At 39.2% G+C, this 288,358-nt stretch overlaps 3 protein-coding genes and 1 pseudogene across 16 annotated transcripts; 1 reads left to right on the forward strand and 3 right to left on the reverse strand.

Annotated features, from left to right (window-relative positions):
• Positions 1 to 5,996: 5,996 nt before the first annotated feature.
• Positions 5,997 to 19,093, forward strand: Nqo1 (NAD(P)H quinone dehydrogenase 1). Of its 2 annotated transcripts, XM_004842935.4 has the most exons (6): positions 5,997 to 6,174; positions 12,132 to 12,299; positions 12,388 to 12,518; positions 16,617 to 16,730; positions 17,127 to 17,228; positions 18,113 to 19,093. In XM_004842935.4, the coding sequence occupies exons 1-6, from the start codon at positions 6,168 to 6,170 to the stop codon at positions 18,416 to 18,418; spliced, it is 828 nt and encodes a 275-aa protein (XP_004842992.1). In that variant the 5' UTR covers positions 5,997 to 6,167; the 3' UTR covers positions 18,419 to 19,093. The 2 variants fall into 2 exon arrangements, with proteins under 2 accessions (XP_004842992.1, XP_004842993.1); XM_004842936.4 differs by lacking the exon at positions 17,127 to 17,228.
• Nfat5 (nuclear factor of activated T cells 5) lies at positions 6,100 to 138,985 on the reverse strand. Of its 12 annotated transcripts, XM_087204958.1 has the most exons (16): positions 138,568 to 138,976; positions 136,817 to 136,870; positions 88,232 to 88,357; positions 73,177 to 73,238; positions 72,169 to 72,727; positions 66,224 to 66,416; positions 59,576 to 59,766; positions 56,645 to 56,817; positions 52,550 to 52,684; positions 52,370 to 52,422; positions 48,338 to 48,470; positions 45,832 to 45,915; positions 34,552 to 34,700; positions 31,324 to 33,811; positions 30,381 to 30,624; positions 21,653 to 29,926 (listed from the first exon to the last, which is right to left on the reverse strand). In XM_087204958.1, exons 5-15 carry the CDS (start codon positions 72,696 to 72,698, stop codon positions 30,389 to 30,391), a joined length of 4,365 nt encoding a protein of 1,454 aa, XP_087061084.1. In that variant the 5' UTR covers positions 72,699 to 72,727; positions 73,177 to 73,238; positions 88,232 to 88,357; positions 136,817 to 136,870; positions 138,568 to 138,976; the 3' UTR covers positions 21,653 to 29,926; positions 30,381 to 30,388. The 12 variants fall into 12 exon arrangements, with proteins under 12 accessions (XP_021112435.1, XP_087061084.1, XP_004842994.1 ...); XM_021256776.2 differs by lacking the exons at positions 21,653 to 29,926; positions 73,177 to 73,238 and adding an exon at positions 6,100 to 6,277 and having other exon boundaries at positions 138,568 to 138,978; XM_004842937.4 differs by lacking the exon at positions 73,177 to 73,238 and having other exon boundaries at positions 138,568 to 138,979.
• Positions 138,986 to 224,908: 85,923 nt separating this feature from the next.
• Cyb5b (cytochrome b5 type B) lies at positions 224,909 to 260,884 on the reverse strand. Of its 2 annotated transcripts, NM_001310228.1 has the most exon segments (5): positions 224,909 to 226,265; positions 229,974 to 230,002; positions 238,560 to 238,589; positions 239,099 to 239,227; positions 260,620 to 260,827. In NM_001310228.1, coding segments are annotated over 5 exon segments (441 nt in total). In that variant the 5' UTR covers positions 260,782 to 260,827; the 3' UTR covers positions 224,909 to 226,174.
• Positions 260,885 to 274,655: 13,771 nt separating this feature from the next.
• Positions 274,656 to 276,500, reverse strand: LOC106009265 (translation machinery-associated protein 16 pseudogene; annotated as a pseudogene).
• Positions 276,501 to 288,358: the final 11,858 nt, after the last annotated feature.

Below are 288,358 nucleotides of genomic sequence, written 5' to 3' on the forward strand. Positions count from 1 at the left end.
AGGACCAAGCATGAACAACAGGGTCCCTTCTATGCCTTGCCTTCTATGACCTGGCAACACGGTTAGGTTTGGTACCTGGGATGAAATCCCTTCACTGCAAATGAATCCACTGCAAAAGAGATTTCAGTTGAAGCACAGCATTCTAAACCCAGTAAGAGCCATGTGGAACATGACAGCATTCCAGCAGGACACACCCTGACACAGGAAGTCCTGCACACTGAGGCACGTCCTGTGTGACAGTGATGGAGGTGGGAAACGGGAGGGCAGGGAAGGACAGGCTGTATAGAAACTCTTCTCCCCACCACCCAGGACCCATTTCCTCCAGGGATTCTTGGCTGGTATCCACAGAAACCACTGAGGGCAACAGGTCCCCAGGTCCCCAGACAGGCCCAAGAATGGCTCCAAGCTAATGTACAAAGCCCATCATTTGCAGCTCAGAGAAAAGCAAGGGGACTTTGGGGACCTTCTTGTGCAAAGCAGCAGCCACACACACACACACACACACACACACACACACACACGGACACCATGTATCCACAGGCGTCTGATGAGGCTGTTTGTATTCTTTCATCAGGAAGAGGACAGGGAACTCCTGAGGATTCTCCTGGTCCTGCTTTTTATACTGGATAATGAAGACAACAAAACTTCACAGTTCAACGGTCCTGACTTGCTCCCTTGTGGGCATGGAGGCCTCTAGGACACTGTTTTCGGTCTGCAGGCAATGCCTAGTGCACACTGCTCCCAGAATGGAGACCTATGACAGGTCCCCCAAGTCAGACCCCCACCCAAGCAGACCCGGTACCCACATCCACAGGAGCACAGAGGTAACAAGAAGCCAGCAGCCGCCCTGCTGCTCTCACCAAGCCCTGTTTATCAGCCAGCCCCAGGCCCATCACCCATGGGACTCTAAAATCTTTCACCCTCTCGACCAGTGCCCCCTCCCCTCCCTAAAATGTCCCATATAACCACAAGCACCCTACTCTCAGTGCCAACGGCCTTCTCGCCCTTGGCCCATCTGCACCCAGATGGCAATAAACTCATTGCATGTTGCTTAGACTTTGCCTGCCTCAGTGGTCTCAATTGTGCCTGGTCTGACCTCATAGCCTGCTTCAGAAAAGAGCACTGGAATTGTGCAGGCTTGTGCTGCTGGGAAAGTAAAGTAGGAAGGAACCTTGAAAACATGCAGAACCAACCCACATTTTTATAGGTGAGGCAACCAGAGCTCAAACAAAAAAGCATTAGCAGCTGACTAGAGGTAGAGTCAAGAATTCTGACTCTATCCAGATGCAGTGGTGCACTCCTATAATCGCAGTACTTGAGAGGTTGAGTCAAGAAGATTGCCACAAGTTGAAGGCCAGCCTGGGGTACATAGTGAGTTCAAGGCCAGCACAAACTACATAGGAAACCCTGTCTTGAAAAAAGAAAAAAATAATTGGGAGGCTGTGGTAGGAGGATTGCAAGTTCAAGCCCAGCCTGGACAATTTATAGATATAAGCCAGGTGTAGTGATGCATTTCTGGTGTAGGGGCATCTGAGACAGGAGGATCACTGTGAGTTCCAGTACCTAGTGAGTTCAAGGCCAGTCTGAGCTACATAGAAAACCTATCTAAATGAATGAATGAATGAATGCTGGATGTGTAGCTCAGTGGTAGAGTGCACTGGGTTCAATTCTCCTGTACTACTGTTGTAGATAGGTAAGTTAATTAGATATCTTGTAGGCAGTTAGACAGGGCCAGCCTAAAAGGAGCCAACATGGAGGACAGTGAAGACACCTTCATTGAAGGCCAGGATTGTAACACGAGAAACTACCATACTCTCATGGTTCCCCTAAGGATGAATACCGGTGATTGACATTCTAAATAGGTATCAATCACCAGGAAAGATCCCAGACTGAAAATCCTTGTACACTTGCTGCGTGACTTGCTTCCCCATTGGATCCTCATTTAATCAATATTACCTGGGTGACTGTACTTGTCCTAATCTTTCCACCCTTTAACTTTGAGTCTATGAGTTTCCTTTTTAATTAAGCATGTTTCTTGTATGCACCATATTGTTGGATTTTGCTTCTTGACCCATTCTGCCAGTCTATTTCTTTTGATTGGTGAACTGAGACCATTAACGTTGATGGTTATAACTGAAACGTATTGACTTGTCATTGCCATGACTTTTTCTTTTTGTTGGGTTCTCCCCCTTTACATTTAATTTCTTGTCATGCCAGGCTGGGTTCATTCTGCTTTGCTTCCTGGGGTTGTGATCCTCAGTGTCTGTTCCTAGGCTATTGTGTAAAATTCTTTGGAGCGCTGGTTTGGTATACACGAAGTTCCTAAGGTGCTCTTTGTCATGAAAGTATCTTATTTCTCCATCCATTTTGAAAGGTAGTTTTGCAGGGTACATCAATCTGGGTTGGAGGCTGTTTTCTTTTAGGGCTTGGAATACGTCACTCCAAGCTCTTCTTGCCTTGAGGGTTTGTGTTGAGAAGTCTGCTGTGATTCTGATGGGCTTTCCTTTGTATGTGATTTGTTTCTTTTCTCTGACTACTTGGAGAACTTTGTTCTTCTGTTGAGTTTCTGGAATCTTAACAATTACATGCCTATGTGTAGATTTTTTTTTATCAAGGCTATTTGGAGTCCTATATGCCTCACTTATCTGTATGTCAAGCTCTTTTCCCATGCTTGGGAAGTTTTCTGCCATTATTTCTGTGAAGAGATTTTTTATGTCATCTGCACTCTCTCCTGTTTCTTCAGTGAGCCCAATCAGTCTTATGTTATTCTTTTTTGCATCATCTAGCAGCTGCTGGATTGATTTCTCATGTTCCCTTATAATTTTGAAGCAATTTTTCTTTTCCTGGTCACTAATTGCAATCTTATCTTCTATATCTGAAATTCTGTCCTCACATTGGCTCATTCTGCTGTGTAGACTTTCAATGGAGTTTTTCATGTCCTGGAAATCCATTTGCATCTGTTTTATGGATTCCATTTGTTTCTTATGTTGGGATTCCATCATGTTCCTCAGCTCCTCTCTAGATTTATTAATCACGTCTTGCACTAAGGGCACAATTTCTCCTGTTATCTGAGAAATTCTTTCTGATTTCATTTTTTCCAGATCCCCTTTTGTTGCCAGTTCAGTGGGTCCAGGTGGTTGAGTATCAGAGGGTTCCATCTCAGTTCCCTTTGGGGTTGCTGTAGGCGATCTGGAAGTCTGGTTTTGAGACTTATTTATGTGTTTTCTCATTTCGACTGGGGCGGGGGGCTGTTAGCGCCTGCACGGATTACCTCCTCTGAGCTGGGAGAGGTGGGACAGGGGCTGGGAGCAGCGGTAGGGATGGTGACCCAAACGCCCTTTCCTGTGGGCTGGGAGCAGCCAGAGGGATGGTGGCCGGGAAACCCCTTCCTCTGGACCAGGAGCAGTGGGATGGTGGCTCAGAAGCCCCTCCCTCTGGGCCGGGAGCGGTGGGAGGGATGGTGGCCCGGAAGCCCCTTCCTCTGGGCCAGGAGCAGCGGGACAGAAGGTGGCCCAAAAGCCCTTTCCTCTGGGCTGGGAGCAGCGGGAGGGATGGTGACCGGGAAGCCCCTTCCTCTGGACAAGGAGCAGTGGGACGACGGCTCAGAAGCCCCTACCTCTGGGCCAGGAACAGTGGGACTCAGTACCTTGTTCTGGTGGTCTGGTGTCCTCTGCGCCTTGGTAATGTGGAATCAGGTGGCTGCCTGTCTGCAGTGGGGTGATTCGGTGTCTTCCGCGTGACTCAGGACCTCGGTAGGGCGTGCACAGACCTGCCTGTCTGCAGCGGGCTGATTCGGCGTCTTCCGCGTGACTCAGGACCTCGGTAGGGCGTGCACAGACCTGCCTGTCTGCAGCGGGCTGATTCGGCGTCTTCCGTGTGACCACTTGTCCTAATCTTACTGATCATAGTTTTGTCCACCTTATGATTTCCCATTGGATCAATATTATCTAAGCAACTGTACTTGTAATCTTACTGGTTGACTCTAGTTTTGTCCCACATCGAAACTGCCTCATCTCGTGGCTTTGTTCCATAAAACACCTTGGAGATGCAGAGTGAGCAGGCAACCCATTTTCTGGTCTCCCTACTGTCGCTCTTATACAGAAACTATCTTTCTCTCAAATTTTCCTACTCTCTTTTTTTTTTTTTTGGTACTGGGTAATGAACTCAGAACCTTGCACTTTTGAGGCAGGCAGCGGCACCACTGAACTAAATCCCAGCCCCAAATTTTTCTACTTTTAACCTCTGTTGTTCCTAGAATTCATTCTTCGATTTTAGAGAACACGAACTCCCATGTTAGATATCTAGCAGGTTTAGGAATTGCATCTATTCCCCCTATATTACTACCACACACAACAAAATATTTTGATGACTGAGTTTTCCTAGATCTCCTTAAATATTGCACCAGAGGTAAAATGTAAGAGCCCTGTGTATTCCCCACCCCTTTTCCTCCTTTGTAATCCTTTTGGTTATTTATCACTTAAAAAGTTCTTAGCCTTTTGACAATATCTCTTCTCTGTTTCATCAGATATATATGTATGTACCGGGGATCGAACTCAGGACCTTCCACTTTTGAGGCAGGCGGTGGCACCACTGAGCTAAATCTCCAGCCCTCACTTACAGAAATTTGAACTTTCTGCTGTTCTGTTTCATACCTTTAACGTTTTTGTTTTTATGGTACTGGGGATCGAACTTGGGACCTTGTGCTTGCAAGGCAGGCGGTGGCACCACTGAGCTAAATCCCCAGCCCCCATACCTATAAAGTTTAAAGGTAAAACCGTTAAGCTTTCCTGTCTTGACCATTTCATAATTCCACGAATGCTATCTCCTTATCAGCCTTACCCTACCTAGCTCCTGCCAAAGCTCTAGCTCCGAGGAAGCAAACTGATTACTTCCCCACTACCTGTCCCTGAGGAGCAGGCGTGACTCAGGGCATTAACATAGGCAAGTGCCTTCTATGCCCCCCCCCCCCCCCCCCGCCAAGTGCTGACTCTGAACCTCGAAAAAGGAGAAAGGGCCAGGGGTTTAACTAAGTGGCGATGTGCCTGTCTCGAAAGCATAAGGTGCCGAGTTCGATCCCTGGTGAAAGAGAGAGCGCGGGAGGGAGAGGAGAGAGAGAGGGAGGGAGGGAGGGGAGGGGAGAGAGGGAGAAGGAGGGGGGGAGAGAGGGGGGAGGGAGGGAAGAGGAGGGGGGAGAGGGAGGGGGAGGGGGGAGGGAGGGGGGAGGGAGAGAGAGAGACAGACAGACACAGGAGAAAGTAGTTAATTTCCAAGGAGCAAATCTCCCTGCTGGAGTCACAGTGACTCAGCAGAATCTGACCCTAACTCAGCTCCACCCTGTTCTTTGCCCTATTCCGTGCCAAGGCGCTTTGCCAGGGCTGGGAGAGGCCAGGTGGGCATAGTTAACAGAGACGGGCCTCCAGTTGAAACTTGTCCTTTGTGACCCCAGTGATAAGGTAACCCGAGGCACGAGACCACCAGAGCAGGCAAAAATGAAGCAACAAGCGAGGTTTTATTTTCAGCCTGGGTGCCGGAGGGTCAAAGGCGACAGGACTTGACGGGGAGGGAGTGCATGGGTGAGGTGAAACTTTGTAGGGGAGTTTGGGGAGGGGATGGGTACTCCACGGAGGAGTGGGAAATTTTTGTCTTGGGGCAGAGGAGGTCTTGTGGTTTGGTAGGGGACGCGGATGCCGTTTATCTTGAGCCCTTGTCTTGGCTGTTATCTTTCGCACCTTGCAGGGAGTTTTTCTTTTCTTTTTCCTGGGCAGGTCTGACACCCAGGGGTCCCAGGACAGAGAGCAGATGGGCTTGCCTCCCACCCCCATTCAGGTCTTTGAGGCTGCACTCACTCTTAAGCCCCCAAAGGACCCTTCTGGACTTCCACGTCCAAGGGTGTCTACTCCGTGCCCCGCGTCCGCGTCCCTTTCGGGTTGCTCAGTTTTGCAGTCCTCTGCTCAGTGCCCAGGGGGCGCACGCCTCGCTCCACCCACTTTCGTTGGCTTTCCGGGTCCTGGGGGCTGGGCCAGGCGGGGTATAAAGGGGTGGCGGAGCTCTGCACCCAGCATTTGGGACACCTTTGAATTGCAGCCTAGGCCAGGTCGCCCCGGCAACCAGCGGTCCAGCCAATCAACATTCGGGAGGCCGCACTTCTGTGGCACTCGGTGGAAGCCATGGCGGGTGAGTGCTACGTGCGGTGAGACTCCCGTCTCCTGAGCTTCAGCTTCGTTGGTGTGGAAGAGAATTCCAGGGCGAAGGCTTTGTTTTGTTTCTTGGCCCAAAACTGAAAAGGAAAAGTTCGGGTCAGGGGATGATCCTTGACCAGTTTCTCGGAGAAGGGGAGCTCCCGTTACTACCCAGAGCGGCAGATCCCCCCTTAATCCGCCCTTACAAACTGGCGGACGTTTAGGGCAATCATTACTTTCCCAGGAAAACAAAAAGTCCTTCCAAGCCAGGTTGGAAACTAACCTTCAAAGGCCAAATGTGACCCACTGTTCCTAGCTCCTTTGGCCTTGTCGTATTTAAAACATTTTAGAGTAAGCTGCTAATATGTAAATTACAAATAGATGGTTTCACTAAACAAGTATGCATTTCCAGCTTCTGGAGAAAATGCGAGTATCTGACCACAGCAGGGGCTGGAGCTGGGGAACCGGCTGTCTTTGGTTTGAGAGAGAGGAGGCCCAACTCCAAGCAGCCTGGCCCGGGAGACATTGTGACCCTTAGGTTTGGTATTGGTCCATTTCAGTGGCATCAACCGGGGACCCTTAGAATTCCCCGCTGTTCTGCTGCCTGCCCACCCCTAAGGTATCCTTGGGAATTCCGGGTGTTCCAGGCTTTTGCCTCCCTCCCTTCCTCTCCTTTTCGCCTTGGGCCTGCGCCAAGCCCACCCCACTCACCGATGGGCCCACCGCGGATGGGCCGCCCACCCAGACTCTGCACCCGCAGCCCTGGCCTCTCCACCTCCTGGCCCCTTGGGTGCCTCATGCCCACCCAGACCCACCCGGGCGCCCACAACCGCCCGCCGCCACTCTCCATGCCCGTGAGGTATTTCAGCAACACAGCGACGCTCCCTCCAAACCAACGGGAACGCCCCGACCTAAGAGCCCATCGTCCTACCACTGACCAGAAACAACGGCCCACCCACAGTGGGCACCCCTGCTCGCACTGGGGGAGCAGCGTCCGTCCCCACCCCACCTGGTTGCTGTCCCAGAGCAGCACGGCCCCAGGACGCCGAGCCGGAGAGAAGGGCCCCGCGTCCCGCTGGTGCCTCTCCGTACCTGTCCTCCTTCCCAGGCCCGGCTGCACCCTGCCCTGCACCTTGGAGCCCGCCTGGCTACACGGTGTGGTCTCCTCTCCTCTGTCTTCTCTTTACTCCTGTGTCCCATTATATTGTCTTTTATTGTGTCATTTTATTGTCTTTTATCTCGATTGAAACAAAAAGTCCGCATATTCTTTGAGGGTCAGTGGGCATATTCTTCCCTCACATTCATGCTGCCCCTCGAGTTCTAATAAAGCTTCCTCCAGTAACAGGAAAAAAAAAAAGGTGTGGAAACTAGTAACACAGCATTATTAACTTTTGGTAATAAATCTCCTGATTTACTTTTTTTTTTTTGGTACTGGAGATCTAATTTAGGACCTTGCACTTGCAAGGCAGGCAGCGGCACCACTGAGCTAAATCCCCGGGCCTACTGATTTACTCTTAAGTGTCTGTTCATTAAAAATGCATGTTTAAAAAAGAAATGATGCTAGGGATCAAACCCAGAGACACTACCACTTGCCTACATCCCCAGCCCTTTTTTATTTTTTTGAAACCTGAGCTCTAGGTGGCCAGGCTGTTCACAAACTCTCAATCCTACCTCAGCCTCCCAGATAGTTGGGATTATAGGTGTGTGCCAGCTAGCTCTCTTTTTTAAATTTCTGAAAGGAGAGCTCTTAGAGCAGGAGGTGGATATCCTGACTTGATTATTTTCTGCGAAGTTCCTTCATTGTTTCATCACTCAGGAAATGCTTAATATCCATAGTCAGCAGAATAAAAATGGGCAAAGCAGTGTTTAGTAAGCGTTGATAATGTAAAGGTAAATCACAAAGAAAATGTGTATCAGAGCTAAAAGGGTCATATTTTTCCCAGTAGTGTTAAATCCATGAATTGAAAAGGGGGTGAGTGCCAGGGATTTAGCTCAGTGGTTTCGCCGCCTGCCTTGCAAGTTAAGTGCAAGGTCCCGAGTTCGATCCCAGGTACCAAAAAAAAAAACCCAGAAAAAGTAGGAAAAATTTATTTAAAAAAAGGGGGTGAAAATTTGCTAATTACTTCCCCCTTTCCAGGGACGCTCAAAGCAGATAAATCACTTCCATAACATTCAAATCTCCATCAAACTAATATTCCACTGAGGTCTAGTTTAAAGAGTCCAAGGTTCAACTTGGACAGCCGCATGTTTGGGGGAATGGGCACAGAAGTTTGCACTGTGCTTGACCCTGCCAGGTGTGGTTCATACAGCAGAAAGAGGACTGACGGCTTAAACGTGCCTTTCTGTTGGAGTTACTCAAAATGGAAAACCGAAGGAGCCTTATTTTATCTCCCACCTCTACCCCTGGTCACCAGGACTGGGTCCCCAGGACATGAAGTCACTGCACAGAACACCAGGAGCAGTTGTCGTAGTAAACATCCCTGCCTCCCCTGCATACTAGTAGCTGTGTTTTCCTCCATCTGTATATTTTTAAGTTTTTCCAACTTTACCACTTCGTACGTAAACTTGGGTCCCTCCTTAGTTTTTCTGGGCCTTGTTTTCTCACCCATAGCATGGCGTTCTAATTGGATCTACCCCAGAGGGTCCTATCTTGGTCCGTTTGCTGCTGCTGTAACAATACCTGTGAGCAGCCAAGTTATAAAGAACAGACTTTGTTTTCCCTCATAGTTCTGGAGGCTGGAAGTCCCAGCTCCAGCGTCTTCAGGTTCTATGGTCTGGTGAGAGCCGCATCCTCCAAGGGGAGCAGCAACGCTGTGTCCCCGCATAGTGGCAGGCGGCAGGCATCCTTTATAAAGACCTCAGTCCCATTCATGGGCAAGGAGCCCTCGTGGCCCAGTTGTCTCCTATAGGAGCCACCGCTTCTACTGTAATATTGGAGACATGTGACACTTGGTGTCATTCTTACCTGGGTGGGCTGTTGTGACAACTGAAAAAGAAACCAGGCCCTTACAGCAGTACCTAGCACCACATAACCGCACCCATTAAATGCTATTGCAAAAGTGAAGCTTGTTTAACAAGTTCACTACTATAGAAGAGGAAGTCCAAGAAAAAGTCAGTCTTTCTCCCTGCCTCTACCTCTTTGCCATCTCTTGTTTACAAAAATTAATAGTTAGGGCTGGGGATTTAGCTCAGTGGTTCCTCCACCTGCGTTGCAAGCCCAAGGACCCAAGTTCAATCCCTGGTACCAAAAAATAAATAAATAAAAATAAAAAATAAAGTTAAAAAAGATGTACTAGTTTGTGATCATTCCTTATCTTTTCCCTCTCACACCAATATACTTAAAATCTACATATATGTAGTTTTCCTTCTCTCAGATACAAAATAGATTCACATTCACTTGCTTTTTTATCAGTTAACAATATAGCATGGATATCTTTTTGAGCTTCTTACCCTTTTTCTTTTTCTTTTTTCCCAACGTTGGTGATCAAACCCAAGGCTTCAGCCATGCTAGGCAAGCGCCCGGCCTGGGAGCTACAACTCCAGTCCCTCTGAGTTTTTTGTTAATAACCAAGTATCCTGTAGCAAACCAGGTGGTGTGTGGCTGTATTTCTAGCTCTTGGGAGGCCGAGGCTGAAGGATAGTGGCCAGCCTGGACTACAAAAGCAAAACCTTGTCTCAAAAAAACAAACACCCCCACTCCAATCCTGTAGTATGGATAGAGCCAGTTTATTCAGATATTCCTCATTAGTAGGCAACCAGGTTGTATCTAATTTTTGCAATGAAAAGAATGGTGCAGGGCCGGGGATTTAGCTCAGTGGTTCCGGTGCCTGCCTCACAAGCACAAGGTCCCAAGTTTGATCCCCGGGTGCCAAAAAATAAATAAATAAATAAATATGATTTTCAGCTCAGTGTGGTGGTGCAGACCCATAATCCCAGCACTCTGGGAGGCTGAGGCTACACAGTAAGTTCAAGGCCCACTGGGACTGCACAGTATGACCCTGTCTCAAACGAAAAAAAAAAAAGGATATTAATCCACCTGGAAATTTGTGGGGAAATTAAAAGCATAAGCTTTTTACAGGTCCCAGGGTGCTGGGGATGTAGTTCAGTGACAAGCACTGGCCTAGCCTGCTCAAGGGGCTGGGTCCAATCCAAACACAAGGACTAAGTAGATTTTTGCCAAGTGAAAATCCCAGATCAAGAAACACAATGTTGCTAGCACCACAAAAGTTATTTTTGTGTCCTTCTAGTCACTTCCCAAGGGCCAGACTAACCACTATAACTGACTTTTAACACCTATATTAGTTTTCTAAGGGGATCATTTTATCTTCATAGAGGTGGCTATTTAATATGCCAACATCATTTATTCAATCATTTATTAAATGCCTCTTTTAATTCATTAATACTTTTTTTCTTCCTTCCCATGCTGGGAATCAAATCCCAGGGCTTCCAACCTGCAAAGCACATGCCCTGCCACCGAGCTCCACCCCAGCCCCACTTGCTGGCACTTTTACTTCTGGCTGTAGGGGGTGGTGCTGTGACTTACATGTCCTCACTGAATCTCATGTTGAAATTGGATTCCCTTTGTGAGGTATGGAAAGGCTGGGACCAAGCAGGGAATGGTAGTGCATGCCTATAATCCTAGCTATCTGGGAGGCTGAGGCAGGAGGATTGAAAATTCAAGCCCAGGCTGAGCAGCTTGACAATTTAGCAAGACCCTGCCTCAAAATTTAAGAAAGGCAGGCATGGTGGCACACACCTATAATCTCAGCACTTGGTAGGCTGAGGCAGGTGGATCCCCACAAGTTAGAGGTCAGTCTGGGCTACATATTGAGTTCAATGCCAGTCTGAATGACATGCAAGATCCTGTCTCAAAAACACAACAAAATTTTTTATTTTATTAAGTTTATTTATTGGTACATTTTAGGTATACAATATAGTTACATTCATCATTGGGATCTTGCACCTTTACATGATGTGTCTTGGTTCTTATTTTTTCCCCATTCCCCGGCCTTCCCTTCACCCCTCTACCCTTCCCTTTCTACAAATAATTTGTTTCCACGTTTTTCCTTTTCTCGTATTTTTTCTTTTCCCCATCCCTTCCATTTCCCCTATTCCTTTAAAACAACATCATTTTTTAAATGGGGGTGGTGGGGGTGAAACTGGGGATATAGCTCAGTGTGAAGGCCCTGAGTTCAATCCCAGTACTGCACAAAGGGATAGAGGTAGGAGGGGATCTACAAGAAGTTTGTTCAGGCTGGGGATTTAGCTCAGTGGCGCTGCACCTTCCTTGCAGGCGCAAGGTCCTGAGTTCAATTCCCTGTACCTCCCCACCCCCCAAAAAGTACTTGGTTGAGTCCTGAAACCTCTGTGCTCATGAATGAATGAAGCCATTCATGGATTAGTGGAGTGATGTCCTAGGTTATTGTAGAGTGAGTCTATCATGAAAGCCAGTTCAAGTCTGTCTTGTACTTGTCCTTCTTGCCATGGGTTCCCCTGCACTACTTTAGGACTCTGCAGAGAATTCCCACCAACAGGAAGTCCTTCACCAGATGCAGCCTCTTGGCCTTCCATCCTCTAGGACTGTGAGCTAAATAAGTCTTTCTTGGTTATAAATTTCCCAATCTGTGGTACTCAGTGGTAGCAGCAGCAAATGGACAAATGGATTTTGCAATAACCCAGTGTCTGATAGTCACCTCTTCCTTCATGGCCCCCAGTTGGTACAGGTGGAGCATCCCTAAGCAGAAAGTCCAAAACAGCCAGGCATGGTGGCACACACCAAAATCCTGGCATTTAGAAGGCAGAGGCAGGAGGATTGCTGCAAGTTCAAGGTCAGCCTGAACTATAAAGTGAGATTCTGAAAAACTGAAATCTGAAATACATCTAAAGGTTCCGTAGGGTAAGGGATACTCAGCCTGTGCTGGGTCTCCTCCATATGCCTCGTGTATGTCTAAGTCACCAGGAAAGCACTGATCATCTTGGCTCACTCAGAGAGGACATCCTTCAACTGTGCCATGAAGGAGGCTGCCGTAGAGGTGCTGAAGAGGAAAGGATGGGAAGTGGCTGAGTCTGACCTCTATGCCATGAACTTCAATCCCATCATTTCCAGAAAGGACATCACAGGTAGGACCCCCCTTGCGCTTTGTGGAACCACCTGCCTGTGGGATAAGCCTGGGTCTCTGGCCTCAGACTCTCCTGTTCCTCTTGGCAGGTACACTGAAGGACCCTGAGAACTTTCAGTATCCAGCCGAGACTGCTCTAGCTTATAAAGAAAGCCGCCTGAGCCCGGATATTGTGGCTGAGCAAAAGAAGGTGGAAGCTGCAGACCTTGTGATATTTCAGGTATGGCAGGGACAACATCATAAGAGGTGTCTAGGACACCTGACTTCTTAACTAGTCACCTAATTACCTGTGGAATCTTGGAATAGTCACCACTTTGCTGCATTCCCTGTAAACACGGGTGACAGCTTCAAAGGTGCAGGATTAGCCAGGCATGGAGGCACACACCTGTAATCCCAGCCCTTGTGAGTTCGAGGCCAGCTGGAATTATATGGTGAGACCCCGTCTAAAAAAACCCCCAAAGGTATAGCCTTGTACAGATTCACAGCTTTTGTCAATCTAGCTGATTATGCCCCCTCTCTGAGTGTCCCAGTTTGTGGAGTGATATGTGAGACAATGACCTCTCTGTTGGCACAAAGCTGGGGAGCTGGCCCTGCAAAGTGTGTTCAAGCAATGCCCTATGGCCTTCTCCCCAAAGCTATCTCACCATTTAGTGTGAGTATTGGGGCTGTGTGTGCATCTTGACAGTTTTCTTCTCTGTAAACGCCAGGCTGTTCCCAATCTCTTTGCTGCTACCAATTCCCACCAGGCTTTCTTTTTTCCTCCAGGTACTGGGGATTGAACCCAGGGCATGCTAGGCATGTGAGGCATTTGCTCTACCAGTGAGCTACATCCCCAGCCCCATACTGATGTTGAACATGGAGTATATATGGCTCTGGACACTTCCCAAGGAAGGTGGTAAAAGCTGTAGTTTTTGCAACTATGCAGTCAGCTGCAAAGCACCCAGTCCTTAAAAGTTCTTTCTCAGACCCTCAGGCTTGTGACTATGAATCAATGCTACATGACATTAGCCAGTGACCCACAGATGTCTTCTGTTTGTTTGTTTTTGCAGTGCTAGAGATTGAACTAAGGGCCTCACACATGTTAGGGAAGTGTTCTACCACTGAGCTGCACAGAATGTCTCCTTGGTCGGGGATTTAGCTCAGTGGTTCTGGCGCCTGACTTGCAAAGTCCAGAGTTCAATCTCCGGTACCAAAAAAAAAAAAAAAAAAAAGAACAGAATGTCTCCTTGATCTACACTGAGGCCAGCTGTGGTGGCACACACCTATACTCAGGAGGCCAAGGCAGGAGGATTGCCACAAGTTCGAGGCCAGCCTGGAGGGTTTTTTTTTAAATTTTTTTTTTGGTACCCGGGATCGAACTCGGGTCCTTGTGCTTGCACAGCAGGCGGTGAAACCACTGAGCTAAATCCCCGGCCCCACATACTGAGTTTAAGACCAGCTTAAAATACATAGCAAGAACCTGCTTCAAAAAAATAAAAACAATCAAACCAAAAAGCCAGTAATCAATTTGATCTGTGTCAGTGGTAGTGAACCTATGGCACGCATGCCGCTGTGGGCTGTTGTGTATCATTGAAAGCTCTAAAAGGTTCGTCATCACTGATTTATGTTGATCCACATTTGTTTGTTTTTTGAGATGGGATCTCACTATATAGTTCACACTGGCATGAGCTCACTATGTAGCCCAGGCTGGCCTTGAACTCACAGTGATCCTCATCCTCTCAAGTGCTGGGGTTACAGGTGTGGACCATCATGTCCAGTTTGTCCAGTTTTGTTTTTAACTGCATCTTATTGTACAGCCAAGGCACCAGCAGGAGTAGCTTTCAGTTCTCATCTCAAAATCACTGTATCTTAGAATTGGAAAGGATCTTGGTGGCCTTTAGATTTAGCTTCTATCTGGTGCATAAGTTTTCTTCACTGTCAGTATAACTGTGCAGGTTGTATGCTGCCAAACAGCACATCCAAGGACAATGTAAACACTGCAGATGCATGTGTTTATTATAACAGTTTTCTGACAAATCACAGAGAAGGCCTTATTCTAGCAAAATCAATGTGCTATGGCAGTCTTTCAACATGTAAAGAAAGTGTCCTGAGAAAGGAGTGTGTCAGTTCATACCAAGGAACTGTCAGGGCTGGGTTCCTGCTCATTGTTCTCACTTCTCCAAGAGCAACTTGAGAGACAGCAAACTTTTTGTGGCGCTAACATGTGCTCTACCACTGAGCTACAGCCCTAGCACCAGTAAACTTTTAATACCTCCAAGCCAACCAGTTCTGTTTTCAGCTCTGATTGCAGAACATTCACAGGGGACCAAATCTCCTTGCCTAAACAAACCCAGTCACTGATGCTAACAGCTGCAGATCTGGCCCCTTGGCCTTGGAGAGCCAGAGATAAGAGATGTGAGAAGCTACTTGAGACCACCCAAGCACATCTTTTCACAGATGAGGCAAATGAAACAGAACCTATGTGGCTTGTGTAGCAAAGGTCACGTGTCACATAAGTGGCAGATTCAGTGCACAACTACAAACCTTGCTGTCAATCCTGTGTGTTTTGTTACACAATGAGCCTTATAGCCCCTTTTCTGTAAATCAACAACCCTTTAAATATTTTTTGTTTTTTTTTTAAATTTGAGACAGGGTCTTGCTATGTAGTTCAGGTTGGCCTTGAATTGTGTAGCCCAGGGTCACCTTGAACTCATGGCAATCCTCCTGCCTCAGCCTCCAGAGTGCTGGGATTACAGGCGTGTGCCACCACACCTGGCTTAACTCTTTAAATATGGGAGAAGGCTATTTATTACAATTAGCTTTCTACAAATCCCACCTCCCGCTTTTTAGTACTGTGTATTGAACCTAGCTAAGGAATTCAGAGCTATATCCCCAGCCATTTTTTTTCATTTTGAGACAGGGTCTTGGTAAATTGCACAGGCTAGCCTCAAACCTGCAATTCTCCTGCCTCAGCCTCACTAGTAGCTGGGATTGTACGCATGAGTCATTACACCCAGCTAAGATTTTGTCATGAGAATTCCCTGATAAACCACAGTCACACACACATGTGCGCATGTGCATGCGTGCACACATACAGTTTTGAGTACTTCTGTTTATTCTAAATGACAGGGTTTTACATCCATGCACACAGGGGACAGTCACATATTTGGTACTATAGGTATTACCTTAAGCTCTTCGAAAAATATTTAGGAATCACACACTGAAGACAACTTATCTGCAATCTTTACTATTTAGACTTTCCTGCCAAGTGTAATTTCAGAGAAATCTTATTTCATGTGGCTTTTAGACCCAGACAATATTTGTATTTTTAGGCAGAGACTGGAGTGCCAAGTTGGCTGGACAAGGAAAATAATTTTTTCTCTTTTTTTGTTATTCTGTGAGTTGGATGGTGCCATATGTTTCTTTTTTTTTAGTGATATTGGGGATTGAACCAGGGCCTTCAAATTAAGCTAGAAGCCTAGCCTTTCTTTTTATATTTTGAGACAAGGTCTTGGTAAGTGCCCCAGAATGGGCTCAGCATGGTGCACATGCCTGGGCATAACTGTAATCAGGAGGCTGAGACAAAGAGTACTGCCACAAGTTCAAGGCCCCCTGGGCTACATATAGAGTTCCAGGCCAGACTGAACTACATAGCAAGACCCTATCTAAAAAAAAAAACCAAAAAAACCCCAAACAGTTCCCCAGACTGGGTTTAACACATCCCACCAGCTCGACCACTGGTGGTACATGTATGACTGTCCCCTTGGGTGGCTTGTACCACTGATGGGACTGTTCCATGCTGCCCGATGGAACAGTCATGCATGTATGACCTGTGGTTCAAGTCACCTGGCAGCAAGACATATGAATCACAGCCACATCATGAATGTGTTACCTCAGCCTCCCAGTGCTGAGATACAGGTATGTGCTACCATGCCCGGCTTATTTTTTATTCATTTTTTGTTTTTTGAGGCAGGATCTTGCTATGTTGCCCAGGCTAGTCTCCAACTCTTGGGGTTGAGCCATCCTCCCACCTCAGCCTCCTGAGTAATTGGGACTACAGGTATGTAGTGTCAAACACAGCTTTTTTATTGATGCTGGGATCCAACTTATGCAGGGGCCTCGTGTAGGCTAAGCAAGTTTCCTACCATGGAGCTATATCCTCAGTCCTTCACTTTTCTTAAACATGCTAACTCCTCCCGAGGGAATGATAAAAGGCCTGCCTGGGTTCCTTCAGTGGTGACATCATGGGCATCGCTAAGCAGCCTAAGCCACCTGCTGTGCATGGGGGGAAGAGGGGCGATGTCCTCGATCTGAGTCTTGGATGTCTTCTGTCCCACAGTTCCCACTGCAGTGGTTTGGAGTCCCTGCCATTCTGAAAGGCTGGTTCGATCGAGTGCTCATAGGAGGGTTTGCCTACACATATGGTGCCATGTATGACAAGGGGCCTTTCCAGGTAGGTGACTGGTTCTGAGTTTCCTAACAGCTGGATCCTGGGTAGATTCTGTCTGGAGGCAGAGTTTTGAATACAACTAGACACTACTGCATGCCTAGCCTGTGGAGAGACAGGGAAAAACAAGTAACTCCACAGGGGCAGCCAGCAGCCATCACTGATTCTGGTGACAGCTTTGACCTGTTGGCCATACACAGCCATGCAGGGCCCTGGGCCTGCCCTTGGTTTGCTGTCTGTGGACTTCTAGGCTGTATCTTCTGCAGAGTCATGCTCTCTGTGGCTCAGAGGAGACAAAGCATGAGATAACGTAAACAGCAAATAAATGGACTTGTATGTCCCTTTCCCTGGGGCTGGTTCATTAGAGTGATGGGGTGATGAAGCTTGTTTTTTATTTCCCAGAATAAAAAGGCTGTTCTTTCCATCACCACTGGTGGCAGTGGCTCCATGTACTCTCTCCAGGGTGTCCATGGGGACATGAACGTTATTCTCTGGCCAATTCAGGTACCTCATTCTCAATGAACCTTCAGGGGAATTCATTAATTGAGCTTTCCATGCGTCCCCAAACCTCCAGACAGTAGCTGATAACTACTCAGATGTGAAGATTAGAGTAATAATAGGGCCCTGGTTCCCTCCAGATGACTCAGACCTCCCTCTAATCTTCCTGGCCTTCTCCAGTAGTCTGGTACAGCCTCACAGACCATGTAAGCCTTACGCAATTAAAGAAATGATGATTCCAGCCCATTTCAGAGATAAGACTAAAGTCTGAGAGGGCCTTTTGGAGTTGCTGGACTCTCAAGCTAATCTTTTAAGGAAGAGGGTTGGAGAGAAGAATGAGTAAAGTGGCCACCTGAAGAATCTTTGAAGACTCAACTCCTTAGGTGGAGAAGCAGAGAAATGCACATCTACATGGCTTGGCAAGAGTCAGCTGCCGAGAAGCTTAAATTCTCCCTAATGTAATAGAACTTTTGGCAGAAGAGCCAAGTTGGCACACTTTCAAGGTGTTATTAATTTAAAGAAGAGTACTGTTGAATAGGCTAAAATAGGTAACAGCTAGTGAGTGAGGCTGGGAAGGTGAGAGAATACGACTGTGAACGGATTCTCCTGTGTGCACATGGTCAGACGTCGTCATCTCCTAACCAAGGGCTAGTGCATTTGGTCTCTGGTTCTGTGCAGATGACTCACATTTCTCTCCAGTCTTCCTGGGCTTCTCCAGTTTTCTGCCATGCCCTGACACTAAGAGCCCTAGACAATTTAAGAAATGATTTAGTGTAGCCAGGTCCCTTAGCGGAGGCTCACTGGGAAGCCCTGACCAACTTCTGGTGTTTGTTTATATAGTACAAATTGCACAGGGTTGTGATTTACCTCTGTGGCTTGTATCTCCCCAGAGTGGCACTCTGCATTTTTGTGGCTTCCAAGTCTTAGAACCTCAGCTGACATACAGCATTGGGCACACTCCACTGGATGTCCGAACTCAAGTCCTAGAAGGATGGAAGAAACGCCTGGAGAATATATGGGATGAAGCACCACTATATTTTCCTCCAAGCAGCCTCTTTGACCTAAATTTTCAGGCAGGATTCTTACTGAAAAAGGAGGTACAAGATGAGCAGAAAAACAAGAAATTTGGCCTTTCTGTGGGCCATCATTTGGGCAAGCCCATTCCAACTGACAACCAGATCAAAGCCAGAAAATAAGATGGACTTGATTTCTAACATGTAGTCAAATCTAGGTATTTTTTCAGCTTCATTTTCTTTAAAGTTTTTTTTCTTTTTATCTTTTTTCCCCTCACAAGATATGAATATAAGAAGGAACAGACTGCATTTATATATTTTTAGAAAGTTTTACTACTGAATGCAACTTATTTTTACTATTGACGTCTTGGCATATAACCAAAATCTGGATGCCAGAGGCCAACTGAGATGTAAAGCAGGCAGAGGTTTCCAGAAAGATGCTATAAAATATTTTTTAAAGTCATCTACACAATTTAATTTGTTTTAGGCTAGCTTTGGCTAGACAGTATGGAACATTCCAATCATTTTTTTTTTTTATACCGGGGATTGAACTCGGGACCTTGTGCTTGTAGGCAGGTGGCAGAAGCACTGAGCTAAATGCCTGGCCCCCAATCATCTATTTTAATTACCTCTGTATGGTTTATGGCAGAAACGAATTGCTTAGAAAAAGAAGTGACTAACTCTCTGCTTAAGGGAATTCACTTGTTAAAATCCACCAGTCGTTTATGATAGGTACTGGTTTCAATTACTAGAAGTGACTAGAATGCTTGACATGAATATTACTCTTCAACTTGTTGTTTATATACAATACACACATATGCCTTGAAATGAATAGCTAATAAAAGTCATTTTACCTCACTCTTCTAATGTTTTCAAGAAAATAAACCAACATCCACAATCCTCTTTAACTACACTGAATTCAAGAAGGAAACTGTAATTTTTTTTTTTGGTACCAGGGATCAAACTCGGGTCCTTGTGCTTGCGAGGCAGGCGGCGGAACCACTGAGCTAGATCCCTGGCCTGAAAACCTTATTTCTGATCAACATAAGCCGCTGAAATTCTTTTCTTTTAATTTTTTTTAAATTTTATTTTATTTTATTTTTTGGTACCGGGGATCGAACTTGGGACCTTGCGCTTGCGAGGCAGGCACCGAAACCACTGAGCTAAATCCCCAGCCCTCTTTTTATTTTTTTTGTACAGGGGACTGAACTTGGGACCATGCGCTTGCCAAGGCAGGTGACAGAATCAATGAGCTAAACCCCCAGCCCTGAAAAGTTATTTTCTGTATCTTTGGTAAACTGACAACTTTCCAGTGATCACCTCCATCCCCACCCTAGTACTAGGGATTGCCAGGGCCTTTGCACTAAGCTACATCCCCACCCCTTACGTTTTTTTTTTTTTGAGACAGGGTCTCACTATGTAGGCTGGTCCTGATGTATGTAGCATAGGCGAGCCTCAAACTTGGCAGTGATCCTCCTGCTTCAGCCTCCCAAGTATTGGGATTACAGGAATATGCCACCATGCCTGGCTTTTACTTTTTTAATTTTTTGCTACCAGGGATCAAACTTGGGACCTTGTGCTTGTGAGGCTGGGGGAACCACTGAGCTAAATCCCTGGCCCTCCTTTTTTAATTTTTGAGATAGGGCCTTTCTAAGTTGTCCAAGCTGGGCTCAAACTTGGGATCCTCCTGCCTCAGCCTTTCACAGTGCTGGGACTAAAGATGTGCATTATTTTAATGTGATGTGCATTCTTGGCTAAATGATTTTGTTTTGGGTACCAGGAATTAAACTCAGGACCTTGTGCTTGCGAGGCAGGAGGCAGCACCACTGAGCTCAATCCCCGGCCCAAAGTGATATGTTTTGATCCCATAATTTTTGAGATAAAGTTGTAGGTCTAGAGTTTTATTAATTTTGGTAAACAATTTAGGCACAGTATTATTTTGGTGCTGGGATTGAGCCTAGGGCCTCCACATCCTGGGCAAGTGCTCTACTAGTAAGCTACAGGACTACCCCCAATTTTGGCATAATACTTGAATTTCCCATTTAAATTCTTGAAATGTATGCCTTCCCACTGTGGGTACAATTGAAGTAGACTATGATGAAACATTGCCCTCTTGTGGTGCACTGGAAGAAAATAAACGATGCAAAGCCAGGTAGGTGGCTTAAAAATTGCAGTCTCTTTCTTATCTGCCAAAGAAAGGATGGCACTGGGTGGGGTAGGAGGATCCTGTTCATGGGATGCTGTCTAGCACTGGATGTTTTCCCTCAACATCCACAATAGCAGACAGCTGGGTGTTTCTGTCAAAAGTATTTTCTGCTGCCTTCATCTTCACTTGTGTAAATTTCTGAAAATTCCAAATTAAATTCATTTTCACCAACAGACCCATATTCATTGGTACTAGTGAAGCTAGTGATAGAGACATCTGGGACATTCTAGTGGAGATGGGATCAGAGGAAATCAGTAAAACATGGCCTGAACCCTTTCTTAGGTATAGTTTCACTAGCCTAGCTTTCCATTGAATGGTCATGGAACAAACCATTCAAACCCTCTGAATGGGTGCAAAGGCATTAAAAAGAGCTACGAAAAAAAGTGTAGGGAGAACAAAACAAAATAACACATAATGCTGTGAACATGTGGCTTGGGCAGTATTTATTCAGCAGTATCCAAGTCAACGAGCTGGGTGCTCTTCTGGGCAACAGGGACACTGCAGTGAACCAAGGGTTTGTGCTCATGGAGCTGCATTCTTGTGAAGAAATATATTTTTAGGTTTTTTGAGGAGGGTTCTTGCTCTAATTCAGGCTGGCCTTGAACTTGCAGCAACCCTCCTGGCCTTAGCCTCTCAAGTGATGGGATTACAGGCATGCACTGTCATGCTTGGCCTTGTGAAGAAATTTAAATGATCAAATGGGTTCCAATGGCAGTACTGGGAGTTTTTTTTATAAGAGCAATCAAGAGAGACCACTCCCATAAGGCCATTATTAAGCATGGACCTCTTAGAGTGAGCCTGTCAGTGAGACACTCGCTATCTGAAGGAGCAGCATTGCAGGCAGGAGCACCTCAGTGTGTTTGTACTACTTTATTAACACAAAACACTCAAACTAAATAGAACAATAATGATTCAGTCTAAGTTTTATTCTGCATGGCATAATGTATCATACATCACTGTATTCCTAGAAGAATGGCAAGGACAAAGTAACTACTTTTGGGCCAGGGATTTAGCTCTGGTGCCGCTGCGTGCCTTGCAAAAGCAAGGTCCCGAGGTTCAATCCCCCATACCAAAAAAAAAAAGATTTCTGCATTTCATCTTTCCTAATGATATAATTTCAACTGCATACTCGTGTTGCTCAAAACAGACCAATGTGTATTGCACACCCATGCATGAGTGCAAAGTTTGAAGAAAAACAACTTACTGCAAAATGAAAACTTTCAATGTTTTATTTTTGACTGCAGCTGTTTACAGAAATATAGTTGCGAGTATACAAATGTTCCAATAGAAGCAAAATATCTTTTTAATATTTAACAAGTTATCACAGATAGCTAAAAACATAGATGCAAATGAAATTCCCCCAGAGAACAAACTCAAAATATCTGGTGTCAGTGCTCTGAAATCCCTACTATGAAAGCCATATACACAAAAATGTAACCTTTATATCACTGCAGGACAATAGAAGAAGGCAGTTCAGTGGTTGATCAGTGTGCTCAAGCAAATAAAATTAAAAATTAAAATGGCAGAAAGATAGCTAAACCACTTGAGAACAGATTCATGAACTATTCATAATATACTTAAAGATTAAGTAAAAGACATGAATGAAACTGAGTAAAAAGTTGTCAAAAAAGTAGCAACCACTTGGAGCTTATCATTGGAAGTAAGGGAAGAAGGTGAGTAGGTACATTCATTAGAGCAAAAGAAATGAGCAAGTTTTTATCATTGGAAGAAAGGGAAGAAGGTGAGTAGGTACATTCATTAGAGCAAAAGAAATGAGCAAGTTTTTTGGAATCAGCCTGTTAATAGTTAGGTCATGATCACTTCAATGGAGGACAGTTATTATTGTTTTTTATTTGTTTTGAGATAGGGTCTCTCTATGTAGTTTAGGCTGGCCCTGAACTCACTATGTAGCCCAGGCTGGGCTTAAACTTGTAGTGATCCTCCTGCCTCAGCCTCCCAGTGCTGGGATTACAGGCATGGGCCACTACACTTGGCAAGGACAGTTCTTATTGGACACAGAAGTCTGATCCCAATCCCTTTCTCACACATCTGAGATCTTTTATGTGTATGTTTGTGTGTATGCTGTCCTGAGGTGCACTAGCTAAAATAATAATAAGCAAGCAGTCTCTACAAACCAGGCAGATGATTTCTAAGGGTGAGGGGAAAGAATGAAGGAGAGTAAGCAAGTAGGGGTAACAGGGTTAAACATAAAAATTTTAAAGGTTATTACAAATTGGGGTTGAGAAGAATCAGGGTAAAATTCTTTGGGTAGAGGAATATACAGTATTATGTAATAAAGTAGGGAAAAGGGAATAAGAAAGGAGGAATGTAACTAGAGCATCTCCCAATAGTTTGCCTATGAATTCACTAGCACCAAAGCTTGTAGAATAAGCCACTTAAACTTCCACTGCCAGTAATAAGGAAGGATAGCAGTGGTGATTTTTAGAAAATGATTATGAACTTACTTTTAATCTGAAAAGTGAATTTTTTCTTTCATGAGCTAATTAATTGGTGATTTGTAAACAGTGGAAGATTAGAATACTTATGGAAGTACTGAACTAGACAAGGAAATTAAAATGAATAAATCTATTTATCTTGTGGCTAGTTTACATTTACCATGATGCTAACAACTGAAAAGGGAAAAATGCCCAAATTATATAATGCATTATCTTGTTTAATATTTATTTTAGTAAACAACTCTTATCTGAAACATAAACTCCAAGGATACCTGTATCTCTACTGCAACATTCTTGTATGACATAAGCTATATTTAAAGAAGTTTTATCTATTAAAAGAAGAAATTATATAAGGTGCTGGGTTAGACCCACCAGCCATCTTATTTACTATTTCAGATACAAATATAATTATAAGGAATGATAATTTTGTTCTGAGAGTTGATCTAGCCACAATAAAATTGTGGTCTGCTAGTAAAATAAGAGGCAATGAAAAGAAAGCTTGTATTACACTGCCTACAATGTACCCATATTATAGATAAACAGGAGAAGTTAGCACCCATTAATTATCTGAGCTACTTAAATGTGGTAACAAAAGAAATACTGAACATTGCACCTATATATTTAAATTAGTCATTTAATGTAAACTTTTAGTAAGTGGTAGGAAAGTGCCAAACCAAGTTAACTGAATTATCAATAACCAGATTAACTGTATACATAAAATATATGTGTTTCTCAGGCAGTACTGAGAATAAATTATCATTGCCAATAAATGATTATAGATAACCCACTAAGCTGAATTTACATAAAGGACAATGTATAATCTTATCTCCATGAGTAGGAAAAGAAACTTTCTCGCTCTCACTAGATATATTTTATACCAATGATTCTAAACTTTAGTGTGCATCAGAACAACCTGGAGGGCTTGTTAAAACAATCTGCTCAGCTCCATTTCAGTCTGTCTAGGATAACGTCCAAGAACGCGCATTTCTAACTAGTTTCCAGTTGACACCGATGCTAGCTGGGGGCTGAGGATCATACTTTTAGAACCATTGGTTTACATGTAGAAAAGTTCATACTATAATGTTCTTATATATATGACACAAAATATACAGGAAAGTGGTTGGGTTTTAATTAATTCTCAAACATATAGATTAGTAACATTTTAATGTTTCTAAAATGATTTGTTAAAGTGCAATAATTTCTCTTTTATAGCCCACTACATTTTTAAGTCCCACTATAAAGTTATTTCAGAGAATATACACATTAACACTTACACCAAGTCAGATATTCAAATTAAAAAAGGACACAGTAAATAGTTAAGATGCATTCATTAGGAAAGAATCATTACTATATAGTATTTTTGGCTACTTTGGAATGATTAAAGTGCATAATGTCAACAGGTTATTAAGAATATTGCATAAAGGTTTATAGACTTCAGTGCCACTAACAGTCACAAAAATCTCTCCATGTGGAAGGGAGCTCTATCACAAAGGTACTACAGTCCTAACCTGCTGTTGATGGCCCTTTCTACAAGCACCATCCCTGTGGTGAGGGGCTGAAAGAAAAACAAAATTAACAAACCCAGAAAGACTCTCAATCCAACTATATCTGGTAAAAAGAAATTATTTTCTTAGGCCTGAAAAGACTCAGCTCTAACTTTTTCCATATTCCCTTTGACACATTTTCTTAGGCAAATTACTGAAACTCAGATGGGCAAGAAGTGCACTATAACGAACTGCTTTGCCATAGAAAAACTGACATCATCATGCCTTGCCTAACCTATGTTTTAGTGATTTATTTGCATCTATCTAAGATCATAAAAAAATGTTTTACAGTTCCTTCCTGCAATTTATACCCACCCATTTGTTTAGATGTCATCTCACACACATAGTAAAAAAATTTCACTAGTATTAAGGTAAAACCTATTGTTAGTTGAAATGAAGACAAATTTATATTAGCCTAACCAGTAATCTTTTACTTAAGGACAAATTCTAGCAATGCATCTCTCCTGCTATTCTTAAGTCAAAGGAACTTATGAAGTAAAAGTTGGGACTTAATGAAAAACCAGTTCTTTACATGTTTTTGGCAACAGTGAAAAATGAAATAAGAAAGGGGCACTATCATGGTAAAAAGGCACTTTTCCATAAACATTTAATCTAAATATAAAACATTAATGCTAAAAAATAAAAAAAGAATTTTATTAATAAATGAGACTTAAAATAATATGAAAATAAAGAGCTTTAAAAAGTAATTAGAGCACTGGGATATTCAAATGATAATGCAGATTATTCTGATATTTACTACATTAAGAACAATATCTCTACAATTTAGCTCTAGTGACACAAATAGGCAGAAGGGAAAACCTCTTTTATAATATATGTTAGGAGATTCTACTAATCCACTTACTAGGGTATATACTGAGTTTCTTTTTTCTTTTGGTAATGCTGGGGATGGGACCCAGGGTCTGGCACATGCTAGGCAGGTGCTCTACCACTGAGCTATACACTGTCCTGAGTTATTCCTCTAATCTATCTGCTGGATTACAGTCTCTCTCTTGTTAAATCCTTCCTAATAGCCAAAGGCATGCAGTTATAAAATGGTGTCTTGGTTAGGGATGAAACCTATGGTCAAGATGCAGAGTTAAAGCTAATAGGTCCCATATAATTTCTAATTAGTTTAAATAATCAGTTAAGAAATAGATACTAGACCAGAAAATTTCACCAGGAAGATGAAAAATTCTCAGATTACTCCTAATGAATATTTATAACTCTGCTAAATTTAATTAGTAAATCATTTTATTTCTGGTCTTTGTTGATGTATCTAAGATTTCACTTTTCTGAAGCAAGCATTTAAGATGGCTTAAAAGGTCAAAAGGAATGAATTATCTTAGTTCTGAAGGGACACAGATGCATCACCTTCCTCTGACACTTTTTCATGGGTAGATTAGCCAAGGTTTTCATGGGCAAGAAATACACTATATTGAAATTTCAAGCACATTATATTAAAAAAAAAAAAGCAAATTAGGATGGAAGGAAAATGAGAGGAAAGAAAAGAAGGAGGAGAAGGAATAAGAACAGGGAGGAAGGGAGAGAAGAAGGGAGGGAGGAGAGAGGGAGGAAGGATGGAAGAAAGGAAGAAAGGAAGGCAAGAAGGCAAGAAGGCAGGCAGCCAGGCAGGCCAGCCGGCCCCTTACAAAAACTGCTTCTATAATGAACAAAGCCCTTTGAAACCTGTTCTAGGGAGACTGGGTAAAACAGATTTTCATTGGCTAAATAACAACATGATATTCTAAATCATAAGTAACCTGATACTCTTATCATATTAATATGATAAAACTGAGAAGCAAAATATGATTTCTAACTATCTTCTACTGGTGTAGATATATAATGGAATGATAAGAAGGAGTAACTCACATGGAAAGACAGAGAAAGACAATGAGATAAGCTCCAAGCATTTGTGTGAGTTGCTGAAAGCAAGAATAAATGAATGTAACAGCATAAAAAAATGTGGTTCACAGTTTATTTTGGTCTTTCTGCCATAAATTAATAAAGTGTTGTTTCCAAGGCCTTTGCTGGCTCACTGAGTTTTCTGCAGTTTCCAGCTGCAACGTGTAAACGTAATTAGGAAACTGCATTATTAGAATAAGTATCAACCACTGAGCTAACTCTTCAATTAAAAGACAAATACTCTTTGTGACCAAATTATATATTGAATGTTGAATTTAACATTGACCTTTAGGGGTAAGGAACATTTAATAATGTAAAAAAACAAAAAACTATCATTATTGACTAAGAATATGGTAGCATATCACAGCCCTTGTATAAATAACCACAAAATTTATGACAATAAAAATTGGATTTTATGCCTCCATCCAATCAAACCACTACGGTTCAGGTGTATCTTCTGTTCTAAACCTAGGTATTATAAAACAGAAAATTGGTCCCAGTGACTTGGCATTGCCAATCAGTACTTTGTAAGGATAAACCTCTTGCTAAACCACAGAACAGAAGCACCACACAAGCCAGTCTTCTTGTCACCATTCATGGTGCAGTATTAACACACATTCTAATTGGAACTTGAACAAATAGACTTCTTGAGTATCCTACACATTCTCAGAAGAAAATTCAGAAATAAATGTAGTTTTTTTGGGTTTTTTTGTTTTTGTTTTTGGTACCAGGGATCGGACTTGGGACCTTGCAGGCGGCAGAACCACTGAGCTAAATCCCTGGCCCTATTTTTTTTTTTTTTAATACCTGCTGGGTTTGATTTCTCTGACATTATAGGGAGCCCTCTAGGGTTTAGAGTTTTACATTTTAAAACCGAAGCACTGGATTGTGTGGCTGATTCTTCTCAAAACCTGAACTATATTGGGTAATTTTTCCTGACTGGGGACAGGGAAGGAGATATATTGAGAAAAATACTTTTTGTTCAGAGAATTTATAAAGTAGCTCTGGATATTACAAGATGGGAAAAATGTTATTAAAATTACAAACATGGGGATTTTTAGTGTTTTTATAAATAAAAGGCATAGAATACAGAAAGCCAATTAACAATAACAATAATAAAATATTAAATACGTAGTGAGCAAAGACTGAATGGCTCATTCTTGTGAAACACCACTTGACACAACTGTCTCAATAGGTTTCCTTACTCATTAACTTTTTGCTGAGTGAAAGATCCAGCAAACACACAGGAAGCTGCCTTTAGCCCACTAATAACATCAAGGAACTGCCTGATGGAATGGCTACAGATGAACACGTCATTTGTTTCAAAAGGTACTTAAATACTCAGTAAAGACATAACAAACCCCCCCTCACTGTTATCAGACGCCACGTTGTGGTAGAACATCAGACAAACTCACAAATTTACCACAAAAATGTGTGGCAAAAAAAGAATAGTTTATATATATGTATATATATAAATTTCTATATTTATGCCAATGTACTCACTCAGTACAAATAGCAAAATAGTATACCATTTCCTAAATACAAAATATAGCTTTCCAAAAAAATGAAACACACATTAGATATAAACCATCCAAAACTTGAACGATTGAAACTGTATTCAAAATTAAATGACCTAGAGTAGGTCTCTTTCTGAAAAGTTCCCTTCATATCGGCAAGAAGCCTGTACTACTGAAAACGTAATTCAATGCCTCTCAGAGAGAGAGAGAGAGAGACAGAGAGAGAGAGAAAGAAAGAAGGAAGGAAAGAAGGAAAGAAAGAGAGAGAGAAAGAAAAGAAAAAGAAAGAAAGAAAGAAAGTGGGGAATGGGAGGAAGTATATAGGAGAATAAAGAGAAAAACAGAAGAATAGCACATTCAAAGAACAAAGGAAGACATCACAGAAAGGATAAAATCTAGCTATATAAACAAAACCAACACCACAATTCCACACAGTTCAACTAAATGTATAGGATAGGAAGAGGGAAAAAAAAAAAAATCAAACAGAAAAGTAGCTTCCAACAACAATTAACAGGCTATTTTTTGTACATTTAAAAAACAAATGGACAAGGATACCAAAATTTTTATCAGTACATAGAACCCACACACACGTTGGCCTTATACTGCATTGACAGCTTTCCACATGCCCAAAGGAAAATTAGACATAAGCACATATCTTGACACAGGTGGTAGTTAGAAGCAGGCATCCCATGGGTGGCAAGAACACCCAAAACTGTATAACTAACGCTACATCTGCAAGTTCTGGAGTGTTATTTTGCTCTTTATAGATGTAACACAAGTTAGTACACTTAATTTTAAGCCAATGATATGACCCTGTAAAGCCTAAGGCTTGGGGGAGCCATTAGGTAAGCGACCTCTTCAACTTTAAAGCACTGAGGTGACAAGTGAATTACATTCACTGCAGCTCAGGGAGAAGTAATGTTTCAACAAGTTTTAGTTTGCCTTTGTTTTTCAAATGAAAATGTATACTGTTTTTTATTAGAGGAAAAAATTTAAAGACTTCAGAACAGCACCGTTCATGGGGGCAGGGTGTGTGGGGAAATAGATGCATTGTTCTTTCAGGAATCAGCTCCCAATAATTCCAAAAGAGTACTCCTTGCCCTGTGCTGCAGAGTCGCTAGGTCACCTGGGGTCAAAGTGGCCTTTCCATTTAAGTTGCTACAGGGTCACAGTAGTATATTAATAGTTGTCTAAATTGAAGTGAAAAGGAAGTGGAAAATAAGAGATGCATATAAAAGGGAATTCCAGCCTGTGACTGGATTAAGAAGAAAACAGACTAATTACTGTCAGTTAAACTGTAGGAGGATATCAGAACATAATTTACCATGTATTACCTCCTTCATTTTTCATAGAGCAAAATAACAATTTTTCTATGCAGTTATGGCTAAACCTCTTAGTAGAAATACAGAGAACTAACTCTCTGAAAAATAAAATCAATAGCATTCCAGCTGTCCCCAGTTTTGTAAAGTGTGTCATCTGCTTTTGTGTTTAATCCAGAGTCCTCTAATTTGTGTAGAGTTCTTAATACAGCTTACTTGTCAGAACGTTACCCCTTCAATTTTTCCATAAAAACTGAAAGATTCCTTCACTTTGGCCAACCGCTGTACTTTTCATATTAAAAAAAAAAAATCAGCCTTAGTTATTAATGAACTTTACCTCTTCATAAACCTTTGTGTGACTAAAATGTGAGAGAAAATAATGATCAAAAGTAAACATGACAAATATTATTTTCTAATAGCAGTAACTGAGCTGTCCAACTTTGAATTTAAACTGCACTTTTAAAGAAATTGTGCGTAGGAAAATGGCAACAATTAATTCTGTCAGTTAGAAATTCAAACAGATTCTCAGTCATCACTGTTATTAGGAATATAAAATATGAAGATGTTAACATTGGTGGCTAATTACTGCAACAGGCAGCAAAGATGTGCTCTTTTGCAGTAAGAATAAAATCTATCCATGTACTCAGTTTTTTATTTTTATTTTTTTAGTAATATAGTTCAGTAAGCTTCACAGAACCACAAGATCTCAGGACATCCTGGAATCACGATTTTTCCCCCAAGGAAATTCTGAGAGAAGAAAAAGAAAGAAAGAAAAGAAAAATTTAATATAACTCACTAGAAAGGGAAAGAACTTATAAATTGTGTCTCCCTGAAAGATCCCAAAATATATTACAGGACTGTAAGTAGAGTTTTATCATATTTATTCTTCCACATACTTTTCTCACTAAATATCTCTTAAAGAAAAGAGAACTGGGGCATGATCATATCCAACATATAGTATGAGAGAAACAATTTGCATTCATCAGATTTCTTATTCCTAGGCAAAGAAAGCTTAGAACCAGAAGGAATGCCCAATATTAACAATATGACCATACACCATCATTCAGAGTAATTTACCATCTTGTGAGAAATCAGTGTTTTAATAGATTATAGTCTAACCAGTGCTTTAACTTAACCAAAATCTGTAAAAAGAAAAAATATACTGATCCTTTTCCATAAGAAGCGAAAATGTAATACTTACATATCCAGTTAAAAGGAGCCAGTCAAGCTGTTCCCTTGGTTTTGCAAAGAAACGAGCAAATCAATCTTTTCGATGTTCTGGTTGGTGTTTATAGAGGATGCCAGTGGAGAATTCTCTGGCATTTGCTGAGACAGAAGTGTTGTCACAGGTGACTGCCCCTCGTTTTGTGGTTGGCCTGGCTGACTTATGGCCATCAACTGCTCTGGCAATGTACCTGGTCCAGAGGTTAAAAGCTGACTACAGTCTGCAGAGACATTGAAAACAGAAGCTACATGATTAGTTATGATTCATAAGAAAATTAGTTGCCAGGGGAAATTTGTCACTGTATTTATCCAGTATATTATTAAAAGTGAGGCACCTGACAGTCTGAGAAGAAGGTTTTCACCGAATGATACTGGAATTCATCTTAGGTTTCTTCTAAATAGTATAAAAATACAACTTTTCTTAGATATCACCTTAACTCCTATGTAATTCTTCCTTGATAAATGAACATTAAAGACAGGTGCCTACCTCCTTGCAAACTACTTACTTTAATTGGCTGAGATATTATCTGTCATTCTACTTCATTTTCCTTTCAGGTTTATAGCTAAAAATGTCAAACAAATACCTTTTTTTTTTTTGGTATCAGGCACTGAACTCAGGACCTTGTGCTTGCGAGGTAGGTGCCGGAACCACTGAGCTAAATCCCCGGCCCCAAACACACACATTTTTATACATTACCACATTTGATCCTCTCCTTGCCCTTGTCAAGTATATAATATTATTGTTATTTTACAGTGTGGAAATTTAGGCTTATAACGGTCAACTAAATTGTCTAATATCTCATAGGTTTTAATTGGTATAATTACAACTAAGATCTATGCTCTTAAAACTACTGTATTTTGCTTCTGAAATAATAATGTAATCATTTCAATTGAGTAATGAGAAATTAAGAGTTTCTTACTATTCTGAATGCCAAATAAGAACATTCCTGAAGTCGGCTGAGATGAGCCAGGAGAATTCTGTAGTTGGTTCATTGTTCCTCCTGCAGTGTTGTGAAATAAAGTAGACTGTGGTTGAGGTGAAGATGTGGCTCCTTGGATTCCAGGCAAGTTGTTCTGAGAGGAATAAAGAGGAGACTGTTGCATGTCTTGTTGGGTTATACTGGTCTGCAAGGCAGACATGGATGCTGGAGAGAGGAAGAGTGTAACTTGCTGCTCTTGAGAACTGGGTGACCCTTGTACCAACTGAATCTGAGGAGAGCTATGGAACAAGGAGGTCTGTGAAGACTCAGATGGAGTAGGACCAGGGTTCTGAAGTGAGGAAACTGTGGGCTGATTCTGAAATTGCATGGGCTGCTGCTCTTGATTCATTGAGGCCATATTATTTTGTTGGTGAAAAATCGACTGGTTCTGTTGCTCCTGACTAGCCATTGGATTTTGATTTGGGCTAAATATCATGTTTGGTGGTGGTTGCTTTTGAGATGCCATTGTAGCCATGGTATTCTGATTACTGAATAAAATGCTCTGTTGCTGTTGTTGCTGTTGCTGTTGTTGCTGTTGCTGCTGCTGTTGCTCCTGAGACGGAGAATTACTCTGCATGGCCACTATTGAGTGCTGTGCCTGGAACATTGCTCCTTGTTGGTTCTGAGGCATTGGATTAGGTGGAAGGGAGCCCAGTGAGACCTGAGGCTGAAATAAACCTTGTTGGGAAGGTTGAGCCTGTTCTTGGGAAAGCATAGGGTTCTGGATATGTGATATTGGAGACTGCTGTTGGAAAGCAGCTTGCTGTTCAGTGTTTGATGTTGACTGAAGTGAAGAAATTGAGTTCTGTGCAAAAAATGAAATCTGTTCTTCTTGGGCTACTGTGTTAGTTTGAAGATTATTCATAGGACTTTGGGAAAGAAATATGTTGGGTGACTGCTGGTCTTGTGGAACTGAAGAGCCCTGCAACACAGCAATGGTACTCTGAGAGTGAAACATTGGAGGTTGCATTTGTTCAGAGGATGGTGTAGAAGTCTGACTGTGGACAATAGGATTTGGACTATGAAAAATAGAACCTTGAGTTTCCTGGGTAAGGTTCTGAGGATCAGCAATAGGATTCTGAGGATGAAAAAGCTGAGCCTGTGAGTGAGAAGACTGTGGCAAAAAATTCCCAGACTGAAGTGACATCATCTCATTCCCTTGCTGGAATAAACCATTACCTTGTTGCTGGGTACCACTATTCTGAACACTCATCATACTTTTTGTAGATGAAAAAAGGTTAACTTGAGGCTGATTGTCCCCACTATGTTGCATTTGGACCATCGTCTGAAAGACACTGTTCTGAATCTGTTTTGCTTGTGCTCCAGTTTCTTCTCCATCTCCTGAGCTTGGTGTCTGAAACATGGTAGTCCCAGGGGTTGCAACTTGCTGTGTGGTGGTTGTAGAAGTTTCATTTCCAGAAACTGCAGGAGAAGAAAACAATTCACACTGCATTTGTATGTCCTCGTTGGCAGACAGTGCACTCATCATGTGAGAAGGCTGCTGGTAAACTGGTGACTGTTGAAGGTTTCCATTTGCTGAAGGAGTTGAAGGGAATAACTCTGACTGAATTTGGGCAGCTGCCTGGCAAATACTCTGTTGCATTTCCATCACCATTGCAGCTGATGGTTCCATCACTTGCTGTTGTTGCTGTTGCGGCTGCTGATTAGACAATGTGCCTTCAGTCTGTGGACAAACACTTTCAGCTCTTCCAGGTATTAAATTATCTTGCCTGGTGTGGACAGCTGGCTCTGTTGAGGAAAACATTCCAGGGCTTACACTATTTTGAATTTGACTGACTTGTTGAAAAATGTCTGCACTGAGCTGTTCTTGAACATTCTCATTGCCATCTGGAGCAGAAAATAAAACTGAAGATAGCTGTTGTTGTGCCTCTAAAACTTGCTGGACCAAATCAACACTTCCACTGTTGCTACTAGTAGCACTGCCTGTAAAACTTCCTGCCTGCAACTGCTGAATAGTATTTTGTAGCTGACTCACACTACTTGGTGAGGGAAAAATATTTGATGAAATCTGGTGCTGTAAAGTCTGTGCTTGTTCTTGTAATGGTGACTGCTGCTGTTGTTGTGAGGCCTCAGTTAGTTGTGACAAGTTAACCACTGTACCATCTGACTGTAATACTTCTCTAGACTGAGTTTCTCTTGCCTGAAACTGTGTAGCCTGCTGGAGTAGTGCCTCACTGCCAGGTAGCTGACTAGAGGCAGAAACTGCTGGAAAGGTCCCAGGCTGTGAGATGTCCTGTGTTTGGATGGTAGTCAGCGTTTCTGTGTTATATGCCTTGGACTGAAGCTGCTGCTGCTTTTCATTTTCCGAAGGTAAGTGGGAAGATGATGGTGATGAGAAGGACCCATTTCCTGGTATGTTAGAGATATTTTCTAAAGCTTGTTGAGTTGATCCAACTGTCTTTGTAGTCTAAAAAACAAAAACCCCCAAATAATATATATATATATGTAAACATTAAATAAGTACACATGATACTTTAAAAAGTATTACTGTTCTAAAAATATACGTAGGACCAATTTTCCACTCAAATAATAAAACAGGTGCAAGACAATGACAATCCATGATAACATAATGTCTGATTTTAAAGTATTATAGGCCAAGAGTCAAACAAGAAAATAGGTTAATAATCAACTACTGATATGCCTTGGCAAGTTAAAGGTAATAAGGGAACATTAATTCTATGCTTTGTGATCAGCAGACCTCAAAATACTTCCCATTTTGTGGATCATCAGTAACATTACAATGGAGAAAAGTGAAAAAGGGAGCAGGAATTAAGGGAACAGACTGGGAAGAAATGGAATAAAAATCTTTTAATTCTGAAAATGCTAATAGACTTTCGGGGTGGGGTGGGGGTGGTTACTGGGTTTTGCTATGTAGTCCAGGCCAGCCTTGAATTCACAATCCTCCCACCTCAGCCTCCATAGTGCTGGGATTACAGGTATGTGCCACCAAGCCCAACTAAAAATTATTTATTAATATTCCTCAAACCACAGATATAAATTATGCTTGTCAAAATGTATAAAACATTCACTCTGAAAAGCAAAATTCATTAAGAATTTAAAACAAAAACAGTGAGAAAAACAGTAAAGTAAATATAGCAATTTTTATATGTGAGGTTAAAATTTGGGGCACTAGTCAATATAACTCACCTTAAAAATAGGGGAAGATCTTTTTTCTGCTGTTACTTCCATTGGAGTAACATCTTCACTCTTAATCATACTGCTTGATATGAGTGGAGTGATCAGGGCACTAGGAAGAATATTTACCTTATCTAAGTTACATCCAGTAGTTTTGATTGCTGTATAGACACACAGACAAAAAGAAAGAAAAGTTTACAATCACAAAAATGATCAACAAATTCTATAATTTAAATGTCTGTGTTTGATGCTCTAACAGAAGCATGATGCAAAACTGGTGGATCAAGATGTACCCTCCCTGTTTTGAAGGACTCTTGGTTTGGCCCCCAGAATGAAGTTTAAACACATACACAGAGTGCCGGGGATGAATCCAGGGCTTCATGCATGGTAGGCAAATATTCTACCAGTTAACCCCCCAGCCCTGCCAGCAGCTTAAGTAGTTCAACTATATCAAGCTATATCTCTTAAGGTCCTCCCAAGTGCTTTGAATTATACTACTCAACATGACCAGGTTATAATCTACAGGCTGGAAATCTCCAGGACATTAAACTGCTCCATTACAACTGTTAGTCTCCTCTTAGCATACGGCTGGCTGGCAATTCTCACAACTTTTTTGTTGAGGCAGGGTCTTGCTGCAGTCCAGGGTAGCCTTGAACTGTCAGCAATCCTCCTGCCTCAGCCTCCCAAGTGCTGGGAATTACAGGCATGCACCACCATGCCTGGGGCTCAACTTTTAAAGGGCAATGAGATTGTCAGAATATTTCTCAACAAAAATTCAAGAAATACCAAAGTAATTCATAAAGTATTCTTTTCTAAATTAATGTTTTAGGAAACTTGAATTTTTCAAGTTGAGGCTATCTTGGGGTACACAGAGCATTCAAGGCCAGCCTGGACTACATAGTAATACCCTGTTTCAAAAAAAACAAAAAAAAGGCAGCGTAGAAATTTTTGAAAGACTATTAATATTACCTTAATCTTGTAATGTTCAACCACTGTTATTCCTTTGGAATTCTATTAGATGTGAACTCAGTGAAGGCAGAGATTTTGTTGTAATTTCCAGCTGCATAGTAGGTAATCAACAATACTTGTTGAATGAAGAAAAAATGAACTAATTTTAACTTTATCACAGTCAAAATTTGTTCTGGATTGTTTGGTTAGTCCTATAGTGCAGTGTTACATATATATATATATATATATATATTTTGTTTGTTTGTTTGTTTGTTTTGTTTTGGTCTTTTGAAACAAGGTCTCAATGTGTAGCCCAGGTTTGCCTCAAACTCGTGGCAATTAATAGTATTTGTGGTCTAAAGTTTCCTTCAGCATCTTTGGTTTTGTTTTATTCTTTTGAGACAGGGTCGTACTATGTAGTCCTGGCTGTCCACTCTCAGTTCTCCTGCCTCTCCTTACTCCCCAGGCTGGGATTATAGGCATGTACCACCATGCTAGTCAATTTTTTCAGTACTTAAATACAAGTTTATATTACAGTTCAATTAAACTACACATACATATCCACTAATAACTGCATCCCCATATAGTTACTGTATAACAGTTCTATACATAGATTTCTCATATGTTTTAGATATGCTTATTATCCAACCCCCCCCCCTTCTGGAGGGTGAGAATAGGCAAAGTACATTAAGAAAGTCTTTTACTCATCCTAAACTGACCAAAAACAAATATGTCTATGGTGTAAATAAGAAAAGGTAAGTAAAAAGTTCAATATCAAAAATCTCTACAAAAGTTAATACAGAAAGATCCAGTATGTATATCATTACCCAGTCTCCCTCCATGATACTATCTTATACAGTACAATTAACCTCAACAAGGATATTGACATTTATATAGTTCACTGATCTTATTCAAATTTCTTATTTTACTAATAGTCATGTATATGTGGGTCTATTTAGTTCCACGCACTTTATCATGTATAGACTGATGTATCACGACCAAATAGAGAAGTGTTCCATCACAAGCATCCTATGTGGGGCCCGGGATTTATCTCAATGGTTCCGCCATCTGCCCCGCAAGCACAAGGACCCAAGTTCGATCCCCGGTACCAAAAACAAAAAACAAAACAAAACAAGTACCCTATGTGTTGGTTGTCCTTTTATAACCTTACCCACTTAACTTCTACCACCCCCTGCCTACATCCTATGTGGCAAAAACAATCTGTTCTATATTTCCATAATTCTCTCATTTCAAGAATGTTATATAAATGGAATCACACTGAATACACAGAGTGTAACTTTTTTTTTCCAGTTCTAGGGATTGAGCCTAGGGCCTTGCGCATGTTAAGCAAGGGCTCTACCACTAATTTCACTCATAGCCATTTTAAAAATTTCATTTTGCAACAGGGTCTTGCTAAGTTGCCTAGATTGGCCTCAAGCTTTCGATCCTCCTGTCTTGGCCTCTGGGACAGCTAGGATTGCAGGCAGACTCCATCTCACCTGGAAAAATATAATCTTTTGACCTTGGCTTTTTTTACTCAGCATAATTTTCTGGAGTACATTCAATTTATTGCACATATCAATAGCTCATTCCTTTTCACTTCTGAGTAGCATTTCAGGGTACGAATATGGCAATTTGTTTAATCATTTATCCAACGAAGGATAACTGGGTCGTTTACAGTTTTTGGCTATATAACTAAGGCTGTTATGATTATTTAAGTACAAATTTTCTGTGTAAATCTAATTTTCCATTTATCTGAGACAAATGACAAAGAATACAATTGCTGGGTCATATGATGACTATGCATTTTGTTTAAAAATATACTACCAAACTCTTTCAGAGTGGCTGTACCATTTATACTGCCATTAGCAATGTGTGAAGGTGGGTCTTGCCTTGTTCTCAATCTTAAAGGAAAAGCATTCAGTTTTTCACCAGCAAGTACAATGTTAGCTAAAGGTTTTTGTAGATGTTCTTTATCAATTGGAGGTATTTTCTCTCCATTCCTAATTTTCTTTTTCTAAATCATAAATAGTATCAGATTCAAATGGTTTTCATATGTCAAGTAATGTAATTTTTCCTCTACAGCAGATTATACTGAGCGTTCTCTTTCAGTACTGGGGATTGAACTCAGGGCCTTTGCACTGAGATACATCCTTAGCTCTTTTTTTTTTCCCACTGGTACTGGGGATCAAACTCAGGACTTTGAGCCTGACAGATAGGCGTGGTGCCACTGAGCTACATTTATGGCACATCCTTAGCTCTTTAAAAATTTTTATTTTGAGACATGGTTTTGCTAAGTCACCAAGTTGCCCAGTTGGGGCTCAAACTTGTGATCCTTCTGCCTCAGCCTCAGCAAGCTGAGATTACAGGCAGGAGCTACCATGCCTGGCCTACACTGATTGCTTTTCTAAACTGAACCAATCTTGCATACCTAGAATAAAACCCACTCGATCAGGTGTATTATTCTTTTTGTACATTGCTGGATTTGATTTGCTAATATTTTGGTGTGAAACTTTTGTGTCCCTAAGAAGACCTAACTTGTAGTTTTCTTTCTTTTTAATATCTTTTCTCTGTTATTTGTTTTGTTTTGCTTTGTTTTGGGATGTGTCATTATGTTGCCTAGGCTGGCCCCAAACTCCTGGGCTGTAGGGATCTAAGAATACAGGTATATATCTTCATGCCCTGCTTCTCATAAACTTTGAGATGCTGTATTTTCATTTTTGTTCAGTTCAATCTATTTATAATCTCACTTTGAAATGTTCTCTTTGACCCATGGATTGCTCAGATATATGCCAATTAATTTGTATTTGAAGATTTTCCTACTGTCTTTTGGTTATCGATTTTTTACTTGATTCCACTAAACTGGAGAATATATATAGTATAAATTTTTATTCCTTATTTTATTTTTTGGTACCAGGGATCGAACTTGGGTCCTTGTGCTTGCAAGGCAGGTGCCGGAACCACTGAGCTAAATCCCCAGCCCCTTGTCTATTTTTAATAAGGCATAACTGTCAAATTGACAATCACACATATGTAATGGATGTAGCTTTGTTTCTGTTTTTCAGAGCTAGATATTGAACCTACCTCAGCAAGTGCTATCAATGCACTACATCCAAAATTTAAAAAAAATTTTAGTGTATAACCTAAAATCAAAATGGATCAAAAATCTAAATATTAAAAATGGAAACTCTGCTGGGAATTTAGCTCAGTGGTTCTGGTGCCTGCCTCGCAAGCACAAGGTCCCGAGTTTGATCCCCGGTACCAAAAAAAAAAAAAATGGAAACACTAAATCTGCTGGAAGGGAAAATAGGTAGAATGTTTGAGGACATAGGAGTAGGCAAAGACCTCATGAACAAAACCCAGACCACATGGGAAATACTATAAAGAATCAACAACTGGGACCTCATCTTATTAAAAAGCTTTTGCATGGGCCAGGGATTTAGCTCAGTGGGACTGCAACTGCCTGGCAAGTGCAAGGTCATGAGTTCAATTCCCAGTACCAAAAAAAAACAAAACAAAAAAAGCTTTTACATAGCAAGAGAAATCACCAACAGAGTGAAGACAACCCACAGCATGGGAAAATTTTTTTACCAGTTATTCAGATAAAGGACTATTATCTAGAATATATTAAGAACTCAAAAAAATCAGACCTCCAATTTTAAAGACCCAATGCAAAAATGGGCATCTGAAATGAATAGACACTTCTCAGACGAAGAATTAGAAATAGCAAATAAATACATGAGAAAATATTCAACATTATTGATCATTTAAGAGATGCAAATTAAAACAACACTGAGATTCCACCTCACTCCATAAAGAACGGCTGCTATCCAGAAAGCAACCAATAACAAATGCTGGCGGGACTGCGGGGAAAAACGGAACCCTTCTCCACTGCTGGGAGTGTAAACTGGTGCAACCACTGTGGAAATCAGTGTGGAGATTTCTCAAAAAACTAAAACCAGAGGTCCCATTTGACCCAGCTATTTTTTTGAACCGGGGATTGAACTCAGGACCTTGCACTTGCAAGGCAGGCAGCAGCACCACTGAGCTAAATCCCCGGCCCTGACCCAGCTATTCTTCTTCTTGGTATCTTCCCGAAAAAATTAAAAGCATCATACCACAGCAATATATGCAAACCAATGTTTATAGTGGCACAATTTGTAATAGCTAAATCTTGGGAACAGCCCAAATGCCCATCAATTGACAAGTGGATAAATGAGATCTTTTTTTTTAATGCAATGGAGTACTACTCTGCTATAAAGAAGGATGAGCTTCAGACATTTATAGCTAAATGGATGGATCTGGAGACCATACTGTAAGTGAAATAAATCAGACACACATGTTTAAATACCGTGTTGTTTCTCTGGTGTGAGAAACCAAAAGTGGAAATAAGAACTAAAACCTGTGATACATATTGGGAAATGGTAAATGGGAACAAAATGTTCAAATGGGAAGGGGAACAAGGGAGGAGGGAGGGAGAAGGAAGGGACAAGAAAATAAGTGAAAATAGAAGGAAAAAATGGAAACAAAGCTTTTGTACATAGGGAGGGAAGGGGTATAAGGGAGGGAATAGGATAAAATTTATTTAAAAAATTTTAGTGTATTTCTCAGTTTTATAATTTCCATTTGGTTCATTTTATAACTCCTCACATTGCCGGATTTTTAAATTTTTCATTTATTTCAAGCAAATTCAAGCATAATTACTTATTAATGTAATTATGGCTTCTTTAAAATTTTTGTCAGGTAGTTCCAACATCTGACTTATCTTAGTGTTCCTATCAGTTAAATGCCTTTTCTCATTCAGGATGTTCTCTGACTCTTTGTAAAACAGTAATATTTTTATTGTTCCCTGACCACTTTGGATTTTTCCCATTACTGGGGTTTGAATGCAAGGCCTTCACACTAACTACATCTCCAGCCCTTTTTTATGTTTTTATTTTGAGACAGGGTCTCGTTAAGTTGCCAAGGCTAGGCCTAAACTTGCCTCAGCCTCCCAGAACATTTTTGGATATTATGTTAGGAGATTTTTGATTCTATTTAAGCTTATTTTAGCAGTTACAGTTTAACCTGTGTAAGGTTCTGGTCTCCTTATGTGTATTATAGTTTCCCATGACAAGTTAAGTGTTCTGGACCTTATTCTATTTTGTTTTGGCTCTTCTTGAACTCCAGCTGGGTTCCTACTTGCTTGCTGGTACTACCCAGGAATGGAAGGTACTTCCCTGGGCTACCTAGTGTCATTGGTTGGATGCTGGACTTAAAGCACAGAAAGTATTTCTCCTGGTATGTTTTTTGATGTCCTAGGGCCAATGGGCTTTCTACTTCATCACGGCTGGTGCCTTCAGGGGCGGACAAGCACCAAGCATTTGCTTTGTGTCACTGGGTGAGGGGTTGGGAGACCCCAAGCCTGGTTCGCTTTCTGCCTCTGGAATGCTCTCGGTGATTGGGTGGAGGGTTGGGAAATACTGGCCTATATCTTTGGTCTTGAATGGAGGGCTAGAATTGCTGAGCCTAGGTCTTTGTTTACTATTTGAGTTAAGAATAAGGAAGGGCCAGGGATTTAGCTCAGTGGTTTCGCCGCCTGCTGCTCAAGTGCAAGGACCTGAGTTCGATCCCCAGTACCAAAAAAAAAAAGGAAATACTGGGCTTATTGTGGTAAAATTACAGTGATAAGATCTACAAGCTGTTGCCTAGTAAGGGATGCACCAGGGACTTGGTTCTGCTGTTGCTATTTCTACAGAAATATTTACAAATGCCGCTGGCCTAACTATGGTCTGGTATATGCTGACCCTCCTGAGTTGTACCTCTGCTATGGCAGGTGTGTGGCATAGAATGGGCCATCCTTTCTAGATTGCACTGTTGCAGGCCGGGTAGGGTTAGACTGCCTTCTAAACTCTACCAGTGGGGTAGTTGCTGCCACTATATGCGAGTCATCCACTAAGTCTCTTCAAGTCTTTCTCTTTCTCAGTCCTTTGGGCAAAGAAAGCAGTTTTCTTTTTTTTTTTGGTATTGGGGATTGAACACAGGACCTTGCACTTGCCAGGCAGGTGGTGCACCACTGAGCTAAACCTCAGCCCAGTTTTCTTGTCTATTTATTGATTTATCTTATGCCTGTGCCTGTTGGCAGTTCTGCGTTACAAATCTCTCTACCACCTAATGCAGAATAAATTGAGGATAAAAAAGAAAACCTAGTAAACTCACTGTCGTATTGTTCTTCAATTCCAAGGTCTCTAGCCAATCCACTTTCTATCCATATTTCAAAGTACTTTTATGTACTGAATTATTTCCAGAGTATTTGGTAGCATTTGGTGGGGAAGAGGAAGGAAAAAAATGAGCCTAAAACTATTTGTCCCAGAACCCACAAGTACACTTAAATGGGCCTTTAAACAACATTAAATAGACTGAGAGATGTTACTATTATCTTTCCTTTTTACATGTTCTTTTTTTCATTATGCAGCCCAGGCTGGCCTTGAGCCCTCTGTGATCCTCCTGCCTCAACTGAGTGCTAGGATTACAGGTGTGCATCACCATGCCCTGCTTACATTTTTCAGTATGTATTTATTGAGGCCTACACTGTTCTAGATTCTGAGTAGCTGAAGAGCTAATGCTGGATAAAATTTCTACTAACTGGAAATTATATTCCGGTAAGGGAAGAAAAAAACACAAGCAAGTAAAGTCTATATAATACTTATGGGAAATTTTTCAGCCAATTCAGAAAATTCAGAGGGCAAATACGAAAGACATAATCAATTCAATATTTATTTGAAGTTGTGGAGAATATTGGTACTGATAGTTTATGCCCAATAATAATGCTAGAAACTGAGAACAAAAACTTTTACTGAATGAAGCACTTTTAGATCAAATGTAAATGATTAAAATATGCATTAAGATTTATAAGACAGGAAATAAGAGACTGAAAGGGATATAAACATTTGTGGGAGATCTAAGTTGTAAAAGCTCTGCCATTTATTACTTGTATTACCTTCAGCAAATCACTTAACCCTTCTAGACAGTGGTTTATTCAACTATAAAATGAGATTAAACTAGATTATCTCTATGTTTCCATCAAACTCTTTTTTTTTTGGGGTACTGGGGACCAAACTCAGGACCTTGTGCTTGCGAGGTGGGAGGTGGGTGACCCTAAACTCCTAAATCTTGCCATTCAATTAGCTACAACCAGTTAAAGTACATGTTCTCAGGTGTTTTTCACACAAATCCAATTAACTATTCCATCCAAAGCTGAAACTGAAAGAATGAACATCGATTATTTTATCCCTAGGTCCTAACATGCATCTGAATCTTTGAGCAATCTATCTGTTTATACTCAAATTTATGTGAACCTATACAGATATAGCAAACTTTCTAGAAATATCCTTAAGACATTAAAAAAAATTTTGTTTCTTTTTGAGACAAGGTCTCGCTACATAGCTCAAGCTGGCCTTGAATTTGTAGCGATCCTCTTCCCTCAGCCTCCTCTGTGCTGGGATTATAGGCATGGGCTATTATTCCCAGCTTCCTAAGAAACTTTTTTTTTTCTAGCTAATATATCTACAGCTTTATTTATTGGAAGCCCTATTTGCGTATGCAAATCTCTTATTTTTTAAAATTAATTTTATTGGTACATTTTAGGTATACAATATAATGACATTCATCATTGGAAATTTGCACCTTTACATAATCTCTCTTGGTTCTTATTTTTCCCCCTTCCCCTGCCCTCCCTTCAATCCCTCCATCATCCCTCCCTATTTACAAAGACTTTGTTTCCTTTTTTTCATTTTCTCATATTAATTCCATTCCCTTCTTTCCTTTCCCCTACCCCTCCCACTTCCCCCTTCCCCTTTGTCCCTTTTTTTCCTATTTCACATTATCTATTATACCTTTTAGTCCTTATTTACACTTTCAGTTTCTCACACTAGAGAAACTCTTTGGTATTTACACATGTGTGCCCTATTTATTTCATTTAAGAGTATCGCCTCAATGTGCATCCATTTAGCCGTAAATCTAATTTCTCATTTTTTATGGCTGAGTACTACTCCATTTTAAAACCACATTTTCTTTATCCAAGAAACTTTTAACAATAGATCACTGTACGTTTTATCTTATTTGACATGATATATACACGCAGTTGGATAAAGCTTGCTTTAGAGTGAAAGCATTCAAAATCTAGCCATCCTCTGGGTATCAAGTTCTAAATATTACTGTAATTGATAGTTATAAGGATCCTTAAAGGATTATTGCCATAACAAATTTAAAATTCACTTATGCTGTTTAGTCTTTATCACTAAATTATCACTAATTAAAATTCCATATAGCACACTGATATAGCACCAAAGCTCCGATTTCAAAGAATAATAAAAATAAGCAATGTGTCAAGGACAATATCTGCTTCTGAAAGCTATTATTTTTTAAATTTAGTCAGAAATCTATTGATATCATCATTATCATTACTGTTGAGGTTTCTTTTAAAACAAGGTCTTACTATGTAGTTCAGGCTGACCTTGAACTCACTAAGTTGCCCAGGCTAGAATCAAATTTGTGATCCTCCTGCTGCAACCTACTAAATAGATGAAATTATAAATGTGTACCATTACCCAGCTAAATCTTTAATTTCTTAGTTGTTTTTTTTTGGTACTGGGGATCGAACTCTGGTCCTTGCACTTGCGGGACAGGTGGTGGAACCACTGAGCTAAATCCCCGGCCCTCTAACTTCTTAGTTCTGAATGAACCCTTCTGAGAAGCCTGCTGGTCAGGCTGCTCTTGAATTTGTGATTCTTCCTGTCTTAGCCTCCAAAGTACTTGCTATTACAGGCATGTACCATTAAGCCTAGATCATAATCTTCTGTAAGAAATTTCATATTGGGGGCTAAGGATACAACTCATTGGTTGAGCACTTGCCTAACATATACAGTCCTGGGTACAATTCGCAGTGCCAGAAGAAAATAAAAACAAAAACAAAAACAAAAACCCTGGACTAGGCTACATCCTATCCATGAGATTTTTGGAGAAAAAAACAGATACCTAAAATTTGGCAAGAAGAGATACAAACATGTCTTTCTTTTTTTCCTTTTAATATTTTAATGTAATTTTATTGGTACATATTAAGTATATAAAATACTGGGATCCAATATGGCATTTTCATACATGCATATAATATTTTGATATTTGCCCTCCTTGACCTTAATAGATAATTATGGTATTAGTTGTTTAACAACATGGTTTGAATGCTTTTTTCTTAGATGTATTTACACAATGATGCTCAATAATAATATTTTTTAAAATTCCAGCGAAGTGACCTTGGCAAATTATTTACCTTTCCTAAGGTTTGGATTCCTCTTCTATGAAATCACAATGAGGTCCCAACCTCAGAGTTTGCTACACTGAACATACGTGAACAATGAATTTTACTACTGATGATAAAAGAATTCACTGTCCTTTATAAAACATTAATAAGCATGTGATTCCCCTTAAAAGTACTTCAAATATTTAAAATTTGATTTAATTCATGTGAATTAAATTTATATTCATAGTCAAGGTCAGAAAAATATAAGCAAAAGCCAAAATTGCACAAAAATGCCATGATACAACCTGCACCTTCATATATAAAGGCACAAAAGTATCATCACTGTATACCACAGCTGAATTACAAATCTGCTAAGGAATGAATCTGTCCTACCTCATTATAACATTCTGAAGACAGAGATTATGTTCACTATTTCTTGATACTGGGTGGAGTAAATAAAGGTCTCAGAAGGAAGAATGATAATTAAAGAACCTAAAGCGACTTTTCCAAATGACTGTAGTTTATATTTTGGTCTCTTCAGTCTCAATGACAAGCATTAACCTTACTAAAAGCAAGAAGCAGGCTGGGGATTTAGCTCAGTGGTTCCAATGCCTGCCTCGCAAGCACAAGGTCCCAAGTTCAATACCCAGTACCAAAAAAACAAAACACTAAAAGTAAGAAGCTTTATAGCTTCTATTTTACATTTTTGTACCTTACATACATTATTTTCAAGAGTTTTGATATTGGAGAATTAAAAATTCCTCTATTCTACTATATTTTTTTAAAAAACTGTTTATAATGCTTAATGAAGAAAAATATCAAGCTGAACAAGTCTCTACATTCAACAAAGCTAAACAAATACTTATTTTACAATATGAAAGATGCCCTGCTAAGTGTTACAAATACCTAAGTGAAAACAGAATTTAAAGTTTGCTAAAAGAAAACAGTACTGCTCAATTACAACTGTTTTGGAGACAGAGTCTTGCTATGTAGTTCAGGCTGGCCTTGAACTCGCTATGTAGCCCAGACTGGCCCTAATTAATTTTTGAGAAGAATCAATCTGGTACCTTTCATGGCTTCTTCAAAAGAGCAAGGTCTTGCTGGGCTAGACATTTCCTTCTTCACAGTTACATTCAAAGTACCAGCTGCTGCTGTTAAGAAAAAGTTAATGTACTGTATTTAAATTTATCCACTTTAACAAATTGTATTATCTTAAAATCCTTTAATTGGACTATTTCCTCACAGAGCATCATTAACTTGTTTGTCAAAAACTCTTAGGTTGATGGGCTGGGGATTTAGCTCAGTAGTTCCACTGCCTGCCTTGCAAGCCAAGGTCCTGAGTTCGATCTCCGGTTCCAAAAAAAAAAACCCCAAAACAAAAACTCTAGGTTGAGATAATTTGATAATTTGGGGGGAAGGTTTGTTTTTTGAGACAGTTTGGGCTGCCCTTGAACTCAGGGTCATCCTCCTGCCTCAGCCTCCTGAGTGCTGAGATTATAGGTGTTGCCACCATGCTGAGGGAGTTGAATTTTTGTAACAAGTAGTCTATCCTCTAAAATTTCACTATTTTCCAGTGAGTGGGACATATAAAGACTTAAAACAAAATCAAAACAGCAATTTTAAAGAATATTTCCTTAATACTATACTTGTTGCTAATCTCAGATGAGAAGACTGATATTAGAATATCAAACATGTAAAATGTACATCAGAACACCAGCAAGAAAAAATTAATCATTTACTGATCTATATATATAATTTAGTAAACATACTGATTCAAAAGCCTTAGCTGAATGTTTAAGCTAAATTGAAGTCCTGAAATTCTTTTTTTTTTGGTACTGGGGATCAAACTCGGGACCTTGCCCTTGTGAGGCAGGCACTAGAACCACTGAGCTAAATTCCCAGCTGAAATTCTTATAATTAATAAAAACAACAATGATGAAATTTCAGCATTTTCAGGAGAGCAAAAACTTCAAGACCAGCTTTCTTCTATTCCCACACAGGTGATGTAGAAGCTAATCAGAACAGATTTGGGGGGGGATTTTTGAGGCCTTCTAAGGGAAAAAAAGAAAAACACCAAATATTTCGGTCTTTGACTATAAAACAATCTTCTCCTGTTTTCACTGAAACCAGAATATTATTTCTTCTTTTGTTCTCTCTCTCATTTTTTTTTTTTTTGTACCAGGGATTGAACTCAGGTCCTTGCGCTTGCGCAGCCGGCGGCGAAACCATTGAGCTAAAAATCCCCGGCCCACTCTCTCATATTTTGGCTGAGACAAGGTTTAGCAATGTACAGAAGTTCAGTCCAGCCTTGAACTCACTATGTAGCCCAGACTGGCCTTGAACTCATGGTGGTCCTCTTGCGTCTGCCTCCCAAGTGCTGGGATTACAGCTATGCACCACCATGCCCAGATCCTGAAACCAGAATATTATTCCTAAACTTTGCCTTTATGTTCCAAAATTTTTTTTATTTGTGATCTTCTATTCTGAGATAAATAAATATCAAGAGGAACTTCATTAGTGTTATATACTGTCATACCTTTGTAGCAAACTAGTGGAAAATAAGTAATACTGAAAACTTCAGAAATGATTAAAAAGAAAATGGAATTGAAAAAAGTGACTACCAAGACTAGTCCACCCCTGCCCCCAAAGATGTGATCTTGCTATGTTGCCCATACTGGCCTCAAACTCCTGGGTTTAAGCAATTCTACTTTAGCCTCCTAAGTAGCTGGAACTACAGGCAAGAACTATGCCTGGCTTTGTTCCTCTCACTTTTTGATCCCAATGTTTTCTTTCCTTGCCATTTTTCTTTACCTTCTATCTCACTAGATCCTGAACTATTTGAGAATAACACATAAGTAAACTCTAGATATGGAAAAACTGCTAATTCTGAAGTATCCTTGAGACTAGAATGAACTAAACCAATAGTAACTATGGCAGAAACCAAGCTTAGGCCAATGGAACGTGCAGTTTCCATTCCCAAAATGTTCTCCCTACATTCTGCCAGAAGTCTTTTTTCTTCTTCACACAACTAAATGAATGCAGGCAAACAAATGATAAGACATTTTTAAGTTAGTTTTCATTACTTATTACCCCAAGCTTATCCTTCCCATCTGTCAAAATCCACCCTAGATGGCTGCCAACGTAGCTCAGTGGTAGAGCACATGCTTAGCATACATGAAGTCCTGGGTTCAAACTCCAGCCACTCCCCCTCAAAGCACCCTATTACCAGCCTAACTAAACTAATTGCAATTTCCTAAAGCTACTTTCATCTTTCTGCACATAAGAGGTATTCAATAAATGGCAGTTCTTACTAAGGAACAACCTTTAAGATAGCATCAGAGAGTCTAATCGCAGGAAGATTTCTGGCTTTTCCTATTAAAGTATAAGGTAGAAATGATTTCACAACATAAGAGTAAAAGCAATATTTGGTCTTGTTAAATAATGCCCTTTCCAAAATAAGTTCATATTAACTCACATTATTGAATAACCTTTTCTTTTTGATTGGCTGATCTTTAGCTTTCCAAAGAACCAGAAATTATTCATTTCAGTTCACAATGTCTTGTTTTAACATACCTGGGTCTGGAGTGTAAGTGAATGGCTGAACATCATGGGATCTTCCAGCATTGGTCACTACGTATATTCCCACAGATACAGGCAAAGTTATATGCTGGTCATGATATGGAGGAACCTTGACAATAAGATGGTTCTAATTGAAACAAAAGTGTAAGAATCAGAAAAGAGGCAATATTCAAATTAACAACAATTAGGTGTATTTCCTATTAGTTATAAAGTTTAAAAGTTTGATTAATGTATTTCAACACTCAGGTTCACCTCAATCTTACAATTTCTCCTAAGGTAAAATTCAACTGTTCCATAATGGCTTATAAGGTCCCTGCCCTGTCATCTTCATCACATTTCCACTTTCCCCCAGTTTACCATGCTCTAGACACCATGACCTTCTCAGTCCATTCTTTTAACATATTATAGCCAGTTTTATCTTATCACCAAATGTGATATTCTTCTGTGACCTCCTCAAACAGCAGGTTTCTTACCCATTTTCAGAACTTCTCTTAGAGAAGCCTTCCTTGACCAACTTGTTTAAAGTAGTCCTCCCACCCAACCTGGTCACATAATTTTATTTCCATAACATAACTTACTACCACTTGAAATTACGCAGCAGGCACAAGAACCACTGAGCTAAATCCCCTGCCCCCTTCCACTTGAAATTACCGATTGTTTACTTGTTTTTTTGTCCCTCTTCAGTCACAAGAATTGAAGTTCCATGAGGATCCAGGCTTTTTGTTCTGCACTCTATTTACTCTGTTCAGAATAGTACTATACACAAAAGCACTCAACTGTATTTGTTGAAGAGTAAATTATGAGGAAAAAATATATGCCCACCATTATGGCTTGGATCTAGATGTCCCCTTAAAGCCTCCGGTGGTCATAGGTGGGGAATTTCAAAGGTGGCTGGCTTAGGGTGTGTGAATGTGGATTAAGGATGTGGATAATGGAACCCCCACCCTGGGTATGGGGTGGCACCAATCAAGAGGCTTGTAGCCTAGATAGAATATAAGGGGATAGAAAGAAGGCAGGCCTGCTGCTGCTTTTCTGACGGCCCCTGCCTGCCCTGTCATGAACTGTTTCTCCTCTGCTATGCCTCTCTGCCACACCACTCTGTCTTGGAGCCAGTCAACTGCAGACTGAAACCTTTACAAACTGTGAGCCAAAATAAACCTTTCTTCTTTTAACTTCGGGTGTTAGATATTTTGTCCCAGCAAACAAGGAAGTAACCAAGCCACCCACTAAGCATAAAGCCAGGTGGCATATATTCTTCAAGATGAGACGTGCTTTGGGCCGGGGATTTAGCTCAGTGGTTTCGCTGCCTGCTGTGCAAGCACAAGGACCTGAGTTCAATCCCCGGTACCCAAAAAAAAACAACCCAAAAACAAGATGAGATGTGCTTCAAAATACAGTTTACTACTTTTCTAACCACTTTCTCATTAAAAGTCGAATAGCGTTCAGTGTATCAAACTCCAATAAATCAAAGATCTTTTTAGTTAGAATAGAGGCAGATGTATCCTTAGAAAAGAGTAGAGTTCATAAATACTTCATCAGCACTTACATCTTCTTTGGTGCTAACGTGAACCACATATTAACTGTTTTTTCTTCCTTATAATAGAAAGGAACATCAAGAGGTAGTGATTACCTATTTTACCAATTACGTTTCATTCAGGAGCCCAAAGCAGGCAGCTTACAGTGAGGTGAGTATGAGAACATTTATTTTAGACTATAGTTGATTGACTCAGTTAAGTAAAACATAGGATAAATAAGGTCAATGCCAAGGTTTCAATTTCTGAGCACTTAAATGTTTTGGTTTTCTGAGCCAGGGTCCACAATGTAGACTAGCAAACTCAATGATTCTCCTGCCTCAGCTTCCCAATTGCTGGGATTGCAAGGATGCACTCCACCATGCCTGGCTAAAAATTTGTTTTTGAGCCATTTTAAAACACTCTCTGAAATTGCTCCAAATTTATGGCAGTAACAGAATATTCCTCCTAACTTAGCTATCTTAAAAACAAACAAACAACCCCCCAAAAATCCCACATACTTTTAAATAAGGTGGAAGAACATGTAGTATAAATGTATACGGCTCCAGTTATTGGGGGGTAGAATTTGAAGCACACATATGGTCATCAAAAACACACCTGAATGATATGAACTGCTTAGAAACAGGGCTTTTGTCATCACTTCTCAGCCTTTTGGCTAAGATGGGAGTGTAGAAACAGGGCTTTTGTATATTGTCCACCCTCATTTTTACTCTATTGTTTAACACAACTACTATATCACAGAAACAATCTTCCTAGAGTTAAGAAGATGGCTGGATGCGTGGCTTGTAAAATAGTCTTTACTTTTGAGTTATCTGACAAACTCTACAACTGAAATTATTCTTTTTTTTTTGGTACAGGGGATCGAACTTGGGTCCTTGCGCTTGTGCAGCAGGCAGAGAAACCACTGAGCTAAATCCTCAGCCCTGAAATTATTCTGCTGAATAAAAAAACCTTGTCTCTTGATAACTAGTAATATGATTAGTGTTTTAAAATTATATACATATTTTATCAAAATACATCTTTAGTTGCTTCAGAGTATATTTAAGCAAACCTCACTTGAAATCTTTTAAAAAATCTTTGTTGTTGTTTTTTGAGACAGAGTCTTGGTATGTAGATCAGGCTGGCCTCCTTCACCAACTTGCAGTGATCATCCTGCCTCAGTCTCTCAAGTACTGGGACTACAGGTGTGTGTCACCAAGCCCAGCTAAAAACCTTTTTTTTTCCCATTAAGTTTATCGGTACATTTTAGGTATAAAATAGTTACATTCACCGTTGGGATCTTGTACCTTTACGTGAGTATCTTGGTTCTTATTTTTTCCCCATCCTCCCTTCACCCCCTCCACCCCTCCTTATTTACAGAGACTTTGTTTCCATTTTTTTTTCTTGTATTTTTTCTTTTCCCTTCTTTCCTTTCCCCTACCCTTCCCACTTCCCCTACTCCTTTAGACCTTTTCTTCCTATTTCACATTATCAATTATACCATTTGAACCTTATTTACATTCTCAGTTTCTCACACTAGAGAAACTGTTTGGTATTTACACGTGTGTCCTATTTATTTCACTTAAGAGTATGACTTCAACGTGCATCCATTTAGCTATAAATGTCTCTAGTTTCTCATTCTTTATGGCTGAGCAGTACTCCATTTTATAGAAAAACCACATCTTTATCCAGTTTCCAGCTGATGGACATTTGGGCTGTTTCCAAGTTTTAGCTATTACAAACTGTGCCACTATAAACATGGGTGTGTATATGTCGCTGTGGTATGATTCTTTTAATTCTTTGGGAAAGATACCCAGCAGAGGGATAGCAGGGTCAAGGGACCTCTAATCCTAGTTTTTTGAGGTATCTCCATGTAGAGGAGAGGAGAGGGGAGGGGAGGGGAGGGGAGGGGAGGGGGCAAGCCAGGGATTTAGCTCACTGGTTCCACCTCCTGCTTTGAAAGCTCAAGGTCCTGAGTTTGATCCCCAGTACCAAAAAAAAAAAAAAGACAGAAAGAGACGGAAAGAAAAAAAAGAGAAAGAGACAAAGAGAGAGAAAGAGGGAGGGAGGAAGGGAGGCAGGAAGGAAGGGAGGAAACAGAAAGTCAAAGTGTTTTATTTATTAGAAATAATAACTTTTGGGCTGGGGATTTAGCTCACTGGTTCTGGTGCCTGCCTCGCAAGCGCAAGGTCCCGAGTTTGATCCCTGGTACCAAAAAAAAAAAAAGAAATAATAACTTTTGCTACTGCTTTTAACTTTTTTTTTTTTGTTACCGGGGATCAAACTCAGGTCCTTGTGCTTGCAAGGCAGGCAACAGAATACTGCTTTTAACTTTTGAAAACAGAACTGGGTATACCTCTCATTAGAGGAATTCACTTTCAGTTAAAAAAACTCAAAGAAAGTCTGATTCACATCAATCCATAATAACATTCAATCTACTTATTAAAAAAAATTTCAGAACAAAACCAAATTACTCAGAGTAGAGAACCAAATTATAAAAAGGGTTAAATTCTACCTGATGAAATAATTCCATGTCAATTTCAGCTTCTGATTTCCAAGAGTTTTCATCTGATTGAAATAAAAATAGAGAATCACTAAATTTTTTGCACTACTATTTTACTCTATAGGTATGACTGTATGTTTATGACAAAGTAAAAAATAAAACAATTTTTGTATCACTAAGATGCCTACTTACCAGAAACGTTTTCTTGGAAAATAACTTTAGTTCCTTTAAGAAAGTTCTTGCCAATTAAAAACACTTCTTCCTCTCCTTTCACTGAACAGCTATGCAAGCTTTTCTTTAAGATCTCTGGCACTCCGGCTGGCTGAGCTGTGGGTATACACAAGCATTGCATAAAAAGAACCAACACTTATTTCTTACCTAAGATCAACTTGCATTTACATATACAGGTCTATGAGTTGTCCTGTTGACCCTGAATTTAAATTATTCAGCAGCTTAATTTTTCCCTTAACAGAGGGCAAAGAAAATAATTACAAAAGTCCATTTTAATTCCTAGTAAGTTTTGGTTAAGACTTTACAGGCACGGATAAATGCCATCTTTGTTCTTAGATAAATGATAAAAGTTTGAGAAAACGAACTTTGTCATGTTCTCTCTTAGTAATTTTTTTTTTTAAGTTTTAGTGATGGCTAGGATCAAATATTATTATTATAAATATATTCTAAGCAAGTGCTCTGCTACTGAATTATATCTCCAGCCCTCATCTTAGTATTTTTTAAAATTTAAATTTTTAAAAAGAGACTTGTCCCAAAGTCCTAACCCTTAAAACATCAGCTATGCTACATTACAAGGTCTCTGAGGAAATGAGTGGTATGTGAATGGTACTGAGGATATCTTTAAGGATCTAGACACAGGATCCAGAGATCTCATAGCAAAAGGACCCCTAAAAATCAAATAAAATCCCCTTTAGAACAATTTGGTCCAGCAGGTAGTTTCTCTGAACTAAGAAACAGTGATGTTAAAACATAAAATGCAGGGCCGGGGATTTAGCTCAGTGGATTTGCTGCCTGCTGCACAAGCGCAAGGACCAGAGTTCGATCCCCGGTACAAAAAAAACCCAAAGCCCAAAAACCAAAAAAACGTAAAATGCACTTTTTTTCAATTTTAAGGATTAGCCACTACTAAACTAAAATTAAGAAAGACAAGTACCAAGGAACAATATAACAGGAAACTGTAATTAGCCTATTGATTGCCAGGATTTCCTTAATAAAATTTAACAGGAATTGCTTAGGAAAACAGGTTCCAAAGTCAAGTAGATCTGGGAAATACTGGGTTAAAAAAGCTAAACAAAAATATTTCTCCAAACATTTCATACTCTAAATATCTAAGAGGTGAGTACAATATACACTTTTCTGAAAACATTTGACTCTAGATACATTCTTCCTTACCAGTAACCTTTACATAAATATTAGTTTCCAAAAGACCACTCTCTGGGATTCTAATGTATGATGATGTATTTTAAGCACTCAAAGAGACTTTTTCCTTTAAGGTTAATACATTCTGTTGGCTTGAACCACTGGTGTTACAAACAGATCTAATCACTTTTTAAAAAAAGTTTTTTGAGACAGGGCCTTGCTGTATAGTCTAGGCTGGTCTTGAATTCACTATGTAGCCCAAGCTGGCCTTTAACTCATGGCGATCCTCTTTGCCTCAGCCTCCTGACTGCTTGAGTTACAGGTGAGCCACCATGCCCAGCTCTAATAACTTCTATTGGTCTTTTTACTAATAAAACTAATAAAAAGCCACCCAACGGAATTCTCATGTATGTATAAAGAGTGGGTCAAACCACATAATGAGTATGTGGATAATGCAGTGAAACATACGAATTACAGTCCCATCATGAACATGTAAGTACTCTGTCACAGGTTATACTACTTGTTGTTGCTGTTTTGGTACCAGGGATTTAACTCGGGACCTTGTGCTTGCAAGGCAGGCATGGTGCCACTGAGCTAAATCCCAGGCCCACTACTTGTTTTTTTTTTTTTTCACTACTTGTTTTAACAAACCCATACAATATGTGTTACAAAGGTAAACAGATATTATCTAACTCATCAATGCATAAATTACTGAGGCTTTTCAGTAAATTCTGAAAAAATCTTTACTTATATATTGAATAATGAATTTTATCTTTTTTTTTTTTTTTTGGGTACTGGGGATGGAACTCGGGTCCTTGTGCTTGTGCGGCAGGCGGCAGAACCACTGAGCTAAATCCCCAGCCTGTAACCATACTTTAAATCACCCAGAAGCTATGGCTAGGACAAAGTGAATTGTTCAAACTTGGTTTCAATGCTGCAGTTTAAGTGACTGTGGTGGCAGTACAGCATAGTGGCTAAAAGCAGAGGTTTTGTTTAAATCCTGACCTTGCTATTCATCCTTTATGTGGTTTTGATCTCTCTCTCAGTTTCATCATCTTTAGAATGGAATCCACATATAGTGATGGTGAGACTTATATGACATAACGTTTATGTAGAGTACTTAATGAAATGTCACGGACATAGCTAGAGTTCAAACATGATAGCTATTATTATTAGCCTTATGTACCTTTCACTGGATATTGCTGCTTCCTATGGTTACCATAGCTATCACAGAAACAGCTTTTCAGAAAGACATACTCATTGATAATGTGAACACGTATTATCATTAGTGCTGGGAATTAACTATGATAATTAAAGATAAAAATTTTTAGGAGGTCATTTTTTTATTTCTTTTATATTTTCTATCATCTTTACCTAGGTATACTCATACTTTGTCAACAACTTAACAAAATGAGAAAGGAAGAAATGAATGAACGAACTAATAATGCAATAAGCAAACCAAACTGGCAACTATTTCCCAGTCCCTACTAAAGCATTATCATCTGAACCATCAAACACCACCTGGCTCTGCTCTTCAAAGAGCAGCTATGATCATGCTCAAATTGTTAAGATTATGCTTCACTAAAATTCCAACTCCAACCTAATAATATTTAATTAAGGCCATGTCATGAAATTATATCAAGTTCAGAAATTTAACACTTCAACTAGAAAAGCTTTACAATTCCATAAACCATATATAGATTATTTATTCTGTTCCTCAGTGAACATGATAGAATGGCCATAGAATCCACAAACTCTGAAAACAGCCTATTTATAAGGAAATATTACCAAGAAAGCACAACAAAGAAATGCGAGTAAAAACAAAATTTACAAAGTAATGAAAAATAGAGAAATTCAACTGAACTCCCTCCCCTGAGATCAAAAAGATATTTCTAGTACCTTCTTCTTAAAATTTGGGTGTTTGTAAGCTGAAGTATAATAATTTCCAATATGAATTAAAAGAATGAAAATATGGCTTACAAAGAATACATAACAAAACTAAGGAACAATTAAATAACAAAGGATCTGTAACTATCCAAGTAGTAGCATAGCCATAAGACCCATAGCAACTCAATAGAAAACTCAACTGGAATAATTTTTTTTTGTTCTTTTGAAATAAAATATAAATTATAAAAAAGCAATGCCAAATAAAATAATCCATAATGAAAATTTTCTTAAATGATATAAAAGGAAAATTTCCCCATTTATTACTTGTAACTCATTAGAGAGAAACTACAATTATGAGACACATGTAACAACATAATTATATTTAAATATACATATACCCACATGTTATCTTCTTTCTATGAAAAGGTGCGTGACAAAAAAATTTATTTCCCACTTTCAACACTAAACTATAACACTGTAATTTGTAATTCCAAACTTCTGACATGCTATTATTTACGAAGTTCTGCTTACTTCACTTTTACATTCTAACACAAAACACAGGATCAAAGCAATTTACCACAGTGAAGGTTCTTGGAAAATGCTTTAGCTTGGCAAGTTACTTTGGGGAACCTATTCAAATTACTTTTAAAATCAGTATATGATGATAATAGGAAACTACAAAACACTACACACATTTTGAATTTTATTTCAATTACTTACCTTTAGTTTAACTCAGAAAACATGACTACACTTTTTTTTAATCTAAGAGACAGGATCTTGCTGTTTTGCCAAAGCTAGCTGTAAATCCTGGGCTCAAGTGATCCCCTTGCCTCACTCAGCCTTCCACTTTGCTGGGACCATAGTATATGCCATTGTGTCCAGCTCCTGACTACAGCTTTTAGAATATTTAAAATTCTGCATAATCTAAGCTTGAATGAATAAAAAAATCTAAAAGTAAGACATGTCTGAAAGATTAATAGACAGTAAATAGTCTCCATATTCTTAGTATCTACATATTTTCTCACTTACTACACAAAATTGGAGAGGAGGGTGTTTGCAATGTCAAAGTAGAGCCATCTTTCCTTGTGATGTTAACTCGAAAAACCAATCTTGCTCGAGTGCTTTTCTTCTTGGAACCAGCAATTCCTATTCTGGCTTCAACATCAGCATTCCTCAATTTTAATATCCCTACACAGTCCACCCTAACACAGAAAAAAGTATAATAATTAACATCTTGTTATATAAATATTACAACATTCTTAATCAAATAAGGTTTTCTTCTAAAAATGTACTTATCCATTAATTCTTTGAATGTATAATATAGTTCTAAAGTTCCAAACTGAAAAGTACAGAAGGGTAAATTCTAAACATTAGGAGTTCCTAATCTTGTCAACCTCTTGTTTATATAAACAGGGAGGGCCAGGATTTAGCTCAGTGGTTTCACTGCCTGCTGCACAAGCACAAGGACCCAAGTTCGATTCCCAGTACCAAAACAAAACAAAACAAAACAGGGAAAATAGTAAGGAAATAAAATCACTATGTTAAAATCTGAACAGAAATGGGCCAGTGATTTAGCTCAGTGGTTCTGCCACCTGCTGCGCAGGCACAAGGACCTCAGTTCGATCCCCAGTACAAAAAAAAAAAAATCTGAACAGAAGTAATGGCATATAAAAGACTCTTTTTAGATATAGTCTTAGTTGCTTAGTCTCTCTCCACCCCCCACCATCCCTCAGGAATATATACAGCCATCAAAAAATATGTTATAACATTTAATGATACGGCAAAATGCTCATATGTTAAGTGAAAAAAAGGTTACAAAAAATGAACACACTATTATCTCAATTTTGTCCAAAAATGAAAGGAAAATATTGGAAAGGTAAATATTAAAGTAATATTTATTTCAGGGAAGTGAAGTTTTGAAGGATTTTTTTTTCCAAGGGTATGTTTTAACTTTATTACTCTGCTTCCAACTTTCTTAAACTTTTATATATATATATATATATATATTTTTTTTTTTTTTTTGAGGTACTGAGGATTAACTTCTAGGCCTCTCATATGGTAAACACATAATAAAAATGAGGTGTAAGCCTGGTGTGGTGGCATACACCTGTAATTCTAGCACTTGGGAAGGGAGGCCAAAGCAGGAAAAAGAGAAGGGAAGATTGGATGGGGAGGGGAGGGGAGGGGAGGGGAGGGGAGGGGAGGGGAGGAGAGGAGAGGAGAGGAGAGGAGAGGAGAGCCAGGGATTTAGCTCATTGGTGCCACTGCCTGCCTTGCAAGTGCAAGGTCCTGAATTCAATTCCCACTACCAAAAAAAAAAAAAAAAAAAAGAAAAAAAAAAGAAAGAGAGAATATATCCAGTCCTTACTATTTTTATTATCAATAACTCTTTTCCTTTCCTCCTTGACTATATACATTCTGTTTGTTTTGTTTTGGTACCGGCGATAGAACTCGGGTCCCTGCACTTGCGCAGCAGGCGGCGAAACCACCGAGATAAATCCCCAGGCCCTACATTTTTAATAATTTTTAAAAGTTACAAGTTAAAAAAATAAATCTTTACTTAATATTTCTTAAAATTTCCCCTTTCTAGGCTGGGGATGTAGCTCAGTAGTGCAGCAGCTGCCCAGCAAGTCCAAGGCCCTGGGTTTGATTCCCGGTACCAAAGAAGAAAAGTGCAAAAAAAAAAAAGCCCCTAAAAAAAATTTCCCCTTTCTAATTAGCCTTTTTGCCAATCTATTCACAATGGCTTGCAAAAGAAAACTAAGCCCCAAATAATGTTGTTAGCAGTTATCCACTATAAATAACCACAACACAGGTCTCCCCCATACTGATATATTTGCTGCTGTTATGATTCAATTTTAGGATTAAGTGCCCTTTACAAAAGGCTTAAAAAGTAACTTTAAAAAAATCAAATCATTAACACTTTAAATTTTTTTTTTTGGTACCGGGAATCGAACTTGGGTTCTTGTGCTTGTGAGGCAGGCGGCGGAACCACTGAGCTAAATCTCCCACCCCACTTTAAATATTTTTAAGCCATGGGTTAACACCAAAAATACATGGTCTCAGGATATAATTTTGCTTTGTTTTTTGAGACAGGATCTTGCTATGTAGTTCAGGCCAGCCTTGAACACACTATCCAACCCAGTCTGGCCTCAAACTTGAGGCAATCCTCCTGCCTCAGCCTCTCAAGTGTTGGGTGGGATTACAGTCATATGGTACCACGCCTGGCTAGGATCTAATTCTTTAGAATATAGAAAAATAATAAAAACAGATGACTGTAGGGGCTGGGGATGTGGTTCAGTGGCACTGTGCCTGTCTGGCAAGTGCAAGGTCCTGAGTTTGATCCCTGGTACCATAGAAAAACAAAAAAACAAAAACAAAAACAGATGACTATAAACCAGTAAAATGCTTTTCTTTTTTTTTTGAGATAGTCTCACTTTGTAGTTCAGGCTGTCCCTGAACTCATTATGTAGCTCAGGCTGGCCTCGAATTCGAACTTGTGGCAATCCTCCTGCCTCTGCCTCACAAGTGCTGAGAATACAGGTGTGAGCCACCACGCTCAGACAGTAATATGCTTTTCACAAGAAGATGAGACAAGATAATTCATGGAATCCATTAAATAATCTCTAAAGCAAACATTAACAAAGTGAAATTAGGAAAGCAAGTAATTTTTAATTTTTATTTTCAATGTTAATATTACTAATTTCAATAAGTCTATAATTTTCAAGAGATTCAACACCTACTTATTTTTTCCTGCTGTTTATCATATTTCTTTAGCATAGGGCAAAAGAATTAAATTTAACATACTGCTACTCTATAGTAATCTATTTTTTCATTTGTAATATTTTAAACATTTTAATGAAATACTCAAAATCTTCTCTTTCAACCTAAGAACTGAAATTTTTTCTGGCTATGACAAAAGTGTAACATACAACAAAAAAATTCTTACTAAGTACTTACGCCAATGTCATGTTGTTGCTAGGATCAAGGCCAACTTCTATAACAGTGGTGCCTTCAATGTCCACTTCTTTGCAGGGAGTTGTGTTTCGTCCAGTTACTCTGCAGGCCTGATAAAATCCATGTGGTTTTACTCGACCAGAGTCATTGCCCACAAACACCTGTAACACTACTGGTTCATTATGGCCTTCCAGCTGGAACAGATAACATGCAGCAGAAACACTAATTAACATTTCAAAGAAACTAACTATAAAATCAAAGATTTAAAACTAAACCTTGTATATATAACTGGATTACATTACAGAAATAATTTAAACCTTCATGAAAAAGAGAAAAAGCATTTTTATAATGGAAAGCTAAGTTTCTGCAAAAAAAAAAAACCAACTAGTTTTAATTCTGCACTAATTTTCTTTTTGAGAATTAGAATTAGAATTACTAGGATTGCTAATTTTCTTTTTTGAGACAGAGTCTCACTATGTAGCCCAAGCTGGCTTAAAACTAGCAGTGATCCTCCCACCTCAGCCCGAGTGCTAGGATTACAGGTGCGCATCACTACACACAGCTTCTGTGGTAGTATTTTAATGAAAACTTTAGATGTTGGATAATAAATTCTCATTTATAATTTATTTGTATGAGCAAGTGAGAATGACCACACAACTCTTACATAGCACGTAGGTTACTCAGGACTTTAATACCATCACTGATGGGAAAATTCACTGCACTGTTAGTGGCATTATCTTCATCATTAAGTGAATTATTACTCATGTAAAACTGTGTTGAGTACAAATGTCCTTAAGGTGTAGCTGTATGAATAATAGAAAAATAAAGACTAGATACATACATGTAACATCATGAAATCCTGGGCCAAACATTATGGTTTAAAAACTATTTCAAACCAGAATCCATAGATCATTATAGGTATCTAGCAAAGCTTTCATGAATTATATTCATATGGTGAAGAGTAAATATTTAAAAGCAGTTGAGAACAAATGTTTCCAACTTTGATTCTTGATGTTTGTAGTTAAACATTGAAGCAGGTGATGCAGAATGCAGAAAAATAACAAAGTAACTCAGAGTATTCCCAAGTACTTTAGAAAACGCCTACATCTCTGTTATCCCAAGACAGTGGCATCTCTGTGAAATGATTCCCATAATAATGCAAATAAGCAATAGGGAAAGCACTTAGTCAGCAATACCTAGACCAGTGCTGGCACATAGAAGGGTGTTAGTATTTGTTGAATGAATAAATAATCTTTCTTTTGGTACCAGGGATCAAACTTGGGACCTTGTGCTTGCAAGGCAGGCGGTGGAACCACTGAGCTAAATCCCTGGCCCTGAATGAATAAACTTTTAAGGTTAGTCAATTCATTCCCTATCATATAGGCAATTAATCTAAAATGCATCTAACTTGGATACAACTTAGATAAAGCCTAACCTAAATGCAGGTTAAAAATATTGACTACATTATCAAAATGTCTTAAATTTCTCACCTTTTCTGTAATTTGTCCTGGGTTTGAGTGATTAGGGATGGGGTAGGGTGGTGGGTAAGACTGGGGTAAGGATGATGTACATTGTAACTACTAACCAAGCTTACAAAAGGCCATGGGCAAGTTTCTAGATCCCAAGTTTCAAACATAATTTCTTTTTTTTTTCCCCATTAACTTTATTGGTACATTTTAGGTATACAATACAGTTACATTCATCACTGGGATCTTTTACCATTACATGAGTCTCTTGGTTTTTTTTTTTTCCCCTTCCCTTGCCCTCCCTTCACCCCCTCCACCCTTCCCTATTTGCAAAGACCTTGTTTCCATTTTTTTCCTCTTCTCATATTTTTTCCTTTCCCTTTTTTCCCTTCCCCTACCCCTCCTAATTCCCCTGCTCTTTTAGACCTTTTCTTCCTGTTATGCGATATCAGTTATACATTTTTAAAATTACAATATTAAGATCTAGGACACATTACCACAGATTTTACAGAATTTAGAAGGATACAGAAACCATATTACAATAATCTTTTTTGAAATAAATCTGACAACTTCTAAGAAGTACCTTGGAAGACAAATTAATGAAACTAACTCTGGAGGAAATATAAAATTTGAATAGCACCTATTAAAGAAAGTATATTCCTAGCTTGAAAACCTACCTATACGACAACAGCAGGCTCATAAACATTTTAACTGATAAATTATATCAAACAATTAAAGCAGAAAAAAGAAGGAACACTTCTCCCCTCATTTTAGGAACTCAACATTGTACTAATCCTAAAACTGGATAAAGATAATAGAAGAAAAAAGTATGAACATAGATAGAAATTTGTTTAACAAAACAAACTCTTAGAAGTCAGATCTGGCAGGATGTAGAAAGTGGTTTTGTTATAGGGATGGCAGTGTTGGTTCAGCATTGGAAGATCCACCCCCAAAAGTCATCATTTTAACAGAGGAAAGGAAAAAGTCATATGATCCTGTCACTAGTTGGAGAAAAAGTATTGGACTAAATTCTACAGCTATTGATGGTAAAAGCTATCAGGAGACTAGAAGTAGAACAGAAACTTCTCAACAGATTAAAGACATGTACTCCATACTTCCAGTGAGAACACCTTATATGAATGGAGAAGATACAATGCTTTCTCCTTAAGGTGGGGAACAAGGGCAGGTACGCTTACTCTTTATCTGTCCATTAAACTTTGAAACCTAGGCCCCACCAAAATAGTCTGGAAATAAAATGACACAACTAGGATAGGATTGGCACAGCAGAAGCAAAATCTTTATATGTAGATGAAATGATCATCTACAGAGAAAATACTAAGAAATCTCTAGGAGCCCCTAGAACTTGTACTTGAATTTAGTAGGATTAGAAAACACAAGGTATATATAAAAATTCAGGTCTGTGTATACTTGCTATAAATGAAGAATTGAATATTGAAATTTAAAAGTTATGTAGGAGTACAAAGGACCTAGAAAAGTTAAAAACAAAAACAAAAGCAGTGTTGGTAGACGTTTAAGACTAATTTTAAGACTTCTTCTAAAGCTACAGTAATCAAGGCAGTGTTGGTGTAAGGAAAGACATGTAGATCATTTGAATAAAACAGAGAATCTAGAAATAGAACCACACATACATGGTCCACTGAGTTTTGAAAGATTATTTAACATTAGCATTTTATAGAATATAATCTCAATTCAAGAGCCAAGGAAGATAGAGTATTTTCAGCAAACGGCACTAGAACACCTGGTATCCGTATATAAAAAATTAACCTCAACCCTTTTTTTCCATACATGAAAATAGCTTGAAGGGATTTATGAACCTAAATAAGAAAGCCTAAAAGTATGAAATTTTAAGAAGAAATTATAAGGGAAAATATTTATGAATTCAGGGTAGGTAAGAACTACCTAGGATACAAAAGACATGATGTATAAAAGAAAAAAATTGATAAGTGGGATTCCATCAAAATTTAGAACTTTAAATGACATCATTAAAATGAAAAGTAGTCCTTAAACAGACCATATTTACAATACATATAACCTATGACCAGAATATATAAAGAATTCTTAGAGCTTATTAATAGACAACCCAATTAAAAAGTAGACATAAGATGATAAACAGCCAGTATAGCACAAGGAATGGTGTGTAACTCTAGAATCAGAAAAATACTAATCAGTACAATAACAAGATTGAATTATACACTCATTAGGGAGATGAAGTCAAAAGTTTTAAAAGCCTTGTCATGACTTTTTCTTTTTGTTGGATTCTCCCCCTTTGCATTTAATTTGTCGCACCCAATGGATTCATTCTGCTGGGTTTCCTGGGGTTGTGATCCTCATTGTCTTTTCCTAGGGTATTGTCTAAAATTTTTTGGAGTGCCGGTTTGGTATTCATGAAGTTTCTGAGGTGCTCTTTATCATGAAAGTATCTTATTTCTCCATCAACTTTGAAAGATAGTTTTGCAGGGTACATCAATCTGGGTTGGAGGCTGTTTTCCTTTAGGGCTTGAAATACATCACTCCAAGCTCTTCTTGCCTTGAGGGTTTGCATTGAGAAGTCTGCTGTGATTCTGATGGGCTTTCCTTTGTATGTGATTTGTTTCTTTTCTCTCACTGTTTGTAGAATTTTGTTCTTCTGTTGGATTTCTGGAATCCTAACTATTATATGCCTATGTGTAGATTTTTTTTGATCAAGGCTAGCTGGAGTCCTATATGCCTCACTTAGCTGTATGTCAAGTTCTTTTCCCCTCCTTGGGAAGTTTTCTGCCATCACTTCTGTGAAGAGTGTTTTTTATGTCATCTGCACTCTCTCCTCTTTCTTCATTGACTCCAATCAGTCTTATGTTATTCTTCTTTGCATCGTCTAGCAGCTGCTGGATTGATTTCTTGTGTTCCCTTACAATTTTAAAGCAATTTTTCTTTTCCCCCTCACTAATTGCAATCTTATCTTCTATATGTGAAATTCTATCCTCACATTGGGTCATTCTGCTGCACAGACTTTTGATGGAGTTTTTAATCTCTTGGAAATCTTTGTATCTGTTTTATGGATTCCATTTGTTTCCTACGTTGGGATTCCATCATGTTCCTCAGATCCTCTATTTTTTTTATCTGTTTCCTCTCTAGATTTATTAATCATGTCTTGCACCATGAGCAAAATCTCTGCTGTTATCTGAGTATTATTTCTGATTTCATTTTTCCCAGATCCTCTTCTGTTACCAGTTCAGAGAGTCCAGGTGGTTGAGTATCAGATTGTTCCATCTCATTTCCCTTTGGGGTTGCTGTAGGTGATCTGGAAGTCTGTTTTTGAGGCTTGTTTATGTGTTTTTTCATTTCCACGGGGGTGGGGGGGTTGCTTCTGGTGCCCACGCGGCTCACCTTCTCTGCCCTAGGAGCTTGGGATGGCAGCAGGGGAGCTTTCTTCCGGGTTCTGGGACCGGCTGAGCTTTTCTGCCCTAGGAGCCTGGGATGGAGGCAGGGAGCTTCCTTCTGGGTGCTGGGACCGGCTGAGCTTCTCTGCCCTAGGAGCCTGGGATGGAGGCGGGGAGCTTGCTTCCGGGTGCTGGGACCAGCTGAGCTTCTCTGCCCTAGGAGCCTGGGATGGAGGCGGGGAGCTTGCTTCTGTGTGGTTGGACCGGATGAGCTTCTCTGGCCCTCAAACATAATTTCACTCAAATTGACATCTTGACATATTGTTCAACAAACATTTACTCAAACTGTATTTAACAAGATTCTATCATGTAATGAGCCAAAATTTCCCCCATGTAGTATTTTTCAAGCACTAGGGACACCTGTTAAACATCTTCCACACCATTCTTTTTTTTTGTGGTACCGGGGATCAAACTCGGGTCCTTGTGCTTACAAGACAGGCAGCGTAACCACCGAGCTAAATCCCTGGCCCTACATCATTCTTTTTTGTTTTATCTTCAAAGAGAAATACTCTCTATAACGGGATATACCATGTGCTAAAACATCATAACACTCCATTTTTAGGTCTCAAAAATCTTATTTCCCAAGTCTTTCAAATTAATTTCTATTTTATGTCTTTGTATTCATCTAAAAATTTCTTTTTTTTTTGTTTTGTTTTTGGTACCAGGGATCGAACTCGGGTCTTTGTGCTTGCATAGCAGGCAGTGAAACCACTGAGCTAAATCCCTGGCCCTTAAAAATTTCTTCTTAAATATAAAGTTTGAAGGTAGGCATGGTAGCAGATGCCTGTAATCCCAGCACTCAAGAGGCTGAGACAAGAGTGATCACTCTGAGTTTGAGGCCAGTTGGGGCTATGTAGTGAGTTTAAGGCTACCTTGAACAACATAGTGAGACCCTGTCTCAAAAAACCAAATAAAGGGGCCAGAGATTTAGCTCAGTGGTTTCGCCACCTGCTGCGCAAACACAAGGACCCGAGTTCGAATCCTGATACCAAAAAAAACCCAAACAAACAAATAAAGATGGGCCGGGGATTTAGCTCAGTGGGGTGCACCTGCCTTGCAAGCTCAAGGTCCTAAGTTCAATCCGCAGTAGAAAAAAACCCCAACCAAACATACAAACAAAAAAAAAACAAAGAGATGCCAGGCACGGCACATGCCTTCATTCCTAGCACTAAAAAGGTTGAGACAGGAAGATAACTGAGATTAAGGCCTTTCTGGGATACATACTGAGCTCAAGATGAGCCTGAAGTACAAGGTGAGATCTTGTCTCAAAATAAAACAAAGAAAGTTTAGGATGAATCTAATTTTAGTATCAAGTATGGGGAAGACAATTCATGATTTGCAGATATTTTACTTTCTAGAATATATTCACATCTCTTCTTTTGTTTAAAATCAAATATAAATGACATCAAAGTAATATTTGGCATCTGGTCCAATTAGAATTTTACTTTTTTTTTAAAGAATGTATGTATAGCTAAGGACCTGAGTTCAATCCCCGGTACCAAAAAAAAAACCCCCAAAAAACAGAATGTATGTATAGGGAGGGGCCGGGGATTCAGCTCAGTGGCACCGAGCCTGCCTCGTAAGCGCAAGGTCTAGAGTTTGATCCCTGGTATAGGGGGAATATATATATAATATATATATATTATATAACTATATAACAATTTGAGCCTTCTGTTTTAGGCAGCTTTAGCTGAGATTAAAAGAAAATTGGAGAAATTTGTTTCATACTTTACTAAATAAAATACCTTTACTGTAGGAAAGCCTTGCTGGGTTCTATCTTTTACTGAGCCACGGCTACCCTCAGTCAGGTACCGAGCTCGGTGCTGGGTCTCAGGTTGTACAACTATTTTCAGCTCCTTTCCTTCGCTTTTAACAGGATACTGTCCACACAACATAGGGCTCTTCTTTACTCCCGTTCCTTTTTGATTGTCTAATGTTCTGAGAAATCAAAGAACATGAAGAAAATATTAAAAACAGTTTTCTACAAAAGCTATCTAATATAAACAGAATAGACAATACCATTAACAACAACTGCTAGCCTACTGACAAAATAAAACACAGCCCAAAGGAAGATATATTCCATAAGCAAAATACCTTTTAAATTTTTAAACAAAATTTACTTATCTAATGTAAAAAGAAAGTTGGAAAAGAGAAAGAATATATATATGAGTAAGGAGTAAGATTGAGTACAATAAAGTTTAATACTTCAGGCAAGATAAAATTTTAAAATTATGTATGAGTCTTACATAAACATAAGAGGTTAACTATTATTTTCTAATCAAACTTGCAAAGCAAAAGAACTAAAACCCAACACAACACATACGTACGTACACACAACACACACACACACACACACACATACACACACAGTCCTTTAAAAAAAACAAAAGGCTGGGGATGTGGCTCAATGGTAGTTTTTACCTAGAATGTACCAGGCTCCTGGATTAATCCTCAGTACAATCGCTACCCCCCAAAAAAGGCCTAAAATAAAGATATTTACAGTATATTTTTTTGAATCTCTTTCTCAATTATCAAAATGAGAAAATAAAAAACAGTGATTCAATTTTTATTGAATCACTTTGCTCTTACTGAATAAGCTTTGCTCTAAATAATCTTTCTCAGAAGTGATTTTTCAGAGTATTTTTATTTGTGCTTAAATAACCAAAGGTTTCAATTAAAAATTTTATAATTTGGGCTTTACAGCATTAGAATAATTTTTATATTGTATTTTTAACATTTGTTAACAATACATGTGCTAGATGGAATGTATGTTCAAATAAAAACAATATCCCTAAATAGTGGTTAAACTTCATGGGAGCACACTCTCTCCATAAAGTAACTGAAGCAATGCAAATATATGCTAACTAGAAAATAATACTGTCAGGCTGGGGATTTAGCTCAGTGGCACCATGCCTGCCTGGCAAGGGCAAGGTCCTGAGTTCGATCCCCAATACCACAAAAAGAAAAAAAAAGAAAACAAAGAAAAGAAAATAATATTGTCACTTTTTTCTTTGAGCAACATCAAGTAGATTTAAAATTATCCATGTACATTTTAAATAAGGGCCTATAAAGCTTTTTGATTTATATTAAAGATTCAGAAACCAGGGGACAATGCGGACAAAATCTCCTTCATAAATAACGAGATCAAACACAGCAGAGCTAAACAGCCATAAATCTCACTCTAACGTTTACCCCTGTGGGTGGAACCACGTTGTTGCCTCAATCATCAAGAAGAGAGGGAAGAAAGGCAGTACCCTCAACAGAAATGAGGACTGGGTTGAACCTCTTGAGTAGGAAAAGGACAGAAGAATGGAGGAAAGAAGAGATAGAAATTGACACAGTAATGCAGTAGGTAATAAAGAGAAAAGTTCTGAGGGTAAGAGCTGTGCTTAATCATCTTCATACTGCCTTAAGATTGCACAGGTTCATATAAGAGGTGTTGAAGATTTGTTAATGAAGGCAAGTAGGTAGAAGAAAAGGGCAAAGAAAACCAGAGGGAAATGAAGCTTCTACTGTGTAATTTTTTTTTTTGGTACTGGGAATCGAACTCGGGACCTTCCACTTGCAAGGCAGGTGGAGGAACCACTGACCTAAATCCCTGGCCCCTCTACTGTATAATGTTAAGATGAGAAACAACACAACCTAACTAGTCAAGGAATGCCATTCATATAAGTTTCACATAGTTAAGTCAAAGATAGCCTATGTAAGTCCTTAAGAGGCCTTGAAAAAATAAATTCTATGAACAAAATTATCAAAATGGGGGCCGGGGATTTAGCTCAGTGGTTCTAGTGCCTGCCTCGCAAGCTCAAGGTCCTAAGTTCGATATCCAGAGCCCCCCCAAAAAATTATCAATATGATACAGCCAGATCCATTTAAAAAAAAAGAAGCTAGAACAATAGGCTTAATAAAACCTACTGCTCTTTTCATCATTCTGTGTAGAGATTCAAACGTCCGGTCTGACTAGTGTGTAATTCTGTAAGAATACTTTGTTTTATACTTGTCAACATCAATGCAAAGAAGTCACTCAAGGAAATAACGTACAAACCTTCCTCATATATACATATAAAAGGACTAGAAGATAATGTAACAAAATAATAGTAGCAGCTGTGTTAACTAGATTATAGATCGGCTGTATTTTTCAAACATTTGTAACTGATATCTATAGACTTTGCAACAAAAAAGAAAATTTTAATTTGTAATATAAGTAAAATTTGTATTGTATGTCAATTGGCCAGATGCAGTTTTTATATTCACTTTTGCTAGCTAAGCTAGTATTTTAATCAGGGTAAATACACAAAAGTGACTTTTATTATTCCAGTAAAATAAAATATTTTATTTGAGATGAAGACTGTTGATTGAGTTGACAAAGTATGTATGTTAAGACTTAAGAATAGTACATGGAATTAAAAAATTTCTTGTGACATTTTTTAAGTACATAAAAATATATTACCTGTTTAAATAAAAAATTGGAAAACATACATATCTAGACCTACAGCCAAGTAAAATAGTGAAAACATCAACTAATTATTGGAAAGTTGCCACTGAAATTATAAATACTTAAGGTATGCAGGCTTAAGGGGAAAAAATGACCTGTATTTGGGAACTTACTACTTTTTTTTTGGTACCTAGTGCCGATTGCTGGGGATCAAACTCAGGACATTGAGCATGCTAGGCAAGTAAGTGTTCTACCAATGAGCTACACCCAAAGCTGGGATTTTACTTCTAAATGACAACTAAAAAGGAAAATTCACTCTTATAGCATATTATATTCAAAAGTCTTTTAATGATATTCTAATTCTGTGGTGCTAGATAAGCCTTCTATGTCACAAAAATAATTTTCACTGCAAAATGCCTAAAATAGATTTCACGTGACATCCTATCTTCTAAAAATATCTAGAAGAGACATAGGTCTACTGATTCTCTTGACATTTAGTTGAAGGAAATAAGAATGCTATGGCTAGCAATATTTAAATACTAACCCATATTTTTAAACTGTTTTTTTTTCCAATAAACTTTAAAATTTTATTTGGAAACAATGTATTTCCATCCACAGGTTATCCAGATTCTATGCGGTATTTTGAAGATCTATAGACTGCTGAATGCAACATTTTAAAAAGTATATTTTCTAAACACTGAGCATTATGTAAATTGTAAGTTATGATACATTAGCTAAAATAGATCTAAGGCTATGTAACTTAACACTCAAAACATTTAAAAATTTCATGTTTCTACCATCTTTCTCTTTGTTGAAGAAGACAGGTTATTAGCACGAGATGCTCTGAAAAAACTGTTCAAGGCCTGTTTTTCTATGTATTTTACATATGGTTTCATCCTTTCTTCAATATACTTATTATAAATTCAAATTTGAAACTTCTTCATCATTTCCATATACTAGTGTCAAATAATTTTCCATTACCTAAGAAGCTGGACATTTCTTCTGCTTCTTGATGGAGTTTCTGCTCCATGAATTATTTCATGAGAGATTTTGTCTTGACCAATGTCATTATACTTTCCCTGGGTAACCTCAAATCATTTCTAAGATATATCTATCATACAAAAGCAGAAGCAGAAAAGATGTAGGTCAAGATATCTCTTTAATTAGCAACTGCAAATCACTGTATTAACTATCCCTAAGCCAAAATTTTATTTGCTTTTAATTTGAACCTTTGAAATCTAGTTTAGTACAAATATGAAATCTCTTCCATTAGAATTTCATAAAGATTTTCTCCATTGAAGACCAAATAAACATGTATGTGTTTTTAATGACATTCATAAATCTTTTAGATCTGTGCTACTAGTCACATTTACTTAAGTGACCTATGGTGACCATTATGCTTTAGATCTTTGATTTTTATGCAATATTCTTACAAATATCATGGTCTGGAATTCCTGGCTCTGTTAAATGACAACATTTTAAGCAAGAATATCCCAAGTTGTTTTTTTTTTCTTTTTCTTTCTTTCCTCTCCCCTCCCCCTTGGTTTTTTGAGACAGGGCCTCCCTAGGTAGTTCAGGCTAGCCTTAACTCACTATGCAGCCCAGATTGGCCTTGAACTTAAGGCAATCCTCCTGCCTCAGCCTTCTGAGTGCTGGGGATTACACATGTGCACCACCACATCTGCCTTATCCTTTGTTTTCTTTTAGGAAATCTCCTAATCTGGACTTTCTGAAACAGAGAAGCATTTAAATGTGTATTTTTATTTACTAACATAACTCCAAAGGAGTTTTAAATGAAAGTATAAAAGAAAGTAGTATCAACTATCTCCTTCTTAAATGATAGATATTACTTTGAAAATGAGTGAATATTTAAGGACAAGTTTAATATATATTAAGAATATATATTATCTGTAATATTCAACCAGATTTTTAATGTTAATGAGATCAATGATTTCATCAATTAGTAAACCAATCTAAAGCTTCTGAACTGCTTTTTGTGATAACCTAAAATTGTAATGGATTCTGGGTCAACTAAAAGATCATACCTGCTTCCCAAGAGTAATTCTCAAAATTTAGTGAGTTAAATTTTATTAAACTATATTGAATATACAGGGGGAAAATCTTATTTAAAATGTCTAGCAATTAAATATTACAAGTAAAATACTGAATTAAGTTAAAATAAGCCACACTAGTCTGCATTATAGCAGTGAATAGTCTAAAATATAGCTATTGAAATAAACTTAGTGAGTAGTGTAAACTGGTAGAGATGAATGAAAACTTAAACGTGGACTGGGGATTTAGCTCAGTGGTTTCGCTGCCTGCTGTGCAAGCGCAAGGACCCGAGTTCAATCCTTGGTACCAAAAAAAAAAAAACTTAACTGTGTACCATGCTCCTATCTATTATCCTCTCAATAAGTAACCCAGAATCACAGGAAAAAGGTAGTGATTTAAAAAGAAAAAAAAAATCCTTAATTGCACAATGTATCAAAGAAAAAAGGTTAAGACACATGAACCTAAATGAGAATCAAACCATTAGTTTAGTATTTCCTTGTTTTCATTAAGTAAAGAGTAAATACCTAAAATCTTCTAAAAAATGTAATGTAGTGAATCATATAAAAATATAATTTTTAAAAGAATACAAATTAGTTTTTGAAGAATATTTTGAGTTAGGTCTAGCTACTGCCATTACGTTGCTATACTATTTCTATGAGGAAAAATGTTTTAAATCCATTTAAAATTTAAAAATTATTTCAACAGATTATTTTCAGCTGGATGTGCTGGCATATGCCCACAATCCCAGCTATAACTTAGGCCGAGGCAACATAAGTTCAAGGCTAGACCAGGAAACTTAGATCACAAGTTCAAGGCTAGCCTAGGCAACTTGGTGAAACCCTTTTTCAAAATAAAATTTATAAAGGCCTGGGGATGTAGCTCGGTGACAGAATACTTGCCTAGCACACACATAAGGTCCAGGGTTCAATCCCCAGCACCACAAAAAAAAAAAATAAAAGCAAAACAGATTATTTTCTATTACCTAACTATCCTCTTAATAAGACACTTGTTCCTGCAATCTACTGTCATTTTTTTTCTTTAGTAAAACTTGGTACTTTTAAGTTAAAATTGTCATTTATTTCAATGATAAAATTAGTACCTTTCTACTTTATATGTGAACTGTAGCTAAGTAATTAAGAAAAATTGGGAATGATTTTTGTTTTGTATAATGGTGACAGAACTTTAAAAAATGTGAATACCAACCCATTTCCAGCTTTTGAGTTGCTTTTGCTGTCCGTAGTAAGCTGAGAAAGCACATAGTGAGGTGCTTTGGCACTGTCGGCATCAAATATATCCATATTAGATTCTTCACAATCTCGTCGTTTGACCCCCGGCCTCTGCTTTGGATTTCGTTTTCGTGATTTACGAGGTACCTCAGTGTTATCATTGTAGGAACTGGTGCTCATGTTACTGAAGTTGGAGGGGGAATCCTCCATCCACATACTGCAGCTCTGCTCAGATTCCAATCCACACCCCTCATCCTGGCAGGACATCCGACTGTTATCCAGCAAGTCCTCAGGTGGTGGTGAGATGTACAAAACTGTGTGCCTCTTCGGGGTTGATGGATGCTGCTGAACTGTGTTACTGGTTAACTGCTTTTCACTTACCCCTCTGTTACTTACCCCCACGGCTGAGGAGCAGCTCTCCACTTGCATAGCCTTGCTGTCGGTGACTGAGGTAGAATAAATGGTAGGGCTGGAAGAGGTGGTAAAGGAGCTGCAAGCACCGCCCATGGAGGAAGAGGAGGGAGCTGAAGAAGCATCTGCAGTGTACAATCCAAGAGTAAATACACTATACACATTTTCACCTATGCTGGCTAGCAGTCCCATTGAAAATATGATTTGTGAACTGATTGTTTTTCCCCAAAATGAATAGTTGGAATTTGGTTAAGTTTTAGAATATAAATGCTTCAAGCAATGTAAGGCCTAAGAAATGTTATTTTTTTAAATGCCCAAATAGCATTATTATACTTGTGTTATAATTGACAGAATTTTAAAATCTAATTTAATGTTTTAAGCTATAAAGCAAGAATAAAGCTTTTACTGCCTCAGCTGGATGTTCTGTTGAAATTTAATCATTTAAAGTAATAAAGAAAACCCCAATATAAAATATATGCTTGTGGTCCACATTCGATGCCAATTAAATAATTCATTATAGAATTTGAAAAGTGGGACTGTGCTTAGCCACAAAATATTAAAATAAGTTTCTAACCTATGAAGCAGAGAACTACAGGTCATTTTTAATGCAGACACTCCCTGCTTCAGAGGCAAATCCTGGAATAAAAATATGAGAAAATAAATGAGAAAAGATCTGCTTATTATTCCAGATATCAATTATAAAATGAGAAATAAATAGAAAAAAATATATAATCAACTGAATTGGAGAGAAAATGGAACTGGTACCGTCATCACTGCAATTGGCTGTAAAATATAGGAGAATAAAGGTGGAAAAGTTTTGATTTGGAACATGCTGGGTTCTAGAAGATATAAATAAGTATTCAGAGTCTCAAGAAGCTTGAAGTAGCAGTTCAAAACCATAAGTTCTAAAATAAATAAATCCATCCTTTAAGACTGAACGAAGGGCCAAGGATTTAGCTCAGTGGTTCCAGCGCCTGCCGCGCAAGGTCCCGAGTTTGATCCCCGAAACCAAAAAAAAAAAAAAGACTGAATGAAAAGATAAGGACTTGTTACTAGGTGGATTCTCTTATAAATTACTTGATTATATGCCCAGAAAATGGTTGCCACTATCTATCTGCTCCTTCTTTTAACTGTGGTTATCAAGGGAATTTCCTAATATAATAATAAACATGAAAAATCTCGTAAGAATGAAAAATCTCTGGAGAGCATCAGAAATACTTTTTATTAAAAGATTTTAAAAAATATAAAACCATCTATATATTCTGCCTAGCCAAAAAGATTTAAGTAGTTTTTTTAGACAATGTGGCAACTGGCAGTCACACTGAAGATAATGCTTTGGCCTTCAAAAGCATAATCTTAGAGTTACACTAATATTCCTTAGACTGGAAGTTGTCATTGGTAAATGTATACAAATAACATTTTATCTTATACAAGATATGGAAAAGTTTATAACTGTATACACACAAAAATAAAAATAGATTATGTGACAAGGCAACTAAAAGATGTGATTAAATCTAAAATTAATTTTATCTTTTAGCCACTTATACCACAGTCATTTTAGTGTGTACAATAAAGTTGTGATGTACTTGTTATAGAAACTGCAATTATTCATATTCATTTCTTAATTCATTTTCATCTTCATATCAATTATAAAGAGGAAAATATAAAAATGTCAATGTTTAGATAATCAAAAAAGGCAAATGCCAATAGTTTTTTAATTGAAAACATGTCTCAAAATTATTTATTTATTTGAAAAAACTACAACCACCCAGATTTTTTCACTCCTGTCAAGGCTAAGGAACACAGTATTAATATTAGCCATCAAGAATGTGATCTATGGGTCAGGGATTTAGCTCAGTGGTTTCGACGCCTGCCTCACAAGCTCAAGGTCCCAAGTTCGATCCCCCGTACCAAAAAGAAAAAAAAAAAAGAATATGATCTACACAATTTCACACTGGAAGATTTTTCCCCAACTACTACACATCAAAGAATCTAAAAGAATTAGATGATACCAGTTCCATTTTCCAATTTGTATCCTTGTCAAATGCAGTAGCTGAAATTAGAAAATTCAGTCACTTTTAAACTGCATTCCAATTTAAAGAAAAATTTATCAATTTTGTATCATGCAATGCTTTCTTAATAAATATTTTTAAAGATCTGCAAAAACTACAAAATCTAGATGCTAATGTCAGTGACAGTTTAGGAGCTGATTTGTAGCCACTTTGGGTTTAAATATAATTTTCTCTTTGCTTTTTGAAAAATTACGACAGAACTCATTTTAGAAAAAACAGGAAAAATATGTCTAACATTCCTCCATTTGTTCCAACTATTGGCAAAAACAATACTAAATGTTTTTGTGTGTGCCTATGAGCCTATGCTCTTTTATTTTCAGAGAAATACAAGTAGACAGCATGCAATATTTGCAGTGGAACATACATACAAAGCATGCAGCGTTAATGCTGTATTTCTATAAAGCAGCTTTCCTGCCAGAATCCTTTTTGAATCTAAGTATTATGCATAGAAGAATGAAGAATGTGAACATCAGAGATCCTTGTCAAAGACAGATGGAAAGTACTGTATATGTGAAAAGCAATAATAAATTCAAAAGCAAGTTATATGGTTATATTGTAATTATATGAACGTGTGTATACCTGTGTGAGTGTTTGTGTGTATAATTTCCAAAGTGACAAGAGCAAAAAAGTATTTTGGTTAAAAATTTGGCCATTAGCTACAGAATGATAAAAGTGAAGGACAGTCTTTTGTTATTTATTTATAACAAGCCCCTCTCAACAACTCTTGAGTTTACACTAGTAACATGATTTTGGAAAGTCTCTGGTTAACCACAGGATGGGGAAGCTGGTTGCTGGAAACTAGCCATGTGTTTAGAGGGTTAGAATTCACAGCCTTATCATCCCACCACAAGGGAAAGACCAAAGGCACCAAGATTGAGTTGATCATCAATGGCTAATGGTCTAATAAATCACATCTACATAATGAAGCATCCATAAAAACCCAAAAGAACTGAGTTCAGGGTGCTTCCAGGGAGGTAAACAAGAAACATATCCATGTGCTGGGACTGGGAGAAGCACAGGCAAGCTCCACAGTGATTCAAGTTTCAGCATTCAGTACCCTTTCTAGACTCTGCCCTATGTAACTCTTCATTTAGTTAATGTTCCCTTTAAAATATCCTTTATAGGGGCTGGGGATTTAGCTCAGTGATTACGCTGCCCACCTTGCAAGCGCAAGGACCCGAGAGTTCGATCCCCAGTACCAAAAAAAAAAATCCTTTACAACCAGTAAACATTCAGTGTATTCCTGAGTGCTGTGAGCCACTCTAATAAATTAATTGAACCCAAAGAGAGCATCATGAGAACTTTGCTTTATAGTCAATCAGAAATCAAAATTTGGTATGTGTATTAATTTGGCAAATAAATGTAGGTCGAAGAAAGAGCACACTCACTACTCAAAATGCTTTGAATATGTTATTACAATAGCATTATCTGACACAGGGAAAAAAACTAAGGGTTTAGAGTTAACTATTTGCTATTTCTACAAAGACAGTGCTAATACCTTTCTTTCCTAAAACTATAAGCAAAATGATATACTTGTATATTAATCCATAAATAAAAATCTTTAATAGTGTCCTAATTAAACTGTAAATACATATATAAATGACATTAAGAACCTTTTAGATTTCTAAACACTAATTTGTCAATTCTAAGCATTCCCAGAAAAGCACTAAAGAATACTCCTGGGACATTGTAAATGTACTTGAAATATCTATAAAGACTTCTGAATCATTCTTATTACTAATATAGCAAGAAACAGTTCAACTGATGGTCAATAGAACTAAAGTGCAATACAACCCTGCCCCACTTATATACTCCTTGTATTTATAATTTCCTACAAACAAAATATGCTAACTACTTCCTCACCACTTTTAGTTAGGAATGTAGAGTCTATGTTTCATTGCTGCATATTAAAAACACAGAAACTCCAACATAAAAATGTTTTAATATTGCTTTTATTTCCTCAATGAGCAGAGTAATTATATGCATTTCTACTTCATAATTTTATTTGTTCTTTAAGTCTCTTGCAAATTCTTTATAAACCTGGAAATTTTTTTTCTTTTTTGGTACTGGGGATCAAACTCAGGTCCTTGTGCTTGCGGGGCAGGTGGCGACACCACTGAGCTAAACTCCCGGCCCAACCTCGAAATTTTTCTTAAAATTATTCTCTTATCTAGGTGGTACATGAATACATTTTTGTTTTTGTTTGATCTTTGAATCTAGTCTAGTTTACATAGGAGTCTTTTTCACACAGCATTTTCTGTGACCACAGAGAATACCATGAACCAAAGGCAAAACTGATGGACCAATCTACAATTTACTAGTGGAAATATATAATCTCAGAGGAATAGATACTTATTTATTTGTACTGGCTTTTGCCCTGAGCTACATCCCCAGCCCTTTAAATTTTTTAAAATTTATTTTGGTCAGGGTCTTGTTAAATTACCCAGTCCAGGCTGAAACTTAGTATGCTCCTACCTCAGTTTCTCAGAATGCTAGGATTAGTTATATGCCACTGAATGTGGATTAATTTTAAAATTTAAAAGTGAAGAGCTTTGTATCTATAATGTTCCATATTTTATAATTAACTAGCAAATTATCTGACAAATGCTAGTCATGATGGTGAACGTGAATTGTCCATATGGCTTCTTTTAAGAATTGATGGAAGGCGGCCGGGGATTTAGCTCAGTGGTTCCACTGCCTGCCTCACAAGCACAAGGACCTGAGTTCAATCCCCGGTACCAAAAAAAAAAAAAAAAAAAGAATTGATGGAAGGGGCTGGGGATATAACTCAGTGTAAAATGTTTCCCTAGCTTGGGTGAGGACCTGGGTTTGATCCCCAGCATTGCGGGTGTGGGCAGAATTGAAGGAATCACTAGGGACCATATTCAAAGTAACTGAAAGACTGACAGATAGTATCAATAATGGGATGCATGGATATCCCTGAATCTGCAAATATTATTCATTTGATAAGATGAAAATGGATTTTAAATGTTTCTATGTATAGAAACTTGCACAGTATTATATACCCACTGCTTAAACTGTATTTTAAAATTAAGAACTAATGCGCTACATCTGTCAACTATGGTATTAATTACCATTAACATTTCAGTGCATAAAATGACATAAAAAAGAGATTATTTTATGTAAGACTAAACACACTTTTGTTTTCCTCAGTATTGGAGATTGAACCCAGAGGCCTTTTTTACTCAGCTACATTCCTAGTACTTAAAAAAAAAACTTTGTTTTTTTTTAAATTTTGAGACAAGGTCTTTCTAAGTTGCCCAGTTTAGGGTTTTTTGTTGTTGTTGTTTTTTGTTTTTGAGACAGAATCTTGGTATGTAGTTCAGGCTGGCCTCAAACTCACAACAATCCTCTTGCCTTAGTCTCCCCAGTGCTGGGATTACAGGCATGCACCACCACATCCGGTACCCAGTTTAGGTTTGAATTTGGGATACCAGTCTTAGCCTCCCAGTGGTTCTGGGATTATAGCTAACCGTATTTTTTACAGAAAGTTCTGAAATTAGAAATAGTTTTTGAAGTCCTCAAAAGAGACACCTTTCACTGATTTAAAATATGTGATAGAAATGATATTTAACTCAGCTTCCAAGATAAAATCTATTCCCTAGCATTTAAAAATGTATATCGATAATTTTTTAACCTCTGTGCAAAACCAATAGAGATTGCTAAAAAAGCCACTTAAACAAAAGCCATAAAAAATTTTAAGTGTGTTAAGTGAACCAATAGTGGAACAGAGAAAGAGTAAACTTGACTATTTAGAAAATAATAATAAAAACCAACAGAATATTTGAAAATAATTATGGTAACAATGACTTCAAAGCTAAATATCTTGTCTGATAAAAGTCACCAGATACAAGGATGTACTTTCAGATCAAAGAAGATTCAGAAAAATATATAAGGCCAACTCATGTTGCCAAAAGACTGAAATATCTGGAACACACAAAGTGGCTGCAAACCAGCTTTGTCAAAACCTTACATGCCAACCTTCATTTTTCTACTTTTCTTCTTCTTATATTTTTAATGTAAAGTTTAAAACTTTACAAAAAGGTTTAGTTTCAATCAGTATCAATCCACTACTTAGAAACAAAACAGAAAGAAAGAAAGAAAGAAAGAAAGAAGGAAAGGAAGGAAGTAAAGAAACAGAAAAAAGAAGGAAGGAAGGAGGGAGGGAAGAAAAAAAGAAAAAGAGACTTATGAAGAAGTCTGAAAACGAGACCGACCTATACCCTGGGTGAGATTGGATGGGTTAAGTGTCTCTGGTATTATTTGTCTTCACTATTGACAGACACTGTCACACAACCCACCACACGATGCCTGTCTCTGAATGGCGAAGCTAGAATGCAAGTTAAGTGTATTAATAGAAAAAACAACTAGCATCCCAGCATATAAAATAAGCAATCCAGATTACTTTATTTTAAAACCCCCCCAAAAAAACAGAAACAAAAAACCCACCAAAAATATAGGGTCAGTCATTTAATTTACATGTTTAAAACAGTTTCAATTTCCCATTTGAATTTTTCCCACTCAATATAAGTTTACATGCTACAATAAGCAATGTTTTAAAAAAGGCTTTTTTAAAAATTAAAAATGTAACATCCAAATAAAGGCATGTGGGAAAATTACCCCAAATTTTTGTTAACTCATATTCACCAATTTGTTCTCCTGTTTACAAATGCAATCTAATCCATAAACCAGAATGTTCTTTGTTGTTTTAGGCTGTGCATTACCCAAATGCTCTTAAAGAATGGCAGATATGTTCTGAATAATAAATTCACACTGTGGGAAATACCTGTAGTCTTAGTAGAGAATTTTATATTTCTCAGGCCATCATTTCTGTATACTTCTTTATTTTTCCTCAAAAACGTTACCAATTTATTTTAAATTAGATATGCTCCAGTGTATTAAATGTCTGATCCAAAAGGCTATTTCAAAAAATAATTAGCACTACAGTTGAAGTTGAAAGGTTTGCTATTGATTTATTAGAGACTATTTTTTTCTTCCCTAGACCACCAAATTGTGAGAGTTCAAATACTATAAAATAATTACTTTCTATTATTTAAACTGAATTCTCCTAAAATACAGTCAAGTGCCACAAAATGTGACTTTTTGGTCAACAAAGGACTATATATGTAATGGTGGTCCCTACTAATGTAGCCACCTTAGGTCGGTCATGTTTGGTATACTCTATGATCGTCACACAACAAGGAAATTGCCTAATGATGCATTTCTCAGAATGTCTGTCCATTGTTAAGTAATGCATGACTGTAATTATTTTTACCTTGTCAGAATGCAATATGCCCTAAAATATGCGCTAAAAATTGCTTCCTAAAAATTAAAATAAACTTATCTGCTATCCTATTCCAATCAAAGTACCTAAAGCACCATTTAAAACACGTATTAAGTATACATGAATAATCTGATTTTGTTTTTGGTTCGCTTTTGCAGTGGTGGAGATGAAATCCAGGACCACACATACTAGGCAAAAGCTCCACTAGAGAGTTATATCACCAATTCAATAGTCTGATTTGTAAATCATTTTAAAATTCTTTCTACTAGAAGAAAAGATATTTCCCATCATCTGGGTAGCATCATTGGTCAATACCAGGTGAAGAAACTAAAGCCTACTCACAATTCTCTATCTCAAGTAACTTCATGTAAAAAGAAATTGTATTAGTTGATAACTTCATTTAGTGCACTGCAAAAGTCCTAAGGAAAGAGCCCGAAAAGTACAAGCTTAAAACAAAAACAAAAAGGACAAGGGCTGGGGATTTAGCTCAGTGGTGCTGCCTCCTGCCTCACAAGCGCAAGGTCCCGAGTTCGATCCTCAGTACCAAAACAACAACAACAAAAGACAAGTATTATACTATTTGAAAGGTAATATTACCTTAAGACAAAAACAGAGATCACTAAGCTTAAATAAAAATTAGAAAAACAGCTGATATTATTTAAAGGACACATCAATGTTTTACCATAATACATATTAATATAGTTTAGATTAAATAATAAAGGTATCTCTGCCAATTCTAGTCCATTGTCTTCATATTTCCTGGGTACTTGTAGTTATATTATTAGAAACTTATTTAACTTTCCCAAGATTCTGGATCTATGATAAAAGTAGTATGATTCTAATTAGATCTTTGATTTCAAAGTCCAACATTACATTTAATCATGTGCTTAAGGAAAATAAAGCTATTTACACACATATGAGTGTGCACATGTCTTGATGGGTATATATCTAAAAGTGTGATTGGGTGGGTTTAGCACTCTTCTGTTCTGATTTAATTGACAATTCTCTGTACATACCAAGAATGAATTTTACCTCAGTGGGTTAAGTAGATACTGCCAATCATTTTTATAAAGGACCACTTATTTATTTACTTTTTTATTTCAGAGACAAGGTCTGGCTATGTTGACCAGGCTAGTCTGAAACTTGTATGCTCAAGTGATCCTTCTAACTTCAGCTTCCTGAGTAGCTGGGACTACATGTGGACACCACTATGCCAGCCAGGCATATTGGGCATTTTTAATTTTAATCATCTGCCAGCTGATGATTTATAATTATAAATTATTTTTGAAATATTATAGTTCAGGCTGACCTTGAACTCACTATGTAGCCCAAGCTGGCCTCAAATTCATGGCGATCCACCTGCCTCAGACTCCTGAGTGCTGGATTATAGGAGTGTGTCATCATGCCCAGTAAATTACAAAATATTTAAAATTAACACTTATGTACCCTCTTGCCCATATTTAACAAATACTACTACCTTATTATGGAGTTTTTTTGTTATTTTGTTGAGACAAGGTCTGACTATGTTGTCTAGGTTGGCCTTGAACTGCGTATGGAGCCCAGACTGGCCTTGCTCAACTATGTATGATTTTTTTAAAAAGTAGCAATGAGTGAAGCTCTCAAGTTATGTCAATACTTTTTTGCTGGTAATATTATCAATTTTATTGGTGATATAAAAAGCTCACTCTGTACATCAATTTCTTAAGCAAAACTGTACAAAAAAATAGAAATTATGCACACACACACTTATTTTTTTGAGACAGGGTCTTGTGAAGTAATTCAGGCTGGTCTTGAACTCACTATGTAGTACAGGCTGGCCTCAAACTCATAGCAATCCTCCTGCCCCAGCCTCCTGAATGCAAGGATTATAGGCAAAAATTACATTTAATAAAAGTATTTGGCCTATGAGTGACTGAGAATTTCCCTGACCAGTTTTCAAATGCTCTTTTCAGTGCTGAGAATGTAGCTTAGTGGTAAAACACTTGTGTATCATGCATGAGGCCCTGGGATCAATCCTCAGCACTAATTATATTAAGTAATTTAAAAATACAGTGCTATTCTACAAATTCAGGTAATATTAAAATGTTATTTATGATACTAAGTAAATAAATTATAAAAGTTGTTGCTAAAAATTTACAGAATAAAAATATTTAAGGACTAGAGCTATAATAGGCCATCTTTATACTCTATCAATAACAATTTATAATGTGCACGATCCCCTGTATTAGAAGTTGATTCTGAGTTAATGGTTGTGGCCCAAGTTTGCTTATGTTTTTCAATCTAATACATCTATATTTACAAACCATCTATTTATTTAAGTGTATATATTAGATCTACAATGGGATTTTAGTACATTAAAATGGAGAAACAGATTTTTTTTTTAGACAGGCTCTCATTTATGCAGTTCAGGCTGGCCTTGAACTCACAATGTAGCCTAGGTTGGCCTCAAACTCATGGTGATCCTCCTGCCTCAGCCTCCCAAGTGCTGAGATCACAAGCGTGCGCCACTATGCTCAGCATGAATAGAGATTTTTAAAATTGATTTACAAAATATGTTTGTAAGCAGGCTGTAACATTCTTCTAAAAGTGGTCTAATTTTCTAAGGAAAGAAAGACTTGCCATATGGAATGACCAATATCAATGCACAAGTATTTTTACTCACAATATTGACAGGTGAATTATCCTTCCTGTTAATGGCTTAATTTTACAAACAGTGTTACTACAAGGCATTGAAAATTACTAATTTCTTAGCTAAAGAAAATCCTTTAATACTCATGAAAATCCAAATTACACAGCAAGAAACCACCCCACCCCCAACACACATACTGGGTATTGAACTAAGGCCTTCACATTGAGCTGTATACTAAGCTCTTTTCTTTCTTTTTATTTTTTGAGATATGGACGCCTTAAGTTGCTAAATTGCCTAAGGTGGGCTCAAACTTTCAATCCTCTTACCTTAGCCTCCCAGAGTACTGAGATTATAGGCCTATGGCACCAGACCTGGCTAGTAAATGCTGTCTAACACAAGAGAATAAATTCAATGACATATGTAATTCTGTTGCTATAATCACTTTTATTAAAAATGAATATTCTAGTAATCATATTCCCATTTTGCAAACATTTAACACTCGTAGAAAAAAAGAGATGGCTTTTCAACTCATTATCCTATACTGCCTAGTCTAGAATTTTATGTACCCCTAATGTAAGTGAAAGCACACAATATTAAATTCCCTAAAGTACAATGGCAAAGAGTAAAGAACTAAGATTTCAGTATGAAAGGAGTGAGGTACCTCATGGCTAGAAAGATTAAGATAGGGTTACATACAATGATGAGTAAATTCTTTAGTACAATTCCTTTCACAGAGTGGAAACTCAAAAATGATAACACATTTTCCTCACATTTTTTGTACAGTTTTGTTGCTATGGATGATTAAGAAATTCCTCTGGTTTTAATTTAATGATGAAAAAGTCAAAAGAATAAAGCTAGCTGTTCTTTGGCTATAGGACATTATTTAGTTCTGTGGTGCCCTCTTCTACAGTGTAAACGGCATTCAATTAAGTTCATTCAATACATAAAATGCTTATTACATAAGATTTATTAACTCCCATAGCATAGAATTAAAAGCACTATTTATTATTTAGTAAGGCTCTTTCCAAAGGAAAAGTTTATTATATAGATCAATTTATATAAAATTATGAACCTCAATTTCAGTTTTAAAACCTACAGATTCAAAAACTGCATATTCAACAGATTTCTATTGTATGTACTATACAACTTATACAAGTTAAAAATTGCTTCAAAGTACTAGTGCAATAAGATTATATTACTTTTTAAAAGAATACTAATATATAATTATTGAAGTAAAGTATCAACTTTATGAAAATAAAAATATTATAAATTAGTTTATATCAGATATTATCAGATATATATCAGACAATATTATAAGTTAGTTATACCAGATTCTGTGGCTGAATTATAAAACCTTATTGTTGGATCTCATTGTTTAGCTCAAGAATCTGAAAAAAATATTAAAGACGATGTGAAACAATCACTTAGCAAAATACACCCCCTTACCACTGGGGATCAAACTCAGGACTTTGCGCTTGTGAGGTAAGGTGCCACTGACCTAAATCCCCTGCCCAAAATATCTTTTTTTTTTTTGGTACTGTGGATCGAACTTGGGACCTTGCGCTTTTGAGGCAGGCAGCAGAACCACTGAGCTAAATAAATCCTCGACCCCCCCAAATACCATATTTTGATATAGGCGAATATATATAATGTCATATCCCAAAATACAGACAAACGAACAGTCTAGGATAGAACAAAATAATGTGACTTCTTAAAATGAAGAATCGGTATTTCTGACTTCTATGAAAAACTTCAAAGTATTAGTATAAATAAGTTATTTAAATTAATACATAAAAAGTAAATAAATTATGAAGTCTAAAGATAATCCTAAACATACAAGTAATAAAAATAATACTTGACTGAATGGCACTGAATTTTTTGTTTTGTTTTTCGGTGAATGGTTTGTGAATTATATCTCAGTAAAGTTATTTTTTTTGGTTCTGAGGATCAAACTCGAACTCGGGTCCTTGCGCTTGTGAGGCAGGCAGCAGAACCACTGAGCTAAATCCCCGGTCCTCAATAAAATTATTTTTAAAAATACCTTTTCTTTTTTTTTGGTACCGGGGATAAAACTCAGGACCTTGCGCATGCGCGGCAGGCGCTGGAACCACTGAGCTAAATCCCCGGCCCCAAAAATACCTTTTCAAAATCCCAAATTCTGATACTAGTTCCTTTACATAATACCTACATTTTATTTATTTATTATTTTTGTTACCAGAGATCGAACTCGGGACCTTGGGCTTGCGAGGCACCACTGAGCTAAATCCCCGGCCCTATATTTTAGTGCTTTATAAATTTAATGTTACTATAAGATTCTACAAAAAAAAAAAAAAAACATTTTATGACTTGCATTTCTCTTAGTCAATTCCTTATTTGGCCAAAAAATATCATCGACTCATTTAGATAACTTTTTAAAGAAAAATGGCCTCTGTCTTAACTACTGCAAACCTATAAAACTAGTTCAAAAAGTTATTTCTAAATCTTTCTTCACTGACATATTGAATCTTAAACTCTCTAGCTTCTCACAGGACAAAAACAGAATTCTTAAAAACGGGAAGGTAAACAAATTTCACCTGGTAACACTCAACTCTACCATTTAGGTTCTAATATGGCCTGGAAGAAAGCAGAGGAATCAGGCCAGGGATTTAGCTCAGTGGTTCTGCCTCCTACCTCAAAAGCACAAGGTCCGGAGTTTGATCCCCGATACCAAAAAAAAAAAAAAAAAAAAAAAGAAAGTAGAGGAATTACGTATTAGCTCCTTTCTCCCAATCCTAGGCCTGGGACTCACAGAACAGTTTTGTGTTTGGTTGACTGGAGGTACTGTGGATTAAACCTAGGACCTTTGCACTAGGCTTTTTAAAAAAATTTTCAGATAGGGTCTCACTAAGTCACTATTTGTCCTAGCTGGGCTAAAACTTGCAATCCTCCTACCTCAGCCTCCTAGAGTGCTGGGATTACAGATGTGTGCTGCCAAGCACAGCTAAAGATGTTGATGGAAGTCTGTAAAGGCATAGATGGTATAGAGGCAAAGAGAAGGGGCTGAGATAAAACACTTTCACCCGATATTCTGGATTGTGGATTAGCAACATCATATTTATTTATGCTCTCAGTTTTATATGAGGAGCAAAAAAATCTACATTGGTGAATCTGAGAAACACACTTTAAAACAATGAAATAACAATGTCCACAACTACCCATATGACCACCATCTAAACTTTAAAATTTAAATTGATTTAAAACTTGTGAAACACGAACCTTTATGGCAGAACTAGAAGTCTGTTCCCACCAGTCCCTCATACCTGATAGCAGCCAATCCAGCTCCTTCAAAACTCTGAAGAATTAACTACATCAAGAGTGATCATTTTTATGCATTTCACATTTAAATAAGCAATGCTACAGTTTTTTTTAAACTCACAGAAGTTTAAATTAATGTTCATTTCCATAGGTATCTAGTCTTTTGGCCAAAAAAACACTGAGTAACTTGGCAATATACTGTAAATCTCTTGATAGCCATATCACCATGGATATTAACATGTAAAATAAAAATGTGACTTTAATAATATATACTGATTTCCCTATAGTAATTATCTGTAATTTAAACTTTCTAATCTATATGTTGTAAATTTTTTTTTGGTACCGGGGATTGAACTTGGGTCCTTGAGCTTGCCAGGCAGGCGGCAGAACCACTGAGCTAAATCTCCGGCCCAAACTGTCTAATCTATAAAGGTATATAATAAAGGAATCTTTCTACCAATAAGACATTAGAATAATAGGATAAACTGTAATAGTTACTAAAAGTAAATAATAAAAAAGTAGATTACAAATGAGTTGATTTAGATCACACAACCTATGAGAATATAAGAAAACTTTCAAGGTTGAGTACTTATTCTTTTCACCATGCTTATAAAGTCAATAATTTAAAGATAATAAGAATTTATTGTTTCAGAGTATTTTCCTTGGTCAAAACTTTTTCATGATTTTTAAACTCAATGCTATCTGATTTACGTATCTGGAGATGATTTCAACTATATGAGAGGGCTAACATTTTGTTAGTGACCCAAAATCAGTAAATTTTAATACTTATATATCAGAATTTCTGAAATTGGGTTTGCAATTATTTACAACGGAGAATTGTTCTTTTTCCAAACCTGTCTAATGCTTTTTTGAGCTTTTAAAAGGAACTGGATCTACTGAAAATAGATGTTAAAAAGCACAGAAGAAACAGACTTTTAGTTCTATACAGATTCAACATGTCTTTAGAAAACAATCTCAAATGATACAAAAGAAGTCAGTCAATTTCTACATGTGGATTTAAAGTGAAATATTTCATGGAAATATTTTATTTCATATTTTATTATTTCATACAATTTTTTTAAACATTTAAAACTTTAAATTACAGAAAAATATTTAGCCTCATTTTAGAACAAAGAGGATATGAAGTGAACCAGATCAACTTATCAATTTGATCACAAAAAAGTTCACTAACTCACAATTAAATCCACAATAACTGTTAGAAAATGTCTGGCAACGCATGAACAGTAAAGCAAGACAAATAAGTTTCTTTGCTATATTTAAAGTTTCTTGCCCTCAACCAGGAAGGACTTATACTGGATTATAGAGTTTAGGCAAGATTGGTATACAGGTTAATGGTACATTAATGCATATGAGAAAAATACCTTAAGTTATAGTAGCAATAGCTTCATTAAATCCAACTTTCCAGTTCACTGTTCTCTTTTTGAAACTGAAAGAATTTACTGTAAACAATGCTCTGATGGACGTTAAGTACCATTGTAAAAGAAGAGAGGTATCATATTAGGCAAGAAACCTCTCATCATGAAGACAGATAAAACTTCAGAATGTGTAATTTTCCCTTTTTCTAAAGCAAACACCTTTAGCAACCTATATGCCCAACTGGAAAAAAAAAATTACAGTTGGGGAAGCTAATATTATTGACAGCATCCATTCTAATTCATTACTAAGACTTTTTCTGTTAATTTATCTGTCAATCTTTTGTTCAATTTCAAAAAAAAAACATCTGAACCAATCTTATATAGTTACAAAGTGTATGATTTGAGGGCTGAGTAAAAATAAATGATAAATTTCAAACATTCTTTTTTATACTTTTTTCATTGATAAAAATATCTATATAAAGTATTCAAATCTTCCATTATTTTCAATTAATTTAAAATAAATATGTTGCAAATATTTTTAAATACAGGAAAAAGATTATAGCAACATGCTACAAACAGTTTGAGTCCTTTTTTCAGATCACACAAAATATTTCCCTTTCAGCAATCTTTGTTAAATAGAAACTCAAATATAATTTTCTACTCATATTTAACCTTTGTGCGCAGTCAATAAAAGTTTTTTAAACATTTCCCTATTTGATGACAAAGTCCATTTTAGAAGACAGCACTTACAGAGATGCCAATGTGAAATTTTAAGATAATAATTATATCAAGAAAATTATATTTAAAAATTGTAATGTTAAAGATAAATATTTTAAAACTTACTAAACAAACCCTCAAATCACACTCTTTTTGATATGAACTCTGCCAGCACTGTTCATGTTGGCCAGATAATACTACAGGTTTTCTTTAATAAAGTAAAATGAAATGCATACCAGCAGCAACTACAGCTGGAGGAGGCGAGCCTGCCTCACCACCACTTGTCTGACTCATTGATGCTACAGATGTTTCTCTAGATGGAGGTAACTGTAACTCCTTTGGGAGAAGATCATAGACAGATTCTGTAGGGGAGAAGTAAGAGAAAAAAAAATTTTAAGTCAGTCAACATCCTAATTATATGTACATGAAATGTCTTTTCTCTCATAAAAAGTATATTCACAAAAATCAATCCCATACATGAATGTTGTAAAAAGTGGTTAGTAATTTCTTTCTTTTAGATATGTTTTATTAAAAACTGTAGAATAAGGGCCAGGGATTTAGCTCAGTGGTGCTGCCACCTGCCTCGCAAGCACAAGGTCCTGAGTTCAATCCCTGGTACCAAAAAATAAATAAAATAAGATATAAAAACTGAAGAATAAATTTTCCATCAATTCTGCTCCCTGGGGTTTTATTTTTTTGGCTTTATTCCTTATGTTCAAGATAGTCTCTAGAAAAAGTTACTTCTTTTCTTTTCTTTGTGCCATTGGAAATTGAATCTAGGGACTTCACACTGGGCCACATCCCCAGTTCTTTTTTTTTTATTTTGAGACAAGGTCTTGCTAAGATACATGAGTTGAGTTATGCTCTCACTTGCAATCCTCTTGCCTCAACCTTCCAGAGTGCTGAGATTACAGGCTTGGACCACCACATCTGGCCAAAAAAAAAGCCATTAAATTTTAAAACTGGGTAAAACCAGACAGAAGAAATCTCTTTTTTGGGGGGAGGGGTACCAAGGATGGAACTCAGGACCTTCCACTTGCAAGGCAGATGGTGGAACCACTGAGCTAAATCCCTGGCCCTAGACAGAAGAAATCTCAAAAAACCCCCAAGATAATCCAGTATCTTCCTTTGTAATGGTACTTGCCATCCTTTACATATGAACTAGCACATGCTGGTATATATCAGCTTTAAACTGGTTTCTCTTGTTAGTACATTAATCTAGTCTTGCTCTTTATTCAATACTCTTTAATGAAGATATTTTATCACTGTCATAATTCATTTTCCCTCCTAAAGAAGCTAAAGGGAATGTCATAGCTCAAGAAACTACTTCTCTTACTTTGAGTCACCTGGAAAGGCAAAAGTATTGGATACTTTTAAATTACTTTTATGTCCCAGATTAAAGAATCCCATATCTGGGCCGGGGATTTAGCTCAGTGGTTCCGCCGGCTGCCTCGCAAGCGCAAGGACCTGAGTTCAATCCCTGGCACCAAAAAAAAAAAAAACCATATCTTTATAAACTGTTTTATAATTATTTTTAATTGTTCATAAAATTAGATATCTACTATAAACTTCTTTTGTGAATATCATTCTTGTTTTGTGGATGTAAATAATTTTCAAATAGTCTCTAAAGGTAGCAGAATCAGTGTTGCAAGTTACTTCATAAGACCAATTAGAAGCATATGCCTATTTTCAAAAAAACTGATGCACAAAGTTTTTAAGATTTGCCTACTATTCCAAGAAACCAAAAACTCCAACAACTAAAGCTTATTATCTTCATGAGTGACTGAAAAACAAAAGCAGCACTGTAAGACATTTTATCCTTGGTAACAATTTCTGAATTGATAAATACCTTGATCTTTCAGTTAATCCTAACTTTGATGTAGATAGGGATAAGGAAAATAAAAGAAAAGCTAAAATTAGAAGCTGTACTTTTAAATGATCTTCATTCACAGTAAAGAATAAATTAAAAAGTTTCTTTTCAAAACCCTGTTACCTAGGCCGGGGATATGGCTCAGTGACAGAATGCTTGCCTAGCATGCACAAGGTACTACAAATAAATAACTCTATTACCTAACACTTAAAATCTTCATCTTGAAAGCACTTGGCAAATCTGATATCTATCTCAATACAATATACCTGGCTGAAAATTTTCAACTTGTTAAAATGTTGCTAAACATTTCAGGAAATTACTTCTATCTCTCAAATAATACAGGAGGAGAAACAGAATCTAATTAAATAGCATTATCACCAAGTACTCTCTTTAATACAATTAACCTTTCTCAATCCATTCTGAAACTAAGAGTTCCTTTGTTACAAAGAGAAACACTCAAGTCTACTTTTTTTTGGTCCAAACAAAAAGGAAATTTGAAAAAGAACAATATGACTTCTAACCAACAGCAAGAACTCAAAAATGTATAGGTTCAATATGCAGGGAAATGGTTACTATACCAACTTGAACAAAGATTTTGAATTTTGCAAATGACAGAGGCTTAGAAGGGGTGGATATAGAGCAATACATGGGGGGGGGTCTAACATGGGTTTGGGGGGATCTGAGGGAAATAGTTAGGGGGTTACTGGGAATTGAACTCAAAACCTTCAAAATGAGCTATCCCAAGCTTGCTCTTTCCTTTTCTTTTTCTCTCTCTCATTTCTTCAAGGTGTCCCCAAACTTACTATGTAGCCCAGGCTTGCCTCAAACTTTCGGCAATTCTCCTGCTTCAGCCTCCAAAGTGCTGGGATTACAGGTGTGAACCACCACACCCCACGCCTTTCATTTTTTTATTTTGAGACAGGGTCTCACTAAATTGCTAAATTGCCTAGGCTGGGCTGGAACTTGTGATCCTCTTGCCTCACCCACCTAGAGTGCTAGGGTTAGCTAAGATATATTGCCATAATTTAGTATAGATCACAAAAGACTGGAATATATACCCAAAGGAATAAGGTGAAATTTAATTTGGATTAATACATAAATTAATAACCCCCCCCATACTGGGGATCAAACTCAGAACCTTGCGCTTGCCAGGCAGGCGCAGTGCCAACTGAGCTACATCCCCGGGCCCAGAATTAATAATCTTAATATACTATTAATATGTAAAAAAGTATACAGCACTTACATGCACTCACTCTTTTCCTTAAATCTATGTTATTTTTGTTTGTTTTCTACAGAACTATTTCCTCAGTCTGCTAACAGAGGTGACTATTTCCTATTAATGTTGTTAATACTTTGTAAAATAATGTTTAAGCAACTCACCTATGGTTCATTATGAATTTTACTTGACCAAAATCCCAAAATAAGTGTACTGCTTAAATATTCATGGAAACTAATTGATTCATTTATGTCACCAATTATTTCTAGGTTAACTCAGTCCTTTTTTCTTCAACATTGGCTATGAAGGAGTACAGGAATTCCACTACAGTGCACCAAGTCAAACTAGACAAGAAATGGTGTCCTGGGGACATAGGACAGTGAGAAAGAAAAAATTGGTAACTTAATAGTGCTGCTGATCACCAAAATCCCATTCTCTACTGCTTCATTCTGTTATTGATTGTTTCAGGAAGAGATGAAAAGACCTCAAAACCTTACACGTCCTCTCATTTTCTCCAGAAGAGTCCAGGGAGACAAATCAAAGGAAACAGCTAGAAAAGACAGATGTTTTGCTTGCTTTTCTTACTCAGCAAACATTAGTTAACACAACTACACCCACCACATATTGAGCATTTAAGGGGCCTGGCACTGTGAAAAATCTCATTATATATATTTTCTCGTCTAATCTCAAAACAATCTTATGGAGGTAGATTTTACCGATAAAGAAGGTGAGAATTATGTTACTTTAAAAAATGAAAAGCCTATGTCATACAACAAAAGAAGGGAATGATAAATTTAAATATTAGGATAGTGGTTTCCTTGCTAAGAAACCAGAAGGACAAGGGAAGAGCAGAAATAAGTTGGGACCAACAGCGGATTCATGGGTATTCTTTTTCATTAAAATATATAATCAAATGGAGGGGATGAGAGGAGGGCAGGGGAAGTGGAAAAAAAAAAAAGAACCAAGATACTCATGTAATGGTACAAGATCCCAATGATGTATGTAACTGTATTTTATACCTAAAATGTACCAGTAAACTTAATGGGGGGAAAATATTTTTTAAAAATAAAAAATATATATATAATCAAATCAAGCAAATAAATTCAAAAGTAGAGGATGAAGCTCAGTGTGAAGGCTTTGGGTTCAGGGTGGGTCGGGGGGGACAGCAAACAAAACATTTAATAGTTACCCAAACAATGAATGTTCCCTGGCATCAGATGCAGACAATACTGAAAAATCCATTTGTAAATAATTTTATCTTGTTTTAATTATGAAGAGTTTACCTTGTTTTTTTCTTTTGAAGTCTAAACACAAGGCTACCATAATGCAGCTGAAAGATTTTTCAAACTTTAAAAAATGTCTAGAAATAATTGCCTTATTCATTCATCTTTCAATTAACTATCTAAATCAGCTAGTGAACTCCAGGCCATCATTTCACATCAAATATTCTAAAACAAAGTGCCGGGCATCTCTAATATACCACCACAGTTCCTCATTGAAGAGCCAGTATTGTTTTATTGAAAACACTTCAGATTCGACAGTCATCATACTTGGCATCACTGCTGGAAAAATGTACTAGCTGCAGGTCGAATGAATATTTGCTTCCTGAAAGATTATGGAGTCCAAGAATAACTAGTAGGTAATGCTCTATTTTAACAAATTTTTCTCAGTTTCTGTTTTTTTTTTTTGGTACCGGGGATCGAATTTGGAACCTTGTGCTTGCTAGGCAGGCGGCAGAACCACTGAGCTAAATCCCAGGCCCAATTTTTCTCACTTTCTAAATTTAAGACAATTTAACGGTCTGCTACCACATTTTTACTTATTCATACTGCTTCTTCCAGATTATATTTAATTATTATTTTCCTAGAACAATCTAGTGTTCTAAGGAAATATAAATAATACCAGCAGTATATATTGTACCAACTTGGGGAACAAGATAGACATTTTATTATAGCATATTATAAATTCTTTCCACTAGGCATTTTTTTCACTTAAAGACTACACAAGTAATCATTCCTTTGTAAACTAATCATATACTTACAAACATACACTGCTATCAGTCAAACTAATTGTATACTTAAAAACATAGACTGTTATCAGTGAAAAGAAATAAGTAGAATATTTCTATTATTTTATGTATACTATTTTAGTTTTCATCTTGCAAAGGCAGCCTAGTAAATTTAATGGTGGTTCAATAGTATTCTCTAAAAGAAAAACATGATTTTGTCAATACTTATTCATTTTGTGAGTATTAAGTGTAGACACAGTAAATCGCATATGGATGCACAAACCTGAGTCTTTGTTCTCAAAAAGTTTAGAGTCCAGTGAGGAAAACTAGAAGTACATAAACAGCCAGAAGAATCTGTACCAAGACATAGGTGCTAGGTAGGAAAAAGGAAGTAGAAGAGAATATATGTAAGTAGTACCTCGGTTCGCTAACTTAATTCTTTCCACAATTCTGTCATAAATCAAATTGGACAATAACTGAATCAAATTCAATGGTTAGGTTCAATGTTGACCTTACGGGGAAATTTGACTCAGTACTCAATCTAATTCAGTTTGTGACCAGAACTGTGGAAAGAATTAAATTTTTGAACCAAGGTGCCATTGTATCTGGCAAAGTGTGGATGGTATGAACAGAATGGATGTAATCGTATGGGATTAACTGAAAAAGCATAAAATTTTAGAGATAGAAATGATAAAAAGATTTGGTGTAACTCTCAACTTCTACAAAAAAAATGACATTTCAATTAGTTCATGACTTGCTTAGCGGAGCCAAGACATTAAAACTGGGTTCCAAGCAGAATAACTGGCTAGAAGATAAAATTCTCTCCCCAGCATTCCTACTATGCAATGAGAAATAAAATTAAGGCCAGGGATTTAGCTCAGTGGTTCTGCCGCCTGTCTTGCAAATGCAAGGTCCCAAGTTCATCCCACGTACCAAAATAAATAAATAAATAAAATTAAAATTAAAATTGAGAATCTCATCTATTTATGTAAATATTATTGCATTGGAACATAATGGGCATTTCAATAATGGGCTTAACAAATGAATACATATACCAGGTGTGGTGGCACACGCCTCTTAATTCCAGCACTCAAGAGGCTGAGGTAGGAGGACTGCTGCAAGTTCAAGGCCACCCTGGACTACAAATTCTGTATCTCTAAAAATAAGACTGGTTCTTATATTAAGTTTTGCTCCAAAAGTCACAATATGGCTTACTTTCAGAGGATGTCTTATTTTTTCATGTACATCCATCTACATTTATTTATTCATATACAAAAATCTACATTTATTCAAATACAGTCATGTCATCTTCTTGAACACTATCATAATTTAGTACATTTGTCATGTAATGCAATGGATGTGCTAAATGCATTTGTCTGGCTGACAATCTTAACTGGGGCTTATTTTGGGGGTAGGGCTTACATTACGAGAATCCTGAAAAATCATGCTAGGGCTTATTTTCCAATTAGGTCTTATTTTGGGGGAAATAGGGTAGTAAGACCCTGTCCCAAACAAACAGACAAACAAAAAAGAATAAATCATCTATCTTGATTCTATCCAAACAATTCTGAAACATTAATACCTGCTTCATATTCATTGTGTTAGGAAATGCAAAAAAATTTTTGAACAACAAAAATCTCTCCAAAAACTCAGCTTGTTTTCCTTGCTGTATCACAATGTCCTATCACCAAAACTAAAAATGACATTTTCCTTTGGTATTTTCAACCCAAATACTCTATCCTCCACATTCCATCCTCCAAGTTCTACCCCATTATCATCTAGACCACCATTTTTTCTAAAATATTTCTCATATCTTAGGTCTTCATTTTCAGTGATTTTTTTTAAAGTCTTAAGTTACCTCCTACCAATTTTCTTCCTTTTATGTATAGGACATGAACTTTTTCCTGCTTTCAAGTCAATACATGTCAACAAATTCAACAAGGCACATCTTGTCTTTTCTATTCTACAACGATTACCAAAAATAAGAAAGAAGGACACAAACGTAATACTTTAAGATATAAGCCGATGTTTAGAGATCAAAAATATCTGTCTACCATGAGTGGCAATGAACAAATCACCAAGTTCATTATTTTTGCCTCTTAAGAGAGTGACGTCAACAGGGAATATCAGAAATACATGTGTAAATATGTATTTTCTTTCCCTGAATGAAGATATCTAGGATTCTATAACAGACCTACTACTGAATAAGGATTTACAGGAAATAGGATCAAAAAGGATGCTGGTTAAATTCCACAGGTGATTCTGGCTAAGAGCCATTATTTTAAAGTATGAAACTTAGCCTCAGAATGAAAATGGATCAACCTCAGTTTATTATCTCTTTATGTATACATAGTTAATGTTTATTTTTTGAAGATTCTACAAAAGAACAGCAAAGTGAACCACTTCTGTAGATTACCTATTCCTTTTGTTTTTTTGGGGGGGTGGTACTGGGGATTGAACCTACGGGTGTTCTGCCACTGAGCTATATGCCCAGCTTCTTTTTTTTTGAGACAGGATCTCACTAAATTGCAGAGGTGGAACTCAAACTTATGATCCTCTTGTCTCAGCTTCTCTCATGACTGGGATTACAGGCATGTACCACTGTGCCTGCCTAGATTACCTAAAATTGTAAATCTTGAGGAGAGCCAAGTACATGGTGCATACCTATAATTGCAGCTACTTGGAAGGCTAAGTCTTGATCACAAGATCAGGACAAGCCTAGGCCACTTTGTGAGACTCTTTCTCAAAATAAAAAGGGCTTGAAATGTGGTTCCATAGTAGAGCTCTTGCCTAGCATGCACAAGGCCCTGGGTTCAATCCCCAAAAACAAAAACCTTAAGAAGAAAACAATTAATATATCAAAATTGGGAAATGAGGGGCCAGGGATTTAGCTCAGTGGTTCTGCTGCCTGCCCTACAAGCGCAAGGACTGGAGTTCAATCCCCGGTACCAAAAAAAAAAAAAAAAAACTTGGGAAATGAATGTTGTGTATCTTTTCTGACTAAAACATATTGCTATTTTACATAGTAGTAGATAACTTTAGGTAATTTGATACTTAATTTGTTACATGTATACCCGAAAACATCTAAACTAATCTGCACAGTTCCTGGTATTGTGAGCCTACGACAAAGTATCTAGAATTATTTCTGCTGGCCAAAGACCAAAGTTTCTCAATGGGTAAAACTGACCCACTGACAGCTTATGCTAGTCTTCCAGATCCTCTCCTGGCTATTGTCTAGTAAAACTAATATGTTATATTAAAGTTTAATACTTTCTTACAAAAAAAAAAGCTTGACTGCGCTACATTAATTAGATGTTATTTTATTGATGAACACCAATCGTCTTAGATTCTGATGATTTTTGTTTGTCATTTTACTATAGCAAATGAAAGGACGTATGTGTAATCCTCTGTGACACATGCAGTTCATAAACAAACAGTTATAAAAAATAAAAACTTCTAAAAATAAATTATAACAAGTATTACAACTTAGAATTTATAAAGTACTTTTATATACATAATCATGATACTGGCATGTGAAAATGCTTTAATTATAAAGTATATAAAAGCAAAAATGGGTAATTTTTCATTAATCTTATAGGCCATAATTTTAGACTAGATTTTTTTAATTATAGTTTTAACTTTTTATTAAAGTATAGCATACATATAGTAAAGCATACAAATCTTAAGTCTTAGAGGAAGGAAATAATCAAGTCAGAGTTTATATAGTTTAAAAAGTGAACACACAGCAAGGCACGGTGGCACATGCTTGTAAACCCAGTTATAGGAAGGCTGAAGTAGGACTATAAGTTTGAGAATTGTGAGTTCAAGGCCAAATTGGGCTATATATAGTGAGTTCAAGGCTAGCTTGGACTACACAAGCAAGGCTCTCTCACAGAGAAAAAGTAAATACACATAACCACCAACCAGCCAATGAAGCATTCTTCCTCAGACTTCCTAAAGAAATCATCTCTTTCTGACTTCTATCATCACAGATTATAGTTTTGCCTGTTTTTGAGTTTGGGTTTTTTTTTTTTGGACCAGGGATTGAACTCAGGACCTTGCGCTTGTGAGGCAGGCGCCATAACCACTGAGCTAAATCCCCAGCCCTTGAGTTTTATATAAAAAGAATCACAGAGGATATAGATGTAGAACAAGAAAAGTCAAAAGTTATTTCTGGATCCGTTTTAATTTACTGATTTTCTCCTTGTAAATACTAAATTATAGGACTGGTTGTTTTTTTCTTGTTTTTCTTTTTTTTTTCTTCAGCACCAGGGATTAAACTCAGGACCTTGCAATTGCAAGACAGGCATGGTACCAATGAGCTAAATCCCCAGCCCTCCTTTGGTTTTTTGATACAGGGCCTCACTATATAGTCCAGGCTGGCCTAGAACTCCCAAGGATCCTCCTGCCTCAACCTCCCAAATGCTGAGATTACAGGTGTGCACCACCACACTCAGCTTGACTGGTTTGATTGGAAACTAGAGATTGAGAATTTTACTTTGTTAAGTGCTGAATACTAGTATTCTTATAAATACTCTAAGTTTTATTTGGGATACGGTTAAGTTACTTGGAACACATCTTTTTTTTTTTTTTTTGCCTTTAAGCTTCGTTAATAAGCCACAACTGGACAAAGTATATTCAGTCCAGGTCTAATTTTTCTCCACCAATGAGCTAAGAACCTTCTTCACACTACCTCAAATGAGGTTTCTCACTATAGTTGATGAATACAGGCATCATATGCAGTCTTTTGTTAACTCTGAGCAGTGTTCCCTCCAAACTTCTTAGGCAGTTTTTTCTCTAGTCTTGCAGAGTTCTTTCCCACATTGTACATAATGACCCCTACTTAAAAGATTACTATAGGGAGACTCTGCAGATCTGTAGGATTCTTTCAATGTGTACCTCTCTTTTCTCCAGTACACTATCCTGAACTAAGCATGTTGGCACCTCTTGGCTCTGCCACTCAACTCAAGAAGACTGCCAAACTCAGCTTGGGTTCCCCCTTTCTGCAATAAGCCAGGAGACTTACAGGGCTCATTTGATTTGTTTAAATCTCAGGGCTCACTGTTCTTCACTGACTACAGTTAAATATAAAGACAATCATTATTTCATATATCTTATCTGGCTCTTTAATAGGAGGATAAATCTTGTCTTTCAGTTAATATATTTTGGCTGAAAGCAAAAGTTAGGCTATTGTAATTTAAATGCAGAACAATGTTCTTTGCTCAGAGAGAAAGAAGAATTCACATATTATTGTTTATTTGACAACCTTTAATAGATTCATGTTAATTTAAGAATAGTGTAGCCAGCTGTGGCGGCACTCAGCTGTCATTCCAGTATAAGGCAGGGTGGTGCTATGGCAAGAGGACTGCCACAAGTTCGAGGCCAGCCTGGGCTACACAGTAAGTTCAGGGCTAGCCTGAACTACACAGCGAGACCCTGTCTCAAAAAACCAAAATCAAAGCAACCCAACCCAAACCACTAAGTACATATACAAGTACATCCTTTATACTTATGGCAAAAAGGATGTAAGATAAATTGGACATACAGTAGTGGGCTGAGGATGTGACTCAATGGTAGAAGGCTTGCCTAACATGCACTAGTTCCCAGCATCTTCCCCCAAAAGAAGGCACAGTAGTTACTGTCCTCAAAAAACTAAAAATCTATTTGAAATACGGCAACACATACACAGGAATAAAACATTTAGATTAGGACTAGGCTGTACACAATACTGACTATACTTAAAGAGGAGAGACAGGAGGCTGGGGTCTTGAGTAATCAATAATAAGAACCTCTGAAGGCAGGCAAGGAATGTACACCTGTAATCCCAGCTACTTGGGAGCCTGAAGGAAGAGGACGAAAATTTTAAGGCCAGCTTAGGCAATTTAGCGAGACTGTCTCAAAAAAAACCACAAACAAACAAAAAAAAACAGGAGGCAGGGAAGGGGTCTGGGGACATAGCTTAGCACTCCCTGGGTTCCATCCACAATACTGGAGGGCAGGGGCATTGAGAGGGACTGGAGATGACTCTTTGAAAAGGTGCCACATGAGCCAGAACTAATAAAACCAGTATAAAACTAACACATACCAGTTAATAGAAATAAGCAGATATAGACCCAGGCACTTTCTAAAACCCAGCTTTGACTGTTCATGGCACCAACAGTGAAGACTAGGCTATTAAAATTCATAACCATTTTATAGCAGTATAGCTATAAAACAACACAAAAGTACTTATCAAATATTTGTTGAGTGAATATTTAAGAAAGCCTACTTTATGACTCTGTACTTATCCTTCCTTCTCCATTCTGTTTCCTTTCATATTCTCATCAAGATACAATGATTCTGGGCCAGGGATTTAGCTCAGTGGTTCCGCTGCCTGCCTCGCAAGCGCAAGGTCCCAAGTTTGAGCCCCCGTAGCAAAAAAAAAAAAAAGATACAATGATTCTCAGTCCTTCAGTCACCATTATTTCTTTGCAAATGCCTCTGTTTTTGCCTGAAACACTGACCTTATCACAGTCCCTTTCAACTATTACTTCTTTCCAACCAGCTTTTCCTGACCACTTCAATCTAGTTAGGTATCTCTTTTATTCTCACCAGAAAACTTATGACATATTGTTCAATAATTGCCAGTTTACCTGTATGTGTTTACCAATTAGACTATACACATCTTGAAGACAGTAGCTGGATCAGTCTCATTCACATTTCTCCTCAGTAATAACACAGGGCTTGACACAAACAGGCACTCATTTGATATAGGCAAAAATGGGCAAGAAAACAGGCACTGTGGGAACACATAAAGTTGCTAGCAGATCGTAAAAAGAAAAAAGAGGCAGAAGGATCAGAATGGAAAAAGAAGCCAAGAAAGAAGCTGGGGAGGTGGGATCTTTAAGAGTATAGTGTGAAGAAAGAACAATCTTTTTTTTTTTTTTTTCTTTTTGGTACCAGGGATCGAACTTGGGACCTTGCACTTGCGAGGCAGGTGCTGGAAGAAAGAACAATCTTGAAAGTGAGGAGCCAAAAGTGAAAATGTCTTATTTAGCTCAAAAAAAAGAAGAATCTGAAAGAATGCATCTATTTGATGTGGCAAATGGTACTTCTTGATATTTTGCCAAAGGAAGTACCAAGGAAGTGATGGGGATAGAAGCCAGAGGGGCAAAGAGTTGAAGTCCAAATACAAGTGAGGAAATAAATGCAGAGTTAATAAAAATACTATTCTGAAAAGCCCTACCAAAGAGAAAGAAAAAGCTGGCCATGGTGGCCCAAACCTATAATCACAGCTTGAACTACACAATGAGACTCTGCCCACCCAAAAAAGGAGAAAAGGATACTTAAGAAGACAGGGCCAAGGGGCCAGGGAGTTAGCTCAGTGGTTCCGCCTGCCTCACAAGTGCAAGGTCCCGAGTTCTATCTACCCCCCCCTCCAAAAAGTTAAGAGACTTAAGTTGAGGGGTAGATTCAATGTACCCTAGAAGAGAATTCAGTTATTTCTGTATGCCCGTGCCTATGCTCTAGAAGCAGATGCTTAAAAGGCATGTGATAAAAACAGCACAGTACTGGCAAAAGAACAGACCTGAGAATCAATGGAACAGACTACAGAGGATGAAGAAACAACTCCAGAGATACTCAACCACCTTATCTTTGACAAAGGAACCACCTTCACTGGAAGAAAGATAGCCTCTTTAATATACGGTGCTGGAGGGCCAAGGATTTACCTCAGTGGTTCTGGCGCCTGCCACGCAAGCTCAAGGTCCCGAGTTCGATCCTCAGTACCAAAAAAACAAAAACAAAACAAAAATATATATATATGGTGCTGGAAAAACTGGCTTTCCACATGCCAAAGATTGAAACTAGACTCACATTTTTCACAATGCACTAACCTAAAATCTAAATGGATCAAAGATCTAAATGTTAAAACAAACACTAAATCTGCTAGAAGAGAGAATAGGTAGAATGCTTGAGGACATATGAGTAGGCAAAGACTTCATGAACAAAACCCGGACCACATGGGAAATACTACAAAGAATCAACAACTGGAACCTTACCTTATTAAAAAGGTTTTGCACAGCAAGAGAAACCACTAAACAGATTGAAGAGATAACCCACAGAATGGGAAAAATTTTTTACCAGCTATTCCTCAGACAAAGATCTACTATCTACTATCTACTATTAAAGAACTCAAAAAGATCAGATGCCCCAAATGTAAAGACCCAAAGCAAAAATGGGCATCTGAAATGAATAGGCACTTCTCAGATGAATTAGAAATGGCAAATAAATATATGAAAAAATGTTCAACATCACTGGTCATTAAAGAGATGCAAATGAAAACAACATTGAGATTCCACCTCACCCCAGAAAGAATGGCTAACATGAAGTCAACCAATAACAAGTGGTGGCAGGGCTGTGGGGAGAAAGGAACCCTTCTTCATTGTTGGTGGGAGTGTAGACTGGTGCAACCACTGTGGAAATCAGTGTGGAGATTTCTCAAAAAACTAAAACTAGAGGTTCCATTTGACCCAACTATACCTTTTCTTGGTATCTTCCTGAAAGAATTAAAAGCATCATACCACAATGATAGATGTACACCCATGTTTATAGCAGCAGTTTGTAATAGCTAAATCTTGGGAACAGCCTAAATGCCCATCAACCGACGAATGGATAAAGATGTGGTTTTTTTTAATACAATGGAGTACTACTCTGTCATAAAGAAGGGTAAGCTTCAGACATTTATCACTAAACAGATGGACCTTGAGACCATACTGTAAGTGAAATAAATCGGACACATATGTTTAAATACTACATTGTTCTCTGATGTGAGAAACAAAGTAGAAATAAGGACTGAGATGTATAATGGTTGTTAGGAAATGGGAAGGAAGTGTTCTAATGGGAAGGGAAAACAAGGGAGGAAAAAGGGAGAGAGGAAGGAAGGAACAAGGAAAAAATGGAAACAAAGCTTTTGTACATAGGGAAGGAGGGAGGAGTGGGGGGTTGAGGGGGGAAATGGGATAAAACAAACTAAAATTTATTAATAAAATGAAAGTTGAGGGACTTAAATTGAGGAATGGATTCAATGTGCCCTAGAAGAGAATTCAGTTATTTCTGTTTGCCTGTGGCTATGCTGTAGAAGCAGATGCTTAAAACGCATGTGAAAAATCTTATACCTATTTAATAGTTAAAGACTATTTGTATCATACGAAAGAAATCAGGTTTAAGACACAGGGGGTAAAAATTCTAGTACTAAAGGTCATCATTATTATTAAACAAGATATGACTTCTCATTGGCTTAAGTCAAAATTATGATTATATACAGCAGATAATTAGTAGGTGTTTCAAACATTATTGTAAACTTTTTTTTTACCCAAAGGAGGATAAGGAAGAGTAAAGTCACAGGGTTCTTTCAAAATGGGTACAACATTACACAAAGCAGCTAATCTTTGTATCAGTAAGTTATCCAAGGTCAACCATGGTCCAAAAAAGTTAAATACAAAAATTACAGAAATAAGCAACTCATAAGTTTGTGCGCTGTACTAGGTAGTGCAAAGAAATCTCACAATGTCCAGCTCATGGAATGTGAATCCTCTCTTTGTCTAACATAACCATACTACATGCTTTATCATCCTCTAGAAACACAGTAGCAGTCTGAGTTACCAGACTGACTGCCAAGATATCACAGTGCTGTGTTCAAGTAACCCTTACTTAACTTAAAAATGGTCCCAAAAGGCAGCAGTAGTGATACTGGCAATTTTATTACAGTATGTTATAACTGCTCTATATAATTGTTAGCTTTGTTGACAATATCTTACTGTGTGCCAAGATGAGGCAGGATGATCACTCTAAGTTCAAGGCCAGCCTGGAATACAAGTGAGTTCAAGGACAGCCTGAACTGTTTCAAAAAAAAAAAAAAATGTTTTTTTAATAAAGCAATAAACCAAGAGTGTCTCCATATATTTATTTGAATTATAACAGATTAAATATAAGGTAGAATAAGCAGAGAAAGGTACAAAATGAAAAAGAAAAAGACTAGTGGGGAATAACTTTAAGGATAAGATAAAATGTGAGCTTGTGTCATGAAAAGTTTATCTTTATTCTTTTTCTATTATTGTACATTCAACCTGTTAATCATCCCCAATCCTGAACAAACCTAATCACCCATCTTCAACATTCCTGAACCACAGCTTGTAGGTTTTGATGGAGAAAATCAGGACTAGGGATTTAGCTCAGTGGTTCTGGCACCTGCCTCGAAAGCCCAAGATCCCAAGTTAGATCTCCAGTACACGCCCCCCACCAAAAAAAACTTTAGTTGATGGAGAAAATCAAAACATACAGACTAGTACACCTATGAATTCATGATCTTCCCTCAAGTAACTCAGGAGCCTTTTTCTTCTTTACCCAGTAATTTCTCACAATGGTTCTCTTAAAGCCCCTCCCCTGTATCTCATTCTTGGTAAATGACAGTTCATTTCTCAGCAGAAAAAAACAGCCTACATAAGATCATGGATTTCCCATATTTCCTTTCCTATCTATACAGATATCTATAGATATCTACATATATATGCCTTTGGGCTCAAGAAAATAAGAAGCTTTGGGAGCCAGGTATGGTGGCTCACACCTGTAATCCCACCACTTGGGAGGCTGAGGCAGGCTTGCCAGGAGTCCGAGGCCAGTCTGGGCTACACAGTGAGTTCAAGGTCAGCCTGGACCACACGGAGAGACCTTGTCTAAAATGCCCTCCCCCAGGGCTGGGGATTTAGCTCAGTGGTTCCACTGCCTGCTTCACAAGCACAAGGTCCCGAGTTCAATTCCCCAGTACCAAATTAATTAATTAATTAATTAATTTTAAAAATGCCCTCTCCCAAAAGAAATTTTTTATATTATGTGCCCTTTTCTCCCTTGGGCCTCTAAACTTTCTTCTATTCACTATTCCTGTCCTTTACCTTCAACTTCTCACCACACAAGATTCTTATACCTATTTGTAACCCTTTCTAGATTCCATCCTCTACTTCTCTTCACAACCACCCTCAGCACAGGAGAAGCTGGCTTTGTTAGTTTCTTCCACTTCCTCTATTCACTTTTTTTTGGTACCAGGAATTGAACTCAGGGCCTCATGACTGGCAGTCAGGTGCTATGCTGCGGAGCTACATACCCAGCCCTCTATTCACATTTATTACTCCAACTACTACTACTTCGCTTCTGTTCACAACACTCCATTCAAATTGCTATTACCAATAAACTCCTAATTTCCAACTCCTGACATGGCTGACTACTACCACTTTCAGGAAACTACTCTAGCCACTATCTTGTTTCTTTTCTTCACTGGCTTCTCTTTATTCTGCCTGCTCCTCTCTTTGTGCCCTTTAAACAGGCAATTTTCTTTTTGTGTTACCTTTCAGAAAAGTGAGTCTTCAACCTTATTCCTTTCTCACTCCTCTCCTCATCCAGAATTCCACCACTCCATACTACTTCACAACTACCATCCTGAAGTAATCACCTCACTTGGTCTCACTCAATTGCCTCATGACTTCCTTTTATTCTTGTACTTTACATTGTACTGTACACTGTAGCCAGAAAAGTCCATTTAATAAAATGTAACTCCTCAGCTCTCACATCAGCATAAAATCCAAGGTCTTTACATGGCCCAGACCCTTAATACCTGCCTTGCATTATCGCCTACAACTTTCCTCCCTATCCACTCTACTGCAGCTATATTGACCTCTTTGCTATTTCTTGAACATACCAACCATATTCCTACTCTCAATGTTTCTGTACCCACCTTTTCTTCTTCTAGAAAATTCTTCCCCCAGGTGGCTCCATGGATACTCCTTCAATTCCTGTAGGTCTGTACAAATGAGGTATCACTCAAAGAAGCACCTTGACTACCCTAAACAAAATAGTGCTGTCCTATCACTTTCTTATCCCTCTTAACCCTGCTTTGCTTTTCACTTCCTGACATTTTTTGAGATGTAACTCACACAACATAAAAGTTCATCCTAAAAGTGTACAATTCAGTAGGTTTTAGTACACAACACGGAAGTCATCACTACTATTTAACTCCAGAACATATTCATCACCCCAAAGAGAAACTGCGCACATAATAGAAGCCATTCTCTACATCTCCATATTAAGAGTCCTTGGTTGCGGCCAGAGATTTAGCTCAGTGGTACCAGCACCTGCGTCACATGCACAAGGACCTGAGTTTGATCCCCACACCAAAAAAAAAAAAAAAAAAAAAAAAGAGTCCTTGGCAACCACTAACTTATTTTGTCTATAGATCTGGCTACTCTTGCCTCTGACATTTTATAATCATTTGTTTATTGTCTATTTGCAACCACCAGAATGTAAGTTGGTGAGGAAGGGAATATTTACTTTTGTATTCCCAGCAACTAAATTAGTGTATGGTGATCAATATCTAATAAGCATCTCAATTTCAACATATCCCAAACTGAATTCACTTTCCTTTGCTGTTTTATTTTTAGCATAAAACAATTATTTGAAAGTTGTATTTACCAAACTTGAAATTGTACATCTGTTTGCCCTATTAACACTAGTGAGCCTTTTTATATTTCAAACACAGGCTACAAAATATATATTAAATAAATGACCATCTTCCTAAATTTCTTAATATTCAGTGTATCAATGGCTTAAGTTTATGGATAAAATTAAGTTAATAACTATCATTATAGGAACAAATCACAACTTTTTTCACCTCACATCTACTTTCTCCCTGGCTTTTCTCTAACACCTTATTCTCTATATAACAAGGGTAAGCCTCATTTATCTATCCTCTACTAACTTTAAGCTAAGACACACTTCAGAAATCTTTGTATAAAATTAACTTCAATAATGGCTAGAATACAGAAGCCAAGACAAGGATGGTAGCGAAGAATCTGAAACAAAGCTAATCTCCAGAGCACATCATGATAAACAGTTCATTATCTTTTGCAACTTTAAGGAGCATGTGCCCTTACGGTGCATAGAAAATACAAGACATACAGTATATACTAACTGTATAAAATATCACTTGTTGGTTGTATTTCTATCACATTTATTCAACTTCTTGTGTTACTTGAAGTCCACTTCTCTCCTTTTTAAACTTAAAAATAATATTTCTGAAAATAAAAATAAACTAATTTGGTAGATATATGAGAAGTAGAATGGTTCTAATTCTAGGTCTTAGCAGTTTCAACAAACAAGTAAATTTTTCTGAACTTGTTAGAGTGGTCAAGTACAAATAGGTTAATGAACAGCCAGGAAGAATGGAGTAAATTCACTCCATTACCTAGAGCTGAAAACAAAAAAAGTAATTATCATTTTCCTTTCTAAGTTATTGGTAGATGTCTTTGTTAAATCTTTTTCTTTTTTTTTTTTTTTTGCTACCAGGGATCGAACTCGGGACCTTGTACTTGCGAGGCAGGTTGGTAGAACCACTGAGCTAAATCCCTGGCTAAAACTGTTTTTGCTAAATCTTTTTTTTTTTTTGGTGGTAGATGTCAATAAGCCTAAAAGAGGCAGAAGTACAGAAAACGAGAGGAAATAAAGCCCAATGTTTTCACAGCTTTGGAAAGATTTTTGGTAACTTCTTAGATGGGTAAGTTGGTACTCTATAGCTTAAACATTCATAGATTTTTTTTTTTTTTCCAAATGTAAACGACAACACAACACAGAAGTTTCCCTAGAAGATATGAATAGAGCTCTTTTTCCTCCTTGGTACTGGAGACTGAAGCCTTTGCACTGAGCTACATCCCAGACTTTATTTTAAATAATCTTTTTTAAATAAATAAAAATATTTTTTACAATCTGAAAAAAGATGTTTTTTTTCCAGTACTGGGGGATTGAACTCAGGACCTTGTGCTTGCCAGGCAGTCACAGTGCCACTGAGCTACATCCCCGGCCCTTGAAAAAAGATTTTAACATTGTTTGGTATAGCAGGACCCTCAAAAAAAGATATGGCTATATAAAATAATTTCTTTATGACAAAAGACCAACCTTAGACTAGGAGAAAGTATCTGTAAATCTGTAGTACATACAACAAACTATAGTTAGAGTTATACAAAGTGCTCACAAAACATGATTAAAATTGAAAAAAACCCAAAAACAACCCAAGGAAAAAACTGACCAAAACATGAACAGGCAATTCACAAAAAGAAAAATGCAAATGGCCAGACAATAATGAAAAGAAGCTCAAATTCATCAGCAATCAGGAACATGCATATTAAAATAAAATGTTATTTTCCACCAAATAAAGAATTTGAGGCCAGGCATAGTGGCACAAGCCTATAATCCCAGAACTTGGGAGGCTGAGGAAGGAGGATTACCCCAAGTTCGCGGACAGCCTGGGCTACATAGTGAGTTCAAGGCCAGTCTGAATTATACAGTGAGACTGTCTCAAAAAACAAAAAACAACAGCAAAAAAAAAAAAATCATTTAATCATTAGGAGGAAAAGGAACATGCTAATAGAAAGCTTAGAAAAAGAACAGACAAATTCAAAAAGATATACAAAATTGCTATATAGATTCAGTGCAATCCCAATTGAAATCCCAGCAGCATACTTCACACACCTGGAGAAAACAATCCAAAAATTCATTTGGAACAAGAAGAGACCTAGAATAGCAAAACCAATACTAGGCAATAAAGACAAGGTAGGGATTATCACAATCCCCAATGTGAAACTATACTACAAAGCTACTGTGATAAAAACACCACGGAACCAGCAAAGAAACAGACCTGAGGACCAGTGGAACAGATCAGAAGATGCAGAAACAACTCCAGACACACTCAGCCATGTCATCTTCGACAAAGGAGCCAACCACTCTCACTGGAGGAAAGATAGCCTCTTTAATAAATGGTGCTGGAAAAACTGGGTTTCAACTTGTCAAAGATTACATAAAACTAGACCTATATCTCTCACCATGCACTAAACTAAAATCAAAATGGATTAAAAGTCTAAATATTAAAACAGAAACGCTGAACTGGCTGGAATAGAGGTTAGGTAGAACTCTTGAAGACACTGGTGTAGGAAAAGATTTTATGAACAAAACCCCAGTTGCCCGTGAACTAGCACAAACAATCAACAAGTAGGATCTCTTCTTCTTCTTTTTTTTTTGGTACCAGGGATCGAACTCAGGACCTTGCACTTGCCAGGCAGGCGCTGGAATCACTGAGCTAAATCCTGGGGCCCAAGGGATCTCTTCTTACTAAAAAGCTTCTGCACAGCAAGAGAAGCCACCAACAGTGTGAAGAGACAACTCACAATGTGGGAAAACATTTTCACCAGCTGTCCCTCAGACAAAGGTCTACTATCTCGAATCTATAAAGAATTTTTAAAAAATCAAACCTCCCAAATTTAAAGACTCAATCCAAAAATGAGCATCTGAAATGAACAGACATTTCTCAGACAAGTAGAAATAACAAATAAACATATGAAAAAAATGTTCAACATCACTGGTCATTCGAGAGACGCAAATGAAAACAACACTGAGATTCCACCTCACCCCAGAAAGAATGGCTACTATCATGAAATCAACCAATAACAAATGCTGGCTGGGCTGTGGGGAAAGGGGAACCCTACTCCACTGCTGGTGCGAGTGTAGACTGGTGCAACCACTATGGAAATCAGTATGGAGATACCTAAAAGAGCTAGGACTGGAAGTCCCATTTGACCCAGCTATTTCCCTGCTGGGTATCTTCCCCAAAGAATTAAAAGAATCATACCATAGTGATACATGCACACCCATGTTCATAGCAGCACAATTTGTGACAGCTAAAACTTGGAAACAACCCAACTGCCCATCAACTGGAGACTGGATAAAGAAAATGTGGGGTTTTTAAATAAAATGGAGTATTACTCAGCCATAAAGAATAAGAAACTAGAGACATTTATAGCTGAATGGATGCGCAATGAGGCAATACTCTTTAAATGAAATAAATAGGACATACGTGAGTAAATACCAAATAGTTTCTCTAGTGTGAGAAACTGAAATTGTAAATAAGAACTAAAAGGTATAATAGATAATGTGAAATAGGAAGAAAAGGTGCAAAGGGGAAGGGGAAATGGGAGGGGTAGGGGAAAAGAAGAGAATGGAATTAATACGAGAAAAAGAAAAAATGGAAACAAAGTCTTTGTAGATAAGGAGGGGTGGAGGGGTTAAAGGGAGGGCAGGGGAATGGGGAAAAAATAAGAACCAAGATGGATTGTGTAAAGGTGCAAATTTCCAATGATGAATATCATTATACTGTACACCTGAATATTATATTATATACCCTAAATATACCAATATATTTTGGGGGGGGGTTACTGGGGATCGAACTCAGGTCCTTGTGCTTGCGCAGCAGGCAGTGAAACCACTGAGCTAAATCCCCAGCCCTATACCAATATAATAAAAAATTTAAAAAAGATGTACAGGCCAATATATACCTGAAAAAATATTCAGAATAAGACTAGGGCTGGAGATTTAGCTCAGTGGTTCTGCCACCTGCCTCTCAAGCGCAAAGTCCCGAGTTTGATGCCCAGTACCAAAAAAAAAAGAATAAGCCTAGCAGATAAAATTATAATTTTTTTAAAAGATAATACTTGATGTTGGCAAAGGTACAGAGAAATTGGTATTGGTAATGAATATAAATTGTTTTGCCCTGAATATATAAATTGGCACAAGCTTTTGGATGTCACCAGACAATAGGGTTATAAAATCCTCTTAAATGTGAAAGTGTGTGTGCTTTTCTCTTGTAATTATACATATATTTTAACTTTATATACATCTTATGTGTCTTACAGATCCACACAATATTTTTATATAAATATATATTATATAAACTATATATATATAAACTTTGTTTTTGGAGACAGAGTCAGCTATGTTAAAACAAAAATAGAACTAAGTTATGCTTCATTTATTAATGTACAGTAGTATTTGAAATATAGTAAGCAAAAAGCTTAGAAGTTTCACAGTATTATTTTAGAATAAATAAGTACTTATTTCTATAAATATACAGAAAACATAGAAAAGTATAAAATAACATACTGCACGAGTTAACAGTGGTCATTTCAGTTTTTGGGGGAGAAGTGCTGACACAGGGTACATCAAGCTGACCTTGAACCCAGTATGTAGCCCAGGCTAGGCTTGAACTTCAGGTTAGCATCCTGCCTCAATTTCCCACATGCTGGAATTACAGGCATGAACCATCAATTCCTGCACACAGTAGTTAGTTCTATGTGGTAGGATTACACATTTTCCTATTTTATTATATATGCTATTTTTCACAATGGCTTAATTTTTGTAACAGATTAAAAAGTATAATCTTATTGTAATCTGGGGGGAAAGCTATTAATTTTTGAAAAAAAATTTCTATTAGAAATATCTTAAATACCCAAAGGAATGACTTACTCTCAAAAATCAACTTTTGGCTGGGCCTGGTGGTGCATGCCTATAATTCCAGCACTGAGGAAGCTGAAGCAGGAAGATTGCTGGGAATTCAAGGCCAGTCTGGAATACATAGTGAGTTCAAGGCCAATTTGAACTACATAAGCAAGTCTCTGTCTCAAAAAAACAAATTAAAAAATCAACTTTTGTTCCTTTAGTTTCAAGTTGTCCTCAAAATATTCAGGACCAGTTAGAGATTTACATTCAAATAATGTTAAAAAGTACTAGCCTAAAATAAACAATTATTTAATGAACAGAAATACTAAACTCACAAAATTCTAAAGTACCCAAAACAAGCCCTTTGATTAATTAAATCTAGATTTAATCTAATAGTTACCCAGGGTCCTCGTTAAGCCCTAGTAATGTCTAATTAATAATACATATATAAGGAGAATATCTTTTGGAGACTTAGTAGCTACACACATGTCACATTTCAGTAATGTAGTTTTTCTTCTATTTGGCTTACTGTCACAATTCTGTAACATTTACTGGAAAACTATAATCCTCTTGCTACCATTAAATAAAAACATTTGCTTTCAGAAACCAACAAAATGAGTCAACCACACACATAAATATTCAAAATATTTTCCAAAGTAAACAAGGTTAATATGTCTATTTCATGAATTTTTCAAAGTCATCATCTATGATCTACTCTGTCTCATCAAAATTTACCTTTTGATTATCAAAGATGTAGCATAGTCAACAGTGTTTAGGTCATCCCATTTTCACTTAAAACTAGTTTTTGGCTTCATTCCTTAACATTGGTGGTAGGAATATAAACTCATAAAACCGTGAAAGTCAGTATGTAGATTCCTCAAAAAATTAAAACAGAAATTCCATTCCACCCAGTTATTCCCCTTCTAGTTATCATCCTGAGTTTTAAAACAATATATTACAGTGATACATGCATACCCATGTTTACAGCAGCACAATTTACAACAGCTAAATCTTGAAAGTGGCCTCAATGTCCATTAATAGATGAATAGATAAAGAAAATATGACATTTATACACAAAGAAGTACTATTCCCACATAAAGATAAACAAGTCATTTGTAGGAAAATGATTGCACCTTTAGACCATAATGTTAAGTGATATAAGTCAGACACACAAGCTTAAAATGTTGCATCATTTCTCTATGAGAAATCCAAAATATAAATAAAGACCAAAATGAAAGCTAATAGGAAATAAGGAGATAGATTTTTTGCAAAAGGTAAAAGGACCAAGAGATGGGGAGAGGAGGAAGGGAAGATAATTAAAAAAATAATTTAAATGTGTTATGTGTATGTACCAACTTCCCACATAATGCAAATATGTAACAATAAAAAAATTGAAAAAAATTAAAAACTAGTTTCTGGATTTTACATAGAAAGTAACTAAAATTCACTCTCGGCAACAGAAGAAAACCATAAATGATAGACAACTACAACACATTATTAAATGCAAAATTAAAAGTCTCCTTTTTTTTTTTTTTGGTACCAGGGATTGAACTCGGAACCTTGCACTTGTGAAGCAGGCACAGCACCACTGAGCTACATCCCTGGCAAATTCTTTCTACTCTTAACCTCCATTGTTCCTCAGAACTCATTCTTCGATTTTGGGGAACACAAATTCACCATATCCGACATCAAGCAGGTTGGGAGTTATATTATTCCCCCTATATCATCATTTCCATTACCCACTTCTAGAACATTTTCATCATCCCAAGCACAAACTTTTTACCCATTCATTAAACAATAATTCTTCCTCTACTAGTCTACTTTTCTATTCCTGTGCACTTACCTAATCTATATAACTCATGTATCTAGTTACCTCACCTATATAAAATAATAGAACTTAGTCATTTTCTTTCTGGCTTATTTTCCCTCGCATATTTTTTCAAGGTTCACCATTTTGAGGCATGTATCAAACTTCTCTTTCCTTCCTTCCCTCCCTCCCTCCCTCCCTCCCTTCCTTCCTTCTTTCCTTAAGGTCTCACTATGTAGTTCAGGCTGGCCTTGAAATCTTGGCAATCCTCCTGTATCAGCCTCATGAATGCTGGGATTACAGGTATGTGCCACCACGCCCAGATAAGATTTCAGTATTTTTTAGGGTGAATATATTTCACTGTACCTATAAATCATGTTTTTATTTGTCTATCTGTTGATGGACATTTGAGTTGTTTCCATGTTTTTGCAGGAGGCAGGTATTAGGGATAGAACCTAGGGACCGCTGAGCTACCTCCCAGCCTGTCTTAGTTACTTTTCTTATTGCTGAGACAAAATATTAGACACCCAAAGTTAAAGGAAGAAAGGTTTATTTAGCTCACAGTTTGTATATGTGCTGCTGAAGCGAGCACTTAGCTCACAGTTTGTAGGTTTTAGTTCATTGTTGGCTGGCTCCAAGACAGGATGGCATGGCAGAGGGGCATGGCAAAGGAGAAACAGTTCATGGCAAAGTAGGGCAGGCAGAAGGCAGCAGGTAGCAAGAAAAAGGCAAGCAAAGACAACAGCAGCCCTCTCTGTCCCTTATATTTTTATCCAGGCTACCTACCCTTAGAGCGGGTAGTACTCACACCCCTAATCCTAGCATTGCACCATGAATCAATCCCAGCATCACATCCTTAATCGCAGCATCACACACTAGTCCAGTCACAACCAAAAAGCTCCACTTACGACCACATGAGGCTTTGGGGGGACATCTAGATACAAACCGTTAACACAGCCCTTTTATTTTTATTTTTTTAATTTTTATTTTGAGACAGGGCCTCACTAAATTGCCCAGGATGGCTTTGAATTTGCAATCCTCCTGCCTCAGCCTCTAGAATAGCTGATACTATTGGCATGCATCATTGCACTCAGCTTCTATCTTTTGACTATTATAAACAATGCCGTTAGTGTACAAATGTCCAAGTTCCTGTTTCTGTGTATAATTTACAAATGGAATAGATGGATCACATAATAATGACATGTTTAACTATGCTGAAGAACCTCCTGTTTTCCACAGCAGCTGCACCATTTTACATTGCTACTAACAATCCACAAGAAAACCTACTTTCATGAGATAGCCCTACACAACAAAAAGTCAAGTACATACATCCCATTGTTTTAACAGCACTTGTTATCTGTTTAAACCTCCTATGCATGTTATTTATATATGTATATACATACCTAAAAATTTACTAAGATACAATTTACATATCAAAAGATTTTTTTTTTGGTACCAGGGATCAAACTCCTGTCCTTGAGCTTGCACAGCAGGTGGTGAAACCACTGAGTTAAATCCCCAGCCCAACGAGATTTACTTAAAAGTATACAATTACATGGCTTTCAAAATAATCAGAGTTGCTATAGCCTTTACTACAATAAATTTTAGAACATTTTTATCACTCCTAGAAGAATCCTATACTTTTATTCACTTCTTTGTTTTTTGTTGGGTTGGTTGGTTTTTTGAGACAGGGTCTCACTATGTGACCCAGTGATCTAGGCTGCTGGCCACCATGCCCAGACAGGCTGCCCTTTAACTTAATATACAGCTCAACCTGGAAGCAAACTCACAATCCTCCTCCTGCCTCAGCCTCCTGAGTGATGGGATTACAGGTATGCTCCACCACATCCAGCAATCCCATACCCTTTAACTATGATACTACACCACCTATTCATTAGTTGATGTGAGTTTTTCCACATTTTGGCTCTTATGAACAATACTGCTATGAACATTCAAATACAAGGTGTGTTTTTTTTTAATGTGGATGTCTTTTCATTTCTCTTAGTATTTATCTGGAAGCAGAACTGCTAGATGATATAATAACTCCATTTTATTATTTAACTTTTTGAGGAACAACCAGATTATTTGCCAAAGTGGCTGTACCATTGTACATTCCCACCAGCCAACATTTGTTATTATCTCTCCTTTTTCTGTTTTGTTTTGTTTTGTTTGAGGTAGGGTCCCACTATGTTAATTGGGCTAGTCTAGAAATCCTAGGCTCAAGCAATCCTCTTGCCTCAGCCTCCATAGGACTTCAGATGTATACCACCATGCCCAGCCTATCTTTTTTCTTTTTTGGTACCGGGGATTGAACTCAGGTCCTTGAGCTTGCACAGCAGGCAGTGAAACCACTGAGCTAAATCCCTGGCCCCTGTCTATCTTTTTGATTACAGATATCCTAGGAGGTGTGAAGTGGTATCTCTTGTGGTTCTGATTCACATTTCCCAGTGGTGATGATGCTTAACATACTTCCTCATGCAGGGCGGGGATTTAGCTCAGTGGTTTCGCTGTGTGCTGCGCAAGCGCAAGGACCTGAGTTCAATAGCCGGTACCAAAAAAAAAACCAAAAAACAAATCCTTCCTCATGTGTTTATTGGTATTTTATATATTTTATTGTACAAATGTCCATATAACATTATGTTTAGCAACACTGTATCTGAGATACTAAACTCAATATATCCTTAAATAAAAATTAATATGCTTTAATTGCACAAGTAGTATTCTGTTGTCATTAAATATATAGAAATAGGGGCCAAGGATTTAGCTCAGTGGTTTTGCCGGCCGCTGCGCAAGCACAAGGACCTGAGTTCGATCCCCAGTACCAAAAAAAAAAAAAGTATATATATATATATATATATATATATATATATATATATATATGTATATATATATATATATATATATGTATATATATATATATATGTATAGAGAGAGAGAGAGAGAGAGAGAGAGAGAGAGAGAGATAGCTATTCTAAGCTGGGCACTGAGTTGCACATGTATAATCCTAACACTCTAGGAGCTGAAGCAGAAGGATCCCAAGTTCAAGTCCAGCCTGGGTAATTTAATCCTACCCCAAAATAAAAAGTAAAAAAGGGCTGGGGACATAGCTCAGTACATAGGCCCTGGATTTGATTCCCAGAGTTCTGAAGAGAAAGGAAGAGAAAAAGAGATGGGGGTATGGGACAATTTTAATTAAAAAACAAAATAGTTTAACCGTATTTGAATTCTATTTATAGCCACTTACCAAAGTATTTCTCTCGTTTAACTTATTTCTCCCCCGAGTACTGAAGATGGAATCCAGGGCCTTTGCACTAAACTGCACATCAGCTTTTCTTCTTTTTTTTTTCTTTTTCCCTAGGTAGGACTTGACTTGCATTCCTCCTGCCTCAGCCTACCTCAGTGCTGAGATTACAGACATGTTTTACCAAGCTTGGCTATAACTGACATATTTTTACTTTAAAAGGATCAATTCTTGGGCTAGGGTTTATTTCAGTGATAGAGCACTTGTCTAGTACATACAAGGCCATGGGTTCAATCCCCAACACTACAGAAAATAAAAATAGAAATTTGACCCATGCATGGTAGAACATACTTACAAGCTCAGCAATCTGGGAGGCTAAGGCAAGAAGATCACTCCAAGTTCGAGGCCAGCCTGGGCTACACAGTGAATTCAAGCCTAGAAGAACTACAAAGTGAGACCTTGTCTCAAAAAAGCCTCCCAGAGTACTGGCACTACCATACCTGCCTCTCACTAACATATTTCTTTTTTTTTTTTTTTTTTGTACCGGAGATTGAACTCAGGTCCTTGCACTTGTGCAGCAGGCAGTGAAACCACTGAGCTAAATCCCCAGCCCCTCACTAACATATTTCAAAGGTAAAGTTTGCTCCCATGAATATGATACAGTTAAGGCCGGGGATTTAGCTCAGTGGTTCCAGTGCCTGCCTCACAGCACAAGGTCCCGAGTTCGATCCCCAGTACCAAAAAAACAAACAAACAAACAAAAAAACAAATGATACAGTTAAAACTATAAAACTTGGCTGGGCATAGTGGTACATGCCTGCATTATCACCTACTTGGGAGGCTGAGGCAAGAGGATCACTTGAGCCTCAAGTTTGAAAACACCCTAGTCAAAATAGAAAGATACCACCCTCAAATTAAAGTAAAATTTAAAAAATTTAATTTTAAGATTTATTTAATAGTTATTGGGGAAGAGGTCAGGAGGTCACAACACACATCCCACCTCACTCTACGGAACTCCCAGAGAAAGTCAGCCAGGGAAATGACTTAAGAAAGGTGGATTGTCGGGCTGGGGATTTAGTTCAGTGGTGCCGCTGCCTGCTTCTCAAGCGCAAGGTTCCGAGTTCGATCCCCGGTACCAAGAAAAAAGAAAGATGGGTTGTGTCAAGCAGATAATGAATTTAAAAACTCTCTCTCTTTCCCCCTCCCAGTAGTGGGGATTGAACTCAGGACCTTGTGCTTCCCAGGCAGGCACGGCACAAATGAGCTACATTCCCAACCCAAAACTCATTTTTACAACCTGAGGTTTTAGCTCAGTGGAAGAGCCCTTGCCTAGCATGCATGAACCCCTAGGTTCAATATATATAATTGCCAGGGATTTAGCTCAGTGCAAAAATTATATATATATAATATTGCAAACAATATATATATAATATATATATAACAATATATATATAATTGTTTTTAGTATATATTTATCTCCAGTTATATAATCACCTCTCAGGGTAACTGGTTATATTCTGTTCTATGGGGCCAGACTTTTTTTTTTTGATACTGGACATCAAACTCAGGACCTTGCAGTTGCAAGGCAGGCGTCGTGCCACTGAGCTAAATCCCCAGCCCTATGGGGCCAGACTTTTAAAAACCATTATTTATTAAGACCCATACCAATCTGGGCAAGGCACATGCCTATAATTCCAGTATTCTGGAAGGCTGAAGCAGTAGGATCCCAAGTTTGAGCCCAACCTGGGTAGCTCAGCAACTTAATGAGACCCTGTCTCAAAATAAGAAATTAAAAAATGGGGTCAGGGATTTAGCTCAGTGGTTCCAGCGCCTGCCATGCAAGCAGAAGGTCCTGGGTTCAATCCCGGGTACCAGAAAAAAATAAAAAGGGGTAAGGATGTAGCTCAGTGCAAAGGACCTGGATTCAGTCCTCTTAGTACCACAAATAATTAAAAGACCCACACCACATAGTAATCCTCTGAAGCACAGAGGGGAAAAAACAAGTCCTGCTAGGGAAAATTATATTTTCAGATTAAGGCAACAGATATCTTTAGTTGGACATGGTAGCACGTGGTGGTAATCCCAGCACTTGGGAGGCTAAGGCAGGAGGACTGCCAGGAGTTCAAGGCCAGCAGTTTACGTAATTGGTTCAAGGCCAGCCTCCTGAACTGAATAGTGAGATCCTGTCTCAAAAACAACAACCACACCAAACCAAACCAAAATGAACCAAGTATCCTTGAAGACATAACTTAAGGTCATGTTTCTAGCTTTCTCAATTATACTTGATGGTCTTATTATCTATTAATTTAATTAACTGTCCAGATTCTATTTTTTCACTCTATAACATGCTGGACATAAAAAAAAATATCTTAAGAGAACTTTTCCTTATTATATTACATAGTTATAGATTTTCCCCTAAAGCTACCGTTCAAGTTTCACAAAAACTTTCTGATTCAAGTATTCTGGGTTAAGTGAACAAATCCACCTCGATTTTTACCTTATTTATATAAATTCTTGCCTTTACAGATTAAATAGCTCCAATTCTTTTTGGGTTCTTTTTTCCAGTATGGGGGATTGAACCCAGGGCCTTCATACTGAGCTATATCCCCAGTTCTTTTAAATAGTCCCAATTCTTTGAAAGCCTAGTTCTTCTTTTATAGTCATTTAATCCAACTATTATTATTAAACTGAAGCTTAGTACATGGTTGTGTTTAACTAGAGCACAATCCTCTCAGACTTCAAATACCCTCCTTCTTTCTTCTGTAATGCAATATTCATTCATTTATTTATTCATATAATAAATATTAAAACGTGCCCTTGAGATGCTCACCATCCAATATAATTTTTTTGGTTTTGTTTTTTTGAGACAGCACTGCACTATATATATATTCCAGGCTGACCTTGAATTCACTATGTAGCCCAAATTGGCCTCAAACTGGCAGTGATTCTCCTGCCTCAGCCTCCCAAGATGCTAAGATTACAGGTATGTGCTACTACATCTGGCATCATCCAGTAAGTATAACTTTTTAAACATAACTGGACTTCACTGAATGTTCTTCATGGTTTATTACAGCTTTACTTCTATGGCTAATTCTAAAGCATTACACTTTTCTTATCATGATTTAGATTTCCTTCCCTACACATATGCATACAGTAGCCCTCCTTATCCTTCAGGGATACATTACAAGACCACCAGTGGATACCTGAAACTAAAGTATAAAACTGTAGTCATACTATGCTTTTACCTATGACTATATTTTTTCCCATAGCTATGATAAAGTTTAATTTAAAAATTAGACACAATAAGATATTACTGAACATTAAGTATAAAGTAAAGTAATTATAGCAATACATTATAATAAAAGTTATGTGAATATGGACTTGATAAACAAATATTAATATTTTCTGGCAGCAGCTGACCATGGGTAAGTGAAACCTCAGAAAGTGAAATGCAAACAAAGGGGGACTATTGTAATAAGTATTTGAACACAAAAGCAATCCTGTATTTTGGGAGAATTTTCCTCATAATAGGCCCATAATTTTATTAACTCTTAACAGTGGCTGAAAAAGAATAATAAACTTAAAAATAAATTTTGTTTTTTGAGACAGGGTCTTGCTATATAGCTCAGGATGGCCTTGAACTCAGTATGTAGCCCAGGCTGGCCTCAAACTTTCACTAATCCTTCTGCCTCAGGTTCCCAAATGACAGGATTACCTGCATCCACCACTACACCTGGCTAAAAGTAAATTTTTTAAACTGAGCATGGTGGCTCACATCTGTAATCTCAGTACTCGAGAGACTGAGGCAGGAAAATCACCACAAAGTTCAAAACTAGCCTGGGCTACACAGTGAGTTCAAGGCCAGCTTAACTACACAGCAAGACCCTGCCTCAAAATAAATACATACAGGGCCGGGGATTTAGCTCAGTGGTTTCACCGCCTGCTGCACAAGCTCAAGGACCTGAGTTAGATCCCTGGTGCAAAAAAAAAAAAAAGGAATCAAAATAAATACATACATACATTCATAAATGTTTTAAAAGAGGATTATAACATTCTATAAAAACTACACAATATTGTTGAAAGAAACTAAAGATTTAATAAAATGAAAGAACATCCCATGTTCATGGGGAAAATTTAATATTATTAGCTTGGTGATACTCCTCAAATTAGCTTACAGATAGATTCAACATAATCTCTGTTAAATTCATAGCCAGCTTCCTTGCAGAATTTGAGTAGTTGTTCCTAAAATTTATATAGAATTTTCAGGAACACTAAATAGCCAAAACAATCTTGTAAAAGAAGAAAAAATTTGAAAGAGTTACTCTTCCTTATTTCACAAAGCTACAACAATCAAACAGTATGGCACTGGTAATAAGACATACAGATGAAAGGAATAGAACTGAGGGTCCAGAAATAAACCACACACCTATGTATGACCCACTGATTTTTGACAAGAATGCCAAGGTCATTCAATGTGGAAACAACAGGCTTCACAATCAATATGCTGGGGCAAGTGAGTATCCACACACGAAAGAGTGAACCTGATACACTCTTACTTCACACCATACACAAAAATTACCTCAAAAGTATCAGAGATCTCATACATTTAAAAGCAAAAACTATAAAACTCTTTAAAAATGTGTTTACTAGTATAGTACACGTCTGCAGTACATAATGATTACATTCATCATAGGAAGCTGGTACATGTGCTTAACACATCTTAATTCTTTTTTAATCTCCTACCTTTCCCTTTCCTCTCTGTTCCCTCCAAATCCTAGTCCCTTTCCCATTTGCAAAAGCTTTATTTTCATAATTTTTTCTTCTTTGATTCTTTTTTTCTACCCCCCCGTTTCTCCCTTCCCTCCCCTTTCCCTCCATCTCTTGTCCCCCCATCCATCTGGAAAAGATCTCCCTACTTGTGATTTATCTACTACTTTGCCATTTATTCCGTCACACATGCACGCACACACACACATCTATGGCAGAGCAATACTCCCCTGTATATAAATACATTTTCTTTATCCATTTGCCTGTTGATGGGTACATAGGCTGCTTCCAAGATTTAGTTATTATGAATCATGCTGCTACAAGGCATCCATGTATCCCTGTGATACAATGATTTCATTCTTTTGGGAAGATACCTAGAAGGGAATAGCTGAGTAGAACAGAATTTCTATTTTATTTTGAGGAATCTACATATTGATTTCCATAGTGGTTGTACTAGTTTATAGTCCCACCAATAATGTAAAAGGGTTCCTTTTTCTCCACATCCTCACCAGTACTTGTTACTACTTGATTTCTTTTCTTTCTTTCTGGTACCAGGGATCAAACTCAGGATTTTGTGCTTGCCAGGTAGGCTTGGTGAGACTGAGCTACATTCCCAGCCCACTACCTGATTTCTTGATGATAGCTATTTACTTTTTCTGGAGTAAAATGGTACCTCAATGTCATTTTAATTTGGATTTCTCTAATGACCAGTGATGCTGAAAATTTTTTCATGTATGTATTGGCCATTTGTACTTCTTCTGAGAAATGTTTAGACCACAAAACTTAAGAAAAATAAGTATAAATCTTTATGATTCAGGATCAAGAAACAGTTTCCTAAATATGACACCAAAACATGAGGTACAAAAGAAAAAAGACATCAGACTTCATCAAAACTAAAAACATCCATGCCAAGTATAATGGCACATGTCTGTAATCCAAACTATATGGGAGGCTGAAGCAAGAGTCACAAGTTCAAGGCTAGTCTGTACTACATAGTAAACTTCTTCTAATTTTTTTTTTGGGGGGGGTTCTTTGTTTTTTGAAACAGGGTCTTGCTATATAGATCAGACTGTCCTTGAACTATGTAGCCCAGTCAGGCCTCAAACTCATGGCAATCCTCCTGCCTCAGCCTCGTGGGTGCTGTGATTACAGGCATGTACCACCATGCACAGCCCAAATTTGTCTAAAAACAAAACAAAAAACACCACCAAAAACCCAACAACAACAACAACAAAAAAACTGGCCAGGTGTAGTGGCACATGCCTGTAATCCCAGCACTTGGGAGGCTGAGGCAGGAGGACTGCCAACAGTTCGAGGCCCACCTGTGTTACATAGTAAGTTCAAGGGCAGCCTTGACTGCAACGCAAAACACTGTCTCAAAAAACAAACAAATCAAAAAACTGAAGACATAGCAAGACCTTGTCTCAAAAAAAAAAATTAAATGACAAATAAATGCCTTATGCAGACATTTCATCAGACATACACTAATGTCCAGTAATTATAAGAAAAGATGCTCAATATCATTATTTACTAGGGAAATGTAAATCAAAACCACAAGACATACCACTTCACATCCAGTAGGATGGCTAAAACAAAAAAGACAGTAAGTATTGTCAAGGATGGAGAGAAATCAGAATCCTCATACATTGCTGGTGAAAATTCAAAATGGTTCAGCCACCATGGAAGCAGTTTGGCAATCCTTCAAAAAGTTAAATACAGAATTACCATACAACCTAGTAATTGCATTCCAAGAGAAATGAAATCATTTACCTACATATAAACATGCCATGAGTCATGAATGATCACTGCTGCACTGTTCATGGTAGTCAAAGTGTGGAAACAACTCAATATTCACCAACTAATGGGTGGATAAGCAAGATGTGGTGTGTCCCTATAATGGAGTATTATTCAGCCATTAAAAATGGAGTGCTGGTCCCCTGTTGGCCCCCTCCTGTAGCTCTAATCTCAGGGCCCTGGGGCTCCCCTCTGTCACTTAAAAAAAAATTAAGAGGGGCTAGGGATTTAGCTCAGTGGTTTCACCGCCTGCTGCACAAGCGCAAGGACCCAAGTTTGATCCCCAGTAATAAAAAAAAATTAAGAAAGAAAATAAATTACTAATACATACAATGCAGATGAACAAACTGGGGATGGTGGTGCATGCCTGTAATCTCAGCACTGGGAAGGCTAAGGCAGGAGGATCATCATGAGTTTGAGGCCAGCATGGACTACATAGTGAGTTCAAGGCCAGCCTGAACTATATAGCAAGACCCTGTCTCAGGAAAAAAAAATACAGATGAACCTTAAAAACAATATGCAGAGTAAAATGAGACAGTCACAAAAAAACACATATTATGTGATTCTTCTTACATGAAATGTCTAGAACAGGCAATCCATAGAGATAGAAATTTAATTAGTGGTTGCCGGTTCCTAGGGCAAGAGGAATATAGAGAAGGACTACTTAATCCATAGAGGGTACTTATGAGGTGATGAAAATGGTCTAAGGAATGAAAGAAATGTGCATTGGTAAGTAGAGTTTATGCTTAACACTTTCAAGACCCTGAGTTCAATCCTCAGAACAACAAGAAGTTCTAGAATTAGTGGTAATGGTTGGTTACACATTGTGACTATAGTTTTTAAAAATCCATAAAAATGTACGTTTAAAATGCTAAAATGAACTTCATTTGAATTTTATCTCAGTTTTAAGAAAATATAACCAGGAAGCTGGGCATGGTGGTGTATAACCACTCAGGAGACCGAGGCAAGAGGATCATTTTGAGTTCCAGGCCTTCAAGGGATATAAGTAAATTCAAAGCCACCCTGAACTAAACAGTTAGATGTTCTCTAAAAAACAAAAAACTCAGGAGCCAGGTTTTAGGAATTTGGATCTCATCTAAAGCCCATTGATAGCATTCAAGAATTTTTTCTCCCCAGTAATGGGAATGGAACTCAGGGCCTCACACTTGCTGGGAAGGTGCTCTACACTGAGCAACCATCCTGGCCCTCATTAAAGGATTTTTAAACAAGTGATAGGATTAGATTTGTATTTAGGAAACAAATCCTACACAACAAAGTACTATGAGTGTCTAAACGTTAATATATCTATGTAGTAATAACTGATTTGGATGTCCAAAACTACTGGATCCTGCCAGGCATGGTGGCAAACCCTGTAATCCCAGTACTCAGGAAAGGAAGGCAGGCTAAGCATGGTGGTGCCTGCCTGTAAGCACTCGGGAGACCAAGGCAGGAGGATCACTGTGAGTTTGAGGCCATCTCGGGCTACATAGTGAGTTTGAGGCCAGCCTGGGCTACACAGCAAGACTCTGTCTCAAAAACCTGAGGCAGGAGGATCATTGCAAATTTAAAGTGAGATACATAGCAAGACCTTGTCTCAACAACAACAAAACAACAACAACAAAACACAACCCTTGGTTCTTTATGTTGAACTATTCCAAGTACTCTGGAAATGTTCACTCATTTAATCCCTGTAACTGGTCTGTGAATCTATTATCTCCATTACATAGAACAAAGTGAGTCACACAGAAAGATTAAGTAACTTGCCTAAAATCACACAGTTGGTTAGTAATGATATTTCTGAAAGTGTTTACATTCACAAGCTTCCTAAATATTTGGGACTTTGATGTGCCTATTAACTTTTTTTTGGGTGATGGTTCTAGGGATTCAATCCAATGCCTTCCTACTAAGCTATATCCCCAGCCCTTTGTGCTTTGTTTTTTTTTGAAACAGGGTCTCACTATGTTGTTCAGGCTGGCCTCAAATTCAGTGCAATCCTCCAGGCTCAGCCCCCGCCTTCCAAGTGCTGGGATTACAGACATAGCACCACCACATCGGCTTCATGTTTACTGTTTTTACTTTCTAAGAAAAGCTCTTCTGTGAATCTATTCTCAATTTAGTCTGCATTAAATTTTTCCTGTGCAGAATTTATGTAATGACTGGATCCCATTCTTGGAGTTTAATCAAAAAACACTTTTCAAAAAGTTTTTATTTTTGTTTACTATACATTACAAATGTATTATTGATAGTCACTATAATAGAATAGTAATTTAGTTAACTAATGACATTCTATACTCCCAACTACTTTACTACCTAATTTTTTAAAAGCAAAAAAAGGTTTGTTTTTTTTTTTCCTTTTTCTGGTATCAGGAATCGAACTCAGGACCTTGAGCATGCCAGGCAAGTGAGGCACCACTGAACTAAATCTCTGCCCCCTAAAAAGGGTTGGTTTTTTTTAAACAAAATTGAGTAATCATTTTATCCAAAACCTCTGTAATTCAAATACTAAATATAAATCTTCATCCTGTATATAGTGTTATAGGAAAGAATAAAAAAGTATATGAAAAGTTCTTTATAAATATTTGCAAATTCAATCTATATATTTCTCATTCATTCAGTCTATATTATTATTCTAGATAACAAAACAAAATTTTTTAAAAGTCATGTAAATTTTAGTAATGTTTCCAAAATTCTCAGCACTATTCTGCAGGTTTCTATAAAATGAGTATTTAACTTAGCATAGTGGCACATGCCTATAATCCCAGAACTCTGGGAGGCTGAGGCAGAAGTACTGCCAAGTGTGAGCCCAGCCTTGGCAACCCAGCAAGATGTCTTAAAAAAGGTGGGGGGGGGGGGGGGGATTTAGCTCAGTGGTTCTGGCTCCTGCCTCACAAGCACAAGTTCCCGAGTTCAATCCCCAGTACCAAAAAAACCAAAAATTTTGGTTTTTTGGGCTGAGGATTTAGCTCAGTGATTCCGCTGCCTGCCTCACAAGCGCAAGGTCCCAAGTTCGATCCCCAGTACCAAAAATAAAAAATTAAAATAAAATTTTAAAAAAAAGAACCACACACACACAAGGTCTTGAGCTGTAGCTCAGTGCAATGGCCCTGGCTATCACACACACACAAACACACACAGTTTATATTTGAGATATTAGTTATTAATTCCATTTTACACTAGCATTTTTTCAAGTAAATTCTGTTTCAGAATGAAGACCCCATAAGTAATCTGCTGCTTATAAACTAGAAAAATGGGAAATGTTAAGAAATCCTCTCAGATTTCTAACTACAACTGCATTGTGAAAGATAGCTACTTGTTAGCTTAAGCATACATTTGGCTTCTATGGTCATTATCCTAAGATACACTTAAACACAACTTGTTTTACTGACTTAACACAGACGACTATATTACAAACTTTCATTCAAACAAAAACTTCAAAATTAGACTCCCCATCAACAAACATTTAAGTGCTCTATCATGTTGCTAATAAAAGTATTTTTATTATATAGTATCTAAACTAGTGGTGTAGTATGTATATAGTCACTGAGCAAATATGGATTTTATTCAAAGTTAGTATTTACAACACCTAGTTAAACACAAGATAGTACTCATTTGTAAGGGATCAAAACCTCATTTGTATTTTTAACCTCTATGCTTTACCATGAAAACTATTAGAGTAGTAAAGACTAAATCCCTACATATTGTTCAACCCTATACTGTTTTTTAATTTATTTTTTCCTATACTGTTTTAAAGGAAAATTTCAACTGGGGATGGTAGCACACACCTGTAATCAAGAGACTGAAGCAGAAGGATCACCACAAAGTCAAAGCCTGGGTTACACAGTGAGTCCAAGGCCAGCTTGAACTACACAGCAAGACCATGTCTCAAACACCTAATAATAAATAATAATAGTCTTTTTCCCTGAGATTCCGTCTCACTAAGTCAGTTGCTCTGGCTAGGCTCAAATTGGCAATCCTCCTGCCTAAGCCTCCTTAGCAACTGGGATGACTAGAGAGTACTTTTACTTGTTTTGTTGGTTGGTTTGTTTGTTTCTTTGTTTTTGCTGTACTGGGGACTAAATCCAGGGTCTTCACACATTCCTGACCCCCATTCCCTTTTGAGATGGGGTCTTGTAAAATTTTGGAGTTGCTCAGGCTGGGCTCCTGCCTCAGCCTCCCAGAGAGCTGAAATTACAAACATGGGCTACCATGCCCAGCTTGTAAATTCATCTTGAGTGAAGAAATAAATAACTTTACAGCTAAGTAACCTGTATTTGCATATATACATCAAAAAATCAATACCTGTTGCGCCAAGTGTATAGCTCAGAGGAAGGGAGCTTGCCTAGTACATACAAAGCCGCCCTGGGTTTGAGTCCCAACACTGCAATAAATAAATAAATATCCCTGAAAACTCTACACTTACCTGTTTAGAGAATATAAGAATACATGAAAGAATAGCCAGGCATAGTGGTGCTCTCCTGTAATCCCAGCACTCAGGAGGCTGAGACAGGAGGATCGCTGGGAGTTTGAGGCCAGCCTGGGCTACATTGTGAGTTCAAGGCTAGCCTGAACTGCATAGTGAGACCCTGTCTCAAAAAGCTACTTAAAAAATTATACATCAAAAAATTATTATCCTTTATGCTCATTTTATAAAAATATGGTTCTTTTCAGGTTATGGTGATGGCTGAGAAAAGAGTACAAACTGTATAATCGTTTTATATGAAACTCCAAAAACACCCTCAAAACTATGGTAAAGAGAAACAGATTAGTAGCAGCCTGAGGCTGGAGTGGGCAAGATTAACTATTTAGGAGTAAAGGAGCTTGACTGAGTGATTGAAATGTTCTGTATTTTGACTGGTGATTATACAAATGTATATATACTTGTTAAAAGTCCATGGAGGCTGGGGATTTAGCTTAGTGGTTCCAGTGCCTGCCTTGAAAGCACAAGGTCCAGAGTTCAATCCCCAGTGCCAAAAAAAAAAAAAAACCACCCCATGGAACATTTAAAATGGATGTACCTCTGTATCTCTGTAAAGGTTTATCTTTTAAAAGAAGGAAAAGAAACAATATAAGAAGTAATTATAGAACCAACATAATTTATAGAGTATCATGAGAAAATGAACATGTGGATGGAAAGGGCAGATAAAGAAAAAGAAAAAAGGGCCGGGGATTTAGCTCAGTGGTTTCACTGCCTGCTGAGCAAGGGCAAGGACCTGAGTTGGATTCCCCGATACCAAAAAAAATAAAATAAAAAGCCAGGTATGGTGGTATACCTATAATCCCAACACATTAGGAGACTGAGGCAGGAGGATCACATGCGGCACCTTAATTTGGGCAACTTAATGAGATCCTGTCTCAAAATAAAATTTAAAAGTGCTGGGGAGATAGCTCAGTGCAAAGAACCTGGGTTCAATTTCTGCATAGTACTGTGGGTGGGGGAGGAAAGAGAACCATTTAGCTCAGTGGTTCCGCTGCCTGCCTCGCAAGTGCAAGGACCCAAGTTTGATCCCGGGTACCAAATAAGAAAAGAAAATTGATAGGATTCCATGCAAAATATCACTATTCATATAGCATTTTATATTTTGCAATACCCTGCAATATTATGTCAGTTGTTTTCCTCATAACTCTTAAGTAAGCACAGGCAATGTCTCTGCCGAAGAAAAGGAAAATGTTTATGATTTCAGAGTCTCAGGGCCAGATTAGAATTAGAATGCAAATCTTCTAATTCCTACAGAACTTTCAGAAGCCAAGAATGGTGGCACATACCTGAAATCCAACACTCGGGAGGCTGAGGCAGGATTGCCATGAATTTGAGGACACCCTAGGCTACACAGTGAGTTCAAGGCCAGCCTGAGAGTGAGATCCTATCTCAGAAAAACAACAAAAAAAGAACTTTTAGAAAGCAGAAAACAAAGACCAACAACAGCAAGAGGGAAAACTATCGGCTAAGGCTTCAAGAAATAATGTTTCTTCTGTTGCTCATCTTTTCTCAAATTTGTATTGTCTCTGAAACATACCAGCAGAAGTAGGAAACAATGACTTCCCTGAATCTACAAAAGTACTGCCAAAGAAATCAAGGGCCCCAAGCACCTCCATTTTTAAATTCTTCTTAGGAGGGTGTTCCTGTTTACCCTTCTCCCACTTTTTATTTTGGAGTCCTATCATCAGCCAAGCAAAGGGCTATGACCAGACATCTGCTTCAGCTAAATCCTAATGACACCTACCAAAGCCAAGCAATGAGTCTGAGTGTCGAAATATTCCTTCAGAAGGGTCACCATCACATTTTACTAATTTCTATTTTGTAACTTACTCAATTTCTTTCATTACTTTATGGAAGCTGCTTAAAGAAACCTGTACAGAGAAAAGGAAAAAATGGAAACAAAGTCATTGTAAATAGGGAGGTGTGGAGGAGTTGAAGGGAGGGCAGGGGAATGAGGAAAAAATAAGAACCAAGATATATTATGTAAAGATACAAATTCCCAATAATGAATGTCAGCATATTGTATACCTAAAATGTACCAATAAAATCAATGAATGAAAAAAAAAACAAAGAAATCTCTGTAAAGAATTTTTTGGTACTGGGGATTGATAAATAATTATTTTTATACCATCAGAATAGCTCCATAATCTTATTAGGATCCAAAGTGTAAATGCCAATTATCAAATTATCTATATAAACTCAACTTAAGGGTGAAACTGTTGAGGTTCAAATTCCAGCCTTGTTTCCTTAGCTAAGCTTTTTTTTTTTTTTTTTTTGGTACCGGGAATTGAACTCAGGGACTCACACTTGCCAGACAGGCACTGTGCCTGCTTAGCTATATCCCTGGCCCCTAAGTTTTTGTTGTTGTTAATGGTTTGTTTTTTGAGGCCTCCTAGCCCCTTTTTGTGAGACAGTTTTATAACTCACTGTGTAGCCCAGGCTGGCCTTGAAAACATAGCAATCCTCCTGCCTCAGCCTCCCAAGTGCTGAGATCACAGGGGTGCACCACCATGCCCAGTATTCCCTCCCTATATAGTCTTAGGAAAACTGATAAAAATTAAACCAAATTCCTCAGTACCTAGTTTGCTCATTTTATAAACTAAGAATGCTTTTATTACCTCATAGAATTTTTTGAGAATAAGACAAATATCTTTTAAATGCTGGTACACATTTGATATATAAATTGCTCAAATTTTTTTCAATCATTAAATTATGATGAATGCTGAATTTATCATTTCTTTTTAACTACCAACATTGTTTCTTTTAATTAACATCTAAAAAAATGCTTTAAGTAGATGTATTAAACTAACTTTATAAAGATAAACATAATAAAAAACTTAGCTATCAGAAATTTACCTGTTTTTTTTTATGCTTTTAAACTTTTCTTTAACTTTTCTGTTCTTTCCTCATTTTTAAACTAAGTACCAAATTTAGTAAATGACTAATCACAATGTTTTCTGAATGAAAAAAAGTGATAAACATTCATGGCTGGAAAGCCAATAGTTATCACCACCTATTTATCAAGTAAATATTAAAAATAAAAGATAGGGCCAGGAATTTAGCTCAGTGACGCTGTGCCTGCCTCTCAAGTGCAAGATCCTGAGTTCAATCCCTGGTACCACACACACAAAAAAGTAAATAAAAGAGAAAAATCATCTTTTTTGGGGGGCTACCAGGGATCAAACTTGGGACCTTGCGCTTGCAAGGCAGGCGGTGGAACCACTGAGCTAAATCCCTGGCCCTAAATAATCTATTTTTTGAAAATTATTAAGAATAAATATAACATCTTTAGTTCAGATCGTAAAAGATTATTTATCACAAATCAGGTTTTATTTATATTTAAAGTCTGAACCAATTACCACTAATCTATAAAGTCTAACTTTTCACACATACGCATGTTTACACTTAGAGTCTCTTATCTTCTTTGTTTTTTAAGCCTTGATTTTTATTAACATATCTGCAAATGGAAGACCCTGTCTCAAAGAAAGTCTTTTTTTATTTCTCTAAAGTTAACAGATCTATATTGTGTCACTAAATAATCAGACCCAACTGAGTCCACAGATAATTTGATCTTTTATTTTAGTCTAAGTACCTATTATTCCTAATAGAAAATATAAACTAATGAGCCAACTTTTTTTTGATACCGGGAATCAAGCTCAGGACCTTGTTTGTGAGGCAGTAGGCGGCACCACTGAGCTAAATCCCTGGCCCATGAGTCAACTTTTTATAATAAAAAGTGGTTATTTTAAAGTCTATAATATTGATCAAAATAGGACATGTTGGGCCAGGGATTTAGCTCAGTGGTTTTGCCACCTGCTGCACAAGCGCAAGGACCCAAGTTTGATCCCTGGTACCAAAAAAAAAAAAAAGGACATGTTTTTCTGAATTATCACTTTCAAAAGTTTTAGGGGACTACCAAAATAATTACAGTAGAGCCAAGAGTAAATCAAGATGAAGCCACAAACCACTCGATTAAAAAATGTATTTTTATCCATTTATTATAAGAAGCAACAGGGTTCTAGTACTGAATGAAGACAATGAAAGCAGAGTTTAAGAAGAAACACAAAAAAACACATTAACCCACTATGTTAATAAATATCAAGTTTAAAGAGATGATAGGAAATCAGTGGATCTTATTGGCAAAAAGCGAGGATGAACTAGGTATGACTATATATGCTTAAACACAATTACTTCCACAAAGACAGTTTTAATTACTCAGTGTGGATCCACAGACTAACATATTTTGTAAGAATACAATTCAATATATTATTTTTCTGTTAAATATTTTCTATAAATCACTTATATTTTTTATTTTTATTTTTTTTTTGGTACTGGGGATCGAACTCTGGTCCTTGTGCTTGCGCAGCAGGCAGTGGAACCACTGAGCTAAATCCTTGGCCCTATAAATCACTTATAGTAAGTTATCTTCATATAATCATCTTACAGGCATTAATGGTCTAACTACCTTACTAATATGGGCCTCTGGAAAAGAATTAAATCAGGCTTAATGACAAGTCAGAAATATTTCATAAAGTCAGGCATAGAGACATAGCTCAGTGGTAGAGGACTTGCCTACCATGCATAGGGTGCTAGGTTCCATCCCTAGTACCAAGGGGGGGGCATAATGCATAAAACATTGCTACCATTTTTAGGATTTTCATTTGTACACTATTAAGTATAATTGTGCATAATCAAATACAGTAGCAGTATTTTGGAAAACAGTAGCTACTTTCTACTAATTCACTATCAGGTTTCATATTTTCTTTAAAAATCTTAGTCTTAAATGTTTAAATCACAAGATTGCATCAGGTGGCATTCAGCTCTTATTTAACCAGTTCTTCAATCTGATCCACCACATAATCTCTTGTACGTTTAACGTATTTAAAATTTTTAAATCTATTATTTTTCTCTCTCTAGATTTTCCTATTTCCTTATATTTTCATTTTTCCTGGCCTATGATTTCTACCATTTTACTTCATATCACTATATTTCTAGAATGACCTCAGTATATTTGTTTACTTTCACTCAGTTTCATTTCTTAAGTTTTTTTGGAGGGCAAACAATATATATCAAAATGGATGTTTTTCAGTATAGAATGTGTAAGCAATAGTGACTTTTTCTCTGTAGGTAAACTTTTTTCCAAGCATGTCAAAGAAAGTCCTTAGTTTTAGAGGTTAAAGTTTGAACCTTCTAACTTCAAATCCTTATTTTTTAAAAATATATACCAAGCAGCTGGGCATGGCAGCACATGCTTATAATCCCAGCATTCCTAAAAAGTCACAAGTTTGAGATCACCTTGGGTTACATAGTGAGTTCAAGTCCAGAGTGAACTACATATCGAGACCCTGTCTCAAAAAAGCAAGAAAAAACTCCAACAACAACAAAACACACACACACACACACACACACACACACACACACACACGTTCTATAAAGAAAATAGGGAAAATACAAAAATCGATTAAAAAAAAAAAAAACACTAAAAATTTGGCCAGGTACTGCAGCACATACCTACAATCCCAGGTATTTTAGCAGGCTGAGGTTGGAGGCCAACCTGAGCAGTTCAGGGAGACTGTGTCTTCAGATAAAAATTAAAAACAAAGTAAAGTTTGGGAGGTGGGGTTGGTGACACCCCCTTATAATCCCAACACTCTGGGAGGCTGACGCAGGAAGATTCCAAGTTCAAGTCCAGCCTGGGCAACTTACTAATTAGCAAAAACCCTGTCTCAAAATAAAAAATAAAAAATGTTGGAGGCCAGGTGTGGTGGAGCGTGCCTTTGATCCTAGTGCTCAGCAGGTTGAGGCAGGAGGATCCCTTGGGAGTTTGGGGCCAGTCTGGGCTACACAGTGAGTTCAAAGCCGGCCTGCACTACAAAGTGAGACCCTATCTCAGAAAAAGAAAAAAAAAAAGTGCTAGGGATGTAGTTCAGTGCAAAGGCCCTGGATTCAATCCCCAGTATCTGAAAAACAATTTTTTCTAATTTTTTAAAGGGGACCTTGGTGGTAAAGCACTTGCCTAGCTTGCTTGAGCTCCTAGGTTTAATCCCCAGTACCCCTGAAAAAAAATCCTAAAACTGTGTGTATACTTTTGTCCAAAATATTTTGTATTAAATAGAAGACATTGCTAACATAATTGCAAAGGTATCGTTTTTATATTTTATTAAGAGTGTCACATACGGGTTCATTAGAAACAATAGTTTAATGACTAGATTACTTTCATTAATTAGTTAAAGCGAGACTTCTTTTTCCCACTGTCATGCAATCACCACATTAAATTAAAAGGTGGAGGGCCTGGGATTTAGCTCAGCGGTGCCGCTGCCACCTCGAAACTGCAAGGTCCTGAGTTAGATCCCTGATCCCCTACCAAAAAAGAGTAGTGGCATGAAGGACCAGCATGGTTTAGTAGATAGGTTAAATGCAAACTCAGCTGACAGCAAACATTCTGAATCTATTTCTAAAGCTTAATATAATCAATCTCAGGTTTTCTAACTTGTTTCCCTAAAAGAACTTAAATTTGGAAAATGTATGTTCTATTAAAATAATTAAGTTTATTATACCAGTACTTAAATCTCCCTCACTCTGGGGTGTTTTTATTATACGGAAATCTAGATGACTGATGTAAAGCATGCATGCATAAATACATATTACTAGAAAACATTTTTTATATAACACTGAGACACAGACTCTCAAGTGAGACTACCCAATTTACAAACACAGCTTACTAGTTATGTGATTCTAGGTAACCTACTGAACTTCCCTATGCCTTCATTTCCTCATCTCTAAAATAGGATAATTGCTCATAACCATCTCAAAGAGTTGTTATGAAAATTCAGTGTATTTGTAAAGTTCTTGGCACATAGTAAACACTCTATAGGTATTTGTTGTTTAAAATGTTTAAACTATGTGCTAAATCAAATACTTTATATGACCTAGGATGAAGATATTATTCTCTCCATTTAAAGATGAGAAAATTCACCAGGCGTGGTAGTGCACACCTGTAACCCCAGCACTCAGGAAGGTGAGGCAGGAGAATCATTCTGAATTCAAGGCCAGCCTGAACTACATAGCAAGACTCTGTCTCAAAAATCCAAAAAATTAAATAAATAAAAAATAAAAATAAAGATGAGAAAATTAAAATACAAAAATATTAAATGATTAGGCCAAAGCTACACAAAAGTAAATATCAGAATAAGGATTTAACACAAATCTTATAGCCTAGACCACAACTTTGTCATAGATTCTAAGATACATGTACACGAGGCAAAAGTAGCCTCCTGATATAGAGGGCAGCAGACCCAGAAGAGACTTTGCTGAAATAAACAAGAAAATGTAATTCCTGGAATAAAATGTATTTTTTGGTTTTTCTGTTTTTGTTTTTTTTTTTGGGTACCGGGGATCGAACTCGGGACCTTATGCTTGCAAGGCAGGCGCCGGAACCACTGAGCTAAATCCCTGGCCCTAAAATGTATTTTTAAAAATGTAATACAAGAGGGCCGGGGATTTAGCTCAGTGGTTCCGGCACCTACCTCGCAAGCACAAGGTCCTGAGTTCAATCCCCAGTACCAAAAACAACAAAAATGTAACATAAGAGCCAGGCCTGGTGGCGAACATGTGTAATCCCAACACTCAGGAGACAGAGGCAGGTGGATCACCAAAAGTTCAAGGCTAGCCTGGGCTACATAATGAGTTCAGGGCCAGCCTGATCTACAAAGTGAGACCTTGTCTCAAAAAACAAAACAAAACAATTTATATATGAAAAGGGTCAGGTTGGGGATATATATCTCAGTGATGGTGTACTTGCCTAACATGCGCATGAGACTCTAAATTTAAGCCTCAGTATGCAGAGACCAAAAAAAAAAAGAAAGTGACTATAATGAAGTACTTATGTATGAAATGTGCTATGACATCTTATATTTGTTTTAAAATGATCCAGTTGGAGGGAGAGGAAGAGCTAAAAGAAACAAGATTAGATTGGTAATTCCTAAGGCTTGGTAATGGGTATGGGGATTCATTGTTTTATTCTCTCTACTTTTATGTATTCTTTAAAATGCCCAAATTATTAAGGTTAAAAAATAACAACAGGGTGGCATAGTTTAAATACTTCATTAAACAAACATCTTTGTTATGACACCTTGTGTCAAAAATTCAAACAGGACATGACATACTTGATGCTTACACATTTTTGCATCTTACGGATAACCTATAAAAGGACTGTCTTAAATTACTGAGTATCAGGCCCTGGGATTTAGCTCAGTGGTTTCACTGCCTGCTGTGCAAGCACAAGGACCCGAGTTCGATCCCCTGTACCAAAAGAAAAAAAAGTACTATCAAATTACTGAGGATCCTCTCAACTAAAATGAAAATTAGCAAATACAGGGACAAATACATAAATATGCATAATAAGTGGTTGTGTTTTCATCAACTCATTAAGAAATTTATTTCAATAGTTAACACTTTTTTCACGTCTTTCTCCTGCCTGATGTTCTCTATGATTAGGACACTCTGGTTGTTGCCCAGAAAATAGATGGAGTGGTACACACAAATGACTCTACAACATGATGACAAATTAAACAGTAGGAATAAAAACCAGAAATGTAATCCAAGCACTCAGGAGGCTGTAGCAGGAGGATCGCTGAGAGTTTGAAACCAGCCTAGGATACATAGTGAGTTCAAGGTCAGTCTGAACTACATAGTGAGAACCTGTCTCAAAAACAAAAAACAAACAAGGGCTAGGGATATTGCTCAGTGGTAGCCTGGCAAGTGCGAGGTCATGAGTTCGATGATCCCCAGTACCAAAAAAGCCCCCAAAATAAAAAAACTAGGAATCTGCTTCACTAAGAAACATTTCTAGGGCTGGGGATTTAGCTCAGTGGTTCCGCAGCCTGCCTTGCAAGCACAAGGACCCGAGTTCAATCCCTGGTACCAAAAAAACCACTTCTAAATATTTCTCTCTTCAGATTACAATTACAAAAATATTTTATTTTCATATTAATGTAAAGCTAGGGCTTCTTATATGAACAAATATAATAACTAATTAATTGAGAACCTTTTACGTGGTCTAAATTATACTGTTAAAACAATTTAGATGACATAAAAGAAAAAAAATTTATTAAGCCAGATTCCACAAGCACTTTATATACCTTAGCTCACTAAACTAAAGAGATAACCTCTTTTACACATAGAATATACAAGTTTAAGGAAGTAAAATTACTTGCCCAAGGTTACAGAGCTACTTAATCACTAAATTGGTATTTAAACTTAAAGCCAATTACAACATCCACTTTCCCCCTATCCAGACTACCTTTGAGAGGCAAAAACATACTCCAGTCAAACTTAACTATTGAGGACCTCTGTTAAGTGGACCATAAAATGTTTAAGTCACTGGTTATATACATTTCATAATGGTAGCTTGACTTTAGGTAAGGAACATTAAAACACAGAAAGGATTGTTTCTGCTACTGTGGGACTCTGCAAACCTAATCTCTTAATTTTTGTAATGGGAAAATTAATATCCTTGCTATCCAATTCTATGATTATAAGGTTCTGAAAAGATAATATGAAATCTACAAAGTCTACAGAAAAAAAATGATGAAAAAAATCCCACAAGTTTTTTAAATTGTCAGTCGTTCATTCTACAGATTTTAATATTTCCGGAGCATTCTAAAGCACTTTTGCCCTAATATAGTGTAATCATCATCTATTACTTAGCTTTTTTCTTTTTCTTTCTGTGATATACTGGGGATTGAACCCAGTGGCTTCTGCATGCTAGGTACTCTGTCACTAAACTACAGCCTCAGCCCTACTTAGCTTTTCTTATTCTTAAATATAATGCAATCGTAATGAGATCAACGTTTCTGTAAATAAATAATACATCCATTTGAAATGCTCAACATACAAAAGTTCTAAATTCAAAATACTGTAAGAATGTGTTTGGTGTCAGTCTTTTAGTTATTAATTCATCATTTTAATGTTTGAGCCTTTTCATATTCAGTTTGTGTATAAAAAGGATGGAATTAAGATCCGGGATTCTAAAGTAGAACACCGAACACATAATTAAAATGATTTTTTTATGGGTTTTTTTTTTCTTAACCTCTCAAAGCAGATGCAACAAGCACTTCAAACACAGCAACACAGTCCACTGAAACATTTAGCTGCTCTAAAAGAAGGATCAGGCTCTTTAGGAGAAAATTACATTGTGTGAGTTTGCAAAGTTTCACACTTTCCCATTTAAATTGCCTTTCAGAGAAAGCCTTTGCACACTAACACAATATGCTTTAAAATGGCACTTTGCTGACCTTCCAATAGTCCAGCTCTATGAAAATTCTGTGATGGGTGTAACTTCAGAGAATCTGAAAAACACAAAAAGCATTAAGTACTTTTAATGCTGAATGAGAAAAAAAATGCCAAGGATAGCATACATCTCTTATATAACTATCAGGTATTTTTAAGAGCCAAAGACCGTATTTGTGTATATATTCCTTGCAAAAGAAAGGTTGAATTGCTTCTACATCAATCTCTAAGCTAAACTTAGATTTTGCTAAAGCATTTGTTTCATGGAAAATTATCTGAGGATTACTGCCCAATGGTTTTAGTGTCTTGACTATTTTTAGCACCCAACTGTACCACATTATCCCTGCTCTAAGAAATATCTCTCGATACTGTTTCTTCTTTCTGACACCCAAAAAACTGTCATTTCTAAACTACTTCAGGTAAGATCCGAAAAACATCCTACGGGATAGTGAATGGCAACTAAAATCATCGGAGCAACAGATAATGGCTATAATTACTAAGTAGGACTCTGTGTACAAGTTCAATAGTCTCTAAAATCCAGTACCTTCCAGAGTAAACTATCTTACTCTGATTCACTTAATTTAAATGTGAAACAACCCCCACCTCGGAGGGGGTGGAATCAGCGGATGGACACATAAAACCCAAAACAGAAGAAACACAGCAATTTTTCAGATAAAGGTTTCACAACGACACACTTTTAAATAAGGTGAAATGAATAGTGAACAACCCAGTTATGTCTTTTGCCCTCTCCCAGTGGTGTACAGAGTGATGGGCGCGGTATTCGGGTTTGATACCCCTCACACAGGGTACCTGTTCTGAAACATTCTTGTAGCGTCCAGTATAGGAATTTAACGCCAATAAAGAAAGCTCAAGTGTTAGTATTTTAGATGATGGGAATCCCTGCAGATCTTAGCCACAACAGTTTTAAAATGGGAATCTCTGCCCACTGCCCCCTCCCTGCAAGAAGCCCTTGCAGAGCAAAAAAAAAAAAAAAAAAAGAAAAGAAAAGAAAAAAAAGAAAAAGAAAAAGAAAAGAAAAGAAAAAATTCTCAAAGGACAACGTCTGTGCCTGAGCCTGGTACTCCGGGGAAAAGAAAGGGATAAAACTAATCCAGTGAGAGCACCTCGATCTTAAAAAAAAAAGAGCGAAGAAGAAGAGGAAGGGGTAAGTAATCAGAATGCCACAGAGGTGGGAAAATGAGAAAGAAAATTCGGGCCCTTTTCAGCAAGAAGATGACGAGCAAATGAAGAGCGCCCGGTTGAGGGGGGCCGTCCCGACGTGGGGAGGGAGTGTACTAGGCCGGAGAGAGAGGGGGTCAATGCTACGTCGCACAAACAAGCCGGAGGGGGAGCAAAATGGTCACCCTGCCCCAGAACCGGCTCCCGGCCAGGCCGCCAGGCGCGGGGGCAACTTTGTTGGGGAGGGGTATCCCGGGCGCTGGCCCAGGCCGGGTGATCCCCGAGCTAGGAGCCGCGGGAGGCGGCGCGAGGACCGCAGCTGGACCGCAGGGACCGGCGCCGCTCCGAGCGCTCCGTGCCGACAGAATCAGGGCCCCGAGCGGCCCGCGCGTCGGCGGGGGAGGGGCCGCCACTCCTCCGCCGGCCCCCGCGCAGCACCCCGACTCTTCCCCGTACCCCAACCCGTCCCCGGGGGCTCCCCGGGCCCCTGAGAACCTCCCCCGCCCGATCCGGACCCCCGGGGCGCCCGGGCGCCGGCCCTCCCCGCCCCCACGCCCCACCCCCCAGCCTGACTCACCTCGCGAGTACAGGGACTTGGGCGATTCCAGGTCTAGGTCCGCGCTGAGTAATGAGATGAAGTCCGAGGGCATCGCAGCTCGACCCAGCCCGGCCCGAAGGCAGCGGGAGGGGGGGAGCGGCGGTGGCGGCGGCACCTCCTCTCGGGGACCGCGGGCACCGAACCGGGGGCGGCTAGAGCGGGCTGCCGCTGCCTCCTCCTCGAGGGCAGTTGACTTCCACCGGGCCGAGGACCGACGAAACGGCGGCAGGACGGAGGGAAACTCCACGGGGACTGACTCCTGGAGAGCCAGGAAAGAGGTTCGGGGCGGGGAAAGGGAGGGGAGAGAACCAACGGGTCCGTTCCGTGCTTCTCCTCAGCGAAAACTGACGGTCGCCGCCACCGCCGCCGCCGCTGACAGAAATCTGAGCCCCGCCCCCCCGCGGGGCAATGCGCAGGCGCGGAGGGGGGAGTGCGGCAGCCGGGAAGAGCGGCACGGCCGCCGGAGGGCGGAGAGACGCGTCACGGAACAGCATCAACAAGGGCTTCGCTTCCTGCAGCCGCTTCCCGGGCTGCTGGTCCCGAGCGCGGAGCAGGCCCGGCCGGCTAGAGGGAGGGAGCCAGGGAGGCGGCCGCGCGCTGGGGCCCCGGGGAGGGAAAGGTATCTGCACGACCTGGTGGCGGCGAGCCTGAGGCGGCCGGCCCCGCGCCGTGCTGAGTTGGAGGACACGGGCTTGGTGTCTGCGAGGGGGGAAGACGCCAGGGACGCGCGGCGGCGGAGACAGGCTGCCTGGGGTCTCTCGGGGAATGGAGTTTCGTCGCTTGTACAGCGACCAGCCCTTTGGGGTTTTCACAGTGTCTACAATGAATGAGCTGGCCAAAGGACTGTCAAACTCATTTCTTAATGAAGAAATGGCAAATCATATCCTAAAACCCCCCAAGTTATTGATTCTTTTAATTAAAATACTATACTTTCTATCCCTCATCCTCACTCCAGCCTTGGGAGGCAGCAATTTAAAATAAAATTTTAAAACTCTCTCTCTGACAGTGCTGGAGCATCTGAATTTATTTGGAGTGGAAAACAGAAGATAATTTTTTTTTGGTATCCGGGATCAAACTCAAAACAAGATAATTTAAAAACTGGATCCTGTGAATCTACCTAGATGTTTTAAGAGGGGAAAAAAAGCAAGCCCAAAATGCCCTATTCCAAACAGGTTTCCACTTTTTACTTTTGAATTAGGCAAAGATGGAGGAAAGAGCACATGTAAATGAGTTTTTGCTACCTATTCATGGGAGCCAAAATTTCCGTTGCAAAAACAAAAATCCTCACCTACACCGCAGACCGTTTCCTGACTCTAAGAGACTAATGGGAAATTTTTAATCATGTTATTAAAATATCAATTGGAACGCAGGGTGTGCATCTTGGGAAATAATTTTAATCTTGTTTGGAGTATTGATACCAACAGCCACATGGACAAGGTTTTAGAGCTATTCTAGTTGTTTTAATTTTCGTTTTGTTATCATGTCTCCAAAGATAATTATAAATCACAAAAATCAATCTGTTGTGTACATGTATATAATTTACAGAGCCTTTCCCTGTGAATTTGGCCACCTCATCTGGACTTGAAGGGCCAAGGTTGGGGAGAGAAGCTCTCAGCAAAGGAGACCTTCTTGCAGGTCTCTCTGGGGTGGGCTTTTTTCAAAATTCTACCTGCAGACCTAGAATTGGAACGTGTCACCAGACCCTACCTTCTTTCAGTCAGAACATCTGATTCAGGTTGCCCAGTTATCAGCCTGATTTCCACATAGTAATGAATCAACCCTATGACCATTTTCCTCCCATCAGAGGTGAGAAAGCTTTTCAGAGTCAACCCAAGATGGCAAAGCAGAACTGGAAACTACCCTCAAATTTCTATACCCACACAGGCTATTGTAACAAGTCTCAAGGGAAGTCCCTTTATAATAGTAAAAGCCCCACACATTAAGAAGGAAAGACTGAAACCTCTGATTGCCCGACAGGCCACGGACTATTGAAACCCCGCAGCCTTTGAGTTGGGGTAAACAGCTTTGGAGACACCCCCTCACCCGCCCTGTTAATCACTACTTAATGTGGGAAGAGGAAATTGGAACACATCAGGCAGAACCCCCTACTAAGAAAACTGGGTGGATCACAGTGTATTCATTTTCCCTGAACCTGTGTAATAACTCTACAAACTCAGGGTACCAGAAATACCCCATTACTGTTCCAACCCTAATTAACAAGTCGAGAATGGCAAGGCCTTTTCCCCTTTCCCTCAATACTGCTATCCCCTTTTGTGACTTTTCCCCTTTACTTTGTTGCAATCATATTTGTTAATCATATTCCCCCTGATTAGGTGAAGCAAAGAAGGGTGTCCCAAAATGTGACGACCTAGACTGTGAATTTCCCTAGATTGGGATTCCATGGCCTCTGCCTCTCTCCATCAGGCCTTGCACTGCCCATTGATTATATCTAAATAAATATTTGGAAATTCAGTGGCCTTCCCAACCCCACCCTTGCCTGTCATTTTGAGAAATAAATTCTTTGAAAAGGTGTTTTGATGGATTGGTTTTTTGGCCATAACTTGCAGCAGCATAGAAACCTGGATTTTTTCATTTTGTCCTTCAAATTTTACTGACTAAAAACGCAAATTTTTAACGTTTGCCCTACTCTGATCAAAAAATGTAACATGACCATATCAGCATTCAAAATTATCAAAAAAACTATCTGATAATTGTGTTTTTACTAAATTATATGCTGCTCCTAGTTACAATAGTATTTCCCTGTGTGGAAATGCTATGTAATATATGAAATATATTGAAATATATGAAATATATGTCTCAGTGGTATCCCCTGTTATTTAGTATTTGAAATAGTGTCATGATACATTTTGAAAACTACCCCCCAACTGGACTTGGTGGTACATGCCTGGAATTCCAGCTACTCTGGAGGATGAGGCAGGAAGATGACAAATTAGAGGTCAACCTGGGTAAGAAACAGCTGGGGATGTAGCTCAGCAGTCCCTGAGTTCAATCCCCACTACCACCAAACCGGGAGGGAGGGAGGGAGGGAGGGAGGAAGGAAGGAAGGAAGGAAAAGAAAAGACGAAAAGAGAAACCATCTGAACATCCTCACTTCGTCACGAAACAGGGAAATGTACAATATAAAGTAAAACATTAAGCATCTGGAAATTTCCTTTGCTGTAAATTACAATAGAATTATAGAACAAAATACACAGATTTAGTAGTTTGTAAAATTCCTTTATATTACTTCCCAATCGTATATTATGTTCCTTACTCGATTAAAATTTCATAAGAACCCATATTCAGCTACAAGATTCCATAGATTATGCAATAGGGTGGCAGTTTTTACACTGGTAGTGTGTTTTTTAACCCCTCCTGGACCTGTTTAGGCACTTTGTGAATTGTGTAGCTGAATCTACTATAAATGAAAGAGGTTCAAATATCAACCACTGAAAGGGAGTTAAACTCATACAGAACAGAGGAATGTGTTTTCACAAGATCTACAGAATCTTTGTCATTGTAATACAATTAAGGCTGTTAAAATAATTTTACTCACACATATATATATATTGCAAGGAACCTACTAAACAAACACAAAATCTGAAAGGAAAATTTGCTGGGCTGTTTGGACTACAAATTATTTTTGCTCACCTTGGGGCACACTCTTCTACTAATAACAGAAAATTGATAGTGGTGGGAAATAGCAGTGACCTCGTTTGTAATGAAATTATAATCAAATTCTTACTTGGTTATATTTATGTGTTACTTTTCACCCCAAGAACAAGTTCTAACCAATAGGAGACAAAATTAGTTTCTATATGATTTGCCATCAGGTTTAGAACATTCCCACTCCTTCACTTCCAAAATACTTAAATAAAAATTATTATTTTCAGGCATCTGATTCACTTTGAAGAAATATTTCTATATTTTATGAGTTGGTCTGAGTCAGAGTTTGCATCTGAAATCTTCTAGAGACCAGTTAAGTTTCTCAAGATCTAGAGTAACTTCAGGTCGTGGAATGGAGTGCAAATCAACTTGAATCTGAAGGAATGAGCAGTGAGAAAGAAAGTAAATGCCAGAGAAATGCAAAGTATGAATTGAGAAGGAGAAATTTTAATGAGAAAATAGAAATCCTTGAGCCCATTAAACCAAGAAAGGAAGATAATGATTCCAAATCATCCTAACACTAGGCAAGTTAAACATATGCAAACTGCAAGCAAGTCCTTATTCACATTGGCCCTGTAGCACATTACATTTGCAAAGATGCTTTTCCCACCCCCAATCATAGCTATTTTTGTTTGTTTGTTTGTTTGTTTGTTGGTATCAGGGATCCAAACTCAGGACTTCACGCATGCCAGACAGCCACTGTGCCACTAAGACAAATCCCCAGCCCCACTCATAGCTATTTATTGAGTCTATCTAGCAGCCTCATCTCAGTTGTGGTATGAGTTTAACCAGGTGTATGAACAGTTTTCTATTACCCTCTCTGTTGTTTTGGGGAGTTTTAACTTGAGGTCCATGGGTTGCTTAAGGCATCTCTGATCTTCTTAAAGCAGTATGCCAATTTTTGCAAGCTTCTACCAACATGCTTTTCTTTCCTTGGGAAACAAAGGTCAAAAGATTAACCTTCATAAGCTTTCTGGAAGAAAGATCCATAACACAGAAAAGATAACAAACCAGTCTTCTACTCTCTATGAAGCAATCCTTCCACAAATGGGTATCAGGCACTGCTCTGGCTATAGAGGAGATACAGATTTTACAGAGACGAATATAAGCAGTGAACTCAGCCAGAAGGAGGAGGCACCCTGTAAATAAACACTTGCCTTGTGACCTGTCATTGATTAGAAATCTGTATATTTATCAAGAAATTATCCACTTGCTTTCTTAGTGGCCTGATAGAGAGGAAGAGGAAGGAATGTTGTCTCACACACCACATTCTTTCTTCTCCTCCCATGTCCCCTGCAGCAGATATCTCTTCATTCCAAAAGCAGTTTCCTACAGGGGTTGAAAAAAGCTAGACAGTTGAGAGCAAAGTTCAGGTGCACTCATGTTTACAATGTGATGCATCACAGCTATGATATGTTGATGCAAATATTCCAAGAAATACCTGGGCTTCATTGGACTTTGTCAGAGGACAGTCAAAGAAACACTGAGTGTCTTTGTTTCAGCTTTGCTGAGGATTATGGCTAAATATTCTGGTTAAAGGTGCAGTGATAAAATAGTGGAATTGGTCATCCACAACTAAGCCCCAAATTAAAGGCTAAGTTGAAGTTATTGGATAAACTAGACTGACTTTAAAAATAACATATTCTTTCAGCTGAGTAAGAAAATGTGGAGTGCCCCAAACCTAGAATCTAATTATAAAATATGAGACTTAGAGTATTTATTTATTTATTTATTTATTCATTCAAATATCCTACTTTAGCATGCCAGGTGTGGTAGTGCATACCTGTAGTCCCCACACTCCACACTCGGGAGGGTGAGGCAGGAGGATTGCCATGATTTCCAGGCCAACCTGAACTACATAGTGAGACCCTGTTTCAAAAACAAACAAACAAACAAACAAAACATCCTGCTTTACCTTCAAACTCTAGCTCAGATACCACTTCCTGTGTGAATTCATCCTGAACTATACCAAGCAATATTAATTGTTCTCTCTCCCATAACATTTTGTTCAAACTGATGGCATAACAATCCAGTGAATTACAGTCCCTGAGTCTTTCTCTGACTTATGTTGAATACTTTGGTTGTACAGTACCCAGAAAGGTAAAAATAAATAAATAAAACTGGAACATAGCTTGGTGCTAGCGTGCTTTACCTACTATGTATGAGTCCCTAGGTTCTATCCCCAGCAAGTAGGATCTTTGACATTTTAGTAGAACATTGGCTACAGAGATTACTAGAATGAAAGAAACTGGAAAGGTAAGAGGGCAGAGGGGAAAGGCCTTGAATATTATGCCAAGGAATTTTTTTTTAATGTCAAAGGTTTTGTTTTTTATCGTAGAGTCATCAAGAAACAACTGAAGGTTTTTGAAGAAGGCAATGGCCTGACTAGAGCTGTATTTTAAGAAAGTACTAGAGAAAGCAATATGGAGCATAAATGGGCAGGCTGAGTCTGGAAAAAGACTAGCCAGGATTTAGTCAAATCCTAAAGAGTAGAGTGGAAAAATGGAAAGAAGGAATTCTATCTGAAAGACATTGTAGACATCACATCTAAAGAACTCAGTAACTCACACGTTGAGAGAGAGGAAGTCTGAGAAAAGAGATGAAAAGACAGAGGTTTGAAATATCTTCCAACAGACTCTCTCTAATTAGAGTCCAATAGCTCAATACACACACACACACACACACACACACACACAAACACACATTTTAACAGAGAAGCAAACACCACTAAGTGTGAAATACCCAAGAGATTTAATACTTTGTTTTTGGAATGGCAAAAGACTAACCAGAAATCATCATAGACTTACTCTTTTTTATTGGTACTTGGGATGGAACTTAGGTCCTTGCGCTTGCAGGGCAGGTGGTGGAACCACTGAGCTAAATCCCCGGCCCTAGATTTACTCTTTACTAGTAGGAAATCCAAGTAAACATGGCTTGTTCAAACTCAGTGAAAGAGGAAAATTGATAAGAAACAAATCTACATGAACATGCATTCCCAGTTTTCACTCCAAACATACTTGAGCATTAATATTTAAGCCATTAAATGCTCACTTTCATAATAACTACATGTGGAAGAAGTTCAGAAATGTTAAAGGCCAATGAATCTTCTACAAAAGATATTAAAAAGATTATTAAAAATAAAAAGCAGTTGGCCGGGGATTTAGCTCAGCGGTTTCGCCACCTGCTGTGCAAGCTCAAGGACCCAAGTTCAACACCTGGTACCAAAAATAAATAAATAAATAAAAATAAAAAAAATAAAAAGCAATGACCATGTCCTTAAAGAAAATCAACTTGAAATCTTCCATTTATAAAAGACTTGGATAATAATGAACCTAAAGTTTATTTTGTAAGGTCTAGACCAAGGACCAATGCATTTAAAAACCATGTATGTACAGGCCCGGGGATTTAGCTCAGTGGTTTCGCTGCCTGCTGTGCAAACGCAAGGACCCGAGCTCAATCCCCGGGACCGAAAAAAAAAAAATGAAAAGAAAAAACCATGTACAGGCTGAGAGAATTCTGAACTCAATTCTTACAGCCTAAACTGACGTCATATGGGACAAATAGATGATCTGCCCTTCTTAGCAAATTAAGACTTTTATGCCAGGCATGGTGGTGCATGCCTGTAATCTCAGTACTCAGGAGGCCGAGGCAGGAGGATCACTACAAGTTTGAAGCTGGTGACTTCTAATCTCTTCTAGATAAATTTGGGGGTTTTTCTGTATTGTACTAACATGCCTCAATGGTCAAAAGGTTTCAAAGGAACATATAATCATTCAAGGAAACAGCTGGTATTTCCATGGATACTGTATATACCTATTAGTGTTAAGTTAATCAGCAGCTCTTTGATAAAATAGAAAGTAGAGTCTGGAGTCCTAAGTTCTAATTCTACATTAATGCCTCCTGAGCAGAGGAAGCCTGCTTTTGCAGGGCCTAGCAGGCATTCCCATGTCTCCTGAGTCCTGTGACTTTCCTCGAGGGAGTAATTTTTGTTTTCCCTCTAGACTTGCTCCTGGGTGGTCAACCAGCTCCAAGCTGGTTGACACTGCCTTGCCATGGAGAAAAAGACCTTGTCTGCAGTGGACTAATCATCATAAGCAGAGCCAAAAATGGGGAGAGGGAAAATCCAGAATCTTAAAACAAAAAGAAAACTTAGGAGGCTGAGGCAGGAGGGTCAAAGTGAGTTTGAGGCCAGCCTGGGCTACATAGTGAGTTCAAGGCCATCCTGAGCCACACAGCCAGACTCTGTCTATAAACATATAGATAGATAAATAAAATCACTGGAGTCTCTGAAGGAAACCATGCCTGACTTCAGTTATCTGAATCACTCATTTTTGCTTCAGAGGTTTGGGATTGGGTTTTCTGTCACTTCAAAGTGAGAAAATCTTAACTTGATAAAATCTGCCCAGGTTCTTGGAACTTTGTCGGGCCTCTGTCTCCTCTCTGTGAAATAAGTGGGTTAGGTGATTTATCAGGCTGGGATTGTTTGGCTTAGAGGTTTTATTTTTCTCCTGTAAGGAGCCTGGAGTTGGGCCATCCACAGCTAGTCTCACAGCCCCACAATGCCCTCAAACACCCAGGCCTGCTCCTCTGCCAACTGCAGAAGTGGCCTAGTTCTCAGAAGATGGCTGTCACCTCCAGGAACTATGCCTGCATTCTAGGCAAGAGGAGAAAGGCCAGAGGCCAAAAGGGACAGCTCTCTTCCCTGGGGGACTCACATATTGGCTTTGAATTACATCTCATTGGCCACCAGCGTGTTATAAGGCACATCATTGGAACAGAAATGCTGGGAAAGGTGTGGGGTGTGTGGCTGGGTACACTGAGGTGCTGAACAAAAATGGGGGATCCATTGGCAAGGAATTAGGGAGAACAGATGTTGGGTAGGCAATTACAGGATCTGCCAAAGACTACCTGGTAGCAAAGGTAACCTCTCTCTCTGAAATTCTGTGATTCTACCCTTTTCATTATTTTGTTTCACCCAATCTCCCCCACAACACACACCCAACCCCAGTACAGGAGATGGAACCTAGGACTTCATTTGTTCAGAGGAAGTGCTATATCACTGAACTACATCCCCAGACTTTTAAAAAACTGGTGATGCATGCCTGTAATTTCACCATTATGGGAGGCTGAGCCAGGAGGATTGCAAATTCAAGACCAGCCTAGGCAATTTAGTGACTTAGTGAGACCTTGTCTCAAAATCAAAAAGGGGATGGAAATGTAGCTCAGTGTGAAGGCCCTGGATTTAATCTCTGGTATAAAAAAATATTTTAAAATTATGAGACAAAAGTCTGGCCTGGAACTTGCAATCCCCCTGCCTCAGCCTCCCAAATACCTGGGATTATTGAAATACACCTCCACACGAGGGCTCTAATTCTTTTTTTTTTTTTTTTGGTACCAGGGATGGAACTCAGGACCTTGCACTTGCAAGGCAGGCACGGTACCACTGAGCTAAATTCCTGGCCCCCTAATTATTTCTTATTAGAAAAGAGTGAAAGATTTTGTGGAAAGGGGATACATTTTTAAAATCTAAAATTTTAGTGAAATAGAGGTTTATCTCATATATGAAATAATAATAGGTACGTGTGAGTTAACCTATTACAGTCAAAAGCTTTTCACAAAAACTGCATTTATTGTCTTTTCTAAGATAAATATTTTTAGTACGTGTTTATAGTACATAGTAACTTTTCCCTAAAACTTTTTTTTTCTTTAAATATGAACTCTACTTATGTAGCTAGCCTTGAATTTGAAATTCTCCTGCCTCATCCCCCTTAAACATCTGGGATTACAGGCATACACCACCCTGCCCGGCTCTAATCCCAGATATTCTGATTCCTTGTTTAAAGGAACTAAATTGCTTGGCTTTTCCTTCTAATTTCCAGTCCTTCTCAAATCATTTCATATCATTTTGTGTTTCATCTCTCCAACAGAACGACAAAGAGCAGAGACCAACACTTAAGCACATCACTGGATTCATAGTGAGCATTCAATAACACTTGAGTAATGAATGAATGAATGAATGAAGATTAAAATCTAAGTTTCTATTTCTTTTCTCTTCAGAACTTTGTGCTTGGTGCATGCTTGTTAACTGGCTACCTGAAAGAGTCATTACCATGGCAATTTGTACCCTAGGCAGCCAGCTTTTAGAAAGCCCTTTCTTTTCTATCTTCAAATCCTCTTCCCCACTACACATTCAACTGTCCTGAAAGTGGACCCTGACCACCTCTATTTTCCTTTTTTTTCAGGCAGGGTCTCACTATGTGGTTCAGGTTGACCTTGAACTCACTATGTAGTCCAGGCTGACCTCTCAAACTCATGGCATCCTCCTGCCCCAGCCTCCAGAGTGCTGAAATTACTGGCATGTGCCACCATGCCTGGTTCACCTCCCTTCTCCTAGTTGTTTCACCTGGGACCCTTCCCATTTTAACAGATTAAAGGTCTAACTTCCAAGAAATTCTACTACTGCATCTAAACTAGATTCTGTACACAGCCATTTCCTTCTCCTTTGCTCTCTAAATTGACAGAATGCAGCAGGTAGCTTTATAAAGCCTTGAGTGATTTTTTTTTTTTTTTTTTTTTTTTGGTACCGGAGATCGAACTTGGGTCCTTGTGCCTGCGCAGCTGGTGGTGAAACCACTGAGCTAAATCCCCAGCCCCTCTTGAGTGATTTTTTAAAATAAAAATTAGGGCGGGGGATTTAACTCAGTTGTTTTGCCTCCTGCCTCGCAAGTGCATGGACCTGAGTTGGATACCCAGTACCAAAAATAAATTAAAAAATAAAAATTAAGTTATGTAGGGATTTTATACTGCAAAAATGATAAGTATCCATTGTAAGAAAAAACAAATTAGGGCCGGGGATGTAGCTCAGTGGTTCTGGCACCTGCCGCACAAGCGCAAGGTTCCTAGTTCAATCCCAGGTACCAAAAAAACCCCACAAAAAAACCCCTAAAAATAATAGCTGGAAATATAAATTAAAAAGATAGGCTGAAGATGGAGCTCAGTGGTATAGTGTCTGCTTAGCATTCCTAAACACTAGGTTCAACCCTCAGCACTAAAGTAAGAGAAAGAAGACAATAAAGAAATGGAAAGAGGAGGAGGAGCAGGAGAAACAACAGGGTCTCGCTATGTAGCCCAGGCTGGCCTCAAACTCCCAGCGATCTTTCTGCCTCAGCCTCCTGATGCTAGGATTACAGATATGTGCCACCGTCCCCGTACTAATCTCTGTTTTAGAATAACAAAATCAATCTTCTTATCCTGGTTGAGAACAAACAGAAGTGTTACAGGTGAGTTATAAAGAACTCTATAAAGGAGATAAAACTTGTGATCATCTTAATGGTGAAAAAGCATTGTATAATATTAGTCATGATTTAAAACTATAAGCAAACTAGGAAAAAGAGTTTCTTAGCCAGGCATGGTGGCACACACCTATAATCCCAGCACTCTGGGAGGCTGAGACGGGAGAGTTGCAAGTTCAAGCCATGCATGGGTGATTTAGTGAGGCCCTGTCTCATAAAAGGGCTATGGATGTAGGTAAGTGGAAAGGCCCAGAGCTCAAACCCCAGTTCTATACAGACACACAGAATTTCTTACCCAAATAGAGGTTTAATTAAGGTAGGGTTAGCCACAAATGACTACATACACACTTACACCCACACCCACACACACACTCCATAAAACTGGCTCAATTTTCTTACTTGGGTGAATATGGACAAACCTTGGCCAGCATGGCAGATCCAAGATCCTCACTACCCCCAAGTCCTCCTATTTTAATTTCCTGCCATTATTCTATGTTGTAAGTCACAATGGCTATTCTACCTCATCTATGAAGAACTGTATGCCTGCCAAAAAAAAGTTTGAAAATGAAAAGGAAGAGCTTTCCTTCTTTATAAAGACAAACACCAGCTGGGCATGATATTGCAAGCTTGTAATTCCAGCACTCTGGGAGGCTGAGGCAGGAAAATTGCAAGTTCAAGGCCAGCCTACAATACAAGGAGATCCTGCCTAGAAAACAACCAACCAAACAAACAAACAATAAAGATAACCACTAGGCCCCGGGGGATTTAGCTCAGTGGTTCCACCGCTTGCCTTGCAAGCACAAGGACCCAAGTTCGATCCCCAGTACCAAAAAAAAACCCCAAAAAACCACCACTTCTAATTATATCATACTGAGCAGAATCTGGAGATATAACTATATCTACTCACCACCAGAGAGAATGAGAAAGGCAGTAGAAATTTCAGACAGCTGACAGGACCAGCTAAAAATCTGGGGCTCTGTTACTGTAAGGAGAATAGAACAGATAATGGGAAATAACTATCTACCCAAAAAAACAAACAGCAAATCTACAAAAATGTCACAGTTAAGGTGAGAATTTAGAAGCATTTCTTTGCAATAAGAAGACAAAGCTGGGCACGGTGGCACACTTTGTAATCCCAGCACTTGGAAAGCTGAGGGAGAAAGATCACAAATTCAAGGCTTGGGCTAAGGTGACATAGCTCCGTGGTAGAGCGCCCCCTGAGTTCGATCCTCAGTACTACAAAAAAAGACAGTTGCTTTCCAGTGTGGGGTACTACCATTAAACATTGTCCTAGAGGGTCTAATCAATACAATAAAGAAAAATAAGGGGGGCTGGGGATTTAGCTCAGTGGTTTCGCCGCCTGCCCTGCAAGCGCAAGGACCCGAGTTCGATCCCCGGTACCAAAAAAAAGAAAAATAAGTAAACACTGAGAGGATTAAGGCTGGGGAAGTATGAAAGAGAGGGAGGAGAGGGAAAGGGGAAGTAAAAGGATCAATATGTGATATACACATGTACAAGTTCCCCACAATGAATGTGTGCTATGTTTCACAAACATATACTAATAAAAAAGGAAACTAAGAACAAAAACATCTTTTTTATTTACAATTGAAAGGATTGTCTAGATAGGAAGTCTGAGAAAAATATTAAAATAATTAATTCACCAACTTGCTAAGAAGGAAAACATCCAAAATAAATACTGTTGGTAATGAAAAGAAGCACAGTTTCAAGGGCAACAAAAACTATGAGATATCCATGAAGGAATAACAAAGGATGGCAAAGACTTTTAAGGAGAAATTTAAAAAATATTATTGAAGAACACAAAGGAAGACTTAATAAATAGAAACCATACTATGTTTGTGAACAGTTTTCAGAATTATAAAGTTAGTCTATAAACTCATTGTAACAATGATCAAAATTCCAAGAGGACTTTTTATGGTGTTTGATAACTGATAATTGAACATAAATTTTATATGTAAGAACAAATTGGCCAAAAATAGCCCAGGTAATTTTGAGTTAAAAAGAAAAGGGAGGAGGGAACTTGATCAACCAGACAAGAAAAATTTATCATACTGGGTTTTTTCTGGTCGTTTTTTTTTTTGGTACCAGAGATCGAACTTAAGTCCTTGGGCTTATGGGGCAGGCTGCGGAACCACTGAGCTAAATCCCTGGCCCTTTTACTGTGTGTGTGTGTTTTTTTTATTTTTGGTACCAGGGATCAAACTCGGATCCTTGCGCTTCCAAAGCAGGAGGCGAAACTACTGAGCTAAATCCCTGGCCCTACTGTTTTATTTTTAAAACAATGTCATATTTGTTTAGGGATGGACAAATAGATCAAGGAGCAGACAGGCCAAACTTAAATACACATGGGAACTTCACATAAAACAGAAAGAGCATTATAAATAAGTAGCAAAAGATGAAAAACTCAATGGTAATAGAACTACTAGCTATTTATACAAAAAATTAAATTAATTTGTTCTTTGCAAGAAAAGAAATTCCAAACAGGTTAAAAATTTAAAGGCAAAAAGCAACAAATACAGCATATTAGAAGATAATGTAAAAAAAAAAAAAAGGCTGGGAATTTAGCTCAGTGGTTCCAATGCCTGTCTCACAAGGGCAAGGTCCGGAGTTTGATCCCTGGTACCAAGGAAAAAAAAAGAAGAAGAAGAAGAGCACAGTGTACAGTGTCTCATGACATTAGGATAAGAAAAGGTTTTATTTTTTTAGTACATGTTTGCTATACATAAGAGTTATATGGACTATGGGGAGTTGGTACATGTACATAACACATCTTAATTCTTTTTACTTCCCTTTCCCCTCCCCTTTCTCCCTTAGAGGTTTTTAAGACTTAAAGTAAAAAGCATAAAGAAAAATATTTGACTACATTTTTGTTGTTGTTACCAGGGATAAAAGTCAGGACCTTGCGCTTTTGAGGCAGGGGCTGGAACCACTGAGCTAAATCCTCAGCCGTATTTGACTACATTTTAATCCAAATAATTCAAATTTTAAAATAGGCAAAGGTGGTTTTTTGTTTTTGGTTTGTTTGTTGTTGGTTGGTTGGTTAGTTGGCTGGTTTTTTGAGGCAGGATCTCCTTTTGTATCCCAGGCTGCCCTCAAATTTACAGTGATCCTCCTGCCTCAGCCTCCGGAATGCTGGGATTACAGGCATGCACCACCATACCCAGCTAAAATGGGCAAAGGATGGGCTTCAGATTTAGCTCAATGGTTCTGCTGCCTGCCTTGCAAGCACAAGGTCCTGAGTTCAATCTCCAGTACCAAAAAAAAAAAAAAATGGGCATATGTGTTTTTTGGGGGGTTTTTTTGGTACTGGGGATCGAACTCAGGACTAGTGCTACTGAGCTAAATCCCAGGCCCTGGGCAAAAGTTTTGAACAAGAGATTCACCAAAGCAAATTCTGGATTGGCAGTAACTATATAGAAGATTTTCAACCCCACCACTAATCAGAGAATGAAAATTAAAATAATGAAAAACTTTTTTACACTTGTAAGAGTAGAAAAAGCCAGGTGTGGTGGCACATGCCTGAAATCTCAGCAATTTGGGAGGCTGAGGCATGAGGATTGCAAATTCTAGCCCAGTCTGGGCAACTTTAGGATTTAGTGAGACCCTGTCTCAAAATCAAAAATATAGGTAGATTTTTGTTTGTTTGTTTATTTTTGGTACCGGGGCTCTAACTCGGGAGTGGCAGGTGCCAGAACCACTGAGCTAAATGCCCAGCCCATTCAAAATCAAAAATAAAAGACAAGGGCTGGGGATGTAACTCTGTATGAAGACCCTAGGTTCAATCCCCAGTACAGAAAAAAGTGGAAACATTTGCTAGACTTTATTTATTTATTTATTTTTGAAACAAGGTCTTGCTATGTAGTTCAGGCTGGCCTTGAACTCACTGTGTACCCCAGGCTGGCCTCGAACTCGTGGCTATCCACCTGCCTCCCTCAGCCTCTGGAGTGCTGTGATTACAGGAGTGTGCCACCATGCCCAGCCTAGACTTTATATTCTTTAACAGTTGTAGATTTACAGAAACTCTGAGAAAATGGTACAAAATGTTCCCAGAATCTCATGTCCAGTTTTCCTTATTATTAACATATTATGTTGGTGTGGTACATTTGTTACAAATGCTCAAATACTAATTGGGCATTGTGTTTTTACTTCTTTTTGTCTTGTTTTATTTGAGACAGTCTCACTACATAGCCAAGGCTGGGCTCGAACTTGCCATCCACCTGGCTCAGCCTCTCAGAGAGCTGAAATTACAAATGTGCACTACCACACCTGGCTTATTCTTTTACTTGGTAATTTCACTTCTGGTAGGTTTCAGAAATTCTTATTCATGTGTATAAGATGACATACTTATTGCAACATTACCTGTAATACTGAAAAGCTCTAAAGGGGGACAAGATGTCATCATTTAAGACCCTGGATCCACTGGTACCTGAAGCCTGAGCAACTCCCATGCAACCCAGAACCCTTGGGGTAACAAGTCCAAATAAAATTCCAGTTTAAACTTGTAAGAGATGATTTTTCTGTCAATTGCAACCTTATAGAATCTTAACTGATGTATCTAGAGATTATCATCATGTTAATCCAAATCCATACCTACTTGTTTTAAACAGAGAAAAAGGAAACAACTAATAAGAAAAGCCTAAATGCTTGTATTCCAGGTCCTAGGGGGTAATTAAACCACATTATCCATCATCGCTGATGTTTACAATGTACAAAACATTTCAGATAAGTCTGTTGATCAAAGCACAAAATCAACGAATGAAAGAAATGAAATAAACATAATGCTTAAAAGAATATTTTATAGTCATGTCCTACAAAGCTTTATATTCATTATCAATTCATTCAGTGATGTCTTTTTTCTTTTCTTTTTAAATTTTTTGCTTTTATTTTAGAAAAGGAAATACTTCAAATATACGGAAAATAGAAAAAGGTACGCATGGTAGTGCACACCTGTAGTCCCAGCACTGGGGAGGCTGAGGCAGAAGAATCGCCATGAGTTCAGGGCCAGCCTGGGCTACATAGTGAGACCCTGTCTCAGAAAACCAAAAAAAAAAAAAAAAAAAGAATAAGAAGAAAAAAGAAAATAGATTCTATTTTCCACCACCCAGGTTTGACAGATGTCAACATCACCTGTATTTCTTTACATTGATTGGTTGATTGGTTTTTTTGAGACAGGGTCTCTCCATGTAGTTCAGGCTGGCCATGAACTCACCACAATTTTTCCTGCCTCAGCTTCCTGAGTGTTGGAATTAAAAGTGTGTGTCCCCATGTTTGGCTACATTTTCCCCCCTATTTTTAGAAAAAAATAAGGTTATAGCTAACACTGAAATCTCAATTCTTCATCCGGTTTTCCTTCCACTTTCTCCATAGCAACCACTATCCTGTAGTTTGGTCATCCTTTGTTTGGTTTCTTGTTTTTTGTTTCCCCATTTTGAGGACTGAACCCAGGGCCTTTACACTGGCCCTTTTTACTTTTTATTTTGAGTCAGGATCTCGCTAAGTTACTAAACTGACCAAGCTGGGCTTGAACTTGTGATCCTTTTACCTCAGCTTCCGAGAGGGCTGGGATTATAGGTGTGTGCCACCATACCCAGATCCCTGCTTGCTTTCATACTTCTACTACTACTGCTACTGCTACTGCTACTCACATACACACACACGGAAAAGCACAAATTAAAACAATGTTTACATTTTTCTATTACTAGAGAATTTAGACATCTTTTCAAATGTTTGACTATTAATTTTCCCTTTCTGTTTGTTTCCTTTGCCCATTTTATCATTTGGGTTATCTTTTATCAATTTGTTGGAGTTTTAGATATTTTGGATAGAACCCTGTTCTTGGTTATACGTGTTGCAAATACCTTCTCTCTCAGCTGGGCGAGGTGGTGTCTTCCCTATCTGTGGCAGGCTTTCTCTTTGCTGTACTGTGCTGCCTGTCATACAGAACTCCCTAGGACATTTGAAAGACCACAAACTCCACAGTCAGACTGTGGCTGAGGCCCTTCTTCCATAGCAGTTAGTTGAGGGCTAAAGGTTTTACAGCATGTGTTCCAAAGTTACAAAGCTCTTTCCAACATCGTAACAGACAGTTGCCTGCAAAATAACTAAAAAAAATCTCTTTTGTTACATGACCAACAATCTGTATGGTGCTTAAGGCTGTCTGAGAATCTGGGAATTAGTACCTAGCTATCAACACCTATTCTTTTTTGTTTGATTTTGGTACCAGGGATCAAACTCAGGACCTTGAGTTTGTGAAGCAGGAGTGGTGCCACTGAGCTAAATCCCCTGACCTCAATACATATTCTAATTTACACTAACATTTCCCATAGGAGTTTTCTGAGTACCCCAGTAAACTTTTCTGTGTAGATGAAGACAAAGATTTCTAATTCAGATGCATATAAATAATCTGAAGGTGTCATACTTGAAACCAACACCCTAAATGCATTCCACATAAAATGACTGCTAACCTAGTGTGATGGTGCGTGCCTGTAATCCCAGAATTCAGGAGGCTGAGGCAGGGGGATCCATGAGTTCAAGGCCAGTCTTGTCATTTGTCGATTTAGAGAAGCCTTAGAATGGAGGAAGTAGTTCAGTGGTAAAGCATTGCTGGGTTTTGATCCACAGTACTGCAAAAAAACAAAATAAAAACTCCATGATTTTATGGTGAAATATTTTTGGGAAATGTTGAGTTTAAACTCTTTATCTTAAACCTCCACACACACCCCCACCTCGGTCCTGGGGATTGAACCTAAGGCCTTCACACTGATGTACACCCCAGCCTTATTTTTATTTTTATTTTTTTTAAGTAAGGCTCTCAATAATTTGCCTAGACTGGGCTGGAACTTGTGGTCCTCCTGCCTCAGCCTCCCAGAGTGCTGGGATTACAGGCATAAAGTACCACACCTGGCTATATATTGTTTTACATAAAACAGAGTTGTTCTTTGGCATCTGCAAGGATTGGTTCCAGGACTTTTGCCCCTACACCTCATGGTTTCCAAAGCCCATGTACATTCAAATTTCTTATATAAAATGATGCAGTATTTGTATATAACCTGCTCATACCCCCCGAACTTTAAATCATCTATAGATGACTTATAATACCTAATACAATGTAAGTGCTATGCATAGGGCTGGGGTACAGTTATAATATATTGTTGCTATTTCTCGGGGGGTTTTTTGTTTGGTTTTTTGTTTATTATTTTTTTCCTGTGCTGGAGATCCAACCTAGGGCCTTGCACATATTAGGCAATGGCTCTACCATGGAACTACACCACAGCCCTATTCTATATTGTTTAGGGAATAAGATGAAAAAATAAGTCTGTATATGTTTATACAGACACAACTGCTGCAACCTAACTACATTTTTGATCCCTGGTTGAATTCTTGGATGCGGAATACATGATAAGGAACCCATACACATGGAGGTTGGACTATATATGGATGTCTCTGTATATGTTTTTATGTTTTATAAAATTTTAGATAAACTGGAAGGAAAAATTCCAACTTCATGATAGGGGATGGTAAGTTAAAGTCTTTAGCTTTATCTGCAATGTTTTATTTTTTTGTTTGTTTGTTTTGTTTTTGGAGCAGGGTCTCACTATATAGTTCAGGCTGGCCTTGAACTCACTATGTAGCCTAGACTGGTCTTGAACTTTTGGTGATCCTCCTGCCTCAGCCTCCCAAGTGCTGGGATTACAGGCATGTGCCACCATACGGCCTTGCATTGTTTTGTTATTTTGTTATTTTGTTATTTTTTCCAGTACTGGGTATCAAACTCAAGACCTTGCACTTGCGAGGCCGGTGCGGCGCCACTGAGCTAAATCCCCAGCCCTTGTTTTGTTTTTTAAAAGAGTATGACAATTGCTATTTTATTTATTTGTTTATTTGGGGTTTTTTTAATAATTAAAAATTTTTTGATAGTGCATATTTGAAGTACCTAATAATTACACTCATCATGGAAAGTTGGTACATATACATACACATTTTAATGTTTTGTTTTATTTTAGAAAGAAAGAAACCCTGAGAGCAAAAATGACAAAATTTTACATGGTGAGGATATATGTATAATTTTTTAAAAATCCTTGATGCTTTTCTGTTTTGTTTTTTTGAAACAAGTCCTCACTATGTAGCTTAGGCTGGCCTCAAACTCACAGAGATTCTCCTACCTCAGTCTCCCTAGTGCTGGGATGACAGGCATGTGCCACTATGCTCTATGTTTTTAAAATTTATCAAAATATAAAAGAATTTCTGAGGGGAGAATGGGAAGGAACTACAACAAAATAGTAATTGTGATCATTCTTTTATTTTTCCTTCTTCTTTTATAACTTCCAGTTTTTATATTAAGAAAATATGTAATGAGAGGGAAAGCACTAGATCATTTTATTTTGTTACAAAGTTTTGTTTTTAGTAAACGATACTAATATCCAGAGGTAAAGTTAGTATAGCATCAACACTGAGCTATCTGATGCACTTTTATACCCATTCTTACTAATGAACAGCCCAATGCCAAATACTATAACTAGGTAGGTGATGGAAAAGCTCCTATTGTCCTCCCAGTGTTCTCCCACCCAGAGAAATGAGTTAAAGCTTTCTCATGAGGTTGGAATCATGTGGACGTGAGTCTTGGGCAAGATGTCAAGTCTATTGTATCTTTAATTTCTAAGGCATAGAACATATATTTGCCCACAAGTGTGCATATTCTGAAATACTGAATTGCGGTTACTGCCCCAAGACAATTGACACATTCAGAATTAGCAGAAATGAGGTATTTACTGGAATTAGATAGGGTTCCTCTTACAGTCTGGTTTTTTATCATTCATTGCATTGATATGAACAGTTGGGTAACAGCAGGTGTGAATGGGTAAAATGACTCTAAATCACAGTCACATGGGGGAAGTTAGAAAAACTATGCATAGCATGGAACCCTTTTTTACTTTTGTAGATGTACAAGAGAAGCTTGGGTTTCCAAGTCCAGTGACAGATTTATTTTAATGTGATTGAATAATTGGAGTTTTCCACTGCCAAAAACTTTTATCCACTTCATTACTTAGAGGATTAAAAGAAAATTTGATCTGGTGTTTTATGAAGTTTTCTCTTCCCAGGGACCCAGAGTGGGAACAACCGGGAGGGAACACGTGACCCTGGATCTTATCTGTTTCCGCTGTGTCTGATTGAGCACAGTATAGACTAGATCCTTGCCAAGAGCTCAAAGTCTGTCTCTCACCTCTATTGTTCGAGAAGGATTAGATTTTAGTGCTAGGGAAATAAGCCTTAAAAATCACTGGCTCTCTCACTTTAGAGGTTAAAAAAAAATAGGGCACATTATTGGCAAGAACTAATGACATTAAACTTACGTGTACGTTAAGCAATACCCCTCTCCCAAGACACAGAGAAGCCTAAAGAGACATACACAGATGTTCACTGAAGCATTGTTTGTAACAGAAAAAAAAATTTTTTTTTTTTGGCCAAGGATCAAACTTGGGTCCTTGAGCCTTCAAGGCAGGCAGCGGAGCCACTGAGCTAAATCCCCAGCCCCTAGAAATTGAAATAATGAAAATATCCATCAGTAGAAGAATGGCTAATAGAACATAAAATAGTCATTCCAAAAATCACTATGCAGGGCCGGGGATTTAGCTCAGTGGTTTTGCTGCCTGCTGCACAAGCGCAAGGACCTGAGTTTGATCCCCAGTACCAAAAAAAAAAAAAAAAAAAATCACTATGAAGTAGATAAATGGAATGAGCCAAATCTAAGTGGGCAAATGTCAAAAACAACAAGTGAAAGAGCCAAGTTATAGAATCTGTGAAAGTTCATCTTTATAAAAAACTCACTCAGTACTATTTTTACATTATATTTTTATAATGTATGTGATATGATATTAAATGTAAAAATCTAAAATTTTATAACTGTGCTGTTCAGTACAGTAGCTGCTAGCCTCAAGAGACTATTTAAATTTAAATGAAGTAAAATCACTAGCCATGTTTCAAATGTTTATTAGCCGCATGCACAGAGATATAACATTTCCGTAATTGTAGGCAGGCCCAAGGAACAATACTGGTCTAGAAAAATACATGCCAAGTTCATAAGATCACTTAGCTGGGTAGTGGTAAATCCAAAACTGGAGTCCAAAGAACACTATTAGGTCTTCTTACCATAGGGCCCCTTTAGATCATGGATGGTTGGAAGAGTAGATGAATGCATGCATGGATGGATGGATGCATTCATTTATTTATTCATTCATTCATAAACTCTTCATTCATTCTGAATCATTTACTTACTATATGTTAAACTTCGTTCAGGTCTTGGGAAACAAAAATTCCATCTGAGGGCCAGGGATTTAGCTCAATGGTTCTGCCACCTGCCTTGTAAGAACAAAGGCCCAAGTTAGATCCCCGATACAAAAAAAAAAAAAAAAAATCCATCTGATGCCATTCTTGTTTCTCATGACAGATTAGTCAGGAGCCAATTCTCTCTCTCTCTTTTTTTTTCTTTTTTGGTACCGGGGATTTAACTCAGGACCTTGCGCTTGCAAGGCAGGCGCTGGAACCACTGAGGTAAATCCCTGGCCTGTTTTTTCAGTTTTTTGAGACAGGGTCTTACTATATAGTTCAGCCTGCCCTTGAACTCACTATGTAGCTCAGGCTGACCTTGAACTCACAGCAATCCTCCTGCCTCAGCCTCCTGAGTGTTAGGATTACAAGCATGCATCCCCATGCCCAGCCAGGAGCCAATTTTCAACAAATACACCAAATGCTTTTTCTGTGGTAGACTCTGGGTATGTCCTGGAGTCAGTGGTGAACAAAGCAGACACGAAACCTAACCTCATGGAGCTAACAATCCACAGCAGGAATTCTTAAAATCATGGACATTTGGGCTGGATAATTCTTTGTTGTGGTGAGCACTATGCACTATAGGATATTTAACAGCATCCCTGGGCTACCTACTAAATGCCAACAGCACCCACCCCCAGCCCAACCCCAGATGTGACAACCAAAAATGTCTTAAGACATTGCCAAATTTACCCTAGGGGAAAAGATTGTCCCAACCAAGAACCACAAGGAAAGATAGACAGTACTAAAATTATAGCCCATTATTTAAAGAATAACAAATGTGCTAACAACTGAAAAGAAGGTGTGAAAGCATTTTCCAGGGGCCTAACCAAATCTTTAAAGGACAGAGCAAGAATTCTCCCCTGAGGATGTGATGATATTACCTCCTTTTTTAGGCAAACATGGACAGAACTTGCTTGCTACGGACATAAATCTGAATAACAGGTCCATGCCAATAATCTTGTGGAAAGCCAATCACATATCAGGTTCCTTCAGAAGAACCAAAGTAGGTTGGGAGTTTTTTGGGGGGGAAGGAGGTTGTTTTTTTGTTTTATTATTCTGGGGATCAAACCCACAGCCTTAAGCATGTTAAGCTTTGTACTCCGCCACTGAGCAACACTTGCAGCCTTGGTAGGCTGTTTTCATGCATAATTTTCCATTTCAGATCCTGGTATCTAAAGTTCACTCAGTAGGCACAGCTTGGGAAGGCTGCCATGAATTTAAGACTAAATAAACTAATAAAAAGAAATTGAGGCCAGCTACAGGTCCTGCCTTCCTCATTGGTGGTCTGGAAATCAGGGAAATGAGATCAGAACTTGCCACATTTCCTTTTCTTCTTTTTTTTTTTCGTTTCATTTGAGACAAGGTCTCACTCTGATAGTGAGGCTCAAACTCGCAGTGATCCTTTTGCCTCAGCCTCCCTGCCACATTTCTTATTTCTCAAGGAATTTGGACAAAATCTCTCTCTCCTTTTCTCTAACTCTTGATGAAAGAAATGGAAAAGACCTATTAGATCCCCAGTGGCCACAATAGCCAGGAGTCCCCAGCTGGAAGATGTGATCAGATCTTTAACTGCTCCTTTCCTTAATGAAGCCAAAAGGAACTCCTCTGGAGATAGGGTGTCTATTTTAATATTTTGAGATATATTTTTTGAGACAGGATCTCACTATGTAGTCTAGGTTGACCTTGAATACACAACACTCTTCCTGCCTCAGCCTCCCAAGTGTTGGGATTACAGGTATACATCACCATGCCTGGCATATTTTAATATTTTGTAAATTCCTTTGGATCGTACTATGACTTCCTCATTGTTTTCTCTCCAGAAAAACAGTGCACCTGGGCTGTGAGAGAGGGAGCTTACTATTCTCTTGCTTATTTTATAGAAAAGGAGACAGAGATTCAGAGAGAGGAAATATCTGGCTCAGTTATTTGTAGCACAGTCATTCTCAAACATTTTGTTTGTTTGTTTTTGTTTGGTGCTGGGGATCTAACCCAGAACCTCACATGCTAGTTGGTGTTCAAGTCCTCTCCACCTGGGCTATATCCTCAGCCCCACATTTTCAAACTTCTTGACCTCCTCTTTCCCCCAAAAGACTATAGATTAGTGTGTGTATGTGTGTGGATCAGGAAACACAGGGGTGTGGAATTCCACAAAATGTTACAGCAAATGCACACGGTGGGCGCACTTTGCTGGTCCTGTCTCAGTTTAACCAATAGCGGAGGCTCCAAAACACAATACGGTCAGCTCTCAATCTCAAAGCAATGTGCTCCACTTGCCAGGAATGGAATGGAATTTTCACACATCTAAGGTCAGAGTGAAATTTCTGGGAGGGTTCTCAGTGAACCACAAAGCCAGTCACCGCTTGCAGGGGCTCTGAATAGGAGGAAATCGGAACAACAATATGCTGAGGTTTTCACCATTGGCCCATGGGCTGTTCAGGATATTGAGCTCTGGGTGACCTTTACAACAGAAAAATCACCTATGGATCCATTAGCAGAGTGGCACTCGGAATGATTCCCTGGCAAAACAAACAATGTTGCTCCTTAGAAAGGAGGAAACTATAGTTGGTATTAGCTTTGCTTCTGCCAAGCCCTGCATCAGGCACCAATATGTGCTCTCTCGCTTAATCGTCACACAACTCTGAGGAATTTCTTAGCAGCCCTGTTTTACAGGCCAGGTCACTGAGTCCAGAGAGGTGTCTCGCCCAAATGTCACTTTCCAAAGCCAGATGAGAAAGGGTTCCAACCCAAATCCTTTGCATTTGACTCCAAACCCAGGTGTTTGTTCCAATGTTTCAAAGTGACTTTGCAAACAAACTATACATTTTAATCTCCTAAATTAAAAAAGTCACTTCCACAGCATAGACTATCCCCACACTGTGGTTTATATTCTGAGACCAGATGAGAAAACCAAACCCAATAGTCCTTTCCACCATTCAAGTTCTGGCCACACTTTTCTATATTCAAAGATGATCTAAATAAACCCAATGTCATACCCAAAGTACAGAGTCCACTGTTTTTTATTTATTTATTTTTCTTTTCTTTTTTCAGAACTGGGGATTGAACCCAGGGCCTTTGCATTGAGCTATGTTTCAAGCCTTTTTTATTTTTTATTTCGAGACAGAGTCTCTCTCTAAGTTACTAAGTTGCCCAGTCTGGGCTAGAATTAGCTATTCTCCTGCCTCAACCTCCCAGAGTGCTGGGATTATAGGCATGTACCAGGCACCAGCTCAGATTCCACATTTTGAGCTTGGTATAATGTATTTGCACCTGACTTTCTCTAATATTTGCCCCATTCGCTCTCTAATGAATATCAACATTTAAATTTTCTTTTCTTTTTTTTTTTTGGTACCAGGGATGGAATTTAGGACCTCGAGCTTGCCAGGAAGGTACTATACTGCTGAGCTAAATTCCCAGCCCAACATTTAAATTTTCTTTTCCTAGCATTTTATGTGAAAATTTTCACATGGATAAGTTGAAATAATTGGAGAGGGGACAGTCATAAAACTACCACCTAGATTGTTCCATTAACATTTTATTAGACTGTTGAACTTTTTAATTGTTTTAAATGTGCCAGGAATTTTGCATGGATTATCTCACTTAGTCCTTTAATGAAAACTCTTTGAAGTTGATACTATTATCACTCCCACTTAATGGAAGAGAAAATTGAAGTTTAAAGTCTTGGAGTGGCAGGTAGCATCTCCAAAGCTACTATCTATAAAAGCAGTACTCTAAAGCTGCTCTAGTGGTGTATGCCTATATAATCCTAGCACTCCGCAGTTTAAGATGAGAATCTCAAATTTGAGCCCCTGGAGCATGTAGAGAGTTCAAGACTGGCTGGACTAAACAGAGAAACCCTGTCACAAAAAATAGAACAAACAACAACAAAAACTACTGCAGTTATATTCATAAAGATGGAAGTCAACTGAGCTAAATTTAATGAATTTGCTTAACTCAGTTTATGTTGGAGATTCGTGTTCTGAATCAGAGGATTTTCTAGGTGCAAAACTGAGTGAAAGTCTACGTAATGAGCTGGAAAGGATTTGTTCTTTTGGATTCTAAAAATAGTTTTCCTGCTGGGTGTGGCGGCACATGATTGTGATCCCAGGACTTCAGAGGCTGAGGCAGGAGGATCACCAGTTTGAGGCTAGCCTGACCTACATAGTGAGACCTTGCCTCAAAAAACCAAAATAATGGGCTGGGGATTTAGCTCAGTGGTTTCAGCACCTGCCTCGTAGGCGCAAGGACCCGATTTCGATCCACGGTACCAAAACAAAACAAAACAAAAACCCAAAATAATAATAATAAATGTAATAAATGTAAATAATAATAATAATAATAATAATAATAAATGTAAAACTGGTTTTCCTTATTTTTTAAAAAGAAAGGCATAAGGGGCCAGAGATTTAGCTCAGTGGTTCCGCTGTCTGCTTTGCAAGCGCAAGGACCCGAGTTCGATTTCCGGTACAAAAAAAATTGCATAAGAAGAAATGTATGCACAAAGATATCCATTATAGTGTTACTTAAATGGAAAGTTTGAAACAAAGTAAATGTCTAAAATTTGAAAAATGGTCAATTATGGTATGCTCAAAAGACAGTATATAATACAAATGTTAAATTTTTCCTTTACCTCATAGAAATATTTGTCAATTTAGTTTAGGGCATATATGTTCAATTCATATATGTGTAAGGGGCTATTCAAGGGTGTAATTGCTAAGATTGTATCTAATTCTTTTTGCTATAAGAAAATAATAGGGGCCGGGGATTTAGCTCAGTGGTTTCGTCACCTGCTGTGTAAGTGCAAGGACCCGAGTTTGGTCCCCGGTACCAAAAAAAATCCCCCAAAAAACAAAGAAAATAATAGGCTGACCACCAGTATTGGAAAGACATAGAAGTGCTGGAGAAAGGGAGACAATCTTTAAAGGGAACTATGTCTGTGTGCATTTGGCTCAGTCTTGAATGGCCTAGGATAAGGCCATTAAAAAAAACACAACACAGTAGGATCCTTCACTCTGCACACATTTACTGAGGGCTTACCCCATGCAGACACTGGAGATGCAATGGGGAAGAGAAGGGACTCATATCTTTGTGAGCAATGCAATCTGTATAGGAACTATCTTGTCTGGCTCCTGGGTAGCATTGAATGACTGGTTTAGAAAAGATTCCTCCATCTGATATTTAAAACAGTGGTTTTCAACTAGAGATGACATTCACCACAGATGACATTTGATAGTGTCTGAAGACACTTGTGAATGTCACAACCAGAATGGGGGTGCATGGGGTGAGTGCTGCTGACATCTAGTAGGCAGAGATCAGGGATGTGGGTAAACATCCTACAGTGCATGAAACAATGAGTTATTGGGCTCAAATATCAACAGTGTGGAGAGTGAGAAGCCCTGACTGAAACTATCAGGATTCTTGGAAACTGCAGAGAAAGAAACCTAGAAGGGAAAGATGGTAATGACAAGGAAAAGATGGCAGCCCTGGAGCAACGAGGGTGCAGGGGAAAATAATGTACCTGGGTGATTATGGAGTTTGTTAGGCAAAACTATGGGTAGAGAAAGTCCAGATTTACTGAGACTCCTACTCTAAAAGTGAATTTGTAAATTGCCTCTTTGGCATATCTTGGATCCTCTGCCTGCCTCTCTGCAGAAGGAGACCATATGGTGAAAATAAAAGGCTCTGGAAATAAAATCAGAAGATCCGGGGTGCATCCCAACTTCAAAAGAATCAAAATCACTTTACTTTTCAGGAGCCTCAGTTTCCGCTTTGGAGAACATCACCAACAACAGCTGTTTGAATGCACTTGGCTCTCTGTAGACCCTCAAATATGACTCTGACACTCTATTTTTGGAATAAATCACTAAGTAAAAAGAGTAGTTCTAAAGAAATACCTATTGTGTGCTCCAATTTTTGTTAAATGTGAATATCTGCTGAGAAAATAATCTAGAGGCAATTACATGAAATGGCTTAGCACATATTGTCCTTGAGCAGGGAGAAACAAAACAAAACACAACCAAACCCAAATATATTATCTTTGGTATTAAATAGTAAATACACGTTACTGTAACTTTTTTTTTCAGTACTGGGGATTGAACCTAGGGCTTTTGCACTGAGTTATATTCCCAGCCCTTTTAAAATTTTTTATTCTGAGACAAGGTCTTGCTAAATCACTACGTCGCCAGAGTGGCTCAAACTGGTGAGACTCCTTTCCCAGCCTCCCAGAGTGCTGGGATTATGGGAATGCATCACCATGTCTGGCCTGTTGCAACTCTTAAAGGGTTTCTTTTTCAAAATATGCTTTGCAATATAAGGAAATACTTAAGATGCAATTTAAGCAAAAGAAAAAAGATAGCAAGATAGAAACTGTTGCAGACCTATGCTGTCTACTCCAGTAGCCACCAGCCCCACGTTGCTGCTGATTGCCTGAAATGAGGCTCATCCCCCATGTGTTCACATCTAAGATATCTCATTAACATTTTTATATTGGTTATATGATAAAGGATAATACTTTGGATACACTGAATCAAATAAAAAACTGCAGTTGGTTTTTCCTGTTTGTTTTCCTTTGTCTTTAATGAGGCTACTGAAATATTTTAAATATTTAAAATATTTTAAATTCTGTATGTGGCTCACACCTGTCATTTCATATGTATTTCTTTTGCACAGCATTGACATAGACACTATAAACTTGGCTGTAACATGAAAAAAAAATGCAGAGAAAAACAACTGAGTGGAAAAATACCAAACCCATCATTACACTTGAGTCTAAATGATAGGATGATGAGTGACTTTTCCAGCTTCTTTCCACTTTTCTGTGCTTTCTCGATATTCTCTGGGGTGCAGATGTCCCTGTGATAATCTGGAAAAAGGCAAATGGGATCTAGAATCTCTTCTGTAGCCCAGGACAAAATTGTTGCTTCTTCAAATGATTGTATCCTATGAGGACTGTTATTTTGTGAATAAAAGATGTTGCAGCTAGCTGAACTCTCTGCTGGTTGTGGTGTGACGGGAAGGTCCCACCCCCTCCACCATCTCCCTCTCCCTAAGGGACAGGGGCATCTTCCTTGGACCTTCCCACGAAAAGGGAACCTAGGGTAAAAGGAATGTGCGAAGCAGCTCCTCGGATCCTCATAACACCCCCAGGCAAGGAAGTGAGTCACCCAGTGAGTCAGCCCTGACGCCCTGCTTTCATTCTTGGTATTGTTCCATGTGGCTGCTCCTCTCTGTCACCCTTTTCCTCTGAGCCACATGTGCGGCCGAGGCTCGGGGATGTGGCCAAGGCCGAGAAAGGCTCATGGGCGCTGAAGACCGCCGGGTGGGTCATTTTCAGTGCTGCCTGTGTCACCCACATGCTCTCATCTCACCCTCAGGTCAACCCAGGCAGCAGAGCTCTGATGAGCAGAGCCATTTAACACAGGAGGAAACGGAGGTGCTGAGAGGTTAAGGACTTAGCCCCCGGCTTGCAGCTAGGAAGGGGCTAAGGTGAGATTCAAATCCAGGCCTGAGCTCCAAAACAGACTGCACTCTGCTGCTCTGTGGTCCCTCGAGGTTGACAAGCCAGGAAGTGATTAACTCGTGTTGCCAAGTTTCTATCCCTGTCCAAGGGCCTCACATGCTTGTTCTCTTGCGAAGCATATCTCTGAGAAAGTCTAAAAGTCTGACATCTGGGGCTGGGGAGACAGCTCAATGGTAGAACTTGCCTAGCAGGCACAAAGCCCTGGATTCTATCCCCAGCACCGGAAAAAAAAGTCTGATATCAGACATTGACCCTAACGTATGAATTTAGGCCCATCCTTATGCCTGCAGGTGAAGTTTTAATCCAGTTGTAGGGTGAAAGACAAAAAGAAATTTCTGCTACTGAGGGGCATATGAGGGAAGAAGAACATTCTCAGTTCTGCTCCCTCTAGAACCAGCCCAGCAGCCACCCTCACTGTCCACTCTGCAGCCCCTCTTGTCATCAGCTGGTGAGCTGAAGGCAGATGGGGTCGGTAGTGCCCAGGAAGACGCTCATGGGCTTCGGCTGCCACAAGAATGCCACCCCCTCGAAGATCCCTCCAGGCTGGACACATGCCTGGGGTTGAAGCAGGCCCCTTTCTTTCAAACCTTTTTGATTGTTTTGGTAATTTATTGTTTTTATAGGTAATGCATTCACCTGGTTTGAAAATTACAAATATTATACATACACACAATATTGAAGAATATCTTCTACCAAGCCTTTTTTCTACCAGTGCATACCCCATGCCCCATCTCTGCTGTTGTTTCTTATCTTTCTTTCTTTCTTATCTTTCTTTCTTTCTTTTCAGTTTTTTGAGTCAAGGTCTTGCTATGAATTCCAGGATGGCCTGGAACTCTCTATGTCGCCCAGGTTGGCCTCCAACTCTAGGCAATCCTTCTGCCTCAGCCTCCTGCCTGCTGGGATTACGGGCATGTGCCACCATGCCTGGCTCCTATGTATCATTTCAGAGTTCATTTATATATATATATATTTTGTTTTTTTGGTTTTTTTTTCCGGCCCTAGAGTTAATCTATAAATGCAAGCGTGCTGGCACACACTTGCCATCTCAGCACTTTGGGAGATGAGGTAGGAGGATTACAAGTTTGACCTCAGCCTAGACAACTTAGCAAGACCCTGTCTCAAAATAAAAAGTTAAAAATGGGCTGGGGATGTAGCTCAGTGTAAAGGCCTTATGTTTAATAAATAATATAAATAAATAAATAAGCAAACACACATGTGCATGTGCACACTACCCTTCTATTTACACAAAGGTTACAGAGCACTCAGGAGACTGAGGCAGGAGGATTGCCATGAGTTTGAGGCCAGCCTGGGCTACATAGTGAGTTCAAGGCCACCCTGAACTACAGAGTGAGGCCCTATCTCAAAAAAAAAAAAAAGCCACAAAAGTTACAAAGTCTTTTTATAAAAATGCTGGAGAAAGAATGCAACATTACTAACACTTTAGTGAAAAGGAATCTATAGGTAGGTATTTTTTTCCTGGGGGCACCAGCTAAGCTTCTTTCTTCTGCTTCTGCATATTTTAAGTCAGGCTTAATGGGGCATAACATACAGTAAAATTCACTCTTTTTAAGTGGACAGTCCTGCGAATTTTGACAAATGCATACAGTACTGTAGCCACTGCCACAGTGGAGATACGGAACTGTTCTAAGCCTTCCTCCACTCTTTTGTATCCCTTTGTGGTCATTCTCTACCCCTACTCCCAACCCATAGGAATTTCTGATACATTCTCTGTCCTTACAGCTTTTCCTTTTCCAGAATGCCATTTAAATGGAATCACACAAAATGCAATCTTTCGTGTCCAGGTTTTTTCATTTAGCACAACACATCTGAGATTCATCCCTGTTAGTACGTGTGCTGCATTTATCAAGAGTCTGTTCCTCACTGGTGAACTGTACTCCATTCGATGGATGTACCACAGTTTATCTGTGTATCAATTTAAGGACGTTTGGGTACTATGCAGTCTGGGACTATGGACTTTCACATACAGGTTTTTGTGCGAACAGACATTTTCATTTCTTCTGGATGAATCCAGAGCAGTGGAACTACTAAGTGGTAGGAAGAGTAACATTTCCATTTTACGTTATTTTTCATCTTTACAATAGCCCTGTGGCTGGGCCTGGTGGTACATGCCTGTAATCCCAACATTATGGGAGGCTGAGGCAGGAGGATTGTAAATTTGAGTCCAGCCTGGGCAATTTAGTGAGACCTTGTCTCAAAAATAAAAAATAAAAAAATAGGTCCAGGATATAGCTCAGTGTGAAGGCCCTGGGTTCAGTCTGCAGTATTGGGGTAGGATGGGAAAGCCCTGAGACCTGATCTGTAAACCTCCTTCCCAGAGGGGCTATCTGAAGGCAAGAGAGCTTCAGTGGTTGGCTTTCCACATTACTCAGCAGATAAATGGCAGAGATGGGATTCGAACTCAGATTTGAAAACAAACAGAAAGAGCCTTCCTGTTGGGAATGTGATATGATACTGACTTTCTGCCATAGCCTTCAAAGGGGCCAAGACACCTATAGCTAAAGGTTGAAGGGATTAATAAAACACAGACCTCACTTTCTTTCTAATTTTGGCTCCCTTACAAGAATTCTGACTTGTGCTGGGAGGAAATCCTACCAGAGGCCCCTGTAGGCTGGCGGTATGCTCTGCTGCCTTCTGACTACTACCAGCTTTCCAAAGGGAATGACTCCTAATGTTTATAAGTGGGTATGGAATGTGCTCATAAAAGTTTATAGTTCACTTAACATGCAACATCTCATCAGAGAACGACCATGTAAAGTGGGTCTGTCTCTCCTTGCAACCCACCACAGAGCCTCTGACATCTGGCCAGCTGCGTGTAGAGGAGGCCTAGCGTGATCCTTATTATTTCACTCTATTCTGAGCCACTCAGCCTTCCCCTTGTGCAATGACAACCTGGCAATTCCAAACACCCTCCTGGCACGCCTGGATTGGCAGTGCGGTGGCCTGGAAAGGGCAGGAGCCGGGGACTCCAGTCTTTCCTTTAGGGATTCCTGGGGAATTTAGGAGGGCTATTTGAGTGTCCCAGGAGGCCTGCACCCAGGAGGCAGGCAGCAAATTGTTGTTCCCCTTTGCCTTCCTAATAGAGCAGACAGGTACCAAACAAGCGAGCAAGACTGCCACCAACATGCTATGTGAGCAAGGAAGTCACCTTTCCACTGGTCTTAGGTTTCCCCATTTAGAACAGTGGACCAGTCCAAATGCACTGCAGGGAATATAAGGATAAAAGTTATCTTTCTTGGGCTGGGGGTTTAGCTCAGTGGTAGAGTGGTTACCTAGCATGTGTGAGGCCCTTGGTTCAATCCCAAGCAGCCCTTGTTCAATTCCCAGCAAAGAAAGAAAGAAAAGGGGCCTCTCTTTCCCCTGAAAGAGGGATTATGGGAAAAATTCTTAATCTCTTGGCTACCGAGAGGCTCTGCCCTGCTAAAAGAGATGAGATTTTACAGCCACGGAGAATCCATGGAACAAGTAGATTCTCTGCCTCACATCTGTAGGGACATATGAATCTCTGTAATGTATGATTAACAATGGCACCTGGTTCTTTAAGTTATAGAATGGGGACCCAGAGAGCCTGTGTCCCTTGCTTAGCTGCTTGAAAGGTGAAATGAGACCATGTAAGAAAACCAGAGGGTTCACATGAATTCCGTTTGAGCTACATAGAGGGTGATCAAATTCTCCTGATTTGCAGTGAAAGATCTGCATCTTAGGAAACCCCTTAATCCTGGGCAAACTGGGACAGTTGTTTACCTTACATACAGTCATTTTTATTTGTCTTGTTTTGTTTCTGGTACTGGGGATCAAACTTGGGACCTTGCACTTGCAAGGCAGCCGGCAGAACCACTGAGTTAATTCCTGGCCCCATACGGTCATTTTTAAAAAATCAAACTCACAGTCAATGTTCAGAATTTAAAAGATTTTGCATTGCACATTCCAAATATCCATAATTTCATAAAAACTGAAGGACATGGCAAACCTGTGCTCGCCTCACAAATAATGGCTGGGGCTCAGTGGTAGCAGCTTCTCTTAGATGGATCAAATGCTTGCCATGTCACCTGGCCCTATCACTCCCTCTTGTCTTGCACCCATCTCTGCCTACTTCATTCCCCGAATTGCCTGCCTGGCCCCTGTAGCTCTAGAGTGTGCAATGCTTGCTGTAAATGCACTCTAACCACTGGAGAGCTTAAAAACTTGAGATGAATCTTTTAAAATCTGCTCTTTGGTTGCTCCTTTTCAAATAGTCCTTGATAGGAATGATCATGCTACAAAGCATCATCAATTTTCTTACTGATATACTTTATTAAAAAAGCAAAGTAATATAAGTGGAAAGACTCTACTGTTTGCCACAAAACTTAAAATACTGTCATTGTTTAATGTTTTTAACCTCCCCCCAAACTCTGATGCTTTCCTCTTGAATCAATCAATGTTCAAGCACAAATTCTAGTTGCAAGTAACAGAAAGTGAATCTAAAAAAGTGTAAGCAGAGAGGGAAATTGATTTAATGACTTCTGTAATCAAATTGCAGAACAGGGGGATGGATATCTGGACCTTAGGGTCAATTGGATTCCGAGACTCAGGGCTCTGCCCCAGCCAAGGCACTGGAAATCAGGCTCGCTCTCTCAGCCCAGCTTCTCTGCATGGAGGAGGAAACGAGCAAAAGCATTCTGAACTCACAGCCTTAATATCTAAACCCAAAAGAGGAGGAAATAATGAGGGGAATCGAGTATTCTCTTTTCTTTTCTTTTTCCTTTTCTTTTTCTTTTTCTTTTCTTTCTTTCTTTCTTTCTTTCTTTTTTTTTTTTTTTTTTTTTTTTTTGAGTTTTCTCTTTTCTACCTGTTGGAAAAATCCTAGGGAAGAATTTGGATTGGCCTATCGTAGTTTCTACTCATGTTCCTGTACCAATCAGGGTTCAATTCCCAGAAGAAAAGAGGGATGGATGTTAGGCAGGCCCAAATAATAACTACTATCAGGTTGCTAGCTCTCTGTGGCTTTTAATGATCTCTGGGGCCCTGCAGTATAGTGTTTTTTGTAGCAACTATAGTAATCACCACTGGATACTATGTGCTAGGCACTGTTATCATTGTTTAGCATATTAAATGCATATGCATAATGCATATTATGTCATTAATCTTCTCAACAATCCCTTAAGGGAGTATATGATCCCTGTCTTACAAATGCAAAAACTATGACACAAAAGAAAGAGTTAAGTACTTGGAATACTTGTACAAGTGGCTGATCTGGGCTGTGAACCCAAGTAGTCTGGTCAGAAATCACTGGGCTCAATCACATCACAGCTGACTAAGAGTATCTACTAGACTATAAAGGATTTGTCACAAGCCCCTGCATGCTGGCAGTGTTCAAAGGTATGACCACTGATGATGTGGCTTTCCATCTGTGAGCATGAGAGGAGGACTAGGTGAAAGGTCCCCAGATTCCTGCCATGCTTGCTGCTCAGGCTGGGGAAGCTGGCTTTGATCTGCCCTGGAAGCCACTGGGCATAGTGCTATCTGTTTATCTATCCCTCCTCCAGGCACCGTGGCTCTGACTCTCCTTCTGCTGCCTTTCTGCTTCCCACCAAGTTTGTCTCCAGTGACCCAAGCCCTGCATCAGTAATCAGAAAAATCATGTTTGATTTCTTTTTGTTTTGTTTTGTGTTTCTGGTCTAGACTCTGTTTCTAACAGAAGACAAAGAGCAACATGTTCATTGATTGCCTGGGTTTAGGGGAATTTAATTCAATTGGAAAAACATGTAGTGAGTTTTTACCCTGAGCCTATGTGGTCCAAAATTATAGCAATAAATGAGAAACAGACTCTGCCCTAAGAGAAATTTAGGCTACATAAAAAGTACAATAAATCTTATCTTTAAACTGTTCTGTTCTGGATTAGGCAAAAGCTTTCTTGATGGTCTGAGTCCCTTTGGTTTCTAAAATTTTTATAATTTCTCTTGTGGACCATAGCTGGTCTAAGTGTTCTAGAATGCTGCTTACATCAGTAGCTGGAATGTCCCCACCTCCTTCCTCTGCCCCTACGCCCAACTAAAACAAATGAAGCCTTCTCCCTTCACTACCTCTACCCAAGTGAATAGATTTGCTCCCTGAATTGCTAACTTAGAGGAATTAAGTTTGTTTATTTTTTGCCTCCTGCTCTATACCCCTTCTTTAGAATTGTTTTTTACCCAAAGTTCTTGGTAAGTTTAGGCAGCCATGTTTTTATCACATGACTTGCCTCTTAACCACAGTTGACCGATCACCTGATCTAGGGATATCTATCCATAGGTTGAGCCAGTCAGCTGCTTCTGCTATTCCTCCACCTCCTCCTCTTCCTCCTCCTCTTCTTTGTCTTCGTCTTTTTCCTTCTCCATCCCTTCCCTCTATGGAGTACTGGAGACTGAACCCAGGGCCTTTATACTGAGTTACATCCCAGTTCTTTTTTTTATTTTGAGTCAAGTTCTCACTAAATTGATAAGTTGCCCAGGCTGGGCTTAACCCTGCAACCCTTCTGCCTCAGGCTCCCACAGTTCTGGGGTTATGGGCATGCATCACCAGCCCTGGCTCCAATCAGCTTTTTTATCCTCAACAGTCTAACCTAAAATGTTCAGAGTGAGTGAAGATGATTAGCTGTAGAGTGGGAGGGTATTATGGCATTAAGATATTAACCTTACATCAGGTAAATCCTAAAAACAGAAACTGGAGAAGGAAACCTACAAAGAAAAAGAAGCCAAAGGATATGGATCATCCACGAACCACTTCTCCAAGAGAAGAAGGGAAGAAAAGAATAGGATGGTGCTAGAATTACCAGGTTGAGCCCATTCCCTACCCTTCAATGTCTGGTGTACCTTCCAATAAGCCTCTCGGTTCAGTTGAATGAGTTTGACATGGCCTTGGTGTCTTGCAACCAAACTATGACTGGAACATTCAAATATTTTGTTCACCATGATTATTATAGTTATTACAATAGAGGGCAGATATTTTTCTGCCTATCCCCAACAGATTTTTTTTTTTTAGTACTAGGCACTGAACCCAGGGCCTTATGTATCCTTGGCAAGTGCTCTACACTGAACTATGTCCCTAGTACTTTTTAGAATTTTATTTTGAGACAGAGTCTTGCTAAATTGCCCAGGCTGCCCTCAAACTGGCAGTCAAGGACCTCAGCCTCCTGAAATGATACCTTTTTATTACTCAACTTTCTGTCACTAGTACCATCCCTTGCCTCTGTGCCTAGCAGATGGTCTTCTGCTCCATGAAAGTTTAATGAGAGGGCCGGGGGTTTAGTTCAGTGGTTCCACCGCCTGCCCCGAAAGCGCAAGGACCTGAGTTCAAGCGCCGGTACCAAGAAAACCAAACAAAATTCATTTTGGACAGGGGGATTTAGCTCAGTGGTTCTGCTGCCTGCCTCAAAAGCTCAAGGTCCCGAGTTCGATCGCCGGTACCAAAAAAAAAAAATCCCAAAAAACAGTTTAATGAAAGGACTTGGGATGTAGCTCAGGGTAGAGTGTGTGCTAAGCATGAAGCCTTGGGTTCAATCTCCAGCACCACCACCACCCCAAAATAAAGTTAATGAAGGAATGTTTACCTTCCCTAAATTTCTCTGTCTCGCTTTCCATTCTTCCCCATCTGGTCCTATATCTAACCTCATTTCCTAGGACTCCTCACTACACACCCTCCTCTGTGGCTAAACCAGTCTCACCGAGACATCCACCTCATTTCTCTGGGCCTTTCCTTGTGTTGGAATGCCCTCCTCCCTCTTCTTCACCTAGTTATCCTCTTCATGTGAGCTACCTCCTTCTTCACTCATTCCTCAAATATTTACTGAATGCTCACTCTGTGTCAGGCGTTATGCTAAGTACCCGGCTGCAGTAGAGAGCAAAACAGTTGTGCTTCTGGCCACCATGTTGCTCACTGGCTTCTAAACCTTCTCCATGAGGCCTCTCCAAGGGCCTCACAACCCCACCTTCAACCTCCCAATCTCCTTTCTCTTGTTCCTCTCATGAGATTCTTAGTGCCTCACACTGCTCTTTACAGTTTCTCTCGAATTTGTTTTGCCCACCAAGCCTCCTCCTGCCAAATAGATTTTATGTGCTTGAGGGCTAGAGTCTCGGTTTGTTCTTTCTTTTTAAAAACTTTATATTTATGTAGCTCAGACTGGGGACACAGTAGGCACCTAAAAAATAACTCTTCACTGCTCGCCGCCTTGATTGGAAGAGTCTCCTGCCCTCCTGGCCTGGAAAATGGGAGGACAGAGAGGTATTTGTCTGTCTTTGCCATCCCAGGAATAAACATTCCGCCTGGGTTTCAGCTGATCCCAATAACGCTGGTTGTAAAGCACCATCTAAATCCAGGGTAGAGAGGAACAAATAGAGGTTTTATTTGTTCTGTTTGGTCCCGGGTGCTGTGGGGGAGGGCTGCACAGACCTCCTCACCACAAACCCGAGCTAACAAACAAGCCATTTCTCAGGCAGCCTCCTACACCTTCTCCTTTTGCCTAGGAGTCAACTCCCTTGTCTCCAGCACTCCTGAAAGACACCTTTCAGCTCTTCGTTGTTACTGGCTGGGAGGGGGGAAAAATGGGAGCCCTCGATTTCATTCTCTCCCCAGATATGCAAGCAAAGGTGGTTCATCCCAGACTGTTCCAGCAAAACCTGACCGCAGAGTTTCTCTGCAGAAGAAAGTGCCTTTTGGAAACACAGTTACTCTTTCAACTCGGGGGGCGGGAATAATCCGGCAACCAGCCCCAAACCTGCACTTGGTCAAAATCCTGAGGCTGATGGCAGGATCCGAGTGAATCACTTCTTTGCTCTGACTGCGTCAGCGACAGGCAGCTGCTTGGTCCCCAGAAGAAGCCTCGTGCCTTGTGTGTTCCTAGTTCTGTAAGCAGGGCCCTTTTAACTAATGCAGGGGGCGGAGGGGAACTGGGTTCGACTCAGCTGGCTGAGTCCAGAAATTGATGGTTCCTCGACCCAAGCTGTTATACTAATTATGCACTGAGTCTCTAAAGTCTAAACTAGTGTCTTCTCTCGGCCCTGGGAGGCACCACCAGATCGTCCTAGTGCAATCGCAGCTTGCAGGCATCCTAAACTTTATCCAGTAATAGCTTCCTCCGTTTCTTGAGCAGTCATCCTAAGTACTCCGCCATTGCCTAGACATTCCTATATGGGTTCTCAATGGATCCTTTAAAATGAAAGAAATCAGGCATTGAGATGCACTCCTATGATTCCAGCACTCTGGGAGGCTGAGGCAAGAAGATGGAAAGTTTGAGCCCCACCTGGGCAACATAACAAACTCTGTCTCAAAAATTGAGGTCAGAGGATGTAGCTCAGTATGAAGGCCCTGGGTTTAATCCCAGTACTGTAGAATAAACAAACAAACAAAAGGACAAAACAAGACCAGCAAAATGATATAAACAAATCAAACCAAACAAAAAACCTGAGTCCTTTCCCAGGACTTCTCGTTCTTTAAAGACTGAGCAAAATGCTACCCACTCCTGGGTATCTGCAGCCCACTTTGAGCCCTCCTTTAGCTGGGCTGGGGATTTAGCTCAGGGGTTCTGGCACCTGCCCCCAAGCGCAAGGTCCTGAGTTCAATCCCCAGTAACAAAAAAACCCCAAAACACAAAGACTGAAGAAAATGCTACCCCCTCCTGGGTATCTGCAGGCCACTTTGAGCCCTCCTTTAGCTGACTTTCTTCCTCTTGTCTGTTGTAGGAGACTTTGCAGGGAATCAAATAGACAAAAATCCTTGCCCCATGGGTTGTACATGTGAGTGGACGGAGACGCACAAAAGAATATAAATGCATATATAAAAATAGGTTGCAGTAAGTGGTTAGGAGAGAAGGTGGAGACAGGAGATGGGAAATGAGTGAGAAAAAGTACAATTTTAGGTAGGGCAGGCCTCCCTAGGATATGATCCCAGACTTCAGACTTAATAGAGATAAGAGTGAGTCATGTACTGAGAAGGGCGTTTTGGGATAGAGAGAAGGGTACAGAGGCAGGAACATGCTTGGTGTGCTCAAGAAATGGCCAGGAGGCCAGCAAGGCCAGTGTAGAACCCGTAATAGCAAGAGCTGGGGGGACACAGGGAGAGGTGGGACAGCCCAGACAGAGAACCTAGATGGCCTTGTGAGGATGTTGGTGTTTATTTTGAGGAAGGGAAAGCCACTGGGGGATTCTGAGCAGACGTGGATCTTAATGGTGTCCCTCTGGTTATTGTGTTGAAAGCAGGCTGAAGGAGGACAGGTTGGGAGCTGTCAAATCTCCCAAATGAGAAATGATGGTAGGGGCTGGGGATTTAGCTCAGTGGTGCCACCGCCTGCCTTGCAAGTGCAAGGTCCTAAATTCGATCCCCAGTTCCACAAAAAAAAAAAAAAAAGAAAAAAGAAAAAAAAAGAAATGATGGTATATCTGAATCCACAAAATTGGGTAAAGTCATCAAGGGAGTGAATGTAGCTTAAGGAGAGAGGTATAAAGACCATTCCCAGGAGCATACCAATGTGGAGTGGTCAAAAAGATGAGAAGGAACCAACAGAAGACCAAGTAGGAAAAGGGAGATAAGGAGAAACCCAGAGAGGTGTTTCCAGAAAGAGGGAAAGTTGAATCATGACAGATGCTTCTGATGCATCAAGTGCAGGACTGAAGTTGGAGCCGTGAGGTAAAAATAAGAAATGCTTAGTTAAACAGTTTTCTTGCTTAGTTTCATTATGTATTCACCTAGACTTCTTAACCAGTTGCAAGCTTGGGAAGAGCTAGGTCCGTGCCCCAGAATTCTGTACTCCCACCCTCTCTCCCCACCACCCTGCTCCTCCTTTCCTTCCTCATCAGCCCTTACTCTTACACCCAGTTTTGCTGCAATCTGAAGGTCAACTCTGCAGCCAAGGCAGCCCTGGCCTGAGCTCAAGCATCAGAGCCATCTCCTAAGCGAGTCACTGCTTCTCGGATTGGCAGTGGGAATAAGCTGCCGCCACCGCTTTAAAGAGAGGGTGATGGAAGGGACAATGTGAGGATGGTAGAAGAGGAAGATGGAGACCTCTATGTAAAGGGAAGACAAATCTTGCTTTTTTTTTTTTTTTTTTTGGTACTGGGGATCAAACTCTGGTCCTTGTGCCTGCAAGGCATGCAGCAGAACCACTGAGCTAAATCCCCGGCCCGACAAATCTTGCTTTTTAAAAAATGCCTGTAGCATTTTGTTGTTGCTCTCAGGAAGCAAAGGACTGTATCTTGGGGCTGCATGGCCGCATAGGTCACTATTGAGCCTTTTCTAGTGGGATCCATCCTGCAGCCTAGGCTAGGCTAGAGGTTGAGTGAGAACTAAATCCCTCTACACTGAGTTTTCCCCTGGCAGGTAAGGGAGGCAGGCATGTCAGAGCCTGGGAACTGGGATAAGAGAGACAGGAGAAAGAGGGCTGGCAAAGGATTCCCAGGGGTGGGGCTGGGCTGAGGAACCTGTTTTAAGAGCAATGAGGTTGAACATTAATTTTTAACAACTTTTTATTGAAATATACAATAGATACTAGAAGGAATTGTGTACCACTCTGTGAATTTTCACACACTGAACATACCCATGGAACCAGCATGTCTAACAAGCAACAGGACATTAGCAAAGACTTCAGGAAACTCCTCAGGAGCCTTCTCTTCCCATTGGGACTGTGCTCCAGGGCCACCACTATCCTGATTTTGAACAGCATGGACTAGTTTTGCCTGTTTTCATACCTTATATTAATGGGTCCATGTTGTTGCATATAGTCATATATCTTTCATTTGTATTGCTGTACACTCTTCCATTATATGATAACCACAATCTACAAATCTCTTTATTGTTGATGGACATATCAGATTTTTCCATCTGGGGGCCATTATGAATAATGCTGCAGTAAACATATTTGGACAAGTCTAATGTTCAGCCCCCTACAATTTATTTTGAAAATATTCAAACAGAAAAGTTGAAAACATTGCACAATAAACATCTATGAAACACTTATATTTTACATTAACATTTTATTATATTTTCTCTATCACATAATCTATTCTGGGTCCATCTATTGATCCATCTTTTTAACTATGCATTTCAACATAAACTGTACAAGGGCTGAGGATGTAGCTCAGTGATGCTGTGCCTGCCTGGCAAGTGCAAGGCTCTGAATTCAATTCCTAGTACAAAAAAAACCCAAACCAGGGCCAGGGATTTAGCTCAGTGGTTTCACCACCTGCTGCGCAAGCACAAGGACCCAAGTTCGATCCCCAGTACCAAAAAAACCACAAAAAACCGAAAAGAACACTGTACACAGCAGCATACTTTACCACAAATCATTGTCAAAGGTTAGGTATTTATATGTGTTTTCTGTGACGGAACATTTATGCAACATACAACACATGCATGTTGACTGTATCATTTGATGAGTGTGAGAAAGCACGCACCTATGTTACTTATGTTTTCAGTTTTCTGAGACAGGGTCTCACTATGTAGTTCAGGCTGTCCTCGAACTCACAGAGATCCACCTGCCTCATCTTTTCAAGTGCTAGGATTACAGGCATGTGCCACCATGTGCCACTCCTTGTTAAAAAAAATCATTATTTTCTTTTTTTAATAAATTTTACTGTTTTATCTCATTCCCCCCTCAAGCTCCCTCTCCCAATGCTGTTTCCATTTAAAAAATCATTATTTTCATCCAGAAAGTTCCCTCCTGCACCCCAACAGTGTTCTCATTTTTTCACCAAAAGTTCATTTTGCCAGATTTAGAACTTTATTTTATTATTATTTTTTAAAATTTTGTGAGACAAGGTCTCGCTATGTAGTTCAGCCTGGCCTTGAACTCACTATGAGGCACTGGCTGCACTGCTATACCTGGCTAGACTTTATATAAATACAATCATACAGTATGTTCTCTCTCTGTCTCTACTGAATTAGGTCACCAGCCTTTTTATTTTTTCAGATGGGGTCTTAGTAAGTTAATAAGTTGCCCTGGCTGGGCTTTTACTTGCAATTCTCCTGCCTCTTGTGGTTTTAATTTGCATTTTCCTGATAACTAATGATGTTGATTTCTTTTCAAGTCTTTTTTTTTTTTCTTTTCAAGTCTTTATTGGCCATTTATATATTTTCCTTTGTGAAGTTTCTGAACATTTACCATTTTTATTGGGTTGTCTTTTTTTTGTCTGAGAGTTCTTTCTAGATCTCAAATACCAAATACTTCTTTACAATAATATCTCCCAGTCTATGGCTTACCTATTCATTGTCTTGAATGTCTTTTTTTTTTTGGTGCTGGAAATTGAACTTGGGTCCTTGCGCTTGCGCAGCAGGTGGCAAAACCACTGAGCCAAATCCCCGGCCCTTGAATGTCTTAAAAAAACCTTTGCTTATGCCACCAAGTCATGAAGATATTCGTCTAAGTTTTCTTTCTCTTTTTTTTTTTTTTTGGTATCGGGAATCGAACTTGGGACCTTGCGCTTTCGAGGCAGGTGGCGGAACCACTGAGCTAAATCCCCGGCCCTAAGTTTTCTGATAGAAGCTTTACAGTCCTAATTTTGTACATAGGTCTATGATCCATTTCAAATTAATTTTTGTGTGTAGTATAAGGTAAAGGTTGATGGGATTGGGGGGGACCAATTGCTTCAGCACCGCTTAATGAAAAACTTTTCTTCCCATGTTTGCACGCTCGTGAAAAATTAAATGACCATATATATCTGTGCTGTCTCTTCTGTTCCATTAACCTATTTGTTGATCTTTGTTATATAATCAGATTGCTAACCTTTTTTTTTTTTGGTACTGGGGATTGAACTTGGGACCTTGAGCTTACGAGCCAGGCACTGGAACCACTGAGCTAAATCCCTGGCCCCTAAGATTACTAATCTTTATAATAGAATTTTGATTACTATAGCTTTAGAGTAAGTCTTAAAATGAGATAGCAAAAGTCCCTCTAACTTTCTTCTTTTCTTTTAGTATTGCTTTGAATATTCTAGGTCCTCCATGTAGTTTAGAATCAGTTTTTCATGTTAGAAGGGATTATGAAGCTAGGCATGGGGGCACAGCCTGTAATTCTAGGACTCTGGGAGGCTAAGGTAGGAGGATTGAAAGTTTGAGCCAAGCCTAGGCAATTTAGCAACTTAGCCAGACCCCACTTCAAAATAAAAAATAAAAAGGACAGGGCCGGGGATATTTAGCTCAGTGGTTTCACCACCTGCCGCGCAAGCACAAGGACCCGAGTTCGATCACCGGTATCAAAAAAAAAAAAAAAAAAAGAGGGATGTAGCTCAGTGTGAAGGCACTGGGTTCAGTGTTCAGTACTTTAAAAAAAAATTATGGAGGGGATTTCGTTGAGTTGATATATCAGTTGGGTAGAATTGACATTTTAATATTGCAGTTTAGTCTTCCAGCCCATGGGATAGTGTATCTCTCTGTGTTAGGCAGGGTTCTCTAGAGAAATAGAACCAATCTCATAAAATGAGATTTAGTATAAGGAATTAGCTCATGTGACTATGGAGGCCCATGTGATTCTGAGCTACCGTCTGCAAGCTGGAAACCCAGAAAAGCTGATATTTTCTTTTGTTTTTGCAGCACTGGGGATTGAACCCAGGGCACGAACCTCATATATGCTAGGCAAGTGTTCTACCACTGAGCTACATTCCCAGCCCTTTCTAAATTTTGAGACGAGGTCTTGCTATGATACCCAGGCTGGTCTTAAGTTTGTGATCTTCCTGCCTCGGCTTCCTGAATAGTGTGTGGCACTGTGTCTGGTAGACTATTACCTTTTAGTGTAATTATCGATACGGTTGGATATAGGCCTGCCACTTCATTACTTATTTTCTGGAGTGGAGGGTGCTTTTGTTTTTGTTCCTCTGTCCTTTTTTTTTTTTTTTTGGTACCAGGGATTGAACTTGGGTCCTTGGCTTGGGAGGCAGGCGGCAGAATCGCTGAGCTAAATCCTCGGCCCCCTTCTGTCTTTTTTGTTGTTGTTGTTACCAGGGATCGAACTTGGGATCTTACACTTTTTTTTTTGTACAGGGATCGAACTTGGGTCCTTGGCTTGTGCAGCAGGCGGCGAAACCACTGAGCTAAATCCCCAGCCCAAAGGTCAAACCTGTAGCTCAACTCTTTTTTTTTTTTTTTTTGGTACCGGGGATCAAACTTGGGACCTTGTGCTTTCAAGGGAGGTGGCAGCACCAGTAGCTAAATCCCCGCCCCTGTTCCTCTGTCTTTTCTCTTGCTTTTTTTTTTTTTTTTTTCCAGTATGGGGATTGAACCCAGGGCATTTGCACTGAGCTATATCACTGACCTATGTTCTATTTTAAATTTTGAGGTAGTGTCTCACTCACTTGCTAAGTTGCCCAAGCTGGGCTTGAACTTGTAATCCTCCTGCCTCAGCCTTCCAGAGGGCTGGGATTACAGGCATGTGCTACCAAATCCATTTCTCTTGCCTCTTTGGGGCTAATTTAATTTTTTTTTTAAGTCCACTTTCATTTATCTATTAGCTTTTTTGTTATACTTCTTTGTATTTTAAGTGGTCAATGTAGGAATCATAGTACATATTGTTAATGTTTCACAGTCTGTTTAGAATTAATATTGTGCCCTTTAAAATATATATTATATGTGCATACGCTATAAATGTTATAATACAGAGTTAAAATTTTTGCTTTAAACTTTGTAGGATTTTAAAGAAATCAAGAGGAAAAGTAAATTTTTTTTTTTTGGTACCAGAGATCGAACTCGGGTCCTTGCGCTTGCGCAGCAGCCGGTGAAACCACTGAGCTAAATCCCCGGCCCTATAAGTAATTTTTTATATTTACTCTTTTTTTTTTTTTTTGGTACCGGGGATCGAACTCGGGTCTTTGCGCTTGCGAAGCAGGCAGCGGAACCACTGAGCTAAATCTCCGGCCCTATATTTACTCTTATACTTTCTATTTCTGGTACTCTTCCTGAAGATCCGTGCTTCTGGTATCATTTCCTTTCACCCTGAAAACCTTTCTTTATAGCACAAGTCTGCTAGTAATAAACTCTCTTAGTTTTCATTGATTCAAAAATCTCCTTTAGGGACCAGGGATATAGCTCAGTGGTTTCACCACCTGCTGCGCAAGTGCAAGGACCCGAGTTCGATCCCTGGTACCAAGAAAAAAAAAATATCTCCTTTATTTAGTTTTAAATAGTTTCCTGCCTGGACTATACTCTCACACCCTTCTCTAGTCCCACAAACTTTCAGGAAAATTTTGTTCCACACAAAAGCCTTGTTCTTGGTACCTCATGCGGCATGGGGGAAAATGTCCACGTGAGACAGAGCATTGCCCAGAGATGGCCCGGAGGAAGAGCTCTGGCAGGTGGAGTGGTCATCATGAGCAGCAACGGGAGCAGTATTTTTTAAAAGTTAGTGCAGAAAATCTATAATGAGCAATCAAATAAGACAGATTGACTCTGCCCTTATGTAACTCATATCACTTGCCACCCTCACCCATCCCAGCCTCTCTTCCTTAAAATGGAGGTGTTTGGTTCGTTGTGGAGTGTTTGTTTGTGTGAAGGGATGGGGTCTCACTGTGTTGCTCAGGCTGACCATGAAATCCTGGACCTAAGTGATTCTCCTACCTCAGTTTCCTGAGTAGATGAGATTTCAGGTGCATACCAATACTCTGTTTCATTATGGATATTTTTGCATTTATTTAGATTTCTAAAATATTTCATGCAAATGACATTTATCTTGAGTAATACAGTTTTTGACAGTCGCTTAAATTTTGGTGTGTGCTTTACCCTAGGACTTCAGTATGGACCTCTTTCTTTCCTCCTATGCCTCCATCCCCATCCAAAGAAACGCTCCAAGCATACTTTGATGATAGCAAGGCATTTTTTTCTTACATAAAAGTAAAAAAGCTTACTTACTCACACTAATAACAGCCAAGTGAGACATATGTAAAACAGAAAAGCACCTGTCTCTCCCGTTTTTTTTGGGGGGGGGATCGAACTCGGGTCCTTGCGCTTGTGAGGCAGGCGGCGGAACCACTGAGCTAAATCCCCAGCCCTCCCCTTTCTTTCTTATGACAGTCAGAGGGGGACCTGGTGCCATGGCCCTCCTGCTCTGTCTCACTACTGGAAGCTTCCACCTCTTTAAAGATGTGGTGGGGAAACCACTCATGAGGTGGCAGAGATCCGAAGGGATCCCATTGTTAATATTTTCAACCTCTCCAATCCCCCATAAGCTATGATGAACACAGCTAGTCCTCATGAAGATTCTCCAGTTTCCTTGTTATTTTTCCAGAGATGGGACAGCTGTCAATCAAAGAGCTACTACCTGGCTGATACTTCCTTGCATTTCTGCCATGACAGCTGAAGCCATCCTGGACAACACTGGCAACCAGTTGAACCAATCAGTGGACCTGAATTTGGACCGATCACAGGCCTGCAGCTGCAATATAAGCAGAACTCCCCTCACACTTCTCCTGTTAGTCTAAGAGGGCTCCTTTGGCTTACTCGTATATCGTTTAAATAAAGCCTTGTTGTGGTGCCCCTATAAATCTGCTCTTGATTTATTTCTTGGACAGCATGGGCTTTGAAGGTCCTGTAAACCTACTTGATTTTGTTATTCTGAATAGTATGGACAGACCAATTACTTTTTGTTTTTTGGTACCAGGGATCAAACTCGGAACCTTACGCTTGCAAGGCAGGTGGTGGGACTACTGAGCAAAATCCCTGGCCCAGAGCAATTACTTTAAAAGAAAGAGCAAAAAACACTAGAGGCTGTTAGCCCCTGAAGAGCTCCAGAGACCAACAACTGAGAAGAGTTGACCAATGGCATCTGAAAGCCAACACTGAAAGGTGGCAGTGACTAGCAGCAGAGACCAACAACTGACAGTGTTGACCAAAGTATACACCATTAACCGGTGTCAGGGTGGCATCAGAGCTGCTAGCATAGTTTCACTTTGCCAATTCATTATTTCTGTCTGAATTGAGTAAAAGAAGCCTCAATTGATTGGGGACAATTGAGTGAGTCCTTGGCAGAGTTCATTTAGCAGTTTTTTAAATAGGACTTTTAGCAGACTTCTGGATCCTAAAAATTTATCAGTTAAGTGACCTTAGATTTCTTCCTTTCAACATAAAATACTAAGAATGAGTTGAGGAAAAAAAATCATAATGAGTTGAGAAATCCGAGAAGTTCCAGTGTAATTTGTAATGTTTCTTATAGTGTACATTAATGTATTTGTTATGTATTCAAGGCTTCAGATGTATGGAATAACTGAATCTCAGATCTTATACTTTATGGCAGAGGATGATCAGCATGGATACCATTCATAAAATAGTTAATGCCCTTTATTCGATCCTACTGCATGTCAGTAGAGGCAATAGAACTGAAAGTCCTAGCTTGAGGATTCCAGTTATGATATGTCTTACCCATATAAATTAGAGCAAGTCACTAAGTGTCCCTGGGTCTCAATTTTCTCACCTATAAAATGAGACTACAATTTACCTTGAATACAATGTTATTGTTTTTTGTTTTTGTTTTTGTTTTTTTGGTACTGGAGATCAAAGTCAGGACCTTGTGCTTGCCAGGCAGGCACAGTGCCACTGAACTAAATCCCCGGCCCAATACAATGTTATTTTTAAAGACTCACAGCTGCAGTTACATTTCAGTGGAACAGTGTGTGCTTAGCATGTGCAAGAACCTAGGTTTGATTTCCAGCACCAAACCAAAACCAAAAGAACCCCCCCCCCCCAAAATACACCTTAATTGCCCCTCCATTAGTGCTAAGTAATTACAGGCCATCTTGACTTTCCTTGGTTTCCATTGTCACAATCAATTTTAGAAAACTTTTCTCACCACTCAAAAAGGAAACCCTTAGGGGGCCGGGGATTTAGCTCAGTGGTACTGCATCTGCCTTGCAAGCACAAGGTCATGAGTTCAATCCTTGGTACCAAAAAGAAACCCTGTACCCATTATCAGTCACCCCTTATTCCTTCATTCCCTTTAGCCTTACGGAACCACAATTCCACTTTCTGTCTCTAGATTTGCCTATTCTATACATTTCATAGAAAGAGAATCGTGCATTATCTGGTCTTTTATGATTGGCTTTTATCACTTGGCATAATGTTTACAGGGTTCATCTATGTTGTAGCATATGTTATAACTATTATTTTTTGACTGAATAATATTCCATTGCATAAGTATGCACATTTCATTGGCTGATAGACATTCGTGTTTACTTTTTAGGTATTATGAACAATGCCTCTAGGATTGTAATCTTGTATTCAAATTTCATGTGGACATGTTTTTCTTCTCTTGGTTAGATATCTAGGAGTGGAATTTCTGGGTCATTTGCTCTTTTACACTTTTCAACCCAATAGTGAGTCAATTATCTATTGCTCTGTGGAAAATGATCTCAAAACCCTGTGGCTTACCTGGGCGTGGTGGTGTAGGCCTGTAATCTCAGCATTTGGGAGGCTGAGACAGGAGGATCACCATGAGTTTGAGGCCAGCCTAGGATACATAGTGAGTTCAAGGCCAGTTTGCACTACAAAGTGAAACCCTGTCTCAACAAAACAAACAAAAAAACAACTCTGTGGCTTAAGATAATAATTATCTCTCACAGTTTCTGTAGGTCAAGTATTCAGGGCACCAGCAGGTCTCTCCTGAGGTTGCAGTCAGGTGCTGGGCAGATTGGCAGTGATCTAAAGGCTCAGCTGCAACTGGAGGATCCGTTTCTAAGGCACTTCACTCACATGGCTTCAAATTAGTGCTATTGGCTATTGGCTGGAAGTCTTCAGTTTCTCTCCAGAGGCCTTCTCCACAGGGATGCTTGAGTGTCCTCAAAGTATCTGACTTCCTCCAAAACAAAGTAGCCAAGAGACCAAACCAGAAGCTGTGTAAAAGTCACACATCATCGCTGTCACCATATTGTATTGTTCACATGTGCCAAGCCTGATTCATGTGGAAGGGGACTGTATGCAGGAGTAGATACCAGGAGAGAAAAGGACCATTAGCCACCTCCTTGGAGACTGACTATAAATAGACTGACTTCAAAGCTCTATTCTGTTGCTACTGAGACTATCTGAATTTACAAGGTCAAAAAAAAAAATTGTGTTAAAGTTTGTAAGACCCTAAGCTGGGTGTGGTGGCACAGTCCTATAATTTCAGCACTCTGGGAGGCTGAAGGAGAAGGACTGCAAGTTTAACCCCCTCCTGGGTAATTTATTGACTTAATGTGACCCTGTCTCAAAATAAAAAATAATAACGGTTAGGTATGTAGCTCAATGAAAAGCCCCTGGGTTCAATCCAGTATTGAAGAAAAAACAAGTATTTGTGATTGTGACAGCATTGTGGTTTGCTTCTAACTTTAGGATTTAACAGCCTGCAGTAGGGCTTCCTGACCCTGCTCATGGGGAACCTGAGAAGAATGGGAACCACGATGCATTTAAGAAATAAGATCAAGAGCTGCAAGCCTGCACACTACCCTTGGAGTAATGCACCCAGTAGCCACCTCTGGAAGAGCAGCCCTTTGTCAATCTACATCAGCAAAACATGCCTGGAATATCATTTAGCTTCTTTAATCCAGTAGCCGAATCTACTTTCTCTGCTGGCAAATCAGCAAGTACTTATTAAGCATCTACTGTGTACCCAAGAGCAAATCCCAGTATCATTTGAGACCAGTGTAGATGAATAAGCCACAAGTGCCCAGCCACGACCAAAATAGATTGATGTCAGACCTGCCTGTCCTGAGGCCTCAAAGGCAAGGAACTGAACAAGATTTCTTTCTTTTTCTTTGAGCTGGCATTCAGAAAAGTCACAGTCACAAGAATGCTTTTAGATGTATTTTTATTTAGAAAACTCCCAAGGACATGAAAGGCTGAGGAACAATTCTAAATTAAAGAAAACTAAAGGAACCTAGCCACAGAAGCTAAATCTTAGCAATTAAACCTTGGACTGGGAAAAAGGTTGCTGTAGATTATTGAAATTGGTAGAATTGGAACATGAACTGTAGAATAGATAATAGTATTGGAGGAATGTTACCATTTTCTGAATGTTATTATTTTATGATGTTTATATAATAAAGCATACTTGTTCTCAGGAAATGCATATTAAAGTTTTAGGGAGTGAATGTACCTACAACTTATCTTTCCAGTTATTCAAGTAAAAAGTCTATATAAAGTTAGCCTTTCGTACCTGTGGGTTCCACCTCTATGGATTCAACCAACCATGGATTGAATATATTAGAAAAAGTTGATCTGTACTGAAGATGCAACTTTTTTCTTGTCATTTCTCTTAATATACTGTAAAAAATCATTTACATAACATTTACAGTGTTAGGTATTATAGGTAATCTACAGATGATGTAAAATGTATGAGAGAAGGTATAGAGGTTCTGAGCAAATAATACACATTTCCTATAAGGGAAATGTGGCTTTTGGTATCTTTGGGGGATCCTGGAACTAACACCCCACAGGTACCGAGGGATGACTCTCTACATTCATGTGCACACATTTATGCACGTGTGTGTATGTGTGTGTGTGGACACAGAGAATAAACACAGCAAAGTGTTCCCAAGAGTGAATCTAGGTGAAGGATATACAAGAGCTCTTTATACTTTGTCTGCAGCTTTTCTGTAAGTTTGAAATTGTTTCTAGATAAAAAGTTCAAGAAAAAAGAAAACATCTCCTGACAATCTTCTGTCAAGGACAAGAGTGACTGTGGTGTCGCAGCTCCTTCATTGAATGTGGAGGTCAGATGGTTGCTAACTACCCATGTGATCAAGCCGCCGCTGTGTCAGTGTTGGTGGTAACAAGTGTCTGAATTGATAACATCTGCTGGCAGCTGTCAGGAACTCTGGGATTACAGAGTATGGTACTGTCCTTGTGGCTCCACAGTCAGCCCTTGAAAATGGTCCTCTCAACTTTCTCTCTCTCTTTCCTCAGGTCTGGGGACATCTCATGGCCTCCATGAGGTCCCAGTCAAAGCACTGACACCAATCATCTGTCTGCTCCTCAAGATTTAGTTCTTCTGCTGAATTGTGCCCCGGCCAGAAGACAGAAACCTGTCTGGGCTCCTCCAGATCAGAGGCAGAATGGCAGCAAGCCACGGTGCAAAATCCCCCACACTGCCAAGAACATCTCTGAGCGAGACACTTGACTTAATTTACTCTGAACTGGTCCGGGGTAAGAAACCTGCCCATGATGCGGCTCACTCTCAGCGGCCAGGGCACACACCATGACTCTTACTTCACAGGAAGAGGAAAGGGCCGGTGGAAGCTCCATGGGCATAAGGCGCAGAGAATCAAGGCGCAGAGATCCAGGTGCAGAGAATGCCCAGGTTAAACACACTAGCCCTCCAGCCTTCAGAACTCACTAACTAAACACTCTAGAAAACAGTTTCAATGCCAGCCCAGCCTGGGTATCACCATCTGTCTGCCAGAGCCAACCCACTGACTTCCAATTAGCAGTGAGAGGAAGTGGAGAGGGCACTCAGCCCAGGGGCTTCAAAGAGGAGGTCAGGGAGATCCCCAACAAAAGAATCCATCACAGAGCACCTGCGGAGAGCGGCAGGAGAAGATCTTTCTAGTTCCCATGCAAGTGGTTACTGACTGTGAAGGCCCACAGCCCAGACGGCCTCCTCCTGGGGACAGAGACCTTTCTCCTCCAGCTCTCATGCTTGTGGGGGAAAGATCAGCTTCCAGCTGTTCACCGTTCACAGATGATGTTCTCAAACCTTTGTGATTACCTGAGATCAGGCAAATGAATCGCAGGCCCCAGTACACGACAAGTTCTCCATGGCAAGCATTCTCTTAGTGCTTACTAAGCACTTTATACATAGCAATCTATGCAATCCCCCCAATAACCCTACGAGCATGGTACTTTATAATCCCCACTGGATATATGTAGAAACTGAGGCATACAGAATGTGTTACCCAGCTTCCCGTTACTGTAACAATATATCTGCAATATTTTGCAGTTATCACAGTTTGGAGGTTGCAATCCATGATCAATTGGCCCCGTTGCTTTGGATGAGGAGCATATCCCGGCAGGGAGTTGCATTGGGGAACCTGCCCATGTCATGGTTACCAGGAAGCTAGAGAGAGGAAGAGCCCAGATTCCCACAATACCCTTCAAGGGTACGCCCTCAGTGACCTATGACCTCTTACAAGGCCCCATCTCTTAAAGATTCCATCATCTTCCAATAGAGCTAAGCTGAAGACCAAGCTTTTAACATGGGGGTTAGGACCAAGCTTTTTTTTTCTTCTTTTTCTTCTTCTTCTTTGGTATGGGAGATAGAACTCAGGGTTGTGCTCTTGCTAGGCAGGCGCGGTGCCACTGAGCTACATCCCCAGCCCAGGACCAAGCTTTTTAACATTCTAGGTCCAAACTTCAGTAGAGAAGTTAAGTACCATGCTCCAAGTTACTGACCTGGTAAATAACAAAAGCAAGATTTGAACCCAGGCAATTGGCTTGAGCCTGCACTTTCAACTACTTTTCATGCTAGGTCTCCAAGCTTGCTCTACATGCTTCTAAAGAATCCACAAACGTAGAAATAAACACATTTCAAAAACCACATACAGACAGGAAGAGCTGGATAAGGGTGTCTGCAAAGCTGGTTGACAGATGATAGGCAAACAGAATAGGTGTCACCCTTACCTGGTGCACTTATGGCCTGTACCACATCATTCATCCATTCATCCTCCCATATTTAGAATTTAAGGCTTTCTAAGCATTCGATTGGGAGAATAAAGAGTTGAGTTAATGAAGTGAAACTTGAGCACAGATAGTGAAAGGATCAGAGGAGGAGAAAGATTGGCCCAGTGAGGAGTGTGTGGGCAGGAGTGGGCTGGGTTTGGAAAGGAAGGCTGTGGGTAAGCAGATGAGGGGAGGGAGCTCCAGGATGCTTGCCCTCCAGGATGCTCTCCCCCTGTAGGTGGGGGTCCTCTGTCCCCCCTATCCAGCTCACACACAGTGTCCCTATTTTTAGCATTTCCACCAGTCGGTTGGTCTTTTTCTATTTGCTTCCATATGTTCATTAAAAAAAAATTTTAAATTATGCAATAGTGGGGCTTGAATACAATCTTGCCTTGTGTCTTATGGACACTAGGCAAGTGTTCTAGTGCTGAGCTACATCCCCATCCATTTTTTAGTTTGAGACAAGGTCTTACTAATTTGGCCAGGTTGGCCATGAACTTGCAATCCTACTGCTTCAGCCTTCCAAGTACTGAAATTACAGGTGCATGCCACCATGCCTGGCTGTTAAGTTGGGTTTTTTTTCAGTGCTGGGGATTGAACCTAGGGCACACGCATGCTAGGCAAATGCTCTACCATGGAGCCACATCCCCAGGCCCAGTCTGTTATTAATTTCTTTATCCCTAGTGCTAAGCATGGTCTCCATGTTTGTTGAGTGACTTTCTGAATGAAAAGGGCTCCAAGGGGGAGGAAGCACAAGCATACTAAGGTGAGATGAGCAGGTTGGGTTACCTAAGCGGGGAGGACTGAGCGTGTGTGTGTGTGGGGGGGTCCTTCTCAAACTATAACGTGCATAAGAATCGCCTGAGGACCTTGTGAAAGGGCATAAGGGGGCTGGCGCTGAGATTCTTGGTTTCCAACAAGCTTGCTGGGCTGCTGATACTCTTGTCTCCAGGCACCTTCTGTGAGTGTGGAGGCCTTAGATGACCCGAGTCCCACAGGAAGACTCCCTTCGTCTGCCCCTCCGTTCCTCTTGATGTCGTTCAGGTGAGTGATTGTGGCAGTTTTAATCAGCCCCGATCCCAGTTGGAAGACAATCTAATCTCAACATTCCCACAAAGTGGGGTCCATAGGTCTCAGGGGAGGCCTGGCAACGGCTTTCCTCTGAGGATCCAAGTCCTCAAATGACAGAGTTTTGCTGAGGTGCTGGGGCAGGTGGGAGAAGGCAGGATGACATGGGGAAGAGACTCAGTGCCTCCAGAGCCTTCGTGGCCCTCAACTCCCTGGCTCCTCAAATCCAAGCAGAGTCCCAGTGCTGCCTCACAGCTGTGGTTTCCCTGCTCCTCCAGATTGCTGTCTTTACATCATTCTAGCTGGAAATTCCAGAGCCACCCTTGGAAACAGGCAAGGTTTGTCTTTAATTGGGGAATGGGAGAGAGGGTACCCTTTCCTCAGTCAGTGATCTTTTCTTCAGGATCCCAATCCCCAATCTTCTTTCCCTCCCCTTTAAAAAAGATCTAATGGGCTGGGGATTTAGCTCAGTGATTCCACCTCCTGCCTCAAAAGCTCAAGGTCCCGAGTTCAATCCCCAGTACCAAAAAATAAAAATAAAATAAAAAAGATCTAATGTCTTTATTTAGCTGGGTGTGGTGGCACACAACTGTAATCCCAGCAGGAGTAAGGGAAGCTGAGGCAGGAGTAACAGTGTGAGTTCAAGGCCAGCCTGAACTACATAGCAAGATCCTGTCTCAAAACTCTTTATTTATACTGAATTGAAATAAAACACACCACCTCTGAAATTTTCTTATTCTCAGTTTACTCCCCCACCCCTAGCCCACCAGCCCAGACCGCCCCCCCTTTTCTCAGTACTGGGTTTGAACCCAGGACCTTCCTGCCAAGCTGTGTTCCCTAGCCCTTTATTTTTTATTTTGAGGCAGGATCTCAATTGCTAAATTGCCCAGGCTGGGCCTGAACTTGTAACCCTTGTACCTCAGTCTCCCAGAGTTTTGGTATTACAGGTGAACACCACCATGCTCTGTTCTAGGTGCATTTTCTGCTTTTCTTTGCTCCTGGGAGGCTAATTCCTGAGGACTAAGACAGGCCCCCTTACCCTCTGGCTTCTGGTCGGGTGTGGCCAATGCAGGGCACTGCCAGGAGAGCAAGAAGACAGCATCGTGGACATTCACCTGCTCTGCTTCCTATCTCTGGGCTGCATCTGGCCCCTCAAGTCTGCTCCTCACAGCTCCGGCCCTTGTGCTGCCTTCCACCCTCTGGCCCTCAGGAGCTAACAGCCCCTGGCCGTTGCAAGGCTCTGTTTATCCTGTCTCCTTCACTGTAAAGAGCTCTTTTACTCATTTCTTTTTTGTTTTTAATCTAATTTTTTTTTCAGCTAAGCCCTTTTGAATGTGCTGTTTCCTGCTAAGACTGGAACAGAATATTACATTTTTATCAGGTACAAGGTCCTATCTGGCTTAAATCAAAGAAATGCAGCTTTAATTGTAGAATTTTGGGCAAAAGGAAGTATCTTTGAAGGGGAAGGTGTGTGGATGTTTTCTGTCTCTTGAAATCTCTGCATCAAGGACCTGGGGAGCCAGTTTATCTCTACTCTTATTATTTTCAACCACCACATCCTGAGAAATCACTGTGTTCCAGACGCTGCTCAGGACTGTGGGTGGGAACCCAGGAAAACCAAGACCAGGCGCTGGTCCCAGAGCCACACACTCAGGGATGCTTTGCCCAGGGCAGGATGAATGCCCTGGAATGGAATTGAATGTGACAGGCAGCCAAGCAGGGCCAAGCTGGCGCGATAAGGGGCCTAATCAGAGTTCAGTCCAATCAGTGGGAGAGCAGCAGATGGAGGCTCTGTTCCAACACTGGGGACCTGGGAAGACCTCGCAGGGCGGGGAGGGGGCCTCACAGGACCTTGGAGGGCCATGCAGCGGCCCATCAGAGCCTCAACACAGAAGCTGCAGCAGGCCTCTCTCAGCGGCCCACTCTGGATAAACAGGCATAGTTGCTCCTCCCCTGGGTCCCCACAGCACAACTTCTTTCCCCATTCAGCTCCTGAAGACCAAGGGCTGACCAGGCGCCTGCACTGTGCCTGGGCTCTGAGCACACAGATTCACCAATCCTCCCAGCCCTAGGCATTATTCAGCTATAGCCGAGGAAACTGAGGCTCAGCCTGTGTTTGGTCCAAGATCTTATAAACAGACACTGCCGGAACCAGAGTTTGAGTCCAGACTGCCTGCCTCTGAAGACACTCAACCACTGTATTAGCCACCTTTATTTCTAGTCCTCCTAAGGACTTTATTTCTAGTCCACTGAGCTAAATCCCCAGCTACATCAATACTTTTAATAGAACTACTTTTAGGCTGGGCATTTAGCTCAGTGGTTCCGCCACCTGCCTCGCAAGTGCAAGGTCCTGAGTTCAATCCCTGGTACCAAAAAAAAAAAAAAAAAAAAAGGACCTTCTTTTGTAGAATGTTTTTAGATTTTAAAAAATTATGAAGATGGGGCCGGGGATTTAGCTCAGTGGCACCACGCCTGCCTTGCAAGCACAAGGTCCTGACTTCGATCCCCAGTGCTGAAAAAAAAAAAATGATGAAGATAATAAAGTTGCCATCTAGCCCAAGCTGGCACTACAGTAGTATTAATATCTTATATGAATATTTTATACACTTTTTAACAGTTAGGGCAACAAGATCGATATATTATTATTGGCTAAAATCCTGAGCTGTAGGTTAGAGATAGAATACTTACCTAGCAGTCACAAAGCTCTAGGTTCAATCCTTAGCAATGAAAAAAGAAAAAAATCACATTAAGCAAAGCCGATAGTTACGCAGGTTTTCTAAGTTTGCCTAACATCATTTTGTATCACAGGATCCCACCTATGGTAGTATATTACATTGAACTCTCATCCCCTGAGGCTCCTCTCAGCTGTGACAATTTCTCAGCCTTTCCTTATTTTTGATGACTTTGATGATGTTTTAAATTATAAAATATACATGGCATAATATTTACCATCTTAACCTTTTAAAGTGTATGGTTTAGTAGTATTAAGTATATTCACATTATTATGCATCAGATCTCTAGAACTTTTTCACCTGGCAAAGTGAAATTCTCCACCCATCAAGCAGCTCCCCATTATCCACTATCCCAGACCATGTTATCCACCATACTACTTTCTGTTTCTATGAATTTGACTGTTAGGTACTTCATACAAGTGAAATCATATATTACTTGTCTTTTTCCTTTTTTTTTTTTTTTTGAGATAAGGTCTTGCTATGTAGTTCATGTTGGCCTTGAATTCACTGTGTAGCCCAGGCTGATCTCAGACTTGTGGTGATCCTCCTGCCTTAGCCTCCCAAGTGCTGGGACTACAGGCATGCACCACCACACCTGGCATATTTGTCTTTTTGTGACAAGCTTATTTCACTTAGCACAATGTCCTCAAAGTTCATTTATGTAGTAGAATTTAACAAAATTTCCTTCCTTTTTAAAGATGAATAATGTTTTATTCCATGTATGTATCACATTTTGATTATCCATTCACCCGGATGTGGACACTTAGGTTGCTTCCACCTTTTGGCTCTTGTTAATGCTACTATGAGCATGGATATACAGATAGCTCTTTGAGATCCTGCTTGCACTTCTTTTGGGATATCACAAGAAGTGGATTGCTGATTTACACTGTAATTTTGTGCTAATTTTTTTGAGGAACCACCATATTCTTTTCCATAGCAGCTGCATCATTTTATATTCTCACCACAATCCACTAGTGTTTTGATTCTCCACATCCCTGTCAACAAGTAATTTTCTGGTTTCCTTTCTTCCTTCTTTCCTCCCCTCCTTCCTTTTGTTTTGCAGCACTGGCGATTGAACCCAGGGCCTCGCACATGCTAGGCAAGTGCTCTACCTATGAGCTGCAGCCCCAGCCTCGGGTCTGTTGGGTAGTAGCCATCCTAATTTGTGTGAGGTGGTGCCTCATCATTTCGATTTTCATTTTCCCAATGATTAATGATATTGAGCACATTTTTAAACAAATGCTTATTGGCCATTTGTATATCATCTTTGAAGAAATATCTAATCAAATACTTTGCCCACTTTTGTTTTTGAGTTGTAGGAGTTATATGTTCTAGATATTTGCTCTGTGTCTGACACAGATTTGCAAATATTTTCTTACCACCCATAGATTTCCTTTTCTCCCTATTGGTTGTGTCTTCTGGTGTATAGCTTTGACAGTTCTGAGGAGTACTGATCAGATATGTTGTAGGATTCCTTCTATTTGAATTTGTCTGATGTCTTTCTGTTTGACTGAAATCACAGATTTCAGTGCTCTACCACTGAGCTATACCCCCAGCCTCTTTTATTTTTATTTTTTGGTACCGGGGATCAAACTCAGGACCTTGCACTTGTGAGGCAGGCAGCAGAACCACTGAGCTAAATCCCTGGCCCTTTTTTATTTTTTATTTTGAGAGAGGGTCTTGATTACTGCTCAGACTGGCCAACTTGCAATCCTCCATAAGCCACTGGGATTACAGGCATGGCCACTGCACCTAGCTGCCCTGCACGATTTTAACACGTGGGATGCAGCTGTGTCAGGGTCCCTTTCACATTACAAAGCATTTCCATTTCCTACTGTGTCTACTACCCTTGCTCATCCAGTACTACCACCTACCCATCCAGAGACAATTACAAGTCTGATTATTTTTAAACCTTGTATTAGTTTTGCCTGACGTAGAACTTCAAATAAGTGGAATTAAAAAGAATTTGCACTGTATTTTTTTCTTGGCTTCTTTGAGTATAATGCATTTAGGGCTCACACACATTGGACAGCAGTGCCTCATCCCTCTTGGTGGCTGAGCGGTGTTCCACTGGGTGCCTAAATCACCTTATTCCTTCTCCTGGTGACAGATTGGGAGTTTTTTTTCCCCCAGTTTGGACTATTGCAAATAAAGCCACTGGGGACATTCTTATACAAGTCATTGTGTGGGCATAAGCCGTTTTTACTTCTCTGAAGTACCTTGTTGTGCTTTTTTGTTTTTATTTTGCTTTGTTTTCTTGCTGTGCTGGGGATGGGACCTAGGACCTGGCACATGCTAGGTAAACACCCTTCCACTGACCCACCCCCCTCCCCCAATTTCTTCCCAGTGGTAGCAATTGAACTCAGGGTCTTTACACTGAACTACATCCCTAGTCTTTTTTAAAATTATTATTAAAGACAAGGTCTCAAAATAACTTGCTAAATTGGCAAGGCTGGGCTCAATCTGTGCTCCTCCTGCCTCAGGCTCTTAGTACTGAAATTACAGGTGTGCACCACCATGCCCAACTTTTTTGTGCATTTTTGTCTCTACTGGCACTTAGCGAATCATCAGTACTCAAACATGTTTGATAAAACAGAATCAAATCCCAGAACTCAGAGCTGCGAGGTGCCAACAACCTTTTCATATAATCCAGTGCAGCTACTTCCAAGTTGAGCACAAATGGCAACGGTGAAGGGTGCGTAAAACGAAAGGACATCTGAGGTAGGCACTTGGCAATTCTGCTAAGAATATTGAAAAAAGGACAGCTTTGAAGAAGAGCCAAATGTGGGGACAACCAGTAGGCTTCCTCCGGCAAGGGACAGAGACTTCTCTCTCACATGCTGGCTGGACAGGGAGTCCTGGACGTTGTCCCTGCTGACGTCCCAGCCCGGGACACTGTGGGGGAGCGAGGGAGGCTCGGCTACAGCAAAGATTGTGATGCCTGTGGTTGGTTGGTGAGATTTCTCCTAATGTTGGTAGTTGAGAAGCATTAATCCTCCCTAAATCCACTTTTGAACTGCCACACTGAGAGTCTGTTCTGGCCAGGGGTGATCCAGAACAGGAGACAAGCCAGCAATATTTTCTCCTTGGCTCCAGAAGATGTTTGTGTGTAGTCAGAAAATCTGGGTTTCTGTCACTACTCAGCCATGTGTGCCCTTTGTCTCCAAAGTTCCTTCCAGTTCTGAAGTGTTATGATACAACAATCCTTTTTCAGGACAGATTTTTTTCTTATTACAAAGGTACATGTGTTCACCACAGAAAACTAGAAAATAAGGGATCAGAAGAAAATAGAAAATCACTCATAATTTTTTGATTCATTAACATTTATTCATTCATTTAACAAAGACTTACTGGGTGCCTGCTATGGACCCAGCAGTTTGAAATATATCACTCTAAGCTATTTCTGTTTCTATTTTAATAAAATCATCTTGCTTGGTAGCCTGCCTTTCACTTAATAGACAGTTGTGAACACATCTTCATGTTGCTAAATATTTTCTGACAATGTTGCAGTTTTTGATGATAATAAGCACTCTCAGAGATAGGTTTTGAGCCAATCCATAACCATTTCTTTATGTTAATTCCCAAAAGTAGAATTTCTAGGTTAATTAGTAATCATACCTATGAGATTTTGGGCAGCATTGCCAAAATGGCCCACATTCCTGGCCTTTCTTTCATCCTCCCAATATATATATGCATTAAAAAGGGTCTAGGTCAGGCATCAAGGCACATGTCTGTAATCCTAGCATTCAGGAGGCTGAGGCAGGAGGATCATGAATTCAAGACCAGCCTGAGCTCCATAGTGAGACCTATCTCAAAAAACAAAACAAAAACATGGTGGAAAATTGTGAGAATCCACCTCACAGCTTCTAGCTGCACCTATGTATATTTAAGTTAAAATTAACTTATAAAATTAAAGATTCAGCTCTCAATTTCAGTAGCTACATTTCAAGTGCTCAGTAGGCGTATGTAGCCACTGGTTACTGTAACTGACAACACAGAAAACATCTCCATCCTCTCAGAAGCTCTACCGGACAGGCTGATCTACCATAATGTTCAGTTGATGTTAATCATCATTGTTTGGGATGAGAAATTTGGAGTGATTTCCATTTTATTGCATTTCTTAATTCCTTCATGATGATATACATATACATAAATAAATATCATGGTTTTCTTTTTGGTACCGGGGATCAAACTCCAGCCGTTGCGCTTTCGAGGCAAAAATTTCATGTTTTTAAAAACCTACTGCAGGGTTGCACCTTATAGCCATTATAGATATGTTTGATTATGAGTGTTCATCAGAGCTCTTACATCTGGTCATTGGATTTGAATTCTAATTTCTTTCCTAGAGATAGAGCTCAATGAAGGTGGATTAAGAATATCTATGTAAAAAGAAAAAAACAAAAACAAAACAACAAAGAGACTCTATAGAAACTTTCTTACATAAGCCTAATGACATCCTAGCAGGAAATAGGAACATTAGCTACCTGTAGCATGGGGACAAGAATAGGAGGGAGAGGGCCGGGATTTAGCTCAGTGGTTCCACAGGTGCAAGGACCCAAGTTTGATCCCCGGTACCAAAAAAAAAAAAAAAAAAGATATACTTTAAGAATAGGAGGGAGATTTTTCATGTGATATACTATATACTTAACAATAGCTTTTTAAAAACCAAATAAAAAAGTTTAAAGATAATTTCAGAATATATCTTATATTTTCAATTACACAAATGGCATACAGCTGTTTAAAAAATGAATCTAATGATAGACTGAAGCTTATTATTGGCAGGTTAGTGAGAGTTCTTCCAAGGTATGCTTTATTCTGGACAATCAAGTATAACATTGGTATCATGCAGGAAGGATACCAGAGTCCTCCCTCCCTTCCTGGCAAGAGGGCTTTCAAAGCCCCAGATCCGATTCTCTCATTCCCCTCCCTGGGCATTTGCAGATGACTATAGAGCTTCAGGCAGGGTTCCAGGTCAGCCCCACGCTCACCGCCCGACCCCACCTCCTCATGCCAGTTGTGGGGGCTCCCTGGCATGCTTGGCAGGGCCAGTTTCTCCTTGTCCTCTCTCTTCCTCAGTTGTGTCCTCGTCCACACTTTTCCAAGGAGGTGAGAGTAAAGTGAGTCCGGAGCATTTCCAAAGTACCAGGGGAGCCTGAGCTGGGAAGCAGGTGGGGACATGGACACAAACCACCTCCATGTCCTCTCCTTCCTCCAGGATGCCAAGGACAGCATTTTTATAGACTCCTCTTGTCCACTGTTGGTTCCAAACCTTCTTCCAGCCCCCACCTCACTGGACACCTAGCTAAACCTTCCTTAACCAATCTGCATTTCTGTGGCAGGCTTGGTGTGGTGGCCCCAGAGAGTCTGTTCTCCACTCCTCCCTTGGGGGCCTCAGTGTTCCTATCGTCCACAGGCTGAGGAGCGCAGTAAGGAGCATTTCCACAGGACTGCGTGGCCCTGGGGGTGAGGAGAAAGCAGGGACATTGGATGTGAGTCACATACAGGAGTCTTTGATGCTCTTGGAATTCTTCACCCATACCTGGACCGGCTAGAGAAACTCCTGCTCAGGACTTTGCTCAGGATGGTGTGTGGGCAAGTCCCAGCCTTGCAGTCTGTTCTGGCCCCATTGGACTGGAGCCAGCAGATCCATAGCGACAAGGAGTGTAGTGATTGTCAAAGGCTGGGTGGGGCACCTGGGGAGGGGCTGTTCATGGGTACAGAGTTTGTCTTTGGACTGATGACAGTGTTCTGGAATTAGATAGTGGAAGTCAATGGTTGCTCTAAGAATATAGTAAAATTAAACCTGGGCATGGTGGAGCAGACTTGTAACGGGCAATTTAGCAACTTAGTGAGACCCTGTCTCCAAATTTAAAAAAAAAAAAAATTTGTTAAAGGGCTGCCGATGTAGCTCAGTGTGAAGGCTCTGGGTTGTTTGTACAATCCCCAGTACTGCCAAAAAAATACATATATAATAAAAATATAAATGAAAATATATATCACACTGTAGTATTGTGATGTGGGTCCTAACTAGACAAACTGAAAGTCCCTAAATACCACACAAGCCATTGCAGGTAGTTAGAGAGATGTTTACTCATTTGAAGGTTGCTGTACACCAAGCACTGCACTGAACACTTACATACATAATTCCATTTAGTCCTTACAGCCACATTCTGCAATATGCCCCATTTCTTCCATCCTGCAGATGTGGAATGCAAACCTTCCCACCTGGAAGCTAGATCTCTCTGATTCTAAACTGTGCAGTTCTAAATGCCTCAGTTTCCTCATTGTGGGCCTCTGACTGTGGCTGAAATGTCAAATAGTGGAGGGCACAGGATTTGTCAGTCAATCTGAGCTCAGTAAAAAGCACAGTAAAAATAATGAGAGAGAAACAATAATAATAATGCCTGCAACCTTTAGGAGGTTGTTGTCTAGTAGGAGCAGACTCACCTACCAGAGAGCTAAAGCACCAAAAAAAGGACACAAAGTGCCACGTTCTTCTTTGTAGCCCTGGTTGTGATCAGCCTGTTGATTTTACTTGATGGGCTGGCTTTTCATACGTGCTGTCACTGGGACTGCTGTCCCAGCCTTTCCTTGACACAGTCCTGGGCAATTGGGCCAAGTTGAACCTGTGAGACCTACTCCCTTCTGGGTTGCTCTGAGCTGCCTGAGACGTGGGCTGGAGCGTGGCTCAGTGCTAAAGCACTTGCCCAGCATGCTTGAGGCCCCGGGGCTTCATTCCCAGTATTGCAGAAGGGAGAGGGGAGTTCTCAGATCTGGGGAGCCCTGGTGTTACACATGGTCCTGTGCTGCTGCAGGGACAGATCGGGGATCTCCCTGGAAACATGGGCACCCCCAGAGCCCTCCTTCTGACCCCAGAGCATTGAAAGTGGCTTTTACTACACAGAATCTGTCATGAGGTCTTGGTTCTTGGGTGCTGCTCCATGAATCAGTTCTCATTTCAAAAGAGTCCAGACAGTTGGCATCGGTTCTACCTTCCAGTCATCCTTAATTGATTTCACTCTAGTTGATTCATTGCTAGATAATCGGCTTGTTTATCTCGGGACCCAAACTCCCACTTCCTTCATTGGATTCTCTGGAATCATTAAAGCTTGACCATTAGGAAAATCTTTTAAATCTACTTGTGAACATCTCTGTATGGAGCGCACCCTCACGGTCTGAACAGGTGGACCCACCAAGGAGACCAGTTGTCACCCAAGGGGTAGCCGGAACCCAGGAGCCTCAGTGCCATTTGGGCCACGCCAGTGTGCTGAACTGGTCCCACGAGCCACGATGATGTGGAAAGAATTGGAATCAAACAGACATGGGATTGGATTCCAGCTCTGTCACTTGTTAAGTATGTGAGCTTGGGCAATTTACCTGAAGTTACTCTCTAGCTTCAGTTTCCTCAATTTAAAAAATAAAAACCAAATCAAAATAACATCAACAACAAAAGTAAAAAGAATTAAGATGTGATATATATATATATATATGTATACACACACACACATGCACGCACGCACACACACACGCGCACGCACACACACACCAACTCCCCACGGTGAATATAATCACTATTTACTGCAAACATGTACTAATAAAATTTTTTTAAAAAACGAAGGTAATAAAAAAAATAAAACCCAGACTCTGGTAGGGTTATTGTGAGATTAGATGAGAGGAAAAGAAAGGATATAGTTGGCACTTAACACAGCAACTCACTCTCCCTCTTCCTGCCTGTGAGCAGATTAACATTCTGCAGAGACAAGATCATCCAAGCAACCTTCCCTTAGGATTTGGATTTGTGTTTTTTATTTTCACTTTCATTTACATTTTCCTAGAAGGGCCAGAACAGGAAACTCTGGACTAGGAAGAGCTCTGTAACTTGGGCTCTTCTAAAATGTATTCATCAAAAGCTTCCATGGGCCTTAAGCACTGTGCATTTGTAGCATGTTCTGTCCAGGATTTATCTGTGCCAGGTGCATTCACCTGCAAAACAGTGCACCTCTCTCTCCCTGCCGCTAGCAAGGCCCCCTCTCACCTGGACCATTCATCGGCTTCCCACAGGTCTCCACTTCCACTCTAGCTCTCCCCAAATATGGTCCTCTCCATGGAGACCAGCTCTAAAACTGTGCACAGTTCCCTGGTCTATGATTGACTGATTGATTGATTGGCTGATTGATAGATAGATCAATAGATCTATTGAGACAGGAGTCTCGCTATGTAGTTCAGGCTGGCCTTGAACTCCCATTGATTCTCCTGGCTCAGCCTCTGAGTGCTGGGATTACAGGCATGGGCTACCATGCCCAGCGTGCTGGTCTATGCTTTCTCTTGTCTGTCACATTTGCAACAAAATCTCAGCTTCTTCCCATGGCCTGCAAAGCCCCATGTGACCTAGCACCTGCCTACCTCTCCCCTCTCATCTTCCATCTCCCCTGCCAGCACTGGGTGCCATCCCTCATGTTTTCCTGTTCCTCATGTTTTTCTGCAGGCCATCACTTCCCACCTCAGGGCCTTTACAGCAGCAGTTCCCTGTGCCCGGAGCTCTTCTCCAAATGGCTGCTTCCTTTTCAGTGCAGCAGTCCCCTCTTATCCACAGGGGAGATGTTCCAAGACCTGTAGTGGATCCCCAAAACTTCAGATACCCCCTCTTTCCCTGAAAATATGACCTAGCTGAAAAATAATCAGTTGAAAACTAGAGATCAAAAATGACAGCTCTAGTCAGCCTATCCTTAGAATTACTATTCTCTTGCTCGAGGGCTACTCTGTAAAGCAAGTAAGGGCTGGCATTTTTGATCTCTAGTTTTTAAGGATGATTATTTTCTAACTAGGTCTTATTTTTGGGGAAACGTGGTAGTAATGAAACCTAAGTTTGTTTCTTTCTATATGTACCCGTCTATGATAAAGTTTCATTTCTAAATTAGACACAGTATGAGATTAACAACAATAACTAATAATAAGATAGAACAGTTACAACAGACTACTGTAATAAAAGTTATGTAAATGTCACAAATATGTCTCTTTCCAAATATGTCACAAGTGATGAATGGGCGGGATGCATATACAGCGTGGATCCACAGGCCAAAGGGACGATTCACATTCCAGGTAGGATGAAGTGAAGTGGCACAAGATTTCATCCTGCATTTCAGAATGCTATATAATACTTAGGACTTGTTTATTTCTGGAATTTTCATTTATTATTTTCCTACCACACTTAACTGCTAACTGAAAGGGCAGAAAGTGAAGCATGATAAGCAGATAAGGGAGCAGCACCTGTGCTCAGGGTTCAGCTCCAATGCTGCCTTCTCAAAGCCATCCCATCTGCCATCACTTCACGCTGTGTTAGTTTCATCCTTGCATCTGTCGCTACCCATAATTATCTGGTACTTATGTGTCTTGTTACCGTGTGCCTCTTGCACATGACAGGCATGCTGTCCTTGTTTGCTAAAGAATGGAACCCCTTCTTCTCACCATGGAAGTGTAAATTGATGATGTCAGGGTCAAGCTTCTTCATATTAGAGCTTTGAATATGTAAGTGTCTAGACAGTCCTTTTATTTTTGGCATTTTTGGCAAATTGAGTTGCTTCTGGAATTTAACAAAACCAGACAACGCCTGTTTCCCTAGAGCCTCATCCAAAGCTGTGCCACCCTTCTAGAATCTGCTGAGACTCCTGGGGCCCAGCCCCTGTGTAACAAAGAGGCACAGATGAGACAAAGGCTTTACAAATCCCACTGGAATATTCTGCTGCCTGAAAAACTGCAGCGCCACTGGCCTGGAGCCGCCAGCTGGAGGCTGCCCAGAGCCGGAAGGGCCCTGCTCCTCAGTGGGCTCGACACATGGGATTAATTCAGGCAGGAGCCAAGCAAGAAATGCTGGCTCCATGAGGTATAAAGAAAGGGAATCTGAAGATCCAGACTGAAAAGAAAGTTGGTACAGGGTGGGAAGAGGAAGTAGGAGAACTTTTCCTTAACCCAAAGGATTTTAACCTGCTAGGATTGGTATTAAATGTTTAATTTGGTGTGTATGTGTGTTTTCCAGGAAAAGGGTTCACAGTTTTTATCTGGGTTGCAATAGGATCTGTGCCCCAAAAGGTTAAGAACCCCAGTTCTGGTATGCACATAATTAGGCTAGTGAATCATCATCCTAAACATGACCTGAACTGGAACAATCACGAGAAAGGAAAAGTGTACTATGCTCCAAAGAAAACAAAGCCACTTCCAACAGGAATTGGGTGTCACATTCTCTGCACTTGGAAAAAAAAAAAATCAACAGAGCATCCGCCCAGCCTGCACAAGGCCCATCCCTTAAGCCCAGGTCTCCAGGGAGGGCAGTGAGCCTTTGTTTTCCAGTCTGTGGGCAACTTGCTGGGCAAGGAGCCAGAAGGGAGAGACCTCTATGGAAGAAAATACTGCCACGTGCCAAGCAGTATGGGCTAGAAGCCCCCAAAGGTGGGCTCTGGCTTGGCTGGGACAAGGATTCCTCAAGACCCCTAGTGGGAGGAACAATGTGCCAGCTCAAACCCACAGTCCTCTCTTGTTTTCTCCACTTGGCTCCAGCCAGGGGGATTTTGCTGCTCTCTTTCCTTGGTGCTCCAAACGCCACACTATTACTCAACAGGCTGGGTGCTTTTCTAAGTAGGTTTCACACCCTTCATGGTTGACAAGGCCACGTTTTGCCCCGAGGCCACCTCGGCTATCAGACTGGAGCTCCTACTTATTCAAACCTGTGTCACAGTTGGTGTTCAGGGCCACTCCCTTCCCCTGGCCCTTTCTGCCTTTGTTAAGAGGAGGACCCGGGACGTGGCAAAAGTCTCCAGAGAGCCTGGAAGGAGCCGGGTGAGCTCGGGCGGCCAGGACAGCGTGCTGAGCCAGCATTCGGGATCGCCTCCAGGGTGGCGCAGTCTGCACACGTCCCGGCTTCCGCCAGGCAGGCCCGGGTGTCGCTGTCGGTCCACGGCCAGCCTGGGACTTGGCCTGCAGGAGCCCCAGGGAGTCTCACCTGCCGGCGTCGTTCTCTTCCTCCGTTGGCATATGTTCTCTTTGGTGAATCCCGGAGAAGAGTCTTGCTTTCCTCCTCTTGATCTGTTTCTTCTCCAAGCTTCTCAATTTCCATAAATGGTTTCTCCATCATCCTTTGGTGCTTAAACAGCACATTCTCCTTGGAAAAGCCTGGAAAGGTACCAGATGCAAACATGCTCTGGTTCAGCTCACCCCTTTATTGACTATATTCTGTAATATTATTGTTATTGTTGTTGTTTCTCCATTTCCTATGTGCCGCCCATTCTCCGCTTGCTTATCCGGGTTTGCCCCACAGGCTTCTGGCCTCCTCTGCCCCAGGAGGCCCACTGACCCCAGGGTGTCTGGAGCCATTTCAGAAACGCTTTTGGCACCCAGAGACTCCATTGGCCCAGCTCCTGTCCCCCCTGGCTTCCAGGACCGTGCCCTAAAGTGAGGCACAACTAGAAGACAAGAAAAAGAGGTCAACAAAGCCAGATGGCTTGCTCCCTACTGCAGCTCCAGCCTGAAGCCCCCTACAACAGTTCTTTTTTTTTTTTTTTTTTTGGTACCGGGGATCGAACTTGGATCCTTGCACTTGCGCAGCAGGCAGCGAAACCACTGAGCTAAATCCCCGGCCCTACAACAGTTCTTATTGGTAACTATTTTCTAAGCCTTTCAGGTTGGGGACATTAAAGGCTGTCACAGACTCCGAAACCCTGAAATGTTTCACCATGCATTCAACTAGGGTTACTCCTAACCCTGCCCACACTTGTGAAAGTGTCCCTTCATTAAACTCTGCCCAATGACTCCTTTGAATGTGCCAGTTTACCTGCTGGGACCAATGCAGTGTCCACTCTAACTCATTAACTGCTGTTTCCCCAACAAGGAGCTGAGGAATGTCTGGCCTGTCTTAGATACTGAAGACATGTGTTCGGAATAAATGAATGATAAGGATGCTGGTTTTTATTTACATTTTAATGAAGATATAATTCACATATGATAAAATTCACATAAGAATACAATTTCACGCATTTCCGGTATAGTCACAAACTTATGAGACCATTTTCATGACCTCATAAAGGAATCCCCATACTCGTTAGAAGCCATGGCCCATTTCTCCCTTCCTCAGCCCCTGGCAATCTAATCTACTTTCTATCTCCACCGGATCTGCCTGTTCTAGACCTTCCCCTTCCCTCTCTTCCCCTCCCCTCCCCCTCTTTCTTCTCTTCTTGACAAGTTCTAAGTCATTAAATTGCCCAGGCTAGGCTTGAACTTGCAGTTCTCTGCCTCAGCTTCCCAGAGTGCTGTGATTACAAGTGTGTGCCACCACTTCTGGCTTTGGACATTTTGTATAAGTGGAATCACATTGCTTCCTATGTCTGGCTCCTTTCGCTTAGCATCATGTTTTCAAAATATATCCATATTGTAGCATGTTAGTGTTTCATTCCTTTGTATGGCTGAATAATGTTCTATTGTGTGGGCAGATCACATTTTGTTTAGCCATTCATTAGTCCATGGCCATTTGGGTTGTTTCCACTTTTTGGCTGTTATGAATAATGCTGTTGTGAAAATTGTTGTATAAGTTTTTGTGTGAACATATGTTTCCAAATTCTTTTGGCACATACCTAGGAGTGGAATTTCAAGGTCGCATGATTACTCTACATTCAACTTTTTGATGAAGGATACTGTTTTAAATTTCTATGTGTCATAGAGCACTCCCCAGTACTTTGTCCAGTGCCCCCAGGTATTGGCATCTGTATGGAAAAGAACTCAAGGTGACAAGGACAGAGAACAAAGGAAGTCTCAAGTACTGCAGATCCACTCCTGGGGGTACATTAGGAGACATTCTTGCACGTATGCACCAGCCTAGACAAACAGAAAACTTTACAGTAGTATTGTTGGCCCCAAATTGGAAATAACTCAACATCCATTAACAATAGATTGGATAAATATATTGTGGACTATATATCAAAGAAAATAAATGGGATACAGCTGCACATAAAAGCTTGGATGAAGCTGGATGTGGTGGCTGATGGCTGTAATCTCAGCACTGTAGGAGGCTGAGGCAGGGAGATCACAAGTTCGAGTCCTGCCTGGGCAACTTAGCAAGGAATAAAAAGTAAAAAAAAAGTGGGGGGAAGTGAGGATGTACCTCAGTGGTAGAGTGCCCTGAATTTGACCTTCAGTAGAGAAGGAGGAAAAGGAGGAAAAGGAGGAAAAGGAGGAAAAGGAGGAAGAGGAGGAAGAGGAGGAAGAGGAGGAAGAGGAGGAAGAGGAGGAGGGAGTGGGGAAGAAGAGAAATAAAAAGAAAGGATGAACCTCACATGGTGTTGAAAGAAACAACCCACAAAAGAACACAAACAGTATGATTCATTTATGTAAAGTTCCAAAACAATTAAAACTAAGTCACGTGGTTTGAGGTTACATAGGTAAGTGGAAAAACTATTAAAAATTATTATAACAAAAAACAGGAAATTGGTTACCTCTGGTGGGGAGAGGGAAATCCATGTCAGGGAGGGGCACTGGAAGGTCTTCCAGGTTGTAACCACTTTTCTAATTCTTGTCCTGTTTATAGGATACATCAAGGTGTTTTGAATTATTTGGAACCATGTATAAGTAGTTACCTACTTATGCCCTCTTTGAAAGTTTTATTTCACAAGTCAAAGAATAGACAGAACAAAACTCGGGTCCAGCAGGGCATGGTGGCACATGCCTGAAATCCCAGCACTCAGGAGGCTGAGGCAGGAAGATTGCCACAAGTTCAAGCCCTGCCTGGGCTACATAGTGAGTTGAAGGCCACCCTGAACTACATAGTGAAACCCTGTCTCAAACAGAAGAACTTAGGAAAAAAAAAAAAAAAGAAAAAGAAGAAGAACTTAGGACCAGGTGTCAGGAAGCTCAGATTGGATTCTAGATCAAATGTACAAGACAAATTATTTACTCTGTCTCAACTTTCTTACCTCTAAAATGGGAATAATGGTAACGACTGCCACTTATTTAGGACTATATTCCTATGAATCATGCTAAGTGCTTTTACATATGGTATCAATAATCATTTGGTGTCTCTTGGGTGACTCAGAGACATAACTGAAGCCAGCTGATGGCAAAAGTATTAGAAGGATGAAGAACGGGCCTACCCACAGGCAGGGTTCAGCCAGGAACAGAGCCTGGGGACTCCATATCTTACTCCTGCTTTTGTCTATAGTGGCTGCATTCTCTGTTGTTGCTACAAATGGCTGGCTTTGTATCCCAATCAATATGGGAGAAACTGACCACCACGACCCCCTGGTTTGTGTCTTCTGCATTCTTGACCCCAGTCAGACTGAGCCTAGAATTTCTCAGTACAAACTACAAAGTTCATTGGAGAAAGGATTTTTTTTTTGGTACTGGGGATTGAACTCGGGACCTTGCACTTGTGAGGCAGGCGCAGTGCCACTGAGCTAAATCCTCAACCTGGAGAAAGGATTCTTATAGCTCAAGTTTGGATCAAGTGTCCAATCAATCGTCACACAGGGACAGAATCACACCGTGCAAAATGGGGTGTGAGTCATGATCCTAAAGGAGGAAAGCAGTGGTTGGCACTCAGCCAGCAGAACTCTGATTCTGTACACGTGTGGTCCTAAGAGGCCAGTCCTTAGAATAGCTGGGGAACAGAAAATCCAATTTCAATCTTCATACCAATCCAATGAGGTAACATCGTGTTCCCATTCTACAGGTGAAGAGACTGAGCATCAGACAGGATTTCTCAAAGCAGCACTGTGAACATTTGGGACTAAACAACTCTTTGTTGTGGGGAAGGGGCTGTCATATGCACTGAGCATGCTTAGCAGCACTTTGGTCTCTACCCACTACATGCCACCCCGATGCCCTTTCAGTTGTGACTGTTAAAAATGTCTCCAGGGGGTTAGAGGTGTAGCCTTAACAGGTTACAGCACTTGGCTTACCATGCAGGAGGCGCTGGGTGCAGAACCAAAAGATCAAAAGGAAGGAAGGAAGGAAAGAAGGAAGGAAAGAAAACGTCTCTATACGTTGCCAAATGTCCCTGGGAGAAGCAGTGACACAAGCTAAGTCGGTTGTGCAATACCACTCACTAGTAAGACAGAACCAGGATTCAAACCCAGGTTGGCCTGACTCTAAAGCCTGTTCTCTTAGTCACTGTCTCTCTTATGATAATATCTAATTTACCTCACAAGGCTGTAATGAGAATATAATTTGAAAGCACTCTGAAGAGTTAGGTGGAACATAAATATATCATTATGTCTGCACATTCCTCTGACCTTCTGGTGCTATGGGTCTATGCAGTTGCTCAACAGGGATCTACGTCTCTAAAGGAGAATTCCATGGCCTGACCACCAACCAAGAATATTACCCGTGTGGTTTCATGAAGGGATCCCTTCCTGTGTCCTCTCCCTCATGAGGATATTTCCTTTTTGTCCAAGTCTACTTGGACACAGTTGTAGACAGAAAAACATAGCTTAGCTGGGTTTTCTGTAGAACCAGGTCTGTCTCCATATAGTTTGGTCCCCAAGCCCCTGTGTTCTTCCTTCACAAACCACCAAGCGTATTGTGTCTCTTCCTCCATGAACTAGAGATTTCAATAATGTAGGCGGCATCAGGCTAATGGTTGCTTTCTTCCAAACCTAGTAGTTTCTTTGGAGTGGACCCTCCCATGACTAACATCCCTCTCTGAGAATTCTGCAGGACAAAGCCCTCCATGTACAGACTCTTTTCGTTTTTACTCTACTTTTTTATATTAATTGTGACTAGATTCTAAAAATGATGGAGTCCTTTGTGTGTGAGGCTTTGAGGCTCTCCCACCAAAACCGAAAGGGGAAACACTTTGGCTAAGATAAGAATGTGTTGGCCACACACCAGCAACAGGAAAGCTGTACAATGAGCTTTAGGGGCATTTAGAAAAGGAAGTGTGTCCCTACAGCTTCGTTTGGCTCCATAGGAAAATGACCATGACACCTATCCATATCTTTCCAGTCATGATATAAGCAATTTGTTTAAGGTCTGGTTACAATATAAGATCTTTTAAAATAAACATTAAAAGGGGCTGGGGATTTAGATCAGTGGTTCCACCTCCTGCCTCACAAGCGCAAGGTCCTGAGTTCGATCCCCGGTATCAAAAAATAAAAATAAATATTAATAAATAAACATTAAAAACTGAAGTATGGGAGCTAGGGTGTAGCTTGGTAGTAGAGTGATTGCCTGTCACGTGCAAGGCCCTGGGTTCAACTCCTAGCACAAGAAGAAAAAAAAATTATAACAGGCAGAAAAGGACACAAATCATAAGTGTACAGCTGAATGAATTTATCCCAAAGTCAACATACTCGTGTAGCCACCACCCAGATGGACAAATGACTAGCATGCCAGAAAGCCCCTCTGTCACTATCCCCGCCCTTTCCCTAAAGGTAACCACTGTAATTTTAATCTTATGACCTCCATACTTTTATATATCTGATGGCCCAGATAATTATCTCTGGAGGTCAGAGTTAATCAGAAGCTGGGAGGATTATTTCCCCATGAGTCATTTCTTTTAAGAATAGTTTATCAGCGAGGATGCTTCCAGCTGCAAGTAATAGAAACTTCAACTCCAACGGCTTCCCCAGTAGGAAGATGTATGGTCTCCATGTAAATGGAGGTCATGCTGTGGGGCGAGCTCCAACTCGTAGTTGAGCTGAGTGAACAGCTGGCGCCAACAAAGACCTGTCTCTCCACTTAGCCATCTTCAGGGTTCACTTCATTCTCAGGCTGGTGGCAGGACAGCCATAGCAGTTCTTTCTTGTGGCTCTCTTTGGCAAGGAAACTTCTGCCAGCATCCCCTCAGATCTCAGAGGGGAGAACTGGGTCCCATGTGCAACCAGTGAGACCAGGTGATTGGGAATCATTCCAGCCAGTTCAGACTCACCACCTGGGCCTGGGGGACGCCGAAAAGTCCACTCCGAAGCTCCCTCCAGAGAGCCGTGGAGTTCAATGGAAAATGTCTGCTTTTATTTATAAACATGCTTTATATTGCTAAATGGTCACAAGGGTTCTAAACGGTGGAGATTTGTGGCTGAACATACTGCTGGGATTCAAGGTTAGAGGTAAGTAAGGCTCTGTGAGGAAAGAATAAATTGACCATGACAAAATAAACACAGCAGCTCTGCCCTCTCTCTCTCTCTCCTCTGCACAACAACGATCCTTTCTTTCAGAACTGCCTATTTGGGCGCTGACTCATAAACATTTTTTTTTTTTTAACTTACTGGGCTAGTATCTGCTACCAGCTATGCTAAACACAGGACATAATGTTTCCATATACATTTAGGACAAGGCCTACGTCTTTACAAATCACATGATGACAGGTGGTGCACATGAGGCCTCACGTTTAAACATGGACAAGGTGAGTTATGGCTCCCCCCAAAATTCTGGGTTCTCTTACCTCAATAATACCCAATAGCTGTTCAATCCACCTAGATGCTAGAATATTCTCTCACAATAAAATTCCCAGTTTTTTCTAAAGATTATAAATATGAGTCCTATTTGTGTATATACAAATATTATATATATTTATATATACAAATATTCATTTTCCTGAGGTAGTTGGGAAGTAACATTAGCCACAATGCTATTAGAACACAGGGTAAACATCTGTTTGGAAGAATCTGTCACTGAAGAGCTGGGTGTTAGGTAAGCTACATCCATCAGTGAAAAGCCACTGAAATAATAGTGATAAAATTTGTGTTAAATGGTAAAATGTGTATATGGGACATATAGCAGATAGGTTTAAAAGATGAGGTATCACACTATACATGTATATAATATTTACACAGATATGGGCACATGTACCAGAAATTTTATATTTTGTTTTAAAATGTGGGTTAATACACAGCTGACACAATTCCCAGCACCAACATGAGATGATGAATACAAGGGCAATTCCAACCGAAAAGTAAAACAGCCACCATCTCCATCAGAAAAATATTTATTACAGAACTCAACATTCCTGGGGCCGGGAATTTAGCTCAGTGGCATAGCACCTGCCTGGCAAGTGCAAGACCCTGAATTTGATCCCTGGTACCAAAACAAACAAACACAAAAAACCACCCTAAATATTCCTGAAGAAATTCTCTCACAAATGTTTCTAACATTTTAATTATACTCTATGTATAAGGTACGATAACAGCACAAATATAAACATTATATGTAATATCTGCTATTCTAAAATAAGAAAATACATCAATAAAACACTTGATTTCAATGCACCGAAACTTCCCCAAGTTTCAAATTTCTACTAAAGTAAAAATATAAAATCTTGTGATCAACAGTCACTTTAGTTGCTTTTACAGTATCCAACAGCCATTCAATGTGCCCTGGATGTTTGAATTTGCGTTATTAGAATTCCAGTTCTTTCTCAAGAATGACATCGGGGGAGTCATATATTTTACTATTCATTCTTATGTCACCTGGCAATGTCTTTTTTTTTGTAACCCAATATTATCCCCACTTTGCTCTGTGCTTTTTTTTCCCAGTACTGGGAATCGAACTCAAGTCCTCCTGCTTGCTAGGCAGGCACTGCAACATGGAGCTACGTTCTAGGCTAGGCATTTTTGAGAGAAGTGGAATATTTCATAACATCAAAACCCAATGTAGCCGGGCATGGTGGCACACACCTGTGATCTGAGAACTCAGGAGGCTGAGGCAGGAGAATCACTGAGTTCAAGACCAGCCTGGACTACAATAGTGAGTTTAAGACCAGTCTAACTACAAAGTGAAACCCTGTCTCAAAAAAACAACAAAACAAAACAATATAGTCAAGGAGCCTTCTTCATAGGGTTTAGGATCCTCAGTAGAGTTAAATCAACTTTATGAAGAAACCTTGTTTATTTGCTCCAGAGGTCAGATGAAGGTTGCAGATGTTCACAAGAGCGCTCTTTTCAACCATACCAGCAGAGGGCACATTTTCCGCTTCTGTCCTGCTATACCTACCCACACCTAGCAATCCAGTGGATTCTGTACCGCTGCTACATTAGTAGGGCACTGCACTGGGCCCAGTAAGGGAACGTAGAATAAATACACTGCCCAATCTGTGCTCTCAAAGAAACTCCAGTCTAGCTTGGAAAACACACCAGACATTCAGGGGCCAAACAGTGAAAATGGTCTGAGAGTGACAGGCGCTCAGAGAAGAGAATCTAGGACCGAGATTCTAGGTGACATGGACTGGAGTAATTTGTGATTTCATGGAGAAAGTGAGACTAGGACTGGACTCTGAAGGCTGAGGATGACTCAGCAAAACCGACATGGCAAATATGCTGCCTGTCGCCTGGTACTCTCTTCAGGCCTGTGGCAGAGGTTGCTAATAAATGTCCACGTGGCTCCACTGAGCTCAGACCCAACACAGTACCCCAGGCAGCCCAGATGAGTCAGCTGGAAGCATCTGGAAGCATCTGGAAGTAGGGTTAGGGGGGAGTGGGTATAGGATACTGGCTCATGGAGAATGCTCAAGCATCCAAGAGTTAGGATATAGTGCCACATGCCTGTAATCCCAGCACTCTGGGAGGCTGAGGTGGGAGGATTGCAAGTTTGAGCCCAGCCTGGACAACTCCGCGACTTAGCAGGATTCTGTGGTCAAAATAAAAAATTTTAAAAGGGCTGGGGATATAGCTCAGTGCTAAGTCCCAGGGGAGTAGGGGTGAGAAAGAAGAGGAGGGGAAAGAGGAGAAGTTACTAGAAGTAATGAGCTGAAAGTGGATTGTCTAGCAAAGAAAACCCAAAATTGGAAGATGCAACTCTGAGTAGGGGAGCCTTTCTACCTTCCCCCAGTGAGCAGGGCAGAGGTCCCCTTAGTCACTGACTGGAACTCCTGTGCCTCACCCCACCTTCTAGCACAGAGCAGCAACAAGGAAGAGACAAAAGCACAGGCTGGGCAAAGAGAGTTATTTTATCAAGAATTCTCTAGTCACATCAGAGAACTCACTTCTCCAAGGTCAGGAGCCCAGTGAAACTGTCCTCTAGGTGTTCACAGTGAGAAAGAACAAATCTCCTCTAGCAAAAAATTGGTAGCACAGGCCAGGGATTTAGCTAAGTGACGTGGTGCCTGCCTGGTAAACTCAATGTCCTGTGTTCGATTCCCGGTAGCGGGAAGAAAAAAAAAAAGACTGGTAGCATTATTTATGGTTCTTGAACTATGCACATGTGCTGTATGGATGAAAAAATAAGTTTAAAATGGACATACAAAATTTTTAGAAATGTAGTTTCCTCTCTTTGTTAACATGTGTCTGGTATTAATGCAGGATGTTGAAAAGTAGGCAGTTCTTCAATAAAGAATATGTTGAATAAAGACTAGCTTGGGCCAGCATGGTGGAGTCTGTGTGTAATATCAAAACTTTGAGGGGCTGAGGCAGAAGGATTAAAAGTTCTAGTCCAGGGCCGGGGATTTAGCTCAGTGGTTCCACTGCCTGCCTTGCAAGCATAAGGACCCGAGTTTGATCTCTGGTACCAAAAAAAAAAAAAATTCTAGTCCAGCCTGAGGAACTTGGTGACTTATCAAGACTCTGTCTCACCGGGGATTTAGCTCAGTGGTTCTGGCACCTGCCGCGCAAGCCCAAGGCCCGGAGTTTGATCCCCAGTACCAAAAAAAAAAAAAAAGACTCTAAAATCTTATTTAGAAAAAACCTAAAATCTCTGAATAGATTTCAGGGTGATAATTCTCATGAACAAAAGATTTAAGTACCAAAATTGAATTCACTTGAAAACATGCCACCAAAATTATTTTTATTTTACCAAAATTATCAGCAAATAATATACCCAATTCTGCAGTGAAACAGGCACCCTGTTGGTGGGACTATAAATTTGTGTCATTCTTAGCAAGTGGTTTGGGAAGTAGTACAGAACCTGAACAACAAGAATATCTTTTTTTTTTTTTTTGGTACCAGGGATCGAACTCGGGACCTTGTGCAAGGCAGGTGGTGACACCACTGAGCTAAATCCCCAGCAACAAGAATATCTTTGACCCAATAATTCCAAAGCAAGAAATTTATCCTTAGGAAAAAAATCAAAGAAGGATAGAAAAAGCTTTCAGACAGACATTTTGGTAAGGCTGTTTATAACAGATTGTTAAAAGCTAAATGAGGGGCTAGGGATTTAGCTCAGTGGTTATGCCACCTGTCTCGAAAGCACAAGGACCTGAGTTCAATCCCCAGTACCCCCCCCCAAAAAAAAGCCAAATGAAATCCTAATAAATTGCTGGTACATTTTATAGAATAAAATAGAGTCATTAAAATGATATGATGCATTTATAACAGGAAATACAGTTAGAATATTAAGTGAAAAGGACACAAGATTGTATTTATGCTAGGAAAAAAATGGGAAGAAACACTAGAAGAAGATAGATAAAAGTTAATACATCAAAGCACTGCCTATTATTTTAAATGTGGGACAAGTGACCTTTTTGGGCCCCTTCTTTCAACTTTTCTGTTTTAAAAGATTTATTGTTTTAAGTTTGTTTTAGCCATCAAACAAACTTATCTGTACCCAATCTAGTCTTGCCCAGGGAACAGCATGTTTTGAATATAAATTCCTGCTCGTTTCAATACATAAAAATTCACCACTAGTACACTCCCAAAATACTTCTTTTACAAATATTATTTCTTAATGAGAAACAGATGGTAAAGTCACAGACCTGGACACATTCTCACAATATGTCCTCTAAAATAGGGATAATAAGCCAAATGAAATTTTATTTTAATTATTTCATTAATTTATTTTATAGTTGCTGTTGTTTCTTGAGGCAGAGTCTCGTTACTTGAGGCCAGTTCAGGCTGGCCTCAAACTCCCAAGTGCTGGGATTACAGGACCGTGCCACCATGCCCAGCTTGAAACCTGTCCTTTAAAAACAAATGGATAGAAAGCATCCCCCTCTTCAGGTTTATTGGACATTAAATGTATAATAATACATATAAATCACAACTCAAATGATGCAGCACCATGGTTAAAGGAGGACTGCTAGAGCCAGTCTCCTTGGTGTAGATGCTGACTCATTACTTTGCACCACTGTGCAAGTTATATAACTTTTCATGCCTCAGTTTTTCTTTCTTGTAAACTGGGGATAATTAAAGTACTTCTTTCATGGTGTTGTTAGAAGATCAAATGAGGCAATATGTATAAAGTACCTAGTAAGCACTATAATTGTGTTAACACTTACTAACAGAAAGGATTATTGCAGTTAATTGTCAATTTTTGGCCAGTGTGCTATTCATCAGATAAGTGCTAACAAAGGGGGAGAAAAAAATGACAATCCATTCCTAAAAGCATTGCATTTCCATTTTTAAAAATGTAATTATTTTTAATCAATATTAACACATGTGGATAGTCCACAATGTTAAGTAGCGCTGTAGGTTTTCTGCTAGAGAAACCTGGCTCTTTCCCACCCTGTGAACGTCTAGAGGATGGCTTCAGTGGGCCCTTGACCTGGGAGAAGTGAGTTCTCTCATTTGACCATGAATTTTGGAAAAAGGAACTAGGTTTTCTCAGCCCATGCCTTTGTCTCCTCTATGGTGCTCCTCTGTGCTGGAAGTCAAGCAGGGACAGGACCCCACTGCGGAGCCTGTCAGGGACTCTGGCTACACTTGCCCTGTTCACTGAGCGAATGTCAGAAAGTTCCTCTGCTCTGGTCTAAATTGCATTCTCCAACTTTGTTCTTATCAATAACACAGACAGTATTTTGCTCTCCCCATCAGATTCCTGATCTTACAACTAGAGCAGAACTGAGCATGGAGGATGGGGGCAGTTAAAGACCCTGAGCTTCTCAAACAAGTGGACTTGTGCCTTGTCCCTCCCCATCCCCAATCCTGACCCACAGAAAAACCCTTCAACTCCTCTAGGTGTTTCTTCTGGTAGATACCTCCATACATTAAGAACATGTTGACGCTGCTATTCCTCAAATTATTTTTCATTTTGGATAAAAACCTTCTGAGCTTGCTTACACTATGATCCTATGTAGGTTCCTCCTTTGGTCATTCTTCTAACAATGTTGGTAATTTTGGTTAAGTGTTTATGTTATAGGACCACTGTAAATACAGTTCTATGATCACATTTTCTTTCTTGTATATCCATTTTGGTTTTTTCGGGAGGAAATCACTACCTAGTTCCACATTTGTTTAGGTGTGTTGGATCATTAATCTATCCCTCAAATCTTCACATGATAAAAAACATATTTGAAAACCTATCAGTTCTATTTTTTTCTTGCAGCTGTCTTTCCTGGAATTCTGTCTTCCTATACCCACCCAGACTGATTACACTCTGTTCTTTTGCAGTTCCACTTGACCGTTTATCATCTTGGGAGTTTGTTTCACTTTTCCTCTTTTTCCAGAATCATCTTTCTCATTGGTTTATTCTTTTAAATGTTTTTTGTTTTGTTGCAGTACTGAGAATAGAATCCAGAGCCTCCCACATGCTAGCCAAGCACTCTACCACTGAGCTACATCCCCAACCCTTTATATATATATATATATATATATATTTTTTTTTTTGGTACTGGGGATTGAACTTGGGTCCTTGCACTTGCACAGCAGGCGGCAAGACCACTGAGCTAAATCCCCAGCCCAACTCTTTTTTATTTTACTTTTTGAGACAGGGTCTCACTAAGTTGCTCAGCCTGGCCTCAAACTTGCTATCCTTCCTGCCTCAGATTTCTGAGTAACAGATTACAAGAGTGTGTTGTTCTACCTGGCTTACATTTAAAAAAATTGTTTATTTAAGTTCTTTATTTTTGTAGAGACAGTATATCCTGTGGAGGATCACAAAGAAAGGACACATAGGATGAAATTTCTTGATACCGTGCACATCTGAAATGACTTAATTCTATACTTAAGCTTGATTTTGTAGTTAGGGTGCATAGAGAATTCTAGGTTAGAAGACATTTTCCTTCTAAAGGTATTCTCCCATGGTGTTTTTTTTTTTTTTTTTTTGGTACTGGAATTCAAACTCAGGACCTTGCATTTGTGGGGAAGGCACGGTGCTGCTGAGCTAAATTCCCGGCCCCCATGGTGTTCTTGTTTACAGGGCAGCTGGTGGGTTTTCATATATTTCCTGATTCTCTAAAATGTGACCTGTTTTTAATGGGTGGAGGCTTTTAGGGCAGAGGTCTTCAGCCCTCACTGTGTGGCAGAGAGAGATATCGGTATTTTTAAATACTTCAAGGTGATTTCACAATAAACCATATTGCTGGGTGTGGTGGCTCACACCTAAATCCCAACACTCTGGGGAGGCTGAGGCAGGAAAATTATAAGTTCAAGCCCAACCTGGGCAACTTAGACCTTGTTTCAAAATTACAAAGAAAAAAATTTTTAAAGGGCTGGGGATGAGCTCAGTGCCAAGGCCCTGGGTTCAATCCCCAGTACTGCAAAAAACAAACAAGCATGGGCTGGGGATTTAGCTCAGTGGTTTCACCACCCGCTGCGCAAGCACAAGGACCTGAGTTTGATCCCCGGTACCAAAAAAAACCAAACAAGCAAACCAAAAACTGAAATCCACTTAGCTCTGCTTCTGGTCCAGCACAAAGCGGGCACCTTGAAGGATATAGAAGACTCTTTCATATAAGGACTGTTGATGAAGATGTTTAACCATGCACAAACACACACGCATGCACGCACATGCACAGATTGCTTCCTGTTGGTCTTCCGGGTACCGATCCTAGCTCTGTACAACAGTCACCTGTGCTTGCCACCTTGTGCTCCAGCAGATACATACTTTCATTACTGATTTGCAAGCCATTTCTCTTTTACCCGTTAGTGTATAGGTTTCTGCAACTTACTCTAACACAATACTATATATATGAGGAATATTTCTTCTTTCCAAAGATGCAAGACTTTGCATGGTTTCCGCAAACTCCATGATGGGAGCTCAGATACACTTGGAAAGGCAGAACCTTACAAGGGCACTACCAAGGCAGACAATTTAAGGTCAGATAGGTTATAGGAGCCAGAGTAATCAGAATTTGTGGGTTTCTGGAACCTAATTTAAACTAACTTAGGACTTCTGAAAAGCAAATTTATTGGTTTGCATGAAAGGCCCAGAAGTAGAATTACCCTTAAATAAAAGTGCTAGAGATGTTCAAGTGAAATGGCACTAGTTTACTTGCACAGTCTAAGTGATGAACAAATTAATTTTATTTCTTCCAAATGTTTTCTAAGACATATTGTTGGGTACAGTTTTGTACCATAGAACTTAAAAGATGAAGAGAAGCACAGCTGAGGTGCTAGCTTGTCATTTACAGAGTAAAAGCATAAGGCGAAGTAAGGAGGGCAAAACAGGCTGAGATGAGACCTAGGGGAAAATTCACAACAGGGAGGGGTAAGGAAACCAGAGAAAAAGGGGGGCAAACTGGGGGATTTGGAACGCTCTAGCTTTCCTGCACTGATCATGGCTTAGCCTCGCCCAATTCAATCTCTATTTGTCCCCCGTCAGTTTTCTTAGGTAATAAAATCAATTTGGCAAATCTGAGATTTGTTTTCCTGGCAAACATAAATCTGTTGTTCTACAAGGTAATTTCACCTCCATTTCTGAAAAACTGGAATAAAGATCCTAAGTAAGCTTGGAAAATGAAATTCAAGCAACTAGGATTGGCTTGGTTTTACTCTTTGCAGGTCCATGGGGTTCTAAAAGTTAACACCTATGTTTCAGTCACAGAGACTAGGACTGGGAGCAAATAATAGAAAACTCCCTGAGACTGGCACTTGTGGATCCAAAATGTCATGTTACATTTTAATATACATTTGCTTTTGCACTGAGTTGTACCGTCTGTGTTAGTTACTTTTCTCTCATTGCTCAGACAAAATACCCAACACCCAAGGTTAGAGGGGAAGGGGTTTATTTGGCTTACAGTTTGTAGAGGTTTCAGTCCACAGTTGGCTGGCTCCACGACAGGGATGACAAACAGGCCTCGCAGAGCAGAAACAACATGGCGCGTACAAGGTAGCAAAAGGAACAAGGGAAGTTTAACAGCATCTTTTTATCTTATTCAGACTACCGGGGATTAGGGCGGTGCCAAACTAATCACTCACATGTAGTGGTTTAGTAATCACGCGCCCTTAACCCCAGCATAACACATTCGAGATTCAACTACCTCTGAAAAAGAAAGTCCCACCTCATCTACAGGAGCGTTTAGGAGGACATTTAAACACAAACCATTACACTCTCTCCAACAAACTCCAATCTTTTCATGCTATAAAAATAACTGGGCTCCGTTCTTACCTCTTTTGGAGACAGGGTATTGCTAAGTTGCCCAGGTTGCACTTGAACTTACAATCCTCTTCCTCAGCCTCCTAAGAAGCTGATTATAGGCATGGGCTTCCATGTCAGTTCTACGTTAAATCTTATCCAGGGTGAAGTTATATAAGGGCTTTTCATCTGAGCTTTTTAAGGATTTCACCAATAACCCTCAAAATATTTCCTTTAAATGTTATTTTTTACTGTGCATTCAATCCATTGCATGCTAGGCAAGGGCTCTACTACTGAGCTATATCCTCATTCCTTTTTTTTTTTTTTTTTTTTTGGTACTGGCGATTGAACTCTGGACCTTGCTCTTGAGGCAGGCACCGGAACCACTGAGCTAAATCCCTGGCCCATCCTCATCCCTTTTTGAGACAGGGTCTCACTAAGTTACCCAGACTGAGATCCTCCTGCCTCAACCTCCTGAGTAGGTGGCATTACAAACGTATGGCACATGTCTGCCTAATCTCTAAATCTCTATACTTTATAGGTTACCTCTTACCCAAAGTTGTTTCTAGCAACATAGTCAAAATCTAAATTAGATCCAACAAACTGTTTTCAAAGCTGGAGATGTGACTCAGTGGTAGAGCACTTGCCTAGCATGCTCAAGGCTCTGGGTTCCACCCTCAGTAACACACACACACACACACACACACACACACAAAGTTCTGCGACGGATCTGAGGGTCAGTCACAATCTTCTACCTTAGTTCAACATCAATCATCCAGAATTTGTCAAGTATCTATTAAATGTTCAGCATCAGGAAGAGTGCTGTGATAATAAATTCTTATTAGTATCAAAGATTACAGGGGGGCCGGGGATTTAGCTCAGTGGTTCCAGCACCTGCCTCACAAGCATAAGGTCCCGAGTTGTATCCCCGGTACCAAAAAAAAAAAGAAAAAGATTACAAATTAGATTCAAAATGCTGGTAGTTACTAATGCTCAATTCCTGTGATAGTGAAAAGTCCTAATGAACTATCTTTCATCAGTAATCAGATATAATGTTAGAAGGCTATCAGTATGCTTTATGGGTAGTGATAAAAGTGGTTTATTTCTCGTTTTATTAACACAGTCACTAGACCTTTAATTTCTGTTTAATTTTCCCCTAATAGTTTAGCTATTTCCAAGAAAAACAGTCACTTGAAGCCTGGCATTGCAGATAAGAGAACATTATTACTTTGTATTGGGTTTTTTTTTATCAGATGGTTTCAGTAGAAATTGAATCTCAAACTGTCTACTTGGTTCCCACTTCACATCCATTAATATGGCAAAAGCCTTTATTTTTGCATCTTGTGATTATCAAATAAGAAACTTTCAGCGAAGCACAGCAAGAATCCTGAAGAACAACAGAATTCCCTAATTAGACTAAATTAGACTAAACATGGTATTAGCACAGATACAGGTGAGTTTCTTACTGCCAAATTATTTTAATCTAGAACACCTGAGGGTTATAACGCCATCACTTTTGTACTCCAAAAAAATTTTTTGCTAACTGTAGTCATGGCAAGAAAAGGAAAACAGTATCTTTATTGTGCGTAGTCCTAACATTCACTGTGTGCAAACTCTAGCAAGATAAAAATCTTTGTTCAAAATATACTGAAATAAAATATGTAAACAAATGTCATTACTGAATACAAAAAGGAATGTTAATAGTATTCATTCACAGTCAAGGGCGAAGTAAGAAGAAAGTTAAACAAGTGAAATAATGTTTTGCTCAAATAGCCAATGTAGGAGATAGGTATGAGCAAGGAGTAGCTATTAAAACACGAGTACAGCGCTGGATCTGGGATAAGGGACTTGGATCTCTGGTTCTTTGGAACTTCCCTCCTCAATCACTCCCACAGATCCCACACCTAGCTTCTTCAGAGCACAGCAGCCAAATGTGACTAAACTCCCCATTACTTTCATGCTATCTGGCAACAGAATGGGATGGTTAATAAAATCTATTTCTTGTTGAGACAAGACATGTTTGAATCCATTTCTCCTGGAGTAGGAGGTTAAAAAAAAATTACTGTTCTGCATCTCAGTCTCCTAAAATGGAATTGAACCACAGATATCACTGCAGATTTTAAACATGAGATGCCGGAAGGAAGGACTACCTGGCTTGTAAAGCACTTTTCATTGCTCCACATTGGCACTAAATGAGCATAAGCCCAACAGTATTCTTGTTTCACAACATAAGCATTTATGACAACTGGTAAAAGAACCCTACAGCTCAAATGATTGGTTCCAATAAATTTTGTTTCTGCCTGAGTGGTCACATGAAGAGATCTAAATACAATATACATTTTGTCCCCATCGCTTTCTTGTTTTATACATGTAAAATTTATCTCGAAATGGAAAACAATTCCTGAGGCAGGAGATGAGAAATTTTGGAGAACGGGCACCAATATCCTCCATTTTGGTGGCATAAAATCTCTCTCGCCTTTTGTGTTCACAGCGATTGCCGTGGACAGTACGGTGTACAGTGGCAGCTGGTCCTCCTTAGGGACACAACAAACAACAAAACACCCCAGAGACCAGGAGACACCATTCACCAAAGACTGGCTTTCACAACCTACTGATGTCAAGACTGTTTTGAGAATTCAAGTCGACTTCTTAAACAGAAGCCCTTTCCGATGGATTTGGCTAGTGTGCTAGTGTGTATATCAGAGTATGCTATCATGCACTCCATTGTTGAGACAAGCCTCTGCAAACTCTCACTCAAGAACTTTCACCTTGCCATTTATGTAAGGAGAATCATAGTAAATGGACCGAGAAGTGTTTTTATAATAAAAGTGACATCACATTAGCAGTAGTTCAAAAGGAGCCCTGGGTATTAGATGGATTCCACGGATGGTAGAGACGAAGTCTGAAAAACTTTTCCCTCTGGCTTTCAGCAAAAAACAAGTCCAGATATAAATAGGAAAAAAAAAACCTAATATGGAATAGAAAACATACTTTTTGAATTGTTTACCCTAGAAATATCATAAACAGCAATTTTGCTTCAGACTATAGTTCTTTAATATTCTTATAAGCCAGATGTTTTTCATTCAGTTTTAGAGGCTGCCAACACACTCTTACAATTGATCCAAGTTATCTTCTGGTTTTCTTCTAGCTTAGCTTGAATGTAGCCTTTCCTCTTCCTCAATACTCCTTTGTTCTTCCCCTCTACCTTGATGTACTCCATATGATCACACAACTTAGATATTACAGCAATTACATCCCAACTCTTATTCAAGGAAATCTTTTGTGTTTAAGTGGAGGTGCATCAAGGTATACCACTTGCTATATAATAATCATTTATTCATTCCGTTTTCTTAAAGTAGCATCTTATCATTTTATAAACATTTTCTAAAGATACTAGATTAAACCATAACTGATATATAAAAATCAGCCATAAGTCACTCCAAAGTATCATATCCAAGTATGTAAAGAAAATCTTAATATTACCTTGATGAATTCAGAATTCAATCAACTGTAAAGCACAGGATACAAGGCCTGGTTTAAACTTTTTCTGCATGGGGAGGCTCTGGTTTGCTGGACAGTTTCCTGTCTTGTCAGTCCTTGGCAAGCTTGATACCAAGCAGTGTCTGTGGCACTTGAACCCAGCTGCTCCCTACTGGATACGACCACAGCCCAGAAGCAGACAGGTAATCCTCACAGGACAGGGAAAAAAAAAAAATCAAAGCTACTGGCAGAAAACAGCCAGTAGATCCAGGTGCTTCCCTGAGGAAAAAAATAAAATCAAGATGCCACAGAAATCCCAGCAACATAGTTTTATATAACCTACTTTTCACTGAGACAAATATACAAGTCTAAAAGAAAATAACAAACCCTACCAGTTTTTAAAATTATTATTGTTTATTTTGAGTCAAATAGAACCACAAGTTGGAGCCATGGAGGTAAAAATACAGATGGAATGGAAAGCAGTCTCTTGTTATGATCTTTCATTTTCAAATGATACTTTATATGGAAATTATTTCACTGAGTCTCTTGCTTTTGTAAAATGAGGAATCAAAATTTTGCTAATCATACAAAAAGTGGTAAGAATCCTTGGTAAAACTCTATAGACATAATTATTCATTCTTTTTTTACCAATAAGAGAGGGGACACAGAGAGAGAGAGAGAGAGAGAGAGAGAGAGAGAGAGAGAGAGAGGGAGAGGGAGGGAGAGTGTGAGTTAGAAGGCGGTACCAAACAAAAGAAAAGGTTTTGGTGCCTTTTCTAAACTCCTGCCCTAAAGAAGTGTTTTAAAAATATTTTTCAAAAGAAAGATTTTTTTTTTTGGTACCGGGGATAGAACTCAGGACCTTACACTTGCCAGGCAGGTGGCGGAACCAGTAAGCTAAATCCCCGGCCCCAAGAAAGATTACTCTTAATTTGTCAGGGTTTAATTACCCCACCCAATCCATTCCTTTCTTTTGTTGGCTGGTCCCACCCCCAAGAAAGCACAGTTTTGTCCAGCACTTCTTGGGAAAAAAAGGGGCTGGACTGAGGGGGTGGGAAGTGCTACCAGCTACACTAGCCTGGAAGGGAGATGACCACATAGTTCTCTCTAGTTTTAACAAACATAAATAGGGAACAAGGTCATTTGGCAGTCATGTTGTAAATAATAGGTGTGCATTTTTACTTCACATCTGAAACCCCTTATGGTAAATAACAGAATCAAATCAGAATTTAAAAAAGATTTTTAAAAATGAAAAAAAGAAAAATTTCAAAAACCAGAGTGCTACCCTGATAAGAAACTCTAATGTGCATTCAAAGTATCGGAAAGCAGGCATTTTTTCCCACAGAGCAATGTTACTACAATGTGTGAACTGCAATCAGCAACATAAACTTGTGAAGTGTAAGGGTACTTGTGGAAACCAGTGATGAGAAGAAATAGTGGCCAGGACACAACAATGAGAAGGTGCTCTGGGAGTAAGGCTCTGAGAGAGGAAGGACACCTGTCCCAGATTGGAGGTGGACATCTGGTCAACCGTCCTGGTTCCAAGTTGGGGAGAATACAATTGGCAGGATTCCAGGGACACTGTTGCAGCCCCAAAGCAAGTCTTTTCAACTTTCACTCCCACATGGATGTGTTTCCCAGACTTCAACAAGGTCTTCTTAGGAGGATTTGCTTTCCGCTGTGTAGTAACGATACAGGAAACCTAAGAGAACAGCGCCCACAATGGGGAAAATCCAATATGACCAGCAACTAGAAATGAGAAAAAAGCAATGAAGTTGTGAATATTTTATAGCAAACATACACTATCTTTCAGAATTGACATTTTAATGCTTACGTGGGCAGTCAGTTTTGATTTTATTTTGGGAACTTTAATTGCTTTTATCACACAGTAGTTGGAAAAAACCTAAACTATTTTTTGAGAGGGTGTACATAGTTCAGAATGGCCTTGCACTCATTATGTAGCCTAGGCTGGCTCAAACTTGTGGTGATCCTCCTGCCTAGGCCTCCCAAGTGCTGGGATTACAGGCATGCACCATCATGCCTGGCATAGACAAACTATTTTGGAGTGCCATATTAAAAAGTAAATTTTTAAAAAAGATAAAAATATCAAAACACACACACATCCTTCTATAGATGTTTCTTCGAAGACATATAATGGTTATATCTGGGTTATCAGATTTTGGAGAGTTTAAATAGTTCTTCTTTATAGCCAGGTGTGGTGGCTCATGCCTGTAATCCTCACACTTAAGAGGCTGAGGCAGGATGACTGCCTCTAGTTCGAGACCAGCTGGGCTACATAGTGAGTTCAAGGACAGCCTGAACTATATAGTGAAACCCTGTTTTAAAAAAAACAACAAAAAATGTTTTCTTCTTTGTGCTTTTGTTTTCCTCATGTTGAACTGGGGTATAATTCAGTGGTAGAGCACTTGTCTAACGTGCAAGGCCCTGGATTCAATCTCCAGTATCATACATACATATGTGAAGATGTTTTTCAAATACAATTTTTTTTTGTATTAGGGATCGAACTTGAGACCTTGCACTTTCAAGGCAGGTGGCAGAACCACTGAGCTAAATCCCTGGCCCTCAAATATAATTATTATTTTCCCCATGCTAGGGACTGAACCCAGGGCCTCATGCCTGCTAGATAAATACTCTAATGAGCTACATTTCCAGACCAAATTAAGTTTTAAGTAGGAAAAAATGCCATTATATGTGTGTATATATATAGGTACTTCCATGTCTATCCTAAATTTGGAAATTTGAAAGCAGTATCTAATCCAACTATCAGAAATATTTTATTTGCTTCACATGTATTTTAAAAATTTAATCCTTACCACAACCCCATAAAACCACTATCCTCCTTTCATATATAGCAGACACAATCTCTGCACTCCAAATCACAAGCTGGTCAGTTGATCTGATTCTAAACCGCCCTTTTGATCTCTAGTTGAGTCTGGACACTAAAAAGGATACACACATAAAGAACATAACAATAGTTCCAAAGAGAGTTAAGCAAATTGTAGTTGGCTTAAGAAGTACCACGGACAACTTTCCTTGAGTGTTTCAGAACAGTAACCCTTCTCCCTAAAATAATTCTTCTGTAGAAGAGTATGTCAGCACTGCTAGCTTTAGTGTAAAGCCATGATCCAAATGACCCGGCTGCCCCTCTACTTAACACATAACCAGTCTTGGTATTGAAAGGTTTGCAAGCCAAAAAATCCAGCTGAGGTTCGTAACAAAAGCACTTCTCTTTGCCTAAACATGCCTCGCACCCTGTACACCGAAGTAAGGCAGAAAGCTACTCTGAATTAATTTAGTAGTCAGCCAGGCAGCCTTTGTTAAAAAAATTAATCAAGATGGCATTTGTAAGGGCAATGTGGCACATGGGAACATTCACATACTCTCCCCATGAGAGAAATGAATTCAGACCTTTGGAAGAGCAACAGCCAAAGACTAGAGCCCAAACACAGGGTCCTTGAAAAACACTGAAGAAAAAGTCCTCAGTGCAAAAACAATGGTCAGTCTTCATAATAACCTTTCCTACTACTTAGCTGCCACAGAGGAGAGAAGAAAACACATTTCCACTGCAGTAAGGGAGGTGTTAAGGTCAACAATAATCTCCTACCATAAGATAAGACAGAATTTTCTTCTTGAATACTTCATGGAGTTATTGCACTTAGTTATGAACCATTTATTTTTATTGCATGAATATACCACAATTTATTCATTCATTTTATTAATGGATGACTATTTGGATAGTTTCCAATATTTGAATATCCTAAATAATGTTGCTATGAACATTTTTTTTTTTTGCTACGAAGATTCTTGTACATATTTCCTGAAATACTTGGGCACACATTTCCCTTCCTTTTTTTAAAATTTTTTTTTTTTTGATAAAGGCTCTTGAACTCATGAGTAGCCCAGGCTGGCCTGGGACTTGTAGTGACCCTCTTGCCTCGGCCTCCTGAGTGCTGGGATCACAGGTATGAGCTACCACCTCTGGTCCTTCCTTTCTGGTGGTACTGGGGATGGAACCCAGGGCCTTCACTACCTCCTCAGACTGGTTTTTTTTTTTGTATTTTGAGACAGGGGTCTGACTCAGTCTCTAAATTCCCCAGGCTGGGTTTAAATCTGTGATACTCCTGGATTTAGCCCCCAAAGTGCTGGCATTATAGGTGTATAATGTACACCATCATGTCTGGTTACCTTTGCCCATTAAAAGAAATTTTTTTTTTGGTACCAGGGATTGAACTCGGTCCTTGCGCTTGTGTAGCAGGCAGCAAAACCACTGAGCTAAATCCCTGGCCCGTGCTTTTTCTTTTTAAGACAAGGTCTCACTACCTTGCTCAGGCTAGTGTCAAACTCCTGGGTTCAAGTGATCCTCATCCCTCAACCTCTGAGTAGCTGGAACAATTGGGATGTGCCACCACACCTGGCCTGTCTACTGCATACATCCCTAGAAATGAAGTGCTCTGTGTTGTTAAATTTACTAGATAATGTCAAATTGTTTTCCAAGGTGATCATATCCATTTACATTCCCCTTAGGAGTACTTAAGAGTCATGGTGATCCCCTTTCTAAATTCTTATTTTCAGAATTTAAAATTTTTGCTAATTTAGGTGTGAAACATACCTATGATTCTACTTTGTATCTCTAGTGATAAATGACATTAAACGCTTTTTTCCATATGCTTATATCTGTTTCTTCTATAAAGTGCTTAGGTTTTTTTCTCATATTCTACTGAGTTATTTTTTTAAAGTTCATTTGCAAAAATTCTTTATGTACTCTCCATAATAGCTTAATCAGTATTATGTGTAGCATAAATCTATTTCAAGTTTGTAGCTTATATTTTCAAATTCTTTATGTTGTTTTTTGCTGAGCCTAAATGACTCTATATAACCTTCACGAAGATTTTTTTTCCAAGCCAAGGATTCCACAGTTATCTCAAGTAGAAACTTTTATGTGATGGTAATTCATACTTTTCGGACCTAATATTATTATATTACTATAAGAGATATAAGTAAACCTTTGAGAAAACTCAAATTCCTAAAAATGACCAATAATTTTTTCTTCTTTAAAATGTGATAACAGCACCTTTCTTACAGCTGTGCTGATTATATGTGATTAGGTTGTAAGTAGAAGTCACATAGCTGGGCTGAAGTACAGATATCCAGGCCTTGACTTAACAGCAGTTACTTTTCCATGCATACTGGGCTCTTACTGATATCACAATAAGATTTAAAAATTACTTAAGGCATAAGCCTTTTAGATTAGTCAAACTGGTTGAAACTGTAAAAAATTAATTTTGCTAATGTCAAAGAACTACTGAATTTGCAATGATTTGGGCCAAAAGAAGAAAGAGTTATCAAACTGTACTCTTATGTTATACACGTATATTTATAGAACTTCTTCCCAGACATTACATACAGCACAAGGAAGTCTGAGAAAGGGATACTAACCTTTTGCACGATTTATTTTTCGAAGGATCCTGAAGAAGACATAAGTCCAAAAATAAACAAAAAGAAAAAAGATTGACATAGCACATACAGACCTTTTTGTAGCTGATAAAAGAACTTCATGCATTTGATGTTTAGAAATCATGCTCTTGAGCATTTCAGTTGATATACTGTTCCAGAAATCTCAGAAAGAAATACACGGAGACACAGAATTTGGGTAAAATAATAAAATTTCTACTTGCGAGCAGGCAGGAACACCAGAAACCGGTCTGGTTAGTATCCACACCCCTTTGTTCAGCATTTCCCTTTTTATATCCTTTTTAGCCATCATCTCATCCCTAGTGGTCTTTGATGTGTAAATACAATTCCAGTTCCTATTTACAAGTCACAGACACAAGATAGGCACATACACATTGTAAATTCACCCTGACATTGCAACTTTGTTAGGTTAATGAAGTTACTGGTTAAAGAGTCAGATTACCTTCACCTTAAACAAGGAGAGTTATGGGAAAAGCAAATCTTTTTTTTTTTTGGAACCGGGGATCGAACTTGAGACCTTGAGCTTGCGAGGCAGGCACCAGAACCGCTGAGCTAAATCCCCGGACCAGGGAAAAGCAAATCTTAAAAGAACACATTACTTATTTTGCTTCTACAACCACCTTAATATTCAATCTATTAAGTTATCTAAAACTTTTCCCTATCAATACATATTACAAGAGAAGAGTTTTGAGGGCTTTTAAAAATATTTTCAGAAAATGTGATCTTAGGTACAGCCAGTGGGAAACCCAGAAGAGCCAGCCCTATCATTGTGACTAAGAATTTAGTCCATTTCAATATAATTTGTATCATTAACATTTTTTATATCTAAAAAAGTTTAGGTCATTTCTATGCTGTCACTAGTAATTCTTCACTAGGGAGTACCAATATGTTATCAGAAATAAGATTCTCAGGCCTGGGATTTAAGCTTAGTGGCACCGTGCCTGCCTCACAAGCACAAGGTCCTGAGTTTGCTCCCTGGTAGCAGAAAAAAAAAAAAAATCAAGTAATATTCTCAGTCCACCCATTGCTTATAGATTTGTAAACATCAAAATGCATGAAGTTCTGTTATTCTGAAATTTTAATCATTTCTACTAAACAACTGAAAATATGTAGGTTTTTTAAACTAAGTACATTAAAGTGTTCCTATTTTGAAATCAATTTATCCCTGGAGGCAAAAAGACCAATCTGCCTAACACAGTGGAGCAAACATAAGAGAAAGAAGCATCTACTCCCTTTTGGACATGGGTAGCCATGTAAATGCCAAATTAGAGCAGCCTCACTTTTAGCCAACTATTACACAGTAATGAAAGAGATGTTAAAGGCACAGTTCTTAGCAGCCAAGTCCTTTAGTCAAGTTTGGAAAGAAGTCAAATGAGGTTTTGTTTTTGTTTTATTCAATTTTTTTGGTACCAGGGATCGAACTTGGGATCCTGCCCTTGTGAGGCAGGTGGTGGAACCACTGAACTAAATCCCCGGCCCCTGATTTTGTTTCTTGATTTTTAATTTTACAAAATTGAAAAAAAAAAGTTCTAACATATAATTTTTCTTCACCTTCACCTTTCTTCTATGCACAATTCCTCAATCCTCATTTCCATGCCAAAGTTCTGTGCTGAATCTAATGGATGCTTAAGTGAAATTCTTAAGAGTTTATAGCTAACTTCAGCTTATTTCTTTGGATAAGGCATATGTGGCTGGGGATGTTCATGCCCAAATTTGAATGCTCTCCACTGTTCACATAGAAAGTAAAGTACTATGATTTTTAGTTATAAGAGAGCAGGTTAAACACAAAGTTCTCCTAGCGACGGCTCCACCAGGTAATCAATATGCAACCTTTTTTATTTTCTAAGGAGTTAGGAATATACCTACAAATAACAAAATCGCTATGTCTACTATGATTTTAGTTCAAAACTAAAGAAATTAACTTCAAATAAAACTGGCTCCTAAAATTCAAGGTTCACTAAAGTTTTTTTGGGGGGAGGTACTCGAACTTGGGACCTTGTACTTGTGAGGCAGGCGCCAGAACCGCTGAGCTAAATCCCCGGCCCTAAAGTTTTAATTCTCTCAAAAATATATTTATATACATATAAATACTAAAGATGGGCTTTATAGGGTAAAAGAAAATATTTTATAATACCTGAAAAATTTAAGTAACTCATAACTGAAATTATGTCTAATATTGTCCATCTCAATGCTAAATCCACTCCCCCATTTGTAAAATGAAAGGCTCAGGTTAGATGAACTTATCTTTCTTTCTTTCTTTTCTTCTTTCTTTCTTTCTTCCTTTCTTTCTTTCTTTTTGTGAGATAGGGTCTTGCTATGCAGTTGAGGCTGGCCTTGAACTCACTATGCAGCTCAGGCTGGCCTCGATCTTGCAGCAATTCTCCTGCCTCAGCCTACCAAGTGCTGGGATTACAGGTGTGTGCCACCATACCTAGCTAAACTTACACTCTAAAATCATACAATTTCAAGAGAGTTTTCTCAGCCAAGGGCATTTTCTCAAAACCTACAAGAGCAGCAGCTTTTGAAAGGGTAGGGAGAAGAAACATCATTCTCTTGTGTCTAGGGAGAATGAAGGAGCACTACCACATGTAGATTTTTCTCTTTTCCACAAGTTCTATAAAGGAGTATTTTCCCAGATATTCTTCTAAAAGGCAATGCACCATAAAGTACTGACCCAATCTGACAAAGAGAATGACAAAGAAATATCATATCTGGCAATCCCATGGGAAGGAATTTGGGGGTCAGTGAAGAAGGATTTCACTATGAATTGTTTATGAGAAAACATGAGAGAGGAGTGCGCACGCGCACACACACACACACAAAGGAATGTGGTGTATGAATATTTTGTCATCAGGACACAAATGTAAGAAAGAATGATCCAGAATTAGGATCATGATGTATAAAAACAGAGGGCATTATTATAAGTATACTTTCAGCTTATAATAAGTAAGAAAGAATGATCCAGAATTAGGATCATGATGTATAAAAACAGAGGGCATTATTATAAGTATACTTTCAGCTTATAATACTTTGTACTTAGGCTTTCAGAAGCTTAAATAAAAGCTACATAAAATGTACAATGAGCTTATGTTTTAATTCCTAAATTAGATGTTTGCTATTCCAAGAGGATTCCAACCAAGTATTTAAAATCAGAGGAAGCAGATTTAAGCCACAGGATACCTTCAGCAAATTTAACAGGCATTTGGGTGGTCTGGTGGAGTTTTTGCAGTTTTTATTTAGAGCACTTTGGTATCTTTGCAGTCAGGAACTTAAGAAAAACAACTTGACACTGTGGAAATTAGTATGGAGATACCTTAAAGAACTAGGACTGGAAGTCCCATTTGACCCAGCTATTCCACTGCTGGAGATCTTCCCCAAAGAATTAAAAGAATCATATCACAGTGATATATGCGCACCCATGTTCATAGCAGCACAGTTTCTAATAGCTAAACCCTGGAAGCAGCCCAAATGCCCATCAACTGGAGACTGGATAAAGAAAATGTGTTTTTTTTATAAAACGGAGTACTACTCAGCCATAAAAAATGAGAAATCAGAGACATTTATAGCTAAATGGATGCATATCAAGGCAATACTCTTAAGTGAAATAAACAGGATACACATGTGTAAATATCAAATAGTTTCTCTAGTGTGAGAAACTGAAAGTGTAAATAAGGACTAAAAGATGTAACAGATAATCTGAAATAAGAAGAAAAGGGGCAGAGGGGAAGGGGAAGTGAGAGGGGTAGGGGAAAGGAAAGAAGGGAATGGAATTAATATGAGAAAATGAAAAAATGGAAACAAAGTCTTTGTAAATAGGGAGGGATGGAGGGGTTGAAGGGAGGGCAGAGGAAGGGGGAAAAGTAAGAACCAAGAGAGATTATGTAAAGGTGCAAATTTCCAATGATGAATGTCATTATATTGTATACCTAAAATGTACCAATAAAATAAAATTTAAAAAGAAAAGAAAAGAAAAACAACTTGAGAACTGGCTTCAAACATTACTGGAAAGGAATTTTTTTACCCATAATATCCTGGACCTTATACATGAGTTACTGTTATATGAATCTTAGTATTTGGTGCATCTAAAAAGTTTGAGCCAGGGATTTAGCTCAGTGGTTCCACCAGCTGCCTTGCAAGTTCAAGGTCCCGAGTTCAATACCCAGTACCAAAAAAAAAAAGTTTGAGGACTAAAGTACATGACTTCAACATTTTATAGTACCAACTCTTGTTATGTGGTATGGATACTGGGGACAGCTACTGTACTAAAATATTAAAGTTGCTGCAAACCATTTATTTCTGGATGAAAATACAGCTTAATAATTACTCCCTCACAAAATATGTACCCTAAGTGTTAACCTGTTTATGTAAAAAATATTTCCTGGTAGATACAGTAAAATTCAAAAATAAAAAAAAAAACACTCCCAAAGAGCCAGATGTAGTGTCGCATGCCTGTAATCCTAGCACTCGAGAGGCTAAGGTAGGATGACTGCTGTGAGTCTAAAGCCAGTCTGAACTACAGTCAGACCTTGTCTCAGAAAAAAAATACTCCCCCAAACAAATTTCTATGACTCACTGCGATAAGATATATCTTTAAAGAAAATAATTAAAACACAGGATGACTTAAGAAGTGAAAAAAGTTATGACAATACTGGAGGGCTCACTTGAAAAGGATGTTACCTTGCTCTTCTGATCCCATTTGCAGAACTCTCTATCATTTCTAAAGAGTTTTATTATTATTATTATTTTTTGGTACCAGGGATCAAACTTGGGTCCTTGCGCTTGCACAGTAGGCGGCGAAACCACTGACCTAAATCCCCAGCCCTCTAAAGAGTTTTAAAAGATGTTAATCCTTGACATCACTCAAGAAAAGATATTTTGTTTTTCAATGATTTTGCCATGACATTCTATACTTCTTTTCAAAAGATTATGTTACAAAACAAATGTCAGACAAAACAAGGAACAATGAAACAACCAGACAAAATTCTTCAGAAAACAGCAATCAATACTTGTCTAAAGGAAAATTGCATCCTTTAATAAATTAGGTAGTAGGTACAACAAGAATATTAAAAAATTCTTAAAAGTATAAATTTCTACAGCCAGGGATGTACCCCAGTGGCACTGTGCCTGCCTGGCAAGCACAAGGTCCTGAGTTCAATCCCTGGTACCACACACAAAAAAGTATACATTGTTTGGATAATGGTTTGACTTTCCCTCTAGAGTTCATGTGTTGTAAGCTTGGTCCTTAGTGTAGCAATGCTAATACTTCTAATCTTTAGAACTATTTCACTTTTTCAAACATATCATGCATTAAATTGTTTTTTAATGGCGAAATGGTCAAGCTATTGATCTATAATGCTGGAAGGAGACTTTAGTAGTAAAGCAGCTAAACTAACACCTAGATATTACCTGTTAAATGAATGAAATGGTTCCACTTTTTTGGCCAGCTTAAGATTTGTATGTACTTTATCTCCTGAAATGATGGGAGACTAAATAATAAACACCTAACCAAGAAGCAAATGCATAGTCAAAAAGGTAATTCACATACTACAAGTACCTATGGGCTATTTGTTGCAGAATAAGCAAGTACGTACATAGGCACAAATAACACTTGGTCTGTTTCTAAGAAGAGTTTCCACAACCAAAAGTGGACCTGAAAAACCTTACGTCAAATATGAATAGAGGATTGATTGTTCTCAGCATAGGGATTAAACCAGCAAAGAAAAGATTCACAAAGACAAAAGGATTTTAAATTCTAGTTAGTTATCCTTAATTGATGCAGGTAAGACAAATACTGTCAGATCTATAAATCTTAAGCTTTTTAAATTTTGGATTATAATATTTCAGGGCCTTCAACTCAAATATTAGCAATCTAACAATAAAACAATGGTAACCATTCATTATTTACCTGTGTTGTAGCAAAGAAATATGAAAGGTTGTTTCTAAAAGAACTGGAAAAGGGTTCCTGATTTATACTCTGGAATAGCAGCATTTTAGGTGTTTTTTGGGGGGGAGGTACAGGGAAGAGACATAAAGGTGAGAGAGGAGAAGCGAAGAAACAAAGGGAGGAGACTGGCAATTAAAACTCTCCCTTAAGGCTGAAGTCTTCTCTTAATTAGGTTTAGGAAAAAAAAAAAATCACTTCTTTATAGTTTCAGACAACCTGAAGATAAAGATAAATAATTAATGAACTTCACTTCCACATCTTGACGTGAATGTTTAAGCCAGAGATAGAAAAATGAAGAAAACAGACATCTACACCCTATATATGCAAGTATCTATTAAAGTGTTTATTAAAAAATAAATCTGAGGAATAAAGACTTTCTTCGTAAAATTGAAATCACTTTAGAATATACTTTTATGAACTATGTAGGTGGTCTTGAAAATGGACCAAAAGGCCTGCTTGCCTGAAGTAGAGCAGTGTGACTGGAAGCACAGCAGCCAGACCCTACCTCAAGAGGACAGGTAATTTACATACAAGTGACATGAGGAAAACAGAGACTTGAAAACATTATCTTCAGTCACTCTTTAACTCCAGGAGGGGCTAAACTACACTTGGAGACTTCTAAATTATTATAGATCTTGGTAAGTTGAAATGGGTTCTTTCTCTATACTTCTTACAAAAAATCCAAGGTGAAACAGTTTTAATTCAGCAGGGAAATCTCTATAATTAATTTTTTGGCCTATAGAAGACAGATAGTGTCTTTACACAGAAGAGAATTAAATTTTACTAAGTTTTCAAATGAAAAGAAGGGTATATCATTTAGTAGAGTTTGGTACTTGGCAACCTACTTATCACCTGGGTTACTTAAAATGCAAATCCAGCCGGGCAGGGTGGCACACACCTATAATCCCAGTACTTGGAAGGCTAACACAGGAGGACCATCCCAAGTTCAGGGCCAGCCTGAACTACTTGGCAAGACCCTGTCTCAAAAACAAACAAATAAACAAAAATGCAAATGCTCAAGCTCTGCCTCTAGAGAGTCTGGCAGTAGTGGAAGCCTAGGAAATATATATTTTAAGTATATTTTATGATCATTCTAAGGGATTCCAATTTACATGATACAAGGAATAGAATTTGAGGAATACTGCCCTCCATTACTTGGATAGCTCTACCTATCTACTGTATTACCAAGAAAAACAGCAACAAAAAGCAATTCACAGACTTCTAGACATTGTAATTGCAAAAATAGTTTTTCTGCTGTTTTTTTTGGTACCAGGGATTGAACTCAGGACCTTGCGCTTGCAAGGCAGGCAGCAGAACCACTGAGCTAAATCCCTGGCTCCTTTTTTCTACTGTTTTAACATAAAGCTCTCATGGCTACTGTGCAGAAATGGGTTATGGCTCGTGTATCTCTTGCAAAAATGGAAACATCCTTTGATCAAATTTGATCACTAACAGTGATATTTTTTGCACATGTTCAATATACTAATTAAGACCACACTTGGTTCAAATTTTACAATAATATCACAAGAGAGGTTTCAAGTATGGGTAGTATGAGAAGTATGAGAAGGGAGGACAAATCAATTACCAGTGCTTACAATGTGTTTAAAGAACCATTTTAATCCCTATTCATAAACAACTCAATAGTTCAGAGCAATAGAGTCTAGCAAGATGGAAAGGTTAATTTATACAAATACCCTGGATTGTAGGGCAACAGACAGCAGTCAGTGCCAAGCAAGCACTCTTTTGAATTGAAAGAATTCCTGTGTCCAGGTCAACTTGAATTACTGTGTCAAACCTGGTCAATAATTCTGGCTTAGTGAAGAATGGGAAGCAAGAACCAACAAGGAAGAGAGGTTATGTGGTATCTATGCTATTCTAGGCAGCACCTAGATTGTTGTCTTTTAACAATTAGAGGGTACTTTAACAGCTATTTGAAATTGTAAGAGAATAAATACAACAGATGGAACTACCCAGCTTGTGGGAAGCAGCAAAGGCTTTTGTATTTTCTTCCTGATATATAATCCAGATATATTAAGGTTTTCAAATGTTCTAATACTTAATCTTTTGTTTTTGTATATCATCGCATTACCGGGAAGATGTGGGCCCATTTGAGCTTGAAGAATGAAATAAATTTGGGAAACAGGGACAAAAAGGCCTTTGCTATTATAAAAAAGACAACATATGAGAAAAAATTAACTTTCCAAATTTTTTTTTTTTGTACCGGGGATCAAACTCCAAATTTTTTAATATAGAAGCAATTATCAACTGTTCCATATAATGTAAGAATAAGATAACATTCTATAACTGAACCCATAAACTAATTTCTTTCAAAACCATACAGAGAATATAGCTTTAGACTTTTAATTTTAAAAATAAAGCATATAGCAGCATTAACAAAATGTTTCCTACTGTCCAAGACTCAGCTATTCTTTTTCCTGAGAGGTACTGAGTCCAAATTCCTGAAAACCAGGACTTTTGCTTGGGGAAAAAGTAAACATTTTTAAACCTTTTAACTTCTCTTTAAGATAACTGTTTAACAAAGCAATTCTACTTGAGTAAACAAATATAACGCTTGAAACACACAAGAAAAACTGATGACTTCTTACCTTGCTACCACTTTGAGATTTAAGATCATTCTGTTAAAAGAAAAAAACAGTATTGTAATACATATCCAAATGAACTCTTACTTCTTATTTCTGCTTATTTCTAATGTTGGAACATGGGACTATAACCTGGTAGTAGTGAATTCCTGGGAAACTTCAGGGTCTGAAGATGGGAACTGACCCCCTACTCGTACCGTATCAGGGTCTCCTGTTACAATAGTATGTATGAAGGAATTAAAAGTCCATAGTTATATCACCTTTGGCATGGGACTTCCAAGAACTACCAAATCACTGTTTTAGGTAAAGATGTTATTAGCTGCTATATAAAAATCAATCAATCAATAAAATAAACCAAAAATCAATCCCCTTAGCTTTTCAGAGACACTGCACATGTTGTACTATAAGGCTAGATGATTCCTAGAGAAAATGTAGCATGATGACTGGGCTGATGAATTTCTATTTTAATCATTCTCTCATTCCATTCTGTGGCTATTCAGTAGTTTTCTCTGCATAAGCGCTCCTTACTTTCTGATAGTTCTTACCGGATGGATATCACCAATGTAGTATTGCTTTAGCATTTCTCTGGCATCAGAGGAATGGCCTACATCTTCAAAGCTTTCACTTGCATCTACACCAGCTTGTTCCAGCAGAACCTCTTCTCCACCAGGATGCTACAAGGAAAAGGTATTTATTGAAGCAAGCCTTCTCTGAAAAGCAAAACAGTCTGTTTTTTCTCCTGTCCCCTTTCCCTCCTTTGTCTTTTCTCCTTTTTAAAGGGATTAATAAAAAATGACATTGTATGCCACCTGTAAGGATGCAATGTAAAAAACACAGCAAAATTTCTATAATATTCTTGCTAAATCAGGCATGGTTGTGTACATCTGTGATCAGTAGTCTGGTGGGCTGAGGCACGACTGCAAGTTTGAGTCTAGCTTGGACAACTTAGTGACTTAGCAAGACCCTGCTTCAAAATAAAAAATAAAATAGAAAATAAAAGGGATGGGGATATAGCTCAGTGGAAAGGCCCTGGGTTCAATCCCCAGGATAGTGGACCCTCGAAATACAAACATACGACTGACCTGATATACAAACAACTTGGGTTGTGACTGGAATTTTAGTTTTAACTTATGAACAAGTCTTAAGTTACGACCCAAATGCTGGCTGCTTGAGCTTCCAGATGACCTGAGATATAGATTTAACTCCTAAAGAGTTCTGGAAGGAACATTACAACATCCTTGCCTGTGTTGCATTAACTGAGAAATCCTAGCCCAATGTCTCTCTAAGGACACTGAGAATTGCCTGTATACAGAAGAGAGACTTTGAAGGCTGTGTAGAGGAGTCTGAGCCTTCAATGGACCAACTTGAGTTATAACCAGCCCTCTCGAACGAATTGAGTTCGTAAGTCAAGGGTCCACCGTACCACACATATATACACAAAAAGTTAAACATAGTATTACCCTATGACCACCAATTCTACTCCTAGGTGTAGAGTCAAGAGAAATTAAAACACATATCCACATAAAAACTTGTATATGAATGTTCATAATAGCATTATTCATAACATCCCCAAAGTGGAAACAATCCAAATGTCTAACAACTGATAGATAAATAAAATACAGTATATCTATACAATGGAATTTTTTAGCAGTAAAAATAACGAAGCAGTGATACATCCTACAACAAAGTAGATGCCTGAAAACATTAAATGAAAGAAGTCAGTCACAAAAGGTCACATATTACATATTTCATTTACACAAAATGTCCAGAATTGGCAAATCTACAGACAAATTACTGGTTGCCTATAGCCGAGGTTACTGTAGGATGTACAGTGATGGCTAATGGGCATGTTTCTTTTTGGTGTGATAAAAAAATCCTCTGCCTGCTGTGCAAGCACAAGGACCCGAGTTGGATCCCCGGTACCAAAAAAAAAAAATCCTGGGACACTGGGTGTGGTGGAGCAAATCTATAATCCTGGTGACTCAGAAGGCTGAGGCAGGAGGATTATAAATTTCAGGCTAGCCAAGGCAATTTAGCAAGACCTTGTCACAAAAAAATAATAAAATAAAAGAGCTGGGGATATAGCTCAGTGGTAGAGTACTTGCCTAGAAAACATGAGGCTCCAGTTTGGTCCTCAGCACTGCAAACAAAATAAAAAGTTCTCAGACTTGGTAGATGTAGCCAGGCATGGTGTGGCACACCTGTAATTCTACCACTCATGAGCCAGGAGGATCACAAGTTTCAGGCCAGCCTGGGGTACATAGCAAGTTCAACACCAGCCTGGACTGTATACATAGTGAGACCTTGTCTCAAAAAACAAACAAAAACTAAACCAACCAACCAAACAAAGAAAAAAGTAAGTTGCAAGGGCTCCATCACCTTCTGAATATACTTGAAGGCTGAGCATGATGGGGCATGTCTGTAAACTCAGCACTGGGGAAGCTAAGGCAGGAGGGTTGTTATGAATTCAAGGCCAGCCTGAACTACATATCAAGACCTGTCTCAATTAAAAAAAAAAAAAAAAAAAAAAAATATATATATATATATATATATGTATATTTGAAAACCACAGAATTGTAGACTTTAACAGGTATGTTTTATAGTATTTAAGTTATGTCAAATAAGCTATTTTTTTTTTTTTAAAAGTCCATTGCAAGCCATTTTGAAAGGGTGACAAATACAGCAGAGTCAACGGGTATAAACACAGCCAAAGAAAAAGTCACCTTGCTGCTAATGGGGTCAATGCTTCCAGGATTACAGTTGCAGTAAAATTACAGGAATAAAACACAAGGTTGTGAGATGGAAACAGAGGCACAAATACTGCACACTAGGAAGAAATTGTACAGTTAAAAAAAAACATATTCAGGGCCAGGGATTTAGCTCAGTGGCACAGTGCCTGCCTCAAAAGTACAAGGTCCTGAGTTCTATCCCCGGTACCAAAAAGCAAAACAAAACAAAAACATATACAAACAGAATAAAAAGCTGTGGATTAAGTGAAGTTATTTTCAAGTCAGAGATACTCAGTTCAACTGAATGACAAAGAACAATTAATTTTATAGAAGAACACTTCTTCTAGAAGAAAAAAGATGATATAGAGACAAAAAAAGATGATATAGACTTACTCAGCTAAAGTAACAGATGTAAAATACTGTCCAATCTCCTTTCCAAACTTCCCAATTAAGTGTGGACAGTATGTAAATCTGAAATGATTCTTGTAAACTGTGTGAGGGAGCCAGTGAGTTAAAGAAGGCACCCGTCAAGCGGCAGGACATTTGTGTGTCGTTGATCTTCTTGGTTTCATATCCTTTTCCAGCTCATTTACTTGCCAGGAGCAGAAACCAAGAGTAGAGCCAGTGAAGGCTGAAAACTGATATAAAGAACTGAAAGGTGAGGACTGGACTGCACCTCAGTGGTAGCGTGCTTGTCTCGCATGCTCAGGGTCCTGAGTTCCATCCCCAGTAATGCCAAGAAAAAAAGGGCATGTGGCAGGGGTGGGGGGATTGAAGGGTTGAGGGAAACAGACCCTTGGTGCCAATAGTAGTGGGGAGTGCATTAGAATTTATAGAAATTACATTCAGTTACAAAGAAGGTACCTGATGTACCTTAGATTATTTAAAAGGAAGCTGTTAACAATCCAAGAGCACAAACATCCCTATTTAACTAAATAAATACCTTTCCAATATTATTCTTTATACCAGAAAGTCATTTATTAAAGAAAACTACAGAGTTTTCTACTACTGGATTTTACCTTCTCCACTGACCAATTATTTCAAGAACCTCAACTACCTCAAAACCTTGAAAATTAACATTTAGTAATAATATTGGATTCTTTCCAGTAGGACAACACTGCACCCATTCATCAGACTACAATCCTGGGAGTGTTAGAAAATGCTTCCCCTTCCCATTTGACACTATTAGCCAACAACAGGTTCTGACAGCCTGAACTTCTTAGCAGCTTAAAGCTTATAATTATAAGGGCACTAACAACTATGAAACATATTTATACCTCATTCATCAAATTAAGAAAAGGGGGGCTGGGGATTTAGCTCAGTGGTTTCGCCGCCTGCTGCATAAGCGCAAGGACCCAAGTTCAATCCCTGGTACCAAAAAAAAAAAAAAAGAAAAAGAAAAGAAAAGGTATTTAAGTGAAATGCAAAACTCAAATTAAAGGAATATAGATACAGTAATAATAAAAGGAATATAGATATAGTAATAGTCCAGACAAATTTCCTAGGTACTCAATCACTGAAAACACAACAAGCCAGGAGAGGTAGTGTGGAATAACCAAGAACTCTCTGGAGGCTAGAAATAACTGATAAACTGCAGTCACTTGGACTTGACTTATTTTACATATAATTAAAACCTACCACATATAATTAAACTACACAAACGCAAGTCCAGCCAAGTATACTGGAAAAGAAAGTTAATAAAGCCTAAGAGAGACAAGAGAGTACAGAGGGCCGGTGGTGTAGCTCAGTGGTAGAATGTTGCCCAGCATGTGAGAAGCTATGGGTGCCGTGGGTGGGGGAGGGAAGTGGGAGTGGGACAAGGATAGGGACAGGGACAGGGAGAAAGCAAGGGATAAATTCAGAACAACCACTGTTCTTAGTAATAGTCCTAAATCAAGAAGACATTTACTTGTAGTATATTCCATACAATCGGGAGAATTTTTTCATTGCAGTAAAATGCACATAACATAAAATTTACCATTTGCTATGGTTTGAATGTGTCCCCTCTGAAATTCACATGTTAAAACTTAATGGCCAGGAGCCAGAGATTTAGCTCAGTGGTTCTGCCGCCTGCCTCGCAAGCGCAAGGTCCCAAGTTTGATCCCTGGTACCAAAAAAACCAAAAAAACTCCCCCAATAGCAAAAAACTTAATGGCCAGCGTGGTAGTATTAAGAAGTTGGGAGAAAAAAAAAAAGAAGTTGGGACTTTCAGAGGTGATTAGGTCATGATGGCTCCTCCCCTCTGGCATGGAAAAGGCCCCTTATAAAAGAGGCTTCACCTGGCAGTCCACTTCCCGCTTCCACCATGTAAGGACAGAGCTTTTCTCCCCTCTAGAGGATGCAGGAACATGGGCCATCTTGGAAACAGAAAGCAAACCTAATCAAATCTACTAGCACCCTGATCCTGGACTTCCCAGCCTCCACATTCAGCTGCTATTTGTTTTCTATGTTTCATTTGTTTCTTCATCCCTCATTTCCTGCATTACCATTTTTCTTTTATGTTTTTGTTTGCTTGGTTGTTTTTTTGAGTTAGTCTCACTATACTGCTCAGGCTGGCCTTGAACTTAGAATTCTCTTGCTTCCACTTCCCACATAGCTAGGTCCACAGGCAGATGACACCACACCAAACTAGCTAATGTTTTTACACTAAAACATTTAAATTCCCATCTCATTTCCTTTGTCCTTGGCATATAAAAATTCCTTGACTCACAATAGTTCCACTTAGGGTTTTTCGACTCTGTGATAGTGAGAAAGTGATATGCATTCAGTAAAAACTATTATTTCAATTTTTGATCTTTTTGGGGGTAGCAATATCCAGTATGATGCTCTCTCATACACACACAATGCTGGGGGCTGGCAGAGAGCTGCAGATTCTATTTATTTATTTGTTTGTTTGTTTTTTGGTACCAGGAATCGAACTCAGGACCTTGAGCTTAAGAGGCAGGCGGTGGCACCACTGAGCTAAATCCCCGGCCCCGAGCTGCAGATTCTAAATAGCCACAAAATCATGAGGGCAAATGAAACTCTATATATACTATATTCGATGAACTGTATGATATTTTAATATTTTATTATAAAACAGGTGTTGTGTTAGATGATTTTGCCCAACAATAGACTAATGTTAAGTGTCTTGAGCATGTTTAAGGTAGGCCAAGTTAGTCTATGCTGTTTGGCATTTTTGGTAGGTTAAGTGTATCATTAAATGCATTTTCAACCTAACACCATCACCACCCCCTTTTCTGTGGTGCTAGAGAGTTAACAAAGAGCCTCCAGTATATGCTAGGCAAGTGTTCTACCACTGAGCTACAACCCTGGCCCTTAACAATATTTTCTCTTTTTTTTCCCCAGTACCAGGAATCAAACTCAGGACCTTGTGCTTTCGAGGAAGATACAGCACCACTGAGCTAAATCTTTAACAATATTTTCAACTTACTTTAAGTTTCCTGGAATGTAACCCCATTGTAAATCAAGAAGCATCTGTATATTTACAGTTATCTTCTTTGTGGTTACCATGGAGCTTACATTTAACCTAAAGTTATAACATTAATTTAAATTTATATCACCTTAACTTCAGTTGCATATAAAAATTCCAGCACAGTGATGTGCACCAATAGTCCCAGCTACTTGGGAAGCTGAGGCAGGACCCAGGAGTTCAAGCTCAGTCTGGACAATACAGCAAGACTCCATCTCTTAAAAAAAATAAAAATTACCCCTTGACAATTCCACCCCACACACACACACAAACCAGGGATCAAACTCCGGACCTTGCACTTGTGATGCAGGCATCGGCACCACTGAGCTAAATCCCTGGCTTCACTCCTTTTTGATGTTAACTCAACAAAGACAAACAAGTGCCAACTTCAGAAGAGTATAAAACCTTCCCATTACTGGCCCATGTGAATACAATGATAATGCGCCTTTGGGAGAGACAGATTGTGTAATAACATAGTTCAACAGCAAGCCAAAAGAAAGGATGGAGACACACCCAGGATTTTCTCATTACTTAATATTTGCCCTATAGGTGACTCCTACATTTAAAACTCTTCATGTACTTTCAAGTTTTTGATGTGCTAACAAAAACAAAACAGTTTTATTCACTTTGTTTACAGGAAGACCAATGATGGCTATTCAAAGTCAAAAGCTGACAGAAAATTGGAATAGGAGGTCTTTATCTCAACCTGATTAAGGCTATCTATGAAAAACCAACAGCCAACATCATACTAAATGGTCAAAAACGGAAAACTTTCACGCTAAAATCAGGAACAAGACAAGGATGCCCACTATAACCACTCCTGTTCAATATTGTTCTGGAAACATTAGCCATAGCAATTAGACAAGAGAAAGAAATAAAAGGAATAAAGACAGGAAAGGAAGAAGTGAAACTGTCATTATTTGCTGATGATATGATACTTTACATAGAAGACCCAAAAAACTCAGTCAAAAGTCTTCTAGACCTAAATGACAGATTCAGTAGAGTAGCTGGATACAAGGTCAACAGTCAAAAAACAATAGCCTTCTTATATGCAAATAGCAGACCCATTGAGAGAGAAATTCGGGAAATAATTCCTTTTACAATAGCATCTAAAAAAATGAAATATCTAGGAGTCAGCCTAACAAAGGAAGCCAAAGACCTCTACACTGAAAACTACAGCACTCTGAAGGAGATTGAAGAGGATCTAAGAAAATGGAAAGATATCCCTTGTTCCTGGGTAGGAAGAACCAATATAGTGAAAATGGCCATACTTCCAGAACTGCTGTATAGATTCAATGCAATGCCAATTGAAATTCCAACAATATACTTCACATAACTAAAGAAAACAATCCAAAAATTCATTTGGAAACAGAAGAAACCTATAATAGCAAAAGCAACTCTAGGCAATAGAGACATGGCAGGGGGCATCACAATCCCCAACTTGAAACTATATTACAAAGCTGCTGTGATAAAAACAGCATGGTACTGGCAAAGAAACAGACCTGCAGGTCAGTGGAATAGATTAGAAGATGCAGAAACAACTCCAGACATACTCAGTCACCTCATCTTTGACAAAGGAGCCAACCACCCTCATTGGAGGAAAGATAGCCTATTTAATAAATGGTGTTGGAAAAACTGGATTTCAATCTGTCAGAGATTAAAACTAGACCCATACCTATCACCATGCACTAAACTAAGATTGAAGTGGATTAAAAATCTAAATATTAAGTCAGAAACACTAAACTTGCGGAAGATAAGTTAGGTAGAACTCTCAATGACAATGGCATAGGAAAAGACTTTATGAACAAATCTTCAGTAGCATGGGAGCTAGCACAAAGAATCAACAACTGGGATCTCATCTTATTAAAAAGCTTCTGCACTGCAAGAGAAACTACCAACAGGGCTAAGAGACAACCTACAATGTGGAAAGAAATATTTAGCAGCTATAGCTCAGACAAAGGTCTACTATCAAGAATATACAAAGAACTGAAAAAAATCAGACCACCAAATTCAAAGACCCAGTTCAAAAATGGGCATCTAAAATGAACAGACATTTCTCAGACAAAGAAGTAAAAACAGCAAATAAATATATGAAAAAATGTTCAACATCACTGGTCATTCGAGAGATGCAGATGAAAACAACACTGAGATTCCACGTCACCCCACAAAGAATGGCTGCTATCAAGAAATTAACCAATAACAAATGCTGGCAGGAGTGTGGAGAGAAAGGAACCTTTCTCTATCGTTGGTGGGAATGTAGATTGGTGCAACCACTGTGGAAATCAGTATGGAGATACCTCAAAGAACTAGGACCACAGGTCCCATTTGACCCAGCTATTCCCCTACTGGGAATCTTCCCCAAAGAATTAAAAGAATCATACCACAGCAATATATGTGCACCTATGTTTATAGCGGCACAGTTTGTAATAGCTAAAGCTTGGAAACAGCCCAAGTGCCCACTGACTGGAAACTGGATAAAGAAGATGTGTTTTTTTTATAAAATGGAGTACTACTCAGCCATAAAGAATGAAAAACTAGAGACATTTATAGCTAAATGGAGGCATATTGAGGCCATACTCTTAACTGAAATAAATAGGACACACATGTGTAAATACCGAATAGTTTCTATAGTGTGAGAAATTGAAAGTGTAAATAAGGATGACAATGATTAAAATGAATAATTGATAATTTGAAATAAGAAAAGGTCCAAGGGTTTGGGGATGGTGGAAGGGAAAGGGGAAAGGGAAGAAGGGAAAGAAAAAGTTATGAGAAAAAAAAAAATGGAATCAAACTGTGTAAATAGGGAAGGGTGGAAGGGGTGAAGGGTGCACAGGTAATGGGAGAAAAATAAAAACTAAGATACATCATGTTCAGGTACAAACACCCAATGATAAATGTAAATGTATTTTATACCTAAAATGTACCAATAAATATATATATATAAAAAAAGTCAAAAGCTGAACTTCTAATCTGATATATGTAGATAAAAGGAACTAATGTTAATGCTAATAAATTAGAAAATGCCGAGGTCAATATTTTTTTTTCGAGGTCAATATTTTAATATCAGAATAAACTGTTTCTCATTTTTGAAAATAGGACATTTAAATTTACCACAACCTCCATCGACAGCTATACAGTATTTCTGTTTTGTTTTTTGAGATGCAGTCTCCCTGTGTTGCCAAAGCTGGCCTGGAACTTCTGGGCTCAAATGTCGCTCCAGGGCTGGGGATTTAGCTCAGTGGTGCTGGTGCCTGTCTGGCAAGCAGCAGGTCCTGAGTTCGATCCCTGGTACTGGAAAAAAACACTTCAAATGACACTCCTGCCTCAGCAGCCTGAAGTAGCCAGGACTACAGGAATTAGGAAACAAAAGTTCTTTTCCATTGGACTCATTTCTGCAAACAGTGAGAGAAAAAGGCAGACATCTGTACCCACACCATTTATTGAGAGTACATTTCTTTCTTCCACTAATTTCATTTATTTTTCTTCTTGAGTGCTAGGGATCAGACCCAGGGCTTTGTACATGCTAGGCAAGAGCTTTATTACTGAGTTACACCCCAAGCCTCTACTAATTTTAAATGCCATCTTTATAGACTAAGTTCCTATGCATAAGTACTTTTTAAAAGCTTTAATTTTTTTTCCCCATTAAGTTTATTGGTACATTTTAGGTATAAAATACAGTTACATTCATCATTGGGATCTTGTACCTTTACATGATGTATCTTGGTTCTTATTTTTTCCCCATTCCCCTGCCCTCCCTTCACTCCCTCCACCTTTCCCTATTTGCAAAGTCTTTGTTTCAATTTTTTTCCTTTTCTCATATTTTTTCTTTTCCCTTCTTTCCTTTTCCCTACCCCTCCCACTTCCCCTGCTTCTTTAGACCTTTACTTCCTATTACACAATATCAATTATACATTTTTAAAATTACAATATCAAGATCTAGGAGACATTACCACAGATTTTACAGAATTTAAAAGGATATAGAAAGCATATTACAAAAATCTTTTTTGAAATAAATTTGACAACTTCTAAGAAGTACCTTGGAAGACAAATTAATGAAACTAACTCTGGAGGAAATATAAAATTTGAATAGCACCTATTAAAGAAAGTATATTCCTAGCTTGAAAGCCTACCTATATGACAACAGCAGACTCATAAACATTTTAACTGATAAATTATATCAAACATTTAAAGCAGAAAAAAAAAGGAAAACTTCTCTCCTTTTAGGAAATCAACATTGTGCTAATCCTAAAACTGGATAAAGATAAAAAGTATGAACATAGATAGAAATTTGTTTAACAAGACAAACTATTAGAAGTCAGATCTGGCAGTATGTAGAAAGTGGATTAATTAAAGGGATGGCAGTGTTGGTTCAGCATTGGTATATGTGCTGCTGAAGTGAGCACTGTTGGTTCAGCATTGAAAGATCCACCCCCAGAAGTCATCATTTTAACAGAGGAAAGGAAAAAGCCATATGGTCCTGTCAATAGTTGGAGAAAAAAGTATCGGACTAAATTCTACAGCTGTTCATGGTAAAAGCTATCAGGAGACTAGAAGTAGAACAGAACCTTCTCAACAGATTAAAGACATGTACTCCATACTTCCAGCAAAAATGCCTTATATGAATGGAGAAGATACAATGCTTTCTCCTAAGGTGGGGAACAAGGGCAGATATGCCTACTCTTCATCTGTCCATTAATCTTTGAAACATAGGCCTAAACCAAAATAGTCTGGCAATAAAATGACACAATTAGAATAGGACTGGCAAGGTAGAAGCAAAATCTTTAAAAGCTCTAATTTAATTTGCTAATTTCTGTGCTTGAATTATCTGACAGATTTCTGTGGTCCTGCTAATGGGCAGCACCCCCTAGCCAAATCCATTACCATTTCAGTACTTTGACAGTTATTCTGAAATCTGAGAGAAATTTTTTTTTTTAAATTTCAGGTAATTATTTAAATTATGTAGAAAGGCCCCACTTCATACCTACTGAGTCCCAATAGCCTAGAAGGGGAATTCTTTGTATTTTGTGAACACTTTCCTCATATACATATATAAAATTTTCTCCAGTCTATGGCTTACTTTTCTTTTTGTTTATTTTTTGAGATAGTCTTGCTGTTCGTTCAGACTAGCCTCCAACTCAAGGAAATCCTCCTGCCTCAGGCTCACAAGTGCTGGGATTATAGGCATGCACCACCACCCCCAGTTGGTTTGCTTTTTCTTACCAACATCTTTTGAACAGCATTTTTTTTTGGGGTATCAGGCGTCAAACTCAGGACCTTGCACTTGCGAGACAGGCGGCGGAACCACTGAGCTAAATCCCTGGCCCAAGTTCTTAATATTGATTAATCTATTTTTTTCCTCTTTTATGGTTATTGCTTTTTCTGTTTTCCCTAATAAATCTTCTGCCTCAGGGTTGCAAAGATTTTCTATTTTTTCCTAGAAGTTTTATAATTTTCATTTTCACATTTATGTCTATGATCAATTTTGAGTTTTTTGCTTATGATGAGAGGTACAAATAAAAGTTTTTGTTTTTTAATAACATACTGATGTCCAGTCGTTCTAGTACGACTTGTTAAAAAGGCTGCCCTTTTCTCTAATTATCCTTTTCTCCAACTAATCTTATGTGTGAGGGTCTATTTCTGGACTCGTTTTGTCCACTGACATGCCTAATTATACACCAATACCACACTGTCAAGGAGCCAGTTAAGGAACACCATGAGGACAAAGGGCAGGGGCACCCCCAGGGCCTTAACTCAGGGCCTGTTATCCATTAAAAGATGGTATGCTTTCCTCCCAACCTGTTCATTCTCCTAGACAATCTTACTGACCTCAAAAACCCGGTGGATCACAAAAGCCAGGATGTCTTTGCTATAATATCTCCAAGAGTAAATGAGATGAGAAAATAAACTTTTGGGGATCACCATGAAGAGGTAGAGAACAAACTCCCAGAACCTGAACATGTTACTCATTAAAATCATGATTTGTGTTTTCTAAGCAACTACAGTGACTCGCCCTTATCACAGCCCAGGATGTTTGTAGAGAATAAGGGTGCCAATGGAAAAAATATGATAGCTCTTAAGGTAAGCTGGCTGCCCACTCCTCTAAGCCACCATGTGTCCACTGGAAAAACACACCCCACCCCAAAAAACATCTTTCGAAACTGGCACCAGTGCCAATCCCCAGACTCCTGTCTGCCCTTGTGCCCCACACAGAAGTAAAAAGCTTACTTCTCTCTGTTAATGGGCAAGCACTGTTCCACTTTTCCTAGGGGTAAAATCCTCCCAGTAAAGCTTTGCCTGCATGCTCATCCCTAGTCCTTTGCCTGGTTTCATTTCTACATGTACCGACTCCTCACAATGAGTATAATCACTGTGTACTACAAACATGCACTAATAAAAATTTTAAAAATTAAAAAAAAAAAGTAACATGTAATTGGCAGGCAAAAAAAAATCCTTCAACTTTTTTTCAAAATCATTTAGGGTATCCTAGTTCCTTTGTATTTCCATGTAGAAATCAGAATTAGCTTGTCAATTCCTAGGAAAAAAGCCTGCTGGAATTTTTATTTGGAATTATGTTAAATCTAGAGACAAATTTGGGGCAAATCCATGTTTCGGCATTGTGTCTTCCAATCCACAAACATTTTCTCTCTCCACTTATTTGAGGAATTGTAACCATCTGGAGGTTTGCTTTTTCAGATACATGGCCATACAATATCCTTTTGAAATATAAAAAGCCTCACAAGTGATTTGGAGGCATAGTTAAGAGTTATGTAGCCCTGCTTTCAAGATGTGTCATTCAGTATGGTGAAGAACAGTAGTTTGAAGTGCAGACCAGCAGCAGCAGCAGCTGCACCTAAAAACTTACCAGACATGCAAACTCCCACGTCCTAACCCAGAAGCACTGAATCAGAACTTCTGGGATGAGAGTCCAGCAATCTATGCTTTAACAAGTGCTCCAGGATACTGATTCATGCCACTAGTACATTGGTAACCACTAATGTAGAGGTTGGGAGGTTGGGAACCAGTAGTGAAGAAGAAAAATAGTAAGAAATTCAGAGCTGGGTGTGGTGGCAAACACCTGTAATCCCAGCCCTTGGGAGGCTGAGGTAGAAGTATCATGAATTCAAGGCCAGCCTGGCTACATAGTGAGTTCAAGGGCAGCCTGAACTACATAGCAAGACCTGTCTTAAAAAGAAAGAAAGGGGCCAGGGATTTAGCTCAGGGGCACTGCGCCTGCCTCCCAAGCACAAGGTCCTGAGTTCGATCTCCAGTACCAAAAAAAAAAAGAAATGAAAATCCAGAAATTAATGCATACACTTATGCCCAACTAATTATTTAAGAGGGTGCCAAGTCCATTCAGTGAAGAAAAAAATTAGTGTTTTCAAGAGAGTGCTGGGGCAACTAGATTTCCACATGCAGAAGAGTGAAGTCGAACTTCTCTATCCCATTATCATAGAAAAAAAAAATTAGGGCCGGGGATTTAGCTCAGTGGTTTCCCTGCCTGCTGCGCAAGCACAAGAACCCGAGTTCAATCCCAGGTACCAAAAAAAAAAAAAAAAAAAAAAGAAAGAAAAAAAAATTAATTCATGGGGCTAGGAATATACTCAATGGTAGAGTATCTGGTTAGGATAAGTTCAATCCCCGAACCAAAAAAACAAAAGCCAAAAAAACCTTCAAAACGTATTAATGAACTAAATATCAGAACTAAGATCATAATATTCTAGGAAAACATTGGTAAATCTTCATGACTTTGGATTTGGCAATGGAGCCTTACATAGGACACCAAAAACATAAACAAGAAAAAAAAAGCATAAACTAAACTCCATCTAAATTAAAATCTTTTCTATGTGTGATGCTATGAGTTAGATTCCTGGCACTGGAAAAAAAAATTATGAAATTTAAATATGAAAAGACATCAACCAGGCGTAGTGGCACACTGCTGTAATCCCAGCACTCGGGAGGCTGAGGCAGTAGGATTGCTGTGAGCTCCAGGCCAGCTTGGGCTACATAGTGACACCCTGTTTCAAAAAAAAATCAAGATATCAAGAAAAAAAAAGACATCAAGAAAGTATAAAGAAGCAGGATATGCGGGCCCAAGTCTGTAGACCCAGTAACTCCAGAGCTGAGGTAGGAAGAGTGCAAGTTAAAGCCCAGCCAGCACAATTTAGTAAGACCTTATCTCAAAATACAAAATAAAAAGGGCCTGGGAACATAGCTAAGTGGCAGTGCTCTCCTGGATTCAATCTCCAGTACTGAGGAAAAAAAGAGTAGAAAGACAAACTACAGAACAGGAGAAAATATTTGCAAATCACATAACTGTTAAAGGATTGATATCCAGAATACATGAACAACTTCAATTTAACAACAAAAAAGCAATCCAATTTAAAAATGCTCAAAGAATTTAAATAGATATTTCTCCAAAGATACACAAAAAGACCAGTAAACACATGAAAAGATGCTCAACATCAATATTCATTAGGGAAATAAAACCCAAAAGTTGTAAAAGGTATCACTTTACAACTAAGGTGGCTATACTTTTGAAAAAGGAAAGAGAAAAAAAAAGTTCCAAAGACAATAAATATGAAGAAACTGGAATCTTTGAACACTGCTGGTAGAAATGTAAAATGCAACAGCTGCTATGGGAAACAAGTTAGGGGTTCCTTGAAAAGCCAAACACACAATTACTACCAGGCCAAAAAATGGAAACAAACCATGACTTATCAATGGATGAACAGACAAAATGTTTGCCTTAAGAAGGAAGGAAGGAAAAAATAAATAAATAAATAAAAATTTAAAAAAGAAGGAATGAAGGGCCAGGGATTTAGCTCAGTGGTTCCGCCACCTGCCTCGCAAGTGGAAGGACCTGAGTTTGATCCCCGGTACAAAAAAAAAAAAAAAAAAAAAGGAATGAAAATCTGATACATACTATAAATTCGATGAACCCTGAAGATATTACGCTAAGTAAAATAAGTCAGAATCAAAAAGACAAATATCATATGTTTGTGTCTATATGAGGTATGTAATCAAATTCACTGAAACAGCAGAAAGTAGAATAATGATAAACAGAGGCTGGAAGGAGGAGGAACCACTGTTTAATAAGCAGAGTTGCAGTTTACAATAATGAAAAAGTTCTGGAGATGAATGGTAGTGATGATTGTACAAGGTGAATGTACTTAGTGCCACTGAACTATATATCTAAAAGTGGTCAAATTAGTAAATTTTGTTACATATATTTTACCACAGTAAAAAATGTAAATACATATGCTAAGTTAAAGAAATTAGACACAAAAAGACATATGATTCCATTTATATGAGGTACCTAAATAGGCACATTCATAGACCACACTAGATTAGAGATTACCCTGCGTTTGGGGATAATAATGGAGAACTAATGCATAGTTATAGTTTCTGTTTAGGTAATGAAAAAGTTTTACAGACATGGTTGTAATGGCTACAAAACACTGGACAGTTTAGCAGTCTAAAGGATATGTGGTAGAGAGCAGAAGTCCTTGACTTCTACTTAAGTTCAATTTCAGTGGTACCTCAGTTCAGGAACTTAATTCATTCCACAATTCTGGGGAAGGTTGCTGAGTTAGTGTTCATCACCTGATGCAGAGTTAACCAACGGAAGCAAAATTTTGCCAAATGCTTCCACTTGGAAACCAACTGTTCTTGAACAGAAGTGTTCATGAACCAAGGTACTTAGTACTACTGGAAAGAGGACAAAAAATTTCTGCTGTAATAAAGAAAAAAAAAAAAGAAAAGAAAAGAAGCTGAGTGCGTTGAATTGCTGCCTTGTATGTTGCTTATTACACTCCTATAATTGGCAAAAGCCATGTTCCTCTCGGTAGATGAGACAGTCTTGCTCAAAATAAATGCTCTTAGCTAGTAAAATAGACATTACTTGTATACTGTATTAAAAAATATTTACTGCTGTGTATGTGTACCTAAGAAATCCTGAAAGTGTTACTAAACTGTATTTCTTGGTCTTGGCATTAGTAAATTATGTTTTCCCCAAAATGGTAATTAACATTGGTTTATTATAGGAGGGCATCCAAGTATTTGCTTGATATGCCTTTTGGCAGAACTAAGCTTGCTTCACAGAAAAATATATTGGCTTTCTTTAGTTAACCTGGTCATTATGTTCTTTAGGTTTGCTTTACTCTTATTGGCTTGTTTCATGTTTTCCTGTAAGGTTCTTAACTATTTATCACAGTTCTAATGTTTTAGGGTGCTGACTACAAAATAGACAAGACTAAACTTGACAAAGGACGTTAGATAAACTCAGCCTAAGAGCTCAAATTTGGCAAGAAGGGCTTATGAGGTGGACTCCAACCATTTGTCACACCTCCTCCAACATAGGACATGTTCTGATTGACCATCATTGGGGAAAGCTACCTCAGCACCGTAGGACAAGGTTGCAGATGGTTAAATGGCACTGCCTTCAGAAACAAAGAAAAGCATGGGATGGGGTGGGGTTGCAAGCATGAAAGAGTCACTTGTGTGTCAACTCTACCAAAGTAAGTAGACGTGCAGAAATTATGAAAGAGGTTTCTTATGCATGACTACCTAAAAGCAAAAGGCCCTTCTAGCAAGTGTAATGGCTAGATATCTCCTGACTTTGGCTTTTTTTTATATCTGACTTCACAATTTTAGTGATATTTTTTCAGGATCAAGCATCTGGCTTCCCTTTGCGCAAGGTCCTGAGTTCAATTCCTGGTACCAGAAATAACAAAAACAAATAAATAAAAAGCAAACAAAACATAGATGTAGGAAGTAGGGAGGCTGATCTTTCTTAAATGGGAAGGGGGTCAAAAGACGAAGGGAGGCAGGAGGGAAGGGGAAGGAAAGGGAATAAAAAAGGAATGAAGATACATTACGCACACTCCACACAAGGAATGTAAACATTATGTACTGCAAACATGTACTAATAAGGATAAAATTTAAGAAAAAAAAAATCCTCTCCTCAGCCCAAAAGAAGTGACAGAATATGCAGATGCTGACACCGGGAGACCTGAAGCCCAATTTCCTTTCCACATGAAAGGAGACAAAGAGCTGAAGATGGCTGGAAGCAATAATGCAAGTGTGAAGATGTGCCCTGTCTCTCTAGGATCCCCTTCCCTTCTGTTCTTTACTATAAAAGACCCTTACCTACCTGGACAAAGGGAGATGGTGATTTGAGGCAAACGGGCCCTTTTATATCTCCTCAGGGATAGCTTTGAATAAACTCCTGTTTCTTTTTTATCAAAATCTATAACCTCCTTTGATTTGGTCAGTGGCAAGCAAATGAACCTAAGCATATGAACCTAAGCGGCCAATAACATGAGTGTCAATCCAAATTACCAGGGAGGCTGAGGCAGAAGAATTGCTTCAGGTGAAGTGATTGAGGCCAGTCTGGGAAACACAACAAAACTCTGGCTCTCTGAGCCTGGGGATTTACCTCAGTGGTGCTGCCACCTGTCTCACATGCGCAAGGTCCTGAGTTCAATGCCTAGTACCAAAAAAACAAACAAACAAAAAACCTCTGGCTCTCAAAAAAAAAAGGAATACTTGATCTTTCCATATATATTTGTACATACGGTGGACCCTTGACTTACGAAGTCAATTCATTCCCAAGGGCTGGTTGTAATTCCAGTTGGTTAGGTGACTTCAAAGTCTCTCTTCTATATAATTTTAGGCCACATTTTCTTCCAGGGAGATCTCAGTGCCCTTAGAGAGACACTGGCCCAGGATTTCTCAACTAACTCCACACTGGAAAGGATGTTGTAATGTTCCTTTCAGAACAATTTCAGGTTTAAATCTGTATCTGAGACCAGATACAGAAGCATAGCAGCTGGCATTTGGGTCATAACTCAAGATTCTGTTTGTAAGTTACTAAAATTCCGGTCATAACCCAAGCTGTTCATATGTCAGGCCAGTTGTAACTCGAGGGTCCACTGTATAAGTATATGCAAGAAAGTTATAGAAAGATTCAAACAAATTCTTTGGATTAAAATAATTTTACCAGTCATTAATTAAAAATAAAAAATGCCAACCTATAGATGAAGGATATTCAGATTAGGAAGCCCTTACTAAGGGAATCCCAAAGTGATTTCCGATTGTAAAGAGAATTAAAAATTAATAGCACCCCTATTCTTACCAGCAGGCCAAAAACTTTGGTGTCATTCTGCCCTCCTTTTTCTTTTACTCTCCACATCCACAGCATCATTAAACTTTACTGGCTTTAACATCACAACACATTCAAAATCTGACACTTCTCGCCGCCTGCCTGGCAAGCACAAGGACCTGAGTTCGATCCCTGGCACTCCCCCTCAAAAAAACCCCAAAATATGACACTTCTCATGCTCGCTTAGGCAGCACATACACAAAATCTGACACTTCTTACTACTACCCACTGCCAGAGTTCCAGTCCAAGGCACCATCCCTTGCCTTAATTACAAGAGCTTCATAACTGGCTCCCCAATTCTACTCTTGCCCTCCTTTACTGTTTTCTCAACAGTGTTACCAGAATGAACTCATTAAACTGCTAAGTTGAAATGTGTCAGAACAAAAGGTAAAATCCTTCCTAAAATCTGCAACGCTGTACATGATCAGAATGATCCCATTAAACCATTAAGTCATATCATGCCATACTTCTACACCAGTGATTTCCATCTCAGAACACAAATCAAAGTGAGTCCTAAACGTCTCAATCAGTGTACTGCTATCCAACCCTTCTGATCTCAGGTACTCATGGTCTCCCTGATTGTTCCTCAAAAACATCAGACATCTTTCCATACGCCTTTAAATTTGCTCCCTCTGCCTGGCTTGCTCTTCCTGCAGGTATCCACATGGCTGGCTCTCTTACCTTACTCTTGGCCTTCACCATATCCATCTACTCAAAGTTTTTTTTTGGTACTATGGATTGAACTTGGGACCTTGCGCTTGCCAGGCAGGAGGCGCAAGTTCTCAAAGTTATTTCTGGCCTTTGTACCTGAAATTTCAACCCCTTACCTTTACATGGTCAGCCCATACACACACTTCAGTCCTTCTCCCTGTAATAGTCTTCCTCAAAGCATTTACTGCTATCTAACATTATATATTTTACTTATTTACTCAGTTTATTTTCTGTCTCTTGGAGACTGTAATCTCCATGAGGGCATAAATGTTTATTCACTATTGTATCCTCAGTACCTACAACAGTATCTAGCACAAAGTAAAGGTTTAATATTTGATTTTTGGGGGCCCAGGGATTTAGCTCAGTGGTGCTGCCGCCTGCCTCTAAAGCGCAAGGTCCCAAGTTCGATCACTGGTACCAAAACCAAAAAAGAAACAATCAAAATTTGATTTTTTTTTTTTGAGACAGGGTCTTGCTATGTAATCCAGGCTGACCTTGAACTCACTATGTAGCCTAGGCTGGCCTCAAGTTAACAGTGATCTTCCTGCCTTAGCCTCCCAAGTGGTGGGACTGCAGGCATGCGCCACTATGCTAGCTCTAATGATTAAGTGAATGAATGTGTACGCTTGGAATGAACAAAACAGAGGCAGAGACTACAGAACAAGTAAGAATAGCTAACTGCAGGTAAAGATTTACAGTTCAAGCTTCAAGGGAAGCCTTGCACACCAAAAGTCTCTGGCTACATCAACACCTGGTAAAACAGGTTGGCAACCACCACTTTAGATTGAATTAATGCTTTCTATAAGCACTGAGTGTTCCTTGGAGATTCACTATTACAAATCAATCAAGAAGAAATTCTAGGGCCGGGGATTTAGCTCAGTGGTTCAGACGCCAGCCTTGCAAGTGCAAGGTCCCAAAAGAACCACAAATGAAAAACAAAACTGCCTACCCATTATGAACTATGCTTAACAAAACTTACCATCAGGCCAACCCTAGAGGAAATAGGTAACACCAGAATTTTGAAGTAATGCTACAGAGACAAGAAAAATGAAGGGATCTGTCTAAATCAGACTGTCTTAATTAATTATATCTCTCTGAACCTGTTTCTTATACAGCGGACCTCGAGTTATGACCAGCCTGACACACAAACAACTTGGGTTACAAATTTTAGCTTTAACTTATGAACAGAGTCTTCAGTTACAACCCACATGCCAACCCCTTGCGCTTCTAGATGTCTCAGATACAGATTTAACCCCGAGGGCCGCGTATTTAGCTCAGTGGCACCGAGCCTGCCTTGCAAGCGCAAGGTCCTGAGTGGGGTTAATTCAGAAATCCTGGGCCAGTGTCTCTCTAAGGACACTGAGATCTGCCTGCATACAGGAGAGAGACTCTGAAGGCTGTGTAAGGAGCCCAAGCCTTCAACTGACCAACTTTAGTTACAAATAGTCCTCGCAAACAAAATTGAGTTTGTAAGTCAAGGGTCCACTGTACCTGTTAAAATAAGGATTATTCCTATCAGGTCTTATTCTTATCAACTAGTTGTGTTGAGGATGAAGCTGAGGATGTAGTTCAGTGGTAGAGTGCTTGCCTAGCATGCACAAACTCTGGGTTCAAGTCCCAGCACTGAAAAAAAAAAAACATAAAATGTCATACACTACTCAAATCCAACAAGTTACTAAATTCTTGACTTTAGCTTATTGTCCAGTGGGAAGATTTATTAGCACAACATCCTTCTTGTGAAACTTTAAGTTTTAAAAGTTTCTACAGAACTACAAGTCAAGTGTATGTATGCACCAAATTTCTTCCCCAGCCCCCAAATTAAACAGAAAAAAACTTTACTAGTATATTTGCCTCAGAGAAAAAGAACAGAAATGAACTTTTTTCCCTTCAGCTACAATAAGGTTATATTATCCAAGGTTGTTACAAGAAATTGATCACAGCCAGGTGTGGTGGCACATGCCTAAAATCCCAGCACTCAGGAGGCTGAGGCAGGAGGATCGATGCAAATTTGAGCCAGCCTGGGCTATACAGCAAGACTGTGTCTCAAAAAAAAAAAAAAAGAAAGAAAGAAAGATCAATCACAAAGGTACTAATCCATTACTCAAAATAAAATAATTAAAGCCTCAAACTAATCTTTAGTAGTAACAAACCAGTGGTTGCCTGGGGTTGGGGAGAATGACAGCAAAGAAGCAAGAAACAACTTTTTAGTGTAACAGAAATGCTCTACTTCACTAGAGTTTTGATTACATGGTGATTACACTTGTGAAAATGTATCAAACTGTACCATTTTAATGGGCAGAATTAACTGTACATAAATCACACCTCAATAAAATTAGTTTAAATTAAAAAGTCTCTCCTGTTTGCTTAAATTAAAAAAAAAAATCACTCAGTTGCACAATGGTCTCCAAGAGAACTTATGCAATGCAATCTAAAACAACGGGTTTAAAGATTTAAAAAAGGTGAGAGAATCTAAGTGGCAAAAAAAAAAAAAAGGTCGACTCTGGATCTTTTTGGTCCTAACATCAACTCAGAGTAGAGGGGGAAAAGCAGCAGCAGCAGCATAACCCACGAAAGGAAAAAAAAACCCAGCCAAACCAAACAAACAAAAAACCCCTGAGATTTTCAAGAAGGTATTATTTCTTCTCCCAGCACTTGAGACCTGGCTTCTAACGGATCTGGGCCATTAATTGCGTGACCTTGAGTGTTCTCAGCCTCTCCGGGCCTCAGTTCCCCTTTGTGTAAAGTGGAGACCATCATGGCTTGGAGTTAACTAGCACATAAGTGCTTAATACATCAGTAATACATGACACAGGGAAGAGAATTCCGCGCCGGCTGGAAATGCAGACCCGAGACCCTTCCCCTCAGTGTCTGAGGGCTGTGGTCCCGTCTGTCAGTCTTACCGCCCTCGGCCAGGGCTCATTTCCGGCCTCTGACTCTCCTCTCACCCCTCATCCCTGCAGCTCCCGGAGGCCCCCCACCTCAGGGCCCCACCTCGTCAAGGAAGCGGGTGACATCGTAGACTCGTCCGTGGATCACCAGCCATAGTTCCTTCACAGAGTTGTGCTTCGCCACCTCCTCCAACCGATAGTAGGTGACTGAGGTCTCGCCTCCCTGTCCTTTCTCGCCGCTGCCGGTACCCTCCACGGTCGCCATTGGACCCAGGATAACCTCTTCACCTCCGCTACCTGGGTTTCTTCAGCTAAACTTCCTAAAGGCAGAATCCGCCCTCGGCTTCCTCGGTTTCCGTAACCGGGTTAACCTGGTTCGAGATCCAACTAGCCAATCAGAGTCGTCCAGTCCCTGCAATCTTGCCAATCAGATACTGTGATTTTGGAACGGCGCCTAATGGGGCCGAGTTTGTAGGTATTGCCTCAGAAGAGGTTCGGTTTCACTTTTTCGGCCCTTGTGCCTGAGGCGTCCCAAAGAGGGGACCGAGTCTTCAGAGTTCCCCCGAGTCCCGCTTCCTTTACTTTCGCGCGAAGCTCGTTTTTCACAGACGGCCTGTACCAGCTCCAGGTTTACATCTTCGCTACTTCCCGCCGGTGATATGGGAAATCCGCCTCCTTAAGGTTCAGTTTTCTTATCAGTAAAATGGACGTGATAACTAACCTCTACCTTACAGAGGGGGTGGGCAAATTAGATGACACCGTTTCTTTAAAGCTCTTAACACAGTAATTACTACGGAAAGGATAGCTGGTATTAGGAATGCAAGGCGACTGGCCCGAGGCCTTAGACCACCAATTTAGGAAGGGAATGAAGTAATACCACGTTTCTACCACTACCAAGAATCTGATTTTTAAACAAATTCTTTGGTGATCAGTACCTATCTAAACTCTTAGTTTTTACGTGACCTAAAATAGAACTCACCTTAATTATCCTCCGCTAGAGGTCCTGGCATTTTGGAATTCCAAGTTTGGTGAATATGCAAGTGTTTGTGAGCTACTTATTTTTAATTGCCAATAAAACTGACAGATGATTCATCCTAAAATGTCATTTCCCTCTTGTCACTCACAGACTGCCATTCGGGACTCCATAATCATTCTCAGGCTCTTTCCATCATTCCCTTCGGAAGCCTTGTGCACCATCCTCTGACTCCTGAGCCTGCTGGTTTTATAGCCACATTGTGGTCACCCCAGGTGCACACAGTTATCATCTCCTCCCCCCTCCAGTGCCTTCTCAACTTCTCAAGTTCCTCCTCAATGTCTTCCTTTTTCACAAAATCGCCTACCTTTCTGAGCTCCAGTGGTTCCAACCTTTCTAAAGAATATGCTATTTTAGGAAAACCACTGTATCTGTACATTTTAACTTTGCATAGCTTACCTCCCTAATTAGACTGAAACTATAAGAGCAATCTCATTTGATTCTTAAGATCTTCTGCAAATGTTTACATTCATTTCAGGAATATTTATTGTCACAAGTCCTGTCATAGACTCTGACGATAGAAAGGTAATATAAGAAACAATCTCTAAAAGAAACGAAAATATTACACATACCAAATGCAAAGAGATCCAACTCTGACCACATATTTGTTAAATGAATGATTCACACTTAACTCCAGTGCACATGAGTCTTCTAAGAAAGGTGTGTAAGAATGTAGATTCTCTGCCTCACTTCCAGAGACTCTGGTATAGAAACAGAAATCAACATTTTAAGCAATATTTGAGTAATCCTGATGTAGTCTGTGAACAGCTTTGGAACATTGAACTTTTTTTTTTTTTGACACTGAACTTTTTGAAGCATACTAAAAATGTCTTCCTCATGCATATAGTGAGTTAGTAAAATTAAGCAGCATTTCCTTTTCTACCTTGGACTAGGAAAGTGAGTCCAACTGTGATTTTAAAGACAGGATAGAATGGGAGGATCTCTCAGCAAAGGGAGAGGTGGGAGAAATATATCTGGAGTGCAGCAAAGGCAAAAGCAGGCCTGCAGTTGAGGTGGGGAGAGATTTCCGAAAATGGCAAGAGAAGAGTGGTTGGGAATTCTTCCAATAGCAGGGTCTCTACCGGCTCCTTGATGGGACTTGGCAGGTGACAGGACTTAAGAGGAAAAGGGTTATAATCCATGCAGGAAGGCTGGACTCTGGATGCCAGGATGTCCAATTAAGAGATTCACATGAGCCCGGATGTGGTGGTTGTCAGTCTCACACAGTGATCAATGTGAACTGAAAGCAGATGGCCTTTCCTGAATGTGTTGCACTATGTAAAACCCTTGAGTAGGAGAGGAACACCCATAAATGACAAGACTGAATTTGTAAGTGTCATGGTAAGTGGAATTAATATCATACGAAAGGTGTTTGAGTTATTATTTAAACGTCTAAAAAACTTCAAACAGGCAAATTCCAAGAATAATACTATAAACTGTCATGTACTTTTGATTTGGATTTACCAATTGTTAATCTTTTTCAATATTTTATTTCTTCCATATTTTTTTTTATTTTATTTTGTTTTGTTTTTTGTTTTTTGAGACAAGGTATCACTATATAGTTCAGGCAGTCTTTGAACTCACTATGTTTCCTAGGTTGGCCTCAAACTCACAGCAATCCTCCTGACTCAGCCTCTAGAGTGCTGGGATTACAGGCCTATGCAACTACACCTGGCTTCTCCCATATATTTTTATTGTTAATAGTGCTGAGCCATTTCAGACATCATGATACTTTACTTCCAAATAGTTCTGCGTGTATCTTCTAAGAATAGGAACATATGGGCTGGGGATTTAGCTCAGTGGTTTCGCTGTCTGCTGCACAAGTGCAAGAACCCAAGTTTGATCCCCGGCACCAAAAAAAAAAAAAAAAGAATAGGAATATATTGTTACATAACCCCCAGAATAATTATCAAATTTGGGGACTGTAACATTCCTACAAAATTACCTAGACCTGGGTACAGTGGGCTGCACCTGTAGTCCCCGCTATCCGGAAGCCTGAGGCAGGAAGATCACTTGAGCCCAGTAATATGAGGCCACCTTGGGCAATATATAAAGACATGCTATCTCAAAAATAAAAACAAAACATCAAAAACCATATCATCTAACCTCTCTGTTACTTTATAATTATTCTATTAATATCCTTTGTGAAATTTTGTAGTTTGTATAACTGAGGATCTAATCTGGGATCATAAAATGAGTTTATTTATATCTCTTTAGTCTCTTAATCAGAACATTTCCTATCTTTTTCTTGGATAACATTGACATTTTTAAAGAGTACAGCCTCAGACCATAATATTAAGTGAATAAATCAGACACACAAGCTTAAATATCATGTGGTTTCTCTTATATGAGAATCCCAAAATATAAAGAGCAAAATAAAAGATAATAGAAAATAGGAAGATTGGTCTTTTGCAAATCTTCCTTTTGGGAAGGACACAGAGAGAGAGGGAGGGGGAGGGAGGAGAGAGGGAGGGGGAGGGAGGAGAGAAGAAGGGGATAAAAAGAGTCATAATGTGTTACCTGCATGTACCAGCTCCCCATGAGGAATGTGATCATTGTATACTACAAACATGTACTAATAAAAAATAAAAATTGCAAAAAGAACATAGCCTCAAATTGAATTTAATATGGAAAAATTATTGTGGTCTAAATATATTGATTACAAATGCATTTTCACAATTTATAACACATATTAGCCACAAAATCTGGCTTGGAATTCTTGCCCCATCATTCATAAACCTGGTGACCTTAGGCAGGTTTCTCAGTATTTTTTTTTTTTTTGCAGCTGGACACCAGTTGTTCCAGCATCATTTGATGAAAATACAATTCTTCATTGAATTGTTTTCACGTCTTTGTTGAAAATTGGCTAACTGTATAAGTACGGGTCTCTTTCTGAACCATCTGTGCTGTTTCACTGATGTATTGTCTCACCTTATGCCTTTCCCACAATGTTTTCATTACCATAGCTTTGTATTATGTTAGGTAGTATAAATCCTCCCGCGTTACCCCTATTTTTCAAATTGCTTTTGGTATTATAAATCCTTTGCATTTCCAAATAAATCTTAGAATAAGCTTGTTGAGCCACGTGATCGGGTTAAATCACAGTGATGAATGATGATAGCATGTACTCTGGTGGGGACAACGTGAAGGGGACTTTGCCACCAAGGCACCTTTCCCAAACCCTATCCCTGTAGTTTAGTTATGAGAAAAACCTCAGGCAAGCTCAAACTGACAGTCTATACAGTCTATACAAAATGCCTGACTAGTGCTCCTCAAAACTGTTAAGCTCATTAAAAAAACAAAAGTGAGAAATTCTCATCATAGACCCAAGTAGACTAAGATTTGACAGCTAAATGCAATGTGGTATCCTGGATTGGATCCTAGAACAGAAAAAGGCCATTAGTGAAAAAAACTAGTAAAATCCCTATAAAGTCATAATAATATACCGGTATTGATTTCTTAGTTTTTGACATGGGAATGTAAGATGTTATCATTAGGGCTGGGCAAGTAGCTCAGTGGTAGCACATATCCATGAGGCACTGAAAAAAAAATTAGCATTATGGGAAACCGAGGGAAGGATACACAGCAACTCTATCATTTTTGTAACTTTTCTATATTATAAATTGAAAATAATTCCAAAATAAAAGTAATAGCATATTGATTTTTATTAAAGGGCTATTGATTAATTTACAGAGCATTAACAGCTTTGTAAAGCATTTTTAATTCACACAAAGTAATTGTACATATTTACAGATTATTGTGTGAACTTTCAATAATGTATGCAATGTATAACAATCAGATCAGGGTAACTGATATATCTCACTTAGGACATTAATAATTTCTCTGTGTTGGAAACATTCAAGACCTTCTGTAGCAATTTTGAAGTAAGTATTGAATTAAGTGTTGTTAACCAGTTAAACCACTTTGCTCTGGAAGGTTGAAAGTTATCCAACAGCACCCCTGTATTTGTAACCTATCCTCTCTCCATACCTTCTTCCGCCATGTTCCCCCTAAGGCTCTGGTGACCATTATTCTATTCTCAGCTTTTTTTTTTTTTTTGGTACTGGGGATCGAACTCAGGTCCTTGCACTTGCGCAGCAGGCGTCGAAACCACTGAGCTAAATCCCCGGCCCTATTCTCTGCTTTTTTGAGATCAGCTTTTTAGCAATGCTGAACATCATATATTTTGGGAGTTTTTTTAATTGTTTTTTTAGACAGGGTCTCACTATGTAGTTCAGGCTAGCTTTAAACTCAAAGCAATCCTCCTGCCTCAGCCTCCCTGGTGCTGGTTTACAGGCATTCACCACCACACCCAGCTAAGACTGAACATCCTTAATTCTCACAATCCACAAGCATGGTAATCCTGTCCATTTATTTTAATCTGTTTTTAATTTGTAGTTTTCAGCAGAGTTCTTCCATATCTTTAAAAAAAAATTATTTCTAAATATTTTGTTTTTATGCAACTTTAAGTGGAATTCATTTTTCTAATTGTTTGCTTCCAGTGTAGAGAAATAGCATTGGTTTTATAAATTGACTTAATATCCTATGACCTTGGGCTGGGGATTTAGCTGAGTGGTGCTGCTGCCTGCCTTGCAACTGCAAGGTCTTCAGTCCGATCCCCAGTACCAAAAAAAAAAAAAAAGAAAGAAATATCCTATGACCTTGCTAAAGTCACCTGTAGTTCTAATAGTTGTTTTATAGATTTCTTCTATCTATGTATTAATCACATCATCTGTAATAGAGACAGTTTGACTTTCCAATCTGGATGATTTTTGCCCCTTAGGGTTACTGCACTGGCTAAGCCACAGTGTTGACTAGAAATGGTAAAGTGAACATCTCTGTTTTGCTCCTAAATGTAAGAGGAAAATATTCAGTCTTTCCCAATTAAATATGATTTTTCCTTAGATGCCCTTTATCGGTTTAAAAGAGTTCATCTACATTTCTAGTTTCCTGAATTTGTTTTGTTTTTATCAAGCAAGTGTGTTGAATCCTGTCAAATATTTTTTCTGCATCTATTAAGATGGTTATATAATTTTTCTCCTTTGTTAATATGATGAATTACAATGAATGGTTTTTAAATGCTTAACCATTTTTGCATTCCTGAGATAAACACTATTTCGTTATAATTTCAATTATACTTCAATTTGCTAATTTTTTTTTTTAACTAGAGACTCAACCCAGGGCCTCACACATGCTAGGCAAGCACTGAACAACTAATCTACATCCCCAACCCCACCTCTCATTTGCTAATTTTTTGAAAAGGATATTTGCCTCTATGTTCTTGAAGAATATTAGTCCATGGTTTTCGCTTCTTGAATGTCTTTGACAGTTTTTTCCAAACTCTTTGACAAATATTTATTGAGTGGCCACAGCTAAGACTGTGTTAACTAAACAAAACTTTAGCACAGTGCCTGCCACAGAAAGGCCTCCGTAAATGCTGATTATTTGGGGGTTATACTTTCTAGATGCTGTAAGTGTGGCCTTGTTCTTAAGGATAGATGGCACTTACCATTTAAAATATTTAACATTATTTAACATTTTACTATTGCTCCTTTTACATATTAGTCTCCTCTCTTCAGACTGTCCAGTATGTGCTCTATAGTTTATCTCAGATAACAATAGGATCATTGCTCCAAGGAAGTCATTATTTACCTTTCAGGATCATTTTACTGCTTTTGTATAAATAGTGGAATTACAACAAGGAGCTGTCAAGGCAAACACTGTGCATGCTTCTTGAGAACAGAGCAAGAAGCAAGGATTCTGTCCCTTTTTTTCTTTTTCTTTTTCTTTTTCTTCTCCCCAGACGTCAAACATAGCTCTGGGGTATCCTCAAGTTCTTTTGGGTGAGGGAAGGAGGCGTTCTCCTTTCTTGTTCCACGAGTGAATTTCAATGACACAGCCCTGGAATTGGTTCTTTTTTGTTTGTTTGAGATGTTTGGGGTTTTATTTTGTTCTGTTTTTTGAGTCAGGGTCTCGCTATAGTTCAGGCTGGCCTCGCACTCACTATGTAGCCCAGGCTGGCCTCGCACTGATGATGGTCCTCCTGTGTCAGAGTGTTGGGATTAACAGACAAGTGGCACCACTCTGGCTTGGAATCTGTTCTTGGCCTTCTTAAGGTTTTTATGTCACCTGGAAACTATTCCTTTCCTTTATCAGAAAGACAAATAGGTTGTACAAACCACTATTGACAAGGATGCTTCCTACCCTGGGTTGGGCTCCCTACTTCTGAATACTCACTCTTCCTCCTTCCAGTGTTTGTTAATTTTGTTCATTTTTAATAGGTAATACATACATTCACATGTTTTAAAAAGTAAATATTATATGTATATAAATATATCTCCAGTTCCCATCAAAGCGCTTTTATTTCTCATTTATCTTCTCCACACCTCCTCCCTTTTATAAAAAGCATAGCTTAGGGCTGGGGATTTAGCTCAGTGGTTCCGCCACCTGCCTTGAAAGCGCAAGGTCCTGAGTTCGATCCTGGGTACCAAAAAAAAAAAAAAAAATTGAGGATTTTAGGGGCCGGGGATTTAGCTCAGTGGTTTTGCCGCCTGCTGCGCAAGCACAAGGATCCAAGTTTGATCCCCGGTAACAATAACAACAAAAAAAGCATAGCTAATTATATATACCTTGTGAGTGTTGCTTTATTTACATTAACAATTTCTCTTCAAAATCATTCTATATCATTTTAGAGAAGTGCCTCAATTTTTAGAGCTACATGATATTTCAGTTACAGTTTACCATAGTTTATCTTGTCAGTCTTCAATTAATATATATAGTGGTACCTCAGTTCACAAACTTAAGGTTGGTAGAAAGAATTAAGTTCATGGACAAGGTACCACTGTATATATTTCTAGTCTTTCTAGTCCTTTGTCATTATCTTCAATACTTCATATATATATCTGCCATTTCCCTTATATGAAATTCTGTTTTATCTATAAGACATGTCCCCAGAAGTTGAAATAGCTGGACCAAAGAGTGTGTAGTATTATAATTGTGGTACATATTACCAAATTGCCCTTCAAATGGAATGTATTGATTGACACGCCTGACATGGGAGGTTAGGGTGAGGCAAAGCTGGCTGGGGAAGTAGAGGTGACCTGTTAATTACAAGATCCCGGTACACAAGGGCAGAACAGTTCCCAAAGACCTGCACATGAACTTTTTGCAAGAACTTAGCAGGTTTTCAATAGAATGCCTAGATCTGGCAGCCTAAGACGTGGGATGCTAGCACTGCCCCTCAGGATCTGTATGTAGAAGTTCTCGTGGGTTTCCTCGAGATCTGGACAATACAAAAGGACACAGACACCAAGAAGAGCTTGCTATCCAGGCTTTCCTCACTATATCCCAGCCTGTGTCCTCTAGGGTGTTCTCTTATCTTGCTTCTTCCTCTTTTACTCAGCCCAAGCTCACTCTGCAGAGCCAGTTTCTCCCTCACTCTTCACTTTTACTTTTTCAAATAAACTTTGTCACTGCTTTTTGCTTGTTTTGTTCAATTCTTAGTTCAAGACAAAAAGAACCTTGAATGTAACTCCAGAAGGAGAAGTAAGAAACCCAGAACCCAGTAATGTTTATTTAGTGAGCCATTTTTAGAAGGAGCCACTGAATAACACACTCATCCACCTTGCATGAAAATGTCTTTCATACAGTCCTACCAATAATGTTGTGATTAATTGACAAGCCAGTGAAATTGTACAGAAAGTCCTAAAACAGAATCAGGAATAGATTTTTTTGTTGCTGTTCTTGTTGATTTTTCTCTTGAACTGGGAACCAATCTCAGGATCTTATGCTTGCCAGGCAGGTGCGGTGCCACTGAGCTACATCCCCAGCCCCAGAGGATGACAAGTTTATGCTTAGCCTGTGCATCAGTGAGGAAAGTGAGGCTTTTATTAGGTTGGGACAAAAATAATAATAATTAAATAATGGTTTTCTAGCATTTTTTTTCTGAAAAAAAAAAATAGGTGTAGTGGCACACTCCTGTAATCCCAGCACTCAAGAGGCTGAGCCAGGAGGACCTCCACAAGTTCGAGGCCAGCCAGGGCTGCACAGTGATTTCAAGGCCAGCCTGAACTATATAGCAAGACCCTAAGGAAAAAAAAAAGAATTTGGCTAAAACTCCAGCTGAATCAGAGACTTTTTTTTCAGATCGTTTTCATTATTAGTATATGTTTGTAGTACATAATGTTTACATTTCTTTTGTGGAGTTGGTATGTGTACATAACACATCTTCATTCCTTTTCTCATCACATGTCCCTCTCCTCCCTCCCCGCTCTCCATCTCGGGATCCCCTTTCCCACTGAGAAAGATCTATTTTCCTATTATGTATCTCTTATTTTGTTCTTTATTTATACTTTGGGTTTTCATGTAAGAGAAACCATGTGTTATTTAAGCTTGTTTGCCTGATTTATTTTACTTAACATTATGGTCTCAAGATGCATCACTTTCCTACAAATGGCTCAAGATTATCTCTTTGTGGCAGAGTAGTACTTCATTGTGTGTAAATACCACACTTTCTTTATCTAGTCATCCTTTCAGGGACACATAGGCTGCTTCCAAGATTTAGCTGTTGTGAATTGTGCTGCTATAAACATGGATAGAGACTTAAACATAATAAACGAAAAATTAAATAATATAATTATGCCTATTCAAAGTTCAAAAACAGGAAAGCCAAATACAACAAAAGCACAAATGACAAAACAAAAATAGACTATCAGGACTTTATCAAAATTAAAAACATTGGGGGTGCCCATCAACTGGTGACTGGATAAAGAAAATGTGGTTTTTTTATAAAATGGAGTACTACTCAGCCATAAAAAATGAGAAATTCTCTAATTTATAGCTAAGTGGATTTATAGCTAAGTGGATGCACATTGAGGCAATACTCTTAAGTGAAATAAATAGGACACAGATGTATAAATACCAAATAGTTTCTCTGGTGTGAGAAACTGAAAGTGTAAATAAGGACTAAATGTATAATAGGTCATGTGAAATAGGAAGAAAAGGGGCAAAGGGGAAGGAAGTGGGAGGGCTAGGGGAAAGGATAGAAGGGAATGGGATTAATATGAGAAAATGGGAAAATAGAAACAAAATTTTTGTAAATAGGGAGGGCTGGAGGGGTTGAAGGGAGGGCTGGGCAAGGGTGAAAAATAAGAACCAAGAGAGATTATGTAAAGGTGCAAACTTCCAATGATGAATGTCATTATATTGTATACCTAAAATGTACCAATCAAATAAAATGTAAAAAAAAAAGATTCCACTGAGTACCTACAAGGATGGCTATAATAAAAAAGACAATAACAAGTGTTGGTAAGTATTAGGAAAAATTGGCGCATTCATACACTGATGATGGTAACGTAAAGTTGAGCAGCCACTGTGGAAGAGTCTGGCAGTTCCTCTCAGAGTTAAATATACCATTACAATATGACCCAGCAAATCTACTCCCAGGTGACCAAAAAGATGTTTAAACCAAAACTTCTTTACTTCTATCCCCGGGACCACAAAACAAAACCTACCTTCTTTACAAATGTCAATTGCACCATTTTCATGATAACCAAAAGGTAAAAAAAAAAAAAGTACATGTTCATCAACTGATAAATGGGCAAATGTGGTATATTCAGTAGAAAAAATAACATGCTAAACAGTAAGTGTACCTCAAAAATATAATAAGTGAAGAAAGAAGTCACAGATGATCATATACTACATGATTTTACTGAACTGAAAGCCTTTGCACTGAACTGCATCTTCACTTCATTTTTAAATTTTGAAACATGTTCTCACTAAGTTGCTCAGGCTGGGCTTGAACTTGTAATACTCCTGCTGTAGCCTCTTAATATGCTGGAATTACAGGCTTGTGCTGCCACACTCAGATACCATACACTGTGTGATTTTATTTACAAATGATTTCTAGAAGATGCATATCTTTTAAAAATTGGTACATTTTAGTTTTAATTTCTATTGGTATCTTTTATTTTGATAAATACAACTAATTTGAAAGGTTTCATTATAAACGTAGACATTGGGTACATTTTAGATATACATAATGACAACATTTATCATAGGGAATTTGTACCTGCACATGATATATCTTGATTCCTGTTTATTTCCCGTTCCTCTCCCTCCTTTCATTTGTTATCAGGTGATTTCTCTTTTCTTTTTGGGGTATGAGAATCGAACTCGGGACCTTGCACTTTCGAGGCAGGCAGCAGAACCACTGAGCTAAATCCCCAGCCCTTTATTTGGTTTTTGGAGCTGGGGATTGAACCCAGAGCGTTGGGCATGCTAAACATGTGCTCTACCACTAAGGTATACCCACCCTACCCACAGTGTATTTTAAAATCAGCTTTAAGACATTATTTATATGTACTAATTTTTTTTATTCATCATTATCCACATTTACTTAAGTAGAAATTTTATCAGGGGTGTGCTGGAGACATGAAAATGCTTATGGGTTAGATGATAAATTGCTCTAGGAGATAGAATAATTTTTAAATTTAATTTCTTGAATCCATAATGTATTTACATGATTGAAAACTAAAAATTTTTAAATGTACAATAAAGTGTCTCCTGCCCACTACCCAGTTTCCATCCCTTTCCACTCATCCACCTTATAGTCACTTTTGTTAATTTTATATGTATCTTTACTGAGTTTATGCAAATGCAAGTAAATATAAGATTATATGCTTATTTTATCCCGCTTTTAATATAAAACACAGTGAACAATAGGCACATCTGTATCTGGTCTTTTTTTTAGTTAATGACTTATCTTAGAAATATTTAGGTATTAGGGGTGGAGATGTAGCTCAGTGGTAGAGAGCTTGCCTAGCATGTATGAGGTCCTGGGTTCAAGGCCCAGCACTGAAAAAAAATTAGATATTAATACAGAGAGAATCTCCTCATTCCTTTTTATGGTTGGGTAGTTTTCCATGGCTTAGCATCCATTTGGTTTGAATATTCTGTAATTTAACTAGTTTCCTACTGATGGAAACTTGAGTTATTTCCAATCTTTTGAAGTTTTGAAGAATACTGTAATTAATAATCTTGATCTTATATTATTATAACCATGTAAAGAAAGCCAGGAACTTTTCTTTTTCGGCCCTCATTCTCCCCCCACAACCCGGTATCTGGGATCGAACTCAGGACCTTAACGCTTGCCAGGCAAGTATGGCGCCACTGAGCTAAGTCCCCGGCCCTGACAGGATCTTTTCTTGAATCAAAGGCATATGCATTTGTAATTCTACAGTTGCACCAGTTTATATTCTCACCAGCAATATATTTGAATGCCAGTTTACCCAGCCTGACATACACAATGTGTCATCAAAATTTTTGAATTATGCCAATCTCAATGTTTTAAATATTTGTATCACATTGTAGTTTTGCCAGACATTGTGGTGCACACCAGAACTCTGGGAGGCTGAGATTTTAATTGGCATTTCTCTTCTTTTGCTTGAAGGTGAACCTCTAGTCACCTTCTAGTCACCTCTAGTGTAGTCAGAAAGGAATTTATCAACCTTCTACCCAGATCAAATTCCAAAAAATGATTGTACTGGCCAGGAAATTCTTTTGAACTGAGATGGTTTAAATTTCTATATGCCAAGCACGAGCCTATCTTAGGGGATATTCTCTCTGGCTGACTGGTCTCCCCACTCTAACTTCACAAATGGATTTTACTTTAATCTCAATTCACATGTCAGCACCTAAGTGAGACCTAGGCTAGCCACCTCATCCTAGTGGCCACCCAGCTTCTCTCTGACAAATCACTCTATTTTTTCTCTCCAGAGAGCTCATAGCTACATAATCTTTTTCTGATGCATGAGTGAATTCATCTGTATGCTCAACATTATATACTCAGTGTGTAACATGGTACGTGACACACAGTAGGTACTTACTGACCATCTGTTGAGCAGATAAATGCCCAACTTCTGCAACGAGGGGAAAAAGGGTGAAATTTCTAAACAGAGTTGTTTGATATTGGAGTGTGGGAAAGGAATTTGGCCTCGCCACTGAGTTGAAAATGCATAACAGGCAGCCCCAGTCCTTTATTCTCAAAGCATTTTAACTTCATGCTAACTTTGAGCAGTGGATGTGAGATCCACCCCCAATTAAGTTCAGGTTAGGTTTGGGACACTGAAATATTTTCTTTCATCCATAATCACTGGATCAAGGCCTATAAATCAGATAGTTAAGATGCAAAAACACAAACAAGGTCATAATTTGTTTCTTCCTGCCCTCTGTTTTTCTTGGCATGGAAAAACTCGAGCCTTCCTGACTAGGGATGGGTAATGACACTGGGGTGTGATTTATTATAGTGGCCTAACTAAATTTATTTTTATTTTATTTCTTCTCATTCTTTCCCCTTATTGTCCCAACTCATGTAAGGAAACACACTGAATAAAATAATTCTCCTGCTGATAAAGAACTTTCCCTGGACTCTTTGCTCATTTGCAGCTATGTTTCCAGAATCACAATCTTGGAACAAGACAGGCTGATGTGAGCAAGGGTGGATGTGGTGGGTACTTCTGGTAGGGAAGGAAGCCCAAGATCCCTGGCTTGTGGAAGTCACTTCTCTTACTACCTTTTCTAAACAAATTTGTTTATTAAGTTAGGAAAGTATTCCTATCCCCAAGGACCTGGCTACACAAGCGGGGGCCAGGTACGGCTATGGACAAGTCTGGGAGCCTCAGTTCCTCATCTCTAAAATGTGTGGCACAATACCAGAACCTTCTTCTCAAATGAGCGCCCATTAATTCAACTATTCCTAAAGCCAGGAAACAGAAAGATAAATGGTAAAATAAAATAATAATAGTACATAGACCATAAACAGATAAAAAGAAAAACAAAACAAAAAACCATAATATTAAGAAAAACAGCATAATATACCATTTTCATCTTCTACACTATAAACTATTTTGTTTGAACTATCTCTAAAATTTGCAGAGGAATAAGAAATTTGTTTTTGCCAATAACTAAAAATACAGGAGTTTAATAATAAATCACATTTTAACAAATATTATTGAAGCATAGTTATTGAAAATTAAATAATCAGAACTTTAAGAAGTTATAGAAATAAACTTTATTTTTAATTTTCAGAAGTATAAAAGTTGTAACACTTTGTATAAATTGTTAACAATTTAGTTGATACCTAGTTAATCTCACACAGCACTATTTTTTCCTTTTCTTGAAAACTTATACTTGCATCCTTTAAAAGACAGACTAATATATATTAGCATTTAGTAAGTTATTTGAAGAGCAAAATTCTAGAATATCCATGTTTGTCATGATACTTGAAATATGTTTAATATATTAATTTAAGTAATGTATCTCAGAAGTAACAATTATAATCATTAGTTCTCTAACCTTTAGGTCTGAATAAAACCTATCATCACTTTTCACAATGAGAAAGCAGAAAATAATATAATAATCAAATGGAGCTAACCTGAAATCATTCAATTCTCTTGGGCCTTTAAGAGACAGGGCCTGGTGGGTTGTCATTATGGAACCCTTCCATTTTCTGGCTTCCTGTCTTGCCATGTGATCTTTCCCTCTCTTGTGCCCTCCCATCACTGTGATAACCATGCACCATGATGTGTAGCAACAAGAGGAGGCCTCGCCAGAGCCAGCAGTGTGCTGCCTAGACATTCAGCCTCCAAAACCATGAGCTAAATAAATTTCTTTTCTTTATAAGTTATCTAGCCTCCGGTATTTTGTTATAGTAATGAAAAACAGAATATATCTTCTATTTTAGCAACTTAATATAAATGAAACACAAGTTTCATTTTAAAATAAAAATTACACTACCATATTTGAAACTGCAAATGTGATTCACGTTATGAGAGAGAATGAGTTAAAAACAGCAAATACTAGATAATTATTTCTCCTGAGTAGTGAGTGTGACTTAAAGTTCTCATATTACTTATTTTCAACTCAAGTAAGGACAATGAGGCCACAGGAGTCATTTCTTCATCTGAGTCACTTGATTGGCCTTTTAGTTCCAATTGCCCTTAATCTTTGTCTATAGTTAAGTTCTGAGTTTTCTTATTGTGCTTAGCAACTGCATCATTCGCACAAAGTTTTCTCATTATAATGTTTGGCAATTTCTTCAGATCCAAATCCCATTCCTTAAAGGTTTTCAGACTACTTCCATGTAAAATGTCTGGAGTCTCAAGGCCATAGCCTTCGTACTGCTGTAGTTCATGCTCCATCGTCTGCTTGATGACCATCTCCCGGGGTTGGTGGCGCCTTCCCTGCCTGTCCTTGATGCTGTTGTGTAACTCGATCTGCTCCAGCTCACTGCTGAATCATTTAAACACCTTTCAATTAATTCACAAGCGTCTTTCTTTGAATATCTCATTTTTGGGGGATCCAGCTCATTTTGAAACCACTGCAGTTTTTCACCAATAAGGTTGAGACGTAAAGCCTTTTCATTCTTCAATTTTTCCTTCTTTTCTTTTTTGTGGGCCTCTCTTGTAATTTGAGCAGCTTTTCTACTATACAGGTGGATGATTTTTTTTTCTGTGCATTTTCTCTGTGGTGCTTTAGGCATGGTGACTTCCTGGAGGCCACAGGGGACCTCCGCACTCCAGACCACACAGGTTCACAGCCGGGAGCGGCAGCTCTCATGCCCGCTTTCCAGCCCAACACAAGTAGGGCCCAGGAATAAGAAATTTTAGCAGAGCGTGGTGGTGCACGCTGGTAATCTCAGCACTCAGGAGGCTGAGGCAGAAGGACCGCTTCGAGTTCGAGGCCACCCTGGGCTACATAGTGAGTTCAGAGCCAGCCTGAACTACATAGCAAGACCCTGTCTCAAAAAACCAAAAACATCAGTGGTTTCACTGCCTGCTGAACAAGTGCAAGGACCCGAGTTCGATCCCCAGTACCAAAAAAAAAAAAGCAAAAAAATATGTATAGAAAAAAAGTTTGGATAGTAGCAAAACAAAACACTAAATAGCTATCTTGAAGTTAAGGGCTTAAGAGTTGATTTTAGCTTTCATCATGATACTTTTCTTTATCTGTTTCATTCTTTCTAAATAGTATATATTACTTTCTTTCTTTTGGTACTGGGGATGGAACTCGGGACCTTGAGCTTTCGAGGAAGGCGCCGGAACCACTGAGCTAAATCCCCGGTCCAAAATAGTATAAATTACTTTTGTAATTAAAAATAAGTAATAATAAAATTGTTTAAGTTGGTTTGTGTGACCCAACCTCCTGTAGCTCTCTGTGGAAGTGGAACAATTTGTTTCCCAAGAGGTGGATACAGAAGCATAACAGTGGGATGGGAGTGAAGGGGGCCAGATGTGACTCTGATCCGGGTCAGAGTGAGGCCATGGAAAAATACTAGGGATGCCACACCCTCCTCGTGGTCCTGGTGAAGGCCACAGTGAAGTCACCTCTCCATTGTTTTTGTTCCTCTCTCCACATGAAATAACTCAGTTCCTCTTACTGTAAGTAAATCTAACCTTCTTGCCTTTCTTGTGATTTCCCTCTGAGCTTGCTATTACTGCCCCACTCTTTCTGTTATTTCCCAAGGCGAACAACTTGCTCCTCCAGGTGGGGACTCAGAAGGAAGGAGAGAATAAAAGGGTGAATCTGTGGATGCCTCATGCCCCGGGCCAGTGGTTCTTACTGACTTTCCACAAAGGACTCAATAAATAACAGGCCTCCTCCCTGCTCAGGCTTTTAATCAGCGAGGGGAGAAAAAAGTCAGAAGGTAGATTATCTTTTTTTTGGTACCAGGGATCGAACTCGGGACCTTGTGCTTATGAGGCAGGCAGCGGAACCACTGAGCTAAATCTCCGGCTAGATTATCTTTCGATAAAGGATACAAGTTGGAGAATGTGGCTGAATGTATGTGCCAAATAGACTTCCTTATATCTGTATTTTTTTATTTTTCAGTACCAGGGATCAAACTCAGGAATTGTGCTTGCAAGCATGGTGCCACTGAGCTAAATCCCCGGCCCCTTTCCTTTTATCTGATTAGAGCAGATTTTTATCAGTCCCAGTGTCAGATCAGACTGGAGAGAAAAACTTGTGCTCCCTCCAAATATGTTCTTTCCTTCTTTCCTTCCTTGAACCCAGGGCCTCTCACATGATAGACAATGTTCTACCTCCAAACTACCCTCTTAGTCCCCTCTCAGAAACTTGATCCTCAGAGCTTAGGTAGGAAAAAACCCTAGGCAGCTCAGGCCCATTTCTCCTAATGCCCTCCTTTCCCTATGTACAGGAATAAGGGGAGAAAGAGTCTGGAGTGCTATATTGATATAGGAGAAATAATATAACTCTCAACCTGCTAGATGTCAGATATACTGAGTTTGTGTTCCCTGAAACCAAAGAATGAATACTAAGGAACAACGGAAGTTAAGAGTAGAAAAATTTATTGAGAGAAACAGCTCCTGAGAGAAAGGAGGGGACCTGAAATTAGGTTGCCAACAAGCCCACTTCTCAAAGGAAGTTTTATAGAGCAAAATCACTAGCTGGGTACAAAATCACGAGCTGGGTATAATGTAGGTCAAAACTATGATCAACCAATAAGATTACAAGTATAGCCACTTGGGTCATATTGATCCAATGGGGAAGGAAGCAGGTCACATAACAAGTGTACATGGAAAGCACAGAAATCTTTTTAGGAAGGGATGGATCAGGAGGTCTTGGTCACCCACCTGGGTGACTGCCATCTGTCTAGACTTAATGGACCAGGTGATACCAATTATAGTATAATCTTTAATTTATTACTTACCCCTTGGGGAAGCATGTAGGCCTGGTTATTCCATCTTTATCTTGAAGCCTGGCCTTTGACAGATGCACTTCTGGCTGCAGTTGTAATGTGTTCTCATCTTCTGCACTGACTCCCTTCTTAAGGGCCTAGCCCTGTCTGATTGCCTATATTTTTACCTAATTTAGCTGTCTATAATAATATTAGTTCATGGCTTTCCACACAAGGAAATATCTGGCATAGAAGGAAGCATTTTCCTCTCCAAAAGTTCTGTTTCTAGGATTATAGGACACTTTGAGGATGTGAACCAAGCTATAAAACCACCACTTCAGAAAAATGTACATAGGTGCTGTTATAGACTTTGATATTTATGATTTATATATCTGCCAGCTTTTCCCTTTCCTCTGGTTTTGGCAGCCTCGTCTTTCTTTGTGGGACTATTCCTGTTCTGTTCTATGTGAAGCTAGTGGGGTTGAAGATAACTATGTTCTACTTCTCCTTGGTGACAGAGACGGAGCATGTGATCCAATCTATCCAATCAGAGAAGCTCGTTTTTCTGGCCCTGCTGTTTCAGAAATGGGCACATGATTTAAAGCAGCCAATCAGGGAAAGCAAATTAAGAGGTAGGAGGTTAGGAAGAATACTACTTTAAGAATGCTAAACTGGAAAAAAGAGCTGGAGCTCTCCCATAGATGTTTTGTCTGCCAAGTAGGAAGAATAATGGACTCAATGGAGTGAGAATAGTGGAGTCCAACAAAGCAGAAAGGTGCCTTGAGGACATTATTAAACACCTGAATCTGGGCATAAGTGAAATCTGGTCTTCTGGTTACAGAAAGCACTAAATTCGCCTTTTACTGCTCAAGCTAATGTGAGGTAGGTTTCTGGTTTTTTCAAAGCATGTACACACAGAACCTGGCCCCCACTTTCCAAAGGTGCTGAGACTTATCAACCCAAGCCCCCACTGGCTGTTAAGAGCCTCTTCTGTTGTTAGTGGTGCCCGTTGTGAGACTGAAAATTGATCAAGTATTCTAAATGAGTCCAGTAGATCTGGCTGCTGCATTTGAAGCCTCAATACTTGCTTCATGTTGGTCCTGTTTCTGCTTGTCAGCAACTTGGAAACCATACTGAAAATACAGGCCAGAGGGCAGATAGCTTAAGAGAAAACAAGTTGCATGGGTGTGTTAGAATGTCTAGCATTTCCTGCTGGAGAAACTGTTACACTACCTGAGGACAGAAAGGTTATTATAAAGTTCAACCCTCCTCCTTTTCTTGGTATACAGTGGGTGAGAGTTGGAAGTGTGAAGAGGAGAAGAAGAATCTCACCGAAACAAAAAAGATGTTGGGGCAAGTTAACCTGTAAAAGCACTAGGAATTTGATGCAAGGCAACGTAAAGGAATCTGTAGGATAACAGCTAACCTTTTATTAAGCATTTCTTTTAGGCGGGATGTTGTACTAAACACTTTACATGCAGTATAGCTATGCTTGGTGGTGGGTCCTATTGTTCTGACCATTTTACAAATGGTAAAACTAATGCTGAGAGGAGTTAGGAACTTGCCCCGAGGTTCTCCAGTCGGTGAGGCCTGGATGTGACACCACCGAGCCCTGCATTTCCTTAACCATCATGTATCCTCTCCAGCTAAAGACCTGGGTTGGACTCTAACTTTGTCACTTGCTGGCTGAATGAATTTGAACAAGCCAGTCTCAAATGGAAAATTCAGAGATTATATTAAATAACTTTTTTCCCTCTCTCTTTCAACTCTAACATTTCAAAAAATGTTGAAATATTTAGTGTCCTAAACTAGGATTTGTATTCCTGGTCTGAGCTTTTTTCCGCTCGAGACCCTATAGATTGGTTTTTCCCATGGATTTAGGATCAAAGAGCTCCTTGGGGTTATGTATTCCTTTGAGATGTATTCAGAGGCAAAGGAACTGGAAAGCCTTCCTTGCTGAGTCAATCAGCGTCTGTGAGCACAGGTGACAAGTTGTGACCCATCCCTTCACTGTCTGATGAGCCCAAAGGTCACAGCTCTGAACTTGAACCCACTCTCATTCTTCCTGCCCCTTTTGTGGGTTTTCTGATAAGCTACCCTAGGTCAGCCATGACTGCTTTTCTCTCCCTGTGAACAAAGTCCCCAGGGCATGCACTTTGCTGCAAACTCCCCAGCTGCCCACAGCCCTTTATTGCTGCATTCCAACAAATTAGCCATGTGACAGAAGATTATTTTTAACTTCAATAGAGCAGCTCCCTCTCTTTTAATATATCATGCTTGGCCCACATTCCCTTGGTGAAAAGGGCACCAGCGGCTACTTCTGAGAACCTTTAATTACTCCAATTGTTTGCAAAACTCTCTTAGAAGCTTGGGAAAAAAAATCCATTTCTTTCTCCTTCCCACTCTGGTCCTCTTCTTCCCAGATCATTTACTAGAAGTTAAGGCTGAATCTGACCTGGGGACCTACCAAGGCTCCCCAAGTCTCCTGTACCCACCTCCCCATTACCCACTCACCACAGAAGATTTTTTAAAAAGTGCAAATCTGGGCCGAGGATTCAGCTCAGTGGTTCCACTGCCTGCCTTGCAAGCGCAACATCCCAAGTTCGATCCCTAGTACCAAAAAAATTAATAAATAAAAAGTGCAAATCTAATCAGAGGGTAAAGGGAGGACAGGTTCCAGAGTGACAGAGACTGACACCAAAGTCCCTCACGGAACCCCAGCAGGTGTCAAGTGGGGTGGGGCCCAGGCTCCAGAAGCACTGAGGGCTAAGCGTTTCCTAGGAATTAAAACAATCCAAGAGGGTGGTGTCTGAGCTTTGACCCTGAAGCTGAGCCTTTCTACCTTCAATCCATCCAAACAGAACAATGAATATATTGCCAGCCACTGCATGGACCAAAGGCCTTTCTCCAGCTTTCCTTGATTTTCTAAATCCCAGATTCTTCTCTAATCTTAGGAGACCAAGTGAGCAGCATGGCTAAAAATGATTGGGATTATATCACCCTGCCACCTAGAAAGTAGTGACATAGTTACATTTGAGTCTCCCCTACCATTGAGAAATGTATAATTTCTTATGCCTGAGTTTTGCAAAGTAATTCATACAAGTTATAATGTATATAGTTCCAGCCATTTTTATATGCATTTTGATAAATCATGAATTATAAAAAAGATAGTGTATGAATGTGTGAGTAGAGAGAGAGAGAAAGACAGAGAGAGAAGGGGCAATAGATGTGGTTGTGTGCTAGTAAGAAAGAAAGGCAAGAAAGAATTTTCCAAGTGTTACCTGCAGTTTAGGGCGAAGGCTCCAGCTACAGGGATTCCAACAGACCAGGCTCAGCCACCTGTTCCCAAACTCCAATCAAGGAGACCAGAAGTGATGAAGGGAAGGACAGGGGCTTTGATCAGCTCCATGCTGGCAGAACAGATAAAAAGGTTGAAGATCTATCTCTGAAAGGCTAACAGAAACCTTGAGTTTCATAGGAAAGAGGAACAAAAGCAAGGGTTAGGGGTTACCCAGCTGGCAGGTAATCCTGGTCTGGTTGATGGTTATTTCAGGACTGGTTCTGCGAGGTTCTGGGACAGCCATCATAGCTTGAGGGGGCAGTTTGGTTCCCACCATGAGATGACAGCTCCTGCTTAAGGGGACAGCCTTAGTTCCCATCAAGGGGTCATTGCTCCTGCTGGGGGAGTGACCTCATTTTGGGGTGCTCTATGAAGCTCTGCTTTTCCTGGAATCCAAGGTGACTGCAGATTTAGAATATTGACTGGAGACTTCTAGGTATCGATTCAGGAGGGTCTAGAACTGGAAGTTGTAAAAGCTGGCAATTAGATACCCCTGCAAATCCTGAAAACTACTTCAGTTACTTTTATCATAGTATCCTCAGTGGTAATGGGGATGACATAGGCTAGGTAACTTTAGGGCTAAGAAACCTTGTAATACTAGAAACTCCTTAAGTGATTAACATGCCTACCATACGGAGCTGAGCAAGGATCTGACCCAAAGTTTTAAGATAATAATTTTTTATTAAGTTTATCGGTACATTTTAGGTATACAATACAGTTACATTCATCATTGGGATCTTGTACCTTTATATCATGTATCCTGGTTCTTATCTTTTCCCCATTCCCCTGCCCTCCCTTCAACTCCTCCACCCCTCCCTATTTACAAAGACGTTGTTTCCATTGTTTCCTTTTCTCATATTTTTTCCTTTCCCCTACCCCTCCCACTTCCCCTATCCCTTTAGACCTTTTCTTCCTATTTCACATTTTCAATTATACATTTTGTTTTTGTTTTTGTTTTTTTGGTACTGGGGATTGAACTCGGGTCCTTGTGCTTGCGAGGCAGGTGGTGGAACCACTGAGGTAAATCCCCGGCCCCAATTATACATTTTCATCCTTATTTACGCTTTTAGTTTCTCACACCAGAAAAACTATTTGGTATTTACACTGTGTCCTATTTATTTCACTTAAGAGTATGGCCTCAATGTGTATCCATTTAGTATAAATGTCTCTAGTTTCTCATTTTTTATGGCTGAGTAGTACTCCATTTTATTAAAAAACCACATCTTCTTTATCCAGTCTCCAGCTGATGGGCAAATGGGCTGTTTCCAAGCTTTAGCTATTACAAACTGTGCCGCTGTAAACATGGGTGCACATATATCACTGTGGTATGCTTCTTCTAATTCTTTTGGGAAGATGCCCAGCAGAGGAATAGCTGGGTCAAATGGGACCTCTAATCCTAGTTTTCTGAGGTGTCTCCATGTTCATTTCCACAGTGGTTGCACCAGTCTGCACTCCCACCAACAATGGAGAGGGGTTCCTTTCTCCTCACACCCCTGCCAGAATTTGTTATTGGTTGATTTCTTGGTACCAGGGATCGAACTCGGTTCCTTGCACTTACACGATTGGTTGATTTCTTTTTTTTTAAAATAAAATTCTTTTATTGGTACATGTAGGTATACAACACAATTACATTTCTCATTGGGAATTGTACCTTTACATAATGCATCTTGGTTCTTATTTTTTCCCCATTCCTAGCCCTCCCTTCACCCCCTCCACCCTTCCCTATTTACAAAGACTTTATTTCCATTTTTTCCATTTCTCATCATTTTTCCTTTCCCTTCTTTCCTTTCCCCTGCCCCTCCCACTACCCCTACCCCTTTGGACCTTTTCTTCCTATTTTGTATTATCGATTATTCATTCTAATCATTGGTACATTTTAGGTATACAATATAATGACATTCATCATTGGAAATTTGCACCTTTACATAGTCTCTCTTGGTTCTTATTTTTCACCCTTGCCCAGCCCTCCCTTCAACCCCTCCATTCCTCCCTATTTACAAAGATTTTGTTCCTATTTTTCCATTTTCTCATATTAATCCCACTCCCTTCTATCCTTTCCCCTAGCCCTCCCACTTCCTTCCCCTTTGCCCCTTTTCTTCCTATTTCACATTACCTATTATACATTTAGTCCTTATTTACACTTTCAGTTTCTCACACCAGAGAAACTATTCGGTATTTACTCATGTGTGTCCTATTTATTTCACTTAAGAATATCGCCTCAATGTGCATCCACTTAGCTATAAATGTCTCTAATTTTTCATTTTTTATGCCTGATTAGTACTCCATTTTATAAAAAAACCACATTTTCTTTATCCAGTCTCCTGTTGATGGGCATTTGGGCTGTTTCCAAGTTTTAGCTATCACAAATTGTGCTGCTATGAACATGGGCGCACATATATCACTGTGGTATGATTCTTTTAATTCTTTGGGGAAGATCTCCAGCAGTGGAATAGCTGGGTCAAATGGGACTTCCAGTCCTAGTTCTTTGAGGTATCTCCATATTGATTCCCACAGTGCTTGCACCAGTCAACACTCCCACCAGCTGTGGAGCAGGGTTCCTCTTTCCCCACAGCCCCACCAGCATTTGTTATTGGTTGATTTCATGATACCAGCCATTCTTTCTGGAGTGAAGTGGAATCTCAGCATTGTTTTCATTTGCATCTCTCAAATGACCAGTGATGTTGAACATTTTTTCATGTATTTATTTACTATTTCTACTTCTTTGTCTGAGAAATGTCTGTTCATTTCAGATGCCCATTTTCGGATTGGGTCTTTAAATTTGGGAGGTCTGATCTTTTTAAGTTCTTCATAGATTCGAGATAGTAGACCTTTGTCTGAGGAAGAGCAGGTGAAGATTTTTTCCCACATTGTAGGTTGTCTCTTCACACTGCTGGTGGTTTCTCTTGCTGTGCAGAAGCCTTTTAATAAGAAGAGATCCCACTTGTTGATTGTTTGGGCTAGTTCACGGGCAACTGAGGTTTTGTTCATAAAATCTTTTCCTACACTGATGTCTTCGAGGGTCCTATCTAACCTCTGTTCCAACTGGTTCAGAGTTTCTATTTTAATATTTAGATCTTTAATCCATTTTGATTTTAGTTTAGTGCATGGTGAGAGATATAGGTCTAGTTTTAATCTTTGGCAAGTTGAAGCCCAATTTTTCCAGCACCATTTATTAAAGAGGCTATCTTTCCTCCAGTGAGGGTGTTTGGCTCCTTTATCGAAGATGAGATGGCTGAGTGTGTCTGGAGTTGTTTCTGCATCTTCTAATCTGTTCCACTGGTCCTCAGGTCTGTTTCTTTGCCAGTACCATGCTGTTTTTATCACAGTAGCTTTGTAGTATAGTTGCAGGTTGGGGATTGTGATACCCCCTGCCATGTCTCTGTTACCTAAAATTGCTTTTGCTATTCTGGGTCTCTTCTTGTTCCAAATGAATTTTTGGATTGTTTTCTCAAGGTCCATGAAGTATGCTGCTAGGATCTCAATAGGAATTGCATTAAATCTATATAGCAGTTTTGGAATAATGGCCATTTTCACTATATTAATCCTTCCTACCCAGGAGCAGGGAATATCTGTCCATTTTCTGATATCATCTTCAATCTCTCTTTTCAGAGTGCCATAGTTTTCAGAGAAGAGGTCTTTGATTTCTTTCATTAGGTTGATTCCTAGGTATTTCAGTTTTTTGGATGCTATTGTGAAAGGAATTATTTGCCCTATTTCTCTCTCAGTGAGTCTGTCATTGGTGTAGAGGAAAGCTATTGATTTTTGTGTGTTGACCTTGTAACCAGCTACTTGACTGAATTTGGTTATTAAGTCTAGAAGACTTTTGGTGGAGTTCTTGGGGTCTTCTATATAGAGTATCATGTCATCTGCAAATAATGACAATTTGACTTCTTCATTTCCTATCTTTATTCCTTTTATTTCTTTCTCTTGTCTAATTGCCGTGGCTAATGTTTCCAGAACTATATTGAACAAGAGTGGTGATAGTGGAAATCCTTGTCTTGTTCCTGATTTTAGTGTGAAGGATTTCAGTTTTTGACCATTTAGTATGATATTGGCTGTTGGTTTTTCATAGATGGCTTCTATCAGTTTGAGGTAGAGACCATCTATTCCAATTTTTTGTAGGGTTTTTATCATAAATGCATGTTGGATTTTTTCAAATGCTTTTTCTGCATCTATGGAGATAATCATATGGTTTTTGTCCTTGGCTCTATTGATATAGTGTATTACATTGATTGATTTTCATATATTGCACCATCCCTGCATCCCTGGGATGAATCCCACTTGATCAGGGTGTATGACCTTCTTGATGATCTTCTGCATTCTGTTTGCCATTATCTTATTAAGGATTTTTGCATCTATGTTCATTAGTGAGACTGGCCTATAGTTCTCCTTTTTGGTTGGGTCTTTCTCTGCTTTGGGGATCAAGGTGATGCTTGCTTCCAGGAATGAATTTGGGAGTATTGCTTCCCTTTCAATTTCATTGAAGAGTTTAAACAGTAGTGGCAGCAGTTCCTCTCTAAATGTCTTGTAGAATTCAGCAGTGAAGGCATCAGGGCCCAGGCTTTTCTTAGTTGATAAGTTTTAAATTACATTTTCAATTTCATTGGTTGATATTGGGTTGTTCAGAATTTTTAGGTCTTCTTCATTCAACTTTGGTAATTCATATGTATCTAGGAATCTGTCCATTTCTTCTGTGTTGCCCATCGTATTGGTGTATAGGTTCTGGAAGTAGGTATTGATGATCCTCTGGATTTCTGCTGAGTCTGTTGTGATTTCACCCTTTTCATTCCTAATTGCATGGATTTGGGCCTTTTCTTTCCTTTTTCTGACAAGGTTGGCTAAGGGTTTCTCAATTTTGTTGATTCTTTCGAAGAATCAACTCTTGGCTTCATTTATTTTTTCGTATCGTTCTCTTAGTCTCCATTGCATTGGTTTCTCCTCTGATCTTTATAATTTCCTCTGTTGTATGAGCTTTGGGGTTGTCCTGTTCTTCTTTTTCTAGAAGCTTGAGGTTCAGCATCAGGTTGTTTAATTGGGCTCGTTCTGTTTTCCTAATATGTGTATTCACTGCTATGAATTTCCCTCGTAAGACTGCTTTCATTGTGTCCCATAGATTCCGATATGTTGTATTGTCATTGTCATTTAATTGAAGGAACTGTCCGATTTCTTCTTTCATTTCCTCTGTGACCCATTGGTTATTCAGAAGTGTGTTGTTCAATTTCCACATGTTTATGAAATTTTTCGAGTTTCTTTTGCTATGGATCTCCAATTTCATGGCACTATGGTCTGATAATATACAGGGGATAACTTCAATTCCTTTGCACTTCCTTAAACATGTTCTATGTGTGAGTATGTGGTCTATTTTGGAGAATGACCCATGTGCAGCTGAGAAGAATGTGTATTCTGATTTTGTGGGGTGGAAGACTCTGTAAACATCTGTTAAGTTCATTTGTTCAAGAGTTCGATTGAGTTCTAGTATTTCATTACTTATTTTTTGTCTAGTTGATCTATCTATTTGTGACAGTGGGGTGTTGAGGTCCCCCACTCCAATTGTATTAGTGCATATATGACTTTTCATGTCCGTTAGTATTTGTTTTATATAGTTGGGCGCACTAGTGTTTGGTGCATAGATGTTTATGATTGTCATCTCTTCCTCTTGGATTCTCCCCTTTACAAGAATGTAGTATCCTTCTTCATCTCTCTTAATCAGTGTTGGTTTGAAATCTACTTGATCTGCAAAGAGGACAGCTACTCCTGCTTTTTTTGGGGTTCCTGTCGCATGCAGTATTGTTTTCCACCCTTTAAGTTTCAGTCTATGAGTTTCCTTTTGAATGAAGTATGTTTCTTGTATGCAGCATATTGTTGGATTTTGCTTCTTGACCCATTCTGCCAGTCTATTTCTTTTGACTGGTGAATTGAGACCATTAACATTGATGGTTATAACTGAAACGTATTGACTTGTCATTGCCATGACTTTTTCTTTTTGTTGGGTTCTCCCCCTTTACATTTAATTTCTTGTCATGCCAGGCTGGGTTCATTCTGCTTTGCTTCCTGGGGTTGTGATCCTCAATGTCTGTTCCTAGGCTATTGTGTAAAATTCTTTGGAGTGCTGGTTTGGTATACATGAAGTTCCTAAGGTGCTCTTTGTCATGAAAGTATCTTATTTCTCCATCCATTTTGAAAGACAGTTTTGCAGGGTACGTCAATCTGGGTTGGAGGCTGTTTTCTTTTAGGGCTTGGAATAGGTCACTCCAAGCTCTTCTTGCCTTGATGGTTTGTGTTGAGAAGGCTGCTGTGATTCTGATGGGCTTTCCTTTGTATGTGATTTGTTTCTTTTCTCTAACCGCTTGTAGAACTTTGTTCTTCTGTTGAGTTTCTGGAATCTTAACAATTATAAGCCTATGTGTAGATTTTTTTTGATCAAGGCTATTTGGAGTCCTATATGCCTCACTTATCTGTATGTCAAGCTCTTTTCCCCTGCTTGGGAAGTTTTCTCCCATTATTTCTGTGAAGAGGTTTTTTTATGTCATCTGCACTCTCATCTGCACTCTCTTCATTGACTCCAGTCAGTCTTATGTTATTCTTCTTTGCATCATCTAGCAGCTGCTGGATTGATTTCTCATGTTCCCTTATAATTTTGAAGCAATTTTTCTTTTCCTGGTCATTAATTGCAATCTTATCTTCTATATCTGAAATTCTGTCCTCACATTGGCTCATTCTGCTGTGTAGACTTTCAATAGAGTTTTTCATATCCTGGAGATCTATTTGCATCT

This window comes from Heterocephalus glaber, unplaced genomic scaffold (assembly GCF_053883595.1).
Source record: "Heterocephalus glaber isolate CG9 unplaced genomic scaffold, H.glaber_assembly_v1.0 deba00000071, whole genome shotgun sequence".
Classification (NCBI taxonomy): Eukaryota; Metazoa; Chordata; class Mammalia; order Rodentia; family Bathyergidae; genus Heterocephalus; species Heterocephalus glaber.

Excerpts from the sequence above, each read along its gene's own strand:
- Nqo1 (XM_004842935.4), top strand. Across the intron at positions 16,731-17,126 it reads ATGACAAGGGGCCTTTCCAG|AATAAAAAGGCTGTTCTTTC; the intron begins GTAGGTGACTGG and ends TTTATTTCCCAG. Across the intron at positions 17,229-18,112 it reads TTATTCTCTGGCCAATTCAG|AGTGGCACTCTGCATTTTTG; the intron begins GTACCTCATTCT and ends GTATCTCCCCAG.
- Nfat5 (XM_021256776.2), bottom strand. The coding sequence starts at position 138,640 with ATGCCCTCGGACTTCATCTCATTACTCAGCGCGGACCTAGACCTGGAA. Across the intron at positions 136,871-138,567 it reads CAAGTCCCTGTACTCGCGAG|ATTCTCTGAAGTTACACCCA; the intron begins GTGAGTCAGGCT and ends TGTGTTTTTCAG. Across the intron at positions 33,812-34,551 it reads GATCTTCCCCTATTTTTAAG|ACTACAAAGACAGTTGGATC; the intron begins GTGAGTTATATT and ends TTTGTTTTTTAG.
- Cyb5b (XM_021256473.2), bottom strand. The coding sequence starts at position 260,781 with ATGGCGACCGTGGAGGGTACCGGCAGCGGCGAGAAAGGACAGGGAGGC. Across the intron at positions 239,228-260,619 it reads TCACCCGCTTCCTTGACGAG|CATCCTGGTGGAGAAGAGGT; the intron begins GTGGGGCCCTGA and ends TTTTCCTTGTAG. Across the intron at positions 226,266-238,559 it reads AATCTCAAAGTGGTAGCAAG|TTGCTGGTCATATTGGATTT; the intron begins GTAAGAAGTCAT and ends TCTCATTTCTAG.